At 43.5% G+C, this 252,025-nt stretch overlaps 4 protein-coding genes across 4 annotated transcripts; 1 reads left to right on the top strand and 3 right to left on the bottom strand.

Moving 5' to 3' along the window:
• Positions 1-24,661: 24,661 nt before the first annotated feature.
• On the bottom strand, positions 24,662-65,074 carry SLC17A8 (solute carrier family 17 member 8). The gene is made up of 12 exons (XM_088465539.1): positions 64,780-65,074; positions 60,813-61,065; positions 58,831-58,949; positions 55,509-55,623; positions 55,224-55,311; positions 49,054-49,140; positions 47,575-47,714; positions 43,424-43,573; positions 43,064-43,196; positions 41,033-41,143; positions 33,317-33,444; positions 24,662-25,747 (listed from the first exon to the last, which is right to left on the bottom strand). The coding sequence occupies exons 1-12, from the start codon at positions 64,878-64,880 to the stop codon at positions 25,406-25,408; spliced, it is 1,767 nt and encodes a 588-aa protein (XP_088321665.1). The 5' UTR covers positions 64,881-65,074; the 3' UTR covers positions 24,662-25,405.
• Positions 65,075-93,667: 28,593 nt separating this feature from the next.
• SCYL2 (SCY1 like pseudokinase 2) lies at positions 93,668-176,821 on the bottom strand. Its single transcript, XM_088465545.1, has 18 exons — positions 176,608-176,821; positions 163,912-164,107; positions 162,438-162,595; positions 159,733-159,877; positions 147,307-147,456; positions 144,729-144,950; positions 139,949-140,065; positions 138,350-138,475; positions 134,594-134,770; positions 132,552-132,674; positions 128,868-128,981; positions 128,255-128,387; positions 121,375-121,493; positions 119,306-119,406; positions 104,622-104,688; positions 102,834-102,923; positions 97,232-97,351; positions 93,668-94,901 (listed from the first exon to the last, which is right to left on the bottom strand). The coding sequence occupies exons 2-18, from the start codon at positions 164,086-164,088 to the stop codon at positions 94,242-94,244; spliced, it is 2,799 nt and encodes a 932-aa protein (XP_088321671.1). The 5' UTR covers positions 164,089-164,107; positions 176,608-176,821; the 3' UTR covers positions 93,668-94,241.
• A 598-nt stretch (positions 176,822-177,419) lies between these two features.
• On the top strand, positions 177,420-209,832 carry DEPDC4 (DEP domain containing 4). The gene is made up of 9 exons (XM_088465480.1): positions 177,420-177,596; positions 181,038-181,431; positions 182,289-182,437; positions 182,594-182,774; positions 185,489-185,715; positions 189,885-190,027; positions 191,856-191,981; positions 207,325-207,403; positions 208,985-209,832. The coding sequence occupies exons 1-9, from the start codon at positions 177,527-177,529 to the stop codon at positions 209,176-209,178; spliced, it is 1,563 nt and encodes a 520-aa protein (XP_088321606.1). The 5' UTR covers positions 177,420-177,526; the 3' UTR covers positions 209,179-209,832.
• An 11,561-nt stretch (positions 209,833-221,393) lies between these two features.
• Positions 221,394-251,234, bottom strand: ACTR6 (actin related protein 6). The gene is made up of 11 exons (XM_088465390.1): positions 251,002-251,234; positions 246,386-246,503; positions 243,079-243,147; positions 232,533-232,656; positions 232,296-232,431; positions 232,076-232,132; positions 228,671-228,769; positions 228,519-228,597; positions 226,447-226,618; positions 222,740-222,878; positions 221,394-221,686 (listed from the first exon to the last, which is right to left on the bottom strand). The coding sequence occupies exons 1-11, from the start codon at positions 251,160-251,162 to the stop codon at positions 221,557-221,559; spliced, it is 1,284 nt and encodes a 427-aa protein (XP_088321516.1). The 5' UTR covers positions 251,163-251,234; the 3' UTR covers positions 221,394-221,556.
• Between the last annotated feature and the right edge of the window lie 791 nt (positions 251,235-252,025).

Raw genomic sequence — 252,025 nt, 5'->3', positions numbered from 1 at the left:
GCAATCCCTCTGTGCTTACGCCACTCCCGTTCCACCGGGTGTTGGGAAGGGCCTCTGGAAGGTGCTGTGTGATATGATTCATGATGATGTGGTACAGGTAATTAAGGGTGACCCTTGCATCATGCAGTTTGGGCTCCACCTCTATAACCGGCATGGTTCGGATGTCAGTAAGCATGATTATATACGGCAGAAGCTCAGAGAGGTGGGGCGACTGTTACTGCATGCCAGGATGGTTAGTCCTCTGAGGAGCATGGCAGAGTTCATCCGCCCTGCAAACTTCCTGCAGGTCATAACTGCCGTAAGGAGCCTGGCCGGCTATGCTGAATTGACGAATACCTATAAGGTACCCTCACTGGCCCTGAAAGTGGGCCATAGCCTCCAAAAAATATCTACTATGGTTGAGTGCCAGGCACTTATGGAGGGCCATGCCCCGACCGTGGAGAGCGCACAGAGCTTCCAAAAACTATACAAGGCAAGGTAGAACGAGATGATCTCAGCTGCTGCCTTCAAAACACTAGAGGAGCAAAAATGGCCACCCCCCCCTTTCTACCTTTCACTGATGATGTAAAACAGTTGCACCTTTATCTCACTGACAGACAGCGGGAGTACCTAGAGGATTTGTCCACCCACCCGACCACAAAGAAGTGGTTGCTGCTGGCCAAGGTAACCCTCACACAGCTAATCCTATTCAACCGACGTAGGGAAGGTGAGGTCTCAAAGATGATGCTTTGTTCTTTTGCATCTCGGCACACAGCTGATTTACAGGGTGATGTGGCACTGGCCCTGTCAGAGCCAGAAAAGAGACTATGTCAGCACTTCACACGCATTGAGATTCCTGGTAAGAGAGGCAGGAAAGTCCCAGTCCTCCTGTCCCCTTGCATGCAGAGGGCAATGGAGCACCTCACAGAGAAAAGGGTAGAGTGTGGTATCAGTCCTGACAATGTCTATATGTTTGCAAGACCCTCCGCCTTGTCACACCTTAGAGGATCCGACTGCATTCGTCTCTATGCACGCGCATGTGGGGCCAAGCATCCAGAAGCTCTCTCCTCTACCAGGCTTCGGAAACATGTGGCCACCCTTTCACGAGTGCTGAACATGAGTGACACGGAGATGGATCAGCTAGCCGATTTCCTAGGGCACGATATCCGGGTGCACCGCCAGTACTACCGCCTCCCTGAAGGTACCCTGCAATTAGCTAAAATTAGCAAACTCTTCGTGGCACTCCAGCAAGGTCGATTGGCTGACTTTAAGGGTCAAAGCCTGGAAGAAATCTCCATTGATCCCAACGGTAAGTAGCATGGGTCCTCACCCGACTGGTTGTTCCATGGGCTGACAGTCTAAGGAGGATACTGTGACCGGGGATCTCTGTTTATCTCTGTATTTCCAGAACCAATCCTGCTAGCCAGTGATGAGTCTGATGATGAGCCAGAGGTGGAAGCTGGAGCAGTGCATGTGGAGAGGGAGATGCCAGTGCAACGAAAGTGATGGAGAGGCATGCACCCATGGCTACTAAAGGTGTGTGTCCATCAAATCCTTTGGGTGGCTTGGGCTGGCGGTGAGTTTTTGGGTGACTGATCTCTTCCCTGTCTTGCATAGGTGATTGCATGGGTTCGAAAATGAAACCGTGGAGCAGAAAAGAAGTAGCAGCTGTTGAGAGACACCTGATGCGATTCATCCTCTCCTGCAAGGTACCCGGCAAAAAGGATTGTGACGCCTGCCTCGGCGCTGAGGAGCAGGCTCTGAAGGCTAGGAACTAGCTGTCGGTCAAGTACTACATAAAAAAACGAATAACTGCTGTCAAGCGAAAGTGTACAGCCTCAATAAAATTTCTGTTGGTCCAACCAAGGCGTCTTTTCTTATTTACTTTGGTGAAACCATTAAGTGGTCATAGCAAAGAGCGTACCCACATGGTTAGGAATACCTGACTAGGTCCCGGTGAGGCATAGGGAGTACCCACATGGTTAGGAATACCTGACTAGGTCCAGGTGAGGCATAATGGTGTCCGGTTTCTGTCAGCAAGCTATACGTCACATGCGCGCCGGGTGATATGATATAGATATTGCTGATCAAGCTGTTTGGGCAATGGGAAGCAGGCGTCCCCACGATGGACGATCCAGTCATGGGTCCTGAAAAGGTCACAAAAACAAGTGTGTGTGTGTGTGTGTGTGTGTGTAAAATACACTATATATTAGTGTGTATATATTATACTTTGTGTGTGTGTGTATGTCTTTTTTATTAAGAATAGGCACTAGGGGGGAGGTTTGGTTTAGGCACCAGGAAGGGAGGGTTAGGGTTAAGATACTGACCAACAGGTGTCAGTATACTAACCCTGTCATATATATATATATATATATATATATATATATATATATTAAAAGGTGTCTCTTTTTATATCTGTATATCATTTTTATTTGCTAATTTTGTTAAAAAATTTTTACTATTTCTGTTTTTTAACAATTTAACTTTTCAATTAATTGTTTTTTTGTAGAACCCGCTGGAACCTATAGTCAAGGCTTCCAGTGCATTCGGCAAGTGTGATCATCAGAGCCGGGCTTCGCATGTGCAGAAGGTACTATACCTGGCAGTCAAGGCTATAGTGTAAGTGGCTTTTTACTGCTGCCAGCCTGTAGCGCCAGGGTGCTTAGCATCACTCAGCTGTCCTGCCTTTGTTTATATGTTAAATTGAGTTGATAGAAGATTTTCTATTTCTACAATAAGCATTGGCAGAAAATCTTTAATACTGTCCCAAACAGTAGATGTACTCCTAAGGTGGAGTGGGTGTGCGGTGGGAGAAGGGGGGGGGGGCAAATTAGCACTGTGCCTAGGGCCCTTTGGGGCCTAAATCCGGCTCTGCATGGATCCCTAGGAAATAAATCAGTCTGTTAGTTAAAAGTCATTATGAATTTTATTTGCATCAGAAATGTAAAAGCAAAAGGTGAACAGAGTCCAAATCAATGATTACAGATGTTGTATTATCTAAACTACATTGATACATTTAATCTGATTTTGAAACAAGATCTTATCTTCAGAGATTAGATAGTAATCTAAATTTGATAAGATATAGCAAATTGTGCATATTATTGGCCTCAACTGAAAATGATGTTGGTTAATTTCTGATGTGCACATTAGAGTACTGAGCCAGCTCTTCATAGCATACATTTAGGAGCCTGTTAAATAGTCTGCCCCTCAGATCAGTATGAGCTACTGGCTGCTTTTATGTAAATACAGGCCATTAGGCAAACACTTTACACACCAGTCTGCGGCAATAGGATACACAATTATTTTAACCTGTGCTTTTCTCCTTGAAATCACATACACATTAATCAAAAGAATTGAAGGAGTGTACAAAGTTAATATCAACATGCAACATTCAAGGAATGCCCACCCCCTCCCCCCCAAATAATAAATGAAAATAAATATCCTGGTTGTCCCACTAACCGAAGACTCCTTAAGCTGGCCATACACGCTACAATTATCGGGGTGATCCGCCAGATATCCGCGGATCGCCTCGATAATTTTAGAGTGTGGGGGGGGACCGAGGGTTAAATATTGCTCGGTTGGGCATGACGGATTGTCCAGCATGCCCGTCCGAAGCGATATTTACTGGTAAACTGTCGGCCGCATCGGGCAGTGTATGCCCAGCCGCGGCCGACATACATATATTTCCTGTGTTCCTTCCCATGGTAGGAACAGGGAAATGTCTCCTCCCCCGAGGGCAGAGCGCAGATGTCGGGCTAATATACTGTCTCACAGTGTATGCCACGGACATCTGCGGCTGGCAGGCTACCAAATAAAATGTCTGTCGGTCTGACAGACATTTTATCTGGCCGTGTATGTCCAGCTTTAAGATAGGTACACACTGAAAGATATATCTGTCCAATCTGTCTGGTGGAATGGAAAATCTGGTCTGTCTTCCATGGTTTTGGAGAAAATTTCTATTGGTATTTGCTCCATACATTGCCAGATTTTCCTTCCCACCAGACAGATTGGACAGATATATCCGTCAGTGTGTACTCAGCTTTACAGAGTTTTATTGATTAAGCACTTATTTGTGCTAATTGAATCATTTTGATGGCATTGCCTGCAGATTCATGGCTATTACCACTCATTTTCAGGCACATCATCTCCTGCACTTACAGTGCATCCGGAAAGTATTCACAGCGCTTCACTTTTTGCACACTTTTAGTTGTTTTTTTTTTTAATTAAATTTGCAAAAATCTCAAAAAAACTTTTTACACGTTGTCATTATGGGGTATTGTGTGTAGAATTTTGAGGACAAAAATGAATTTCTTCCATTCTGGAATAAGGCTGTAACATAACAAAATGTGGAAAAAGTGAAGCACTGTGAATACTTTCCAGATGCACTGTATATAGCCAGCAAGAGGGAAACAGCTAATATAATCTACCATGAGGTGAGGGCATTTATTAAGCTATCATTGCTGGTGAGGTCACAAAGAGCTGTTGGTGACCTAACATAACCACATGGATGGCCCTGGCTAGCTCACATTAATGGGAGAAAGGGAGGGAGATGGGTTGCACATACAGTATGTGACTAGCTGCATCTCACAGTATGCCATCTATGCATACTGTGGGAGGGAGGGAGATGGGTTGCACATGCGTAACTACAGTATGCCATATATGTTAGGGTAGTGTCTAGATATCCTTCGCGGAGAGGACCCTGACATCATCAGCTACTGTCCAACATTATTCCCTGCCACCCACGTGGACATAGTAGTGGAATATAATCTTGTGGCGACCGTAGCGAGCCACCGTGCCCGAAGCGTGGCGAGCGAAGCAAACTACCATGCCCAAAGCGTGGCAAGCGAAGCGAGCCCATGAGGCGACAAGTTTCTTCTCCAGATGGACTTTACGGGCATGGAATTGCTCTTCTGCCCTCTCTGCATGTCACTTCAAGGTCCCTAGCATGTAGGGGAAATAAGCTCAACCGATATTTCACTGCCTACCTATGTACAGTATTCACTGACTCTTCTAAGAATTACACTACAGGCTGGTCAGTTCGTTCTCTTTACTATCATCAACATCAGTGCACCTTTCACCTACCCTATTCCATTCATCAGTTCCACATGGGTTCACATGCAGGGGCCCCCACTAGCAGTGGTGCAGCCAGCCACCGGTGTCCGCTGTCTGCACCCACCACTAGTGTCCCCGCCGCAGTGAGCGCAATCCACACTACACAGAGACAAACACACAGCCGCCGGCGGCAGCTGTGTGTTTGTTACAGCAGTCAATGAGAGACTCTCATTGGCTACTGCACAACGGAGGGAGCCGGCTGGAGCTCACTCATGAAGATGATGGGAGGGACGGCATGACGCTGACGTCTCTCTCATAGTGCAGGAGAAGAGCTCGTTGCGGATAGTGGCGGTTGCGTCAGAAGCTGGGATTCAGGTAAGTTGTTATTATTTTTTTTTGAGCGTGTGTGTGTAAGGTGCACTGCATAGGGGGGCCGCTTCATGGGAGCAATGGGGGGGCACTACTAGTCTCAGTGCATAGGGGGACAACTACTGGGGGCACTGTATAGGGGGGGACTACCACTGGGGACACTCCATACGGGAGGACCACTACTGGGTCTGGGGGCACTGTATAGGGGGACCAATACTGGGTGCATTATATAAGGGGCACTGCATAGGGGGGACCACTACTGGGTCTGGGGCACTATATAAGGACCACTACTGGGGGCACTATATAAGGAGCACTGCATAGGGGGACCACTACTGGGGGCACTGCATAACAGGCACTGCTACTGGGGACATTGCATAAGGGGCACTACTACAGTGGGCATTGCAAGAGGGGCATTACTACTGGGGACATTAAGGTGAATAAAAAAAATGTTCCTAGGGTGACAAGAAATGGTGGTATATAGGGCCCCCCACAAGTTTGTTGCCCAGGGGCCCCCACAGACCTTAATCCGGCCCTGCTAGAGACTGTGAGCATCGCTAGACTCACAGATGTTGCTTAGCAACAGCCAGCAGCTTTTTTTGCTGTTAGCATTGCAGCCACTTCTGGCTTCTCATTGGTTACCATACTGATTTTAGGCGGTGTATTTATGCTGTCCAGGGCTTTCTGTTTTCCCCGAGCTACTGCATTAACTGCATTATTTAATCAGAGGAGGCAGCCTAGCAAACCTCACACAGCCCATTGGTTCTGGCCTCCTTACATCGTGGTTCTGTCATCATTCCAATGCCATTATACTGCCTGTTACTCATGACTTACTGAACTTGCTTTTCTATTTGGAATTATCTGTTGCTCACTTGAATTGTTTTTTCTACCTCACTGAATTCTCTAACCCAGTGATTCCCAACCTCGGTCCTCAAGGCACACTCACAGTCCTGGTTTTAGTAATATCCATGCTTGAACACAGGTGGTTAAATCAAAATAACTAAGGTACTAATTAAGTCACCTGTGCTCAAGTGTGGCTATCCTTAAAACTTGTACTGTTAGTATGCCTTGAGGACCGTGTTTGGGAAGGGGCTCTAACCCTTTGATATTGGCTTTTTTTTCCTGGGTACTATCTTATGGTTTGTCCATCTCCACCTCTGTAAATGTGAATAAGGTTTTCCATCCCAGGTATTCACTTAAGCTGCGTACACACGGTACGATATCTGTGAACAATAACGTGATCGTTTTTATGCAGTGAACGACTACCAAAGATGCGCGTTCCCACATGAACGATAACAATATCTATGATCGTCCGTACATGCTGGCCAACTTGCACGATATCGTCAACTTTGCCAATTCAGAGATGTGGCAGGATGACTTTACTGAACGATATCTTTCAAGTCGTTGGTGGTCCAGATCGTTCTGTGTGTATGCAGCTTTACTTTTTCTACTCATTGACATTTTTGAATGTGTAATGTGTAAATCTTTTGTTTTCTTTCAATAAAGCAAACAATATATTTAAAAAAAATATTTATAACATGAATTTTAATGCAAACCGCAGACATGGACAGCGAACCTCAAACGTGATTGGCAGGGTCAATTGGTGATTGATTAAATGTAGTAGTATTCAGACTACAGCTAAAGGTCTAATGCCTTTGCCAGAGGAAGCATTTGGAAGTGAGTGCCTCTAGGAGAGACGAATGATACAGTGGGTAGATCCAGAAAGTAGATGTGACCTGGGGACTTAGGTAATTAAGAGCATTGACAGCTGAGTACACAGTTTGGTAGGAATCAGTAGCTGCATCATCTAATTTTTTACCCAATATATAGGGAGGGGCCTAGCCTGCACACCCTAACTTTAATATGAAGAAAGGTGCTACCATGCTTGAGACTTAAGCGGAGTACACATCAGACTATGTGTACCCAGCCCGACGTCACAGACGATGGGACCTGGCTTGCGACAAGGGCAAACACACTTGTCAATGGCAGGACGGTGGGGGGGATGCAGCATGGCATTGTTAGCGACTTCCCCCATTGGCCTTGCAGTAGGCCCGATGGGGGTTATCACTAACAACCTGCGGGAGCGCGCATATCATGGCTACACACTAGAAGATGTATCTAGTGTGTACCCAGCTTTACTTTGTTAGACACAAGAAAAGGAAAAAATGCAGATGCACACTCTATAATAATTACTGCAACTCAAGTCAAATTGAGATACTTGGCATAATTTTGGCCAAAAATATGGGCCTGCCCACCACGTCCAGGTGACCTCATTGGGCAGGTCCCTAACATTCAAATGGTACAAGTCCAGGGCACAGGACCCCAAAGTCATCTGCATTTTTTTTTCTTGTGTTTAACTTCTACCCAATGTTTGATGTCTCCCTCCTGAAGCCAGTCACCCCCAACCCCTTCCTTGAATGGGTGGGCTTGGAAAGGCTTCGTCCCTAAAGAGGAATCTTAATTCAAGACTACTGACATCTGTAAACCTGCTCTGCAATTTTATGGTTGTGATACCCCTACAAGCATAAACAGTAGGTGCACATAGAAAGGTCCCTCCTAGAGGAGGGCTATAAGAAATCAACGCCATTCCATTGACTATCCACAAGTGGCAGCAGTGTACACACCATAAACACATGCGTCATCAACTTCTGGCATACTGGGATAATTCAACACATTGCAATATTACATATCACTTATCAGCAATTCTGAAACAGCTATCAGTTCTGAGAAGCTTCCCTTGATTACAGCCCTTAAAAATCCTTCATCCCCAGCAAATCTTTGCAGAAATCTATAGTCTAGCCCAGAGGTTCCCAAAATCTGCCATTACAGTCCACGTTTTAGGGATATCCAAGCTTGAGTCCAGATGGTTAAATCAAATGGATTGAGGTACTAATTAAGTCACCTGTGCTCAAGCATGGACATCCCTAAAACATGGCCTGTAATGGCGGACTTTGGGAACCTCTGGTCTAACCTCATCAAGTTTAAAACCATAGCATTGTATTACCTTGTTATTGACCTCTGCTTTTACTTTTTTACTTAACTACTCTACAGTCTCTTGTCCTTTTACATCAATTTGCATTTCCCACTATTCTACAGCAGTTTCTCTTTTTTGACCATTAAATCATTCTTCACCACTTGTACTCCCCTGATAAGCTCCTTGGTCAAAGGTGTTAATGGGCGGGATGGTATAAGTGTCGCATACGCTATGTGGTACATCCCGCCTTTTATCAGGTACATTCCGGGGTTCATTACCCCGTTATGTAGCAGCAGTATACAGTATAATACAATTTTACTAGAGCTGTGGCTACATCATGCAGTATAAGGGATGGAATGGAGCTTCTGCTTCTGAATGGAGCCCAGTGGCAGCACCTTCTTCTACCAAGTCTGCAGCATTTTGAGAATCTCAGCACTCAGTCAGCACACCAGACCAGAGAGCAGCTTCCAACAAGAAGAGCCAGGCATCTTAACATGAGAGGGAGAATGTGTCCTTGGAAAGCTCAGTTCTGTCTCCTACTGGTTATATTATGCATTTTTATGAAGGATGTATGAATACCCCTAATTCTATATACCCAAAATGTCGCTATTTAGCGCTACAAGTCGCATAAGAAATAATTGCTTTCCAATCCAATTGTGGTTCCAACCCACAAAAAGTTATATTGCAATTAAAAAAAAGTTATATGCTTAGATCTAACACAATTACCTCAAAAAGCAAGTAAATACAACCGATACATATGCGTGCGCACTGGCCCAGTATGCAGTATTTCAATCCTGAATCTGCGTTCACCTTCACCCAAGGATATAGAGAAAATGACTGACTACTGCCCCAGCTCACAAGCCTATATTCAGTACAGGTTTCAGAGACAACAAAGGCACAGAATAACAGATGCTCATTGGTTCTTGCTTCAGGTCACTCCGTTCATTGGTTAGTTCATATGGTGTCATCAGAGGTATGGATCAGCTTTCCAACTGCTTCTTTGTGTAGGTTTCCCTCTGAAGAACTAATAAAAAAAGACACTACATACAGAGATACATTCTAACCTATAATTCATATCTTGCGAACGCCTGCTGCGATCTCCTTGCTGATAGAACCGAAGATCTGCAAATAAACAGGGGTTTAGAATGGTACCAAACATGACATGTCTATTAGCTTCTATACCTTAAATATCATATACATACATTTCACAACATAACTATTCGCTAATAAAACCTCTAATATCACGTTTAATGTGAAGGAACCTTTTTATAAGTTATTGTATGTGTAAGTGTGAGAATATTGTGTAGTTTCGCTAGTTTGCGTTGCGCGTATGTGTGGGTTTGTGCGCACTTCAAAGGTGCGTGCGTATGTGTATGCATGTAAGTCTATGTGTTATGTAATTCAGTGTATTTGTGACGGATTAATATATACAGTATATTATCCATTTCTGACATACTTAAGCAAGCTGCCCAAACTACAGTAAAAGGTGTCACAAGCAGCAAGGTTCATTTCCAAGCAGGTGGAGACCCCCAGCTATTTGCCCTTGCCACCTTGTCTGGTAGCTTGCGACAGGCTTTTCTCCACTTAATTAGAGTATAGGTGTCAGGTGCTATGAACCAAAACAGCACCGAACAAAAAGGTATACAATTGTTAATGATCTGCAGGTTCCCGACAATGATTCCCAACTTTGCATTTAGACTGTGTTACAGTATGCCTGTAACAAATAATTAAAAATGTATCAGTATGCGGAGTCTCTCAAAACATATGCAAACACCCACAGACATACACATTAAACCTGTTTTCCAACTAAACATTTGTGCGCATCGGAATTGCGCCGACACGCAGCAGCGTCCAAGCAATTCATCAGACCACAGACGACCAAATCGTCAGATAACAATTGCAAGTGCTCAAATCCAATTATCTGGCTTCGACAGATGTTAAAAAAATCTTAAAATTTATGTTATGTATATGAGATAAAAATGTTTGATACGGAAAGTAAATTTTTTAGATTTTCTTCCCAGCATTCTATACTATAGTATAGTATACTATAGTATAGAATAGTATAGTATAGTATAGTATACTATACTATACTAGACCATATTTAATGTTAGTTATTACTAGTGTTGTGCATACACTAACCAGTGTATAAGGAGATCGAAAGGGAACATATATGTCCAGGTCCAGTGCTACATTCTTTTGCTGCTCCCCAAGATTCCCGGACTTGCTCCAATGCTCCGCAGAGCAGAGACTTTGATTGTGGAATGGTGCCCATATCTGAAAAAAAAATCCTTGCCCTACTACCGAATATAACAACTTATCATGATTGCTGGCCCTGTATATGTCTGAAATATGAAGTACACTGCACTTTGTATAAAGCAGAAAACAGCCTGTTAATTGTGTATTGTACCCTCTTCATGGATTGCCCACACTCACTCACTCTAAAATCAAGCACTTGGAATCCCCCCTCTGGAAATCCTATGTTTAGCCCTGGGAGGTGGGGAGAAGCTAAACAATCATTCACTGTATTATATGTGTATTAAAGCATGATTCTTATATATGAACTAGGTGGATGGGAATCGGTATGAAATACCACTGGCCACATGGTCGATTCCCGGCAGCGGCAGCCCCGACAGATGGACAGATCCCGGGGTGGTGCCTAACCCTAACCCTCCTTCCCCCTAGCCTAACCCTAAGCCTCCCGGGGGGGTGCCTAACCCTAAGTCCCCCCCGGGATCCCTAAACCTAACCCTCCCCCCCGCAGCTGTCCGCTAGCGGCGCCCGGCATCCCTTCGATCGGGATGCCGGGCGCCTGTCTCCCGGCAGGGGGAAAATGACAGGCGTCTAGATATAGATGCCTGTCATTTAACCCACACCGGGATAAAGCAATCGGGAAGCCGGCTGTCGGGATCACGTCAGCCGGTTTCCCGATTGCATCCCGTGTGGATGTACTAGATCTAATTTGTAACCCGTATTTGATTATTTATTTAGAAGTGAATGCATAATTATCCAGGATAAATAAATAAAATAAATAGAATCTCAGCATGTGATTTATGAAAATGTAAAATTTTGAACCACAGTATTAATTTCAAGTACTAGAACTTTGCTATTATGGAATTCTACATCAGCCAAATAAATCAGCCTATAGGCTCACTAAGTTCCACAGCAAGTAACGTACTTTTAAGCATCCTGTAATCAAGAACTTTGACGCAATGGATAAATATATCATAGTGAAGAGAACGGATTTCCCAAAAGAGCCACCAACTACGCAGAGTATAAGAAGAAATTAAGAGGCTGATTGATTGCTTTATTTAGTCTATTAACAATTAGCGAAAGAACATTGGGGTATGTTGTTGTAAAAATTATATTGCATCAGAAGATATCAATGCTTATGTGCTCCAAAAATAACTATAGTGCTTGATAATAATCTAGCGCAGAGATTCTCAAACTCGGTCCTCAGGACCCCAAACAGGTCATGTTTTCCAGAACACTTGTGGATCTTTAAAATATGACAGTTGGTAAAACACCTGTGTACCTGCTGGTTGGTCTCGAAAATGTGAACTGTTAGGGGTCCTTAGAACTGGGGCTTCAAAATACTCATCTAGAGGATCTGTTACAAACTGCTGGATTGTTCGTGCTGAGAGGAAGAGGAATTGCACCGAAAAAACAAGAAACTGAACAAAAGAATATGCTAAAATAATACTAAAAGTCTAGTCCGTAATGGCCACAGAATAAGCTAACAGCCTTGAGGGCTGTTAGGGTCTTGGCAGGTAAGGCTGTTAGGGTCTTGGCTGTGGTGCGTATAGCAGTCTAGAGGGCTGTTAGGGTCTTGGCAGGGATGCAGCCTTGAGGGCTGTTAGGGTACTGGCAGGGATGCGGCCTTTGAGACCGCGTTGCAGCCTAGATGTCCGAAGGTATATATGATAGCTATACTGACTGGTGTACAGCTTGGTGAGCTGTGGTGCAGCCTGGTTAGCCGAGGTATTAACGATGGGTCTGACTGGCTGTGATGCAGCTTGGTTAGCAGAGGTGTGGCCGACAGCCGGAGGGTCTTACTGGCTGAGGTGCAGCTTGGTACGCTGTGGTTCGGCTTGGTTAGCCGAGGTGCGGCTTACAGCCATGGTGTAGTTAACTTGAAAAAGGCCGACCTGGCTGAAATGCGTAGGAGACCTGATGATACAATTAATCACCTAAGGAGGAGATCTTTACCCAAAACACTGCCTTTCAAATGGACATACCAAGCCGCATATTAATCACTACCACATGATCAAACCCGGAAGGAGCAGACGGACTTGCATATTCAGAGGAGAGGACGCGGACACGTGACCCAGTACGGAAGATCACATGGGTAGGAGGAAGAACACGCACCGAAAGAAAGAACAGCCGGCCGGAGGAAGGAGCGGGCAGCGGCGAGATACAGGAAGTCTCCAGTGTGGAGGGTGGTGCACGGTGAACGGCTTCAGCGAGCCTTAACCGTAACATCCCCCCAATGCAGCAGCCACTCCAGCGTGCACTGTTGGCAGACGTCTGGGACCAGACGTACTGCTGGTATATGCACCAGGAGTGAACAGCCTGTTTGAGTTCAAACCCCTCACTTGCCAAGAAGTCCATACTGCCTTCCTCAAGAAGCTCACCCCAGGCATCCCACCACTAGCGCTACATCTGATACTGTCAGGTGCCAGTGGAGCGCCGCTGGTTACCTTCACATCATAATACCATATCCCGCATTCTTCATCCACTAGGAGCAATTTTCCCGATTTGACTTTTCTTATTTGACTTCAACTTAACAGTCACGTCATCACAGGATTTTGTTCTACTTCTCTAATTAGCAGTTTTTTTGCTATCGATCTCTCCTCATTATCTATTACCATTGTTTTGTACCTACATGCTTTTTGCCTTTTTGCCATCTAGTCATTGATTTTTTTTATATTTTTGTTTGTGTAACAGTAAAAAGTTTTTCCTTTATTTACTAACACAGTCCATTCACTCATTATTAATATCAGTTACATTTTTGTAATAGATTCCACGCTTAGAACCAATAAAGCTGAGCACAGTATACAATCTCATTTAGATATTTAACTAGTGTGCAGGTGAGATCTGCACAGAGACAGACAGGCAAGAACACAGGTATGAACTGCATACAGACCAGACAGGATGCAGTGTTCCAGTCACAACTACAGCTGGGAGCTGCCACCAAGATGATCTGTACCGTGGATCCTAATTATGACAAGGCGCAATGGCGACTTTTTAACAGGATCATCATTTGCATGTTGGTAAATGTAGCTGTAAGATGAATACTATTGGCCTATCTCTGCGGTCATCCTCCCAAAAAAAGGAGAGTTATGGAAAAACGTACCCTTGTTAACTCTCTTTCTTCGAAGTCCACAGGGAAACAATGGGGTGTAGGTGGGACCTGGAGGACCGGACACCAACAGCAAAGCTTTTCAATCCCAGGATGCTCTGGTCCTTCCCCCTATACCCCACCCACAGCCTGAGGGCAACTCAGTTTTGTTAACAAGCCCAAGGCAGGAGCAGGATAGGAGAGAAGGAAGACTGGTACACTGAAGAAATACACTCTCACACAGAGAAGGAAACAAGTGACCAAGAGGAGAAGCCAGGTGCATCAGGGCAGGTGCCCTGTGGACCTTATGGATTTTGAAGAGAGAGAGTAGGGTAAGTTTTAACATAACTCTCCTTCTCTTCTTCAGGGTCCATAGGGCTCACATGGAGACAATGGGGATGTCCCAAGGGCGGGAGTGCTCCTGAGCTGAGAGGAGAACCCTACGCCTGAAGGAAGCATCCTGAGAAGCAAATGTATCAAAGGCATTAAACCTAAGAAAGGTGTGGACTGAAGACCACGTGGCCGCCTTGCATAGCTGTTCAGCAGAGGCACCATGCATCTTGAATGTCCAGAGACACCATAAAATCCCCAGGCTCCATACGTAGGATAATAGAGCAGAGGGTTTCCATACGAAACCTGGGCACCCTGGTCAACTTGTTCAGAGATTTGAGGTCGAAGATAGGCCGATGAGACCCGTTGGGCTTCTGACCTAAGAAAAGGGTAGAATAACAGCCCTTGCCTTATTGTGAAAAGGGGACCGGAATTATTACTCCTGAAATCAGTAAGGACTGAATGGCTTTTTGGAGCAGCAAGGCCTTGCTTCGGTCCGATGGAGGTCCTGTGCAAAATAACTGCTGGGGGGGGGGGGTTTCCTCAGGAAGGATAGGGCATATCCGTGTGAGACCACTTCTCTTACCCAGGCATCTGATGTGGTCTGATGCCAAAACTGGGTGAATTGAAGAAGTCGGTCTCCCACATTGGAAGCCCCCAGGGAGAGTCCCGTCCCGTCAAGCTGAAGGCTTGTCCTCAGATTTCGTAGGTGGACGTCTAGTAACCCAGGTCTGTTTAGTCATCTGCTTGGAGGCCTTAGTCGATGCCTGATGCCTTGGAAAGGTCTGACCTTTAACTTTTCCTTGAGGACGAAAGGATGACATCTGAGGCTTCGCATTATATGCAGATGGCAGGAACGCCGTCTTAGAAGCTGCCAAGGTAGTCACAATTCTGGTCCAAACAGGATATCCCCAGAATAAGGCAGAGACTCCAGAGCCCTTTTAGAGTCCGAATCGGTCTTCCATGAGTGGAGCCATGGCAGGCCACTACAGAAATGGCAGATGCCTTGGAGGCTAGGAGAACCATATCCATAGCTGCTTCACCTAAATAGGAGGCTGCCTCTCTAATGTGAGATATATAGGACAGCTGTTCCCTCGAAGCATCAAGGAAAAATGTATTTTCTAGGGCCTCTGCCCAACTCTCAATGGCTTTTCCCACCCAGGCCGTAGCCCTAGCAGGACGAGTAATATCTCCTGTAAGAGAGTATATAGATTTTAGACAAGCTTCCATCCTTCTATACGTAGTTTCCTTCAAGGAGGTTGTAGTGTGGATAGGAAAGGTAGCATTCTTGACCAGACGTGTTACATGGGAATCACTCCTGGGGGAACTTCCCATTTAGTGCAATCAGTAGCCGGAAGAGTTTAAAATGAACTTAAACATTGAGGCAGCTGAAATCTTTTACTGGGCATATTCCATGCGTCGCTCATGTGATCAGATAGCTGGTCAGTGAGGAAACTGGTAAAACTACCTTTTGTTATTGAAAAAGTGGCTGTTTTGACTTAGGAGCGGGTTCTGCCTCTTCTATTTGCAGAATAGATTTTACAGCTATCACCAGTGTAGGTATATTCAATTTAGAGGGGCGCTTCTTGTCTCCCCGAGGGGGAGTCAGAGTGAGAGATGTCGGCGTCTTATGCCTTCCCAGATGATACATCAAAATCTGATACCTGGGTGGACTGGGAAGATAACACAGCATGCTTAGTAGGTTTACTGGGTGAAGGTCTCTCTTTTTCCAGCATTTTCTGAAAAGCTGTAGAGGTATCCACCAAACTCTGTACAGAGGTAGAAAGTACGTCTACCTATAGGGGAGGCAAAGGATTTGCAGGGACCACCTGTTGTGGCCATCCCTTAGAGGGAGCTACCACGGGGGCCTGCAATTTGGTGAGAGGGATTGTTTCCCAAGGGAGGCTGAAGTGACACCTGTGCGTTCTGCATTAGCAGTGGAGGTGTGGAATTCCAGGTTTTCACATTTACACAGACCCAGCTGAAATCATCACTGGAGCACAGGATGGGTTTAAAACTCCCAAACACCTGATGCAGGATCAGCTAGCCAGGCTATAGGCTGGGAGTGGTGGTTAGCATTAGAGTGCCAGGACCTGGAGGGTGCACAGACATTAGCACAAGGAAGGCTGAGACATTTACTTTTATGTTGTTTGCTTTTTTGGTTTGTTATGTGCCTGTGTGTGTCCAGGCCTATGCTTACGTATGCTAAGGTGCATTGTCTGCTAACATTAAAAAGACACTGCTTCACCAAGTACCTGCCTTGTCTGGAGTCCTCATTTTAATACCCCGTATTTATATATGCTGCGTCCAAGATAGTTTTCAGCTCTTGTTTAAATGGACCAGATGGATCTCCCTGCAATTTATGATAAACAGTGATGTCATTTAACTGTTGCATAGCCTCATGTCTGTAATCATCTACGTCCTTTATCTGCAGGCAGTATGATTAAATTAGAATTATTGTATAGGGAGGTTAATGCTGCCCTTTCCTCTGGATTTAAATTAGGATGAATAGACCAAGTGACCTTAACACTGGGGGTCATTCAGACCCGCTCGCGAGCGCAGGACGCTCGCAAGCGGGTCGATGTTACCCCAATGCGCATGCGCACAATGGAGGGAGCTCCGTCGTGCGCATGCGCGAGACCCGGACACCGACAGCCAAGCTGTCACTCCGGGTCTCGCACCAAAGGGGGCGTGCTGTCGATGGTGACTGACAGCACGCCCTCTTTGGTGGGCATGCCGGGGGCGTGGCTGCCAGACGGAGGCGTTCCCATGGGAACGCCTACCGTCTGGGTCCCTCCCCACTTACATCACTAGTGATGTCAGTGGGAGCGATTTTGGCTCTGATAGAGCCAAAATCACTCCAGGGCTTGCGGTCACCGAGACCCTACCGCAGGGTCTCGTCGCAAGCCCGATGGTCTTGACCATCGCGACCATCTTTTTGGCCGCTCGCATCTGCTGTGGGTGGTCACCCACAGCTATGCGAGCGGCCAGGAGGCCGCTCCATTTTCAGGTAGGAGGGCACTGATTCAGAGCGAGCGCTCTGGTCAGAGCATCCGGCTCTGAATCAGGCCCACTGTTCGAAACATCATTATCCAATAAACGAACAAACATTTTAATACTGCCATTTGTTGATATCGGTTCAAACGTAGAGCGTGGTTCTATTTAACGTAACGGTGGTGGATTAGAACTAGGTTTACCAACTGACAAATTTTTAGGTTTCCAAAAAAAACTCTTGATTTTAAGTTGTCTTTGGAGCTGATGCTTTTCAATCTGCCACTGAAGATCATTAAACGGAACACTGGGAATAAATGAAAGACCCTTCATAAGTAAACTGGACTCACTGGATGATAATATATTTGACGATTAGTTAAAAATTATTTCCTTTTGGGTAGCAGGGGTTTTCTTCCACATCTGCATCTTCTGGTTTTGGCGCCCCCTTCTGGTGAATTTACAGTGTTTGCGGTGGTCTTTGAACGTGTCGATGTTCCTAAAGGGACCCCATATTTACTAGTGTTTTCTGTGTCTTGTTTAGTATAATTCTACTTTGTTATTATGTTGTTATTATGTATAACATGTAGTCTTTATGCTGTTGGTTTCAGTTTCCTTGGTGATGGTTCACATGGTGTCAGCACTGTGCACGGTAGCGTCAGTGCACGATGACGTCTTTAGTCGCAGCCGGGTGGGTGTGTGGTCCCGATCCCGGCGCGGTGTGTACACTTTGGTGATGGATAGTATTTAAGGTAAGACATTTTTTATTTTCTGTATCCTGATGATAGTGTCAAGTACATATATATACAAAAATAATGGACGGAACTCCGGGGATAGTAAAGCAAATAATCACAGCCAGCTGTATAGGTAGATGTCAACGTTTCAGAGCACCTATGCTCTTTTACCAAGACAGAATTAAACAATGCCAAAAAAACAACATATAAATATACATACCATAATCACCAGAGTACTCGTGTCACGCTAGCCGTCCGAGTCCCGATGACGTCATGGGCTCGCAATGCGCCGGAGATCGGTGACTCACAGGGGCGCGTGGTCAATCGTGTGTACCGTCACCAGGGGAACTAGAAAATAAAATAAACAACTTGGAAGCCAGTACTTGGTACATGCTAACTGAATAGCAATCTATCTACAACTCCTGAATGGCAGCGGGCCAACGAGGAGAAAATGCACACAATGATATAACATATACAGATAACACAAAAAGTCCTTAGCTGTATAAATGACCGTACATAAACTGATATTTCAATAGCCCAGGGAAGATAAACACACGCACACTTTAGTGCGCTAAATCCAGCTATGCTATAGGGCATATCAAATACGGGATCTCTCCAAGGTACTGAGTAACTAAATCATCTGAAAAGGACAATTGCTGATATAATCATAAGTTGAGATGGTCAGAAGTACAAGAATGAGCGGATGATAGAACAGCAAGGGTACAGAGCAGATAACAGTCCCAATTACTGAGAAGCGAGTGTTACAAAAAACAGCTTAATAATAACATCTCGTTAAGTCCCCATGGTTGCACCGTTTGCAAAGTATGTATCCAATAGGCTTCTTTCTGAAGAAGGGTGCGATCTCTATCGCCTCCCCTCAGATTGGGAGGAACCCAGTCAATCATTTTATATTTGATAGTCAAAACACTGTGGTGGAAATCCCTGAAATGTTTGGCCACAGGTTTATCCGATCCTCTGCCTTCAATGGCCGCCCTGATGTTTGAGCGGTGTAGAGCCATTCTCTCCTTCAACTGTCGGGAAGTTTTGCCCACATAAAGCATGCCGCAAGGGCACCTCACTACATAAACTACATACCGACTAGAACAAGTGAGTGGGTATTTAATAAGGAACTTTTTACCTGATCTGGGATGGTAAAAAGCATTACCCGTTTCTAAAAAGCTGCACGTGATGCACCCTATACATTTGTAATTGCCAGCTGGACGAGTCAGAAAATGGGAAGAGGGTGCCTTGGAATAATGGATCACATCATTATGCACAACAATGTCCTTAATGTTTCTCACCCTCTTGTAAGAAGTTAGAATAGTAGAACCGTGTAAAGCTGGTAATTTAGGGTCGTTGGCAACTATGGGCCATATGTTCTTGGCCGACCGTGTCAGATGTCTACTAGCTGTGGTGAATTGTTGAGTCCAAACGACCTTATTGGAATTCACTTCGGGTCCCGTAGATGTCAAAGCTAAAGCCCTGGGGGTTGCTAATACTTTGTCTTTGGCTTTCTTCAGAATCTTATAGTGATACCCCCATTGTAAAAATTTACTAGACATACTGTCAATTTGTTTAATCACGTCTGCTCTATCACTGCAGATTCTCAAAATTTTCAGGAATTGAGAATACGGGAGTCCCCATTTGAGGGGTGTAGGATGATGACTGTCTGCTTGCAAAGTGGTGTTTGAAGTACATAGTGGTATGGAGTTCATTCGATTCACTCTGATTGATGGTCATATCCAAGAAATGGGCAGAGCTATAGCTGTACTCAAATGTGAATTTAATAGGATGTTGTTTGTTGTTAAGATCAATCATTAACTGTAAAAACAGTTCAAGCGGTCCAGACCACAAAAAGAAAATGTCATCTATATACCTAGAGCACCCTCTGATGTATTTGACAACATTGGGATCCAGCAGGAAGAATTCTTCTTCTACTCCAAACATGTAAATGTTGGCAAAACTGGGTGTCACACATGAACCCATGGCACACCCAGTGCGTTGGGTGTAAATCTTGTTATCAAATAGGAAATAGTTCCTGGTCAAAGTATGTTCCAACAACACAGCAAAAAGATTGGGATCAGGCCCTGTATACAATGGATGATTGCTGATGAAGCTTTGAGTAGCTTGAATACCTTCCTTGTGGGGTATACTGGTGTATAAATTACACACGTCTATGGTGCACATAAAATGACGAGCCAGTGAAGGAGATAAATTCTGTAATCTGCAAATAAATGCTGTAGTGTCTTTGAGATAAGACTGTTTAGAACTGAGTAATGGCTGTAAATAAAAATCCAGAAATTGAGAAATCCCACAATATAATGAGTCCCTGGCAGCTATGATCGGTCTACCCGGGAAGGGGAGATCGCGTCTTTATGTAGCTTGGGAATAGTGTAAAAGACTGGGATCTTGGGAGCCTCCTGTTTGAGAGCATCCCGAATAGTAGATGTAATGACATTATCCACTGCTGCTTGGTCCAAAAGTCCAAATAGTTCAGTTTGAAACTTATTGGTGGGATCTTCTTGTATCAACTCATATACTGCATTGTCAGAAAAATTGCCGGTAGCATTCCTTTTTGTATGATACTGGATACCAGAGAACCCGCACCAGGCATGGGGGTGAATGGGCGAGGAAGGCCAAGAAAGACATTCCCCAGGAAGACTTAGTCTTCAACATGTCCACTAGGATTTTAACTACCGACGAAATCAATGCCCTAAATAAAGGTCTTTCGTTTGTCCCGACCTGCTTACCAGATCCTTTTCAAAATAAGATTGATTTATTCAAGCTGGACAGAAGATTTAAACTTAGAGAATATTTTGGAGCAACCGACAACATCGCCTCACCGGTCCCGGTACGTAAAAAGTCTACTTTTATCCCTCAGTCCTCTAATTTGAGCATCAAATGCTTCACTAATCACATGGACAATGTGATCTCTAAGTACACCTCTCCAGAAACGTCTATCCGACATAATTTAGCCCACAGTGAAATCCAAGCTCTATATCAACTGGGCAGTTATAAAGACATCGTGATTCGCCCTGCAGACAAGGGGGGAGGAATAGTGGTACAGGATCTAGTATCATACAAAAAGGAATGCTACCGGCAATTATCTAACAATGCAGTATATGAGTTGATGCAAGAAGATCCCACCAATAAGTTTCAAACTGAACTATTTGGACTTTTGGACCAAGCAGCAGTGGATAATGTCATTACATCTACTATTCGGGATGCTCTCAAACAGGAAGCTCCCAAGATCCCAGTCTTTTACACTATTCCCAAGCTACATAAAGACGCGATCTCCCCTTCCCGGGTAGACCGATCATAGCTGCCAGGGACTCATTATATTGTGGGATTTCTCAATTTCTGGATTTTTATTTACAGCCATTACTCAGTTCTAAACAGTCTTATCTCAAAGACACTACAGCATTTATTTGCAGATTACAGAATTTATCTCCTTTACCGGCTCGTCATCTTATGTGCACCATAGACGTGTGTAGTTTATACACCAGTATACCCAAGGAGGGTATTCAAGCTACTCAAAGCTTCATCAGCAATCATACATTGTATACACAGCCTGATCCCAATTTTTTTGCTGTGTTGTTGGAACATACTTTGACCAGGAACTATTTCCTATTTGATAACAAGATTTACACCCAACGCACTGGGTGTGCCATGGGTTCATGTGTGGCACCCATTTTTGCCAACATTTACATGTTTGGAGTAGAAGAAGAATTCTTCCTGCTGGATCCCAATGTTGTCAAATACATCAGAGGGTACTCTAGGTATATAGATGACATTTTCTTTTTGTGGTCTGGACCGCTTGAACTGTTTTTACAGTTAATGATTGATCTTAACAACAAACAACATCCTATTAAATTCACATTTGAGTACAGCTATAGCTCTGTCCATTTCTTGGACGTGACCATCAATCAGAGTGAATCGAATGAACTCCATACCACTATGTACTTCAAACGCACTGACCGAAACACCACTTTGCAAGCAGGCAGTCATCATCCTGCACCCCTCAAATGGGAACTCCCGTATTCTCAATTCCTGAAAATTTTGAGAATCTGCAGTGATAGAGCAGACGTGATTAAACTAATTGACAGTATGTCTAGTAAATTTTTACAACGGGGGTATCACTATAAGATTCTGAAGAAAGCCAAAGACAAAGTATTAGCAACCCCCAGGGCTTTAGCTTTGACATCTACGGGACCCAAAGTGAATTCCAATAAGGTCGTTTGGACTCAACAATTCACCACAGCTAGTAGACATCTGACACGGTCGGCCAAGAACATATGGCCCATAGTTGCCAACGACCCTAAATTACCAGCTTTACACGGTTCTACTATTCTAACTTCTTACAAGAGGGTGAGAAACATTAAGGACATTGTTGTGCATAATGATGTGATCCATTATTCCAAGGCACCCTCTTCCCATTTTCTGACTCGTCCAGCTGGCAGTTACAAATGTATAGGGTGCATCACGTGCAGCTTTCTAGAAACGGGTAATGCTTTTTACCATCCCAGATCAGGTAAAAAGTTCCTTATTAAATACCCACTCACTTGTTCTAGTCGGTATGTAGTTTATGTAGTGAGGTGCCCTTGCGGCATGCTTTATGTGGGCAAAACTTCCCGACAGTTGAAGGAGAGAATGGCTCTACACCGCTCAAACATCAGGGCGGCCATTGAAGGCAGAGGATCGGATAAACCTGTGGCCAAACATTTCAGGGATTTCCACCACAGTGTTTTGACTATCAAATATAAAATGATTGACTGGGTTCCTCCCAATCTGAGGGGAGGCGATAGAGATCGCACCCTTCTTCAGAAAGAAGCCTATTGGATACATACTTTGCAAACGGTGCAACCATGGGGACTTAACGAGATGTTATTATTAAGCTGTTTTTTGTAACACTCGCTTCTCAGTAATTGGGACTGTTATCTGCTCTGTACCCTTGCTGTTCTATCATCCGCTCATTCTTGTACTTATGACCATCTCAACTTATGATTATCTCAGCAATTGTCTCTTTCAGATGATTTAGTTACTCAGTACCTTGGAGAGATCCCGTATTTGATATGCCCTATAGCATAGCTGGATTTAGCGCACTAAATGGTGCATGTGTTTATCTTCCCTGGGCTATTGATATATCAGTTTACGTACGGTCATTTATACAGCTAAGGACTTTTTGCGTTATCTGTATATGTTATATTATTGTGTGCATTCTCTCCTCGTTGGCCCGCTGTCATTCAGGAGTTGTAGATAGATTGCTATTCAGTTAGCATGTACCAAGTACTGGCTTCCAAGTTGTTTATTTTATTTTCTAGTTCCCCTGGTGACGGTACACAAGATTGACCACGCGCCCCTGTGAGTCACCGACCTCCGGCGCATTGCGAGCCCATGACGTCATCGGGACTCGGACGAGCTAGCGTGACACGAGCACTCTTGTGATTATGGTATGCATATTTATATGTTGTTTTTTTGGCATTGTTTAATTCGGTCTTGATAAAAGAGCATAGGTGCTCTGAAACGTTGACATCTACCTATACAGCTGGCTGTGATTATTTGCTTTACTAGTCCCGGAGTTCCGTCCATTATTTTTGTTTATCTAGGAGTTCATCTCTGGAGAGGCCCCCGGGCCCGTTGCAGTATGATATTTTCCTGAGTGCCGGTCCTCTGTTGTTTTATATATATATATATATATATATTACACAAACACATTATATATATATATATATATATATAGTTCGCTATGCACTGTATATAGAATTTCTACAGTATGATTACAAATAAAGTGTAAATGGCTGTGCTAGACTCCAAACAGCCCATATCCTGGCAAGTGCAAGCTTACTGTGCTATTATAAAACAACATATGACATCCACAAGCTACCATTTTGCTGTACTCTGTCTCAATCATATCATGGTATCTTCTGCACGAGATGGAATAGTTTTTCCCTAAAATACGACTAAGTTTAGCATTATTTGTGTCTTAAAGTTATCATGAGTGTGACTTCCACCAGAGGGGCAATTCAATACATGTGAGAACCACCAGAGGGCCAATTCAATACATGTGAGAACCACCAGAGGGGCAATTCAATACATGCGAGAACCACCAGAGGGGCAATTCAATGCATACAAGAACCATCAGAGGGGCAATTCAATACATGCGACAACCACCAGAGGGGCAATTCAATACATGCGACAACCACCAGAGGGGCAATTCAATACATGCGAGAACCACCAGAAGTCGATCCAGTGGCTTTGCATAAGTCAATACAGGCTAGGGTCACTCCAAATGTACATTAGCATGGCTCCCAACATTTCTGGTGAGAGGATCAGAACAATGAGCAAGGCCGCATCACAGAGGGGTGACTGCCATGACTGCTCCAGTCCACTCCAACCACTGTTTCACTGCCACATAAACATCTGTGCTAAGACCTCCTTAGGCAGTTACCAATATTTTGATTCAAATAATCTCTATGAAATTGGAATATGCACTATACTATCCTTTTGTCCATGCACTAGTGTTATGATATTTTTGCACTTCTAATGATAAAAAAAAGAGAATTTTCATAAACAAGTAGATTGTTATATTTTTGATAACAGAATAAAATCACAATAACATTTCATATATGAGGGGTGACTGCCATGACTGCTCCAGTCCACTCCAACCACTGTTTCACTGCCACATAAACATCTGTGCTAAGACCTCCTTAGGCAGTTACCAATATTTTGATTCAAATAATCTCTATGAAATTGGTATATGCACTATACTATCCTTTTGTCCATGCACTAGTGTTATGATATTTTTGCACTTCTAAATGATAAAAAAAAGAGAATTTTCATAAACAAGTAGATTGTTGTATTTTTGATAACAGAATAAAATCACAATAACATTTCATATATTTATGTACGCCATTTACTGAAATAAAACATTAAGGAGGGCAGTGGACATCTCGGTCACAGTCTATGTACAGAGGAAACCTGCAAATAAACTATTCCTGTCAAACATAGTGATTGCAGTGAAATAGTTTATGCAATCGGTTATAATACTGCTGTACTGAGAAACTTTTCCTTTCAGAGACGTTTAATTAAGAAAAGTTTATTATGAGTTACCTCAAGTAATGCCTATTTTATAAGGTTCTATAAAAATAGGGATCTGAAACAAAGAAACACAAATCTCATCACCCTGCACACACAAAGACATACAGATTACCCCATATAATCAGTTGTACTTCAGTCAGTAGAAATAGTAACAGAGTTCACCGTCTATATATTTTTATATAAAGAAATAAAACATTAACACATCAATGGGCGGGAAACATTTAAAAGATGAAGAATACCGCAGTGATTGGATATAAGCTCCTAAAGGGGAAATGAAAAATGTTAACAGCTATCATGGGTACATGCATGTTATTGTTGCATAGCATTAACGTTGCACTGCTATTAAAGTGCACTATACCATGTAATGGTATAATCAGTATGTTCAGTGGGTAATTTACATTTATAAAAAAAAATCAGCCAATATATTCCACTGTGAAGTAAAAGTGCTATCTGTTAGATCTCTTGCATCGTCAATCTTCAATTGTAAACTTTCTTAAAGAAAATATGCTGTGCTTATTGGAACACTTGAGTATTGCACTCCCAGTACTAGGTGTCTTGAAAATTTCCATTTTCATAGTGGTAGGAAGTTTGTTCATCCAAGTCCTGGGTCATTCCCTTCTGCCTCCTCCAGCCTGCCTTACGCACCTCATTACTCTGTATGGTAGCACCATAGCTGGACTTTTTACTTGGACTAGTGAATGATTCATTGTTCAGTTCAGTCTCTTCTGCAAGTTCATCATTGTCAATAATACCACACTTGTCTTCACTAAGCTCCTCTGGATCTGCCCAGTCCTGCTTCTCTCCCGAAGCAAAGATACCATAAAATATAACGCCACTGTAGTGGACTATTGCCGCAATCAGAAACACATTTTGCCATTCTTCACGAGTCTAGAATTGAAGAAAAGTTGAGTTTATAAAATGAGAATTAGAACAAAAGGACACCAGAACTAAAACATCATGAATAACTGATATATGTATGCTTTCTGCATTGTCCAGCGTGGTGCATCACTATGGCAACTTACAAATAAACAACAATAATATTAATACCGAAACAGTAAATGATTTATGGTGCTCTCCGGGTTAGCTATGGTATGCCGGCGTTCGGGATCCCAGCGGTCAGAATCCGAACGCCGGCATCCCGACTAGGTTAGCATCCTGACGGCAAGTATACATAACCTAACCCCTCACCCCACCCTAACCGTCCCTCCCCGATGCCTAAACCTAACCCTCCTCCCTTAGTGACTAACCCTTCCCCTAGTGCCAAATCCTAACCCTCCCCCCAACCCCGCTACTTACCTTCAGGATTCCGGCATTCAGGACACCAACGCCGGTATTCCAATTTGTGCCGTGGCTCCGGCGTCGGCATTGTGACCGCCAGAATCCCCGCTGTTGGTATATTAAACATTTCCCTACTCTCCGTCTCAGCATATATTCAGTGGGAAGCTTAGAACCAAGATGTGATCATATAGATAGTTTCATCAATTGATTACTCTAACAATTACAAGGGGATCATGTTGTAAACACAAACAAGTCTTTTCATAGAAACATAGAATTTGACGGCAGATAAGAACCACTTGGCCCATCTAGTCTGCTCCTTTTCATTTATCTTTTTGGCAACTTCAACCCTATTTGCTCCTTAGGTCTCTCTTAAAAACATTGTTATGCTTATCCCAAGCGTGTTTAAATTGTTCGACCATCTTAGCTTCAACCACCTCTGATGGGAGGCTATTCCACTTATCAACTACCCTTTCTGTGAAGTAGTTTTTCCTCAAATTTCCTCTGATCCTCTCTCCATCCAGTTTCAGTGCATGTCCTTGTGTTCTTGTACAGTACTTCTCTTCCTTTGAAGAATGCTTCCCTCCTGTACCTTGTTAAAACCCTTGATGTATTTGAAAGTTTCTATCATGTCCCCTCTTTCCCTTCTCTGCTCCAAACTATACATATTAAGATATTTTAGTCTTTCTGGGTAAGTTCTGTGCTGTAGGCCATGCACCATTTTAGTTGCCCTTCTTTGTACCATCTCTAATGTATCTATGGCCTCCAGAACTAAACATAGTATTCTAGATGAGGCTGTACCAATGACCTACTGTACAGTGGCATTATCACTAATTTTTTCCTGCTGATTCCTCTTCCAATGCAACCAAGCATCTGACTTGCCTTTCTCAATGCTTTGGTGCATTGCTTGCCTGCCTTCAAGTCATCTGAAATGGTGACTCCTAAATCCCTTTCCTCCTCTGTATTTTCCAGTATAGTGTCCTTGATCCTATATTTAGCCTTTAGGTTATTGAGACCCAAGTGCATAATCTTGCATTTTTTGACATTAAACTGTAGTTGCCATGTTCTTGCCCATTCCTCTAGTCTAAACAGATCCTCAGTCATTTGTTTTACCCCTCCTGGTGTGTCTACCCTGTTGCATACTTTTGTGTCATCTGCATACATTCCCTTTAATACCACTTGCAATATCACCAACATAGATTATTAAAAAGCACTGGCCCAAGTACAGATCTCTGGGGTACTCCACTGGTTACATTTCTCTCCTGTGACTACACTCCATTTACTACAACTCTCTGTTTCCTGTCCTGCAACCAAAATCTTCTCCATTCAACAGTCATAGAATCCAGTCTCAAGCTTTCCAGTTTGTTTATCAGTCTGCGATGTGGGACCATATCAAAAGCCTTACTAAAGTCTAGATAAGCTACATCTACGGCCCCCCTTGATCTACAGTATTACTTTTGTCACCCAGTCAAAAAAGTCAATAAGATTTGTTTGGCGTGATCTTCCCTGAGTAAATCCATGCTGTTTGGGATCCTGTAAATTGTTGGATTTGAGATATTCCACCACTCTTTCTTTTAATAGTGTTTCCATTATTTTCCCACTACTATCCCACTACTGATGTAAGGCTTAATGGTCTGTAGTTACTTGCTTCTATTTTGCTTCCACTTTTGTACAGTGGTATTATATTTGCTCTTTTCCAGTCCTCTGCAATCACTCCTGATACTAGTGACTGGTTGAATAATTCTGTTAATGGTGTTACCAGAACCCCTTTAAGCTCTTTTTAGTATCTTTGGATGTATCCCATCTGGTCCCATTGATTTATCCACTTTCAGTTTTGAGAGTTCTGTTAGGATCCTCTTCTCTGTAAATGTATTTTCATGTACCTCATTTGTATGAATTCCTCTGCAACTTAACTGTGGCCCCTTCCCCTCTTTTTCTGTAGTGAATACTGAACAAAAATAATTATTTAGATGATCTGCTATTACATTGTCTTCCTCGATCATGTACTCAGTCTCTGTCTTAAGTCTTATTATTCCTCCATGTTACTTCCTCCTTTCACTTATATATCACGGTGTTAGTGCAGATACACACTATAAACATTGGAACAATGTGACCAAAATCAGCTACTGTACATATTAGTCTTTAGAGCAGGCAATACAATTGGAGAGTGGACAAATTTAAATATTTACCATCAGGATTTTTAACCCTAATGGTGGGTACACACTGGGCGATATTACTGAGCGACTGCACGATTACGACATCGTAATCGTGCAATCACTCAGTAATCGTGCACTTTTATGTCGGAAACGACCAGCGGTGCGCACTCCCGCTGGTCGTTTCCGACATTGTCCATCGCCTAAACATGCAGCACAATCTGACGACCTCGTCAGGTTGCTGCATGTTGGGGAATGGGGGAAGAGAGCCCGGCGCTGAACGATATCGTTAATGATATCGTTCAGCGGCTGTGCTCAATGTCATGAACGACATTGAGCACAGCCTGCCGGGGACACACTACAGGATATCGCTCAGGGAGCATATCGTGTAGTGTGTATGCACCTTAAGCCAGGGGCAGTTTAAGAGAGAAAGAGGCCGTATGCAGCCTCCTTATAGGTTCCCTATCTCTCGCCAACTACTGCACAGGTCTACTACACATGCCCAAACCCCTGGAAACTGGGAATATGGTCTCTCTCTAGAAGAGAGACCAAAAATAGGGGGCATTCCTAATTTCCATAGGCTACGCCTCCTACGTGATGTTATTTGGAGGCGCCTAGAAACATCAGGCTGGGGGGGGGGCTCACTAGTTGGGCTTCCCCAGCCCTCTTCAGTCACTGAATGGATGCTGCGCACATGCGCGCAGCATCCATTCAGACTCGGGGGTCCGGCACCGCTGCACATCTGTGGCAGTGGGGGTCCCCAGCCTCCCGATTTGACCACCCGCGGGCCACTTCGGCCCACGGGTGGAACAGCGGGACAGTACTGTCCCGCTGAAATTGGGGTGTTGGGGAGGGGTGCGCCCTCTATGGGTGGTGCCCCTGTTCGAACACACTGGTGGAACACCCCTAGAGCCGGCCCTGGGCACCTGTTTGGCATGCTGGATCCTGGCTTCTCTTTACTGGATCCGGTAACGCTGATCCTGTGGGCACCTGCCTCCATAGAGTGCCATTCCTGGGGTCTGCTACACTGTACTGTAGGCACGGTCACACAGCTCTCTGCCAGATTTGTACTAACTAACCGTCATGTAACTGCTGATGTCACAATGACATCACGCTGGCAGCAAATTCAAATGACTTAGCCTATTTCAAACTGCTTTGGCAGTGTGTATCACCGCCAGAATATTAGACTCACTCCTGTACTCCGACGTTTGCCTGCTTTCGCCTACTTACTATTTAACTGTATCCAGCTTGTTGACAGTCCTTTTGCCTACTTCTCTGGTAATGCCTTGCATGTCTTCCTGGTTATGACTCTGGCTTCCTCCTGACCTCCTGAAGTCCGCTTCCTGGTGTCACACTGACTGCTTGGTTTCCAGCCTGTACCTGATGACCATTATCCAGCTTGCCTTTGGGCTACCAGCCCTGTCACTCAGTCTGTCTCAACAATCTTCAGAAATCACCAGCCTGTGCACAAGAAACCCAGTCAGAGGGCTGTGACCTGCGTGCCGAGTGAAGTCCAATCTTCCTTGCGTGTCCCTGGTGAAGACCGTGGATACATTAGACTCTGCAACTCTGTTCTGGGTCTTTGCCATCCTTCGTGTACTGAGAGCAGTCACATAATCCTGGTGTAAATTGTGATTTTCCCGTGATTTCTCTACTCTGCATGCACAGGTCTCTGTGAAAATGGTGGCAGTGCCATTTTCACAGGGATTTCACCATATGTCCACAAAATAAGAGGGCCCTACTCTATTTTCCAAGATGCAAAAAACGTCATATTTAATGTTCACCACCTCTCAGTTAACCACACTTTACTGTCCAAATATCCACAAAAGTAAGTTCATGCACAAATGTTCATCAAACTTTTCATATAGTATACTTATAAAGAGGTTGTCTGTCGACTTCGGTCCTCTCACAAGCCGTTCTAGACTCGAGCAATAAACAACTTTGAATCCATTTTCACCGTCACAAAATGACCAACCCCATCCGGGCTCTGTCACACCAGTGTTCAATCCAAGTGTTCCAATAAGTGTGTGCAGCCACCAAATTCCAGCAGACCCCCCCTTAAATAGCCATCAAATGCATTAATTATGTACTTACCATTCAAATCAACCCCACTGCAAAGGCCTCCCCTGTCCACCCCCCCTCCCCTTAACCCTAACTCTCCCTTAGTGGTACCCAACACTAACCTCTCCCTGGGGGTGCCTAACCGTCACCTCCCCACGAGCAGGGCTTAACCCTAATCAGCCCCCACTAAACCTAACCCTCCCCCCCCGCGGCTAACAGGACAGGTGCCCCGGACTTACCTTGTTCGGGCACGCGTTGTCCTGGATTCCGGCGTCGGGATTATGATAGACGTCGGTATTTCGATGCCCATCAAAAACTCCTAGCCGGTATTCTGCTGTCGGGATTGTGACCAGTGGCCTTGCACCCACTGGTCACATAAACTACATCCCGAAGTAACCATAGTCCTGTAATTATTGCTTTCTATAGTACAGGGGATAGCAATAAATAATCACAAATAAACAATAAATCAGCAGAAAAAGTAATTTTAGATTACATTATGGTAGGGGAGAACCATAGCTCTGGCTATTATAAATGTCGGGTGTATGTGTGGAATATCTTTGAAAGCTAAACATATCAACAGTAAATAAAAATTTCATACAAGCACAAGTTGACTGTAGATGAAAATCTATCATATGATATAGTATAGCCTCTGGGGACATAGGTGAATGGATGACTTCTGTCAAAGTTTCCCAGTGTCTGAATCATCTGTCATGTACACTATAGGGGGGCGGGGGGGGGGGGGTTAATGGGAAAACCTGAGCACAGGCAGAGATGTGAAAAAAGGAATGAATCTCACATTAGATAATAATCAAGATGGTCTACTCATTATCAAAAAAAAGGTGTTATATGCTGAAATACTTTGAAAATAAATCACACATATGTGGGTGCACCCCGAAGAGTATATTAACTTGTCAGGAAAAGAAGGAGAAAAGGGTTTTTGGGGGAAACTCGTTAGAAAAAATGTATATGAAATAAAACTTCACTTTCAATAGATATATTAAAATGTTCTATATACTAGATCAAACAGACATACAATACATATAAATGACAAAAAAAGAAGCTAGGGGTGCACACTGTCGAAGTGATACAGTGAAACGGCCGTATGTTGCAGAGGGAAACCGATGTGCACAAGCTGGTCACCCTGAGAACGCAGCGCTGCAAACTATACCGCAGATCATTACATCACTCTTGGTAGTTGGTACACTTGTTACCACGTAGCTACTTTCTTTTTCAGGTGGACTGTAACTCCGGACAGGGGGTTGGCTCTGCTGAACCCTGCAATGCCTTACTCACATCAGTGTCTCCCCACCCTCTGGGATTCTTACATTTCCACCATATATCTCTCTTCTGTTACCACCCAACAAGGGAACAGCACTCACTCTTCACTAGGCATTTGCCTATAGAGAGCAGCAGCGTGCTCCACTGCTAAAGGGTGATTCCGTTACTTACCTGATATACATAATATCTGGGGAACTCATTGCACCGCTGACCAGTGGTCCCTGCGCCGAAATCATTTTCACAGGGCTTATCTGTGTTTGTGGTTCAACAGTAGATACCCATTATACTTATTCACTCCCCAGGACTTACAGAGGGTACGCTCACTCCTTGTAGGAATGCAGGTCACACAAGGAGCAGCAGCTGCCTTAGGTAATTGATAACCAAAGGAGACTATTTTTCATCTCTCCTCCATTCTTTCTTTTTAATACATTTTTGTTAGGAGTTACCATCACTAATTCTGATATCCTATATTTAATCAGCAATTGTGAATCCATTTAGACAGAGAAACTCGATGTTATTGATATTTTATATGAGGTTATCCCTGAAGGGACTCTACATGTAAGAAGTGATACTAATTGCCACAACATTTTGTATAAAGCACTTTAATAAAAGAACCTGATTCCATTGTTGTTTTGCATGTTATCCCTGAAGGGATTTGCTATTTGTACATGCCTGCATAAAGTGATATTATATGTCTAACAGCTGATGTGATTGTGTTAGGGTGTTATTAACGATTTTCATGGATGTTTAGGTCTCATCAGTTTATGTCGTTAAGATCAGTGGTCGAAGTGGGGCGGTATACGGCGGTATGACATACCGCCACTTCCCAGCCCCACTTCATTTTAGCCACAGAAAAGAATGCACTAGTGCTGGGATGCAGTATGGCATCCCAGCACTGGAACAGTGGTGGAAATGTGTAGAGATGTGTCCCGCAGGGGACACATCTCGATCAGTGGCAGCGGAGATGCTGGCATGTAGCCGGGACAAAGCATCCGGTCCCGGTTATAGTCAGCACACCTGGCTGCCAGCCAATTGCAAGTCTCGCAGCCGCCAGCCAATCACAGGGCTAGCGGCTGCCAGCCAATCACAGGGCTCACGGCCACCAGGGGTGAAATTGAGGGAATCAGTGAGAAGGGCAGGGTGTGAGAGAGGGGAGCAGGCAGGGGGAAGTGGGGGGTGAGATGTACAATGTGGTGATATGGAAGCAGGGGCCCAAGGGGGGGAGAGAGATTCATTCTCCATACCCCCACCTCTAAATTCCCACTTCAAGCACTGGTTAAGATCATATATGCGGTTCTTATCAGCACTATCTTTTATCCATTTGTATTGTGCCCGCTAACTAAATTGAACATTGGTATTCAGATAATTTATTTTGTGGTATGTTGACATAGGGCTTATGGAATGGAGCACAGTTGCTCTTAATTGTATGCCATTACCGACCACAGATAGCTTCTTTTTTGTCATAATTTATATATTGTATGTCTATGTTTGATCTAGTATATAGAACATTTTAATATATCTATTAAAAGCGAAGTTTTATTTGATATATTTATAAATAGTCCTTTTTCTCCTTCTTTTCCTCAACTGTCATGTAAACAGATCCTTGCATTCACATTATATAATGGGAACTAGGGGCAAATAGGGTAAAATGAGGTAAAACATGTCCCCCATTATTGCACAGAGACTTTACCTTATGTCTTGTCATTGCACCCACAATGAGTGGACACACCATTCCAGATAAGGTTCCAACTCCATTAGATATCCCCATAAGAATACTTGCGTATCTTGGTGCAATGTCTAAGTGGTTAACATTAAAACCTATAACAAGATGTCAGCCAATAAAGATTAGTAACTCGTCAAGCAATTTTTATCAATTTACATACACACTATATATTTGGAGGATTTGGTGCAGGAAGAAGGGAAGGTAGCAGCACATCATCCTGCATGGTAAATATGTATCTTATTATTAACTTCTCCTCCAACCTCTTCCCAAATGAATAACCATGCATTTATGGAGGAAAGAGTGGGACTGCACCACTATATTATACATAGACCCCAGGTGTGATCTATAATGCCTGCTACACTTTCCAAGTACACTTCTAGGGGAAACATTATTTCTATCTACATTCCAACCAATGGAACAAAAGAAAAACAACAATTCATAAAAATTATACATGTAATAAGAACATGTAATAAGAATATCACTTCATTCCCATGATTAATTTAAAACATAATTCAGGATAAACTGTGCAGTATTTTAGAGGGGGAAAAAAGTTTGACTTAATCCACTATGCACATATACAGTCCTTCCTACAATCCTCCAAAATTAGGCACAGATTGAGACATAGGTATCTATCTAGGTGGCAAGTTTTGCAAATGACCTTTCCTACATTTTACACAACAAGAGTTTTAAAAATTTTCTTCATGTATCATCTGCTAGAGTGTATAATATTTACACAATGTAGTAGTATCTCAGGTAATTATGCAGAGTTTGGCGCATATCAAATAAAGAAGAAGAGAAGAAGCAAATTAGCACCTTGGCAAAACCATTTGCACTACAGCTTGGGCAAATTTAAAATGAGCAGTAGGGGATTAAGAACAGTTGATGGTTAGCTACTGATGGCCGATGGTTTTGCCATCAATGGCTAACTGGGAACCAATGTTTTTTCCTAATTCCAGCAGCACGGAATGCCCACCAGCAGATGTGGCCATCGAGGGGTGCAAACCACTGTAACAACCAAGGGAACCTTCGATGGGCAGCCCACTGATGGCCATCCCCAATGTGCAAAGAGACAGAGTTGGGAAGAATGTTTCCTAGTTTATTTCTAAATCTCAGTGTAAAAACAAAGTTAGCCAGTAATTGTTCGCTACATGCAAAATTAGTCAGTATTATAAAAAGCATTTGCACCCTTGCAACATGGTTCATTCCAGGAGCAAATTGTTACTTTTTGCTCCTAACTCTGTATAAGCCACTCAGTATCAACACCAAACCACATATGTTCTGTCACCTAAGTATTATAGCCTAAAGTTGGATATGTTGGTTACTTGTTCCCTCTAGTCCTCAATGTATAGATGTTTAAATGCCATATTTCTGAATTCCAACCCACTGGAGGTATTACCAGAATACACGGTCTGGTTTTTATTTTACAATCTGCATAGTTTCTTAATATAAGGCAACCTGTACTGTAGGATTAGTCGTCATTTAATTATTAACAATAATAATAATAAAATTCATCCATAACAGGAAAAAGAGTGTACAGAACAGGTCAATAGCAACGATGATAAGTTACCTTATATTAAAGAGCTACTAATATATATATGTTGTAGATATTTGGCAGTAAATGTACTAAAGATCGATTTTAATCCATTTCAAATCAACCTAAATCAATCAACAGCATTGTTGTGTTTCAGGGGCTAAATCACATATTTACTAACACAAAAAATTGTCTGTCAGTAATTTAGCCCCAGAAGCACAACATTAGCGTTGATCAATTTAAATAGATTTTAAATTGATTTTAAATAGACCTTTAGTAAATTTACCCCTTGATGTTCTATCTACATTTGCTGAGCAAGACGATAAGAGACATGTCTCCAAAAGTGAAGAAGCTCCTTGACTTGATCTCCTGGATAAAATCAAACAAATAAGACGAACCTTAACCACAGCCAAAGAGCTGTTCACACTTATCCATTGTTAATGTGCTTGTCAAATGCAGTCATCAAGAAGCACATTAAAGTAGGGTAATTGGTTTCTTATGGGCTCGTTTCCACAATTGTGTTTTTAAAATTTAATGTCCTACTTAAAACCTATTTCTCTTGCACTAACACATGCTAACTGCACAATAGATTGCTGCAGCATGACAAGAGCATGAATAAAAAGAAAAAAAGTTGTGTTCACTGTAATATACGAGAATGAACACTGAAATCTTAAAGTATCGTACACAGCCCTTATATATCCCAATATTGGCTCAAGTCCTAAAACTATTTCAAGTACAACAAAATAATTTGCCTTGTAATGATTTTTTTTATCCCCATGTACTGCAAGTTATTCCTTTCATAAGCTGGGTACACATAAGTCTATCTGTGTACCCAGCCGACGGCAAATGCAACGGACGACATATGGTATCATGTAGTCCGTACACACCACACAATTTGGTGAATGACCGCACAATAAGTCATTCCCCTGCCGCATCCACAAGCTTGGCGGACCTGAAGACGCGACAGACGACACAACGGGAGCGTGCACACACACTTGACGATTTGAATGATTTGTTGTTCCGATCTTTCGGAATTGGGCAAATCATTCAAAATATAATCTAATGCATACCCAGCTTAAGCCTAATGGATGGATTGTAGCCAGGGGTGGACAGACCTGATTCCAACAGATTAGCGGCACATCTCACCCCCCCTTCCCTTTCTAGAGCGGGCCGGTGGCAGGATGCTGGCTGGTTTTCTAGAGGCAGGGAGCACAACGGTGGCAGACAGGGTGGTGTTTTCTTGGCTGTTAGCAGGGGCGGATCTAGACTGTTGTATTAGGGGGGGGGCGAGTTAATGATTAACTCTGCCCCCCCTCGCAGCAAAAGCGGCAAATCGCCTCCCCTCCCCCTCGCTGCCCTTCTTTACTTTCACTTACCTCTGCTGCTCCGTTGAAGTTCTCCCTCTGGGCTTCGGTCAGCTGGTCTCCCGGCTCCTGCATTGTGACCCGGTCAGCTGTTTAATGCAGCAGCTGACTAGGGTCACAGTGCAGGAGATGGGAGACCAGCTGACTGGAGGGAGGACATCACCGGAGCCCTGATCTTCGGTCCCTAGACAGAGGTAAGTTGTTTTTTGGGGGTTTTTTTTTTTTTAGCAGTGATCAGCGTGTGGTCTATTTAGACCACACAGCTGATCACAGGGTGTGAGGAGCCGGCTGTGATCGCTTCCTCCCTGGCTCCCGGGTCAGGTGACAGCCTGTCACTGACACATCCCCCTAACTGGGAGACAGGAGCTCCGATCACAGCACAGCCCAGCCATTATCATCTCTCGCCTCTGAACTTAATGATGCAGAGGCGAGAGAGGATAATGGTCGGACAAACTGTGCTGGGGGGGCGATCGCTCCAATTGACCCCCTCGATCTGCCACTGGCTGTTAGGTGCAAAGAGCAAGGTTGTACCAGGTTGTGCACAGCTCCTACACTTGACATAGTGGTCAATAGATAAATGCAGTGCAAGGTAATGGATCACTAGTTGCTTGTGCTTATAGAAGCTAAAAAGGTCGATTTTAAGGGAAGAACTATAACAGCCACAGGGCCTGATTCATAGATGTACGCTAACACGATGGTTAGTGCACCTCCGATGCTTAGTGGTCTGCGCATGCAATCCCACACACAGTTCCCCCAAGCCTCTGAAGGGGGTGTGGGGACAGCCTGCATTCCTGGAGACGGGGATGTGACGTCCCCGTATTCTGGGAGGGTTGAGACCAGGGTCTGCGTCCATGGACCCAGACTTCCTGGCCTTGCAAGCAGCCAGAAGCCGACCAGTCTGCGTAAGCGGAGGATTATTCAGCTGGCCGAGATGGTGATCCCAGGCTGCGACCTCTGTCTCAGCGCTGGGATTGCAATTGCTGACAGGAGACACCTCCTGCAGCATAGCATTATAGCTGGACGGTATTACCGCTTGTGTGTGGCTGTGCAATTCCGTTCATCTCGGATCGGGCCCATAGTGTTTGTGATGCCTATGGGACCTGGAGGTGAGGCAGGATGCAGGCAGAGAATGTGCAGAAAAGCAGAGGGGGGACCTACGAAAGAGAGGAGGGTATGGAAACACAACTTCATTCCATTCCCCGAAAATTATTGCTAGGGTGGTCAAGCAATTGCTTTCTATACCCCTGTGTGATGGTTGTATATCTCACTGGACAGGAAGCATTGCGACTGTAGGGAAACTATCGTCTCATGACACATCACAAACTACTGAAATGATATATTTATGAAATGGTGTTAAAATGACTAAACCCCACTAAGTTTACATGCCTTCTCCTCCTCAGTAAACGGGAGCCAGGTGCTGCACTGTGATATATTGTGTAGCACACGGCTCCGATAACTAATGAGAAGCTGGCATTGTGGGGAGTCTCTGGGGACAGCCTGGCATGTTCGCGAGTGCTCGGTACGCCCCCAGCAGGGCTTAAAGTGGTCCTGGAGAGGTGGTGGAACTCATCTCTCCCGCCGCCTACACCACACCCCACCCCGCTAGTCTGATAGGCCAAAACAAAGTGTGAAAACTGTTTTTTTACACAAACAAACACACTGTTGTGTACAGGAACTGGTAAAGTGAAAGGCTGGGGGCCGCCTAGGCCCCCAAAAGCTTTGGGGGGCTATGACAGTGTGAAATACATTTTAGATGCTTTTTTAACATTCCTGCCATCAGCTGAGACTACAATGTTAGATCATTTAAAAAGAAAAAAAAAATTCTATATCAGTTATTTTTTTGCCGTGGCTCTAGATTTTTTTATGGGGTCCCCAGAAACTAGTCTATGTCACTTTGATGCCCAATGTTTTTTTGTAACCCCTATGTATTGCCTTCGCTTCATTCTTTCCTTACCTACTGTATATGCTGGTTTCTCTGATGAAATTGAGCCTCCCTAGGCAGACAATGAGTGGCTCTCTGTCTGTAGGACTTCTGTGCAGGGCCTTGGTGGAGGTGGAACTAGTTCCACCTACCATTAGAGGTGACGGAACTCCATTCCACCCCGTTCCTGCCCACTTTAACCCCTGACCCCCAGAGTGATGAAATGAAGGTGTTACACAAGGCCACACCCATGAGACCACATCCCCTTTCAGACAGAGAACCTATTAGCCGCACTGGGCATCACCTACCCAGTGCCGCCACTGTGACCGTGCATTTCCCAATGACTGCACACCTCCAGCGTGACCGAATACCTGAACTACTTCCCACCAGCACATCACTGCACAAGCAAACCACCACTTCAAATCACTACTGATAAACTCCCTCGTTAGTACAGCAATTCTTGGCACTGTAAAGCTGCGTACACACCTATAGATATATCTGTCCAATCTGTCTGGTGGGATGGAAGCAAATAACAATAGAAATTTGTTGCCAAACACTGGAAAATGGACCAGATTTTCCTTCCCACCAGACAGATTGAACAGATATATCTGTAGGTGTGTACACACCTTAAAGCAATAAGCACTTTCTGACACTATAAGTCACTGTTCAACGTGTTTTCTTTTCAAAATGAACCACTCTTAAAGTGACTGTATTCATTAATGTTCAACTGTTTAAACAGCCTACTCTGAATGTTTCCCTGTTTTATTCACGTACACTGTATTCCAGTTACATGTTTATTCACTAAAAATAATTAAAATTAAAAAGCCCATTCTGACTGAGCTATTTTATCTCCTATTCTGTATCTGTGTCACCCTACATCATCTCCACGTAGAACTATTTTGTCACAACATGGTCCATTTTAAAAGATAGCTATATCACTCTTGGGTGTAAGGTCATGCTCTAATATATGCCTTAGATGGTTGAACGCAAGGCGAGCATATATCAGCACTTGACCACACACCCAAGAGTAGTATATCTATTATATATAAAATACAAGTTGGCTTATGTAAAAAAGCTAGTATAAGCCAACTTGTATTTCAGCCATAGTCCTCGGATACAAATATTCGTATCGGCATTGGATGTGTGTCTTTTCTACTCACTGAAATTAACATTATAATCTGTTTGTTTCAGGAGCTGTAATGAGGTTCTATGAGATTATTCATGTATAATGACAGCCTCTGGCATCTTTGTTCAGTGATTTGCTAATCAGCATCAGATTGCAGAGCTAGTAATAAAACAACAAATAGGAAAGTAAATATTATTTACATACTAGACTAGCAGATTCTCCATCTGGCAGACTACCCAGATGTTATCAGAACTCAAAGTTAATTAAAATAATGTTCAAATATTAGTATCATTGTTTGTAGAAATTAATTAGAGAAATAAAAATAGGAGGCATCGTGAAAGGATATTTAATTAAGTAGTGATTACGTATCATTTTTGGCATCAGCGGTAAAGATTAATTAAAAATGCATAAATTGTGGGATGGAAACTTTCGTTCCATAATGGTTTAAAACTGGACAGAAAAAATATACTGAATAAAAAAAAGGATACCATTAAAAAAAACTATATTGTTGCGAGTAACAATATTTGGTAAATGAGATCGTTGTGAAATTTGTAATATGATGGCACTAAAATATATACATTTTAATAATATTATAACACAGTACCATAGCAACCATCATCAGCAATTTACCTTAATTAACAATGTTGAAATAGAAAAAAAGGTTAATATAGATGTCATCTATTTAAGTCTATCCCATTACAACACCAATGCAAGCGTAGGATCTGTTATCCAAAATGCTGGCAGGGTTTTCTGGAGAATATAAAATCCACTGGGCACTCGTACAATCAATCAATTACTTTTATAGTTTTCACCCTTATATCACTACTTACTACTTCTGGTACTGCTTTACTTATAAAATAGTTTAACAGTACTCCTCACAGTGGCTGTAGGGGAAGGCACTTATGGAGCATACACACGGTCAGATTTGTCAGATGAACGTTTTGAACGATTTTACCAAAGTTTTGAACGATTTTTGACTGCATTAAAATTAATGGAATTGTCCAAGTCTGACTGCAAACACATCAGATGTCAGATATGTCAGATTTTCCTTCAGATAGGAACGACTGAACGATTTTTAAATCGTTATCGTTCAGATCTGAAGGAAAAATCTGACCGTGTGTATGCACCATTAGCGAATGTGTCTGTGTATATGATATTATCACCAGGACACAGCAATTGCAGTGTTACAGTCTGTATAGTGGATTGCCACATTATAGAAATAAAATGACATGGTATTAAAACACAGCTTTTTAATTATTATCAGTTGTAGTAGTAATAGATATTAGTAGTACTGGTAGTAGTACCTATAGGTGAGCTGTCCTCTTTATGTAATGTAATTTATTATAGACAGCTGCCATAGGTTCCTAAAATACAAAGATTGAATAATTATACTAAGCCGGCCATAATTTGCTAGCTATATTTAATGCCATAGGAAACTTATTGTAAATCAAATACAGAGATTGTGATATTATAAAGGGAATAATGATAAACAGGAGGGTTATTGTTTAATTTCACTTATATTCTATGTTTATTTCAGTCTGAATAATATTATTATCCCTAACACCTTCTCTAGACTATTTTTGGAATAGAGAGCATATAAATAAATACTCTATCATCATCATCCATCCAGTGTTTGACCCATCATTGTTACCTGCATAAATATGGAGCAACACTACTATAGTCAATAAAAAAAGGCATTATGGGACATGGCAAACATAGTGTACAGGTCTAGAGACCTTACCTGATATAGCAAAGCCACTGAATCCTACAGCAAGGACGAGAAAGGAAATTGCAATGCCTTTTGTATGAGAATAGCCAACCACAAGCAGCAGTGTGGCCTCCATTCCAAACCCTGCACATACACAATTACGGTGAGATGGTTATTATAAATCGGTGACTCGGGCCCCTCATACATCAGATTCGGCAGTGTTCTCAGTACTGTATATGATAGACACAAGAAATTGGTGCTGTACACAGCATTTTAGTTACAATGTTCCTCAAGGTCAGTAGGACATGTATGGCACTGTTCTACCCAGTAAGCATTTATAGATGTGGACAATGGGCTCTCTATCACATCATGATGGAGAGTACAACATTTTTTATTATTTCTATGGGGATTTGTTTTAAATGTACTGCATTTTAGCTGGTACAGCTTTTTGTTAAAGTATTGCATAAATACATTCCGTAATTAAACTTTTACATAACCCCAGCATCTATAGCTCCAGCTATCAACTTCCCAGCTAATAGTCAATTTATCAATAATTTCACTGATTACACATATTTGTTTGTTTGTACTTCCAACAGAATATGCTTAACAATCTGTCCTGTTTGTGGGTACAAAAAAGTAGATCCTATGGATTTGTGTCATTTGCTGCTACTGGCATATTGGAAAAAAACTACTGTATTGTACCAATGATATTCATGAATCAATAATACTGATAATGTAATAAGCACAGGTGTACTGCAGGGGGCTGTTTTAAGCCCAGCGTTGCATTCTGTTTACGTGCGATGGTGCACCTATATCTACTTCTGTTAAAGTGAACAAGTTTGCAAATGCTACTGCTACTATAGGCCTGAAGATATGACGAAGAGACAGCTTATAGAAGTGAAGTCTCTTTGCTAGCAAAATGTAATAAGAATCACATTTTGAACGTGAACAAAATGAAAAAGCTCATAGTAGAAATAGGGGGAGATGCATCAAACCTTGGAAAGCTAAAAAGTGAGAGAAAAAAGTACCAACCAATCAGCTTCTAACTGCCATTTTACAGGCTATGGGGGAGATTTATCAATGCTTGGAGAGAGATTAAGTGGAGAGAGAGAATGCACCAACCAATCAGTTCCTAACTAACATTTTTGCAAGCACAGCCAGAAGCTGATTGGTTGGTGCATTCTCTCTCTCCACTTTTTCTCTCTCCAAGGTTTGATACATATCTCCCTTAAGGAAAATTAGGAAGCAGCCTTTACAACCAGCAGTCTTCGAAGGCCTGATAGTAGAGGTTGTGAATGTTTTTTACATTCTTGGTGATAAAATAAACATTTCTAATGAATTATCCTGGTCTGTCCACACTCCGTATTTGCTCAACAACACTTTTTTTTTTTTGCAAAGTCCGCTGCCAGGAGGTAAGAGTAGGGAGACTCTCATTTTTAGGTGTATAATAGAAAGGGTTTTGACTTATGGCATTGTTGTGTGGAATAGGACACTGCACAGCTATCAAGAAATAGAATAGAGAGGGTGGTCAGGACTGCGGGACGTGGATTGGTCTGAAGTGGCAAGTGTCCAAGAGATTTACGAGAAGAGGATTTTAAGGAATGCTCAATGTATAATCACTACGTCTCATCCTAATAATGTTTTATTTATAAGTTTTATTTCTAAATATGTTTCCCTCAAACAGACCAATATAGGTCGATATTGAGTCGCACTACAAGACAATTTAGCTCAGTGCACAATTGTTGTTCAACCTACTGATAACAGTTGGAAAGAAACTATCTTTATGTAAAATTTGTGTTCTTGTTTTATGATTGAAGATGACTTGCACATATGTTTCGTTGACAACTCATGTATGTGAATCTGTTCAATGACTGAATTGAATTGATATTCTGTTCCACTTATATCATGCCTAGCAATGGGAAGCCAGATACAAAAAAAATTATACTGGGACTCTGAAACCTGTAATTAAATTGCTAATTTATGCAAACTGAGAGCTCCTCATAAATTGGTTCTAGATTAAAATACAGTCACATGGACACTGACTTATCGCAATAATCTTAGTACCTCCACAGTTCATGATTTTTCTTACAGTTGTGGTGCTCAATATCTGCCTGCTCCTTAAGAAATCAGCCAGCTGCCCTCCGATTGGTACAATGATTGTCATTACCATGTGTGGAACTGCAGAGAGTAGGCCAACCTAAGTAGAAAAATATATTATTATTATTGTGATGCTGGTGACGGTGGTGATGATGATTGGTACAGATAGCAGTCTCCTTGACTTGGGGTAGCAAGTCATAATTAATTGGTGATACAGGTGTATCCTTTTCTATGAAAATTCACCTTTCTGCTGATTGTCTCTATCCTTTTTAAGTGTTTTTTAAGTATTTGAAAAGGACATAGTATCATAGACTTAGATCATTGTACCTTGCTTATTGGAAATCCAAACACTTCTTCAAAGTAAGCAGGCTGGCTGATCAGCAATAAATAAAACGTCCAGCTTCTGCAGAAATTTGCTACTATGATTGCATAAACTGGCATGGAGGTAAAGAATTTCTTCCAAGGGGTCTTAAATTTCTAGAAATATAAAGAGAAAATATATTTTTTTTTTTTATAAAAATCAAGGTGTCTATGTACTAAACACTTTGGAGAGAGATAAAGTGGGTGGAGATAAAAGTACCAACCAATCAGCTCCTAAATAATTTTTCAAACAGCCTGTAAAGGGACCATTAGGAGCTGATTGGTTGGTACTTTATCTCCATCCACATTCTCTCAGAGGCTTAGTACATAGGCCCACAATTGTACTGAGTTCATCTGGGGGACACTGAAGACTGTGTAATTAGAGGGAAGGCTGACGTATTGGCACTAAATAGTTAATCTATTGGGGCTGAAACCACTCTAACACCTCCCACCAGTTGCAGCAACTCAGTTATTTATATAACAAAGCCCAAATGAGAACTCATCATGCAACAGGCAAAACCATCAGCAAACAACCAGGGAGAAAATGCAGTGTCCCCAAGAATTGATTTTACAGTGAGAACAAAAAAAATGTTCTTTCCTATTACGTCCTATCTGGGAGACACTGCAGACTTGGAACTTCCCAGCAAGACTCAAAGAGGTAGGACATCCCACACCGGCCGAGCCATGTGCAAAAGCTTACGCCCGAAACTGGCATCTGTGGCCACAAATGTGTGGAACCGACAATGTTCGGATCCTGATGGGATACCTAGATCTACCCCAGAAGACTCAAGACCACTCCAAGGAGTTCTAGACAGAATGTTGATCCAAACCTCAAAAAGAGGAGAAAAACTCCCCAACCAAAAGTTCAGAAAAGACAAACGAGGTAGGATTTTCTAGACCTGGAGAAAGGTGCTAATCACAAAAAGTACTGGAATAATGGTCCCTATAGGCTGGAAAAATTACTCTCTCAGGTTGCATAAAAAGTTAAACATGGCACAAAGGTTGCGCCCAAGAGACCAGAAAATGTAACCATCAGGTAGTAGCACAGAGCTAGGTGCAGGAGCCCTGTACCCACCAGCCACAATGAAGACCAGCTACAACTCATCTCAGACAAGACTGCAGAGCGCCCATTCTGGAACCTTAGCTTCAAAACCGAGGTAGGTGCTGTGAATTTTGAGTCACAATCTCAAGAACACTGAAAAATGCAGGTCAGAGACAGTTCTGGGAATGGCTGCATTCTACTCCTGCCTGCCAATGCTGCATGAGGGGAAAGACTGGTCAAAGAAAAGCAGAAGTGGGTAACGCCCATGGCTAGTGTCCAGCATAGATATGTCAAAAATGCCATCATATCTGCTGGGCACCTGAAATTTGGTGATCTCTACAGTGCTTTTCCCAAACTTGTGTACCACAGAGAGGTCTATTGTTTGGGCAGGTTTGCTGTCATTTTACGGTAATTTTTTGGTCAGTTATAAAACCGACAATTAGTACATCTGCAGTTCCTATTCTTGCCTATGTTAAAAAATAAATTGTTGGTCTGATGTTCTAAAGTCGGGTTTTTTATTATTTTGCCATGGTTTTAACTTTAGTAAATGGTCAGTTTGCAAAATCTACGGAAAAACTTCCAAAAACCCCAAACCGACCTTTAGTAAATTAAGTGTCCTCTCATCACAACTGCCTCTTAACCCAGAATGTTTTGCACTGTACGCTAAATTTCTTCTTGATGAGACACAGCAGGGGCTGATTATAATTGGAGCCCCATAATTTTGTTGCCAATAGCAGGGACCGCCCTCTTTTCTAGGGAAGAGATGCGAAGATGGCGACATCCATGCAGAAACAGCACTAAACCTAAATAATGGAATCAGGATCCAGCATAAGGCGGTGTTCTCCAAAATTGACCTCAGTTAGAAGCAGAGGGGCCGATTCATCAACACTAAAATATCAATGGAGGTAATTAGGTTTAGAATGCGCATGGAGTTCTACCTAATTACCGGAGGAATTCATCATTTCCTCTCCATCAGTATCTATTGCGAAAAGCTGTCATTTTTGTGATGACCCCGACCTCCCACCCGGCTAGCTGAAGATTATTTTTTTTTTAAACTTTGTGTTCTCCCGGCAGAACACAGTAAAGTTAAAAAAAACCAGTGTCAGAGCAGCAGCCGGAGCCATAGGAGGGACCAGGGAGCGACAGAAGGGGCTGAGGAGGACCTGCCCAGCTGAAAGCAGGTAAGTGTAACCCACGCCACCTCACAGTGGCGTATAGTAACACCATCAAATTGCCAAAATACATAATTTTCGGAATTTAATGAATAGCCTAATTTCTACATCCCCATACTAATGTATGGGGAGTGTGGAAATTAACACAGGTGGACTTAACCAGGAGATAGCGGTGATATCTCCTGCGTTAAGTCTAATAATGAATACTAAAATAACGGTAATTAAGGAAAATGTCCTTAAAACTGTAATTTTAGACTTAATGAATAGGCCCCAGAGTCTCTTACCTGTTTGCCGTGTCGTCCTGGACACCCATCGCTATGCTGTGGCAGCTGAATATAAAAGTCACGGCTCCTGGGATGTGGGGTTGCTAATGCAGTTAAGTCAGGGGCTTCTGCTGGTGGAAAACAGAGTCCCAGAGCACCCACATATGCCTGATGACCCTCTTCTGGTGACAGTAACGGGCTGCGGCTGGTAAGACAACAACCGCTCCCTAAAAGGGTTGGGTATGGGATCCCGGCGGTCATAATACTGACAGCGGCATCCTGATAGTCAGAATTCCGATGCCTGAATGCAAGTAACCTTACCCTAGCCCACCTTTCCCACAGCCTAACCCTCTCCCCCACAGCCTAACCCTCCTCCCCCAGTCTAACCCTAACCCTCCCCCTAGTGCCTAACCCCAACCCTCCTCCCCCAGTCTAACCCTAACAATCCCCCTAGTGCCTAACCCCAACCCTCCCCCTAACACTTACCGGCGTGATGCTGGCGGTCGAGATTCTGCCGCCGGGGCCCTGGTGCCTGTATTCTGAGCGCCAGCATCTCGGCCACCGTGATGGTGACTACATCCCCTCTAAAGGCCTGATCCCAGAAGGGGATTCAGGCAACCTACAAAATGAATAATAGAGTATAAAGGAAAAAACACTCCTACAAACAAACTTTGCCCCTCCCCTCAGGCACTGAGTTGCTGAAGGAGGTGGGAGGCTTGGGGGCGGGGGGTTACATCTCCAATAGATTAACTATTTAGTGCCTACTCCTCAGTCTCCCCTCTAAATGGTGTCCCCCAGATAGGGAGCAAGAGGAATACTAATTTTTGTGAATAGCTTATTTCTTATTTTTCTTTTCTGCTTGTAAAGTACAATACATTGTATCAAAGTGTGAGTTTTGTAAACACTATAATAAATAAAATAAAGCTACTAATAGTCCCTTTCACTACAACTCAGCACCCAAACAAGGTTTAGTGAATAATGAATACAGTGTTGTGAGAAGAATCATGGAAGGAGTGACTGTAAATCAAGCATGACCATTATTGTAAAATACACATGCCACAATTCTCAGCCTATAGCTGGCCTATTTTAAAGGGCATTGCTGCAGACACACACATAGGAAACTGCACACACTGTAACTGGTTGGAAGTACCGTATTCTTCATACCTATCATTAGTCCCCTGCCGGGATTTGACAGTCGGGAAGCCGGCGGTCGGCATTTCGACTGTCGGCTTCCTGACTACATCCCATTAGTATCGGTAGTTACACACCCCATGCTGAGTGCAAAAGATCAATCTAATGAAGGTGACCCTTCTCCGTACACACACCTCAAACAAGCACGGAAGTCTGGCTACATGTCCAAGACACTCCTTTGGGTGAGCTCTCCACTCTTGTATCCACCGTGAAGGTGCGTATGGATGGTGCAGCTCATATGCACTCTGTAATTGCTTCTTACAGTTATAATTGCAGTCTGTTTTTGGATTGCATCCAACTCAGCATCAGGCTATAGTATTAACAGAAAAATCTACTAGAAGGCTGCTCCAAAAGGAACTAAGCCCGGAAAAGACCATTCTTATGGGGTCAAGAATGCCTCAAAAAGGACACCCCTAGAAAGCGACAGTTTATTAATCCCCATATACTTACACCAGCTGTAACTAAACTACAGCCTTCTCCTATACTTGTCTCAATGTATGATCTTTCTTCAGCAGTAATAGAAGGATGTGCGGCTGGGCTCTCTGTGGCATGCAGCAGCCAGAACACGTACCAGAACATGCCGAATATTCCTGTATGAAGAAGGGATATGATTGCAGTTTGTAGAACTAAAACTACATCATTACAATTCATGCTAAATTTGTATTATTGCTAAGCATTGTCAAACACAGGGGCTCCTTTGTGCCTACACAAGCAGATATGGCCACTTGGGTACAGTGCCAAGCAATCAGTCCAACTTGGCACCATTGTGTTGGGCCAAATGGGACAGAGCTGAACATTCAGCTCTCTGGCTAAACAATGTATATCCTATTGGGCTTCACAGTTATTTTGGGCTCATGCGATTTGGTACAAAACAAAATTGGTCATCACAATTTCTGCTTTCCCAATCAGACATGACACTGTTGGATGGTAGTGCGCTTTGGATAGACTGTGTGTTACTCATGATACAAAAATATATATATTTCATTGAGATGCCATTATTAAACCTTTTATCAATTTCAGGATCATCTCACATCAATCTTCCTTCTTTGTCTTCCTATAGTGATTTAGACTAGTGGTGCAATATACTGCACTGTATCATTCATTCCCCTGGGCAGTTAGAAAATGCATTGAAGCCTCATTGTAATTCCTCAGGGAACTGTGACATCAGAGGCAGTATGTGATAGTGATACATGTCTAGTTCAGTACAATTAATGGTGGAGAAACAAGTAAGAATACATGCATCTTTAGACTACAATATACAGTAGGTATTGCATAGAGACACATCACAATGGGTGGTTACACCCAGTGCAGCACCTACTGACCCGGACAGGCTATGCCCCCTGAAGTCTGCCATTTTTGGGAGCATGTCCGCATGTCACGCCCCCGTTCTCGTTATGCTGGGAAGCCCCCAGCCTCTCCCAGCACACTGTGGATGACTCACGCATGCATGCATCATCCATCACTGCTGCAGCGCTGTCCGGTGACACCATCCGAGGGGGTGACACCAAAAAAGCACAGCAACTCTGCTATTTTAGTGTCACCACCCTCGGATGGTGTCACCCGGTGCGGTCAGAACTCCCGTAGTGACGCCCCTGGTTGCATACCTGTGCAAAACACAATTGACATGAGTTTAGCCTACATTGCATCTATCAGTCTGCATCATCTTATGGCACCTGCAAAGTGGTTGCAAACAGCTGCAATTATGTGCAGTCTAAGTCAATAAGGAGTAATTCGCTCCCGAAATATTTTACTAGAAATATTTAGACAAAGCAAAAACAACAATAACGTCTTTTTATTTGGTAATTTTTTTTTACCTTTCAACTTCTTGAGCATTTGATGAACCATTGGATGAACACAGCAATAAATTGCCAGGCAATGTCTATGCCATTTCTAATATGTGAAACAATTTGCATATTGAGAAAAACTTACCGTAAATGTAGAAGACAGAGGACCAACCAATGTATTGTACGAGTATCCCTGCTAGTGGCATGGCAACAACTGCACCAGCATACGACCCTAAAAGGAAAAAATAACAGGTAAGATGGTCATAGATCTGGGACATGGAAATACATATTGAGGAGCAGTAATCAGAGGCTAAAGTTATAGGTAATATTACTCTCTCATAAGGGCAAATCCAGTAAATTTGCTGACATTCTGTAACTAAAAGGTATACAGAGGAGTAAAAATATGCCTACAACTAACAATACTAAATTATATTTATAGTAGTAATAACGTATTTGTGCCGGGTGCCCCACGACAACACAGAGATAGAGATGTGGCCTTCAAGTATAGTAGTGCAATATACGCTCAGAGCCGTAACTAGACATTTTGGTGCCCTGTGCCTAAAAGAGCATTGGCGCCCCTCCTCCATATTTTAAAAAGGGACAGTGCGCGCAGGAAGACGGGCAGCCAGATAAGGACATGTTCTCGTAGGGAATGCTTGGGTACCACAGACAATTATAAAGATTCTGTATTAGAAATAAATATGAATGTTACTATAAAACACTAGTCCTGTGCTAGATCAGGCTTCGGCAATCTGTTGCAGCTGAGCAAAAACTGCCTAAGCCTGATCTAGCAGCAGGACTAGATTTTTCCTTTTATTGTTCTTTATTAATTTGACAGTTGATTTCTTAAAAAATTGACAAAAACAGCTATAATCATGTCATTTGGACCTGTTTTTGTTCCTACAGTATCATTAACATTAATTTTCAGTCATGTCCAGTCAATTTTGACTACCTCACAGCTCACAATGATTATTTTCACCAATATTGGCCTGAAGGCCCCCATACATCAGAGATCGATTGCAGCAATCGTGCAATTTGCAATCGATTGTGTATAAAAATCTCTCTCTTTTTTAATCGATTGTGGCAATTCTGCAATCTGCAATCGATTGAAAAAGGGAAAGATTTTTATACACAATCGATTGCAAATTGCACGATTGTTGCAATCAATCTCTGATGTATGGGGGCCTAAAGGCTGCAGCGAGCTGGCTGGCTAAACCAAGCGACAGAGCAGTGACACAAACACATGGGAGCTTAAAAGAATAGCGCACATCTATTAAACATACTGGCACAGTATTGGCAGACAGGATAGCAGTTTAACAAACTATTTTTTTACTGCAGGTTTGAAAATTCTGATACTATTTTTTTGTGCTGGTTCCAATCATACTTTCCATTTGGAGGAACCACCTCTAACTTCGTTATCTGGACCTAGGAGGTTTTTTACCTGGGTTGCAGGTTGGACAGGAGGAGGTGGCTGGGCTGTTCAGAGGGTTGAGGTCCAGGAAGGCACCTGGTTCGGATGGTGTGTCCTGTGCTGAACAGTTGGCCCCCATTTCTACAAGGATCTTTAATAGATCCTTGGAAACGTGTGTGATATTTTCTTTTTTTAAGTGTCCCACAGGGAGGAAGCAGCCAGGTCGGTTTAGCAGGGGGTGGGGCGGTAAAAGGAGCATGGCCGGGGACATTACACGCTGTTTAGGACCAAGGCTAGGGGCGGAACCGCACACTCACGTAATTTTGTCACCACCCCCGCTAAAGAATGCAGTGACTTCTGGCATTGTGAAGAACGATTCAGCATGAATCACGTCATCAGCCCCATCGCTGCAGGTGTTTGGGGATGCATTGCGGCGGGGACTGGAGGGGCAGGTGCGGCATCCAATTTTCGGGAGGCTCTCGGCCAAATCGGGAGAGTAGTCATGTATGCCATACACACTCCTGTGTGAAATGACACCTGATTACAAGGGAGGGACTTTTATATGCAATCCAAATCATGCAAAATCCAGGAAAATTAAGTTTTGCCTCATTTTGAGATCCGAACTTGGTGGGCGAGTTTAATCACAAAATGTATGCAATTTGTTCTGCATCTCTGGATGAAAAATATAAAAACTATCCCCTTAAAAAAGCCTTAGTGACATTTTACACAGTACAGCAGCTAAGGAGCTCTTTTCACAGGACTGGCTCTAGGGGTGTTCAACCAGTGCGGTCGCACAGGGGCACCACTCACAGAGGGCGACCCCTCCACCAACATCCCGATTTCAGGGGGACAGTACTGTACCGCTGTTCCACCTGTGGGCCGAAGTCGGCCATGGGTGGTCAAGTCGGGAGGTTGGGGACCCCCACCGCCGCAGCTGTGCGGCGGTGCTGGACCCCGGAGTCTGAATGGATGCTGGGCGCATGCGCGTGGCATCCATTCAGTGACGGGAGAGGGCTGGGGGAAGCCCAGCTAGTGAGACTCCCCCCAGCTTGACGTTATTTGGAGGCATTCAGTGCCAAATAACGTCACAGGGGTGTGGCCTATGGTTATTAGGCCATGCCCCCATTTTCGGTCGTCCGCTATGTAAGGGCGCCCTGTTAAGATCCGGCACAGGGTGCTCCAACCCCTGGAGCCGGCCCTGCCTTTTCAGATCGGTGAGGATCTGATTCAGAGGTGGAAGCAGTGTCAATGCCACACACAAGCGCCCAAAGTTTTTGGTCTGTGGTCAGCGTCTTCTGGCCCTGGGCAGACAGATAATCTGCATCTACATAGGGCAAATGCAATGTTCAGTGGTGTAACCGGTGGTGAGCCTTAATGCGCACAGCAGCAGATTAGTGCTGCAGCTGGTGGGAGTCTCTACATGAATCTCATCGATCCCATTGGCTGCAGCATTAGCATAAAGACGCAGTTGTATTGCGGCAAAAGATGCAGACGCAGCTGTAATAGTGTGCTCTGAATCAGCCCATAATGTTTGTATAAAAAAATGCGACAGACAGGCAACGTGCAAAAGAAGATGCCCGCCCGAATCTCACCATACAGCAGGACAATCTTCTCAGAGGCTCAAATGCCTTATCATCCTGATAGTCACTGCAGTTAGCAGCCGGGCTAAATGCCGCACAGAGGAGGAGAGAAATACTAGAAGACCAATTGGAGGAACAAGCAACTATCAACCCTGCAAATGATGGGTCCAAAATACTAGTATAAGTCCCAGTGAAGGAAGAGTATGACCAGGTGGCCACTAAGATAAATCTGATGCTTAACAAGTGTGAGCCTCACATTAAACCTATAGCGACATTCCAGAGTAAGCGTAAATTGTATGGATGAGGATCAGCTGTCCAGTTAATCCAATATACAAGTACCGTTATGTTTAGGAGATTTTCCTCTGCCTTAGCAATGCATTAGTGAGAGAACACTGAAAGCCAGATGGATAGTAGGTAACTAGAGATCAGTCTATTTCGGGATCCAGTGTCCTTTGGATATATATTAGAAAGTATTATCTTTCATGTCTGAGAATCCTGGCATCTTTCCGACAGTGACTATCCGATATCAACAGAGATCAGTCTTTTTTGGGACCCAGCATCCATCTGATATAGTGACAAAATATTACCTATTATTAGTTTTCTTTAACTACCAGATAACCATTGTATATTATACTATGATGCCATGATCCGGCATTATACACTTAGGCCCTGATTCAGAGGTGCACGCTATTACAGCTGTGACTGCGTCTTTGTGCTAAAGCCGCAGCCATTGGTATTCATACAGAGACGCCCACCGTTTGCGGTGTTTATCTGCCAATGTGCATATAAAGACACACCATCAGTCGCACCATTGGAGTGCATTAGCTTTATCGAGGCACAATCTCCATCTGAACATGACCGCCACTGCCAGTGCAACTGAATCTTTATACTTGGTCGCTGACCGTGACATGCCCAAATTTGGCTAACCACATCCCGGTTCGTCCACTGAAATCTCCAGCTCTTGCTTCTAAATTAATTCTGTAGCTCCTGGTGGTAACCATCGGTACACATGCGCAGTCCAACTCGGACGCATCTGCAGACTGAAAACATCATCCGCTTGTGTGCGGACTCAACACTACAAACACCTCTGCTTCAGGCCCTTTAGTTGTCTCTATTTTATAGCAAGTAGTTTTCTCTATTTTATTTCAAGAAGTACTGCTTTAGTCACATCATATTTTTAATCCTGGCTGTACATATTGTATAGTATAATATTTTAGTTATGATATGCAGTTAACTATTGACAACCCTATTATTAAATACATATCAGTAGTTTTTGTTAAAAGTACTATTCCCATTGTTCCTGAACTACCCATCCCACCATTCCCTATCCCCTAGACCAGGGGTGGCAACCAGTCAGAGGCAAAGCGATAAAAAAATATCTGTGGTCAAGTTGAAAATCCAATCGAAAGCGGACACAAGGCCACGCCCCATTTTTGTGCACGCACCTTTGGTAAGACAATCACAGGAGCATGACCTTGTGTCACACAGGCCGTTTTTAGTCAGGCTGGCGGCGAGCCCAACACATTGAAAGCAGACAATTTACATACAGTTCCCAATATAATTTCACTGTTGAAGTGAAAGAAAAATCCAGAGCAATATAGAAAACATTGAAATAGCTACGTTCACATAAATTACACAGAAACAAGCCAGATCCACATAAAATACATTTAAAATACACATCTAAATAAAATACATATTGAAATCCAGAACCACATAAAATACATTGAGAAAGCCAGTGCCCATTATGCTGTGCCCCATATGTAGTGCCCCCCTGTAGTTATGCTCATTAAGCAATGTCCCCAGTAGTTGTGGCCCTTTTGCAATGCCCCCTGTAGGTGTGCACATTCTGCAATACCCTCAGTAGTTGTGCCCCTTCTGCAATGCTCCCTGTAGTCGTGTCCCCTAAGGTAGTGCCCCCAGTACTAGCTCCCCCTCCCCGTCCACACCTCTATGAAGAAACTTAGGTGTCTTCATGCTGAAACTGCTCCACGTAGTCAGGGCTCCCGAGTCCCAAGGTCGATGCTGCTGCCTCTGCCTGCTGGATCTAACTGGAGCCAGCAGGCACATGAGCGCCTCTCATTCCTGGGAGCGCTGGTCTCTGAAGCGATCAGGATGCCTGCTGTCAAAATGCCAACAGCAGCATCCCAATACTTAGTATCCTGACAGGGGTCGGGTAAGTATACTAACCCTCCCCCTTTCTCTCCCTAACGTTCCCCACCCAGAACCCTAACCCTCCCCGTTAGTGCCTAAACCTAACCCTTACCCCTTGGTGCCTAACCCTAACCCACCCCCAGTGGTGCATAACCCCCCCAAAGCCTAACCCTAACACCCCACGGCTGACAGCTAAGATGCCACGTATACCTTTGTTCGGGATGACGGCTATCGAGAATCCGGCGTCAGGATATAGACTAGCGTCAGGATTTCAACGCTTATCTTTAGTCCCGGGTCGGGCATCTGACGGCCGGGGTCCCGTTCGCCAGCATACTAACTACATCCCCTATTCAATGTATAGAAACATTGCTGGTTTATCTAAATATTTCAGCTATGTTACCTGCCCAGTGCATTTAGCTTCACCAGAATATGCATCTTCTTAATCCAGTTACCTGCAGTGTCTATTTATCTATTTTAGATCTATTACTTCTACAGCTCATTCACAACCATTGCCAGAGGATCCAGTTACTTCAGCCCAGAGCCGTAACTAGACTTTTTGGTGCTCTGTGCCAGAGAGAGCATTGACGCCTCTCACCCCCCTCTATTTTTTAAATAGGAACATAAGATAGTGCACCTGAAAAAGGGCCATGGCCTCATGGGGAAGGGCCAGGGAAGAGATAGGGGATAAAAGATGAGGAAGCTACAAGTGAGAATGATAATAAACAGGAAAAGTGACAGGCCCAAACAGTGCCCCCTGCCCTCTGGTGCCCTGTGCCATGGCACAGGTTGCACTACCCTAGTTACGGCCCTGTTTCAGCCTTGTTACCTGCACATCCTATTCCTGTCACTACCACTGCCAGAACTGCCTCAGTGCTGTCATTGATACAGCTTATTACAACTATTGTAAGTATATATACCCAGTTAATTCAGCCCCGCATCTGTGCTATTTCATTGCACCAGTGCGGCTTTCTGCTCAGACTGGTTTTTACTACTCGCTTCTACAGTCTGGCTTCAAGCCACTGAGGACTATTATCTGAAGCTGTTTATCGAGCAAATAAAGTATACCAACCTTTGGCTCCGCTTTCCAATTTTGTGCCCCAGGGTAGTGACAATGACTTTAATTTGAAATTAAACAATCAATAAATTATTGGAAAAAAAAAGAGGTTACGTTACCACAGAAGGACGTGGTTGCTAGTCTGCTTCTCTCCAGTGGCGGTGCCCATTTACTCCACATCCCATGGCATGCTGGGTATGTAACACCCTGGTAATGTTTTAAAAGACAAAAACAAAATGTTGATTTCACTTTAAGCATATTGTCTGACTTCCAGAAATTCCCCAGTAGTTCATATGAATATTAGAATTCTGTATTTACCCTATATGATTAGATTTTTTAGCAGTTCCTTTCATGTGGGTGCAAAAGAACCAAAAACTCCTAATAGCTATGTTGCCAATACCTACCTCAACAAGACCTTGCAGAATGCGAACAGACATAACACACCCGTAATGCACTTTTGCTGCAGATGGAATCAGCATATTTAGGACAGATGTTAAAAAAATAGCAGCACCGAATACCCTAGGAGAAATAAAACATACTGTGAGTAATGCTTAATATTACACCACAGTTGGATCCTCATAGTAAAATATATTTAATAAGTGGTGCAAGATCTTTATGTCTTGAGATTATCTAATCTTATTCAACATTTTTCTAACATCAAGTAGACACTATCCTCTCTGGAAGACCAAGACAATGGCATAGTACAAAGCACGGTCCCTCATGTTAGAGTGTATCGCTGCTGGGAAAAATCAGTCACAAGTATGATACAAAATACTATTATTCTTGTGAATGGCAATTATGTCGAAACTGAACAGGACAAAGTTTACTGGGTAAAGTTAGATAAATGTTTCTAAACAGAAGACACAATTTTTGTTATCTTATGGTGCATACAAACGGTCAGACTTCTGGTCGATCAGATAACGATATCGAACATCCAACACATGCACCAACCCCCCATCGACTAGAACGACCCACGATAAACAATCGCGGGTCCTTATAGTAAACAGGCCAACCTGGTCGATATCGAATAACTAATGTATATTAAATAACTTAAATTAGTTAAATTAGTCAAATAACTAATGTATATTAAGTTTAGCTTTCATAACAGATTCAAATTGCTTTACAAGATTGAGGGGCCTATTCATCAACACTAAAAATAACGTTTTTAAGGACATTTTCCTTAAATAACGTTATTTTGGTATTCATGAACAGACTTAACACAGGAGATATCACAGATATCTCCTTGCTAAGTTCCCCTGCGTTAATTTCCACACTCCCCATACATTAGTATGGGGATGTGAAAATTATGGTATTCATCAAATTCCGAAAATTATCAATTTTCGGAATTTGATGCAGTTACTATTCGCCACTGTGAGGTGGCGAATAGCAGAATCCACTTACCTGTATCAGCGTGTGCAGGTCCCCCGACGAGTCCCTCCGGCGCTCTGCTCCGTCCTCAGGCTCCGGAGGCTGGTCTGTCATGTGTGCTCCCCGGCAGAGCACAAGAAAGTTTAGAAAAAGAAAAAAAAAGATTTTTTTTTTTTTCTAATCTGTCATGTGGTCTGCTGGGAAACCACATGACAGACCAGCAGGACGGAGCCGGAGGCTGCTGCGCGGACAGGTAAGTCGGGGGGGGGAAGGTGAGCGGAGGGGGGAGGGGGGTGGGGGGGGTACGAAACTTAACGCATCTGTAGGCAGTGCTGCGCATGCACTGGTTTTACAGATGTAACAGCGCATGCGCAGCACTGTTTCCAGACGCGATAAGGTAGTGTAGGCAGGGAAAAGTATCTATTTCCCGAAAAGCTGTCATCGCAAAAATGACAGCTTTTCGGAATAGATACTTATGGAGAGGTGGAACGATGAATTCCACCTATAATTAGCTAGAACTCCATGAGAGTTCTAAAGCTAATTATCTCCATTGAATTTTTGCGTTTAATGAATAGGCCCCTAAGTCTGTATGTCTTCCACTGACATTTTACTTTTCTTAGAAGTTTTACAAATTCTCGACACCAAGTGACTGTTTCAATTCCCATGATAACCTAGCCTAAAAGCCAGTGGTAGAACTACCTCCATTGTAAGGGTGCACAGCTATGAGGCACAGAGTTTTAGGGGGGGGGGGGGGATCAGTAATGCTGGTCTGCCTGCTATCTAGCACCTTGTTCTTCTCTTATTAGCATGCATGGGGGCTTCACTCTTCCCAAACTCTTATGCTCAGGAGAACATAGTGGGGACCTCTGGAGGGTGAATCAGCAATGCTATGGGACCCAGCGATGGAATGTTGTGCCAATGCTGAAAGCAGAACCAGAGTGAGGTCTGCAGGGGTGTACTGCTGCCCACTGTGTGTGCTTAGTTATCGTCAGTGCTGTATTCTGAGTTAGATATGTACAATGTTATCAAACTTTTTAGGAAACACTAGAGAGAAACTAATTAAAATATGTTTTTATTTGTACACAATTGAACATGCTGTGTATTTCATTTACATAAATAAAAAAATGTCATTAGGCAATAATTTCCAATGAGTGTGTATAAAAAAAAAACCTTTACAGCCTGCAACATAACAAACAGCAGAAACAGCACAGTAATTGTTTTTTCCAAAAATTGCTGTATCCACTTACCTCAAAATATACTGCAATTATATCAGTTTTATTATATATATATATATATATATATATATATATATATGTGGTTAAAGTCCAGTGTCTATTTTTTATGCTTGTAAATTGGTGGCAGGAGTACTGTCAGAAGTGAACAGCAAAGGTCCCAGTACTAATTATCATCATTCCCCAGATGCAGCTGTCTGCCTTTCATTGTGGTGTAATGGAAGAACTGTGATTGGTTACAGGTGCGTCATATGCTAATCTGTGGCACTCACATGTTGCCTGCTATAACATTCAGACTAGTCTGCTCTATTTGTGCTCATTATTGACTCAACTCGTGTTTTACTATTCTACCTGTTATTCTTCTGACCTTAGTTTATAATGACTATGTCCACCATTGTCCTAACCCAGGTTTTTTTATTGACTCTCTTGCATTGAAACCTGCTAGTCCATTTGCTTATACAATGTGATGTTTGCAGCCTGTCCCTAACTGCTTTATTTATTGCTATCCATTGTGCTTCTGTCCCACAGTAGTGTATTCTGTTTCTGCTGCATGTGGAATTGTTGTGTTGCTATCTTTGTTGATTGAACCAACATTCTGTGATCTTATATTATACACATTAAGTCCTTGGGAAACAGTGGCGCTGAGCACATTGCACTCTGTGAAAAAAAGGAGATGCTATATTTAAATATCAGAGACTCCTTCTATAGCAGTGGTTCTCAAAGTGTGTTACCCTGAGGCGCAACAAGGCACTTTGAAGGTGCCATGGATTGGTGGTTCAGTACCAAAACATATTATTTATAGTAAATGTGATTGACTGCCACTAGCTCTGCACTGGATAAACAGAAGAGCAGTCCTGCCTACCACCACATAACTGAACCTATGGGTGACAGGTAGGTACAATTTACTTCATTTAGTATTTTTTGTTGAATGTCTCAATAAGAAACTGGTGTCCTAGGGATGCAGTAAAAAATGCTGATACTGTATGTAACTTCGATTCTAGAAAGCTTTGGAAACTCTGCTCTGTAGGTTTACACAATACTGGGTGCAGACATCAAAATTGTCTACTTTATAAAAGTACTATGAAATGTTAGGGTCTAATAATAAAGTTAAAGATGGTATAATTACCTATTGGCAGAAAGCTTGTTCGCAATAAACCCTCCGGGGATTTGGGTCACAATATATCCCCAGAAAAAAGATCCGTGGATCAAGCCAACTGTTTCTGGATCCCAGCTGAACTGGGCTTTCTGTAAAGACATACATTTCCCATTAAGTGAAGGCACTGTAAACATTAGGGGGGTGATGTATTACGCCTTGGAGAGAGATAAAATGGAAAGAGATTAAGTACCAACCATTCAGCCATTAAAGGGCCGTACACACTGGATGATTTTAATGAACGGTATACCGTTCGTATTATCTTGTGTGTATGCCCTCACGACGAACGATGTGCGCTCAAACGGGTCATTAACGATATCCCCAGTCGCCTGTACATGCAGCCAAATTTGTGGATATCGTTAGCGACGCCATGCTGCCGAATGCAGCATGGTGCAGAAATTAGAGCATGATTTCTTCATGGCTCTGGCATATATTATGCTTGTGTGTGTTTGTTTAACCTTTTTTCACATGAGGTGGAGCCGTTTTACATTAGAGATGGTGTTACAGTTTCAATAATGACGATTAATGATTTGCATGGCTGTTAGTTTATGCGAAGCATGTCTGGTTTATACCAGACACGTGCTATCATTGCCAACTTGTTCCTGTCATCTCATTAAGAAGTGATCTGATATAAAAGCAAACACTAAAATATTTATTGCCACAGGTTTTTTGGTAAAAAAAAAAAAAATAATAAAAAAAAAAAACATTTTGTGTCAAAGTCCATATTATTTGACCTTTAGTACCACCTGAATTATACTTGGTATACATTTTCTTTAATCAAGGTAGTTATGGAGCTAAAGGCAAACATCCCTAATTGTTTCATAACAATCCTAGTCTAGGTTGGTCCAATATCCCTTTCACATTCCCTCTTATGGCTAGTATGTGATCCTAGAGTGGAGTCTCACAAAAGTTGATAGGTGATGGTGTAGAGTGGGAGAGAACTTGTGATTTATACGTTTCCCAAATTGTTGCTGAGAATTTGAAAGTAGGAATAGATCTCACCAGATTACAGCTGGATCTCTAGAGAGAATCCCAAAGATTAGAGACAGAGGAAGGGCCTATATATTTGGCCTCTATATACCCCAGATAAAGTGTGGAGTGGAGTAAAGGAGGCTGTAATTTGGCTCCCATGAGCTGCCCAGTATTAAAGTTTAATATCAGGAAATCCTCCGCCCCCACGTCTAGTGGGTTTTTGAGTAATGATCGCCTAATGAAACTAGTGAGGCACCTTTGAATACTAGCAAATTCTGGGAAGGGGTCTTCGATATGCAGGTTCTGGAAAGCATATAGACTTTTATGGGTATTAATTTTAATTACAATGAGATTGTATAGTCACAACATAATCTGAGATCTCCAGTATAAAGATCTGACTTAATCATGACTAAAAGTTTAGTGAATTTCTTTGTATATAAAAGATAGTGATAAACCTCCAGGTATTTAATCACTATTTTACCATGTAAAATCAAATTTGGGATATAAAGAATCTTTTGGAGAGATTAATTTGTAGTTGGATTAATTTCCATGTTATCACTAATTTTGCTTCAAACAATCTGTGGAACGAACACGGGTGCAACATTTGTCACGTTTGGCTTGGTTCAGTTCCTGAGAACAATTCTTCAAATTTAGATGTGAGAAATACGTTTTCTAAGTATATTTATTAATATTTATAACAAGAATGTTTTTGGCAATTAACCAGCTCTCCCAATTATGTTTAGTAACAGTCCTATGGGGGAGATGTATCAAGCCTTGGAGAGAGATAAAGTGGAGTACTTGCTGAAGCAACAAATCAGCTTCTGCCATTTCAAAGACTGTGCTAGATAAATGACAGCTAGAAGCAGTTTCACTGCTTTGTGCAACTTCTAAAAGCTTTCTCTCTCTCCAAGGCTTGATACATCTCCCCCTAAATATTAGAACTTGCAGTACAATGGTCATTAAATCATGGAACTGTGACTCACCTGAATCTCAGGTTTCCCATTAACATAAACAGTGTTGTTGTTCACCATTTCTACAATGGCAACACCAAGATTACACCTAATTCCAAAGGAAATACAAAAACCTAGCCCACTCATAATGGCAATGATGTAACGTTTGGGGAGTCCACAGCAATAACAGTCAAATCTGGGGGGCATGTGAGTGGGGGCCTGTATTGGCTGTCCATCTTCATTTAGTTCTATGTTGTCCTCATCGACATTTGTTCCATCAATTTTCCTGATTAAAATAAAACATAGTTGTAATCATGTTATGTAATATTTTTCTATTATATATCTATCCACCCAGGTTGCTTTATTGTCACAGTGTTCCCTGTGTGTATAGTCATATTTGAGAGCCAAAGTTTTGCACACACAGATACTAAATGGTGAATAGTTCAGGCATATGAAGGTTATTATTATATCTCATTATTGCATACTATTACAGACTTTGGTCTTTCTTCACTTATAAGAAGCAGTTCACTTTCCAATTCATCTGCACCATTGCCAACTGTCCCGACATGTAAAGACAGTCACAATTTTTTAAGATAGTTGCCATAAACAATTTGCTAGACATATCCTTGAATTTTAATATTCTATATCTATATTTGGGCAGGGACGGACTGGCTCTCTAGATCAGCCCTGGCATTCCCCTCCGTGTGTGCGCCTTAGGTGCGCATTTGCATAAAAGGATGTGGTCTTGCCTCACTGGGGCGTAGTTAAATATCACAGGGATGTGTCGCGAGTAACAGGGGCCTAGCCTCTCGGCACGACCCAGTCTCTCCTGGCTGAGCTGAATGCCGGTAGGCGGGGCTGCACAGCTGCGCTTTCAGACCAGACCACCCCGGCCCATCAGATCATAGGCCCTTCTGGCATTTGCCAGAAGTGCCAGATGGCCAAGTCCAGCCCTGTATATGGGTGACACTTTCTTATAAAAAGCAAACATCCTGACAGTTCCTGTAACATTGACTGTAGGAGGAAGTGCACTGTAACATCACTTATCACCAGTGCTTCCTCCTTCATTTATTGCACAATGGCTGGCAGTTTAGGAAGACGTACATTCAAAATGTCAACAGGGAGTGGAAGCATTTTCTACTTTAACTCCTCTACTCATTGACAATCTCCACACTGCAAATGCAATGACTGCATGCAGTCTATTTTACAGGTCCCTCTTAACAACATTGTAGGCACAGGGTAAATAAATGCACTGGGGCCCCTACGATCGGACATCCACTCTCCCCTCCCCCCCATTAATAAAATCGGACTCCAGATTGAATACCTAATGACCCCCCATTAATAAAATCAGACCATAAAGCAGACACCCACTGCCCCCTCTCCGCAATTAATAAAATCAGACCCCAGATTAAATAATCCTTGCAACAAATTTAAAAAAACAAAAAACAAAACAGACCCCAAATATATTTTAAAAATCATAATTTACCCCTTCTGCGGTTCCACACCGTCTCCCCACAATTTTCCATATAGTGAATGGCTATCAGCACTCTGATTGGGGGATGGCTGGAGCTATCCACCAATCATCAAGCTGACAGCCATTCACTGTCTGCCTGCAGGCTGGGAGGTAGGTAGTGCATTACACAATCAGAGCGACTAGGGATCATCTTTCTCTGCCTCCCTCTTAGCCGACTGCCCAATGCACGGTGCGAGCAGCTGTGCATAGGGCTGGCAGCGGAGAGGCAGCCATGGAAAGACGCTCCCCGGCCGCACTGATTGTGGATTACACACAATCAGAGCGAATGGGTAGCCTTTTCTAACTACCTTCCAAGAAGCTTTGGAGTCACCAGCCCCTGGCTCAAAGGCCCCTAGCATTGTGGGACCCTGGGCAGCTGCCCAGTGTGCCCATACGTTGAGACAGTACTGTCATTTTATCTTCTGTCATGGTATGGAATCCATTACACAGACTTGTAAATGTTTAAAGTGACCACAGGTACAGAGGCATATTAAGAACTGGGGGCATCTGAATGGGCCTACCACCCTTTGTACCAGCTACCTATGCGTCTCCCAGTACACCATCTTTCTAGCTATAAATTCAGAAAGTTGGTGCATGCACAGAAAAGAGCAAAGGCTCTGGCACAGTGCGAGAGTTTTTGCTAGCTCCTGTGCGGCACCATCTTTCTGTATATATATCACTAAATAGATGGTGCCTAAAGAAAAGCGTAGGGAGCCAGCCAGCACACCCCACAGAAGACACAGTGGTCAGCCCTGGGTGCATGGTGTGCAGTGCAGGGCCCCTGTGCACTCCACACCTTGCACCCATGATAGATACACCACTGCATGGGTATCAGGGAAACTGGAAAAAAAAAAAAAAAGAGCATTTCCACTCTGAATGATAATTGTACATTTGTGTTCTAGAGCATGCATACCTTATACATTTCCTTATACATGGTCCAAAAGTGACGGGTGCTGAATGCCTTTAAACAGCTCCTGCCAGTAACTGTATTACTCTTTAAGCACGCTAAACTAGCACATATTGTAATTACATGCAATGTTAATAGACTCTGGAATCAGGATCACCAAAATGGATTGCTCCAATGTCTAAACAGAACTCTTACTGCTATGTACATTGCAACACATACATTGATGTCAGTGACTGAAATAATTCTGCCCTGGAAATTCATGTTAAGCATTGAGTGACACATTTGGTAGTATGAACTTCATGAAACCTATTGGATGTCTGCAGGCTGTTTGAATTTCATGGTGATGTATTAATCATTTATTAGCATTGGTATTAAATGTTGCCTATAGGTTTATTTGCAATTTAACTTATATTTAAGTAGTGCAAACACATACTACATATAAAACATTGGTTTCCAGTTTTATATATCTGAGGACTATATTTTGTGTGTGAATATTTTATATTCTTATCACACATTAAGAACCCAAATAAGACTTATCTAGTGCTGTAAATTACTTCACACTGTACTATGATCCATGCAGTTTTCAGTTCTGCAAGTTTTCCTTATGTAGAAGGTGCAACAAACATCTTATTTCTCATTTAGAGAAATTAAAATGAAGGTCGGTCTTTACTACTTTGTACCTTTCATTAACTAATATTAGATAAAAATTATTATAATTAGATATATTTATAATAATTTGTATTAAATAAGCTGTCTGGGGTTAAAATACCATTATTCTATATTCTATGTGTGCAAATACTGAGTGAGTAAAGACTTATGTTCCAACCTCTCAGAACTACAATACATTAAAATAATACTTGCTGAAACATTGCCTAACATGGTAATGTTATTTCAATATCACCTAAAGAACATATAATTTATTACAAGTTTTAATTTAAGTCCCAACTAAGTATCACTGCTTGGGGAATATTTTATAAATTAATATTAAGCTTTGGAAATAATGCATTTAACAAGCATAAAACAAACGTATCATATAAAAATATCAAGAATAGCTAAATATTATGCAGAAAAAAAATTATTCTAAATTGAAGATCCTGTCTACAGTAAAATGATAAAACTTGATATTACTTATTTCTACATTATTAGTTTACTTACTGCGCCTAAAATATAAATACTCTATCAATTTCTCTGCTTTATAATTTGTCACTTCTTAAAAGACAATTACATTTGTAGGTGTTATTATTGATTTCTTTTCTGTTTTTACCATTATAATTGTGCTTGCCATTCTTTTCAGTACATCAGTACAGTTTCAGATCATGACTATGTATATGATAGAATGTTTTATTTATAAATACAATTCTTTTACATATTTTATATTGTTTTTAAACAGTAGCTAATAAACCATATAATTCCTTATTTATATTGTATTTTAAAAGATAAATTACACATGTATATGTAAGCCATTGAATTTGTAAGATATTATTAGAGATCACTTAGAATCAGTTTTTGTTTAATTGCCAGAAAAGTAAAAAAATGTTTTGTCAAATTAATTGTAAAAAAATATTCTAAAAAGCTTTTACCTTTGCAGGTTCCCCAGTGAGTCCCCAATGCCATGCTTCACCTCCTCTTTTCCTGGATTGAGGATTTTCTCTTTGAACGTACTGAGTGCTTGGAAAGGCATTGTATGTCTTTATCTTTTCAGCTCTACAGCAGACCTCTCATCCTCACTGTAACGTCTCACCCACAGGTATATCTGCCACCTTGATTAAAAATAGCTAAGCTCTATAAACACATTTCAGCAAGAAATAATTTGTAAGCCAAATGGCCTTTTACCTCAGCTTTTAGTAGTATTAAATTAAACAATTATTTATGGAATCAAAATGAGATGTTGAAATAAAGTCTATGAGCAATGCAATTATCCAAGTGGTTGAAGCTCACATCAATGGTAGTCTATCTGGAGGGGAAGCAGACAGCTGTTCAGGATAGAGGCAAAGCCATTCAACCTAGTTTCACATGAGGACTGTTGGGCAATAGTTCCTGATGAAACAAAACTATGGAACAGACTTAGGAAAAACTCCTCATTTAAATATTAAACAAAAGCGCACATGATGCAGTATGGGAAAATAAAGGTAGAAAAGTTCCTTCTATTATTCTGCCCCGTCAGTGTCCCAGGATTCTGAGAAGTGATAATTATCCTCCTAGATTGTCATGTGTCCCTGACACGGGTAGCCATGCTACACTAGTAGATGCTATAGTAACGGAAACGATATGATCCTACCAGTTTAGTTATTAATAGCATCCCATACAAAATGGAGACAAAGGACACATTTATTAAACATTTAAGGGCTTCCTCCCGTCTCCATGACGCATGCAGGTGGTCATGGGCTGCAATTCACATATATTATTACTGAGCCTTTTCTTTTTTTTTCATGAGCAGCAAGTCTCATTACTGCAGCTGTGTCTCCGTGCTTCATCTGCCATGATCTAACGATTAAGAGCAAACACTGAATAAGCTACCGTTATTGTGCAAACTATCCAGATTCCGTTTACACAGGCACACTTGTATAACAATTATAAGAACAATAAATATTACTTATAACCACATAGCTACAATACAATCTAGATAATGCTGAAATTTTTCTGACTATCTACAAAAATTTATATTTCACAATGAAAAGTTATAAAATAAACTTAGGAAACAAACTATGCCGTTACAGAACATCTGTCACTTGTGCATGGTGGAGGCAGACGTTTTGTAGGCCGGGCCCAGAATTATGAGAATACAGTTTATCAATGCACTAAGACCTTCAGTCTTAGGACTATTGATCAGAAAGTGCTCCAGTGATATTCTTGAACATCTTTAGGTCAGAGCAGGTCTCAATGCCTCCGTACAGTCAAGGCAGCCCCAGCCCCACTCACCCACCCACCATCACCTCCCGTACCACTATTTGTCACCCGCAGTCCCCACCAGTTGCAAAATAATAAAATAAGTCTAAATGACAAAAAGAATAAATAAAAAAAAAAAAAAAGGGAATCACTCTCCAGATGGTCCAGTCAGGCCAGCAGTCTACCAGGGCTCTGATGCAGTGGGGACTGCTGTGCCACAGGTCAGCAGCTAGGCACGTCTTACATGCCCAGGACCGTAAGTATAGAGCGGGGCCAGGCAAGGGTACTGTAGGGGAAGGGACCTAATCATTGAGGTGTGGTAACAACCCCTACAATAAAAAAGTATGGCGTGCTGCATTAGGGGGAATGGGGTTGGGATGGGGGGGGTGGGGGAGGGTGGCACCATGCGCAGATACAAGGAAGGGGGGCCATCAAAGTGATATTTCCCAGTGCATAATGTAGGCAGATGAGACTGCAGCGGACCAACAGCTGCTCAGCATACAGCAGTGTGTGCTGGGCAGAGAGGCTCCTGCCGCTGACTGGTAAGGGGAGGAGGGTGGCAGCATACCCAGGCTACATCGGAGTACCCCCTCCCTTCCTCTCTATGCCCCTGTTCGTGCCTACTGGGAAATCTACCACTGGATGGAAGTGAAGGTAAATTGGGCCACAAAAGGTAAATTGGGTCATGAGGTAATCCCTATGCAAAAGGGGGAATTTATTGTGTTAATTTGAGGGACTAGATCAATGTAAAAGGGGGTATACAGTATCTGTACAATACAGTGTATGTTGCCCAGTATTAACAACAGCATCAGACTGATAAGAGTTCAAGTAACATAGGGGGTGGACAGATTTTGCTTTAGACTTCAGAGGCCTCTAACTATACCTCATTACATGGCAACTTTATAGATAGAAAAAATATTAGTTACTTTAATATAAGATTCTGTCAAACACTAAAACCAAATCAGACCTGTAATCAGCTGTTTAAGGTAAAAGCTGTATAGGCCTTAATATTTTATCTGTAATAAATAATAATAGCTCCTGGAAGAGAAAACATTGAGCTTGTAATCGCAGGATGTTCAGGATTCTGACGAATTGTATTATGATTAAGGTGCCTTATTTATCATGCTATTTTTTCATAATATTATGTAGAAACTGCAGTTTCTGTATAATTGTATGCATTGTATGCATTGTATGCATTGTATGCATTGTATGCATTGTAGTTATGTACTAATGGCACAATGCAGGATATTTTACAGAAATCTCCAGCAGATGCTCATTAGCACTGCAGATTGCAGTCCCCATTATTATCTCAGTCCTTTGTACCAAATTCCAAAATGCAAAGTTTTTCGGAGTTTGGCCCAATAATCTACAGATGGTATAAACTGCTTTAAGCCCATGGAGGCTTATGAGCAGTAGAGAGATCTTACGATCCCTCTCCTGCAGCCTCTGGCCGTCGGCGGAAGCTGACACTGTGTGCATGCGCAGTGTCAGCTTCCCCCGGAGAAGTCTTTTACAAACGTGAAGGACTTCAATAAAATGCTGGGAATGTAACTCGCAGTGATAGTGGTTAACACAACCGCTACCCCTGCGATTTCTCCTTTGTACATAGAGGGAATATTTTAACTAAAAATATCCGCCTCGATACGGAACAGACAGTTCCTCGATTATTAATTCATAGGCCCCTAAATCATAAAGAGGTTGCCAAATTCTAATCTTGCAAAAACAGTAGTATCCTGCTAAATGATGAGCTGAATCCTGGATTTGGTGTTAGGTGTATTAAGTAGAAACAGAAAATGTCAAACTGTGAAATCATCAGAATTGCAGTTACAGATTAATTTAGAATATACAGAACACATCATAATTAATTGGCAAGGAAAACAGCTGTTTCATTATGTTAGAGTTAAAGGCAAATTTAGATGAAAGCAATGCTAGAGGAGCCTACAGTCACATGTCAACAGCAGGAGCCTAATTATTGTACAATACTTTGTGCTACACCTCAGATTTTATTATCTGCAATCATATGGTCAAACAACTAAAAGCAGGAAACATCATCTATGATCTAAACACAACATGCATTTCCAATAACAGACAAAAAAAAAGTTATGGTATGTATTTTTTAAATTGTTCTTAAGTATTTGAACATTTAAAATAATCATACTTACATTTACTCCAAACACCTTAGTAAAGAGTAAAGAGTTGGGACAGTAATATATAGCGATAAATTTAATGAATGTAATGTTATTTTTATACCGCTGATTTAAAAAAAAATATATATATACTATTTAAAATATTTTTTTTTCTAAGAAACTAAAAGGGTGAAAAATAAAATGCTTGAGTAAACAAGAATCAAGTCTGTTTTTGAAGGGTTGGGTATATTACTCACAATATTGGGGACCCAACGCTGTGCAGCTCCCTGCTATAGTGTTACCTCCCCATCCCAAGCTGGTATTAGATTTTCAAATAAGCGCTGAACAGAGAGAAACACAATGGACAAGATACAATTAAATTAACCAGCAGCTGTTGTTAGATGGTTGCCACCATCTATAACTAGACAAAAACGCAAGAAAAAAAAAAAACACACAACACAGCACTTAGTATACAACTAAAAAATTATTAATCCCCAGTGGAAAATAAATGCAAATGATAACCACAAAAATATATAAAGAATAAATCAATCACAATTTAATAAATAAACATAGACAAACATATATAAAAATTGCATATAAAAATGTATATTCAAACAGTGGTACCAAGTAATTAAATCTTGGTGCAAATATTATACCTACTGTATATTAAGAATCTTCTGTGTCTACAGCAGATATATTTAATCCCGAATTGTGCAACTTTGTACATTTCTGAGTTCATTTAATCGGTTGCGGCTTATTTTTAAGGGCTCAGGTGGAAACAGCACTTTTAAAGCAGATTGTGTAGATCCCCAAAAAATTCTCAGACAATATTCCTGTAGTTTCGGATGTTAAATTGTGCGCTTATTATTAATTGTGTTGCTAATCATTAGATGGTACAATGACAGGCAAGAAAAGTCACATACAAGTCAGTATTGTGGATTGTATTACACTCACCCGCTGATCCGTCTCGTCGGGGGCACCTGGATTGGCTGCCCTTTGAGAGTTATCGCAAACTCGGAGGTACACGGCAGCTATTTAGCGAGCGATGTCCGGGCGGCAGCTGCACATGACTCACACCGGCCGGTTGTGATCACGGCAAGTGGGCCTGCCTCAGGGAAGACCAAATACCTTTTGAGATGAGGTAAAGTGTATTGAGAGTATCACTCTCAACAGCGAGGAACTGGTCCGCAGTCCCATGTGGATAGACACTCCCCGCTGTTGAAAGTGATCCTCTCAATATAATTGACCTCATCTCAAAAGGTATTTTGTCTCCCCTGAGACAGGCCGCTTGCCGTGATCACAACCGGCCGGTGTGAGTCGTGTGTAGCTGCCGCCCGCTAAACAGCTGATTTGTTCCTCCGAGTTTGCTATAACTCTCAAAGGGCAGCCAATCCAGGTGCCCCCGATGGGACGGATCAGCGGGTGAGTGCAATACAATCCACAATACTGACTTGTATGTGACTTTTCTTGCCTCTCATTGTACCATCTAGTGATTAGCAACACAATTAATAAGCGCACAATTTAACATCCGAGACTACAGGAATATTGTCTGAGGATTTTTTATTGGATGTACAAAATCGGCTTTAAAAGTGCTGTTTCCACCTGAGCCCTTAAAAATAAGCCGCAACCGATTAAAGGAACTCAGAAGTTTACAAAGTTGCACAATTAAGGATTAAATATCTCTGTTGTAGACACAGAAGATTCTTAATATAGGTGCAATATTTCCACCAAGATTTAATTACTTGGTACCACTGTTTGAATATACATTTGAATATACATTTTTATATGCAATTTTTATATATATGTTTGTCTATGTGTATTTATTAAATTGTGATAGAATTATTCTTTATATATTTTTGTGGTTATCATTTGCATTTATTTTCCACTTGGGATTAATAATTTTTTAGTTGTATACTAAGCGCTGTGTTGGATGTTTTTTCTCAAATACCAGTCCAGACTGAAGAGTCCAGGGCTGGTTATGGAATTGGTGGGTGACCCCACGCATTTGGCATCCAAGCCACAGGCCATCTTTTAGCAGCCGCCGCAATATTTTATTATGACGGTCAACATTTTGACCATCAACATTTTTTTATTCATTATCGACATTTTAAACTGTCTATTGTCGACCTTTTGGTTGTCTAATGGTACCTTCACAATTGCCGATGTGCTCACGATCCGAGTGTGTGTCCGATTTCCCCTTGAACTCTCCCCAGCAGCTCCCCGGCAGTCGTGGGCACGATTTGGTGTTAAAAACTGTCCAATGTGACAAAATCTATCGTACCTCCTAACTATTCCAGTGCATCGTGACTGAGATTGTCAGATCTGACCTGGACACTCACGATTTGGGCATATTTTACACGATTTGTCGTCACGATGCGTCGGAATTGGACAAATCGTGTAAAATATTGCTGAGTGTTTAGGCACCTTTAGTTATGATTGTATACATCTTACATAAACTACATCCCTTTTTGGAGGCTTTGGGTTACTCTATGCAGAATTTTGACCTCGGTTTCTATATATTGAAAGTATGCAATATCTCGTTGCAATAGTCATTCACAATTTGACCTCCCCCTACTGCATAACCCTAACCATCAACATTCTAAGAATGTCGACATTTCACATGGTGACAATGCGATTGGATCCCAAAGATGGGTTACACTGAGCAAGGCCTAAAAAGTTCCCTGCTGCACCGCTATCTACAAAAGCCCATATATTCATGGGATGAACATCATACTCTATATTCACAGGGAGTAGGCAAATTTGTTTTGTGGGAAGCACTTGCAAGCCTAAGGGAGTCTTCCTAACTTCACCTAAGCTGTAGAGTTTCATGGCTTCTTAGGGCAATTCTTCTTCTCCGTAAGGTAACGATCAACCGTAATAGGTTGCATTAAGGCTTCCAGGGTGCGGTATACTGCATATTTTCTCAAGACAATTCAAAGCAGTACTGGCTATGTAAAGCTTGATAATTCCAGGCACAGTCAGTTTATCAGAAACTAAATTCAGTACCGTACTTCACTATGTGTAAATGAGTAATGGCAGAACTGAGTTTTTTGGGACCATCAGAAAGCACCCCATAAGCTTCAAATAACACATCCATGCATTCTTACCTGTGCTTGCGTAATGTTATTGCATTATTATTTCATGCTATTGTTCATTATTGTGCTTAACGTGTTTGCTTTTGCAACACTTAACACACAAAATCTTACGTAGAAAATCCAGAAAAGGGGAGAGAAGTTTAACTGTTCAAAAGACCCCCTCCCCCAGGTATGTTGAGGCACACAGATGCACAAGGGGTACATCAGTTTTACAAATCATTAGATATTATGAGCTGCAAGTTTAATAAATTCCGAGCAAATTTCAGTTGTTTTGTGCAGAGTTTATAGAGATCAGCAATGATTGCACGTAGTAATTTACCAAAGTACATTATGTAATGTTTTCATTTTTTACTCCAATTAAACAAAATTGTTCCCCAATGCCATTGATATTGGTTTTTCTACTTTATAGAAAACTCCAATACCATGCCAAATTATGCAGTCCTCTCAAAGATCAATTTTAAAGTTTGTTTGGGGTTAACAGCAACCCATATGCAAACACAGGAAGTTTTATATTGGTGTTGCCAATGTGACTTCCTTAAAGGGTTTCCCTGAAGTCAAGAATTCTTATTTCGTAATCAATTTAGATTAAAGTTTAAGACCACAAATAGGTTTCCCCAGTGGGTTCCTCTGGACATACCAACACAGGTCCTCCGTTTTTGTTAATAATAGACTAGTAATTGTACACAGCATATGTTGGATCACCCCAACCAGTTATACATCCCTCACCACAAACTTGTCTGTCACGCCAGTGGGAGAAGGGGGCTCGCCTTGGCTCCCATTATGCATGTCGTAGACTGGACCAACTTTCTAAGATTAATATATAGATGTGGGTGGGCAGTAATACAAGTATTTAACAGAAATGTAAAAAAGAGAAAAGTGAAACCATAGGTACGGGTTCTAATATGTTCTGTAGGAAAGACCACAGCAGCTTATTGAATGCTTCTTCTGCATCCAAACTGAAAATTGTATTGTGCCCGTGACAAGGCAATACTGCTGTTAATGTGGGCCTAATGCTAAGCTTATTCTTCTTTATTATCATAATTTAATTCTTCTATTTGGGATGGGTCCGTTTTGGAGGTTGTACTTCCTGAAGCAATTTGTAAAGTGGCATGATTAGGGGTAGGGTAGTAGGAGTTAAATGGTTTTGCAATATCATAAATGTCTCATCGGAAGATAAGCTTAAAATTGGGTAAGATACAATATAATAAAAGTTTTTCTTTTTTTCCCTTTGTAGCTTAGCCATATGTGCCAAAATTGTCCAAGCTTTATTGCCACATGTGTAAAATTTATTGGCATTGTAATCAACCCGTGTTTGGCCTGAGGAGTAAATCACTTGTTTACACTTGTTACATCTGTCAAGATTGGTCTCCATGACAGTGATTTTTATAGAGATTAAAATAGTTTGCCATACATAGTTAACTTTTTTTTTTTTTCTTGCTACATGGGCCATGCCTCTAAAAACAATACTGGTTATCAGTGGTCTTAATTATTGTAAACATTTTCTGACCTTTTGTATAACTGAAAATCTATTGGGCTAATTCAGAGATGTATGCTAACCCAATGGTTAACGCACATCTCCGATTGTAGCCAATCTGCGCCGGCGCAAGTTCCATACTGCACATGTGCAATAGAGGTCAGCAATCCCGCACGCAAAGCGGCAGCACACTGTCAGTGATTGACAGACTGCTGCCATTTCTGGCCTGGGAGGGGGCAGTGTTTCCCAAAACGGAGTGTCGCTGCCGTTGGGGAGGGAAGAGGGCAGGATCTCTGTCGGCTGACGGAGATTTCATGGCCTCTTTTTAGCAGCTGCAATCGCCGGTTTCAGTGCGACTCCATGGTCACTCAGCCGGCCGCAGAGATCTCAGATGATCCAATGCTGCGTCCACTGACGCAGCTCGGATCAGTATTGCATGCAGGAGACAGGACGCCTCTTGCTGCATTACCATATTAGTGCTATCGCAGCTGCTACCATGTTATAAGCTGTGATTGCAACTCTGTCCAAACCTGAATCACCCCAATGTTTGAGGATAAATAGAGGAGCAGTAGAGGCCGGCTATGGAAGCTGGATCGATATTAGGTCCTTTATAGCTGCATGATCAGAAATGAGGATGCTTTCAATGCTCATATACAATACCTGACTCTGGGGAGGATAGTATTTAAAGCTAGCAGGTCGTCAATGCTTGACAAAGTAGACACTGGAATACAAGTTGTAAGACCTGTCACTGTGGTTTTAATACTTTTGGCCACTGGAAAAGCAGAGTATGAGTAAGGATAGCAAATACTGAACAGTAACAATATATAAGCTTATCTAGGGTAACATGAACAGTCACACTGACAACATGGGAAAAATGCTTGCATTATAATAGTCAAATAACTAAAACAGAGTTGGGCAAGCATCAATAAAAATAACCTAGACAGGCAAATGTCATGGCAGGCAGCAGGCAAAAGTGGTCTAATCACAATCAGAGAACTGGGTGATGGCAAACATAACAGTCAATATCAATCAGAGGTCAGGCTGATGACATGAGCACGGCGGTGGAATGCCAATAAGACAGGCTGAATACTATCAACAGGTAACATAGGGCCTGATTCAGACCCACTCGCAAGCGGGCGCACGTACGTTAGGCGTACGTACAAAAATATTTAAATTCAAGGGCTCGCTCGTATTTTTGTTCGCATCTAAAAATCCTCCCCAAACTCAGGCGACCCCTCCTCTAACTAACGAGCGTGCGAAATAGCGAGCGTACATCCCCGAAATGGCTTGAAGGGAACGCACGCACAAGTATAAACCGGAAGTGGCCATGTCAGATGTCGATTACCTGCTCCTTTATTCTGCCTACCTCCATCAATCGTATCATGCCAATCAATGTATCAATTAGCTTAATTGTTGTTTTTTTTTCAACACAATGCAAGAAACTTTACTCTTGTCTGTGTTTGTGTTTACCCGCAGAATACGTACGGATGAAACATTCGCTTTTATTGCTCAAAAAACATGTTAGCCACAATGAAACAATTGTTCTATTGCTGTGGATCCCCGCATATTTTCCGGGGTTCATTTCTTTATTTAAATTTGCTTACGCATGTCACTGCATCAAGCCTATCATAACTCTCCAGAGATTTCTGGCCCTGTCGAACACATGACTCATACACTAACCAATAAAATTGCTCCTGTTAATTTCCAAGATACATTAGCCAATCAGAAATTTTTTGCACACTTTATCAAAAATGATTTTTAAGAAAAACACCATTGCCATCATGAGAGCCTCCGCATTCACCAGGCGCGAGCTGCTGGTGCTAACGGAGGTGATGGATCGGCGTATCACCAGCCAGCCTCCACCCATCACCAACCGGCAGAAGCGTTCCGCGTATGCGGAGGCACGGGCCCGCCTGCGCTCCTTCGGCTCACGCCGCAACATCGGCCAGCTGGAGCGCAGGTGGTCTGACCTGCAACGGCGAACGCCCCGCTTGCTGGCATGCTTTCGCATGCAGATAGTGGAAAGTAAGTGTTATGTATTGTGGTTTTCATGTTTGTCTTTGTGGGGCAAACTGCGTGTGCATGTTTTCATGTCTGTCCTATTTTTTCATTCTCCTCATATCTGCGTGTGCATGTTTTCATGTCTGTCCTATTTATACATTCTCATATCTGCATGGCCATGTTTTCCCTCTATTTCTGATATATTCATTCTACTCATATTTGCATGTTTTTTGTTGGTGGTGGGTGATTTTAAAATGTTATTTGGCCAGGATTTGGCCAGAAACTAACCACAATTTGTTTGACATCTTTTAGGGGGACAGCCAAGACTACGCCGTCACCGTCCGGCCAGACGGCGTTCCCGCCCACTCTCACCAACCCCCAGCCAACACTCCACCCCAAATAATTCCCCCCTCCTCCCAAGCCTTCCAAGACCCTCTCCCGGAACTGTCGGGCCTCCTTCCCCTCCGTCCCCCTTCCCCCTCTCCTCCAACCAGCCCTCTTCCAATTACCCCCTCCCCGGAGTCCGTGATAACCCCGCCCCGTTCTTTGGGGAATGAAGGCTCCTCCAAGGATGAAGATGGATGGACTTCCGGATCTGCCGTTTTGGTTACCGGTATGTTTTTCTTTCGCGTTTTTTTTAACCACAAACTGTTTGTATGTAATCATGTGTTGTTCCTTTATTCGTGATTTTTGGGTTGTTTTTTGGTGATTTAGCAGTTTGCCTTTACCTCTTCCTGCTGATTTCAACATACACATATCACACCTGTGGGTATTTCGACATAGGCCTTGTAATTTTTGCAGCACCCCTTTTTTTTTAATTTTTGGTTTTGGAGTGATTTCGTTGTGTTTTTGTTTTTTAAATGTGGATTCCCTATTGTTTTATTAATCCACACACTTTTCTCACCCACAGAGGAACAGAGGCGTCGGCAAGAGGTCGAAGAATGTGTGGCACACATGCGCCAAAATGTAATTGGGGTGCTTGTGGCCCTTGACCGGCTGTCTGGCATCCTTCGGCAGTAGTTTTTTTTTTTTTTTTTATCTTTTTCAAAATAAATTGTTTATTTCTAATATACGTTCTGCCTCATTCGTTTTTTCAAAACCAAAGATAGTTAACCCTGACATAAGTAGACTGTTCCTGCAAGGTTTTGCATTTTTTTTAAATTAGATTGGGTTTTGTATTTGTATGTAAAACACCCTCAAGAAACACATAACAGTAACAATGTCATTTCCCTTTTTGTGTGTAGTGTCAATTAGATATTTCTACATTTTACAGGTTCCTAGTTGGTGGGCAAGCTGCTTAGGCGAATCTTACAAAGCCAAATGATTGGACAGGCTTCCTTTTGGTGTGGGTTGGGAACCTGAAAACATATTTCATTTTTGCTCAACTGGCGTCAGTACTGGATTACCCCTTAGTCAAATGTAAGGTGTGTTAACCGGGTTAAACTTGCTGGTAACGTCCAAAAAAAGGAAGAACATTTAACTCTCCAAACATTTATTCACAACATAACTGAGAAATCAAAGTGGTCACTCACAAAAAAAACACACAGTGATAATCTCAAATACAACACATACCAATAAAAAAAAAAAAATCAACAAATCAAGAACTGGTTGAGGAAGGACCATGCCAAAATGATTCCACAAACATGGCGTTGCGATATGGGTTCCAGAATATATTCCCAAAATGACCAGATCCAGGTTTGGTAAGGGTAGCATGAAGTAGTGAGCGTTGTAGTGCCAAAGATTATGTGAACAAACTGAAGATGGTGAAAAAAAGAAAACAAAATTAGATGTTCGCAAACAAACACAAACACATTAGGTATAAACACTGTTTTGTTAAAACTTACCTAAAAAATCTGGCCACCACATCATCGCGTATGGCCCCCCCACATACTGACCTCTGACCAACCTCGGGGGGGCCATCCTCAGGTAAGGCATCCTCTGGCTGCATTGGGACACCACTCCTTATGGCGATGTTGTGAAATATCCCACACAGGACCACAATTTTCGACACCATATCCGGCAAATACATGAGCTCGCCACCAGAGCGGTGGAGGCATCGGAATCGGCCTTTTAAAAGGCCGATACAGCGCTCCACCACTTGCCTGGTGGCTGTAAGTGCGGAATTAAACGCACTTTGTGGGCCTGGTGTGGGAGCCAAATAAGGAGTGAGCAGCCAGGACATGCAAGGATATCCACTGTCTCCTATGGAAAAGAATTGACAACATCAGGAACACTGTGTATCAAGCTTAACATTGTTATGTACTAAAGGTCTCCACTTACCCAGAAGCCACGCATCACCAGCTTGTAGGTTGGTTAATTTGTGCCATATCCCTGATTGCCGGATGACGAAGGAGTCATGTGCACTTCCGGGTAATTTAGCATTCAGGGACAGGATCTGGAGGGAGGCATCACATACCACCATTACATTCAGGGAGTGATAGTGTTTCCTGTTTCGAAATATGGCCTCCAGCCGTGCTGGAGGCTGAAGTGGTATGTGAGTACCATCCACAACCCCTATGATGTGTGGGAAGCCAGCTATTTGGTAAAAATTGGCCTTGGCCACACTAAGGGCACCCATATCCAAAGGCATTTGAATAAAATGATGGAGGTGCTTGAAAAGTGCCTCCATCACTGCCCTCAGGATCCGGGAAAAGGAGGATTGGGAGATGCCCGCCACTATTCCCACCGTTGTTTGAAACGATCCTGAGGCACAGAAATGTAACACTGCCATAAATTGCGTAAGTGGTGGTATTGCTGTTGGACTGTCAATTTGCCGCTCAAGATCACTTTCTATTAATGAGAGAGTGTCTATGATGATTTTGGGAGGTAGACGGTAGCGTCTTAAAACCTCATCATCGGGCATTCCAAAAAGGGTGACACGTGTTCGAAATATCTGGGGCCTTGCATGCCTACGATGCCTACGCCTGGGACGAGATTGAGGTTGGTCGGCTTCCGGGAGCATGGCCAGAACAATCCGCCCCAGATCAACCTGAAATTCAAAGATTTCAAAGTAAGGCTTTTGACCCACCCCAAAACTATATTAAAACGACTTAGCTTGATGATACCATCCATTGCTGCTTACATGCCGGGGTATTGTCATGATACGTCCAAACTGAAAATAAACACCAAAATTATTTGACACATTTCACTCTGTGCATTTTTGTTTATAAATTTTGTGCTAGACCAAAGTTAAAATACGCCAAACACCCATTTAGCAAAACAGCAAAGCGACATTTAACACAGTACATCAAAATGGGTCGAAATGTTGGCACAAAAAGCGAAAGAGAAACCACCAAAAAGTTAGAATGATTATTAAGCAGTTAAATATGCGCAAATTAGTTCGCTAATACAAGTCACAAGAGTAACTACTAAAAAAGCGCTAATTAGTTCGCTAATACAAGTCACAAGAGTAACTACTAAAAAAGCACTAATTAGTTCGCTAATACAAGTCACAAGAGTAACTACTAAAAATGCGCTAATTAGTTCGCTAATACAAGTCACAAGAGTAACTACTAAAAATGCACTAATTAGTTAGCAAATACAAGATAAAAAATGGACTTACCAAGAGCAAATATATAAGAGTCAAAATCAAAAGGTCTTTTGGGTCGAAAATAATCAAAATCTAAAATAGAAGAAATTATGGATCCAAAAATTACAAAAAATAAGAAACAAAATGAAACAACAATTGAACAAAAGTTAGACTTCACAAAACTTACCAAATCAAGAAACGAGGTCCCAAAAATATAAACCAACAAAGATAACGGAAAATAAAAACGCAAATCTAACCAACAAACGAATCTCCAACCGCCAACTCCTTTCTACGCAATCAATAAACTCCAGCCAAGATAACCTCCAACAATCCAAAAACGCCACCTCGACTTGAGACACACCAAGCCATAGTGTTTTGTTTCCCGCACAAATTAAGGAGGGATCATAGGGCCGCACAATCAATGATGCGGCCGCAAAATAAGGACGCATGTATAAATACGTCACGAAAACACATTCAAATTCTGGTGTATTTCTTGTTTGGACCTCAGACATGGCGACAGACCAGGGAAAAAATGCCCAAGAGTCAGGCGGTACGTCTTTCATGCATTTTGGATCAATAATTAATTTGAAACATAAGATTAGGCAAGTTGTGATTTTGTGAATTCTGTAAATTTACACAAATAGGTGAGGAGGATGACATGGAAGAGGCTGCTGGGCCCAGTATTCCGGCCAAAGCGGCCAAAAAAAAAAGGCAGCCACATTTCACAAGAAAGGAGATGGAGGTTTTGATCCAGAAGTGTGTGGACATCCTGCCACAGGCAGACAGGAATATGAGTCTAAGCCAGAAGTGGAGAATGTGGGAAGAGGTAGCCGTTGCTGTCAATAGGGTGGGTGATTATGTCCGTCTAGCCCAGGATGTCAAACGGCGGTAAGTAAACCCTTGCCCCCCCTAAAAACAAACCCCATTTTAAACCAAAGGATAATGGCTTCCATTTTTCCCCACAGATGGGCCGACTTCAAATATCGCCTAAAGCAAAAACTCGCGGACAGGGCTAGGCATGCAAGGGGGACAGGTGGGGGTCCCACCCCTGTGTCATTGGAGTTGACGGATTTAGAAGAGCTGGCACAGGGGTGTGTGCAGCCTGTGGAGGTGTTTGGCGTGTCCAACATGGATACGGACATGCCAGACTTTGCGGCTCCTCATGTTGTCCCAGGTAAATCTTTGGATGTCATCAACTCTGAAATGTTATTGTGCCAATATGTAGATTGTAATGTGAGGCTTTTCTCTTTTTTCCTAACAGAGACACAGGCGGATGAGTCTGCTCCAGAGGGGAGCCTTGGCCGCCGAATTTCTGCTGGCTCTGCAGGGGAGGAACCAGTACATCCGGCTGAGGACCCTGCAGAAGCCAGTCCAGGACAATCCCCCTCGCAGGCAGTGGCCCTCCTCACAGAACTCAATTTCAAATCGGATTCCCATATGGAGATTCTGCAGAGGATGGACGCCAGTCTGCTACGGGTGGCTGAGGCCCTGGAGCAAAATGCTGCGGCCAACGTGACCATTGGTCAGGCCCTGGCGGAAAATACCAGGGCCAACATCCGCGTCGCCAATGCCCTGCAGCAGCTCGTTCACCAGCACATGGTGGAGCCGACCTCCCTTCCTGCCGGAACATCAGGATCCTCCACCTCTGGCACAACATCAGCCAATCCTCCAAATGTGCCTAGCCCTGTGCCTAGTCCAGAGGCCACAACATCTGCCTCTGGACAGGCCAGCCCGATGACATCCCGGACCCGGTCTGGCGCCCTCCCTCCCCCATCCAAACGGGTGAAAAAACGGTGACAGCAATGGTGACTTTTCCCACAATCCTTCTGTGCTTGGCTCATATTCCTTTCTGGGCCAAACTTCCCTCTCCTTTCTTGTGAAATGTTTTTATTTTTTTGTTGCATGTTTATGTCAACAGTTATGTTGGGCCAATTTGTTTGAGTTTGGAACATATCTTTGGGCAAAAAAGATGTCCCCAAAATTTTAAAATTAAGTTTGTTTGAGCAATAAATTGGAAATTAAAAAATGACATTGGATTGTGAAATTATTGTACAAATGGGTTACATTTAATCCTGGGCCAAAAGGCAAAAACTCGCCCAAAAAAAAAAAGGGCTCTTTAAGGAACTTTAAAAATTCATATAATTAGGCAAATTCAAGAGGCACAAATAAAATGGTGCGAAACTGAAAACATGATGACATTATTGTTACAATAGGCCCTAACCACCAAATTGCTGCCCAAATAAACCCCCACAAATGTACGCAAATTGATTGTGTCATCCTGACATTAGCAGCTCTGAGTTCCACCTGCGTACGGTTTTGTGCTATCCCAAAAAACTGATTTCAAAACACATACCAAGCCGGTTCTCAATCCAACACTAATTGCTTTTCTGCCCTCCCGCGATTAATCGCAACAACATCGTGGAGTCCCGGGACGGAGGAGAAGGCCATCGCCAATGTGGTCGAGTAATCCAGACCCTAAGCTGTGCGAGCATTTGGAAGGGAAAGAGGATCATCCAGTGACGTAGGAGTCGGTCCGTACACATTTTACGCTCGCATCTGCTAATGTACGTACGCCCCAAAAACGCCTCGCCACGCCTGCGTTTTTCCATCTCCACCCTCGTCAACACCCTAAAACGCCCTGTTCTGTCAATCACATTTGACATGTCACTTACTGTACGCTATTTTAGGAACGAGTCCAAAAAAACTCGCAATCTGCAGTACGCACATGCGCAGTGTTACACCGACGCATGCGCGGTTAGTCAACATCGGAACGCAACGAGCGTACTGCTGTTAACAAGCGGCTCTGAATGAGGGCCATAAATTAACCTGATAAGCTTATAAAGCACCTGGACCAATCACAGAACCTCCCTCAGCCATGCAAATATTACACTGAGTGACATACACCTGAGGGGTTTGTGACATCATACTATTTGGTTATAGAAATAATGGAATTATGGAGACTATTGTTCATCTCAAATCAAATCTATTGTCACATCCACATAAAATGCGTCAGAGAAAATGTAATGCAAGATACTCACAAATCAATAAATTACATAAAACAATAAAAAAAAACGAAACTAACTATTGCAGCAGGGAAGAAACTATTCCACATTCTGCTAGTGCGACACCTAAGACATCTAAAACGCTTACCAGAAGGCAAAAGAGAGAACAGAGAATGACATGGGTGGCTATGATCGGCGACAATCTTATTTGCTTTCGAAGCACACCTTTTAATATAAAATGTCTTCTAACCTAGGTAAAGACTGACCAATAATTCTTTCAGCTGCCCTAACCACCCTAGTCAATGATCTGTGATCCAAACACTTGTAATTCCCATAGCAAACAGTGATAGAATAAGCCAAAAGGTTCTCAATTATACCACAATAGACATGCACCAATAATGGCCTAGATAATCCACTTGCTTTTAGTTTCCTAAGAAAATACAGATGTTGCTGAGCCTTTCCCACCACTGAAGAGATATGCGACGACCATGACAAGTCCTCCGAAAACTTAATACCAAGGAACTTACAACCACCAACCCTCCCCACTTCAACACCATTCAAAAATAAGGGACGGGGAGCACTTCTCCTGGACCTCCTAAAATCTACCACCACCTCTAGTTTTCTTACTGTTTAACAGCAGCTTGTTGTCCTCTCCCCACCTAACAAGTTGATCTGCCTCCGCTCTATAACTATCCTCATTAGTGATCAAACCCACAATCGTGGTATCGTCAGCAATTTTCACAATCAGATTTGATTCAGAACTAGAGACACAATCTGATGTATACTAGGAGTATAGGAAGGGAGTTAAAATGCAACCTTGAGGTACTCCTATATTCACAACAATTGGAGACGAAAGCAGATCTCCCAACCTAACCGACTGCGAATGGTCAGTCAGGAAATCCAACAACCAATTACAGATAGGCACATCAAAACCAATTGCTTGGAGTTTAGCAATAAGTAAAGACGGTACTAGTGTTGAAATCTGAACTGTAGTCTACAAACAACAATCTAGCGTAAGAATCCTTGATCTCTAGATGACACAATACCTTGTGAAGAACCATAAGGGCAGCATCTTCAGTAGATCTATTAGATCTATATGCAAATTGATAACTATCAAAGACATCTGGTATGCCACCCTTAAGGCGTGCTAAAACCAATCGCTCAATACACTTCATGATTAATGAAGTAAGAGCAATAGGACGAAAATCGTGTTGAAGCCAGATGATTGGCTGAGGCAGAATCTGTTTACAATCGGAATCTGCAAGACGCCATTTTGCGACTGATCTCCCAGCGCCATTTTAAGTTACAACTCATGAGCTAAGTACAGATGGCAATGATTTTGGTAATCCTTTTAGAAGCCATGATAAGCCCATTCTGGGGACAACCTTGCATAGAAAAATACCAAAACAAACACAGTATCAGTTAGTAACTAGAAAAACAGCTTCCTGAGAAAAGTAATTAGAAAAAACAATACACCAGGAACTGTGGGTGTTTTTGCATGTAAATTAAGAAACCTCACATGTAGGCAGGTATAGCTATGGCAATTGAAATATAACCCAGACAATGATCTGCACAATTTAATTTGTAAATAGGCAGAAGAAAACCTTTAGTTTGACTGTCAGACAGGCTGGCACCAGCAAACAGCTGGGGGTCACCACCTTGTTTTGGTGTGAAACTCATTACTAATAAACACATTGCATTGCAGTTTTAAAATGTTAGTAAGGGATGATGTATGTGTGTGTGTGTGCATGTATATATATATATATATATATATATACACATAATCCATCATAAATAGACTCACATGCATAAACACCGCACATAACGCACAGTTGCGCTGTTTCACTCTACAAATAAACGCACCACGCATATTAGCAACTTTATGCAATATTCTCTTACACAAATTACATGAAAGATTCCCTAATATTAAAGTGTAATATTCAAGGTTTACTCAGTGATTATTAATGTTGTGAAATAAAGATTATTTGATATCTTAGGCTTAGCACATGATAAGCCAACCATGTTTGGTAGCGTACTGATCTACTCTGTCTCAACAGCTTTCCAGTGTCATCAGTGAGAAGATCGCAACATGCATTCCCGGCTTATGGACTGTAGAGAGTTAAAACTCCAAAATGTACTTTGTAATGTTAGCAGTTGCATGCAGGGGGAATAAGGAGACAATAGGCTGTCGGAGGCTGACCTGTGTCCATTTGAATCAACCTGTTAAATATTCTGTAACAGATGCACCCGTACTGGTTACCAATGAAACCATGCCAAACTTTTCTATTGCATTGCTTATCCCTGTAAGGGTATAAATGTGCTTACAGACTCCAATCTGGAGTCTTCATGCTGATGCTGTTGATGGAGGTTTCTTATGGATGCCGGTAACTGGTCCCAGTGCGCGTGCGTATGTATAACGGGAGGCAATCAGGAAGCCTAAATACCGGCAGCCGGCTTCCCTACCGTCTTATCCCGGCATGGGTGAAATGCCGGGCGTCTACATGTAGACGCCCGCATTTCCCCCGACGCCCGGAGACCGGCATCATGATTGTAGCGATGCCGGGCGCCGCGAGCGGACAGCCGTGGGGGGGATGGTTAGGTTTAGGGCTCCCGGGGGGGACTTAGCTTTAGGCACCCCCCGGGAGGGTTAGGCTAGGGGGAGGGAGGATTAGGGTTAGGCACCCCTCCAGGGGACTTGGGTTTAGGTAGCGGGGAAGGGGGTGGTTAGGGTTAGGCACTTGGGGGGGGAAGAAGGAGGGTTAGGGGGGTTAGGTTAGTGGATACTTACCTATCAACGATCGGGATTTCCTGCGCTGTCGGGCTTCCGCTGCGTCGCACTCTGCTCCTGTCGGGCTGTCGATGACGGGAATCGATGCGGCCGGCGGTATTTCATACCAATTCCTGTATAACTGTACCTTGGGTCTGTATAATTTCTTTGCGCTAAATTGTCTTTATATCACAGCGTGTAACCTACTGTTTTTTTATGTTGAATAATATACTTTGTGCTTTGGAAACACATTTTCAAGGTCTGAAGGCTTTTATTTTACTGTATGACTGCGTACGCAAATATAGTCAATTTTAGAAGGTATAGGCAGGACTTAGAAGGTATAGGAAGGATTGTACCAGAGGTTTAAAACAGTTATAACAATCGTTTAGGCCAGAAATGGACGTGGTTTTAGGGACTGGGATAATTGTAGTAGTTTTAACACAAACCGGAACAATACCTTGGGTAAGTGATAGATTAAAAATAATCCTGAGGATACCTGATAATTGATCAGCACACACACGTAAAAACTTGCCTAGAATACAGTCAGGACCGGCAGCTTTCCTAGAACTAGTTTTCTGCAGCCAAGACCTGACGTCAGCCTCAGCCAGGTTCCAGGAATCAACTGATGCAAGATCACTTATCGGCATAGCTTGGGTGTTATCCGCAACCTCAAACCTAGCATAAAAATTATTAAATTCATCAGCCGAATTTTGGTGGTCCCTGCCTTGGGACCACCCAAATTTGAAGCTTTAGAATCGGTTAGATGCTTAATCCCCTTCCACAAGGACCTAGAATCACCAGATTCATTAAAGTGACACTCTATCCTATCAGAATAGGCCAGTTGAATACCCTTCCTCAGATCAGACCAGGCAATGGTATACGCTAAACAATCCTTAGATTTGAAGGCAATGTCTCTAGCTCTCAACAGAGAATGTACATCGCCATTCATCCAAGGTTTGTCATTGGGGAAAACAACATATAGCCTTTCTGTATGTCACACTTTCTATACAGCAATTCAGATACAGTACTAACATTGAGGCCAACAGATCCACATTAATATCAGAACCCACCCTGGCCTGCTCTAAAAACAAATCCCACTCGTTGCAGTCTAAGCAGCCCTGCAGTTCCAATAAGGCCCCCTCAGGCCAAACGGTAATATTCTTACTAACCGGACCAGATCGCCTAATCAGAGAAAAAATATTTATGCACCAAAAAGAGGGATACATGATCAGACTGCCCTATATGAGGACACAAAAGGGTTTTATAAGCGTTTTTAGTATTGGTATAAACATGGTCCAGTGTATTAGAACCACGCGTTGGTAGATCCACATTCTGAATGAATTTTGGAAGAACCAACTTCAAATTAGCCTGATTAAAATCTCCGGCAACAATAAAAACACAATCCAGATATGCAGACAGTTGTTTCGTGAAAGAATTAAAAAAATATCCAAAGCTATAGTGACATTAGCCTGAGGAAGGATATAAACTGTGTGATACTTGGGATTAATTAGCTCGGTAGACTGGGGTCAGTGGTGCAGTAAGTAGGTGCAGAATTAGAGTCCACATGTAGCATTCCAGTTAAATAAACATAAGTGATGCTTTACTTCCAGCATGTGAAATCAGGAAACAGAAAAATAAACAAACCTAGCCCTTGTTTAGGGTACTAGCTCACTTCTTGAACCCTCTCTATAGAAGCAGCTAATCTGCATGAAAGTCTCTCAAAGTCTCTGAGATTTGTGGTCTTTCCTGCCACATGCAGGACTGGACACTGGCCTCCTGGCCTGGTATAGCTTTCTCAGCTTGTTGGCTGCCGCCTCTCACAAGTACAGTGTCAGAGGTATATGGATCTGCCTTCTTCCTTGCAGGTATGATCCTGACCACCTAGTCTGCTTCACTCACACTGCAGCCCCACCTGGACTGTCTGGCTGTGTCCACCAGCAGCCTCACCTAGGCTCTGGTCATACAGCAGCCATTATACATCTTCCCATAATGCTTTTCTAGTCTGTGTGGGTGGATCTCCCTTGCCCCACACAGAATCTGCTGCTCACCAGTGCCACCTCTGGTGATACTGCCACATATCCCCCTCCCCAGCTTGAAACCCCTGGGTTCAGCTACATGGGACGAGGCAGTCTCATGACAATGTCCCTCTTCAATCTCCTCATGAGGAAAATCCACCGCATTCACGGTCATACAAACTCTTGCGATCTCTGGGGGTCTCATCCTCCAGATTGCAGAATTTATTTTCCTCCTAACTTTTTTCCCTCACTTTGTGGTACTTCTTGCTTTCTATATGAAGCACTTGAGATTCATTCTTGAGCATGTCAAGCTTTAAGGATTTCAGGCACATTTTCCCATAGTGCCCTACTTCCTCATAGACAAATTCAGCAGAATTGCAAGTTCCATCCTGCTTGCATGAAGGCATTGTTTCACACACCTGAGTATTATTCTTCACAAGACTCTCAGAATTAACCTTCTTTAAGCACTGCAAAACTGTGATTGCATCACATTCACATCACTCTGAATCCACGGCAGCGAGAGAGTCTCATCCTTTGAAGCCATCACTATCTCTGTAGACTTCTGTACATGCTGTACCTTTGCTTGACAGGTCATGCGATCACCATCTGTATACGTCAGTTCTTTATCCTCAAGTTCAGACACGGTTTTGCCATCTGGACCAGTGTCTCTTTGGGAGGACTTCACACCCTCAGCTATCAGTGTAAGCTGGAAGTCACTGCAAGGACTCTCATCCACTTCTCCAAGACAGACTTTTAGGGAATTTCCCAACTTTGACACAACTATTTCAGATGCTGCCACTTTTAATACACAATGCAACTCCAGTTATTTGGTATTCCTCTCCGCTTGGAAGCTTTGCAACTGGTCCTGTGTACTTAGCAGACACTTTTCAAGGTTCTTTTTCTGTTCTTGCAACTTCCAAGCCCTGCCATGTGCAAGATTAAGCTCTCTCCAAAGATTCACTTTGCTTTGCAGCTTTATGCAAACTTTCCTCCAGGAATTCATTTCTTTCCGTCAGACATTCTGAAACTGCTTTAGCTGCAAGTAAATTGTAATGGAGAGTTTGTACTTGCTCCTTACAGCTGACTTTAATGGAGCATACACACGGTCAGATTTTTCTTCAGATCTGAACGATATCGATTTAAAAAATCATTCAATCGTTCATATCTGAAAGAAAATCTGACATATCTGTCAGATGAACGATGCACGTTCCCGATGGTCAGATAAAGATATCGGACATCTGATGTGTTTGTAGTCAGACTTGGACGATTCCATTCATTTTAATGCTGTCAAAAATCGTTCAAATCTTTGGTAAAATCGTTCAAATCGTTCATCTGACAGATCTGACAACTCTGACCGTGTGTATGCTCCATTCGACGGACCATCCCCATCTCTTTTCCTTCACGGTCAGTTTCCCCTTGAGCGCGTGTCTGCAGCATCTGGAGATACTTCTTTTACTTCACAGAACTCTTCAGCCAGAGAACTTTTCTCCAATTCACAATCTTTAAGTTTCACTTGTGTGGACACAATTCAAGAGTCTTTTCCTTTTAACACCAGAGTCAGATCCGCCACTTTCACTTCTGCGCGCTCTGCATCACTCTGATATCTCTGACACCTCCTTTCAATTCTTCCACTTCCTGCTGAAGTACCACGCACTTTTGCTGTAATTCCACAACATCCTGCTCCAATGTGTCATTCTTTGCTAGGAGCACATCATTCTCATACTTTGTAACACACTGGAACATTTTAACTTCCTCAAGGCGTTCAGACATAGCTGCCAATTTAAGGTCTGTCTCTTTAAGAACTTCACGTTTTTTTATTTCTTGCTTCTCAAATGCCATTTTCAAAGTGGACAATTCACTCCGAAATTTCTTTTCAGCTTGTTCATGAACATTTCTCTCATCAGCTAATTGCTCCATTAAGTCATCAACCTTCCCAGCAAAATATGCATTTCCTTCATTCAAAACTTTATGCATATTGTCAAATTCTTCCAGGCTCATATAGTCCTTTCTGGACGGACCTTGCACCATACCCTGACCACTTTCTTTTTGGGCCTTGAGCTTTGCCCACTGCTGCTTGCTGGCTTGTTGCGGAGCTGCTGTAGCCATCCGCAAGGCCTTCACCATGTCATCCATGTTGTCTGGTGATTTAGAAGTGAGGCAGGGTTCGGCTTGAATAGATGTCAGCACCATGAAGAGCCTAGAACCACAGTCTTTTCTCCCCAAAATAAATTGGGTGTCTGTCCCTTTAAATTTTAAAGACTTTTAGCACAGTTTTTCTTTCACATGTACAACACTTGACTTTCAATTGTATTTACAGCACAATATAACGCAGCACCTGCTTTCACTTCTGTGGAACTACAATGTCCAGCAATCAACATAGCACTTGCTCTTTTCTTTGCAAAAGAATTGTCCAGGCCACATAATTAGACACACCTTGTCTTAATGAGCTTGATTTCAACAGAATAAACCACACAACTTCTTTTAACCTTTTAAAATACTGAAGAAAGTGCACAACTTTTAGCAAACTTTGTAACACGGTTTTCAGACATGCATACAACTTTTCCATGAAATACTTTGCAGGTGCAGTGAGTCTCCTTTTGGCTTTCTAGAAGCGTCCAATTATGCAGTGCAATAAGCATCCATATTTCCATTTGTATTCCACATTTTCTGCAGCATAGATCTTTTTGCGTAGAATCTGTGTGCCTGCATTCTCCACCACATGTGATACTTGGGATTAATTAGCTTGGTAGACTGGGGTCAGTGGTGCAGTGAGTAAGTGCAGAATTAGAGTCCACATGTAGCATTCCAGTTAAATAAACATAAGTGCTGCTTTACTTCCAGCATGTGAAATCAGGAAACGGAAAAATAAACAAACCTAGCCCTTGTTTAGGGCAATAGCTCACTTCTTGAACCCTCTCGAGAGAAGCAACTAATCTGCATGAAAGTCTCTCACAGTCTCTGAGATTTGTGGTCCTTCCTGCCACATGCAGGACTGGACCCTGGCCTTCTGGCCTGGTATAGCTTTCTCAGCTTGTTGGTTGCCGCCTCTCACAAGGACAGTGTCAGAGGTATATGGATCTGCCTTCCTCCTTGCAGGTATGATCCTGACCACCTAGTCTGCTTCACTCACACTGCAGCTCCACCTGGACTGTCTGACTGTGTCCACCAGCAGCCTCACCTGGGCTCTGGTCATACGGCAGCCATTATACATCTGCCCACACAGACTAGAAAAGCATTGTGGGAAGATCTCTCCTGCCCCACAGAATCTGCTGCTCACCAGTGCCACCTCTGGTGATACTGCCACAACTGCTACTAACATAACCACAGAAAATTCCTGGGGCAAATAAAATGGCCTGCATCTAAGTAGCATAAACTCATCAGCTATACACTGTGACTCAATTATAATAGCATCTGTGCCCCATTTATCATGGACATAAAACACAAAGTCCACCACCTCTTTTCTTTCCGGACTCTAGAGTTCTATCTGCCCGGAACAGAGTTCTTTCTGGTAACTGGAAGGGGTAATCCGGATCATTGTCACTTAACCAGGACTCTGTCAATATTAGTAAAGAGCAATTTTTAAGAGACTGATTGTAGTCCAATCTAAAACTAATCTCATCCATTTTATTAGGAAGAGATCTGACATTAGCCAAAAATAAACTAGGGAGAGAGGGATTAAAAGGATGAGACCCGAGTCTCAACTGAATGCCAGCTCTCATACCCCTCTTTTGCCTCTTCTGCCTGCGAGGATGTCTCTGGTACAATCCCTGGTTCCACTGCTAATATTGACTCCACCGCCGACCACCTCGACCTGTTGCTGTTCCAATGTCTCCAGCTCTGCCCCTCCTGGCTGCACGAATGGCTACTGCCTGTCTCTCCGGCATCAGCAGCAGCGGCATTGACACCAGCATCTCCAGTAACAGCTCCACCAGACCTCCCCGGAGCCAATCACCTGCTGTGGAGACCTGTGTAGTAACCCCTGCACTGGCAGCGTCATCAAGCCAGGACAAGGAGAGGAAGGACACGCAGACACCGCACCAGCGTCCATGGACCCCGGACCTCCCAACTCTAGCAAAGCCAGTCGAGGGTAACAAATGTGACCAGAGCCTCCCTGAAGACACGCCAGGAGCAAACGAAAAAGCAGCAACAGCAGCCGACAACCTCCCCGAGCCCCGACTGTGAGTACAGCAGCCGCAGCATACAGACCCGCCACCATTCTCTGAAACACGCCGCCATTCTCTGAATCCTGACAAAGTGGCAAGGTCCTCCAATCTCCAGACCCAAAACCTCCATGGTTCCACCTCCCCCTTGCGTCCGATGACCAGTCAATGACCAAGCTCTACAGTCTTTATGAATTGGACAAGCTTTGCCTAATACTGGACAACAATGTCTCCTTTCATGGTCTGAATAGCCCAACATGTCCAATAACTTTATATATCAAAATTTTCAGCCAGGACAAGGCAGAAGTCTCTTGCGTTTCCCCTGGTCTATTGCTTTTACATTAAAGGATTTTTCCCATGCCTTCTCTGGTAAAGACTAGTCTTTGATTTTCATGGAGTGCTCATAACTAGAAGTTTTACCCGATTCACCATACTACTTGTCCAATTCCTCCTCTAGCGACCACTACTGTATTGGACTCAGGCCCTGATTCAGAGCCGGACGCTCTGACAGAGCGCTCGCTCTGAATCAGGGCCGTCCCTCGTTTTTGGAGCGGCCTCCAAACAGCTATAGCGAGCGGCCAAAATGTTCACGATGGTCAAGACCATCGCGACCATCGGGCTTGCGACTAGACCCTTGCGGTAGGGTCTCGCTGCCGCAAGCCCTGGAGTGCTTTTGGCTCTATCAGAGGCAAAAGCACTCCTACTGACATCACTAGTGATGTCAGTGGGGCCGGCCCCACTCGGTAGGCGTTCCCATGGGAACGCCTCTGTCTGGGCAGCCACGCCCCGGCACGCCCACCAAAGGGGGCGCGCTGTCAATCATCATAGACAGCACGCCCCCTTTACGACGGCTTGGCCGTCGTTATTCGGGTCTTGCGCATGCGCAGGCGGGAGCCGACTCAGTCGTGCGCATGCGCACTTGGGCAACTTCGACCCGCTTGCGAGCACTCAGCGCTCGCAAGCGGGTCTGAATCAGGCCCTCAGTTAGGTCTGGTACAGGCACTGGTGGGTAAATAGAGAGCAAGCATTGTGGACAATGGGCACTGAATACTATAATGGGGCCAGTTTAGGATGTCTTTTAACTGCTTTTAAAACCAATTTTCTACCCTGGCCAATGGGAGTTATTTTAAACATTATGTTTAATTATAGATACAACATGCACCAAAATAGTAATCAACAGTTTAGCCACATGGCAACTACATAATTAGAATAAATTTAAGGGCTGTGGCTGGCCCATTATTAACCTAAGGAGAAAGGGGTTCGGAAGGGGGCATGACCTATATCCTGCATCAGTTTGGGGCAGTAACAAAGATAACAAAAATACCATATTCTGGTATACAGATAATATGAAAAAAAAAAAAAAAAAAATTGTTTTAATCAGAAATTACATGTTCTCAGTATTGTTTTCAGAGTCTTTTCTAGGTCTCAGCGCTCAATGAGCACGTCTTCAACTTGGGAAAACCAGCAACTTTTCTTTTATTCCTTTCTTCCCAAACTCTGTTCAAAAGTGACTAAATAATAATAAAAAAAAAAATTCTAGTACTAATACAGGTTGCTTCTATAAGAAGTGATCTCCTGCATTATTCATATCAGCAGAACAACAAACGGCTGTAACAACATCACAGGCTGCCGCCTCATGTATCTAGTATTAACCCTTGGATTGTAATTTCTGGGCTGAGCACTTTTGTTTTTTAAACAGAAAAGACATTTTCAAGTATACTTATATCCTCCATTAGATATAGCTTCAAATGTTATATAAATTGCAGCCTAACACAGAAAAATCACATAATCTAGCAAACAGAAAGCATGAAATTATCCTTTACAGAGCTCTGTATAAGCCAGACTTCATTTAATAATAGTTTCCTTATAAACATTTTGTTAAAAATAATTACAAACACAAGTTCAACAATATTTTTAACAGAACACACAAACCTCAAAGAGCATGTTAAACAATTTCAATGATTCACAGTTTATATATAAATTAAGGTAGGTTGTCAAGTCTTTAAATATCTTTATGTAACAAATCCATTTACACCATAAGGCCCCGTGGTCTTCAACATTAAGACGATAAACTTAGTATAATGAAAAAAAAATAAGTGATAGGCTTGATATATAGATTCCCTTATTTGATTAGTGAACGCAAGTTACAGAACAGCATATGTTATACAGAGCTGGAAGCTGCAGGTAACCATATTGCTTGATTTGTCCCTCGCACTGTGTAATACCATGCTGGAATGTGCCTGTAAAAGGGAAGGGACCATGTAATATGTTTTATTAGAGAACCATCAACCACTGCAAACAAACAAAATTGATCTTAAAGTATTTTGACAAGGAAATATGGAACCTATAGAATGTACGAGACAAGGGTTTTATTTCAGATTATATATACTAATTATACAAATGAAGTAATTAGGATAACAACACATTAATAATGTATATTGATTTATGTAATCAAGTTTTAGGCTGTTACCATTACTTTTTTTTCTGAAATTCATGTGCGGTGGTTTCTGCAATACTGTGAAATCAATCTTGTTCTAGGTATATACAGTGAATGTAAATAGAACCAAATCTAAAGAGCATAAACAGTTTACAAATACAAAGTAACATTTACAATTCATATGAAAACCATTCCAAGACAAAATTAGAATTCAGAGAATACCAGCAACTGCAAAGCTAATGTTATAGTGCAAGTGGGACAAGCAACATTTACCATTTCCACCATGCCAGATACTGCCCATGTGGATTGTACATATTGCATTTTATTATGTGTAGCAGTTTACTTATACGCTGTTACTTATGTGTGTAACCATGTCATATCTCCTTTTGCACTTTTCAAAGCTCTAAGAAAAACAGTGTTAAATGCAACTAATAAAGATAATAAAATGCACTTTTAAACAAGTACTGTATATATAATCCAATAGTAGTAAAAAAAAACAAAAAAAAAAACTGGATGCGAAAATGAAAATGCTAACGAATAGGAAACTAGTTGAACACATTTAGCTTATAACCATAATCCATCCAATTTTTGTCATTTCAAGGAAAGTTTACATAATTAAAAAATAAAAACTAATTTTCTGGCAACATGTATTCGGGCACATGCTCATATGAGTTAGGAATGTTTTATTCAGTGATCCACTTAATGAAATAGAGAGGTCATTTTTTTATTCAATTAAGGCTGGACAAAGTGCTTCTCATCAATAAAATGAATATGCTTCTCAGTAGTTAAAAAATTAAGTGCACACACATACATACTAATTATATATATATATATATATATATATATATATATATATATACACACACACACACACACACACACACACACACACACACACACACACACACACACACACACACACACACACACACACACACACACACACACACACACACACACACACACACACACACACACACACACACACACACACACACACACCTGCTTTCCAGAAATTAGTATTGCCAGAAGGAATCAGCAGAACAGTAATAATCTTGTATTTGTGGCCAATTAACTCACCAATCCTAGTTCCTAAAATTGTAATGGTCAGTTTAAGATTTAAAATGTACAAAATAAATCACAAAAAAAGTGTACAGCTTTATTATCAGAGAATGGCAATTATCCGTTATTCTGGTGAGCAGATGAAGTAGACTAAACTGAGAAAGTGGATGGAATGTAGGTCTCCTCTAGAGACACAACTGCTGCCTACTTATCTGCATTATAATCATTTCCGGTGATTAATGCTACCCTTTTTCGGTGACATAATGCGTTATAATAGATTAAGGACACCATTACAAAAAGGAAATGGGTTGATTAGAGATGTCAGCTCATCACATACATCCACAGGATCATCACAAAATTAAGGAAGGAGAAAAATAATAAAACAACCTTTTCAGAAACCTTGAAATATCACAATGGCAGAACATAACCAAGAGATTCCAAGCAGATTAACCATGATTATAAAACATACTTTGAATGTTTTTGTTTTATTAGCCAAAAAGGTCTTTTAAATCATTGCTAGCTGAACTGCTACTTTTCATTGTGTTTGCTGGCTGTGCAAAGCTTTGTGGGTTGAAAAACGGGTTGGACTCAGCACCAAAACCTGTTGGTCCCATTATGCCGGTCTGTGTTACTGTGCTGCTCATGGTCTGAGAAGCTTGTGGTGGTACAAATTGGTTGAGCCAGGGGTTCGGTTTCTGCTGGGTCATCTGGTTCATACTCACTTTGGGTTTTTGTGGACCAAACAGACTGTCCAAAGATGACAAGTTAGTGGTGGGTTTGCTGAATGAGTTCTGCTGCAGCATGCCTTGAGGACTGCTAAGTGTGTTAAAGTTCTGCAAGTTAGCAGGGGTTGACATAGCAGTCAATTGGTTCATTCCCATGGGGACTGTACCACTAAAGTAGTTTTGATTGGGACTTACAGTCCCCAAGCTAAACCCAGAAGACTGGAACCCTGTGTTTGAGTTAAGTCCATTTTGTACGTTTCTGTTTAAGCTCATGTTGTCAACTGGTGCTGGGAATCCAATACTTCCAGGCATGCTAGTGCCACTGCCATGAGAAAAGGCACCCACAGCAGGTTTAGCATTGATGCCTGAAAGACTGTTCAAAGGTGACCTGTTTTCCATCAGTGTCTTTGTCAAATCCTTTGTCTGGAAAATTGAGAAAACCACATGAAATCAATGTTATATCTTCTACACTCCTCTCATGAATGTATCATTAAATCTATAATGCATGTGGACTTCATCCATGTCCTAAAAGTCTAAAATGTCAACAATAATATAGTCATCATCATCATTTAAAAACCACTGCAAAACGTCATTTCTAAGACATATCCTAGTTAGAGGAACTTTTTTTTTTTTCTCTGAAAAATCTGTTTATGGATGTTGTTCCAAATACACAGTGTACAAAATTATGTATAAAGTACAACATAAGTGGAATAAGAGCTAATAGAACACGGTCAACCATAAAAGAAACTGGAAAACAGTCCAAAATAGAGAAAGTGACAAACAAAATGAGAGGTATGGGAAAGTAAGTAGCCAAAATGATGGTTGGATATTTCGCCACATTCGCCTGAATGTATCAGAAATCTTATTGGTGACCTAAAACTGAAAAGTAGGTATAGGCAGGGGGTTACAGACATGGAATAGGAAAAGGGCAGGGAGTGGAGATATAGAATGAGAGGGGGGGGAAAGAGGGACAGGGACCAGTTGGTGTGTATTGCCAGTCAAAATATCTGGAACATGTGGTTATAGAGCTATATTGTGTTTAATGGAGGTTCGGCCTCATAGTGAGCCGTCTGTGGGAGTCCAAACCTTAATGAGGTGGCCTGGGGTGTCACACAACACAGAGGTGATCCTTTCCATTCTGTAGATGGGCCAGATCACTTTAATTATACCTGAGAGGGAGGGAGGGAGGGAGGGAGGGAGGGAGGGGAGGGTGATTTCCATTTGGAAGCAATATGGCATTTAGCCACATTCAGAATATGTTTCATTAATTTCTGAAGTGGTTGTGGAGTGAGCTCGGATACCAAGGAATGTAGAGGAGAATTTGGCAGTAGAATACCAGTAATAGACTTTATCAAGTCGTGTTTCCGTCAGAAGGGTTGAATGTGAGGTCAGGACCACCAGATGTGCAACAGGGCTCCATGCTGGCCACATTAGCACCAGCATAATGTGAGGAAGTAGGATAAATCGAGTGTACAAAGTGAAAGTAAAGTTTGTAACAGTTTTCGATTACACGTACAGAGATAGATCTCTTTGCGACCTTCAGCATAATTTCAGACCACACCTTAGGTCAGAGTCTCACCCATGTCTCGCTCCCAGGCCAGCTCATGGGCTTCTTTTTGAGGTTGGTTGTGGGAGAGTAACAGCTGATATATAGTTGCAATAAGACCCTTAGTGGTCTGTGAGCGCCTACATAAAGATTCAGCAGCGAGGACCGTTTTATTACAGTCTCTCTAAAGCCATAGGAATCCAATGGCTTAACTACCATGGTCATAAAAGTCACACGTATCACTGATCCTATTAAATGATGGGAGGAAGCTCCATCGCCACTAGACCTATACTGACTCCCTATGGTATTACGATGCCATAAGCAATGCCAGCTGGTTACTGACCCAGGAGTCTCTGAGCACAGCTTTAATAAGTATATTATGGGCCAGTGCCTCATTGAGCAGAAAGAGGATGGCATTAACAATACAAAATATTCCAGAGCTATAGTTGACATTATGAAAACCCCAGATCAGTCCAAGAGGCTCCTTACGAACCTATATGGAAGGTAAATGGGAGGTAGAGGCTAGGTAGCTGAAGAGGGCCAAGGATCAAGCTTTGCACTGTAACCTATTTACCAACAAATATGCCTCAAGTAGTACCTAGTTCCTTTCATTTTTTTATAATCACAATGGGACTCATGTATAGTTGAACATACGCCTGTTTGCAAAGCTCATCTTGTATGTTTTCACACTGTGCATGGAACTGTGCATATGCCACTACAGGTGATGGCAGAGGTAGTGCATCTACACTAAAGACTGACAAGGTATGACTAGGCTGTAAAGATGCATTCTCAAATACAGTAGGTATAATTCAGTGAGAACTGATGATTAGCAGATAGGGGACGGTGTACTCTGCATATGGATAAATACACAAATTTTTTCCTGTGCAAATCACATACGCCTCAGTTCTATCCAACTCTGTATTAGACACAATGCATTTAAAAACCTTAATAAGCACATTTACCCAATTTTGCGCCAATCATTTAGCAAGTGATGTTTCTAGAAAAGGTGTGCATATGGAATAGCTTACCTAGTCTGTACTGCTTTCTAGATCATTATAAACTGATATCATATACTCAATGCAATTATACTATTTTTACTTTTTCATTCCTCCTCGAAGGAATAGTCTAAAAGGTTTGTTTACTTGTTTAGAGAATAAGAAGAAGAATATGTGCACATAAAGGTGTTCAGCCTAGCATCAACCTTTACCTGTTTCACAGGTGCTGCAGGTGTCACGGTGCTCGGTGTCAGCTGCCCCTGGCTTTTCATCTTCTGTACTTGTTCCTGTTCCTTTGCTAATTTTTGCTTCTCTTCAAGTGTAAGTGATATCTTTTAAAACAAAGTAATTGAATGTAACATATAACAGCAATAACATTATAGTTGGCACTGCGTGAAATTTAAATCCAATAGGATACACTTTAGAACACACCTCATTGTTAACTGTAGAGAATCATACATACGTAAGGATTACTCTTAGCATTACATTTTATGGAGAAAAGAGAAATAACAAAAGTCAAATATTTTCTAAAATTATAAATTTTTCTAGAAATGTATTTAGAGTTCAAACACAGCACTATGAACCATTATCGAGTGGTTTATGGAAAATTTACAACTCAGACTTATAAATGTTTAGACCTTTAAGAATATTTTTACTTTAATTAGATGTACTGAAATATTACTCTCGTCTGCTACGCCATTATATAAAACCGCATATAAAATATTACTTCAGCGGCAGCTACAGCATGTAAAAAGTTTACAATCACCAGTTGTATTATATTAGTAACAGTTACAGTATAGACCACACTATGCTATAGTGCACAAATATACTGACCCTCATTAAGACATGCATACACTTATCTCTAAGCTCAATTTTTTATCATACGCGAATGCATAACATCAGGTCGTCTTAAACACACACATTCCGCAGCACATATCCTAACCCACTTATCCATGCTCCTTCCTCACTATCTACCCCATCTGTGTCACCCCTGTCTGTCTACCCTTCCCCTTTAGAATGTAAGCTCTCACGAGCAGGGCCCTCATCCCTCACGTACTTCTCCTCTCCCTACTTATAGTATAATTTATTCCTAACTCCCCACAATAACACCTAACACCTGGTTGCTCATGTCCTGCTGCTTGTGTTATGCAGTTATGTTTATAAACCATGTCCTTGTCCTGCATTGTTTTGTATTACTATTAACTGTTTTTCTTGTGTGCTCATTTATGTACTGTGTAAGGCGCTGCAGAACCTTTGTGGCGCCATATAAATAAAGGATAATAATAATGCATTATTTTGAGTTGTTTTATGTATCTATAAAATATAAATATGTATTTAGAAGTATAAATTTAATGACGGTAGTACTTAGGGGAAGCAGCAGCCATTGTTGAACTCCTGCTGATAGGGGCAGCTTAGTGTTCCAGTGATGAGGCCAGGAAGCATTATTTTCCGTTTCTAAAACCCAGTAGAAGCAAACACTGTTCCAATCTGAACCTTGCAACCTATGAATTTGTATGAGAGCTGAAGGCAAGGGAACACTATTAGCTTATGCTGATATGGAATAAACAGTAATTGATATTACTTTTAGCTCCAGTTGGCATTGGATTTGTAATTGGAATATTGACTAAAGTACTTCGTGACATTTCAGTTTCCCCCAGATTATTACAAAACATCAAAAAAAAAAAAAAGGTTTAGTTTGCATGCCCACGGCAGGAGCGAGGCAGAGAAAATGGAGAGGGAAGTCATACACACGCACAGAACCATACAACCATGGAAAGTACAGCCTGACAGGTCACCAAGGAAACACACCCCAGCAGTCAGGTGCGTCAGGGTGGGTTCCCTGTGCCCCCTATGGAGTCGAAGAAAGAGACTTAACATGTAAGCAACATAAGTCTCTTTTTCTTCTTCCTTTACTATGGGGCACATCTCAAAGCTGTCCCCCTATGGGCGGGGACGCTCCTGAGCTGCAGTGAGCACAGAACGCCTGAAGGCGGCGTCCGAGGACGCAAAAGTATCAAAAGCGGATGAAGGTATGAGCAGATGACCACGTAGCAGCCTTACAGAGCTGTTCTGCAGAAGCCCCACAGTGCCCTGACCAAGAAGTCCCCACTGACCGCGTGGAATGGAACGTCGCCACGGCAGGAGTAAGAAGGTTCGCCAAGGAGTAAGCCTGGTGAAAGGTGAGGCAGAGCCAGCGGGCCAAGGTCTGCTTAGTAGCCAGCCAGCCCCTCTTATGATCATCATATAAGACAAAAGACAAACAGTGAATCCGACTTGCGAAAATCTCGGGTCCGTCTGACATAAAGCCGGAGAGACATCCAAGGAAGCTTCCGGGTGAGAAGAATCCGAAGTCTGGAAAGCAGATGCCACAATTTCTTGATTTATGTGGAAGCGTAACACCACCTTGGGAATGTAGCCCAGGCGAGTATGCAGCACAGCCCTGTCCAAATGGAAGATAAGGAACGGGGAGCAACATGATATTTTACATGTGAGCCAGTGCAAATCAACAGTTTGTAACAGTTCAAAAGGGGAGCAGATTGGAAAGCTCGGAGAACCAGCGACAAGTTCCAGAGAGCCACAGGAGACACGAATGGTGGCTGAGTGTGGAGAACTCCCTGGAAAAAAGGTTGCACGTCCGGGAGTAGTACACGCTGCCTTTGGAAGAGAACAGACAAGGCTGAAACCTGGACCTTCAAGGGCGAGAGCCGGAGTCCCAAATACACACCTGCCTGCAGAAAAGACGCGCGATAGTTGGAAAGACCTGGGGTTAAACCCCTAGTCGCACAGCAAGCAAAGTAGGTATGCCAAACCCTGTGATAAATATGTGCTGAAGAAGGCTTCCTAGCCTGCAGCATGGTCCGAATGACCCCCCTGGAGAATATACCTTCACTCTTAGGCAGTGGCGGGCTGGGCCGGGGGGCAGGGTGCCATGTGCCCCCCGGGCCGCAGCGTCATACGGGCCGCAGGCAGTCTGTGTCACTGTGACACAGACTGCACCGCACGTGTAGCGCTGACCGGACGGAGTTCGGTCAGCGATACACAGCACAAACACACAGCCGCCGGAGCGGGTAGCTGTGTGTTTGCTGTAATCAGCAGCCGCTGAGAGTCTGTCAGACTCTCATCGGCTGCTGCTGCTCCCACTGCGGGAGCCATCTTCCTGCTCCAGCAGTGGGTAACGGGGGAGACGTCATGAGTAATGACGTCTCTCCCATGCAAAGCGGCCGGAGACCAGGAGTGGGAGTTTCAGGTAAGTGATTTTTTTTTTTTTTTAATTAAGTCTCTCTCTGTGGGGGGGGGGGCACTACCAGGGGGTGGATTACTACTGGGGGCACTACCAGGGGGGTGGATTACTACTGGGGGCACTACAAGGGGGGGGGGACTACTACTAATGGGGGCACTACAAGGGGGGGGACTACTACTACTGGGGGCACTACAAAGGGGGACTACTACTACTACTGGGGGGCACTACAAAGGGGGCGGACTACTACTACTACTGGGGGCACTACAAGGGGGGGGGACTACTACTACTGGGGGCACTACAAAGGGGGACTACTACTGGGGGCACTACAAAGGGGGGGGACTACTACTACTGGGGGCACTACAAAGGGGGGACTACTACTACTGGGGGCACTACAAGGGGATACTACTACTACTGGGGGCACTACAAGGGGGGGCTACTACAAGGGGATACTACTACTACTGGGGACACTACAAGGGGGGGGGACTACTACTAGGGGCACTACAAGGGGAGGGGACTACTACTAGGGGCACTACATAGGGGGAGGGGACTACCACTGGGGGCACTGCATCGAGGGACCACTGCTGGGGGCTCTATATAAAGGGAAATACTGGGGGCACTGCATGGGGGGTGGACTGCTACTGGGGGCACTATATAAGGGGCACTGCATAGGGGGTACCACTATTGGGGACACTATATAAGGGGCTTACTACTGGGGGCACAAGGGGCACTGCACAGGGGGGACCACTACTGGGGGCACTATATAAGGGGCTTACTACTGGGGGCACAAGGGGCACTGCATAGGGGGGGGGGATCACTACTGGAGGCCTGCATAAGGGTGTTCTCTCCTGTGGCACACGGGGGCACTGCATATGGGCACTACGACAGGGGGCTGCCCCTAATCTTTATTTTTACCTTACATTAATCCCATATGGACCCGCCTCCTCCCTGAAACATTTGAGGGGGGGGGCACCGTAGCACGCACGTTCTTCGGGCACCCTGGCTACACGCTACTCTGCCAGGGCCACCTGCATGCATTTGCCCCCCAGGCTAAAAGTTGCCAGCCAGCCCCTGCTCTTAGGACAGATGTCTCAAGAGCCACCCCGTCAAAGTGAAACGGATCAGTTCTGGATGGAAACACGGACCCAATGACAGTTAATCCGGCCGCGGAGGTAGACACAGTGGTGCATCTATGGAGAGGCCCAACAAATCTGCGTACCAAACCCACTGAGGCCAATTCAGCGCCACCAGGATCATCGTGCCTCCCTCCAGCTTAAACTTGTGGAGAACCAGAGGAATCATCGAGACCGGATGGAAAATGTAAAACAGAGGGAAGCTTCAAGAGAAGGCCAAGGCATCTACCGGGAGAGCTTCTGGATCCCTGGTACAGGAGCAGTATCTCAATAGTTGCTGATAGTGACGAGATGCCAACATGTCTATGTCAACAACGGTGGACTAGTAGTTGGAAGACGCCTAGATGCAGTGCACATTCGCCCGCAAGAACGTCCTGACGGCTTAGGAAGTCCGCATCCCAAATCTGGACCCTCAAGATGACAATGTGGACAGCGCTGGAAGATGATGCTCTGTCCAAAGGAGAATGCGGCTGACTTCCAGCATGGCTCCTTGACTGAGTGTGCCGCCCTGGTGGTTTATGTAAGCCACCATGGTTGCATTCTCAGACTGTACCTTTACCGGACGTCCCTGGCACAGAGCCCTGTATACGGCACGAAGTTCCAGGGTGTTGATGAAGAGCTGGCTCTTTAGAAGAATCAAACGACCCTGAAAGCTCTGATGACAGGTCACCGCCCCCCTACCCCGAAGGCTTGCATCGGTGGTGAGCAAAGACCCAGTTCTGGATCCAAAAGGGGCGGCACTTGTTCAGATGTGAGCAATGGAGCTACCACAGTAAAGAGAAACTGACCTCCCAGGGAAGAATGAGAGTCTGTGCCTTGAGGTTCAGGCGCGGGCTTGATCCGTCGTTTCAGAATGACCCCTTGCAGAGACCAGGAATGGAACGGACTCTACTCCCCCATGTCGAACGTTGAGACCAGAGACTCCAGAATCTGCATGCATGAGTGAATGGACAGCCGACGCTGGCCTAGAAAGGAGCAGATTTCTGGCTTGTAAGCTTACGATATTGTCCAGAGGGAGGAAGAAAGAATCTTTGAGCTTGAGTCCAACAAGGCTCCAAAGTTGAGCATTTCCTGGGACAGAGTTAGCGTGGGTTTCCGCCAATTGATTATCCATCCGTGTGACTGCAGCAGCTCTACCTTCAGATGGATGTGGTCTCTGAGAACTGTCGGAGACTGGGCCAGGAAAAGAAAGTCATCCAGGCAGGGTAAGATTCTGCTGCCTCTGCGACAAAGATGTGCTGCCTTTACCGCAACAACAGTGGTTCTGCACTTCCCGAGGCACCAAACAACTGAATCTTATCCAATTAAGCCACCAACGCATGTGTCTACATTGAACATTAATCTTGTTGCCGGGTGCTCATATGCCAAGTGGCAACATCGGCTTCTCTGTGATTAGCTTTGTACATTATCTTACAGAGTGGTATAAACCCACATAGCACTCACCCTGCTTTGCTGCTTTGGCACGTGTCCATTCTCTGTTTTTTCACTTGCACCAGTTAGAAAATCTTGTCCTATGTTAAATACTTTATCCGTCTGTTGATAAATATATAGAACAAACAAGCTATTGATCATTAATGGGCTACATGAAATAGGATTGTTTTAATGATGGTTGTAATTAACTGTGAGCATGTGTGATGACATAAGGTTACACACAAAGTGGCAATCATTTCTAAACATGATTATGAAAATCGATATTTTAAAAATGTTTTACATTTTGGCAGTTTGAATGTATTTCATACACGGAGTTGGATTTATTTTTAAAATTACTTAAGAATATTTTAATTATGAATCTGTTTTAGTATAAAGATCTGACTATGTAAGATCAGTCCAACACTTTTTAAGTGATGTTTAAGTACATTTTAAGATGATGTTGTGATGAAGTACTTCTATTGGACTTATCCCTTATTGCATTTTGGAACAAATTATTGTAATGAAGTGATCAAATCATTTTAAAAGGTGATCTAGTTTCAAAGGTGTGCCTCCTTCACGGTGTATAAATTAGTATATTTACTCTAATCCTCTTGTGTTAATAGGTGGCATAAGGAGAAGATCTACATTATTAAGAGCTTGTGAATGCGAGATAGAATCTTTTTTTAAATATTTATCTTGTCAAAAAGAAGTTGTTATTTCTAGCTGTACTAGCACATGAATTGCTATGTATAATATATAATTGATTTATTGTGGCTGATTTTTACAGCAAGCTCTCGAATCCGAAAGCTCTTTCGGATTTTCATGAAAACAGTATCATTTTGTAGTGGAAACTCCTAGAAATAATCTGCACTTTGTTTCATCTCAATCCATCAAGTCAAAGCTGAGCAATAACAAAAACAAAATGTATTGACATCATCAATGTAAGAGATAGCTGAGGCACCATGTGTGCGGCCGGTAAGGGGTGGGGGAGAGGTGATTTGGGCCCGCAGTCACTTGAATAGGATAGGCTACATAGCAGTCTGTGCACAGGGCGCACAGTGACATTGGTGTGAGTGGTGGGTGAATAGGATAGGCTACATAGCAGTCTGTGCACAGGGCGCACAGTGACATTGGTGTGAGTGGTGGGTGAATAGGATAGGCTACATAGCAGTCTGTGCACAGGGCACACAGTGACAATGGTGTGAGTTATGGATGAATAGGATAGGCTACATAGCAGGCACACAGTGACATTGGTGAGAGTGGTGGGTGAATAGGATAGGCTACATAGCAGTCTGTGCACAGGGCACACAGTGACATTGGGGAGAGTGGTGGGTGAATTGGATAGGCTACATAGCAGTCTGTGCACAGGGCACACAGTGACATTAGTGTGAGTGGTGGGTGAATTGGACAGGCTACATAGCAGTCTGTGCACAGAGCACACAGTGACATTGGTGTGAGTGGTGGGTGAATAGGATGGGCTACATAGCAGTCTGTGCACAGGACACACAGTGACATTGGTGAGTGGTGGGTGAATAGGAGGCTACATAGCAGTCTGTGCACAGGGCACACAGTGACACTGGTGAGAGTGGTGGGTGAAGGTGCTGCTGCCACCAGTCTATATAGCGCTGCTGCTCACGTGGGGCATGCCCCCGACATGGCCCCAATGCAAAGCAATACAACTAGGGCACTTCAAATTAATAAAAAAATGTGGTAATGTGATTTCATCTAGTTGTGTAATATAAATGGAGGAAATCAGTTATTTGCTTTCAATAAAAAAAAAATTACGTATAAATATTGACAGTCTTTTAGCAGTATTACTACCTCATTACTTGTTTTGCTAGTTTGCTGTTCTGCAGATATATTCAACTGGTGTGTTATATCCAGAGACCTAAAAGTGATAGAAAATTCAGATATGATGTACTTAAGAGATCAGTAATGCTTATTATTCAGCAATAGAACAATGTATTTGTGGTACAACAGTCCTGTGGAGGAGGAAATACTGACATCATGCACTGCTAAACAGAATGACAGTTGCATATGTTATGTCAGACAATGTATAAAAAGCATGCAAGGTCCACTTACACAAGAACAGAAGGGCAGTCATACAAGCACACGTATGTCAATGTTTAAAATTATGCAAAAAGAGACCCGCAACCTCTGGTAATAAACAAGTCTCTAATAAAAATGCAAAGTTTTACTGAATATACTAAATCACAAAAAATTCACAAAATAACATCAAAATACATAAGAAGCAACATATCAATTCCTAGCATGAGGGTCTCTAATAGTACGCTGTGATAGAAATAGAGACAGCTCACAGATAAAAAATTGTCAACACCGGATATATCGGTGTATGAAAAACGTGAAAATGAGGTGAATAAGATACAAAAATATATGTAACATAAGCAGTGGTATGACAACTCGGTCATGTCTATATAGAGTTAAAAACTATTAAAATCAAAAAGCTCCTTCCAGCCAGGCCAATATCGCTTATTCACATTGGTTTTGTTTATATATTTCGTGTTATATTTATTTCTAGATCCTATTTTTATTGTCTAAACAAGTCTATTATATTTAGCATATTATGTTTCATATTACATATGTATTTTTTATTCCAAAAGTGAATGACTAAGACCACGTAAGTGCCATTTTAATTAATTAGCAGCACCTTTCTGTAGCAAGAAAACGTCCGCTCCTGCTAATTCCACATCTGCTTGTGACGAAGGTGCCCATCCGGCATTTAAAACATCAACTTCATTCTGTCTCCGGTGCCTGATCTGTACGAGCGCTGTGCTTTCACCAGCTAAACACCACACGGAAGCACTTGACAACTGTGCTGATATTCCGCCAGGAAGCTTACCACAGTTGTCCGCTAACTCACCACTACTCAGGGCCATTGCTACCATTAGGCAGCTGCCCAATGGCTCCAGCCACTGGAGGGTGCCACTGAGTCCACCAAACAAAAAGAAATTAAGGATGTCTCTTTCAAAGACATGCCTCTTTCGCAAGGCGCTGGCAGCAGCCGCAGGTTTAATCATTTACAGCTGCTACTACTCTCAACCCCATCACACATGATCTCACCGGTCACTGCCTCGTCCGGGGTGAATGTGTGTGTGTGTGTGAGACATTTCAAAAAGGTATAGAGTCATTACAATAAGGTATGTGAAACTAGTTACATAGAAGGTATACTGTTCTGATTAATTTTAAGTTATCCAATATGCTGCATATTTCCTATTATTATAACAACATACTTCTGAACAATTAAATATTATGTTTTAGGTCTATATAATTGTGAGGGATTTAATGGGTGCTGACTTATATTGGGGCACAGATGTGTGACATATATATTGGGGCACCGATGTATGGCATAATGTATTGGGGGCACAGCTGTATGGCATATAAAGAATTTTGGGCACGTGTGGCATAAGTATTTGGGCATTGTGTGGCAGAATTATGAATCTGTGGCACAGAGCTGTGGCATATTATGAACTAGGGGCAGTGTTATGAGGCACATTATGATTTAGAAGCTCTGATGTGTGGCATAGGAGTTGGGGCATTTCTATATAGTACATTATAAATTGGGACACTGCTGTGTGGCTTATTATAAATTGGGGACACTGATGCATAGCAGATTATGATTTGGAGGGAGGAGGGACGGTAGGTGAAATGTTAACTAGGGTGCACAGAAACCTTGCACCAGCAAGTGGACCACGAACACGAGGGCCAGCATGCATCAGTCCTATGGTGCAGAGTCATCTGTGGATTTACAAATATAAAGAGCTGCGACCATCCAATATTAATCAATATCTCAGTTATCTTTCGTGCATACAGTATAACAGCTTTCTAGCTCCTGGATTGTACTCAATTAATATGAGACTCATTTATACCTACGGAAGCACAATGATGTCAATTGAGCATTTTATATATTATTACTGGGACATTTTTAATTTGGTGTTGACGATTTTCGTTATCTAGGAGCTGTCTCTATTTCTATTACAGTGGTCTATAAGAGAAGCTCATGTTAGAAGTTGTATATATTACTGCTTATATATTTTTAGATGTTATTTTGTGAATTTTATGTTATGTTTAGTATATTAATTAAAACTTTGCATTTTTATAAGAGACTTGTTTATTACCAGAAGTTGCACATCCCTTTTCTTTTGCATATCTCTACAGTTTGGAGGATTTGAACAAACCTTCTATTCCATGGGAAGCTACATCTCGGTATTACATTTAGCCCCAAGAGTGGCAAATTTTTGTTCAAATTTATCAATGTATAAAAATCATGCAAGGTCCACTTACACAACCACAGGGCAGTTGTACAAGCTCATAGCACATGTATGTCAGACAATGTATAAAATGCATAGAAAGTCCACTTACACAAGCACAGGGCAGTCATACAAGCTCACAGCACATATATGTCAGACAATGTATAAAAAGCATGGTAGCCCCACTTACAGCAGCACAGAAGGGTAGTCATACAAAGCACACGTATGTCAGACAATCCATAAAAAGCATGGAAGGCCCTTACACAAGCACTGAAGGGCAGTCAAACAAGCTCACAGCACACGTATGTTAGACAATGCATAAAAAGCATGGAAGTCCCACTTACAGCAGCACTGAAGGGTAGTCATACAAGCTCACAGCACACGTATGTCATACAATCCATAAAAAGCATGGAAGCCCCACTACAGCAGCACAGAAGGGCAGTCATACAAGCTCACAGCACACGTATGTCATACAATCCATAAAAAGCATGGAAGCCCCACTACAGCAGCACAGAAGGGCAGTCATACAAGCTCACAGCACACGTATGTCATACAATCCATAAAAAGCATGGAAGCCCCACTACAGCAGCACAGAAGGGCAGTCATACAAGCTCACAGCACACGTATGTCAGAAAATGAATAAAAAGCATGGAAGTCCCACTACAGCAGCACAGAAGGGCAGTCATACAAGCTCACAGCACACGTATGTCAGAAAATGAATAAAAAGCATGGAAGCCCCACTACAGCAGCACAGAAGGGCAGTCATACAAGCTCACAGCACACGTATGTCAGAAAATGAATAAAAAGCATGGAAGCCCCACTACAGCAGCACAGAAGGGCAGTCATACAAGCTCACAGCACACGTATGTCAGAAAATGAATAAAAAGCATGGAAGCCCCACTACAGCAGCACAGAAGGGCAGTCATACAAGCTCACAGCACACGTATGTCAGAAAATGAATAAAAAGCATGGAAGCCCCACTACAGCAGCACAGAAGGGCAGTCATACAAGCTCACAGCACACGTATGTCAGAAAATGAATAAAAAGCATGGAAGCCCCACTACAGCAGCACAGAAGGGCAGTCATACAAGCTCACAGCACACGTATGTCAGAAAATGAATAAAAAGCATGGAAGCCCCACTACAGCAGCACAGAAGGGCAGTCATACAAGCTCACAGCACACGTATGTCAGAAAATGAATAAAAAGCATGGAAGCCCCACTACAGCAGCACAGAAGGGCAGTCATACAAGCTCACAGCACACGTATGTCAGAAAATGAATAAAAAGCATGGAAGCCCCACTACAGCAGCACAGAAGGGCAGTCATACAAGCTCACAGCACACGTATGTCAGAAAATGAATAAAAAGCATGGAAGCCCCACTACAGCAGCACAGAAGGGCAGTCATACAAGCTCACAGCACACGTATGTCAGAAAATGAATAAAAAGCATGGAAGCCCCACTACAGCAGCACAGAAGGGCAGTCATACAAGCTCACAGCACACGTATGTCAGAAAATGAATAAAAAGCATGGAAGCCCCACTACAGCAGCACAGAAGGGCAGTCATACAAGCTCACAGCACACGTATGTCAGAAAATGAATAAAAAGCATGGAAGCCCCACTACAGCAGCACAGAAGGGCAGTCATACAAGCTCACAGCACACGTATGTCAGAAAATGAATAAAAAGCATGGAAGCCCCACTACAGCAGCACAGAAGGGCAGTCATACAAGCTCACAGCACACGTATGTCAGAAAATGAATAAAAAGCATGGAAGCCCCACTACAGCAGCACAGAAGGGCAGTCATACAAGCTCACAGCACACGTATGTCAGAAAATGAATAAAAAGCATGGAAGCCCCACTACAGCAGCACAGAAGGGCAGTCATACAAGCTCACAGCACACGTATGTCAGAAAATGAATAAAAAGCATGGAAGCCCCACTACAGCAGCACAGAAGGGCAGTCATACAAGCTCACAGCACACGTATGTCAGAAAATGAATAAAAAGCATGGAAGCCCCACTACAGCAGCACAGAAGGGCAGTCATACAAGCTCACAGCACACGTATGTCAGAAAATGAATAAAAAGCATGGAAGCCCCACTACAGCAGCACAGAAGGGCAGTCATACAAGCTCACAGCACACGTATGTCAGAAAATGAATAAAAAGCATGGAAGCCCCACTACAGCAGCACAGAAGGGCAGTCATACAAGCTCACAGCACACGTATGTCAGAAAATGAATAAAAAGCATGGAAGCCCCACTACAGCAGCACAGAAGGGCAGTCATACAAGCTCACAGCACACGTATGTCAGAAAATGAATAAAAAGCATGGAAGCCCCACTACAGCAGCACAGAAGGGCAGTCATACAAGCTCACAGCACACGTATGTCAGAAAATGAATAAAAAGCATGGAAGCCCCACTACAGCAGCACAGAAGGGCAGTCATACAAGCTCACAGCACACGTATGTCAGAAAATGAATAAAAAGCATGGAAGCCCCACTACAGCAGCACAGAAGGGCAGTCATACAAGCTCACAGCACACGTATGTCAGAAAATGAATAAAAAGCATGGAAGCCCCACTACAGCAGCACAGAAGGGCAGTCATACAAGCTCACAGCACACGTATGTCAGAAAATGAATAAAAAGCATGGAAGCCCCACTACAGCAGCACAGAAGGGCAGTCATACAAGCTCACAGCACACGTATGTCAGAAAATGAATAAAAAGCATGGAAGCCCCACTACAGCAGCACAGAAGGGCAGTCATACAAGCTCACAGCACACGTATGTCAGAAAATGAATAAAAAGCATGGAAGCCCCACTACAGCAGCACAGAAGGGCAGTCATACAAGCTCACAGCACACGTATGTCAGAAAATGAATAAAAAGCATGGAAGCCCCACTACAGCAGCACAGAAGGGCAGTCATACAAGCTCACAGCACACGTATGTCAGAAAATGAATAAAAAGCATGGAAGCCCCACTACAGCAGCACAGAAGGGCAGTCATACAAGCTCACAGCACACGTATGTCAGAAAATGAATAAAAAGCATGGAAGCCCCACTACAGCAGCACAGAAGGGCAGTCATACAAGCTCACAGCACACGTATGTCAGAAAATGAATAAAAAGCATGGAAGCCCCACTACAGCAGCACAGAAGGGCAGTCATACAAGCTCACAGCACACGTATGTCAGAAAATGAATAAAAAGCATGGAAGCCCCACTACAGCAGCACAGAAGGGCAGTCATACAAGCTCACAGCACACGTATGTCAGAAAATGAATAAAAAGCATGGAAGCCCCACTACAGCAGCACAGAAGGGCAGTCATACAAGCTCACAGCACACGTATGTCAGAAAATGAATAAAAAGCATGGAAGCCCCACTACAGCAGCACAGAAGGGCAGTCATACAAGCTCACAGCACACGTATGTCAGAAAATGAATAAAAAGCATGGAAGCCCCACTACAGCAGCACAGAAGGGCAGTCATACAAGCTCACAGCACACGTATGTCAGAAAATGAATAAAAAGCATGGAAGCCCCACTACAGCAGCACAGAAGGGCAGTCATACAAGCTCACAGCACACGTATGTCAGAAAATGAATAAAAAGCATGGAAGCCCCACTACAGCAGCACAGAAGGGCAGTCATACAAGCTCACAGCACACGTATGTCAGAAAATGAATAAAAAGCATGGAAGCCCCACTACAGCAGCACAGAAGGGCAGTCATACAAGCTCACAGCACACGTATGTCAGAAAATGAATAAAAAGCATGGAAGCCCCACTACAGCAGCACAGAAGGGCAGTCATACAAGCTCACAGCACACGTATGTCAGAAAATGAATAAAAAGCATGGAAGCCCCACTACAGCAGCACAGAAGGGCAGTCATACAAGCTCACAGCACACGTATGTCAGAAAATGAATAAAAAGCATGGAAGCCCCACTACAGCAGCACAGAAGGGCAGTCATACAAGCTCACAGCACACGTATGTCAGAAAATGAATAAAAAGCATGGAAGCCCCACTACAGCAGCACAGAAGGGCAGTCATACAAGCTCACAGCACACGTATGTCAGAAAATGAATAAAAAGCATGGAAGCCCCACTACAGCAGCACAGAAGGGCAGTCATACAAGCTCACAGCACACGTATGTCAGAAAATGAATAAAAAGCATGGAAGCCCCACTACAGCAGCACAGAAGGGCAGTCATACAAGCTCACAGCACACGTATGTCAGAAAATGAATAAAAAGCATGGAAGCCCCACTACAGCAGCACAGAAGGGCAGTCATACAAGCTCACAGCACACGTATGTCAGAAAATGAATAAAAAGCATGGAAGCCCCACTACAGCAGCACAGAAGGGCAGTCATACAAGCTCACAGCACACGTATGTCAGAAAATGAATAAAAAGCATGGAAGCCCCACTACAGCAGCACAGAAGGGCAGTCATACAAGCTCACAGCACACGTATGTCAGAAAATGAATAAAAAGCATGGAAGCCCCACTACAGCAGCACAGAAGGGCAGTCATACAAGCTCACAGCACACGTATGTCAGAAAATGAATAAAAAGCATGGAAGCCCCACTACAGCAGCACAGAAGGGCAGTCATACAAGCTCACAGCACACGTATGTCAGAAAATGAATAAAAAGCATGGAAGCCCCACTACAGCAGCACAGAAGGGCAGTCATACAAGCTCACAGCACACGTATGTCAGAAAATGAATAAAAAGCATGGAAGCCCCACTACAGCAGCACAGAAGGGCAGTCATACAAGCTCACAGCACACGTATGTCAGAAAATGAATAAAAAGCATGGAAGCCCCACTACAGCAGCACAGAAGGGCAGTCATACAAGCTCACAGCACACGTATGTCAGAAAATGAATAAAAAGCATGGAAGCCCCACTACAGCAGCACAGAAGGGCAGTCATACAAGCTCACAGCACACGTATGTCAGAAAATGAATAAAAAGCATGGAAGCCCCACTACAGCAGCACAGAAGGGCAGTCATACAAGCTCACAGCACACGTATGTCAGAAAATGAATAAAAAGCATGGAAGCCCCACTACAGCAGCACAGAAGGGCAGTCATACAAGCTCACAGCACACGTATGTCAGAAAATGAATAAAAAGCATGGAAGCCCCACTACAGCAGCACAGAAGGGCAGTCATACAAGCTCACAGCACACGTATGTCAGAAAATGAATAAAAAGCATGGAAGCCCCACTACAGCAGCACAGAAGGGCAGTCATACAAGCTCACAGCACACGTATGTCAGAAAATGAATAAAAAGCATGGAAGCCCCACTACAGCAGCACAGAAGGGCAGTCATACAAGCTCACAGCACACGTATGTCAGAAAATGAATAAAAAGCATGGAAGCCCCACTACAGCAGCACAGAAGGGCAGTCATACAAGCTCACAGCACACGTATGTCAGAAAATGAATAAAAAGCATGGAAGCCCCACTACAGCAGCACAGAAGGGCAGTCATACAAGCTCACAGCACACGTATGTCAGAAAATGAATAAAAAGCATGGAAGCCCCACTACAGCAGCACAGAAGGGCAGTCATACAAGCTCACAGCACACGTATGTCAGAAAATGAATAAAAAGCATGGAAGCCCCACTACAGCAGCACAGAAGGGCAGTCATACAAGCTCACAGCACACGTATGTCAGAAAATGAATAAAAAGCATGGAAGCCCCACTACAGCAGCACAGAAGGGCAGTCATACAAGCTCACAGCACACGTATGTCAGAAAATGAATAAAAAGCATGGAAGCCCCACTACAGCAGCACAGAAGGGCAGTCATACAAGCTCACAGCACACGTATGTCAGAAAATGAATAAAAAGCATGGAAGCCCCACTACAGCAGCACAGAAGGGCAGTCATACAAGCTCACAGCACACGTATGTCAGAAAATGAATAAAAAGCATGGAAGCCCCACTACAGCAGCACAGAAGGGCAGTCATACAAGCTCACAGCACACGTATGTCAGAAAATGAATAAAAAGCATGGAAGCCCCACTACAGCAGCACAGAAGGGCAGTCATACAAGCTCACAGCACACGTATGTCAGAAAATGAATAAAAAGCATGGAAGCCCCACTACAGCAGCACAGAAGGGCAGTCATACAAGCTCACAGCACACGTATGTCAGAAAATGAATAAAAAGCATGGAAGCCCCACTACAGCAGCACAGAAGGGCAGTCATACAAGCTCACAGCACACGTATGTCAGAAAATGAATAAAAAGCATGGAAGCCCCACTACAGCAGCACAGAAGGGCAGTCATACAAGCTCACAGCACACGTATGTCAGAAAATGAATAAAAAGCATGGAAGCCCCACTACAGCAGCACAGAAGGGCAGTCATACAAGCTCACAGCACACGTATGTCAGAAAATGAATAAAAAGCATGGAAGCCCCACTACAGCAGCACAGAAGGGCAGTCATACAAGCTCACAGCACACGTATGTCAGAAAATGAATAAAAAGCATGGAAGCCCCACTACAGCAGCACAGAAGGGCAGTCATACAAGCTCACAGCACACGTATGTCAGAAAATGAATAAAAAGCATGGAAGCCCCACTACAGCAGCACAGAAGGGCAGTCATACAAGCTCACAGCACACGTATGTCAGAAAATGAATAAAAAGCATGGAAGCCCCACTACAGCAGCACAGAAGGGCAGTCATACAAGCTCACAGCACACGTATGTCAGAAAATGAATAAAAAGCATGGAAGCCCCACTACAGCAGCACAGAAGGGCAGTCATACAAGCTCACAGCACACGTATGTCAGAAAATGAATAAAAAGCATGGAAGCCCCACTACAGCAGCACAGAAGGGCAGTCATACAAGCTCACAGCACACGTATGTCAGAAAATGAATAAAAAGCATGGAAGCCCCACTACAGCAGCACAGAAGGGCAGTCATACAAGCTCACAGCACACGTATGTCAGAAAATGAATAAAAAGCATGGAAGCCCCACTACAGCAGCACAGAAGGGCAGTCATACAAGCTCACAGCACACGTATGTCAGAAAATGAATAAAAAGCATGGAAGCCCCACTACAGCAGCACAGAAGGGCAGTCATACAAGCTCACAGCACACGTATGTCAGAAAATGAATAAAAAGCATGGAAGCCCCACTACAGCAGCACAGAAGGGCAGTCATACAAGCTCACAGCACACGTATGTCAGAAAATGAATAAAAAGCATGGAAGCCCCACTACAGCAGCACAGAAGGGCAGTCATACAAGCTCACAGCACACGTATGTCAGAAAATGAATAAAAAGCATGGAAGCCCCCACTACAGCAGCACAGAAGGGCAGTCATACAAGCTCACAGCACACGTATGTCAGAAAATGAATAAAAAGCATGGAAGCCCCACTACAGCAGCACAGAAGGGCAGTCATACAAGCTCACAGCACACGTATGTCAGAAAATGAATAAAAAGCATGGAAGCCCCACTACAGCAGCACAGAAGGGCAGTCATACAAGCTCACAGCACACGTATGTCAGAAAATGAATAAAAAGCATGGAAGCCCCACTACAGCAGCACAGAAGGGCAGTCATACAAGCTCACAGCACACGTATGTCAGAAAATGAATAAAAAGCATGGAAGCCCCACTACAGCAGCACAGAAGGGCAGTCATACAAGCTCACAGCACACGTATGTCAGAAAATGAATAAAAAGCATGGAAGCCCCACTACAGCAGCACAGAAGGGCAGTCATACAAGCTCACAGCACACGTATGTCAGAAAATGAATAAAAAGCATGGAAGCCCCACTACAGCAGCACAGAAGGGCAGTCATACAAGCTCACAGCACACGTATGTCAGAAAATGAATAAAAAGCATGGAAGCCCCACTACAGCAGCACAGAAGGGCAGTCATACAAGCTCACAGCACACGTATGTCAGAAAATGCATAAAAAGCATGGAAGCCCCACTACAGCAGCACAGAAGGGCAGTCATACAAGCTCACAGCACACGTATGTCAGAAAATGAATAAAAAGCATGGAAGCCCCACTACAGCAGCACAGAAGGGCAGTCATACAAGCTCACAGCACACGTATGTCATACAATCCATAAAAAGCATGGAAGCCCCACTACAGCAGCACAGAAGGGCAGTCATACAAGCTCACAGCACACGTATGTCAGAAAATGAATAAAAAGCATGGAAGCCCCACTACAGCAGCACAGAAGGGCAGTCATACAAGCTCACAGCACACGTATGTCAGAAAATGAATAAAAAGCATGGAAGCCCCACTACAGCAGCACAGAAGGGCAGTCATACAAGCTCACAGCACACGTATGTCAGAAAATGAATAAAAAGCATGGAAGCCCCACTACAGCAGCACAGAAGGGCAGTCATACAAGCTCACAGCACACGTATGTCATACAATCCATAAAAAGCATGGAAGCCCCACTACAGCAGCACAGAAGGGCAGTCATACAAGCTCACAGCACACGTATGTCAGAAAATGAATAAAAAGCATGGAAGCCCCACTACAGCAGCACAGAAGGGCAGTCATACAAGCTCACAGCACACGTATGTCAGAAAATGAATAAAAAGCATGGAAGCCCCACTACAGCAGCACAGAAGGGCAGTCATACAAGCTCACAGCACACGTATGTCAGAAAATGAATAAAAAGCATGGAAGCCCCACTACAGCAGCACAGAAGGGCAGTCATACAAGCTCACAGCACACGTATGTCAGAAAATGAATAAAAAGCATGGAAGCCCCACTACAGCAGCACAGAAGGGCAGTCATACAAGCTCACAGCACACGTATGTCAGAAAATGAATAAAAAGCATGGAAGCCCCACTACAGCAGCACAGAAGGGCAGTCATACAAGCTCACAGCACACGTATGTCAGAAAATGAATAAAAAGCATGGAAGCCCCACTACAGCAGCACAGAAGGGCAGTCATACAAGCTCACAGCACACGTATGTCAGAAAATGAATAAAAAGCATGGAAGCCCCACTACAGCAGCACAGAAGGGCAGTCATACAAGCTCACAGCACACGTATGTCAGAAAATGAATAAAAAGCATGGAAGCCCCACTACAGCAGCACAGAAGGGCAGTCATACAAGCTCACAGCACACGTATGTCAGAAAATGAATAAAAAGCATGGAAGCCCCACTACAGCAGCACAGAAGGGCAGTCATACAAGCTCACAGCACACGTATGTCAGAAAATGAATAAAAAGCATGGAAGCCCCACTACAGCAGCACAGAAGGGCAGTCATACAAGCTCACAGCACACGTATGTCAGAAAATGAATAAAAAGCATGGAAGCCCCACTACAGCAGCACAGAAGGGCAGTCATACAAGCTCACAGCACACGTATGTCAGAAAATGAATAAAAAGCATGGAAGCCCCACTACAGCAGCACAGAAGGGCAGTCATACAAGCTCACAGCACACGTATGTCAGAAAATGAATAAAAAGCATGGAAGCCCCACTACAGCAGCACAGAAGGGCAGTCATACAAGCTCACAGCACACGTATGTCAGAAAATGAATAAAAAGCATGGAAGCCCCACTACAGCAGCACAGAAGGGCAGTCATACAAGCTCACAGCACACGTATGTCAGAAAATGAATAAAAAGCATGGAAGCCCCACTACAGCAGCACAGAAGGGCAGTCATACAAGCTCACAGCACACGTATGTCAGAAAATGAATAAAAAGCATGGAAGCCCCACTACAGCAGCACAGAAGGGCAGTCATACAAGCTCACAGCACACGTATGTCAGAAAATGAATAAAAAGCATGGAAGCCCCACTACAGCAGCACAGAAGGGCAGTCATACAAGCTCACAGCACACGTATGTCAGAAAATGAATAAAAAGCATGGAAGCCCCACTACAGCAGCACAGAAGGGCAGTCATACAAGCTCACAGCACACGTATGTCAGAAAATGAATAAAAAGCATGGAAGCCCCACTACAGCAGCACAGAAGGGCAGTCATACAAGCTCACAGCACACGTATGTCAGAAAATGAATAAAAAGCATGGAAGCCCCACTACAGCAGCACAGAAGGGCAGTCATACAAGCTCACAGCACACGTATGTCAGAAAATGAATAAAAAGCATGGAAGCCCCACTACAGCAGCACAGAAGGGCAGTCATACAAGCTCACAGCACACGTATGTCAGAAAATGAATAAAAAGCATGGAAGCCCCACTACAGCAGCACAGAAGGGCAGTCATACAAGCTCACAGCACACGTATGTCAGAAAATGAATAAAAAGCATGGAAGCCCCACTACAGCAGCACAGAAGGGCAGTCATACAAGCTCACAGCACACGTATGTCAGAAAATGAATAAAAAGCATGGAAGCCCCACTACAGCAGCACAGAAGGGCAGTCATACAAGCTCACAGCACACGTATGTCAGAAAATGAATAAAAAGCATGGAAGCCCCACTACAGCAGCACAGAAGGGCAGTCATACAAGCTCACAGCACACGTATGTCAGAAAATGAATAAAAAGCATGGAAGCCCCACTACAGCAGCACAGAAGGGCAGTCATACAAGCTCACAGCACACGTATGTCAGAAAATGAATAAAAAGCATGGAAGCCCCACTACAGCAGCACAGAAGGGCAGTCATACAAGCTCACAGCACACGTATGTCAGAAAATGAATAAAAAGCATGGAAGCCCCACTACAGCAGCACAGAAGGGCAGTCATACAAGCTCACAGCACACGTATGTCAGAAAATGAATAAAAAGCATGGAAGCCCCACTACAGCAGCACAGAAGGGCAGTCATACAAGCTCACAGCACACGTATGTCAGAAAATGAATAAAAAGCATGGAAGCCCCACTACAGCAGCACAGAAGGGCAGTCATACAAGCTCACAGCACACGTATGTCAGAAAATGAATAAAAAGCATGGAAGCCCCACTACAGCAGCACAGAAGGGCAGTCATACAAGCTCACAGCACACGTATGTCAGAAAATGAATAAAAAGCATGGAAGCCCCACTACAGCAGCACAGAAGGGCAGTCATACAAGCTCACAGCACACGTATGTCAGAAAATGAATAAAAAGCATGGAAGCCCCACTACAGCAGCACAGAAGGGCAGTCATACAAGCTCACAGCACACGTATGTCAGAAAATGAATAAAAAGCATGGAAGCCCCACTACAGCAGCACAGAAGGGCAGTCATACAAGCTCACAGCACACGTATGTCAGAAAATGAATAAAAAGCATGGAAGCCCCACTACAGCAGCACAGAAGGGCAGTCATACAAGCTCACAGCACACGTATGTCAGAAAATGAATAAAAAGCATGGAAGCCCCACTACAGCAGCACAGAAGGGCAGTCATACAAGCTCACAGCACACGTATGTCAGAAAATGAATAAAAAGCATGGAAGCCCCACTACAGCAGCACAGAAGGGCAGTCATACAAGCTCACAGCACACGTATGTCAGAAAATGAATAAAAAGCATGGAAGCCCCACTACAGCAGCACAGAAGGGCAGTCATACAAGCTCACAGCACACGTATGTCAGAAAATGAATAAAAAGCATGGAAGCCCCACTACAGCAGCACAGAAGGGCAGTCATACAAGCTCACAGCACACGTATGTCAGAAAATGAATAAAAAGCATGGAAGCCCCACTACAGCAGCACAGAAGGGCAGTCATACAAGCTCACAGCACACGTATGTCAGAAAATGAATAAAAAGCATGGAAGCCCCACTACAGCAGCACAGAAGGGCAGTCATACAAGCTCACAGCACACGTATGTCAGAAAATGAATAAAAAGCATGGAAGCCCCACTACAGCAGCACAGAAGGGCAGTCATACAAGCTCACAGCACACGTATGTCAGAAAATGAATAAAAAGCATGGAAGCCCCACTACAGCAGCACAGAAGGGCAGTCATACAAGCTCACAGCACACGTATGTCAGAAAATGAATAAAAAGCATGGAAGCCCCACTACAGCAGCACAGAAGGGCAGTCATACAAGCTCACAGCACACGTATGTCAGAAAATGAATAAAAAGCATGGAAGCCCCACTACAGCAGCACAGAAGGGCAGTCATACAAGCTCACAGCACACGTATGTCAGAAAATGAATAAAAAGCATGGAAGCCCCACTACAGCAGCACAGAAGGGCAGTCATACAAGCTCACAGCACACGTATGTCAGAAAATGAATAAAAAGCATGGAAGCCCCACTACAGCAGCACAGAAGGGCAGTCATACAAGCTCACAGCACAAACAGATCACTTACTTCTGCTGCTCTTGCATCATATGAAGCTGTTCAAGCTTAGTCTTATGCTCAGTCTCTAATTTGTTCATCATATCTTTAATCACAGACATGAAAGCATTAAACTGCATGAGAACAACAATACAAAAAAAGTCAGAAAACATTTTTATATTCATAGTGATCTTGCAAATAAACTCATTATGAATTAGCAAAATAAACCAAATGAATGCAGCCAATTCTTTACTTAAAAACAGTAAAGTGCACAGATTCATCATCTACTTTAGCATTGTGGGGCAGCACCCTAACATATAGTTACAAATACATATAAACAAGCCTAGAATTACCATGTCGCAATGAGAAATGTATTCATTATAAACACAGTGGTAGAAAAACTAAGCTATTAAAAAACATAGAAAATGTCTGAACAAATAACTTGTTTATTTGAAGACACTTACGAGATAGTTATAAGCATACCAAAATAACAAGACACGCTTCAACTTGTGGTCTTATAATTTTTATATAATACTAATAATTTATCTTATGCACAAGAAAGGAAGAATATGAATACAACATTTTATAAAGATTCAGCAGTGATGCATAGGGCAGGATAAACTGGTACAACACATTATTATTATTATTAACAGCATGGTAATACATATAAATCAATTATTCAGAAACATTAAGCAGCATAACAAACACAATGTGTCAGTTGCATAAAATAAATATAAACAGTAGACCAGTGTCGTATGTTTTTAAAGGAGGCACGATCAGCAACCCAAGCCAAAAGTCTGCAAAGGCATATTCAAGCAGTGACTATACATTTATAATGATGACAACATGCTTTATTATATGCGCACTGTGCATTTCTAAGTTTATTTCGGCCAAGTCTAAGCTTCTTTATAGATTATTTCTTGTGGAGAGACGACGGACATGAGGATATGATTAGTATACCTGACTTACAAAAGGAGCACTGACAAACTGTTGCTTTAAATGAAATCCCTTGTAATATTGTTTTCTGGTTATTTTTAATCTACTCATTTACTACACTTTTTGTATCATTTTAAGCCCAGACTCATTCTCCTACAGAACTTATTCAAAACATTAGCGAAATAAAAAAAATAAAAAAAGAAGAAAATCTTTAGCACCAGAACTCAAACACAATAAGTCAGGGAATAACGGTACAGAAGAGGGGATTCCCACCACACAAAATAGTTCAGACTCGGGCACACCAGGGAACAATGCATGTAAACAGCAACAAAAATAACTACTAATCTGTAATAATGTTTAAACTAGAATTTGTTACACTACAATTATGTGTTTAGGGAAATCATCCATTTTAATGCCTAGCCAATTTAAGAGTTACTGCAAATTGCAGACTGTGAAAGGCTGGTCAGACAGATGTGTCCACAAACATCTTACCAACGCACACTACAAATCGCGTTAAACATTACGCATGAGCTCCGCGCGACTCAGTAGCATCAATCGTATTTTCGGGCGACTGTTTACATTCAAATGAATCTTATTCGCAAAGCAATGCGAATAGCACGCACAAAGAAGCTTCTGCTGATTAAAATGATATGCAGCACGCCTATATTCTGTGTGCGACTGTGTCTGTATCTGCATGCGAAATGCTACGTCACAGTGTCAGTGCCTGTGACACATAGCATTTGGCATGCAGATATAACCGTAGTCACACACATAATATAGGCATGCCACATAACATTTTAATCAGCAGAAGCTGCTTGTGCGTCCTATTCGCATCACTTTGCAAATAAGACACTATAAGGAAATAAGTCGCACGAAAAGAAGCTGGGTGCTACAGTGTCACACCACGGCATGGCGCAACTAGAAGGGCTGTTTAACGCGAAAGGAAGTAAGATGTAAGTGGACACACCTGTAAATGACACAGGCAACTAACATCCTTCATGGATGTTCAGAAACCAGGACTCCACAATCCATACCATACTGTTAATGCAGAAACATACCATATAAAGCACCTGAGAAATAAATGGTTACACTGTACTAGCAGAGAGGTGCCATGTTACTTGCACTACTCCCTAACCACCTCAACTTGCTGTCTATACCAAACTCACCTGGTTAAGATTGAGGTTATTGTCGATACTGAGAGGAATTAAATGAGGCAACACTTTTCCAGCCAGCTGCTCTTTGGTAACACCAAGTTTCTTATGTGTAAAAGTACATTTGTATATACCTACAGGAATACAAGACATATGGGTTATATATTTTCATTAGCGATGAATCTTGTATTTAACCAGAAGATCTCTATATTAGAAATAGCTCTCTCTCCATAAAAAGAGATTCTTGGCACTTATGTAGATAATAAACATATTTGCTTAGAATTATTATTACTAAAAAAAAAAAATTATAAAAAGCTGAAAGTATGATGCAACAAAAACTTATAATGGCCTACGTACTCCATATTTCATTACATCAGCGCTCTAATAAACCACATATCAAACAGCTTTCACTTAACCCCTTCACTGCTGAGCCTATTTTGGCAATTTTTAGGCTGGTCTCATTCCAACATCAGTAATTATTTATAGATTACCCACACACATTATACATTATACGGTTGTTGTTGTTTTTTTGTACCAAAAAACTTTCTGAAAATAGCATTAGATTTTTTCTCTCTATACATGGCAAAAACAAACAACCTAAAATGGACAAAAAACACTTGAAACTGCAAGAAAGTAAACCTTACATCCCCAGAGGTAGGCTGAACAGCCGAAACGGTGTTGGTAACGACCCCCCACATCCCTAATCCCCAACAATTACACCCAGCAAAACAGGCACGGATAGCGAGCAGCCGCGGTCACGTTAACACGACCTCCTGGCAGCCACAGGCAAGTGAACGAGACCCGGAAGTAAACAGAAGCAGGTCGGGTGGCAGCAGCGCTCAGGCTGGAGGAAGGAGACTCGCAGCGGGCCCAAGGGAGCTACGACCTCCAGAGCCAGGCACCTCCCCAGACGGACAACTCCATGGAAAACCGGAAAAAGGCACACCGGAGGAGGTGTCCCATGGTAGGAGAAGACAGCCATTTGAGCCACAGAAACCCGATCATCCCTAAGGTCCCCAGCACCAGGACGAAGAAGTGCACCTACAACTCTCCAGCTCCCTGGACTGACTCCTGTTATTATACTTACCTGTGGACTCTATCCTGGTGCCTGACTGTGTCCTGCGGGATCCGGTGTGTGTCTCCTGCCAGCTCTTGTCTGTATCGGTTGGGGAGTATTGGAAGCGGACGTCAGCCATCCTGTCTTCTTGGGCGGTGGCTGCGAGTCTCCCTGCGCACCAACATCTCTGCTGCTGCGGCTGATCTACCCTGTTGTTCCTGACTTCAGCGGTCATCTGAGGATTTCTCCTTTATACCTGCTGTCTGATACTGTACCTCCTCAGCTGTTGACCTCCTTGTGGCTATGTGCTGGTAAGCTCTGGTGGTGTACTAGCCACCATCACCATGCCACTGATTTCCCTCCTGGCTGCTGCTCAGGTTATCATGTCTTGCTGAGACTACTACACCGGTGGCTACGTACCTCAAAGATGGCTAGTTCTATGCAGCAAATTATCCAGGCTATTAATGCCTTTACTGTGAGGCTGCTTACCAAGCTTGAGGATGTGATGATCGTGTCTGTGAGTTCTGCAGCTGCTGTCCGTATGTCTCCTGCAACAGTGCAACATTTGGATATATCCTGTCCGAGGTCTGTGTTTACCTCTGATTCCGATGCTCTCTCGGCTTATGGATGTTTCAAATTTGGTTTTTACAGAGATCTGTTCTTCACTTCCAACAGACAAGTTAAAGTTCCAGGACTTAACCTTGCAGTACTCTATGACACTTTTTATCTACTCTCTGCTGGCAGAAAGTTTGCAGTATTTATTGCTTCCATGCTCCATAGTGTGTTCTTGGGGAGATGGGGACGGGACTATTTATATAATCCTACAAGAGGCCTGGCCAGATTAAGATTAATATTTTAAAACCTAATATTTTGCTCTAAGGTCTTTGGATATTTTATTTTTGTGTATTATTATTTATCCAGTTGTTTGAATTACTTAATTACTCTGCTAAATTTGTTTTTCATATATAGAAGTATAATGCTACGTATTTTATATGGAAGAAACACCATTTCTTTAAAATGTGGGAGAGCTGGGCAGAACCTATTTTAGGGTCATTAGTTTATTGCTCTCATCAGATACATGGGTTTCTGTTATCCTGTATTTCCGGATGGAGAGAGGGGGGGGGGGTAGGTAGTTAGTGTGGCTTAGTGTGTTTGGGGGGTATTTAGGGATCCAAGTATGCCTGAGTTGGGGTTAGGTTATACAGGGTGGGGGGTCCAGGAAGGGGTTGTTTTAATAATTATTTTTATTTTTTAGGGATATAGGTTTTATTTTGATATTTGGGTAGATGTGGATGTTTTATTATTTTGATCTTACTCGGTATTTTGATATGCAATTTTATGTTTAAGCTAGTTGCGGTAGGTTGTATGTATCACTTTATTTTAAATACTGTATTTCTCTTATCTCCGGATTTATGTGCTCGAATGACGCCTTCAAGTCCCTTTTGTTCTAAACATATATGATAAGGAGTATTCCATATATCCTGTTATTCTATACTAGGGGTGAGCGGGTTCGGATTTCTGAAATCCGAACCCCCCCGAGCCCCCCCGATCCGAGTCAGGCTCGACTTTTCCCGCCTGACTCGGATCTGAAATCGAGGCAAAACGTCATCATCCCGCCTTCTGGGTCTCGCGGGTTTTGGATCCTATATAAGGTACCCGCGTCGGCGCCATTTTCTCACTCGGCTGTGGACAGTGAAGAGGGAGGGTGGGAGTTAGGGCTGGCTGGGCTGTGTAGTGTAGTGTAGTGCAGAGTAGTGTTGTGCTGTGCTGTGCTGCGCACTACTTCAAAGTCCATAGGGGCTGGCTGTGCTGTGCTGTGCTGCTGTTGTTAATAGGGGCTGTGTCCACTACTTCAAAGTCCATAGGGGCTGGCTGGACTGTGTTGTGCAGTCAGTTCTCCATAGGGGCTGTGTCCACTCCAAAGTCCTGTGCAGTGTCCCAGTCCTAAAGGGGTGCTGTAGTGTTGTCCAGGGGGTGCTCTGTCCATCAGGGGTGCTCCCCCCACGTGCTAAAAAAATAATATTTTTTCTGTGTTTGTGAATTGTGTGCGCAGTAGCCGCACGTGCATCAACAAAGAAGTAAAGGGCCGGCTGGCTTGACCGTTAAAGGGTGCTGTAACCCCCAAAGTACACTCTAAACCAAATAACAAAATATTTTCTGTGTTTGTGAATTGTGTGCGCAGTAGCCGCACGTGCATCAACAAAGTAGTGCCAAGCGTGCGCCTGTGTCATAAGTAAAGGGCCGGCTGGCTTGACCGTTAAAGGGTGCTGTAACCCCCAAAGTACACTCCAGTCCAAACCAAAAAAAAAAATATTTTCTGTGTTTGTGAATTGTGTGCACTGTGGCTGCACGTGCATCAACAAAGGAGCAGCGCCAAGCGTGCGCCTGTGTCCCATAAGTAAAGAGCCGGCTGTAACCCACAAAGTGCACTACTCTCCAGCAAAAATAAAAAAATATTTTCTGTGTTTGTGTGCGCTTTAGCCGCACGTATATATCAATATAACATAAATGGAGGACCAAACTTTCTCTGATAAAAATAAAATAGGGAAAGATCAAGAACCACTTCCTCCTAGTGCTGTTGCTGCTGCTGGGAGTTGTTCATCATCAGGAAGTAGGAACACCACCACTTTTACTAAACAATTGACCCTCCAACAGTCCCTAGCGATGAGGATGAAGTACGACATCAGTCATCTTGAAGCAAAATGTATAACTGAGGCCTTGACTGCTATGTTGGTGTTAAACGTGGGTCCGGTATCTGCCATTAGTGCAGTGGGATTTAGACAATTGATGGAGGTAGTGTGTCCCCGGTTCCAAATCCCGTCTAGATTCCACCTGCATCCTCAAAGCAGCAGCGACAAGCGTGCGTCTGTCTGTTAAAGGGTGGTGTAACCCTCAAAGTGCGCTCCACAAACAATTAAAAAATTCTTCTTTTTTTTTCTGTCTTTGTGAAATGTGTGGGCTGTAGCCGCACCTGCATCCTTAAAGCAGCAGCGACAAGCGTGCGTCTTTCTGTTAAAGGATTACATCGGTGACAGCATCCAAGTAGGCATGTCAGACAGTCCGCACCTGTACTGGCAGGAAAAAGAAGCAATTTGGAGGTCCCTGTACAAACTGGCTCTATTTTACCTGAGTTGCCCCCCCTCCAGTGTGTACTCCGAAAGAGTGTTTAGTGCAGCCGGGAACCTTGTCAGCAAAAGGCGTAGGAGGTTGCTTCCACAAAATGTGGAGAAGATGATGTTCATAAAATGAATTATCAACTCTTCCAGGGAGACCAGCCTCCAGAACGTACAGAGGGACCTGTGGTTGTGGATTCCAGCGGGGACGAATTAATACTCTGTGAGGATGAGGATGTACACAACACTGAAGAGGGTGAGGAATCGGAGGATGAGGACGACATCTTGCCTCCGTAGAGCCAGTTTGTGCAGGGACAGATTAATTGCCAGCTTGTTTTGTGGGGGCCCAAACGAACCAATCATTTCAGCCACAGTCGTGTGGCAGACCCTGGCGCTGAAATGTTTGGTTTGTTAAAGTGTGCATGTCCTGTTTATACAACATAAGGGTGGGTGGGAGGACAATTCCATCTTGCACCTCTTTTTTTTCTTTGAATTATGTACTGTTTGGGGCCTAGTTTTTCAAACTGCCATCCTGTCTGCCACTGCAGTGTCACTCCTAGATGGACCACGTGTTTGTGCCGCCCACTCGTATCTCTTAGCATAGTCATCCAGCTACCTTGGTGCAACCTTATGGATATAAAAACACTATTGTGAGGTGTGAGGTGTTCAGAATAGACTGAAAATGAGTGGAAATTAAGGTTATTGAGGTTAATAATAGCATAGGAGCAGAAAAACACACAAATTCTGTGATTTTAGCTGTTTTTATGCTTTTTTAAAAAAAAATACAGATCCAAAACCCAGAACCTAAAACACGGAAGGGTGGTTTTGGCAAAACCAATCCAGATCCAAAACACGAAGAAAGTTCCAGATCCAAAACAAAAACACAAAACACGAAAAGTGGCCGGTGCACACCCCTATTCTATACCATAATATACTATTATGTGCAATATTACACACTTACTCACTGTATGCTATATTTATTTTCCATATTTAATCCTGCTTAAGTGCTGTATATTCTGTTTTTGTTTTGTATGTATGTTAAAAAATTTCAATAAAAAATTATTGAATTAAAAAAAAAAATTATTGCATGCAGGAAGAGACCTTAACACTTCGCAGGTGTTGAAGCAACCCCCCCTACCCACGACACTGATTATACGCTAAGACACTAGGCTACGTGTCACAGCACAATCAGCATTCCAGTGACTGTAACATTGACCATTTGCTTACACTGTATAAGAACTGCACTTATCACATAGGACCCACTGGTGTTCTATAAATACAACATTTATGTTATTGATGTAAATTGATATTACATTAAAGGCTTTCCAGATAACGTCTCATAGTCATGTCTGAGTAGCGCAGGTATAGAGACATCCAGCATCTTACACATTAGTTTCCTGTATAATGACATATACCAATCCACCAAGGGAAGTGCGCAGTGAATAAACCTTATTGTTATTTTTTACCTATACTATACCCCCAGGTCAGGGCGACCTGTATCTTACTGCAGCACTACCAGAACCACCTACAAAGATCCAGTGCGCAGAGCCGACCCATTGTCCTAGAAGCAAAAGGTGTGTATTGTTTTTTCTAACCACCTCCAAACAATACTATACTTTGGGGTTCTTGCTTCAGCATTAGTCCAGCTTTTCACAACCACAAAAAGCCTGATTCTAGACCAGTGATTCCCAACGCACACTAACAGTCCTGGTTTTAGTGATATCCATGCTTACGCACAGATGGTTAAATCAAAACAATTGAGGTACTAATTAAGTCACGTGTTCAAGTATACTTAAAACCTGGACTGTTAGTGTGCCTTGAAGACCATGGTTGGGAAACCCTGTTCTAGACGTAGGTTTTCATAATGAAAGCTGGAAAATTATAATTATTTATATATTTAGTTATTTATATCAGGGTGTCGCGGAGGGTGTAATTACCAGAATTGGCAATTAAGTGCCTTCCATACTGTTATATTAGTATTTCTGCAGTGCAGGCTGATATTGTCTGATGATTACAGGTAATCACCAGACAATAACCACTGGGTGAATGTGAAAGATAGAACTCCTCTTTCAAATAAAATTGCCCCTTAGTTTATTGAAGTCAGGATGGGGAGAATACAGTATTACCCATCCCTGGACTTCATTATGATTTATGCAGTGCATAGGGTGTTTTTGGTGATCATGTGTGATAACTTCTTTAGGTTTATATTGTTTGAAAGGGGGAATTTTCTTCTTTCAATTATGAGTACCCCTGAGTCTGGGAGTGCCAGGATGGGGGAGATAGAACTCTTTTAATGCCCTCTACACATTTCCCAGCTTATAAACAAAAATTTGCCTAGAAGGCGCGGGGCATAATTCCAACACAGTACCAGCATGACGACATCATCAAGCTCCACCCCTTCCTGTGTCAAAGGGTTAAAAACATATGCATATACTAGTATTACAGACTTGTCATTTGCCAGGTCGGTAGTTGTGCCTGGCGTTGTCTGTTTTTTTTTTTTTTTCTTCCCTTTCCCCCCTTTTTCCCTGTCTCTCTTCCCCTCTCACCTATCTGCCCCGTTTCACTGTCTCTGTCCCCTACTACCTCTTTGAGGTTCCAGGTGTCCAGTATGGAGCTGAATGCAAGGGGTGTGTGTGGTGTAGGCGTGCACCACTGTCCACATTCACTGCCCATGTCCTAGACAGACAGACAACCAAAGTTCTATTATATATGCATTGATAAATACCTAGAATCCCCATAAGAACTGCAGGCTCTCTTGAAGGTATTTGTTGCAAAAATGGGAGGATTTCATCCAGTACAAACCACTTGTCCAGGTACTCCAAAATCTTTCCCAAGCACACCAGAGAGTTTACCCGCACCTACACAAAGAAAACAAAGAAGTAATAGGCTTGTAAACGGAGGTGGTACACTTAGCTATCCTATGAGGAAATCTAATCACACCTCCATCTGTAATTTGCAACGTTTTTTTTCGGATAGTAAGTAATTACTTGTAAAAATAAATGTGGATACTCCAAGCAACAATATAACTCGTTAAAAAGTATGTTTCCATATATTAACTAGAAATATAAAGAAGGCACAATGCCAAACTGCTACAAGGCTAAGGAGTGTTTTACAAAAGGCAGATGCCGCTGTTTCTCGATTTGTACAATAAGAGTCATACAAAAGTTTACAGGCTCACGGTTATTTCTGTGTTGTTTCACATTTTCTCTTCTACTCTGACGGCAGAAATATGCAAAATATTCTATTATACACCACACATCCATGAAAGAGGAACTGCAGATATAAGCTTGAAAGAGAAATAGGAATACACAAAAAATAAAACTGTAGTCTGTACTTACAGCAAGAGATGAGGTTTGTAAACAAGCAGTTTTAATCCTTGGAATCAATGAATTTTTCATGGATGGATAATCTATTAGGTTTGCAAATGTAGGGATTATGTTTAGGCACAACTCCTAACAAAAAAAAAACAAAAACAATAAACTTTTTAAATGTAAATCAAACAAGAAGCCAGTTACACATACACTTTCAGATAATCAGCCAAATCCTATAAGCTAATCACACAGGACCATATCCTGCCAATCAGACTGCAGGTCAAAAAGCAGGGTTATTCACTCTACATCTATAATTATAAACAGAATTTCCAAGATGTAAACAGTTACTTATGTCTACACAAATATGTCGACATGATAAACTGTCGACAAACCGTCCCTGGTGGTCCAGAGGTGTTTTATATTCTCCTTGCATCTTTTTCCGGGGTTGGCAGTCACGTGCAGTGCGGCGGCTCATCAGCAGTGTTAAGGCTTAGGTCTAATCCCTATCTCTCCCCCTAGTGCCTAACCCTAACCTCCCCCCCCTCCTCACGCAGCATAACCCTAACCTCCCCCCACCCAGCCTAACCATAACAGTCGGCATCCTCAGAATGTTTACATTTGAATGTCTACAAGGTACAACATGTGAAATGTTAACATTGTGGTGCCCATAATATGAATGAACAGAAGATAAAACCAAATCAAATCAATATTTGGTGTGACCACACTTCCTTCAAAACAGCATCAATTCTTCTAGGTACACTTGCACAAAGTCAGGGACTTTGATGAACCAACCATACCAAACAGGTGATAATGATCATCATTTTCAAATAGCGTTCCCGCTAGGCTGTTTCAGAGCCCCACTGAAACAGCATGCGGGTTCTGTCCCCTCCTGCGGGCCGCAGTGTCCCGCGGTGGGGAAAACGGCGGTGCAGCGGTCACCGCCGGCGACTGTATGCTGGGCGCATACACCCGGCATCCATTCACAGTGACCGCTGCACTTGGGGGCAGCCCGGCATGTCCGTAAGTGCTGGGCACGCCCCCTAGAGTGACGAAAAGGGGACGCATCATAAAGACACGCCCCTTTTCATTGGCCATGCCCCCTTTTCAGGAGTGCGCGCAGACGTGCCCTTTCTCTAGATCCGGCGCTCTGCCTTGCGCCGAACCTAGAGTGAACACTATTCATATGTAGGTTGAAGCACAATTAGTAACCAAAACAGCTGTGTAGGAGGCTTAAAACTGCTACAAAGCTGAGATTGTGGAAGGCATTTTCATGTCACAGGTCACACACCATAGCAAGACTGAGCACAGCAACAAGACATAAGGTAGTTCTACTGCATCAGCAAGGTTTCTCCCAGGCAAAGATTTCAAAGCAGAATGGGGTTTCAAGATGTGCTGTTCAAGCTCTTTTGAAGAAGCACAAAGAAACGGGCAACGTTGAGGACTGTAAACGCAGTGGTCGGCCAAGGAAACTCAGATGAAAGACACATCATACATACTTCTCTTTGAAATCGGAGGATGTCCAGCAGTGCCATCAGCTCAGAACTGGCAAAAACCAGTGGGACCCTGGCACACCCATCTACTGTTTGGAGAAGTCTGGCCAGAAATGGTCTTCATTAAAGAATTACTGCCAAAAAGCAATACCTTCAACGTGGAAACAAGGCCAAGCGACTCAACTATGCACAAAAACATAGGAACTGGGGCGCAGAGAAATGTCAGAAGATGCTCTGTACTGATGAAATATTTGGCTGTAACAGAAGGCAGATTGTTCGCCGAAGGGCTGGAGAGCGGTACAATAATGAGTGTCTCCAGGTAACAGTGAAGTATGGTGGAGGTTCCTTGAAAGTTTGAGGCTGCATTTCAGCAAATGGAGTTGGGGATTTGGTCAGGATTAACTTGTCCTAAATGCTGAGAAATACAGGCAGGTACTTATCCATCATGCAATACCATAAGGGTATGATTGGCTCCAAATTTATTCTGTAGTAGGACAACGAACCTAAACATACAGCCAATGTCATTAAGAACTACCTTCAGCGTAAAGAAGAACATGGAGTCTTGGAAGTGATGATATGGCTCCAACAGAGCCCTGATCTCAACATCATCGAGTCTGTCTGGGATTACATGAAGAGACAGAAGGATTTGAGCAAGCCTACATCCACAAAAGATCTGTGATTAGTTCTCCAAGATGTCTGGAACAACCTCCCTGCTGAGTTCCTTCAAAAACTGTGTGCAAGTGTACCTAGAAGAAATTATGCTGTTTCGAAGGGTGGTCACACCAAATATTGATTTGATTTAGATTTCTCTTCTGTTCATTCACTTGTTAAATAATAGTTTATTTTTATTAACACTTCTATTTTTGAAAGCATTCTTACTTGCAGCATTTTTCCCACACCTTCCTAAAACTTTTGCACAGTACTGTATATACAGTCAGATGCATAAATATTGGGACATTGATAGAATTTTCATATTTTAGCCTCTATTCACCACCACAATTGCTTTGAAATGAAACAAAATGTGCTTTAACTGCAGGCTTTCAGATTTAATTTGAGGGTAATTACATCCAAATCAGGTGAACGGTGTAGGAATTACAACAGTTTCTATATGTGCCTCCCACTTTTTAAGGGGCCAAAAGTAATGGGACAAACTAAACAATCCTAAATCTAACTTTCACTTTTTAATACTTTGTTGCAAATCCTTTGCAGGCAATTACAGCCTGAAGTCTGGAACGTATAGACATCACCAGATGCTGGGTTTCATCCCTGGTGATGCTCTGCCAGGCCTCTACTGCAAATGTGTTCAGTTCCTGCTTGTTCTTGGGGCATTTTCCCTTCAATTTTGTCTTCATCAAGTGAAATGCATGCTCAATCGTATTCAGGTCAGGGAATTGACTTGGCCATTGCATGCTCTACAGAGCATGTTTAATCATTAGCATCAGTCCCTACCCCAGTGGGCCTTACAGATTAACTATTTATCACAAACATAATAAGTAAGTTTTTCTAGTGAGGGAACCTACACAGACACAGGGGAACATACAAACTCCACACATATAGTGACTGAGGTTATTTTGCTGTGAAATTGCTCTCTTTACTCTTGTCGGATTACAAACAAGAGCACAGCCAACAATGTATATATAAGCCAGTTAACTCCTTCCTACAAAATGATTTTATGTTGCACAAACTGACTCAATACCTGTAGCCAAGTAAATGTGTGCATTTGGACAGTAATAGACGTATGAATAAAAGCTAAAGATATATTTGTTAAGCATTTAATTGCACTCCAAGCAATATTAATTAGTATGTTGCTCTGACAGTTTACATTTATAATATGAAAGAAATACCAGACAGAAAGATACAGCTAAATGCTACCATATGATAAGGTACAGTTGAAATGTAACGTGTGCAGAAAGCCCCCTGCCTTCTCACTAAGGCAGTGGTTCTCAAACTCGGTCCTCAGGATCCCACACAGGTCACGTTTTCCAGGTCACCCAGCAGGTGCACAGGTGTATTCATTACTCACTGACACATTTTAAAAGATTCACAGGTGGAGCTCATTTTTAACTTGTTATTCTGTGAGGAGACCTGGAAAACATGCACTGTTTGGGATCCTGAGGACAGAGTTTAAAAACCTGTGCACTAAGGCATTACAGTAATCAGGGGGAAAGGCAGACGGAGGAAGGTACAGCAGTACTGCAGCCAGTAATGGGGCAGATGGTACCTGAATCTGGATTGACGGAGCCTCCAGAGCCCTGTACACCATGGGGAGAACACTATTCTTGATCTCATCTGCTGGGGTCTTGGTGAGAAGAAGATCCATTTTTTGCAGAAATATCAGAAGAATCTAAAAAATAGAAAAATCATGAAATGAAGCCAATGAATGTGTGCTTTCCCTTTAGATTGTAAAAAAAAAAGAACATTATAATCAAAAACATTAACTCACCATATTGCTAGCCTGATGGCATGAAAAATGAAAAACAATTTGAATTATTGTAATTAAAATATATACACTCCTGAAACAGATGACAATGTGTTCCAATTCCACACAGGCACAATACACAACATATACTAATTCAAACTCTATGGGCAATTACAGTCTCTCTCTTGTAGGTGATCTCAGAATATGTTGTGTGACGTCTATAGTTAGTTCTCCAGAAAGCAGTTATGCGAAAGTATAAATTTCTATACATGATTGCTTAAGCCTTATATGTAATGTATTTAATGTGCAATGCATGTTGAGCATTTAAAATTTGTAGAGGACTTATTTTCAGAAGTAATAGGTTTTATGTGAAATCCAACATTTAAGAACTTCATACACTCAATGCCCACCGGCACTCAATGCCTGGCTGTACAACCCTGTCTCCATACATCACCACCACCCACATCTTTGATGAGGAGGTGACGCAGGACGTGTAACATATGCACAAATTATGTATACAGAACAGAGTTGTTTGACAAAAAGTAAAATAAATAAATAAATATTGGACATAAGAAATGGGAGATTCCTCCATATATATTGTTTAGGACATATCAAAACTGAACACAATTATTATTTATGTACCCAAATTGGTAACATATGTAAATTATTGATAACATTTTATTTCTGCCATCTCCATTTAGAAATATATTAAAGTTTAAAAAAAAAATGCTTCTGTTCCAGAAGTCTTCCTAACCTATATCAATGCAGTGTGACATATACTAACATACATCTCCACATTCCACATCCTTCCTTATTTGCCATCATATATATTAAAAGGCAGTGGACTAGTTTTATTTATACTTGGAAAACCATTAATACATAATGTTGCAGAGAAAAGTATAGGTGTATATGTTGTTTTCCATTTATAAGGCAGTAGACAAATGCCAGCTGTCTGCGGGACAGGAAGAGAAAGGCATGAAAACCCCTAACTGCTGCGAGGAACGTAGAAAATGTCAAGCTAACTGGAACAATGCATGGTATATTTGTAGTAAACAATGCCTGACACCCTCTAACATTCTAGAACAAGGATGGGGAACCTCAGGTCCGAGGGCCGTATAAGGCCCCCGGGATCATTTGGTCTGGTCTAGCAGTTTTCTGCTAGCCTCATCTGGTTATCAGGGTACCTAGAATGGCACCCTGCAGCCAGAATACATGCAGCAGTGCCACCTGGAGCATCCTTAGGACACTTCATATGGTCACACAGCTGCCCTTACAGCTCCCCGGAGCATCCGCAGTATACTCAGGGCATTGCTGTAATCACTGGCAATTGTGGCCCCACCCAATGTGACATCACACGGAGGGGGCGTGGTCTGCACCAGGCCCGCTAATAATTTTATATGTATTAAAATGGCCCTCGGCAGAAAAAAGATTCCCCACCCCTGTTCTAGAAGTACTCCTGTATTACCTGTGAGTTTCTGACTTCTCTAACTAGATAGCAGTGATTTTACCATGAGCACATACATTGGGTGAATGGAGATCATATGGTCTCCTACACACAAATATCAATTTGTTTATGCAGCAGTAAGCCCTCTATGCACATAGCAAATTCTGTGTCAGTCTTACAATAGTAAATGTGGTAAGGAACAAAGTAATAAGAGACAGAAGGCCACAATGATGTAATACTTTTTTTTTTTTTTAACATTTCATTAACTTTCACTTTTAAACGACAGATAGAATTCTCGTGTGAAAATTAGGCAATCAAATATACATTAGATACGGTTTACTTTTTGCTTTGCAGGAAGTAGATCCGGCTTAAACAAGCACATAAAGCATTAACAACAAACCTGAATAGGTTCCTGTTGCCGGAACACAGGCCCCAGGTCTGGCAGGATGAGCTTCGCATACTCCTCCTTAGTGCATTCCTCTGCTACTAGCAGAACATTAGGCAGCACAAATGGCACCATATCCGGGTTCACAAACTCTGAAGTCAATGCCGGCAATATACGCTGTACAACAACCCGCTGAAGATAAAATGAATATTAGTTAACACAGTAGTAATTTTCTTTTAAGTTTGAATAATTAATATTATATGCATTTCATACTTGAAGATACAGTTTTGAGCCAAGCATCATTTACATATGGTCAGTCGTTTTAAAATAGCTTATAAGAAAGTAGCAATTGAAACATTCTCTGCATTTTCAAGGAGCACCTGATTAAATTTAAGGATACATGTCACCAAAACTACAACACCCACATGCAAGTTACTTATCTTTGGAAAAGACATATTGCTTGTTATCCAGCGGTGATAAAGTGTGGTGCCATCGCACCTCTTTATAGTTTAATCCAAAAGTTACCCAAACTCTGTCCTCAAGACACAAAAACGCTCGCGGTTTAAAGGATAACCATGATTTGGCACAGGTGACTTAATTAATACCTCAGTCAATTTGATATAACCATCTATGCTTAAACATTGATATCCTTAAAACCTGGACTGCTAGGATGACTTGAGGACAGAGTTTGGGAACCACTGACCATTACATTTCTCTTCTGATCCCAATCCTCAAGGGTAAAGCCGGGTACACACTAGATGAAATGTCGTCTGATCGGGGACATTGCCTAGTGTGTACCCACTATGCACGCTCCCGCGAGTCATTCTTCGAGGTCGATCCATCGGCCTGCATGCACGGCCAAGGGAGTGACCCAGTTACCAAAGCCGGCAAGGTCAATGACGCCAGTGAACAATATATATCAGACTTTCGTTCATCAGATCCTGCCTGCATTGTGTACCGACTGCCTGATATATCGTTCATCGGCACCATCAAGCGTTGCTTAGTGTGTACCCAGCCTAAGGGAGATGCTTCTTTTAGGATTTACTTCCACAATTTGAAGGAAAATTGTAACATTCCTAATTATGGCTTTTCCAAATATCTTCATGGAAGATCTGAACGGCCTGGCCAATGTGGCTGACTAAATATGTGGTCTCCAACCCGTAGCTCGCGAGCTACCAGTAACTCGCGGTCTTAATTTTGGTAGCTCACCTAGCTGCAGTACTGCCGAGTCAACTAGGAGGAATTGACCTCTGACGCGTGTTCCCGTGGCGTCGACGCCATGGGTGAAGCCACAGGGAAGCAGGTCAGGTGATTTACAGTAGAGGCTGTGACAATCACCTGACATGCTTCCCCGTGGTTCCACCTTCCCCATGGTACTTGCAATAGAGACAAAGGAGTAGCGTGGAACCATGGTGCCTGGAGAAAGTGCATGTCATAGCTCCCCCCCCTCCCTGTACTGAGCCAGTGGGGTATGGCCAGCCTGCAGGGGGAATACTGAAGTGAAGAGAAAAACAGCAAACAGTGGCAATATCACGCTGGGAACTGAGGTCCCATTGAGGGAATGGAATGCTTCGGTTATGCACTATCTGACATTGAGGTAGATGTATGAAGCAGTGAAAAGAGTGGAGAAGTATGCCAGTGGTTGCCATGGGCAACTTCTCCAATCAGCTTTGAGGTTGCATCATCAAGTACAGTCTATAAAATGATAGGTAGAAGCTGATTGGTTGCCATGGGTAACTTCTCCACTGGCACACTTCTCCACTCTTTTCACTGCTTCATATATCTACCCCATTAAGTGGTAGCTGCTTTGTCACTGCTTTATTTATGTATAGCACCTAGGATCTGACTTTTATCTTTTTTGAATCATTATTAGTCAATAGAGGAGATTGTATTATATATTCTTATCATTTAACTTAAATTGACAGAATACATGTGCTAGAGTGAGATTCCACAGGGTGCACAACTTATTACTGCCCCAAGCAGCTTTCACTGGAAGTGGGAACACCTATAGAAGCATAGCTGAGAAGGGAGCTTCCTACTTTGCAAATATACATTACACCTATATTAATGTGAGTACTACTAATCATGTCCTGATTTACCACCATTATTATTATTTCAGGTATCCTAATATTTTTTTAAAAGACCTTTAAATAACAAAAGCAGTGACTTTTTTTAATCTCATACCTTATAATTGAAGTTTAGGACTTTACCTCAGATGTGTCACTTTTAAGTCCTTTGAAGCACAATGAATGAATGAGGAAAGAAAGAGGTAGGGGACCAAAGAGGAGAGGGGAGAGGAAAGTGCCGATCAGAGGGGGTGACAGAGGCCAATAAGAAAGGAGAGGGGAAGAGCAAAGCCAATCAATCAGAGAGGGCCAGTGAGAGAAGCCAATAAGAAAAGGAGAGGAGTGGTGACAGAAGCCATTAAGAAAGGAGTGGACAGGGGCAAAGAGCCTATCACAAGGTAGAGAGGGGAGGGAATTAAAGAGGTGAGAAGTAAATGTAATCAATCTGACAGGAAGGGGGAGGTGACAGAAGATGATCACAGAGGAGGGAGGGCCAGAGGGGAGGCAATCTGGGCAGCTTGAGGGAGCATGAAATGTAGAAACAGATCTCAGATCCGTAACTTATTTAGGACATAGAGCAAACAAACAGAGATAAAACTAACAGGCGGCCGTCATACTGTGCAGTGTCCCATGAATTCGGGAACCGTGGATGGCGCCCTCTGTCCATTTTGGCGCCTGGAGCTCATGCTCCACTGGAACCAACCTCGCTACACCCCTGCATAGAGAGACTGATTCTTATGAAGACCAAGCTTTCATCTGTTTTGATGTGGTTCTTAGAAATTAGTTTTGGTCAGAGGAAGTGGCATTTACCTGACTTACTGCCCATGACAGAAGAACAATTTTTATAAAAAGTTAGATTGGACGAATGCATAAATAGAACGACTTTCATTCCTGTCCTCCATGCTGGCCGCCCCCACTCTCGCAAGCGCATGTGCCATATAGACTGTGTAAAATAAATGAAATGGAAAAAAGTGGGGCAAAGCCATCAAATTATAGTTAGAGGAGACGATTCATCTGTTCATCTGGCGGTTTTTTTTTTTTGTACGGCGCCCAATAGAGCAATTCAATTGTTGCTCCATCTGAGCAAGATAGCAGACAGCGACGGCATTTCTGCTCGCACCCACAGGAGGGTGTGAGCAAAAATGTGCGATAAACCCCTGGTTAGGGTGCCATAACCAGGACTTTAGACAGTTTTAGCAGTGTTACATGGCTAAGCCCGATCTAATAGGATGTGAAGACATCAATAATTAATGGGTGCCAAGAATTGCAACACTGGGCACTCATTAATTATCGCTGCCCACACAACAACTGAATCGCCCCCAGTGACACAAAAGACATCTGCAGCAGTGGTATTCACAATTCTCTAGTTAGATATGCCAGGATAATGAGTCGGCTGGAGGAGTGAGTGGGTGTCTTCCTGGCAGGTATATCATACATTGGATCCCTATTGTCCTTCTAGTTCAGCACGGAGGGGTGGGGCGGCAGATGGACAATTTAATCTTTCGTATAAGTGGAAACCTTTTTAATAGACTAGTAATATGTATAGAACTGCATTATAAGTATAAACATATTGTACCGGTCAGACCAGCACAGTATGCCAGTTGCATATATTGCAATGAAAAGAAAAAATACTTATAAAATATAAAAGTCTTCTTGAAATGACACGAATAGCTCTTAAATCACACATTGTTTATTGTACACAAACCTTTGGCAGTTTTGGAAGAACTTTTGGTAACCCCTTGAAAAACTGGGACTTCTGGAGATTATCTCGTTGAAAAAGGGAATCAAAATATTGTAGAGTTACGGCACCAACATCATCAAAAAACGGTATCTGTAAAAGAAATAGCAAAGGAGGGATATATATATATATATATATATATATATATATATATAAAAAAAATGAAAAGGCATTCAATTTAGACATAGGATTTTTACCCTATAGCCCAACACCAGTGACACCATACTAACATGTGGTAGAAAGGAGTGCGGGGGTAAATGTATACATATACACGTAGATGACCCCCATGCTTTTGGTTACTGGGAAGGCAAATAAATGGGAGCATATTGTGTCCATAAAATAGTAGCGCAAGTAAAATGCAGAAACAGATGTATTGCTTAGGGCAGTGATTTTCAACCGGTGTGCCGCGGCACACTACCTAAGTGTGCCGCGAGAGAGTCGCCACCCGGAGATGCTCCTCCCAGCTTAACTATCGCCGTCGGAGATGCCCCCCCCGCAGCTTAACTATCGCCGCCTGGAGATGCCCCCCCCCCGCAGCTTAACTTTTAACTTCATGCCCAGGCAACGCTGAGCTATTCCAGGTGGCTCAGCCGCTGCCCGGGTCGTACCAATGGAGACGCGGCGGCGTGACATCATAGGTCACGCACGCCACGTTGCTGTCCCGCCTGCACAGTACTGCTCACTGCTGATGAGCAGTAGAGGCAGTAAATGTGACAGGCTGCTGCAAGCCTGCACCAACCGCTGCTGAAGGTGTTAGATCTAGTAAAAGGGCATCGAGGGACAGGGAGCTCCAGGTAGGGGGGCAATGTTTATTATTTGCTGTCTGTGGGGGCCAATGTAATTGTGTTTTTTTTATGTGGGGGCAATGTATATTATTTTCTGTCTGAGGGGGGATAGTGTGATTTTTTTTTTTAATCATTTGTGGGCCAGTGTGTTTTACTTTGCTGTATGGGGGACCAGTGTATTATTTTGCCTTCTGTTGGGGCCAGTGTGATTGTTTTTTTTAATAGGGGCCAATGTGCTTAATTGTGTTTTCTGGGGAGGCCAATGAATGTGTTTTTCCCCCGTGGGGACCAATTTGAGTGTTTTTCTCCATGGGGACAGATGGTGTGCCTTGGCAAGTTTAAAATCTTGTTCGGTGTGCCGCGAGTTCAAAAAGGTTGAAAATCACTGGCTTCGGGCAACAGGCATATGCATATATTTACATGTTTTGATAATTTTATATATAGAATACAAAAGCAGGCGCCGATTTACAGTGTGAATGTCGAAATATTCTGTGTAAAGCGCTGCATAATTTGTGTGAGCTATATAAATAACTGGTAATAAATAAATAAACAAACTACTTTACTACAGAGGTGATGATTTCTGGAAGTTGTTAAATAGCTGATAAAACCATTTAATTGCTTCCATGTGAGATGCTACAATAACAAGAAGTAACTCAACTCATGGCTCTGAAATAGTACTTTGTGTTACTTAATGTGGGCATGCATTTGCGACAATATTTAAGCACATGGTTAATATTGAAAACAATGCAGGTTGTATGGTTTCTGGTCTAATCAAACCCACCTTTGTCAGCTGATCTGCATCTGGTCTGACAGCAGGAGTTACATTCAGAAGAAGTTTTACATGGTCGCGCACCTCTTCTGGGATGTTTGTAAGAATATTTGGGTTTAAACGACTCAGCTGCATAGAATGAAAGACAATTGTGAAAAAATTTTAATTATACACTACTTATCTTAGTTCAAAATGCAATTCTTACATTACCATATTTGTACACAATAATCTAAAAAAAAAAAGGGTTTTATGCATAGTACAGTCTTAACAGTATTAATAAATGTGAAAGATAAAGTTACCATATAAAATATAAAGAAGCATATATTTACAGTAATTAAAAAAATCAAATGGGAATGTTCTTTCCTACAGCAGTTTAAATTGAAATAATAGTGACATTGTATAATATAACAGCCACACCAATATTAATAGTTACATTGTATAATATAGCAGCCACACTAATATTAATAGTGATATTGTATAATATAGCAGCCACACCAATATTAATAGTGACATTGTATAATATAGCAGCCACACTAATATTAATAGTGACATTGTATAATATAGCAGCCACACTAATATTAATAGTGATATTGTATAATATAGCAGCCACACCAATATTAATAGTGACATTGTATAATATAACAGCCACACCAATATTAATAGTGACATTGTATAATATAGCACCCACACTAATATTAATAGTGATATTGTATAATATAGCAGCCACACCAATATTAATAGTGACATTGTATAATATAGCAGCCACACCAATATTAATAGTGACATTGTATAATATAGCAGCCACACTAATATTAATAGTGATATTGTATAATGTAGCAGCCACACGAATACTAATAGTGACATTGTATAATATAACAGCCACACCAATATTAATAGTGACATTGTATAATATAGCACCCACACTAATATTAATAGTGATATTGTATAATATAGCAGCCACACCAATATTAATAGTGATATTGTATAATATAGCAGCCACACCAATATTAATAGTGACATTGTATAATATAGCAGCCACACTAATATTAATAGTGATATTGTATAATGTAGCAGCCACACGAATACTAATAGTGACATTGTATAATATAGCAGCCACACTAATATTAATAGTGATATTGTATAATATAGCAGCCACACTAATGAGTTAAGTTTTACGTATTAGTATTTAGGTACTAGAGGTCAATCCAGTGTTCTCCCCACGCAATATACATCTGGACTTTTAAGAAGGCCACACATGACAGACCCGCCCCCGCCAGAAGGAGAATGCTGGCCGCCCTTCCACCTTGAACCCAGTCCCACCATGACAGAGCTGCCCCCGCTGAAAGGAAGTTGCCGGCTACTCCTCCACCTCGACTCTGGCCGACCCTGCACTGAAGGCAAGAATTGCAGCCTCACAGCCTCCCCTTCTCCTACCTGGTGCCCGCCAAACAGTAAGCGAGATGCCGGATGAGAGAGTGCATGATGGGCTGCTGCTCACCTGTTGTGATAGGGTTTGGTCCATCCTGGTCCGCACAACAAACCCCTCCTTCCAGAACAGATCTGCGCCAGAACTGCTGCACACATGACTGCTAGGACCCAGAAGCAGCTGCTGCTGCCGCCTGGTTCAGCTAAGTCACCGCTTGACCACCAGGGAAAGTTTGTTGAAATTTCAGCAGTGTGTCGACATGATGAATGTTGACCTTATATACCAAACCCCTCCTAACAGGTGCCTGCATCTAGGTTTGGTTACAATAAGGAGTCTATGCCCTTACTGTATTTGCCTATGCTTGCCTGATCCTTCCCTCTCCCATTCCGCCTCTATATTCATAAGGAGTTCTCAGTGTAAGATGTGTCAATATGGATATATACATACTTAACATATTAGAACAGCCTTCATTCTTTAAATAACATTTTTCTCCATTGAAGTGCAATCAGAATGAGCAAAATGCCATGTATTAGAAGAACAAAAGTCTAATGATCACCACTTCAGAGCTGGCACAAAAATGACGTGCTTCTGTAGAGTGGAAATCAACATCCCTAAAATTACCCGTCTCATTCCTTTATCTACCCTCAATAATCTCATTCCGCAACATTTTTTTCATTGTTACAAAAAACTAGGCACAAATCACTCTGCCCAACTCTTTCCATTGAGGATATCCAAAATGTCCATGCTTCCACACAGATAGAAGTCGAGTAGGATATTACGCTGTGCCCAACTGAAGCTCCTTACGTTGTTCTGTACTTATGTGTAACTTTCTATTTAATTACGTGGTGTGTTCAACATCTCTAGTTATCCAACTATCTGCATACATGGCAGATGGAGCAATGCCAGGAAGGTGAATAGTGCAGGTGAACGATGTGTCGAGCGGTCGAACGCCGGCTCATACACTGTGTACCGACCATTCGATATATCATTCCATCGGGCTGTGGATTGACGGGTCTTCTAGTGTGTACCCAGCTTAACTCGAAAAGAAAGTGCTTAGCATCTTAATCACTCTACAATGTAGCACTGCAAAATAGGTAATGTATACATTTCAATTGTTTCAGTGAAAGGCTCTCCTCTCCAGGCTAAACCCGCTGTCATCCCTGTGCCCCCTAGTGGAGGAAGAAGAAATATTGTTAATAAAAATAAAAGCATACAATGTAGTGAGTTCTCCAAGCCCGAGAATTGTAAATGAGAAGATGGGGAAGCGGTTGCCAATTTGTCCGTACAAAAAAACTTCTCTTTAGGGCAAGTTTAAATGTAATTATTGGAGGGCCTAGATCAGGGGTTCCCAACCACAGTCCTCAAGGCACACTAACAGTCCAAGTTTTAAGGATAGCCACACATGAGCACAGGTGATTTAATTAGTACCTTAGTTATTCTTATTTAATCACATGTATTCAAGCATGGATATCACTACAACCAGGACTGTTGGTGTGCCTTGAGGACCGAGGTTGGGAATCACTGGCCTAGATTAAGCAGCTATATCCAACCATGTTGACCACAGGGAAGGCAATATAAATGTATATATACTTATAGTAATAACTCCTCGTTAGCCGCATCCGATGTTACACAGAAGCTCCAATGTTATGCCGGGTACACACTAGAGGATATCTCGTCCGATCCGGACGGATGAGATATCAGGCACATCGTCTAGTGTGTACCCTCAAAGTCACTGATGATGCCGCTCCCGTTAGCGAGGGCCGTGCTGCCAAATGCAACATGGCCCCGCCGTTGCAGCTGATATTGGCAAGTGTGCATGCACTTGCCGATGCCGGCACCCACTGGATCCCATCGCGCACAATCTCGGTACACAGGTATTACGTAGCTGTGAGCGGGGAATACCGGCAGGGATGTATCAGCGTCGTAGGGGGGCCTTTGTTATTGCGGTGAATTAGGCAGTGATAGAAGTTTGAAGACCCAATAAGTAGGATCGCAGCAGTTAGTTAGAAGGACATGAACTAAATAGCAGTCAATTCCTCCTAACGAACCGCTGCCACTGAATGCCGAACGGCACCTCCTATATATCCTGCTTTACACCGACTACCGCTTACTGAAATCAGTATAGCTTTCAAAACCACTTGAGTGTCAGAAATCACTGAAGAACAGAGGGGGTAATTTATGTATTGCAGCTGTGGCGATAGCTGTAATATGGTAATGCAGTAGGAGTTACGGCTCCTGCGTGCATACTGATCTGAGCTGCTTCCAAAGAAGCAGCATCGGATCGTCTGTGATCCCTTCGGCCGGCTGAGTGACCATGGGGTCAAGCAAGCCGGCCGCCGTCGCAGAGGAGTAAAAGAGGCCAGGAAATCTCCATCAGCGGACTGAGATCCTGGCCTCTCCACTCCCCCCCAATGGCAGCAACACGCCTCTGTTTTCGGAAAACAGAGACCGTCACCACCCCCATCCTGCACAGAAAAGGCAGCAAATTGTCAATCACTGACAGTCTGCTCCCAGACTGGGTGCGAGATCGCAGACCCGTACTGCACATACGCAGATTCCCGATAACTGGGAATCTGTGTGATCAGTCACTGCGTCCGTAGCTGAATCCCACAGAAGTCACTCTGCAGACCATTTCTAGCAGGGCCGCCATCAGGGGGGGAATGCCGGGACTGGAGTCTGGTCAAACTACACCACCATGCTAAATTTGGTAGCTAGGTAGAAATCTAAGAACAAACAGACACAGACAGACAGACACACACTTTCATGCTCATTATATAGATTATAGTGCTGGAGGACTCACTACATTGTAGGCTTTATTATTAACAATATATTTCTTTCACCTGTATAACTGAAATGTATACATTTTATCTATTTTGCAATGCTACATTGTAGAGTGGTTAAGCTACTAAACACTTTATTTTGGAGTAATAGCACTAGCAAGTGAAGGTCTGTTTTTATGATATACTCCCAGGACCAATTAGCCTTTTAAATTTGTTTACCTTGAATTAACAGACATCTTGTTGTTATATAAATTGTATATTCTGTCTGTGTAATGTTCTAAGCACCACATATTTTGTTCTATCGGCTCTTACGGTTAGGATTGGCATACCTCACTTCTTGTTTTTTAGCTGTTGGTACATTCCCTAATTACAAACAGTAGGGTCCTATAGCGCCAGGGTTTTGAAGTGTGCAGGATAGCGTTCTCCTCCCATTCATTCTCACTAAATTTGTAATTTGCCGAAGGTAATTAGCTCTAGAAGTATATGTAGGATTATAGTTTCATTTTGGAGTAAAAGTACTATCCAAACACTGCACAAACCAGAAATACTACAACCTGTCTATTACCAGCAAACATAGAGGACTTACCTGATCCAGTTGTCTGCTAAAGCTTTTATAAATGTCATGTTTGTTGATTTCAAAGATGGTTTTCCCTTTATTATAAACGGCATGTATGATGACACCGAGTGAGTACATGTCACTGGCTGGGTCACAGCTTACTGACAGTATGTATTCAGGTGCCAAGTATTCCGGATTCGGTAAACACAGCGGAGGTAAGTTAGGATCCCATTCTTTACACGAGAACTTTGTCTGGAAAAAGAGGGGTGTGTGTAGTTAGTGTTAGTGTCCCATGATAACACAGAACCGCCTGCTTGTGGCCAAAATACATACACACAAAGTACAAGATACATTTTGACTTTTAAGAAGGCCACACACAGGACCATCCTGCAAACTACTGTCCAAATTGGCCACATGTATGACTGGTTGTTCAGTCCCTTAGGCTGAGTGGCAAGATCACCACTGTTAATACCCTCATAAGATGTCCACACTTAGGCAGATACTGATCATGTCCTGACTGCATTTATGAACAAGTACAATACATAACAGTACCATTTCCATCTGAATATTATCGGGCACCGAGGATATTTTCACGTCACAGGCTGAAATGTCAGATATCGGAAGTTACATCACTGCATGTGTGGCCAGCACTAGAGATCTTGCTGGTCTAGCAAACTGATTTTTGTGTTATATTCTAGCTTGGTAAACACTGGTATTGGTGTTCTGAAAATGTCTGGTCACATTGGTAGCAGGGCTGTGGAGTAGGTGCACAAAAATACTTTTACTGCCATACCCTTCTTTGGACAGAAATAGTCCTTAAAACTTTAAGGGGGAGATTTAATAAAGCTTGGAGAGAGATAAAATTGGAGATAAATAGCACCAACCAATCAGCTCCTAACTGTCATTTTGCAAACACCGCCTGTAAAGTGACATTTAGGAGCTGATTGGTTGGTGCTATTTATCTCCAATTTTATATCTCTCCAAGCTTTATTAAATCTCCCCCAGTGAGGGATAATTTAATTCCTTCAAAGAAAATGTAGAGTGACCACTTCTGCCAGGGATAACTTACATATTAGTTACTATACATGTAGAGAATATGACAGAAGAGGAATTAAATAAATGCAATGCATAACTACACTGTCATGTATTCTCCAGTAACAAATGCAGAAGGCTGCTAATCCCCATCCCTGCTGTACCAACATTAGCTTTGTACTCCTCATCTATCCCTGGCATGTAATATACCACTACCAACATTATGGCTATTGTATTATGTGTTACTTACACTCACACAGATCAGCTTTCAGAAAGAACTTCACTATGCAGCTAGTTTTTTCCTGTTTTGAACAAAACGTCATGGTTTTCTGTGTTGGCCTGTCTTTTTTTTGTCTTGGTTAACACCACATTTATTATGTATAGGGCATATTTGCCTCTGGCATATATAGCAATATTTGGGGGTAGCCATGTTTCATGCTGCCCAAAATGTGGAGGGGAGTTGGGTACCTTCTAGCATCTTTTGCACCAATGCCTGGAACTTCTGAGCTCTTGGGATGCAGTAGTATCAGCCGGCATCAGAAGGACTAGTGCTGGGTACACAGGTCAGCTCTGCCTGTGTGTGTGTGTGTGTGTTTGGACTTCATCTTGACAATATGGTTGATAAGTCCACATAACAATACATTTATTTATGTTGGCTATGGTATGTATTGCTAGGTTGTGAATGGCTGACAAGGGAACATTGATAGTGGATTAAATTGGTTAATAGTAATGCAGCACATGAGAGATTTGTGCATCTGGTAGATATTTTGGTGCAGAAATTTGGAGAAATTTGGAGATATTTGGTAAAAGTAGCTGGACTCTTGCTTTACAACTGGGGTATGGGGTTCCACAAAGAACAATGGTGACTGAGGACCCCCCCCTCCGGCAGCCTGCAGAATATAGGGGAGAAAGCACAACGGACGTGCAGCAATGTGCCGTTAGGGAACTTCGTAATAACAAAGTGAAATAAAAATAAATAGAGAACGTTAAAAAAAAAAAAATACAGTTCAGGGAATAAGTGCCCACGCCTGTGAGGCAGAGAGGTAAAACTTATATCCTATATGCCCAGATAGGATCTATGGGGAGAGGAGGAAATATTCACACAAGTTTAGATTGAATTTTGTGCCTGCTCCTCGTATGGTGCTTTCTACACCCCCAGGTATACTAGTGTCCTCCAGATCAAATGAACGGATAAAAAAAAAAAAGACTTTGTATTGACTGTCTGAAGGAGAGCTTAAAGGGCCCGCTAACAAGCTTGCTAATTTATATGGAAAAGAGAGTTTGATATATGAGATACAATACCACTTATTGCATACTGGGAATTGGGCAGAAAAGACTAGGGAGCTCCAATGCAGCAGGGACTAATGTAAAAGATTTTATATTCTCTGTACAGAGCTGCTTATATGACTGGTGCTGTATAAACAAGTATTATAATGTATTATTAATAATTAAAAAAAAAAAAAAGCTTTGAGTTATTAGAAGATTTTAAAATTAAGCTTCAATATCTTATAAAAGGCGAACAAAGATATTTAGTGAAATTGTTAGTTCTGCCCATCAAATATTTCTTCAAAATTACCTCTTGTTCTGATGGATTGATTGATGGATTGAAGAAGTCAAAACCCATTATTTTCCAAGCTCCACTTTTATTTAATATTATATTTTCTGTTGTGAGGTTAGAATGGATCATCTTTACGCTGCTATGTAAAAATGACAAGCCTTCAGAAACCTAGGAATAAACAGAAATATCAGTAGGTTATGAAACGTGTTTAAGTACCAGGAATAGCCCTTATCGCAGCATACTACTAGCAGTGACAAACTCATACAGAATCCACATTTATATGAGACTGAAATAAAAAGTGTATGCAAGACAAACATGGGTCAATAATAGAGAATTAATAAAAAAAAAAATATGGCTCTCATGGGATCCAGGAAACAAGCACAGCAGCCAAAAAATGTCTCATTTTTAACATATGGTTTCTCCAAACGATATCTTCTGATTCCTACAAATGTTCAGGGTTGTTAAAAATCCACACCTTCACCGAATAGGAACATATGAAGGAGTCAGACCAAAACACTTAGATATTTAACCCAGTTGTCTGAATTTTGCTAAATTGACCACACATATCAGTCCTGATTTATTTAATGAATAACTGTTAAGGCTCACATCCACTAGCAGATATTAATGGACGACTGAACGATAACGACATAGTTATCATTCGGTCGTCCATTAAACATGCGTAAATCGAGCACTAAAGTGTCAAAAACGACCAGCGGTGCATGCTCCCGCTGGTCGTTTCCGACATCAATCATTGCCCGAACATGCCAGTCAATCTGCTGTTAATGACAGATTGACCATGGTCGGGGATGTAGGAGGGTGTATGTATACACTGAACGACTAATCATTCAGTGTAGGCACTGCAGGGGATAGGGAACGACGGTACGATTACGATGTCTGTCCCAGGTCGCCTAGTGTTGGCTATAAAACATATTTGCCCCATGACATGTATCACATATAAATTTTATTGCATCATTGTAACAAACAAGTTTTCTCCAAAATTTAAAAACAGACAACAGATTATATCAGCATACTCCTTCCTCATACACTTAATAAAAGCATCTTTAGCTGCAATTACTACCATGAGTCTACCAGGGTATCTACTAGCTTTCTCCATTAGAAGGCTGTCATTGGTTTTCCCCAAAAATGCAATATACACTAAAAACGTATAAAAGAAAAAAAACAACAAAAAAAAAAACACTGAGCTGGCTTTAAGCTGCATACACACGGAAATATTTTCTGTCCAACCATCCGACTAGTTGATTGGTTGGAATGAAAATCTGGTAACGTATGGGAGTAACTGATGATCAGCAATTTTCTCCCAGACGCCGGAAAATGGACAAAAACGGTTGTTTGAACAAATTGTTTAGATCAAACATTTAACAAACTTGTCTGACGACCATTTTCATCTGTTTTCTGGCATTTAGGAGCAAATTGCTGATCATCATTTACTGCCATACGTTACCAGATTTTCATTCCAACCAATCAACTAGTTGGATGGTTGGACAGAAAATCTTTACGTGTGTATGCAGGCTTACAGGGACGATGCAAATTGGACACACAAATATTTTTACCTTTGTATTCTTGCAATCACTGTCAGTTGGGTAAACTCACAATGAGAGAGAAAGCACGTCATTACTACAAGTCAAAATCATGTAGACACAAATTGGTGGGTGCCGAATGAAAGACTCCAATAGATCAACAGATTTAAACAGCTATCTACCGGCCTATATTTTTACACACATACATATATATGCATACATACATATACACACACACATATATATCACTGAGCTTGCTCTCCCTGAGTGCTTACAATGTGACAAGATGGAAATCAGTACTTGCTGCCATAGTCTAAGGGTGGCCAATAAGCCACTGCCATAGCCTGTATAAGATAGTCTTCATCTTGCTAATGTTGCAGTGGTAGACTTCTATCTTCTGGAGTGATAGGTCTGCTGTCTGTTGTGAAGCTCCATCTCCTCGTTTCATTCAGCACCCTCCAATTTATGCGTAGTCATGTGAATAATCATGCTCCCAAATACCAGCTGTTCTCAATTTGTAATTAACTGAGAAAAAATTAAGTGTGTTTGTTTTAAATGGACAATAGGAGTACTCTATGCTGAACATTTTGTTTCCATGATGTAAGAAATATAAAGTAAAATGCCATAGGGTTGAATACTCCTTTATAACCACTGTATCAAGAGCATCTGCTTTAGAAGAAATAAGAGTAAAAGTATGTGTGAAAATATATATATTTTAAAAGAAGATAATCCAGCTGGCAATCTGTGAATGGAATAATGTATTACATCATAAATTTGCATAGGATGGAAGAAAGGGACCAGGTTTTTATCTTGTTACTATTTTTTACAAGAAAAAGATGTACTGGAAATTGCTGCTGTATAAGCAAAGAAAGCTTCAAACAATAATGTTATATTTATATTCTGAGTAAACACTTGTTATATAAAATATGTCTAATATGGGAATGCTGTTACTAAAAACCAATAATATTACAGAGAAAGATGGACAGAGCAGTAGCGGTTTAATCGTAGTGTACTTGTAAAAAAAAAAAAAAAATTTACAAAATGTAAATAAAAAAAAAAAAAAACACTTGTAAAATATTTATTCTAACATCATTGAAATCATTCGTAAAATATAGTAACAGAGTGCTAAATTTTTGTTAATATTGACTTATCTACCATGTGGGTGTGATATAGATATAGGAAAGGTTAGGTCCGCGCTAATGTGTGTGTCCCTTATGTTACACCATAACAAAACACAGTATGTATAATGAATTAGGGTATGTGTTTTTATTAATGTTTACTATAAACGGAGTCACAGTGCTCCTATTATGGATCCAGTTTCTCCAAACTGTTGATAGGAAATGCTGCCATGTAGCTACACACACACACACACACACACACACACACACACACGCTACTTGTCAAAAGTCGGAGCACACAGGTATATTTTCAATTTAACTACACAGTAACGAAATAAAACCGGTTTTATTGGCTTTGTTTACAAAATAAACAACTGTTTGAACAATAAGGAAAAACAAAAAAAATACTTGTTTTGACTCTTAGGCAAGTTTATTTAGGTAGTTTTAAGTAGTCTACTTTCATTGAAGTGACGACCCTTAGCTTTGATAAGCGCTTTGCATTTCCTTGGCATCCTATTTACTAATTTTTCCAGCTTTTGGCGATCCATTCGACTCCAGCAGCTTTTGAAGAGCCTCCCAGAGGCCCTCAGTGTTGGTAGGCATCTGTTTTCGGACTTCCCTGTCTAGCTCTTCCCACAAAAGCTCGATGGGAGAAACATCTGGTGATTGAGATGGCAATTCCATTTTTGTTACGACTTGAGCATCTTTTTCTTTTGCAAATAATTAGTACACAACTTGGACGTATGTTTTGGATTGTTATCTTCTTGGAAAACGAGGTTTTGACCCACAAGTCGCCTTCCGGGAAGCGCATAACACACATATGTTATGGTACACCTTTTGATCCATTATTCCGTCGATTCTAACTAACTCATCAACTTGGTTGCCCGTGAATCATCCCCAAACCATCACATTGCCTCCTCCATACTTAACTGTTGGCGCTACACAGTCTGGGAAAAAGCGCTCACCTGGACGATGACGCACAAAAGCCCGGTGATGCGAGACAAAAAGTAAAAATTTCGATTAGTCGGTCCAAAGCAGCCTCTTTTACTGTTCCTCAGTCCAATTCTTATGCTTCTTAGCCCATGCGTACCTTTTTGCTACATTTGTAGCACGTACAGTGTTCTCCAGATAAACTTTTTCAAGCCGGGTGGCATCCAAAAGTAGCCGGGTGGGGGTCTTCGCAATTATGCTCGCGCCGGGAAAAGAGGTATCTCCCAGACCAATCCAGCCCGACATGTCTCAGGCTGCTCCCCCACTGACTCTCAGTCAGAAGTGCCCTTTATACAGTACCCCCTGTAGTTTTCCCCTTTATACATTGCCCCCTGTCGTTTAGCTTTGCCCTTTACCCTGGCTGAAGTAGTGCCCGCAGACTGGTCCCTTATGTAGCGCTCCCAGGCTTAAATAGTGCCCCCAGACTGGCCCCTTATGCAGTGCCCCCAGGCTGGCCCCTTTATGCAGTGCCCCCAGGCTGGCCCCTTTATGCAGTGCCCCCAGGCTGGCCCCTTTATGCAGTGCCCCCAGGCTGGCCCCTTGATGCAGTGTCCCCAGGCTGGCCCCTTGATGCAGTGTCCCCAGGCTGGCCCCTTGATGCAGTGTCCCCAGGCTGGCCCCTTGATGCAGTGTCCCCAGGCTGGCCCCTTGATGCAGTGTCCCCAGGCTGGCCCCTTGATGCAGTGCCCCCAAGCTGGTCCTGGTCCTGGCACTTACCTTTTCTCTGCTGGCCGCTCGCCCGCTCGCCGCTGCCTCGCGTTGACTGGATCTAACTAGATCCAGCAGGCGTGCGAGGCAGGCTCCTCACGTCGCGGGTAACGTCACCCGCGCAGTGCATCACTGGGAATGCTGGCCTCTGAAGTGATCGGAGGCTTCTTTAGCCTCCGGTCACTTCAGAGGCCAGCGTTCTACAGCGGGAGTCGGCGGTGAAAAGAGCCGGGTGGCAGGCTGTTTCTGCCGGGCGATGCGCCCGCAGAAAACAGCCTGGGGAGAATATTGATGTAGAAGTGGTTTTCTTACTGAAACCCTAACACTAAAGGCCATATTCCTGCAAGCGCCTGGCCACCGTCCTATTGGACACAGGCTGGGAACGACTCTTCTGCAGCTCCCTTCCTATTTCCTAACGTCTGTTATGCTTGCTAGTAGTCACAGTGAAGTTGTCCTCACGAACAGTTGTTGTTTTTGGACGACTAGTTCATTTTCTTGTAACATTTTGACTGGTTTTTGACTTTCGTTCAATAGCCAGACGCACGGCCCCAATGGATACCTTCAACAGTTTGAGGATTTGCAGCAAATAACAACCTTCTTCCCTCAAAACAATGATTTGAGCACGTGTTTCCACACTTAACTCACAGTTCTTTTTGGGCATTTTTGACTAACTGGAGTTTTCAGGAAACTTGTTGACAATTTGGAATGTAAGAAAGCAGCACAATCACACGTTGATAATGTTGGATTATTTCCGATCACTTCGCGCTCATACCAGGGCCGGATTAACAATGGGACAGATGGAGCTGCAGCTCCAGGTTTTGACAGGTAAAATACGTTTTCCTGTCACAGACTGCCAGCAGCCGTCCTCCGGCTCCAGCACTCTCACCTGAGTCCTGATCTCCCTTGCAGATCCGTGCAGGCAGTGCCACCTCCCTTCAGCTCTCTCCATATCCAGCGGGCCTGACTGAGCCTGTCACTCACATTCACAAGCTCCGCCCCCAGACTACACGAGGAGCTGCTGGCTCATAAAGCCGGGTACTGTGTAAAGTGTTCTATAATGACTACTTGATAAGTAGCATCTATTAATTTGTGTATACAGTACTGTATGAATGGTGTGTGTGTATGTGGTGGTATGTATGTGTACTGCATGGGTGTAGCATTATGTGTATAAGCAAAAGGAGGGAGAGAGGGAGAGAGGGAGAGAGATGCTTTCCAGAATTTGGTATTTCCAGAAGGTATCAGTAGCGTAGTAATAATCTTGTATTTGTAGCCAATTAACTCGCCAATCCTAATTCCTAAAATTGTTATGGCCATTTTAAGATTTAAAGTGTATAAAATAGTAAATGCGATATACTATAGCTGGTTGGATATGAAATCCCGGCAGCTCAACAGCCTCTGGGATGAAATGCAGACGCCGGAAGCCTGACAGAGGACAATCCCGATGGAGTATGTACAGTAAGGACCCAAAACCTACCCTCCCCCCCGCAAGTGCTAAGTACGGTGAGACTTCCCTCAATCGGTCCGGCGTCCTTCCGCATTCCGGCGTCGGGATTAAGATAAGCGTTGGTTTTCGACGCCTATTTTAAAAGGCCCTTGTCGGGTTTCTGCTGTCGGGATATAGACCGGCGGCATTTAGGCCGTCGGTCTATAAACGACATCCCACAATAGCCACGTAACAGATTTTAACATATTATTTATAATAGTCTCGGATTTTTGTACAACAAACAATAAGCAACTACTGTTTTGTATAGAATATATAACAGCCAGTCTAGAATGGAGATGGTTATACTACAGCTTTCTCACAATAGCCACTTGCAGTTAAAGGGATTGCTTGCAAATAAAGTCTTGTCTCTAAAGTAGAAAATGAGAACATATCTATTATAACTAATGTAATGTACTTCTGTATTGAATGAGGTTATTATATTACACAAAGCAAACACCTCATTTGTATATCTGCATTCTACAGTTCAGGGAGGACATCATTACACTGCAGTAATTAAACATTACTCTGATAGTAACCGTCTGCAGTTACCTGAACTATAGTCGGCAGCTATACAAATAATATGAGATATGGTAAGAACTTACCCTTGTTATCTCTATTTCTACGAAGTCCATAGGGTTCCACAGGATACCTTGGGGTATAGGTGTGACGTCAGTCGCAGGGCACCAAAGAGTTAAGCTTTCAGCCTCCCAGGATGCACTAGGTCCCCCTCCTATACCCCGCCCCCGGGCCAAGGCACCTCAGTTAGTTACCAAGCCATAGGCCGGAGGAGGAGAAGGAAGAGAGAGAACAAAGATCTGGACACATACAAGAATCACATTCTCACCAGAGGGAGACGGAAAACCGGTGACCAGAGCAAAGCCCATCTGCAGCACAGGTGCGACAGGGCGGGAGTCCTGTGGAACCCTATGGACTTCGTAGAAATAGAGATAACAAGGGTAAGTTCTTACCATATCTCATATTTTCTACTTCAGGGTCCATAGGGTATCCACAGGATACCTTGGGGATGTCCCAAAGCAGTATCCTTTAAGGGTGGAGAAAGGAGAATCCGCTGCCCGAAGGAAGCATCCTGAGAGGCGAAGGTGTCAAACCTGTAATACCTCACGAAGGTATGGACAGAAGACCACGTAGCAGCCTTGCAGATCTGAACTGCCGAGGCACCACGTCGAGCTGCCCACGAAGGACCCACAGACCTAGTGGAATGAGCCTTCAGAGAAGGAGGGACCGGTAGGCCTTCATGAAGATAAGCTTCAGAAATAGCCATACGGATCCAGGCTGCCAAAGTTTGCTTTGAAGCAGGCCAACCCTTTTTACGGAAGCCATAGAGGACAAACAAAGCGTCCGACTTCCTAAACGAAGAAGTGCGGTCAACATAAGTCCTTAAGGCCCGCACAACATCCAAAGAGGCCTCACCCACGGAAAGACCCGGTGAGTTAAAGGCCGGAACAACTATTTCCTCGTTAACATGAAACTGGGAAACAACTTTGGGAAGAAACTCGGGCCGAGTGCGGAGTACTGCCCTGTTCCCATAAAAAACCAAGAAAGGGGGTCTACAAGAAAGAGCCCCTAACTCAGAAACACGTCTGGCCGAAGCAATGGCCAGAAGGAAAACAGTCTTAGCTGTTAGCCATTTAAGATCCACTGAGCCCAGTGGTTCAAACGGCGGTCCTTGGAGAGCCCTCAGGACCACAGCCAAATCCCAAGGCGCCACAGGTGGAACAAAGGGCGGCTGAATGCGGAGAACACCCTGCATAAAGGTGCGCACATCCGGGATTGTAGCAATCCTACGGTGAAACCAGACAGATAGGGCCGAAACCTGTACCTTCAAAGAAGCAAGGCGAAGCCCATGATCTAGTCCCGCTTGCAGGAAGGCGAGAATCCGAGACAGACGAAACTCCCGCGGTGCATAACCTCTCGGTCGACACCACTGGAAGAACGTATGCCACACGCGATGGTATATCCTCGCGGAAGATGGTTTCCGAGCTCGTAACATGGTACGCACCACAGAGCTGGAAAACCCCCGGGACCTCAGCATGGCCGTCTCAACAGCCACGCCGTCAAAGACAGCCGAGTCAGGTCCGGGTGAAGGCAAGGACCCTGAGACAGAAGGTCCGGTCGTAGCGGCAACCGCAGAGGACTGTCCACGGACAGACCCTGAAGGTCTGAGAACCAGTGCCGTCTGGGCCACGCGGGAGCTATCAACAGGAGCGTCCCTCCTTCCTGTTTGAATTTCCGGATTACCCGTGGAAGAAGGGAGACCGGAGGGAACAGGTATGCGAACCGGAACGTCCACCGGACGGACAGAGCATCCACCAGAGACGCCCCTTCGTCTCTTGTGCGAGACCCGTACACCGGCAACTTGTTGTTGTGCCGGGACGCCATGAGGTAGATTTCTGGAAGACCCCACCTGTCCACCAGTAGTTGAAAAACGTCCGGGTGCAGGGACCATTCCCCCGGATGAACGTCCTGGCGACTTAGAAAGTCCGCCTCCCAATTTAGCACTCCCGGGATGAAGACCGCTGATATGGCCGGAAGATTGCGCTCCGCCCAAACCAGGATCCGAGAGACCTCTACGAGAGCCGCCCGACTGCGAGTTCCTCCTTGCCTGTTTATGTAGGCCACGGTGGTAGCGTTGTCCGACTGGACCTGCACCGGGCGACCCTGGAGAAACCGCTGTGCCTGCTGGAGAGCATTGAAGACCGCACGGAGTTCCAAGATATTTATTGGAAGCTCCGCTTCTGTCGGCGTCCACCTGCCCTGGAACAAGTGTGGACCCGAAACTGCTCCCCAGCCCCGAAGACTGGCGTCCGTTGTCAACAGGACCCAATTTGGAACCCAGAACGGACGTCCCTTGTTGAGGTGGGTCGTCTGTAACCACCACGCAAGGGACAGGCGAACCTCCTGGGTGAGCACAATCGTCTGGGACTTCAGAGACTGAGTCAGCCCGTTCCACTTGGACAGGATCAGGTGCTGCAGAGGTCTGGAGTGAAACTGGGCGTATTCCACCATGTCGAACACCGACACCATGGAGCCCAGTAACCTCATCGCCGAGTGTAAGGACACCCGGCGGCTGTGCAGGCAACTGCGCACCCTTGACTGTAAAGCAGAGATCTTGTCCTCCGTCACGAAGATCCTTTGCTGTCCCGAGTCCAATAAGGCTCCAAGATGCAGAATCCTCCGAGACGGGATTAGAGTGGACTTCTGCCAGTTGATTAGCCAGCCGTGCCGTTGCAGCAGTGCAATGGTCAGGTCCAAGTGGCGTAACAGGAGCTCTGGAGATCCTGCCACCAATAACAGGTCGTCCAAATACGGCAACATGCGGACTCCCTGCAGCCGCAGAGAAGCCGCCATGACCGCCATCACCTTGGTGAAAACACGTGGTGCTGTTGCCAGGCCAAAAGGTAACTCCCGAAACTGGAAGTGGTCGCTGCGGATTGCAAACCTGAGGAACTGTTGATGGCGCAAAAGAATAGGGACATGCAGGTAAGCGTCCTGTATGTCTAATGACACCAAGTAGTCCCCAGGTTCCAGCGCCAGAATGATGGACCGTAGGGTCTCCATCCGAAACTTCGGGACCCGCAAAGACTTGTTGAGTGCTTTGAGGTTGAGAATCGGACGATATGACCCATTGGGTTTCTGTACCAAAAATAGATTTGAATAGAAACCCTGGCCCCTCTGGGAGAATGGAACAGCCACTATAACTCCAGCCTGGAGCATAGTGTGCAATACCTTCCGCAGCTCCGTAGCCTTGTTCCGGTCTGATGGGAGACCCGTGGTGAAGAAGCGAGCCGGGGGTCTGTGCCGGAAGGAGAGGGCGTATCCGTGGGAAACCACCTCCAGAACCCAAGTGTCTGTCGTAGTGGTCGACCAACACTGGGCGAACTGTAGCAGGCGGCCTCCCACCCTGGGATCCCCCAAAGGGAGGCCCGGACCGTCAGGCCGCAGGCTTGTCATCTGGCTTGGGGGCCGGACGTCTGGTACTCCATGCCTGCTTCCGGGGCTTGACCGATTTCTTAGGGCCAGCCTGACGAGGAAACGACTGTGGTTTGGGCCTGCCCTGGGCCCTAGATGACCGAAAGGACGATGGTCCCGAACCAGAAGGAGCAGCGGCCGACGGGAGACAAGCAGATTTGGCTGCCGCCAGCGTGGCCACAATCTTATCCAGATCCGGACCGAAGAGAACTTCTCCGGTAAACGGCAACGCTTCCAGACCTTTCTTGGAATCTGCGTCCGCCTTCCAGGATCGCAGCCACAAGGTGCGACGAGCAGCCACCGCTGCTGAAGAAATTCTAGACACCAGAGTACTAATGTCTAGAGCCGCCTCGTTGATGTAGGTGGCCGAATCACGGAGATTGCCAATCAACTCCGCCTGTTCGGCCGGACAGTCGGATTCAAAAGATGCCTCTAATGAATCCGCCCAGCGCTCCATCGCTCTGGCAACCCAGCAAATGGCCATAGCCGGCCGTGCTGCCCCCCCTGCAAGGGAATAAGCGGACTTCAGGCAGATTTCTACCTTGCGGTCCGTAGCATCCTTAAGGGAGGACATGGATGGCATCGGCAATGTGGCACTACGGACAAGACGGGTCACGTGAGAATCCACCTGTGGAGGGGATTCCCACTTAGCAAAATAATTATCCGCGAACGGATAAGCCACCGCCAGGCGTCTCTGCGGCTGGTATCTTTTGCCAGGTTGTTTCCACGCCTCCTCTAAATGGTCCACCAACTGACCCGAAAGAGGAAAGACTGTGGCATCGCCCTTCACATCTTTGAAAAAGGCATACTTAGATTTAGCCGCTGGGGGAACTTCGTCCTCAATCACCAAGGCTGTGCGGACCGCCCGAATAAGTCCAGGAATATATACTTTGGACTTAGCATCAGCGTCCTTAGTATGGAGAGGTTCCTGATCGTAAGGATCTAGAATCTCCCCATCATCAGACGTCCCTTCGTCATCCTCATAAGGAGCGGACAGAGACGCCACCGGCCTTTTATGAGGCCGCATCACAGACTCCCCTTGCAACACATCCGACAAGTGCTGTACAGAACTCGTCAGGGAGTTAACCCACGCTGGCTCCTGAGAACCCGGGAGCGGGGAAATAGGGAGACTGTGGGGTACCACCAATTGTCGTGGGAACCCCTGCATGGGTGACGACACCACAGACTGCTGGGACAAACCCATCGGAGTAAACGCGGGCTGCGGAGCTAACTGGCCCACTAAAGCTGTTAACGCCTGAGCGAAACAAGCCCAGGGCGGCTCCTGTACCGGTGCTGTAACCGTAATAGGCCGCGCCATGGACAAACACTGCCGGCAAAGGCCCTCCGCGCTACCCTCCCCCTCCGCTAACGGTACTTTGCACGTGGTACACTGTAGCCGGAGGGGAAAATCACTTTCAGACATGATGGCACCACGTATGTGACCTCTCTCACCAATTAAGTATTAAATAGGCGAGAGACCACCCTGCAGCACCGCACCGCAAGGGCTTTAGCAGAAGAACAGGGACAGTAATAAAGCTGACAGTTTAGAGAAGAAAAGTTACAGGCAGCGCTAGCACAGTCACATACAATGCAGAGAAATAACAATTCCTGCACTAACAGCGCTGATTACTCAACTACACAGACACAGGGCCTGGTAGGACACAGCGCTGCATACACAGACCTGAGCCACAGCGGAGGAGAGGTATGCGGGGGGACCCAGACCACGATGCTTCCGTCCAGCGCTTCCAGCAGCGTTCACCATGCGTTCTGGAGAAGATGGCCGCCGAGGAGCAGAGAGGAGGCTGGCCTGGGGGAGGAGCGCTGCCACAGGACCAGTCGGCAGCATGCAGAGAGGGCTGTGTGCAGCGGGGGAGGCGCCGGCTGTGAGACAGGGAAGGCGCGCTCCCCTGGCATGCATTTAACCCCTGGGACGCCGCAGCGCTACCGCTCTGCTGCGGTCCGCTGTCCCAGGGGGTAGTGGAAGCGCAGGTTGGTCGCCTGGCTCCACGCTGCAGCCAGTCCCCAGGGAGCCCCCTGCCTGGGGACTTAGGACCATGTGATCAGCGGGGACCCACCGCGGGACCCCGCTGCTTACCTCTGTCCCCCTTGAATCCGGCCATGGTCCGGAGCATCTGGGGTCACCGCTAGCTGTGACCCCAGACGCCCACCAGCATCCCCGGATCAGTACCGGCGTTCTGGTACCGGCGGGGTGTAGGGAAGACAGCATGGACGTCAGGACTGACAGTCCATGCTGTTCATCCAGATGTGCAGCCACAGCTGCATGAAGAAAAAGCTTCAGGGGCTCTTCTAGCCCCCACTCCAACAGGTGCACCCGACTCCGGCCGGGCACCAAACTAAACTGAGGTGCCTTGGCCCGGGGGCGGGGTATAGGAGGGGGACCTAGTGCATCCTGGGAGGCTGAAAGCTTAACTCTTTGGTGCCCTGCGACTGACGTCACACCTATACCCCAAGGTATCCTGTGGATACCCTATGGACCCTGAAGTAGAAAAGCTCTTTGCTCCTCTCTCATCCACATTTTCCTGCACACACTGAATACGTGTATCCAAACAAAGAATAAATGGGGTTACGGTCTGTGTTATGTTAAAAGAGTCCTTACCTGAAGCAGCCCATATTTTGTTTCCACGTCATAGAGTTTATGATCCTTAATATCAGCAGGAAGTGGAGATGGAAGATTGTCCCAGCTACCAAGAACATTAGCCAAGCTGGCAAAAACAGGTTCTGTGCAAAATGCAAGACAATCCCTGTGTGAAACATAAAAAACATTAACTGATATTACCTGTACTTTCTTAACTTAATTGTTATGTTCCTCTGCATTTTTCTCTTATGTGACAATGCTATAAAATTAGCAGAAATTAATTTTTTTACACTAAGGAAATGTTACTTTCCCAAAGACACATCTCAATCACTAACACAGGTTGCATAATTGGGACGGTTAAACTGATCACATGAGCGGATTGGTTGTCGAATTCAGACCTCATTGGGTAGAAGTTGCCATTCTTGTGGGCTGACACTAATTATCAGTAAGTCCGACACCAGGAATTCATATAAAGTCAGTGTGGCTATACAGATCTGGTCACTCAGCTATAAGACCAATGAAACGTTATTATTAATTACCATTTATTTATTATTTATATAGCGCACACATATTCCGCAGCGCTTTACAGAGAATATTTGGCCATTCACATCAGTCCCTGCCCCAGTGGAGCTTACAATCTAATATTCCCTATCACATGCGCACACACATACACACTAGGGTTAATTTGTGTTGGGAGCCAATTAACCTACCAGTATATTTTTGGAGTGTGGGAGAAAACTGGAGTACCAGGAGGAAACCCACGCAAGCACAGGGAGAATATACAAACTCCACACAGTTAGGGCCGTGGTGGGAATTGAACCCGTGACCTCGGTGCTGTGAGGCAGTAATGGGAACCATTACACCGTCTGTGTAGAGCTTGCAACACATGGGCCGATACTTCAGCTTTGCATAGGTGTGAGAGTCACTGTCCAAATATACCCAGTGCAAGATGAATAGAGGCACATGTTGGCTTTAAAGTGGCAAAGCAAAAACCCTGCAAGTCATCTTACTCAACGTTTCTAAATGATATCTGATAGTGTAATACTCTCCATTGCTGCCATCCTCTTCGATTCATTCACAGTGCTAATGTATATGTAAGAAAAGAGAGTTATAGTGCATTCAATGTACTATGGCAGTGAGTGTGTGCTATATTTCAGTAATGGAGAGCTCCAATATAGAGAAGGGGGAAGCAAAGGATAAAGCAAAGATGGTGTCAGCACAAATCAGAAGCTCAAAGTCAAGTGATCTGCTTATCGAACACACTATATAGCAGGAATTCATCTGGAAATGGTGGGGACCAGGCAGACAAACGACAACACTACAAAGGCAATTGTAACCTTACATTATTCTATCAAGTAAACTATTTGATCACACAAAGCATTGAAGTTTCAGTAAAAGCCCCAATCTGATAGTTTGTTTCATACAAACTTTTCTGCCTATCTGCACACACTTTACCTGAAGAAGCCTGCTGGCAAATGTAACACTGGCACCTCAATGACCTGCTCACTATTATTTGTGTATACAGACATTCCTCACTTAGCGACCTCCCTGTTTAGCCACCGTTCGGACTTACAACCGGCGCTCTGACCATCTAAATGTGACCTGCAGTGATAAAAAAAAAAAAAAAGAGTCTCTGCCGCAAGAGGAAGCCCTGGCTGTGGCGCGAGATACACAGGACACCTTGCAAGGACAACGGCGTGCTCTCAGAGTAGGTGGGGCACACACAGGCACATGTCACCCTCATCCTGGGACCTGCTACTTCCCGGCCACTATATGTCCTGGCTTAACGACAGATTTGTTTAACGACCAAGGGCCGTATTCAATTAGAAGCAAAGAGTCAGCTTCTGCGATACTTTTTCACCGATGACGTCTTTTTTCGCCGGTTTTCAACTTATCGCTGTATTCCATATGTCCGACTTTTTGCTGTGCAAAAAGTTCAACCCTTGTAACCAGCGGAAAAGATTCGCCAATGGATACCTGGCGGATAACAGTGCAGAATTGGAGTTTTGGGGTACAAATTTGCGGAAACCACCCTAATGCTCTTCTTCACTACTGTCCCAAAAACGCTAAATAGCGCCTGTTGAGACCATTCAAAGACCCCAAATACCTTCAGCAGGGTTAATCGGGGATACCCATAGTAAACCCCCATTTCAGATCATCTCTTGGGGGTGTCAGGCTGATTTCCCCAAATACTCTTCGCCTGTTTGCGTTTCGCTGGGTCCAGTTTTCGCCAATTTGGAATGGAATACGGGGATGCGTGCGATACTTTCTCGCACCCAAAACCTCAGATGACGACAAAAAGTCCGGCCTCAAACTTTTCGCTTCTAATTGAATACGGCCCCAAGTCGTAGGAACGGAACTCGGTCGTTAAGTGAGGAATGTCTGTATTATTACAACCTTTCCCTTAAAATACTTCCTCAAACATCATGTATGTCTTAGTGAAGCTTGAACAATAAGAAGACATTGGGACTGATTTATTTAATGTGTCCTATTAGTGCTTCATAATGTCTTTATTTTACAGTGATCGACCTGGAGCATCTTAAGGAAATAAATGATACGCCCAGCTTCTTTAAACAGAAGGAGCAACATCTTGCAGCTCTGCTGTCAGCACCACTGTATTACTGCACAACATGGCACAGACATAAGGTGATGTAGAGACATTACAAAATAGTGAAGTGCTGAAGCTCAGTGCAAATTCAATTCAGGCACAAGAAAAGCAGTGTTACCTTGAATCTTCAAGTGGATGTTGTACAGTAAGTAACCGTGGATGCCGGAGTCGTGTTAACTGCTGAACTCCTCTCTTCAGAGAATCAATAATTTGATCTTTTTCATACTTTTGATATTTATCAATCAACTTTTTGTCAAACACAAAAACCGCAACTTCCTGTGAAAAATAAACATATACTACAATAATTGTTTTCTAGGCATTCTGCAATAAATTAAATATTTTAAAATCACTTAACATGGAACTATAAGCTGGTATTGTAGTATTGGAGGAATGGAGTTTGTCTGGGAGAGATAATTGTATTCAGTGTTTGATGAAGAGCTAAGCTCTCTCCCAGGCATGCTACCAGCAAATCACATAGCAGAGAACTGTGATGCATAAAGAAAGTAGGTCTGGGAATGAGCATAGTGCAATCAGATTGCTTAACTGGGAGTGTAGAGAGATTGGCAGACGGACATCTTCCGTTATACATCAGAGCTGTCTGCTATGCAGTATGTTCAGGAGAGAACATGGCACATCAACAGTGCGTGCAGTGATCATTGTCTACCATTTCCATGCAAGTTAGTGTCTAAAAAAGCCCTGTAATAGATAGTATTACTGTAATGTTGCTTGCTTGGTCATGTAAACAGGGCCCTAATATCACATCAGCTAATGTCAGGTGCATGTTTTAAGCAAAGGACTGAATAAGAATGAGGACATTGGTAGGTTTGCTAAATCGGGATGGGTATGGGATGCCGGTGGTCAGAATACAGACGCCGGCATCCCGACAGGGTTAGGATACCGACACCTGCCGGTAGGTATCCTAACCCTCTCCCTACCCTAACATTCCCTCCCCGGTGCCTGAACCTAACCTCCCCCCCTAGTGCCTATAGCTAACATCCCCCTCCCTCGCACCCTAAAGCTATCCCTCCCCCCTTAGTGCCTAACCCTAACCCTCCCCTCTAACCCTGCTACTTACCTTCAGCATTCTGGCAGTCGGGATGCCGGCGCCAAGATTGTGCATTGTGTCGATATTCCGGCTCCGGCTTTCTGAGAGTGGTCAGGATATTGACAACATCCCTGCTAAATTACCCATGTAATGTGGACACATGAAATACATACTACTAATTATATTTTTTGTTTGTTTCAAATATAACTCATATTGAAGGATAATAATAACAGTCCTCCTTTTGAAGTCTGCCAATACAGACTCCCTTACAAAGGTGAGAACTATTACTAAAGAGGGTTAGGCAAAACAAATAACCTTAATGAAATATTGTCTAAGACCTCCAATGTTATGGTATTCAAGGTCCGTGGAAAAATTAACTGCAGAATACCTGCTGGGTGTTACTAAGTAAGAATGTTTGCACACAGCCTGTCTCAGGGTTAGTCCAGTGTCAGCCCACCAGTTCTATGATTGGCTATATTACAGCCTCGGGTCATCGATCTATAGATCTGTTGCAAATAAATGACAACTTTCATAAAGAAAGACATACCTGTTTTGTAGATTTCTTTGTGCCATTAAAGATTTTCCAAGCCAGGCCATTTCCACCACTGGCTATATGTTTCCCTACATCAAATTCCCTTGTAACAGGGTTTCCCATAACGGCGCTGGTAACATCCGCGGTCACCTTTGTGACTGTGCTTTTCAGCTTGTTTAGCATTGACTCCATTTTGGTTTACTTGGCTGACCTTGTTCATGAAAGAAACAAAACAAAAAAAAAGTGTAAAATTATTTAACGACATAAAAATGTCCCAAACACATCTATCACCATTCCCCACACATTATTATGTAGAAGCAGTGGGTCCATCACCAAACGTATCTGTATAATTTGTGAAATGTACCAGAAAAATGTTCAACTGAATGGTATATGAATATGTACTGTACTTTTTCTTTAACTTTGTATAAATGGATGCAAAAACGTTCCCCCAGAGGAAATAAACACATTAATGGTAGTTGCACAAGAAATAAATGCTCACCATCGATTTTTTGAGAATTAAATACATTTTTTGGGGAAATCCCAAAAATCAGAATTGGCAAACCATCATACTTATATATACCATTTCCAGTAAAACATTAAAATGATTGTTACAGATAACGATGATAATATTAAACATATATGCCCATTGCTATTTTTAGCCTCATTTTTGATATGTGACCTAAGTGAGTAAGGACCATTTGAACACATTCACCAATTTTACATTTATGACATTTGGCCCCACTTCTATGTAAAGTAATGACATTTAATACTGCAGAAAATAAATAGTAGTGCCTCGTTTTTATTTATTTATTTTTTTCTTTTAAATACATTTTTATTATTTTTTAATATGGAAAACAATCAATGATACAGTGATAAGGAGCATGTACAGAAGAATACAGTACAGGTCATAAATATTTCACGTGTCTGACAACACTAGTCAGGTAAGTAGCAAACACAGACCAAAAGATTTATCAGAAAGCAACAAGCAAAGAATATTTGTCAACAAAGAATAAATGTAAATACGTGTTGTTATCTAGTATTTGGATGAGGATAAAACAAAACGTCAATACATAAAGCAAAATTCCTATATATATCCGAGTGGAGGTGGAAAACAAGAGGAAACACATGATTGAGACAGGAAATCGGAGAGAGAAGTAGTAGTACATTTGTAATGGTGGTAATAAAAGGTGCGACAATAGTAGAAGTAAATAAATCATAGATATATCAATCCTCATTATAAATGTATCAGAGGATTTTAACTGTTCATTCTAATGAACAGCCTTGACTGTCATGTTATGCACGATGTGTACCCAGCCACAGCACGATGCGACAGCGATATACGTTGCGCTGTCCGTACACACTGCACGATGCAGTGGACGCAACACAATGTGTAGTTCCATGCTGCATTTAGCAGCATGGCAGTGTTCATCGCATCTTGCCATCAGATGGGACGATGCAATGATCGACCTGCGGGCACAGACAATCGGGCGTACACTCTATGAGATCCACCCGATATATCGTGCAATGGAGCGCGTAGTGTGTACCCAGCTTAACAGGAAGGTGAAGATATGTCAAGATTCTATTAACAATTTGCAAAATAAATACTAATCTGTTGGCAAGAACATTTTTCAAATACGATTCTGCATTGAGAGGTCTAACTTATCTGTACAGAGCCCCACTTCTTATAGAACTTTTGATGATATTAGTAAGGGTGGAATGTCTATCAATGTAGAAAAGCTACAACATGCTTAATTTCATAGGTGAAGGAGCGGATTTGGAAGCCCAATGCACAAGAAATACTTTTTTAACCAGCGTTATGAGAAGGGGTAATATTATTTTTGTCAGGGCCTAAATTCCAATCTTCCATAGACAAGCAAATGGGTCAGGTTGTAGGTGAAGGGAGAATACATTGTTCATAAAACTAATCACTTTGTTCCAAATTTTTTAGCTGCCGCATTCCCACATACAATGCATAAACTTAGCAGTAGAAAGTTTACATTTTAAACAAGCTCCGGAGTCAGTGGGTATCATATGTCTCCATTGAGCAGGTGAGATATATGTCCTATGGATAGTGCAAATGTATACTTCCTGAAGGTAAGTGAACTGCAATTTTTTCAGTGTATTATCAAAATGGGCAACTAACTGTGAGACTGAAAGCAGGTCTGGTATGTCAGATTGCCAAATTTTAAACAATGTCTCCCAACGTGCTTTAGCAGAATCAGCTATCAAATGAGGGTATAAATACCTAGTTCTAAAAGGCTTAGCCCCAATCAATCTTAGGAGGGAACATAAAGGATCTTGAGATAATGGGTTGCATGTTGCAGTAGAAACATATATAAGTGTCGTTTAGGAAGCGGATCTCTCTATTGCAGATCTATGAATGACAGCAAGTTGCCTCCAGGGTCAAAAAACTTTGAAAATGCATGATAGTCCTTTAGCAGTCCAACAGAAAAAAATTTGAGAGTTATGCCGGGTACACACTAGCTAATATATCGGCCATTCAACTGAATGGCCGATATATCGTGGACGCATCAGCAGGGTGTGTACCACCAATATGTCTATGAGCAACATAGTTCAGAGACATCATCAGCTGTACAGCACAGCCGATGGCCAATAAATCTGCAGCTAAATGGGCACATTATGCTGTGGGGGGCAGCACAGATGGTGTAATGGTTAGCATTACTGCCTCACAACACTGAGGTTGTGGGTTTGATTCCCACCACGGCCCTACCTGTGTGGAGTTTGTATATTCTCCCTGTGCTTGCATGCGTTTCCTCTGGGTAATCCGGGTAAATATACTGGTAGGTTAATTGGCTCCCAACAAAAATTAACCCTAGTGTGTATGTGTGTGCATGCGTTTGGGAACATAGACTGTAAGCACCACTGAGGCAGGGACTGATGTGAATGGCCAAATATTCAATGTAAAGCGCTGCGGAATATGTGTGCGCTATATAAATAACTGATAAAAATACGGGTGGTCAGGAGAAGTAGGTAGTATAGGTGAAGAGACCTCTGAGGGGGGAATTAAGAGATTCATAAAAAATGTTCAGAACCTCCGTGATTTGACTATTAGGAGGTAGTGAGGGAGCCATCAAGAAGTTTGAGAGGGTGCACCACCACTGGTGAGCGGGACCCATTCAGCAATTTACCCATTTTATTCTCAAATCTAAGAAAGCGGTAATTTACTAAGAATAGATATAGGTCACCCATGGATTGTAGAAATTCCTCAAGAGGTATACATGTTTATTAGAGGGAGTAGGATGTGAATTATAATTCTGGTAAGCATCCGTTAAAACCCGTTGGTGGCTGAAACATAGAAGATAATGGCTCACCATAGCACCGATTTAGCAGTTTTAAAAAAAAAAAAAGGAGGGGATCGGTTTCAGCTTCAGATAAGTTATAAACTCTAGATTTCTTCCATGCGGTTTCCAATTTATTGCAAAATTTAATAGATTGAAAAAAGGCGGAACAAGTCCTTGCCAACAGAGGTTTGCTTACTAAACCAAACTAAGGTATGTTCTGAAAGTGAAATTGTCTCTATAGTATATATTCACCTTTGGGAAAACAGGGTTTCCCAAACTCTGTCCTCAAGGCACCCTAACAGCCCATAGTGTTCCCTCTAGCTCCGGCGGCAGGCAGAGCGCCGGAGCTAGAGAGGGCAATCTTGTGCGCGCGCCTTCAGCGCGCCCGAAGAGGGGGCGTGGTTATGAAAAGGGGGCGTGTCTATAAGACACGTCCCCTTTTCGTCATACTTGGGGGCGTGCCCGGCGCTTACGGACATGCCGGGCAGCCCCCAAGCGCTGCAGAAAGGGAGAGGGTCAGGGTGCTTTTTGCCCTCCAGAAGGAGGGCAGGGCGCCGCACCCCGCTAAAACAGCCTAGCGGGAACGCTAGTCCAGGTTTTAAGGATAACCATGCTTGTGTACAGATGGTATAATCACACTGACTGAAGCACTAATTAAATCACCTGTGCTTAAACATGAATATCCTTGGACCATTAGGGTGCCTTGAGAACAGTTTGGGAACCACTGGTTTATGGGAAAGTGTAGTCAATTCTGGAGAGGGTGTTGTGAGCCGTATATAAGCAGGTATACTCTTAAGCTGCATACACACACAACCATTTTGTTACCAACGATTTTCTGTCAGATTTTTTACAGTGTAATGAATGATTTTTTTTAACTACAAACGATTTTTGTAACTTCCCTTAATGATAATCGTTCAGTTGGTCAATCAGAATTAACTACAAACGGGAACGCACATGAACGATAATCGTTCATCGTTATAACTCAGAAACTGAACGATTTTTTTCAACGATTGAATGACAATGACATCGTTATAGTTAAATCGTTCAAAAAATCGTTACGTGTCTATGCACCTTTAGTGGTAATATACAGTGATCTCTGAGGAACACCAATATCATGCATGTTTAATTCTCACAGGACCATAACAATGGCTTGCAGAGCGAGTAGAATATAATGAAATGACTGGATCCTAAATACAGCTGAATCAGGGGGAGATGAGAAAGTGATTGACATACAGTGCCTTGCAAAAGTATTCACCCCCATTGGCTTTTTACCTTTTTTGTTACATTACAACCTGTAATTTATTTATTTTTTTAATCTGAATTTTATGTGATGGATTTGCATAAAAGTCTAATTTGGTGAAGTGAAATTAGAAAAATATATGTAAAAAAAAGAATCTTTATAAATAAAATTCTGTAAATTGGCATGTGCATATGTAATCACCCCCTTTGCTTTGAAGCCCCTCAAAAGTTCTGGTGCAACCAATTACCTTCAGAAGTCACATAATTAGTGAAATGAAGTCCACCTGTGTGAAATCTAAGTGTCACATGATCTGTCAGTATAAACACACCTTTTCTGAAAGGCCCCAGAGGCTGCAACACCACTAAGCAAGAAGCATCACACCATGAAGACCAAGGAGCTCTCCAAACAAGTCAGGTACAAAGTTGTTGAGAAGTACAATTCTGGGTTGGGTTATAAAAAAAAATATCCAAATCTTTGATGATCCCCCGAAGCACCATCAAATCCATCATCATCAAATGGAAAGAACATGGTACCACAACAAACCTGCCAAGAGGGTCACCCACCAAAACTCACAGACAGGGCAAGGAGGGCATTAATCAGAGAGGCAGCACAGAGACCAAAGGCAACCCTGAAGGAGCTGCAGAGTTCCACAGCAGAGATTGGTGTATCTGTGCATGTGACCACAATAAGCAGTACACTCCATAGAGCTGGGCTTTATGGAAGAGTGGACAGAAAAAAGCCATTACTTAGTAATAAAAATAAGAAGACACAATTTGAGTTTGCCAAAAGGCATGTGGGCAACTCCCCAAATGTATGGAGGAAGGTGCTCTTGTCAGATGAGACTAAAATTTAACTTTTCGACCACCAAGGAAAACGCTATGTCTGGCACAAACCCAACACATTCCATCATCCCAAGAACACCATCCCCACAGTGAAACATGGTAGTGGCAGCATCATGCTGTGGGACGGTACGGAATCAGAAGCTGCTTTAGGTACCTTGGGCCATGGTCATGTAGGGCTTTGTAAGTTAGTAATCCAATCTTGAAAACAATTCGCCATCTGACAGGCAGCCAGTGAAGGGAGTAGAGAGTGGGTGTTATGTGGCTGGAACGGGGCTGGTTGGTTAATAGCCTGGCAGCTGCGTTTTGTACCATCTGCAAGTGGTGCAATTCTTTTGCTGGGAGACCAAGGTAGAGGGCGTTGCAGTAGTCTAGGTGTGATGATATAAATGCATGTATGACTTTAGGCAGATCTTCTGAGGGAATTAAGTGCTTGATTGCAATGTTCCTCAGATGAAAGAATGAGGATTTGATTGTGGCTGATACCTGATTCCGCACATGTTCAGTGTTCTGAAGCTCAGCTAGGCAGCCATTTAGGGTTGTTATGGGGTCCTTTGTACCTGGAGAAAAGGACAGGTACAGTTGTGTATCATCTGCATAGCAGTGGTACACCAGGCCATGACGTCTGATTATTTCACCCAATGGTAGCATGTATACTGCAGAAAGCATGGGAGATAGTATAGAACCCTGTGGGACACCGCATGGAAGTGGCACTGGAGATGAAGAGTTTACTCCAGAAGAAACTCTCTGTGACCTGCCGTCAGAAATTATTTGAACCAGCTAAGGACTGTGCCATCCAGTCCACAGAAATGTTTCAGGCGCTCAATTAGAATCCCATGGTCCACAGTATCAAATGCTGCTGAGAGATCCGGAAGGATTAAGATTGATCAATCACCTCTGTCTCTTGCCATCAGAAGATCATTAAGCACAAATACCAGAGCTGTTTCAGTGCTATGTCTTCTCCTGAATCCTGACTGGAATGGATCATAAATATCATGGGTAGACAGGCGGGTTTCCAGTTGCATTGCCACTACTTTCTCAGTGACCTTTCCTAGAAAAGGAAGGTTTGATACTGGTCTATAGTTGGTCATGCAGTTGGAGTCTAAATTAACTCTCTAGTGGTTTAAGGGGAAACATTTAAATGTGTTGGAATGGCCTAGTCAAAGCCCAGATCTCAATCCAATTGAGAATCTGTGGTCAGACTTGAAGACTGGTGTTCACAAGCGGAAACCATCCAACATGAAGGATCTGGAGCAGTTTTGCGGAATGGGCAAAATCCCAGGGGCAAGATGTGGCAAGCTCATGGAGACTCATCCAAAGCGACTTGCAGCTGTAATTGCCGCAGAAGGTGGCTTGACAAAGTAATGACTTTAGGGGGGTGGATAGTGATGCACGCTGAAGTTTTCTGTTATGTTGTCCTAAATGGTTTTTGATTCACAATATTAAAAAAAAAAAAAACACAGAACTTCACAGTTGTAGACATGTTCTGTGAATGAAATGATGCACACCTTCAAAAAATCCATTTTAATACCAGGCTGTGAGGCAACAAAAGATGAAAAATGCAAAGGGAGGTGAATACATTTGCAAGGCACTGTATCCTGTTCTGCAGCGTTGCTTTCTTCCCGTAGATAGGCAGGGTTCCGGACTACAGACAGTAATAAGGTCGTCAATGTCTAGATAGACACCAAATATTAGACAGTCAAAAGGTCGACAGTGTCAGAAGGCCGGCACATGACTATTTGTTTTTTTGGGTTAGGTTTAGGCACTTACCGAAGGGTTAAGGGTAGGCACTAACCTCGACGGTTAGGGTTAGACACCTACCCCGACGGATAGGCACAAGATTAGGGCTAAAAACAACAAAATCATGTTGACCATTTTTGTGTCGATCTTTTGTCCCAGTCGATCTATTGATGGTCTAACATCTGGTGTCTATCTAGACACTGTTGACCTTTTTACTGTCTGTTAATTCACACCCAGATAGGCAGATTCATCATCTGGGTTAGCAAAGTCTTTATAAAGTGAGCCCTCAAATAGATATAGAGGTATATTTACTAATGTTTGATTTTGAGTTTTGTGTGATTTCACATTCAATTTGCATTTGGTGTTCATCCGATTTTGCCTTTGGAGATTTACTAAAGGCAAAATCGAATGTCAAATCGAACATAAACCAGAGTCCCGCTCAATATCGGACATCGGCTACACATTGGTACTTTTACATAGACCAGCATACAAATCCCTGATTTACTAATATTCGATTTAAAAGGGACTTCAAATCCCCTAAATAATAGACCTGCTTCATGCTGGCATTTTAGCAGGAGCAGGTATGAATTACATAGATGCATTCACAGATCAGCGAGATCTGTACATGTTTTTGTGTGTAAAAAGGTTGTAAAGTGTTAAAATTTAGAAGAAAAAAAAAAAGAACATGAAGCAACCAGCACCAAGCTTTTCTGATCCGATCCTGGTTGTGAAAATACAGGGGACAAAAAACCCCATAGGGATCCCCCGTATTTTGCACAACCAGCAACGGACTCTTTCTAGCGGGGGTGTAATGCCACAGCTGGGGTACCCTTTCACTGGTTTCCGTGACCAAAGAATTATACCTGACCGACAGTCAGCCCGCCGGTGGGTGCTGGGTTGATTGTGTATAAAAATAGATGAAATAACATTGTATTTTACAGGAGAACTAGAGGCCCCAGCAAGCGTCTCCGACATGCTGGTACTTGGAGAACCATAAGTACCAGCACGTGGGCAGTAAGGGCCCGCTGGTACCTCTAGTTCACCTGCAAAATAAATATTTAAAAAAAACACAAAACACTCCCACTCATACATACTAAACTACAATCCCTGTACACATCCTCTTCTCCATGTAGGCATCCACATCTTCCTAAAACAAAAGAAAAAAAAAACGCGAAGCCCGAGCCACGGACATAAATACCATCTTCTAAGGACAGTACTTCCCGAATGACAGCTCATCCGTGGCATTTCACTTAGAAATGCATGGGCTGAGCGTTTATTGGCTGAGACAGGCAAGCCTTCGCCTCTCTCAGCCAATGAATGGTTCCCACCATTGACTTCAATGGGGAGAACTGCTAGGTAACTTTTAGTAACATCTTTTGTCCCCCGTATTTTCACAACCAGGACTAGCTCAACAAAGCCTGGTGCTGGTTGTGCATGCAACTGTGTAATTCACACCTGCTAATGCTAAAAATTCCAGCATGAATCAGGTCTATTATTTTGGGGATTTGAAGTTTGATTTGGTATTCGATTTGGACATGGGCATGCAAACATTGAACAAGAAATTACTATTCAAAATCGAATTCGATTGAGAACAGGTTTCCAAAATCAAATTTTAGTAAATGTGGGATTTTGACAGGGATTTCTACATTCGAGTCAATTTCAGATTAGCTAAATTGATCATAAAATCGAATGCAAATTTTGATTAATATACACCATAGTCTGGCTGGGTAAGTTAGAGCAAATTTTAGATTTTCTTTAATAAGCTTGGAGCATATTGGGGCAAACAGGCTCTATTAAGTTCAACCGAGTAGTCATGGAAAATGAAGTTTATTTCCCTCCCAGGATATAGATTGCAGCTCCCGAGAAGCATTCCAGAATGCTAATTTATGTAGGTAATTAAGGCAACAGAATAGGACGGGAGGTGAGTTAATATGGCACCTTAAGTACTCAATGGACTCTTTCAATCACAAGATCACAGCAGATTCAATACCCAGTATGGCATACAAAATGCACCAAAGCTGTGCATTTCACAGATTCAGGGAGACCACCAGCCATATATTATTTCTATGTGATCGGTTCTCCAGAATATAAATTTTAAACGACAGTTGGAAATTCTCCTTTTCCAATTTGTTAACAGTGGGCCTGATTCAGAGCCGAACGCTCTGACCAGAGTGCTCGCTCTGAATCAGGGCCCTCCTCCATGAAAATGGAGCGTCCTCCTGGACGCTCGCATAGCTGTGGGTGACCACCCACAACTTATGCGAGCGTCCATGATGATGGTCGCGATGGTCAAGACCATCGCGATCATCGGGCTTGCGACGAGACCCTGCGGTAGGGTCTCGCTGCCGCAAGCCCTGGAGTGATTTTGGCTCTATCATGGGAACGCCTCCGTCTGGCAGCCACGCCCCCGGTACGCCCACCAAAGGGGGCGTGCTGTCAATCAACATCGACAGCACGCCCCCTTTGGTGCGAGACCCGGAGCGACGGAGAGCCCATCGCTATCCGGGTCTCGCGCATGCGCACGACGGAGCTCCCTCCTCTGACAGGTTAGCCAACCTAGTAGTCACAGTGGCTGTCATTCTGTGGTCTTTCGAGATCACACTCCCTTACTGTGGTACCACACCCCCTCACGATGAAGCCACGACCACTCCACAATATTACTGCTTCGAGGGGGGGGGGGGCGCATTTTGACTGCTCGCACTGGGAGCCTCAAACCCTAGAAACTGCCCTGTCTATAAACACTGGAGGAGGGGTTGCAGAACTTCTGTAAATATCTTAGGTTTATATGTCACACTAAATGAAATGCTTTGCTCTCATTGTCTAATTTATTTGTCACTAAATATCTGTTTGAACAGAAAATATACCAGGCGCCTCTATACACTAACAACAAAGCAAAAAGGAACCTAACAAGAAACAACTGCTGCCACTTACAAAGAAGGGGGTTGCTAATCCCCTTTAAAATGGAAATTTACAAACAAATAGCAAGGCCCTGGGGTCTCACACAGAAATCTCACAAAAGTATATAAGAGATATTACTTATTAAAATGTAATATACAGTCACATAGAAATGTTCCCAAAAATGCAATGAATAGAAATACAGACAATATTAAACGTTACCAAATTGTATACAATTTGATCACATTTAATATTAACTTTATTTCTATTTTTGGGAACATTTGTATCTGACTATGATACATTTTAATAAATACTGTAATATCTAATTTCTAATATATCTGTTTGCTCTCACTATATAAACATCACTTGGAGAAACATCATTATGGCACCAAATAATTAAAATCAGGGATGGCAGACTGAATAGTAGCAAGCATACAGTGCATGACTAGTTCCTACAGGATCTACACATTCAATTACTTTTAAATTGTTCCAGTTTAATTCAATTCGATATTTAAGTTGACACGCACACAATAACCCAGCTCTTAGCACAAACAGCCTCTGCCATATCCAGGGGGAAAGCAAGACAAAATGCTGTAACAGCTTAGGGGCTTGTATACACAAGCATTGAAACACTAGTGAAAGCATGAACAACACCTTGCACGATTTAGGCCAGAATCCGAGATTTATACTAATGTAATGACAACTGCAATCTCTTAAGGATCGCAGTTGCTAAAATATGCCAATGCCTTCCTAAGCACAGCCGAGCATAGGGACGCCCACTGCTGCCTTCTCATATCCGTCCAACGATGTACAACAGCGTAATCATCAATAACATTGGGCAGTCACGCAGCTTGTAAGTCAAGTGTGACCAGACTAAGGCTCAAACACTACAGCTCTCCTGACATGATGAGTGTTCATGCTGCGAAGGTGATCGCAGTGGCTAACTTATGCACGCCCATGAAACTGTATCTATGTATCTAAACAGCCAGACACTCCTGCATTTTTATAACCACCCCCCCCCCGTTACCTCCAAAACAAAGCTGACTACCTGTCACTCAGTTTGCGAGTGAATCCTCCGTATGAGCGTTATCGCAATACAATCGCTGCTCGTGCACAGTGAGACTTTCACACATGCACAATGGCACACAATTGCTCGATCTGCGTATATATAGGCCTTGCTAAATCATGCCCTTTGTCCTCACTGTAGAAGAGCATTAGAAGCGCATTTCATAAGGAAAAAGTACCTTGTAATGAACCACTTTACTGACGTGGTTGGATGGGTTGCAAATGCTGCCAACTGTGGTTCAGCTCACAAGGTGCAACCACACCACCCCACTGTGTTTTTGAAGAGGAAATCAGTTCTACACATGTGCAGAATGGATCTCCTCTGACTCTCCTGCAGACCCTTTCTGACTGGTTTTACTAGAAAAAGTCATCAGTTAAGTGGTTAAACTAACGTGAATTTATATTCTCAAAGTCTATAAATTAACTGATTTAAAATAATACCTGTGTTTCAAAGGTCTTAAGGCTATGGAGCACAGCATCCAATACCCCTTTTCCACTGCCTAAAACCCCCAGGTAATTGCCGTGTCTACCTGGGACTCGGCTCAGTGGAAACAACTCCAAGGAAAAAATCCTGAGTCTACTGACCCAGGACTTCTTCCCGGGTATCGAGCAGGGGTTTGAGCGGGTAAAACCCAGTAACACTGCAGTGGAAACAGCTATTACCCGGGTTTTTTGACCCAGGTAATTGCAAAAGCCACTGATTGGTCCTTCCCAGGGTGCTAGCTGCTGATGTAATCACCCAGAGACCAGAGGAGACGCCTGAATAAAGGATGTCATTAAATAAAATAAATAATACTAATTAAATAAATAAATAAAAATGACCTGAATAAAAGCCATTTTTAATGACATCCACAGGTTTTGCTGGGCTTACCCGGGTTCAGTGGAAACAGAGGCGACCTGGGAAAAACCTGGGACGAGGGTGCAGTGGAAACGGGGTCTAAGCAGAGTACAATCCGGGAAAATGCTTTGTAAAAAATCCAGAGTCAGATTCGGGATTTTGGTGGAAAAGGGGTATAAGTAAAACATGAACAAATCAGGGGCAAATCTTTCAAGGTGAAGCGGTGTAGCAAAAAGCTAGGCAGCCACAGCATCACTGATAGGAACTAGCTATTGGGGGCATCTGCAGTGTGTGCGGAGCATAAATTCTACAGTCATTTATCAGCCGTTCATTTATTTAGTATCTAATCTAGATCACACTGAGTAAACACACACATACAATATGGAGAAAATAAAAACAATTGAGCCCATAATGATAAACACGGTCTTACATAATTAATCAGTTATTCTTTTGTTTAACTGCACAAATAACTAAATGGGGATTTGGATAAACAAACCAAAGGAGGGTATAAATGTAATAATAATCCTCATGAGGCTCACATTTCATCAACCTGTAAGACACCTTCTGAGCAAGGTTTTAGCATAACACAGTGTGCCCCTCATGCCTGCCACATAGCCTAGCCTCTGCCTCCCCAGTGCAGTCACCGCTGCTATGTATTGCCTGATGATGAATGGATGATCAACCTGCCCTGCAGCTGAGGCTATGACAGTGACAGCTGAGGCTAGGAAGGTGATTTGAACCCCCCATTGCCCTAATTTAGCACCCACAAGGAATCATGCGGGGCGGCCGTACCTGTCCCAGGCTAGGTGTACACAGGAGGCAGAGACGGGACATACGAGGCTGCGCTCCTGCTGTCAGGCCGCCGCTCCACTTCTTCCTGCTTTCAGGTGCTCCACATCTTCCCGCAGCTGACCACACACAGCCCTGATAGCTAGAGGCTCAGTAAGCAACTTCGCCTGGCTCCAAAACAGGCCCCAGCCTTATCTACGGGCAGGTGTGCGGAGATGGCCATTTTCCTGAAGTACAACAATGCACGAAGCTATACCAATAGGCCCCAACAAGATGTCTCCTGTGCTGGGGATACATAGGTCGTGTACAGTTTGGTCTCTAGAAAGCAAATCTCTGTGATGTGGACAAACAATGAGGGTGACTTCATTTCCCCTCTGACGACAATGGCAGTACGTAAAGAAAGCTGTAATATGCAGGAGCGCAGCAATACAGTTGTTGCTAGGGCTGTGTATGCTAGATTCAAGTTGAAGGAAGGACCTCTGACGTCACCACAACGTGGAGATGCTGACAAGTGCACATGGCCGGGAATAGCGGATAATTACAATTTAACTCCTAGATGTTAAGTGAATCCCAATTGTTTAGAGAAATACCATGACAAGAGGGCTGCTCGTATAAAAGAATAACCTAAAAGCGATAATGAATAAAGCGTCTCAGTATTTATTCCACGCGGTGGCGCTGTACGCAGTGCTGATTACAGGGAGCGGACTGTTTTCTGTGTGGCCGGGCGGTCTGTTATTTTAATATTTTACTGGTGGTAAATCACGTTCACGCTCAAAGGTTTGCCAGGGTTAAAAATGGCCGCGGTTGGGCTACAGACAACATTGGTGACGTATCATGGACGGGCACGTCCAGCAGGGTGCAAGATGGTCACGTGACGTCACCCCCGCTAGTGCTACAGGTGACGCCGGCAGCAGCAGGTGCAATGGCGGCAGATTTGACTCCCCGGTTCCGCAGGATACGCAGTATGGGCGAGCTCAGGGCGCGGAGGAGAGGTAAGTAGACGGCTCATGCCCACTGCAACTTGCGGCAATATGAGACACGCAGTTCTTTGACAGAGTTTTATTGTCATGGGATATTAGAATAGTAATCTGGTGTCCTACCTTGTTATGGCTGAAATTTAAACATATCACCCCAGCCCCCCCATTTCCACTCCTTTACTGACATTTTGGAAAGTTATACCTAAATTTAATAGCTTGTTTTTATCAGCAGTCTATGGATGCCAAATACATGTACTGGTTGGCACAGTGACTTATACCCCTTTTCCACTGCCCAAGTACCTTGGGCTATTGCTGGGTCTACCAAGGTCACACAGCTTGCTGTAAAAGGGTCCTTTAAAAAATAACCTGGGTTGAGTGATCTGGGAATCCGACCCTGGTAGATACCAGGGTCGAAATCTAGAAAGACCTGGGTCATGGTCCTGTATAAATGTCATGACCCAGATCATAATTCAAATGAGCAGATTGGCTGATTTCAGTAGCACTTGGAGATGACATCATCTCCAAGTGTCCACTGTAACACCAGAATATCCTGGTCAGGTAATACCTGAGTTTAGTGTGAATGGCTGGACCAGGTTATAACCTGGGTCCAGCCACAGGTGTAAAACTCTGCTCTGACTTGTGCTCAGTGTCCCGGGTTGGTGTCGTGTTTTTAGTGGAAAAGGGGTAACATTGCTGACTCAAAGCACTGAGGTCATAGGATTTATTCCAACCAAGGCCCTATCTGTGTGGAGTTTATATGTTCCCTTGTGTTTGTGTGATTTTTTTTTCCCTTGGGAGCTATGGTTTCCACCCCACACTCCAGACATAATGGTAGGTTAATTGGCTGCTGATTAAATTAATCCTAGTGTGAATATAGATTGGAAATTCAACTGCGACAGGGACATATAATTGATTGAATACCCACTGTGAAGAGCTTTGTAATATGTAGTTGTGAGTTGGGTCCCGAAGCCGTCATCCCGAAAGGGTTAGGATAACCACACATATAGGAAAGTATCCTAACCCCCCCCCCCCCCCCCCGCAGCCTAAACCCAATACTTACCGTTGGGTTCCCGACAGTCGGGATTCTGACTGGTGTTGGGGTTCCGACCCCCAGGGTATACACTACATCCCGTAGCTGTTATATAACTAGCTTTGTAAATAAATACTTTGCTTATCAAAAAATTTGGGGGGTTTAATTTGTTCCGTGGTTTTCCTAAGTAACATAACAGGAAATGTGCTTGTTGTATAATGAACAAACATCATTTATCTTTTCATGCTGTTTGCAATAACTGGGGTGTACATAATCATGATAAAGGTTCCTGACCTCATCTCTAGGTGTCTGTTAATTGAAACCAACTAATAGAAATGCTACCTTTTAGCTTTGTTTATAAACATGTTGCACAGTATTATAAACCACCACATTTTTTTTATTCCATATTATTCGTGCTTTCATAACTTTGGCTACTTTTTTATAAGTTACACTACTTAATGTGGGGAGTCATACAGCACAGTCTCCAATGTCAGCCGTTTAGTACTGAAATTTTTCTATTGAAAAATAGCGTAGACTGCATCCTGGGCATATTTAGTATAGATATTTGACTAATTTCTTATATATTATTTTGACACGTAATACAGGGTTCTTGTGTATATACAACCTTTTATAATACAAGCTCTTGTATAATAATGCTTATGAGCCAGGGGTCGACAAATTTTTGGAAAGTTTAGGAGCCAGACTATCGCCCCCCAGACATCCCCACATGCAATCAGACCACCACACATGCCATTTCAATGTCCATCATACCCTGTCCCTTAATTCATAGTATAACCCACAGTAGTTCTTTCAATCAATAATATTATGATATGGAGAAGATGTTAAAAATGAAGTCAAATAGGGGAGTATGGCTTGGTGGTCAAATAGTCTGGTTTGAGTGTGAGAGTGCTTTATTCCACACTGTGTGTAATCTATACACATTGCTGGCTAATCACAAAATCTTGTTATAGGGCTAACTGCACAAGGTTCCCAACCCTGTGAGCTTCCAGTTTTGCCTTTTGATTGAGTTTGAGAACTCCTTGTACAATCCTCTGACTACCATAGCATCCACAGGGGAGCATTGTGTCACCTACTTACTTTGGGCAAGGCAAAGGATTGCTAACTGGTGCTGCACCTGACAGACTGGGAACACCGCTATTGAATGGCATCCCGTTCCATCCCAGGGCACATCTGGTAATACCAGATGCGAAGTGCAAACTTGTGGATATCCGCAATTAAGTTAAATTTTCAGGCCATGGCCCTGCCCTCCCCAACACAGGCAATTTACCTGACTATGTACTGTATACCGTGCAGCTTACATCTCCTGGCCGCTCACCAGCTGTGAACTGGGATGGTCTTCCAGTGTGATTGGTCAGACCAGGCAACTGGATCTTCTGCTCTTGCAGCCTCTTCACATAACCGGGATCAGGCAACCATGGTACCAAGACCAGGTTTAGCAGAGCTGAGTTGTAGGTGATTTGGAATTAGCCAATCAGACAGTGTGCTCTCAAATCTCCTCCTATACAGAAATGGGGGTGGGTAAGCATTCAGCATGACTGTCTATTGCTGCGTGGAATCTTTTTTTTTTTTTTTTCTTTCATCACTCACAGGGTCTAAACACAGTCAATTGGTATTAAATTATAGAGTAGACCACAGCAAAATCTGGTCGTCTGGACTGAAATGTTAATCGACATGGCGACTGGTATTGTAGAGCCCTGTCATTAGCACAGGCCATTTACCTGTTGCATCTGTGTAGGGGCACACCTCTGTGGCTAGCGGTCAGCAAAAGTAATGTCTCCAGGCAAGTTGTCATCCACTGCGGGCACCAAGCAATAGAGCCACACTTGTAAAGGAACAAACAGCGTGTCTCTAACTGGTTTCGCTCCGTTTTCTGGGAGCTTTTTAAAAGAGTGGAAAAAGCTCCCAGAAAATGGAGCGAAACCGGTTTAAACACCCTGTTTGTTGGGATTCCCTGGAGGCCACACTCCCTGATGTGACACCACGCTCCTTTTTTGGGCGCGCAGGAATAAGTCCCTATCGCTGGTATGCATTGAGATATTAACTGCATAAAGTTCAATAAAAACTGGAAATATGGGGTATTCTAAAACTTTTGAATGGTAGTGTATGTGCCCTATTAAAGAGGGTAAGTGGTAGTAATGTTGAGACGTTGGCAGTACTTTTTAGGAGGCCAATCTTGACTCTCCTTATTGGATGGCCAGACATACACCTACTAGCTACAAGACCATGATATATAACATTATACAGCAATATGTGGTAATTTCAGTATTGCCCATTTATTATTTCCTGCATGCTCTGAAGCTCAGGGTTTTTTTTTTTTTGTTTTTTTTTATTTGATTTTGTTTACCTTATTTTTACACTTGTCATGCTTACAGATTGTATTGATTTATAATTCTTTTGTTGATTAGGCTACAAAGGACCTTTCCAGGCCACCCATTTGTGGAACAGTATCATAAAAGCCCTGAAAACACAAGTGGAAGTAAAGAACAGACGGCAGCATCTTCGTACTTACCCAAACTGCTTTGCAGGATCTGATGCTGTGGATGTTGTGCTTTGCCATCTCATGCAGAATATGTATTTAAGCAGCTATGATATTTCACGCACGAAAGGGGTACAGCTGTGCCAAGCACTCATGGACCACAAAATATTCAAACCTGTTGGTGCAAAACTTTTCAAGGCTGAAGTTGTTGAACTTATCTTTGAGGACAGTAATAATCATTTCTACAGGTTTCTAGAGTCCAGTGGAGCTGCTGACTGCTCACCCAGTGGCAAGAACTATGGAAAAGAGAAGAGGCTATCCAGGTTGGCCTTTACTTGTTTATGAGTTCAATGTTTTTTATCACAAAAATTCCTTTTTTTTTTTAACATTATGGGCTGTATTCAATTAGGGGCGAAAGGCCGTTTTCAGCAATAAAGTTTCGCGAGTGACCTCATTTCGCCATGCGAAAAGTTTGCTCCGTATTCAATTCTGGAGACTTTTCGCCGGTGTGGAAACTCAATGCAATGGAACCTGCGAAAAAGTTTCGCCTATAAATAGGTGTCGAAAAAATGTGCAGAATTGGGGTTATGGTGGTGCAAACCATGGAAACCGCATGGAAAACCAGCGATGACGGCTAAAAAAAAGTCTGGCATGCGAAAAGTACAGGACTTTTTGCTCCAAATTGAATATGACTATATAATGCCTCTAAAATATTATTTGTGTGCTAGTAGGGTGGTTGCATTCTTTGGGTACCCAATCACATTGGTTAGAAGGGTAATAATCTACATAACTGCACAATGTGATTCTTCCAGATTAACTTGACTATTGCTCCCTAACCCGGTGACTACTTTGTTTAAAATATATATATTTTTTAATATTTTCTCTTTATATACCTCATTCAAAGAAGGAACTTCAGTTCTAAGCTTTGTTCTCTGAATGCTGGCAGAACAGTCTGGCGTCAGCACGAATATCTTTGCTCATTTTCGTACAAAACCTAAATGAGATGCGAGGTAAAATTAGCAAAGATTACTTACCATATTGAACGATGTACACAGCCAGGCATCTGATGTCTGACCATACATCATTACAATTGAATTCGACCCAAGGAGACTTTGGCAGAATAATAAATGACTGCAATGCTTAAAAGATTCACACATTTTTCTAAATTTCCCTAATCTAGAAGTGGGCGTGTTGTAACAATATGTAACCCAGCGGCCCTGGATTCGGCCAATGAGAAGCTGAGCCAGCTCTTGCACTGTATCTGTGACCATCCTAATGCACAGCTGAATTCTGAACTCTCCAAACAAACCAGCGCTCCTTCACAAAAAGGTAATTGGCAAGCAACTGGAAACTGTAATGGCTACCTTGTGACATACATACTGTATCCTTGCAATGCTATAAACAAATAATATACCAGTTTTTATATACATTCCTCAACTATCACTACTTATGTAATCCTAATGTTGTTTTTTCTTGGTTTTTAAGATATTGAAAATGTGTGGAAACAGCAGGTTATGGTGCGGCTTCTGCAGCTGATTCACATTCCTGTCTTGGAAGAAATCTTAGCTTCCCCAACTAAAGCAGACTACAAGAAGCATTTTACTGATTTTATTGTTTCGAATACATTTCTGGACAGAGAAATTTTGCAGACACTAAACTTGCCTCAGTAAGTGCTGTTTCACTTATTTAAAAATGTTATGTGGAACAAAACTATGGTCTAATTACATGACCAGTGCTCAATGTAAAGGTGCCCATACACTGTGCGATGCACTGTGTAGGGCGACTGCCGATCCGTCAGCAGATGGATCGTGCTGTCACTGTCGGCAATCGTGCGGTCCCCGCTGACCGCACGATATGCCAGCTCCCCCCTCCTCCATCTGAATGGGATCGTACATCGCATCCCAGATCATATGAACCTGCGGGAAAATCTGGGGATGTGATGTACGATCCCGCGGGAGCGCGCAGCACGATACCAAATAAGATATCGTGCCCATACACAGCACGATATAGCACCTATATCGTGCCTATCCGTCGGATCGTCACCTATATCGTGCCGTGTATGGCCACCTTGAGGTTTGTGGACAAGCGGTGCACACTAGCCGACTTCTCCTTTTTAAATGGCACCTGTGCCTCTGAGCGGGGAGGTCACTGTTGAGCTCCTGACAATATGTTAATCTGTTGAGGGATGGAAAAAAAACCTTTAATCCACCTTTAATAGAAATTGCTTGACTGGTTTATTTTTCAGTAAATAATGGTATCAGTGTTTATTAATCTCTGGATAGATAATCATTTGTGTGTCTGTACCAATTTATATGCTAGCTTGTGCAAAAGGACAAGCATGATTTAGTGTAAGGACGCCCTCAAATTATATAACTCCCATTTGGTGAACCCACTTGCATAAGTTACTTTCCAAGTTAGGAAGCATGCAGCCCATGCAGTTGTCCTAGGTGGGGGAATTGGGTATGGTAGTAGTAGTAGTAATGGGTGGAATTATCCTTTTAAGTGTAACATATGTAGATGATCAATGAGTGAAGGGAACGAAAACTTTTCTGTCAATAGACTTATGAATTTCTAAAGACAGTTTTACAATCTGTGCAAAGGACAATAGCTTCAACATGCGCTTGTTTACTATATATATAGGAAATCTGATTAAAATGATACAAAACATATGCAATATAAAAAGTGTAGTTCTGTTTATTTTTTGTTGCATTCTAAATTCTACCATGTTCAGCCAGATTTTCCTGCTCTGTTTGTAAAGTCGGTTGATTTACTAGCAGAGGGCAAGTGTAAGTAAGGAGAGGCCCAGTGGTAAGGACAATACAAGTGAGACAGAAAAGTCACAGCTATTCAACACTCCCTGGAAATGTATATCCCGTCATTGCTATGCAATGTCACGTCTTATGTTAGCAAGGAAGCATTGTTGGTTCTTTTATGAAGTGCAGTACAACTTGCTGTGCAGTATGCTAATTTATGAATAAAGTGCAACTTGTTTGTCTGTAATAAACTGTCTGTAATGTACCATATCTTTTTAAAATTACTTTTTACAAAGTCTGCACTGCTTTATTTCACTGCAAATAGACTATTTATCTTGGACCCTGCAATAAAGTTTTCTGTAAAGAAATGCATAAAAATAAAAAAAAAGTCTGAGGAAAGTAATAAAAATGTATTTACACAGCTATGGATGATCGATTTTGCTGTACTGGTTTAAACTGAGCGATCTGCAATGGTCTTTTTGTTTTTTTAGATAAATATCTAAATTTTTTTATTTATTTTTTTGCTTCATCCTTTTTTACTCCTTAGCAGCCTCCCAACTAAAGTCATATGTAAGAAATATAAAAGACACCCAAGTCTCTTTGTTGGGCAGGTATTGCAGATTAACTCCCATGATTGCCAACATCACACAAACCAGGCTCTATATTTTCTGATGTTTTTTCGTTTTGTTTTCTTTCCATAATAGTGTTTACTGTTTTGTGATGAATATTATGTATTTATTTTGATGGCTCTAATGGTGCGTACACACGGTACGATAAAAATGAACGATATTGATCATATCGTTATCGTGCATTTTTCGGTGCCTCCAACCCACCAACAACCTGAGATGCGTGGGCACATATGGACGATAAAGATATCGTGCATGCAGGCCCACCTGGTCGATATCGACCAAGTTACTATAGGGACCAGAAATCGTTGATCGCGGGTTGCTGGCCGTCGGTGGTATGCTAGATGATCGAACATCCGGGAAGGTGCAGGTCGATCAGTCAGCGATATTGTCACATATGGGCGGGCATTTACATGCGCCCGCCCAGGTGAGCTGTCAATCACCGCCGTAAACACAGCACGATGCCCCAATATATCTGCAGATCTATTGGGCATCGGCTGTGCAGCACAGCCGATGCGATAGGTCTGTGAACTACGTCGTTCAGACATTGCTGGTGCACACTGGCCGATCCACACAAGATATATCTGCCGTTCAATTGAACGGCCTATATGTCGGCCAGTGTGTACCCAACATTAGTGAAAGAAACCTCATCTACCCTCAGTAATTCTTTAATGATGGGGGTGTCTTATTTTTGTTTTTTTGTGACATATTTAGCCTACTCTAGCATATCGCATACAAGAGCATAGTGAATTTAGTGCAGGTAGAGCAGTAATGAACAATAGAAGTATGAATAGGAAATCCCTAACACCTAGTTGTTGTATGTTCCTTACTGATCTTGTGCATGGGAAGCCAGTTGTTTCATGTAACAGCATCACTTAATGTGTCCTTGTGCAGAATTCCAATTTCACATGATGGTGACACTTTGTTCATACAGTAGATGGACAGGTAACTGAGCAGGTGAATGTTTCCTTTGGTTTATAGTACTTGTATTGTATTTGTAGGTTGGACAGATGGCTTGCTGAGGCAGTTGAGTGCTTGGAGTATTTTCCAGATGAACATATCATGATGCTAAGTCAGCAGTTATCGCATAGTAACGGAAATGATGAAAATCGGGACTTGTGCAAGAAGATACTGTTTGAAGTCATTGCAAAATATTACGCTCATGAAAGAGGTCCTTTTTTGGACAGCCGAATGGTTGAAATTCTAATGGGAATTGTTGAGCTCTTGGGTGAGAGCAATCAGTTTATACTGTTCAATACCATAGGGGAAATAAATTGAAATCCTTTTGCAGAAATTACTGTTACCCACAAAAGCTGCTGCAGGATGAGCATACTTTGCAACCTTATCACGGGTTTACAAACTGTTTGGATAGTCGCTTACAGTGAGTAGACTGCCATTGCTGATTACTCTTACAGATGCTACTTGGCAAAACAAGCCACTAGCCAACAGTAAGGATCAACTACACATCAACGTATTGCACCTAATTATAGGAGAATAAATTCTCCCACCACCAGAGTTCTGTTACCGGCACCTAAAATTTTTATGGCTCTGGGTGATTAATTTAACCTCTGTACTGGCTACTCTGGCTTGGATCATCCTGGCCAGTTACTTTGTATCAGGAATGCTAGATAGTCAATCCTAGGGTGTGATGTAAGCAAGATGGCCAATCTGGGATAGGGGAATAAACGGTGAAGAATATAATGGGCCAAAAAGCAGAGACTTTCAACTGTAAACAGGAAAGCTTTCCACACAGCAGTATAATTAGCAGGTGGCATCTTGGTATACATCTGAACACAAAGACCAAATGGGTTTCTAAAATATCATAAAGCATTCTAAGAGTCCCCAATAACCGCATATGCCGAAGCAGGTATGTTTTGTCATCACTCTGATTTCCACCTCTAACCTTCGCAGACACAGGAATACCTTTTGTTTTTGCCAGTACCTTTAGCAAAAGATGGTAGTAACATCCTTCTCTTGCACATTGTCCAAAGAGCAAATCATGATGTTGCTACCTATGAAAAGTGTATCCAAAACCATGCTGACACACAGGAAAAGTCACTGCACCTGAATGGTACTTGTGTAAAAAATACAATATTCTAAAATGCTATCACCACAAATTACTAGTCCTTGTTAATATCTGAATAGACATGTGGTAGTTTGAGGCAACCTTCGGGTCTACCAGGGACAGTAGGAGTTTCCTTGAGAATCCACAGCAAAACGTGCATCTGTCAGCCTGATAGGGGTGCCTGAGCGAGCACTATGGACCCCCACACCACGAACCTATATCCTATGGGAGATCCAGCTTCAAGTATCTTTTATCTTTTTACTGCTCTCTCATTAGATGTTTGTCGCCTGCTTTCCTGCGCTGCCTTGTGCATCACGGACTCAGAGTGCCTGGGCACTAACCGTAGAAGCAGCCTATGGGCTAAATGTAATCGCGTCGCCACTGCGGGAATACATGCGAGTATGCCCGTATATTTAAAGCAGCAAGCATGTTAACGGCTAAACCAAGCTGGTTTAGCCTTTTCTGGTCATCTGCAAATATTATATGTAGATCTGTCTCTGCTCATGCACCGCGATTTTCCCCTTTACAGTGTGCATGATCTGTGTCTCCCATACACACTTATTAATTGATCCTAATCACAATTACAGGTCCCTTTTTTTTTATTTTTTTTTTCAGGCTGCACCCAGTCAATGGAATGCTTTTCCTCGCACTGATACTTTCATCTAACCTCCAAACCTTAAAGCGTTCTGTGAAAACTCACTGCATCAGACAAGCTTATAAAATTCCAGAACCACCCACATAACCTCCATAAGCTTTCCTACCCAATCATCTATCTACAAAGTCCACACAATTTTACATATGTTCTCTTTCTACACTCTCACATCCCACAGACCCCAGGCCAACATTGCGGTGTGACTGGGTCATATATCCACAGTAGCAAATCTGTCAGAAAGCCAAGATCTGATTAGGTGACATGTTGCATCACCCATTTTGCCCTACTCCGTTCTTTATAAATGCCCTCATCTGTCTACAGTTTTCAAATATGTTTTAATGTTTACACAATCACATTCCACTGTATCCAACAAAGCAAAATTATTGTGTCATCCAGTGGCGCTGGATATAAAATGTTGCAAAACACAAAGTATTGGGATAGTACTTAATCCTTATCAGAAATTTGAAATCCTGCTGGTCATCCTTTTGTATCTGGAGTTCTCAAAATCTTCATACTTTGTCCATATGATACATGTAACAAAAATAGTAAAGGAATGTCTTAATAGTCTGATGTAATTTTCCTATTAATGTTCATATGCAGAATGACGTTGTTCTTATCAAATGGGCACGTATGGTTGATGCGTACCCCACTCACATTAGAAAGTGTGGTTTAACTCCTAAAAAGGTTTCTTTACTCTTTCTTCCTAATTGTTATTCCAAACAAGTCTTTTTATATCGTGACACACAAATGTTTATGAGGGGTGAAGTGATGCGTACCCTACTCACATGGTGTAAATGCTGTAACCTGCATATAATGGTTTCTTTTCGGATATCCTCCTGGAGTATCCTCGGGGTTAATTCCCATATGATGTTTCCTCATAAAGAAGGAAATGGTATATGTTTGCTAAAAGCTTTTAATAACATATAAAATAAACTCAAACATACATAAAAGTGAAAAATAAAAAATAAGTATATGTTGACCTGATAGTAGCAAAATAATCCTCCGTCTCGTCAGAGAGGAAACAGCCAAAGTTGTCCAATAGTTAAAAAATCCCTGTAGCCAACGCGTTTCGACCTATTTTTCACTTTTATGTATGTTTGAGTTTATTTTATATGTTATTAAAAGCTTTTAGCAAACATATACCATTTCCTTCTTTATGAGGAAACATCATATGGGAATTAACCCCGAGGATACTCCAGGAGGATATCCGAAAAGAAACCATTATATGCAGGTTACAGCATTTACACCATGTGAGTAGGGTACGCATCACTTCACCCCACATAAACATTTGTGTGTCACGATATAAAAAGACTTGTTTGGAATAACAATTAGGAAGAAAGAGTAAAGAAACCTTTTTAGGAGTTAAACCACACTTTCTAATGTGAGTGGGGTACGCATCAACCATACGTGCCCATTTGATAAGAACAACGTCATTCTGCATATGAACATTAATAGGAAAATTACATCAGACTATTAAGACATTCCTTTACTATTTTTGTTACATGTATCATATGGACAAAGTATGAAGATTTTGAGAACTCTAGATACAAAAGGATGACCAGCAGGATTTCAAATTTCTGATAAGGATTAAGTACTATCCCAATACTTTGTGTTTTGCAACATTTTATATCCAGCGCCACTGGATGACACAATAATTTTGCTTTGTTGGATTATATGTATTGGAGTCGGGTGAGCCTCCATTTGTTGTGTTGAACTGGGGGCAGCAGGTTTTGCGCACCATACCTTATAGTCACTTTTTAATAGACTACATTCCACTGTATGTTTAAGTTAGATGAGACTATTTATCCTACATGCAATATGTACTAAAACGTATTTACGCAAGCTTGACTTGGGATTATGCAGTAGTGTTTTTTGACCTGTCTGTGAAATCACGCTTATATCCTCTATCATTTTACAAAGAGGGATTCAATTACAAATTGTGACAAGGTGTAAAAATTCCTAACCATGGCTCATCCTTGAAATGTGTATGTGAATGCATGGGTAGCTTCGCTCTTTCAGAATGAGCTGCCTCAATACCTTAAGTCAGTGGTTCTCAAACTCGTCCTCAGGACCCCACACTGTTTGTTTCCCAAGTCACCTAGTTGGAGCACAGGTGTATTCATTAACACATTTTAAAAGATACACAGGTATAGCTAATTATTTAACTTGAGATTCTGTGATGAGACCTGGAAAAACATAAACTGCTTGGGGTGCTGATGACATCAGCAATCGATTGTGGCAATTTGCAATCGATTGTGTATAAAAATCTGCAATGTATGGGCATCACAGTAAACTGCTAGTGTATGGACATGATCAGCAGATTTGCAGACCGTTACTAGTAAAATGATGGGCCTTTCAAGATTGGCAGATCTGTGTTTGCTGAAAATGATCTGTAGTATATGGGCGCAGATTGCTAGATTGGGAAATCCTAAAATCGGGCAATACATCTTCAAATTGTTCATTTGTGGTTTTCAGATTGCTGATGTATGGTGGGCCTTTAGAACCTGTGCTATAAGTAATGCTGTTAGGAACTGAACATATATGCTGCACTAATTAAATGCCATTTTATAAAACATCATATATAAAAGTATTTAGTCTTTATTTTGAGATGTATAGTTAAATGTGTAAAACTTTGATGTTTTAGAATATTTTTACATGACCGTAAATATTTTTGTTACAGAAAATGGAAAAAGAAGCCAAGCTTTAGAAGCTGTCCAGCTTTACTTAAGGTTGCTAATGCCAAAAGCAAGAGAGGAGCTCCGTCGGTTACTAATGTTTATGGCAACCGCATCTGAATCTGATGCCTACCGAATACAGAAGCAGGTATGAAAGGCAAAGAACACTAGTTCGGGATGCTGGCATTTGTAACACTGATGGATAGCCTCAAACCATTGCGTTGTGCAAGTTCAGGTTTACTTTTAAAAAAAAAAATAATCTAAAATAATATGGAGGAGAAAGTAGTGAAAAAACTAGTTCTATCTGTGGCACGGGTGCTTAATGATCGTGACCAGCGGCGTCTGACCAGATTTGTTCGTGGTAGCAGACAAGCGACACTGGCTCAAATTACATCCTCATTCAATGCAGGAGGTATCAGACGCATATTCAGCAGGTCAGTACAGCGTTCTTTAGCTTCCATGGGATATGTGAGCAGAAGACCCACCAGACTCTCAACACTACGACACTGGACACAACGCCTCACCTGGGCTTGTGACATCACTAATTGAACCCTATAGGACTGGCAACATGTGGTGTGGGCTTATGAGTCACGGTTCCAGTTGTTTTGGGCGATGAGAGGGTTCAGGTGTGACGCTGACCCCATGAGGACATGGACCCACTTGTCAACAAGGCACCGTTCAGGCTGGTGGTGGTGGTTGGTGTGGGGTGTGTTCATGTGGCATGAGTTGGGTCTGTTGGTCCACCTGAACACTTTATTGACCGGTATCGGCTACGATGCATTGCTAGATAACCATTTGCAGCCCTTCATGGACTTTATGTACCACCTACAATGGTGGAATATTCCAGCAGGATAATGCACTGTCATCGGTCCCAAGTTGTCCAGAATTGGTTTGAGGAGCAGTCTGGAGAGTTCTGAAAAATGGTGTGGCCACTATGATCCCCTGACATGAACCCAATTGAGCATTTATTGGACATTTTGGAGCGATTCATTCACACCCAAGATCCCGCACCTACAAATATTCATGGAGCTGTGGGAAGCTGTCCAGTCTGCATGGGTCAACATCTCTCCAGAGTTCCTCCAGTCACTTGTTAAATCGATGCCACGTTGAGTTGCTGCACTTCGCAGGGCTAGAGGGGTACCTACACGATACTGAGCATCTATCCATGACCTTTGCCAAACCAGTGTAGATTTTAATGTAATACTTTTTGCTAACTACAATAATATCCACATGTTGTGAAAGCGTAAAAGTTAATAAGGTGTATAGAACACATGTTTTTTTCTATCCAGAAAGTTACAAAAAAAATTTTGCAGTTAACTGAAAAACTCTCTACACTGCACAGTCCAATCCCAACAAGTTCTGGTGAGCGCCTGTTTCATAATGTAGCCAAGTCAGAAAAATAAACAAATTGTAAAAGGTCTTCACTTAATTTTTCTAAGAACACATCTACTTGTAATACAGATTAGGCTGGCAATTAGTGAAGCTGTACAGTTACTAATGTTTATGACCACAGCATCTGAATCTGCCTGCCAGCTGTAGAAGCCGGTATGAAACTCAAAGTAAATGTGGCCAGGGCTACTGGCATTTGTAATTAAGATAGATGGCATCAAGACATTTACTTGTGCGAGTTCAGCGCTATGCAGTTAACGGGATCTGGGTGCATCGACCAGGGTCACCCTGCATTGTGAACCGGGTTGAAACTGGCCTTTCACACTGCACAGTAATCCCGGTTGCTACTCATTTACGTACAATAACCCGGGTTATTGCAGCAAGTGTGGAAGGGGTATGACTCTACACACTGCTTAGCTTTATAATCCATGGACTGTTTCTACAAATCGGATATACAGTTTTGTTTTTCAATACACAACTGCCATGTTGTTGAATTACCAGCTTTTAGTCATGATTTTCATTATTACTAGTTCTTTATTTTTAATTGTATCATGTTTAACCATTCTTTTTTTGTTTTGTTTTCTCAGTTTGATAACAAAGTGATGGTGTTAAAAACATTTGCAAAGGTTATTGTTAATAACCCCACAGTATCTAAAGCCCAAAGTGAAGAATTTACCATGTTTTTGCTGCACAATTCCAGTGACCTATTTAAGGTAAATATGATGGGTCAGAACGGCATTGGATCATGTTATATGTAATTGAGCTGGGATATCCTGGATTTTTGCCTTTTTTTTTTTTTTTTTTCGGTTACTTTGTTGCTCCATCATGTATATTAATTTCTGTATACCAGACCAATTTCATTTGAGCCCCTTAAATCTGTGACTTGCTGACCTTGTTCTTGCATTAATGTGCTTTTTTTTTTTTTTTTTACATTTTGTATCATTTTACCAGCCATTGTCAAAAAAGAGGCACAGGTGCGCTGATATGAAGACAGATAAGTGTTATTAATAGCAGCTGACAGCAATAGGGGCCCAGCTGATCCCCCATTTAAAAATCAAAACAAAAGAAAGCTATGTTGGCACTTAAAATAATTCTGAAAAATAAATTTCTACTTCAGGGTCCATAGGGTATCCACAGGATACCTTGGGGTATAGGTGTGACGTCAGTCGCAGGGCACCAAAGAGTTAAGCTTTCAGCCTCCCAGGATGCACTAAGTCCCCCTCCTATACCCCGCCCCCGGGCCAAGGCACCTCAGTTTAGTTTGGTGCCCGGCCGGAGTCGGGTGCACCTGTTGGAGTGGGGGCTAGAAGAGCCCCTGAAGCTTTTTCTTCATGCAGCTGTGGCTGCACATCTGGATGAACAGCATGGACTGTCAGTCCTGACGTCCATGCTGTCTTCCCTACACCCCGCCGGTACCAGAACGCCGGTACTGATCCGGGGATGCTGGTGGGCGTCTGGGGTCACAGCTAGCGGTGACCCCAGATGCTCCGGACCATGGCCGGATTCAAGGGGGACAGAGGTAAGCAGCGGGGTCCCGCGGTGGGTCCCCGCTGATCACATGGTCCTAAGTCCCCAGGCAGGGGGCTCCCTGGGGACTGGCTGCAGCGTGGAGCCAGGCGACCAACCTGCGCTTCCACTACCCCCTGGGACAGCGGACCGCAGCAGAGCGGTAGCGCTGCGGCGTCCCAGGGGTTAAATGCATGCCAGGGGAGCGCGCCTTCCCTGTCTCACAGCCGGCGCCTCCCCCGCTGCACACAGCCCTCTCTGCATGCTGCCGACTGGTCCTGTGGCAGCGCTCCTCCCCCAGGCCAGCCTCCTCTCTGCTCCTCGGCGGCCATCTTCTCCAGAACGCATAGTGAACGCTGCTGGAAGCGCTGGACGGAAGCATCGTGGTCTGGGTCCCCCCGCATACCTCTCCTCCGCTGTGGCTCAGGTCTGTGTATGCAGCGCTGTGTCCTACCAGGCCCTGTGTCTGTGTAGTTGAGTAATCAGCGCTGTTAGTGCAGGAATTGTTATTTCTCTGCATTGTATGTGACTGTGCTAGCGCTGCCTGTAACTTTTCTTCTCTAAACTGTCAGCTTTATTACTGTCCCTGTTCTTCTGCTAAAGCCCTTGCGGTGCGGTGCTGCAGGGTGGTCTCTCGCCTATTTAATACTTAATTGGTGAGAGAGGTCACATACGTGGTGCCATCATGTCTGAAAGTGATTTTCCCCTCCGGCTACAGTGTACCACGTGCAAAGTACCGTTAGCGGAGGGGGAGGGTAGCGCGGAGGGCCTTTGCCGGCAGTGTTTGTCCATGGCGCAGCCTATTACGGTTACAGCACCGGTACAGGAGCCACCCTGGGCTTGTTTCGCTCAGGCGTTAACAGCTTTAGTGGGCCAGTTAGCTCCGCAGCCCGCGTTTACTCCGATGGGTTTGTCCCAGCAGTCTGTGGTGTCGTCACCCATGCAGGGGTTCCCACGACAATTGGTGGTACCCCACAGTCTCCCTATTTCCCCGCTCCCGGGTTCTCAGGAGCCAGCGTGGGTTAACTCCCTGACAAGTTCTGTACAGCACTTGTCGGATGTGTTGCAAGGGGAGTCTGTGATGCGGCCTCATAAAAGGCCGGTGGCGTCTCTGTCCGCTCCTTATGAGGATGACGAAGGGACGTCTGATGATGGGGAGATTCTGGATCCTTACGATCAGGAACCTCTCCATACTAAGGACGCTGATGCTAAGTCCAAAGTATATATTCCTGGACTTATTCGGGCGGTCCGCACAGCCTTGGTGATTGAGGACGAAGTTCCCCCAGAGGCTAAATCTAAGTATGCCTTTTTCAAAGATGTGAAGGGCGATGCCACAGTCTTTCCTCTTTCGGGTCAGTTGGTGGACCATTTAGAGGAGGCGTGGAAACAACCTGGCAAAAGATACCAGCCGCAGAGACGCCTGGCGGTGGCTTATCCGTTCGCGGATAATTATTTTGCTAAGTGGGAATCTGCTCCACAGGTGGATTCTCACGTGACCCGTCTTGTCCGTAGTGCCACATTGCCGATGCCATCCATGTCCTCCCTTAAGGATGCTACGGACCGCAAGGTAGAAATCTGCCTGAAGTCCGCTTATTCCCTTGCAGGGGGGGCAGCACGGCCGGTTATGGCCATTTGCTGGGTTGCCAGAGCGATGGAGCGCTGGGCGGATTCATTAGAGGCTTCTTTTGAATCCGACTGTCCGGCTGAACAGGCGGAGTTGATTGGCAATCTCCGTGATTCGGCCACCTACATCAACGAGGCGGCTCTAGACATTAGTACTCTGGTGTCTAGAATTTCTTCAGTAGCGGTAGCTGCTCGTCGCACCTTGTGGCTGCGATCCTGGAAGGCGGACGCAGATTCCAAGAAAGGTCTGGAAGCGTTGCCGTTTACCGGAGAAGTTCTTTTCGGTCCGGATCTGGATAAGATTGTGGCCACGCTGGCGGCAGCCAAATCTGCTTGTCTCCCGTCGGCCGCTGCTCCTTCTGGTTCGGGACCATCGTCCTTTCGGTCATCTAGGGCCCAGGGCAGGCCCAAACCACAGTCGTTTCCTCGACAGGCTGGCCCTAAGAAATCGGTCAAGCCCCGGAAGCAGGCATGGAGTACCAGACGTCCGGCCCCCAAGCCAGATGACAAGCCTGCGGCCTGACGGTCCGGGCCTCCCTTTGGGGGATCCCAGGGTGGGAGGCCGCCTGCTACAGTTCGCCCAGTGTTGGTCGACCACTACGACAGACACTTGGGTTCTGGAGGTGGTTTCCCACGGATACGCCCTCTCCTTCCGGCACAGACCCCCGGCTCGCTTCTTCACCACGGGTCTCCCATCAGACCGGAACAAGGCTACGGAGCTGCGGAAGGTATTGCACACTATGCTCCAGGCTGGAGTTATAGTGCCTGTTCCATTCTCCCAGAGGGGCCAGGGTTTCTATTCAAATCTATTTTTGGTACAGAAACCCAATGGGTCATATCGTCCGATTCTCAACCTCAAAGCACTCAACAAGTCTTTGCGGGTCCCGAAGTTTCGGATGGAGACCCTACGGTCCATCATTCTGGCGCTGGAACCTGGGGACTACTTGGTGTCATTGGACATACAGGACGCTTACCTGCATGTCCCTATTCTTTTGCGCCATCAACAGTTCCTCAGGTTTGCAATCCGCAGCGACCACTTCCAGTTTCGGGCGTTACCTTTTGGCCTGGCAACAGCACCACGTGTTTTCACCAAGGTGATGGCGGTCATGGCGGCTTCTCTGCGGCTGCAGGGAGTCCGCATGTTACCGTATTTGGACGACCTGTTATTGGTGGCAGGATCTCCAGAGCTCCTGTTACGCCACTTGGACCTGACCATTGCACTGCTGCAACGGCACGGCTGGCTAATCAACTGGCAGAAGTCCACTCTAATCCCGTCTCGGAGGATTCTGCATCTTGGAGCCTTATTGGACTCGGGACAGCAAAGGATCTTCGTGACGGAGGACAAGATCTCTGCTTTACAGTCAAGGGTACGCAGTTGCCTGCACAGCCGCCGGGTGTCCTTACACTCGGCGATGAGGTTACTGGGCTCCATGGTGTCGGTGTTCGACATGGTGGAATACGCCCAGTTTCACTCCAGACCTCTGCAGCACCTGATCCTGTCCAAGTGGAACGGGCTGCCTCAGTCTCTGAAGTCCCAGACGATTGTGCTCACCCAGGAGGTTCGCCTGTCCCTTACGTGGTGGTTACAGACGACCCACCTCAACAAGGGACGTCCGTTCTGGGTTCCAAATTGGGTCCTGTTGACAACGGACGCCAGTCTTCGGGGCTGGGGAGCAGTTTCGGGTCCACACTTGTTCCAGGGCAGGTGGACGCCGACAGAAGCGGAGCTTCCAATAAATATCTTGGAACTCCGTGCGGTCTTCAATGCTCTCCAGCAGGCACAGCGGTTTCTCCAGGGTCGCCCGGTGCAGGTCCAGTCGGACAACGCTACCACCGTGGCCTACATAAACAGGCAAGGAGGAACTCGCAGTCGGGCGGCTCTCGTAGAGGTCTCTCGGATCCTGGTTTGGGCGGAGCGCAATCTTCCGGCCATATCAGCGGTCTTCATCCCGGGAGTGCTAAATTGGGAGGCGGACTTTCTAAGTCGCCAGGACGTTCATCCGGGGGAATGGTCCCTGCACCCGGACGTTTTTCAACTACTGGTGGACAGGTGGGGTCTTCCAGAAATCGACCTCATGGCGTCCCGGCACAACAACAAGTTGCCGGTGTACGGGTCTCGCACAAGAGACGAAGGGGCGTCTCTGGTGGATGCTCTGTCCGTCCGGTGGACATTCCGGTTCGCATACCTGTTCCCTCCGGTCTCCCTTCTTCCACGGGTAATCCGGAAATTCAAACAGGAAGGAGGGACGCTCCTGTTGATAGCTCCCGCGTGGCCCAGACGGCACTGGTTCTCAGACCTTCAGGGTCTGTCCGTGGACAGTCCTCTGCGGTTGCCGCTACGACCGGACCTTCTGTCTCAGGGTCCTTGCCTTCACCCGGATCTGACTCGGCTGTCTTTGACGGCGTGGCTGTTGAGACGGCCATGCTGAGGTCCCGGGGGTTTTCCAGCTCTGTGGTGCGTACCATGTTACGAGCTCGGAAACAGTCTTCCGCGAGGATATACCATCGCGTGTGGCATACGTTCTTCCAGTGGTGTCGACCGAGAGGTTATGCACCGCGGGAGTTTCGTCTGTCTCGGATTCTCGCCTTCCTGCAAGCGGGACTAGATCATGGGCTTCGCCTTGCTTCTTTGAAGGTACAGGTTTCGGCCCTATCTGTCTGGTTTCACCGTAGGATTGCTACAATCCCGGACGTGCGCACCTTTATGCAGGGTGTTCTCCGCCTTCAGCCGCCCTTTGTTCCACCTGTGGCGCCTTGGGATTTGGCTGTGGTCCTGAGGGCTCTCCAAGGACCGCCGTTTGAACCACTGGGCTCAGTGGATCTTAAATGGCTAACAGCTAAGACTGTTTTCCTTCTGGCCATTGCTTCGGCCAGACGTGTTTCTGAGTTAGGGGCTCTTTCTTGTAGACCCCCTTTCTTGGTTTTTTATGGGAACAGGGCAGTACTCCGCACTCGGCCCGAGTTTCTTCCCAAAGTTGTTTCCCAGTTTCATGTTAACGAGGAAATAGTTGTTCCGGCCTTTAACTCACCGGGTCTTTCCGTGGGTGAGGCCTCTTTGGATGTTGTGCGGGCCTTAAGGACTTATGTTGACCGCACTTCTTCGTTTAGGAAGTCGGACGCTTTGTTTGTCCTCTATGGCTTCCGTAAAAAGGGTTGGCCTGCTTCAAAGCAAACTTTGGCAGCCTGGATCCGTATGGCTATTTCTGAAGCTTATCTTCATGAAGGCCTACCGGTCCCTCCTTCTCTGAAGGCTCATTCCACTAGGTCTGTGGGTCCTTCGTGGGCAGCTCGACGTGGTGCCTCGGCAGTTCAGATCTGCAAGGCTGCTACGTGGTCTTCTGTCCATACCTTCGTGAGGTACTACAGGTTTGACACCTTCGCCTCTCAGGATGCTTCCTTCGGGCGGCGGATTCTCCTTTCTGCACAGGAGCGTCCCCACCCTTAAAGGATACTGCTTTGGGACATCCCCAAGGTATCCTGTGGATACCCTATGGACCCTGAAGTAGAAAATATGAGATATGGTAAGAACTTACCCTTGTTATCTCTATTTCTACGAAGTCCATAGGGTTCCACAGGACTCCCGCCCTGTCGCACCTGTGCTGCAGATGGGCTTTGCTCTGGTCACCGGTTTTCCGTCTCCCTCTGGTGAGAATGTGATTCTTGTATGTGTCCAGATCTTTGTTCTCTCTCTTCCTTCTCCTCCTCCGGCCTATGGCTTGGTAACTAACTGAGGTGCCTTGGCCCGGGGGCGGGGTATAGGAGGGGGACCTAGTGCATCCTGGGAGGCTGAAAGCTTAACTCTTTGGTGCCCTGCGACTGACGTCACACCTATACCCCAAGGTATCCTGTGGAACCCTATGGACTTCGTAGAAATAGAGATAACAAGGGTAAGTTCTTACCATATCTCATATTATCCTAATATCTACCATACACGTAAATTTATTAAACATGTAAAATGATTAAAACATTGACTGCAGTCAAGAATACGTTTGTAGGTATACCATAACTTAAAGATTCTGACTAAATTAGTGGCTGAATAGGGCAGATACGAAAACAACACACTGGCACTGAAATAGTGGCTAATTATGTAACTTGAGTCCGCCATACCAATAGTGAATCATTAGGATACCTTATGTCAATTATGACAACGTATATTTCAAATCAACACCGTGCTCCCATACGGATTAAGTCTAAAAGGGTCCCTTGGCTATCCAAGCACTAGTACAAAGATCCTCCTTAATATCTTCCTATGTAACGGGTCATATTGCTGTTAGAAATAACAAGGAAATAATTCACAGGAAGCTGATTAGCAGCAGTAATATCCACAACAACTTGGTTGTTACCTGGTCCCTGTCAGAAGAAGTGTTGCCGCTGAATTAGCTAGAGGCAATTCTTCACTCACTGAATCTGCTCTGAGAAAGTGCAGCAGCTGAGTTTCTGAATTGCCGCTGGTAGGGCATGCTTGCTCAGTTTGGGTATCCCACGGATTTGGTTCACAGCCAATTGCAGTGTGGGTTACAAAGTCTGCTTGATGGAGACAAATTGATGTGAATAAATAGAAAATTGGCAGAGCATTCAGATATATTTCCCACTCAAATAACTATAAATGCAGCCAGCTTACCGTCCAACCCCTTGACTCGTTTCTCCCATTTAACAGGGGTTTTCTCAAAAGGAAAACACCTGTTAACGCATCAAGGCGTTTGCTGAAAAATCCAAACTGTCCAGATAATCTGTGCCTGTACGTGTACATATTACACAATTATTGATTTGATCCTACAGATATTGGCTGATCAGTCTGATAACTGTATAGTGTGTACAAAGCTTTATTCTAGGTAGACACTGCAATAATTCGGCTGATCAGTAAATTCTTGGCTGGTTGGTCCAATTATTGCACAGTGTGTACACCGCACACAGAGCCGACTGTTATTCAGAAACCCGACAGATCGGCTTCTGACATTAGGAGTGATGCACAATGTTCGTCGGTCCTGATGAGCCAATATCGTGGAGTATGTACAGACCTCAGCTGACAAAGTGCATGTAAAAACCTCACCTCAACAATCTACAGGGAAATAGCTCATTCATATGGGAACAATTGTGTGATGTCTATTCAGGAAATCTGATGTTTTCTAGATCATTTCAGCTGTCAGAAAAAAAATGTGATTGCAATGGGAAATTACAGTATGTTACAGCTGAATGTCATTACATTAAGGATGGGGTTGTTTTAAAGATCTAATGTAGTGTTTCTCAAACTCTGTCCTGGAAATTCTAACTGCATGTTTTCAAGGTATCATCAGGAAGAATTGATACCATCTGTAGATCTATTGCGTTAGTCAATTAACAGTCCTTTCCTCAATACAGCCGTGTCAGCAGCTGGGCAGCATTTTTTGCCTGTCTGAGTCTGTAGTGGTGGTCGGTCCTTTTAAAGGGTACACAATGCTAATTGCTATAACTTGCTAATTGGTAGCAGTCTGCTCTCTCCCTACTCTGGTGTGCTACATAACCGCACTGTGCTGTGACAGCTGTAGGCAGGAGGAAATTTTAGGTGGCCCGATATGTGGTAGAATATGACTTAAAAGTGTATAGATAAGGAACTGCGCTATACCAGTCACAATAGTCAAAAGATTAGAGTGTAAAAAATATACAATTTAATCAAACATATAATATAATAATATCAATGCATAGGTCCCAGCATCATAAAAAAAACATTTAAAAAGTAAGCAATATGATAATCATATCAAACATAATTGTAAAAATGCAATCCTTTCTAATAAGGAAAAAACATTTGCTGTAATGCTCAAAGTCCCAATGACACAGATGAATAATCCAAAAAAGAAATCCTCTAATATGGATATGTTGACCCAAAGTTCCAAACTTGTAGCAAAGAGAGAGAATGATGTAATATTGTGAATAACTTTTCTAAGAATGTGCAACAATGTCTCTGCTGATATGCAGTGGTAGTGTTATATAGCATATGACTTGCCTCATCCACCATCAAACACCTTTGGGATAAATTGGAATGCCAAATGTGTGCCAGGCCTGATCTCCCAACATCAGTGCCCAACCCTACATATGCTTTTGTGGCTGAATGATTGCCAATCCTTGCAGCCATGTTCCAAAACTAACAAGCTTTTCCCAGAAGAGCGGAGGCTGCAAAAGCAGCAACTGTGGGATCAACTACATATTCATGTACATAATTTTGGAATGAGATATTCAACCAAGCACATATGGGTGTGATATCTGGGTATTTTTGGCCATGCAGACTACCATACGAGAGCTCAGGCAGTGCAAAGGCAAAAGACTACTCCAGAACTAGAACAGGATGGAAAATCAGTTGCCTTTTGTATCACAATAATGCTAGTTGAGCTGGTGACATGCTATGATATTAGGCATTTCTACTTCAGGGTCCATAGGGGGTCCACAGGGTTGACCTTGGGGGTATAGCTGGATCTGGATCCACGGGCAGTTAAAGCTTTGCTGCTCCCAGGATGCACTTGGGTCCGTCCTCCTCTATACCCCGCCCCGGCCACAGGCACCTCAGTTTTAGTTGGTGCCCGGCCGGAGTCGGGTCACCCTGTCGCAGTGGGGCTGCAGGAGCAGCCCCTAAGCTTTATTTTAAAAGAGAAATTTTTTATTTTTTTCTTCTTTTTTTACACTTTTAGAGCGGCAGCATCAGACTGTCCTTTAGGACGTCCACGCTGCCGCTCCTTCTCCCCGCTGGCGCCGCGACGCCAGTACAGCTCTGGGGATCGCGGCGGGACCCCAGAGCCTGTACTAGCCGGGCTCTGGGGACTCCCTTGACTGCTGCCGGACGCGACGGGGATCAGGTAAGCCGCGGGTCGCCGCGTGCGGCGGCCCGCGGATACTTTAATGCAGTCAGGAGCCTCCGGTCTCTGGGGACAGACCGGAGGAGCTAGCGGCGGCGGCGGGCTCCCCCTCAATTGAGGAATACCCCGCGTGTCCGCTAGACCACCAGGGTATCAGGCTGGTAGCGGGACCGGCAACCCGGGGGTTAATTGCTAGCCAGGGGAGGCAGCCTTCCCTGTCTAGCGGCTCCTCCCCTCAGCTCAGCCCGCCTTTCAACTAGCAGTCTGGCGTCGCTGAGCTGCTCTTATCTCTCGGCCACTCCTCCTCTGAGGTCTCCGGCGGCCATCTTTACTGGCACATCGCAGACTCCCAGGCGGTATCAAGTGGACCGGTCCCCCTGTGTACCTCTCCCCTGCTAAAGGACAGTGTACACAGCGCTATAGCCCTCCCAGACACTGAATCTGGGCGGTTGATTGTAGCGGAAGGTGCAGTGAGTATAACTTTTCTGCATTGTATGTGGCTATTGCTAGTGCTGCCTGTCTGTGACTTATTCTCCTTACTGTCAGCTTATAACTATCCCTTTCCTTCTCCTACGGCCCGGCAGGTGTGTGGGGGAAGGGCGTTTTTCTGAGACCCTCACATATATAAAACACGTATTTGTGGGGTCAGTCACATACTGTTGTGTGCTACACAGTACCATTTCTGGGCTGTTGTTTCGCATACTGGTGAGTGCGCGGGTGTTAAAACCGTAATTCCTCTGGTGATACCTATTTCTTGTGTATTTACGGTATCATGTCGGATGAGGAGACTGAGCGCTCTGTGGCTCCTGTGTTATTTTCCTGCAGACGCTGTGCTGCTGGAGTTGATGGGGAGGACTTATCTCAGGATGGTCTGTGCGGGCGGTGCCAGCTGGTACCGGGCCCCTCCAACCCCCCTGTATCACAGGACCCTCCTTGGGCGATGTTTTCACAGGTGCTGGCGTCTATTGCGGACCGGTTATCGGTCCCATCAGCGGTCCCTTCTAGGGCGTTACCGCAGCCCACCATCTCCCATTCCCCGAGGGTTCCACAAATGTTGCGGTCTTCCCCCGGGGCCCAGACTGTGGGTCCTTACTCGGGACTGCCTGTGTATGTGCAGTCTTCCCCAGGGACGTGTCAGTCTGTAGTGCCTTTGCAGAGTGTTGCTCCGACGGCTCCTCCGCCTTGGGTGGATGTTCTATCCAGCTCCGTACAGAGTCTGGCGGCTTCATCCTCGGCGTTTCAGTCTATGTTGCAAGGGGATGTGCCACCAAGGGTGTCTAAACGTCCGGTTGTGAGTTCACTAGCTGCGCAGTTGTCTGACTCGGAAGTGTCCTCAGATGATGGAGAAATCCATGAGGACTCTGACTCTGATGTCATGGGGCAGGAGGTGGAAGCTAAGTCCTCCATTAATGTTCCAGCCTTAGTTAGGGCGGTGCGGGCTATCCTACATGTTGAGGATGATGCGCCGGCTCCTAGGTCGAAGTTTCCTAATTTTAAAAAGGCCAAGGTGACCTCAACTGTGTTCCCCCTGTCTGATCAATTATCGGATCATATGGCGGCGGCCTGGCAATTACCTAGTAAGAGGTTCCATCCACAGAAAAGGTTGGCGGCGAACTATCCTTTTCCTGAAGCTCATTGCAGGAAATGGGAAACTCCGCCGGCGGTGGATTCCCACGTTACCCGCTTGATCAAAAGCGCGACGTTGCCATTGCCCTCTATCTCCTCTTTGAAGGATCCCACGGACAGGAAGGTGGAGACTTGTTTAAAGTCCATTTATTCTCTTTCCGGGGCGGTGGCTCGCCCGTCCATGGCTATCTCCTGGGTGGCTAAAGCCATTGAGGCATGGGCCAATGCCTTGGAGGATACCTTTCCTGATGAGGCTCCGGATATCCAGAGAGCGTTAGTGGGACAGATGCGGGATGCAGCTTCCTATATTGGGGAAGCGTCTTTGGATGCCAGCCTGCTCACTTCTAGGGTGTCGGCTGCAGCGGTATCTGCTCGGCGCTCCCTGTGGCTGAGGTCCTGGAGGGCTGATGCAGATTCAAAAAAGGGTCTGGAGGCTTTGCCTTTTAATGGTGATTTACTATTTGGTCCGGATTTGGACAGAATAGTGGATACTTTGGCTAAGTCCAAGTCGGCTTTTCTCCCTTCGGCCTCTGCGCCGGCTAAGGTGAGGAGCTCTGCCTTTCGGTCCTTTCGGGTTCAGGGTAAGGCCAAGGGCCAGTCCTTCCCGAGACATTCGGCGACCAAGGCCGCACCCAAGCCCAAGAAGCAGGCATGGAGTGCTCGGCGCCCTTCTTCCAAGCAGGAGGATAAGCCTGCTGCCTGATGGGACGGGCCTCTCTCTGGGGGACCCCAGAGTGGGAGGCCGACTTCTCCAATTCGCCCAGTGTTGGCACAATACCACCACGGATGCCTGGGTTCGAGAAGTAGTCTCTCAGGGGTACGCCCTGTCTTTTCGGTTCAGGCCGCCCCACCAGTTTTTCTGTACGAGTCCTTCTCTGGACAAGACCAAAGCTGGTCAGATTCAGGTAGCTATAGAATCCTTGCTACAAGCAGGGGTCATTGTTCCCGTTCCGCAGTCTCAGCGCGGGACGGGGTACTATTCTACTCTGTTTCTGGTACAGAAACCCAATGGTTCTCATCGCCCTATCCTGAATTTGAAGTCTCTGAACAGATACCTCAGAGTTCCCAGGTTCAGGATGGAAACGTTACGTTCCATCATTCTGGCGATGGAACCCGGGGATTATATGGTCTCCCTCGATATCCAGGACGCATATCTCCATGTGCCCATAGCACCGGCACATCAGCGGTATCTGAGGTTTGCTATCCTGAAACATCACTACCAATTTCGGGCGTTGCCTTTTGGCCTTTCCACGGCTCCGAGGGTGTTCACCAAGGTGATGGCGGTTATGGCTGCCCACCTTCGGGGTCAGGGTCTACGTCTGTTGCCGTACCTGGACGATCTTCTGCTGCTGGCGAGCTCCCCGGAGGTGCTTCTTCGACATCTCCACCTGACCATTGCTTGTCTTCAAGCACACGGGTGGTTGATAAACTGGAAGAAGTCCTCCCTGATTCCATCACAGCGGATGGTTCATTTGGGAGCCCTGCTGGATTCTCGTCAGCAGCGGATTTTCCTGACTCCAGAGAAGGTCTCCTCCCTGCAGCTGCGGATACACAGTTGCCTGAGCAGTTGCCGCCTGTCGGTCCATTCAGCTATGAGAGTTCTGGGGTCCATGGTGTCGACATTCGACATGGTGGAATTTGCCCAGTTCCATTCCCGGCCCCTGCAGGGGCTGATTCTATCGGAATGGAACGGGTTACCTCACCGGATCCGCTCTCAGATGCTGGTGTTGTCCGCGGAGGTTCGGCAGTCTTTGGCTTGGTGGCTTCAGACGGTGCATCTGGTCGAGGGGCGCCCCTTTTGGATCCCGGACTGGGTCCTGCTCACGACGGATGCCAGTCTTCGGGGTTGGGGGGCAGTGACCGGCTCATTATCGCTTCAAGGTCGTTGGTCCGCGGAAGAAGCACTTCTCCCCATCAACATCCTGGAACTGCGGGCTGTGTACAGGGCCCTGCAGTCGTCCGGCCCCGCTCTTCACGGAAGGGCGGTTCAGGTGCAGTCCGACAACGCCACCACGGTGGCGTACATCAACCACCAAGGGGGAACTCGCAGTCGGGCAGCAATGTCGGAGGTGTCTCGCATTCTTGCTTGGGCGGAGTGTCATGTTCCAGCGATCTCGGCAGTCTTCATTCCCGGAGTCCTCAATTGGGAGGCGGACTTCCTCAGCCGTCACGATGTGCATCCCGGGGAATGGTCGCTTCACCCAGAGGTGTTTCAGCTACTCGTGGACAGGTGGGGGCTGCCGGAGCTGGACTTGATGGCCTCCCGTCACAATCACAAGTTGCCCGTTTACGGGTCAAGGACAAGAGACGCAGGCGCCTGTCTGGTAGACTCTCTGTCGGTGAAATGGACGTTTCACCTGGCGTATCTGTTTCCTCCGATATCCTTACTTCCTCGGGTTCTGCGGAAATTCAAGCAGGACGGCGGCACGCTCGTGCTGGTGGCTCCGGCGTGGCCCAGACGTCCTTGGTACTCCGATCTGAGGTGCCTCTCCATCGACGCTCCGTACCTTCTTCCTCAGCGTCGGGACCTGTTGTCTCAGGGGCCCTGCCTTTACCCGGATCTGGGTCGGCTGTCTTTGACGGCGTGGCTCTTGAGACAGCCGTCTTGAGGTCTAGGGGTTTCTCCAGTTCAGTGATTGGTACCATGCTTAGGGCACGCAAGCCTGCCTCCGCGCGGATTTACCACAGGGTGTGGCGCACTTATTTTCAATGGTGTGAATCCAGAAACTATGATCCGCAGGTGTTCCGGGTTTCCAGAATCTTGGAATTTCTTCAATCGGGTTTGGACCTCGGCTTACGCCTGGCCTCTCTGAAGGTTCATGTGTCTGCTTTGTCCGTGTGGTTTCAGCGACGGATTGCTACACTGCCAGACGTTCACACCTTTTTCCAAGGTGTTCTCAGGATCCAGCCTCCCTTCGTGCCTCCGGTGGCTCCGTGGGACTTGACGGTGGTACTGAGGGTCTTGCAGGGTCCTCCTTTTGAGCCGCTTGAGTCGGTGGAGCTCAAGTGGCTGACGTTTAAGACCATTTTTCTCCTGGCAATTGCTTCGGCCAGGAGGGTTTCAGAATTGGGGGCGCTTTCCTGTCGCCCTCCTTTTCTGATTTTTCACCAGGACAGGGCAGTGCTCCGCACGCGTCCTGAGTTTTTGCCCAAAGTGGTTTCAAAGTTCCACATTAATCAGGAACTTGTTGTGCCAGCTTTTCAGTCACCTGATCTTTCGGCTGGTGAGGCTTCCTTGGATGTGGTCCGGGCACTTAGAATCTATGTGGACCGGACTGCTTCGGTTAGGAAGTCGGATTCTTTGTTTGTCCTCTTTGGTTTTCACAAGAGGGGTTGGCCTGCCAACAAGCAAACGATAGCCCGTTGGCTTCGTTCAGTTATTTGTGAGGCTTATGCACAAGAGGGTTTACCTGTGCCAGCCTCTGTTAAGGCTCATTCCACTCGTTCTGTGGGTCCCTCTTGGGCTGCTAGACGTGGCGCCTCCGCTGTTCAGCTGTGTAAGGCGGCTACTTGGTCTTCAATTCAGACGTTTTTGAGGTTTTATGCGTTTGACACCTTCGCCTCTCAGGATGCATCCTTTGGGCGCCGGGTACTCCTTTCAGCACAGGAGCGTCCCCGCCCTTAGTTGAACTGCTTTGGGACATCCCCAAGGTCAACCCTGTGGACCCCCTATGGACCCTGAAGTAGAAAACAAGAGATATGGTAAGAACTTACCTTTGTTATCTCTGTTTCTACGAAGTCCATAGGGTCCACAGGGCGCCCGCCCTGACGCACCTGGCTTCAAATGGGCTGTGTGGCTGGTCACCGGTTTTCCGTCTCCCATTTCTGTGAGTATGGTTTCTTGTGTGTTCCAGTCTTCCTTCTCTCTGTTTAGTCTCCTCCTCCGGCCTTAGCTGCTTACCAACTGAGGTGCCTGTGGCCGGGGCGGGGTATAGAGGAGGACGGACCCAAGTGCATCCTGGGAGCAGCAAAGCTTTAACTGCGTGGTGCCCGTGGATCCAGATCCAGCTATACCCCCAAGGTCAACCCTGTGGACCCTATGGACTTCGTAGAAACAGAGATAACAAAGGTAAGTTCTTACCATATCTCTTGTTTTAGCCCAAAACCTAAGCATGTTTGGCTCCGAAGCCAACTAGATTATATAATATTAAAATTAGGGCTTTTATGCTGTTTGTGCGTTCTTCACACCTCAAGGAATCGCTTTAAACCTTGATTTATTTTGACCCACTTGGTGAACAGCTGTGATTTCTAAATAATTATTAAAACTAAATTTCCCCATACAATGACAGAACTTTTTTATGTTATTAGCCATATGAGGTGGGCGAGAAGCTGGATGCAGTGTCTTCCAGTTGTATTGCAGGATTCGTGTACAAATTTACAATCTGCACTCTCTTAAATATCTTCACTTCTCAAAGTCTGTGTAGGATTGTTTTATTCATATACATATAAAAATGTTTTGTTTATTATTATTATGCAGACACCTATGGAATTACTGGATCTTGTTAGTACGAAATTAAGATGCCTGCAGAATGGAGCAGATCCGGATGACCTTTCAGGTAGCTACTTATGGTGCTTGATTTATTTTTATTTAAAGGGTCTATTTTCAATCTAGACCACCAGTCGGGCAATTTAGCAATTCTATGGGAGTGCACTGTAAAAGGCCCTGTATTATGATCCTATATGGTATGTATGTATGTATGTAATAACCATGGCACAAGGACACTTCATGTGATTGTTTATTTATTGGCTGTTGACCCTGTAAAACCAGATGTATAAATCAGATTTTTTTTATTTATTTTTTTAAATAACTTTCTGTATTCCTAGTCAATTCATATAATTAGAATTCACTTATACCCTTTTACACTGGCCAAATAACCTGGGTTATTGCAGTCTAAATCCAGGTCGCGAAAGGGTCTCTGAAAAGTAACCCGAGTCCAGTGACCCGGCAATCCAACTTAAGTAGCAAGCAGGGTTGGACCTAGGTTACGGGGCTGTGTAAACGGGTGACCTGGTCCTGTTTACAGCATAGGAACAGCTGGCTCCCCAGCACTTGGAGATGTCATCAAGCGCCAGCAGAATACTTAACACTGCACCCATCTGCAGTGTAAACCCCGCGACCTGGAAAAAACCTGGGTCTGAGACGCAATGTGAACGGGATCTGTCCCAGGTTAGAACCTTGTTCCAAATCCTGGATCAGACCTGGGATTTTGGTGAAATAGAGGTATTCAAGTACATATTTATAACTAAATTCTCAAAACTTAAGCTGGGCATCCACTATACAGTTTTCTGTCAGATATCTGTCCTATCTGGCTGGTTGGAATGAAAATCTGGTAATGTATGGAATCAAATGACAGATGATCATATGGTTTTAAACACTTAAAAAAGGACAAAAAAAATTGTTCAAATTGGTTGAAACACACAAATTTAACAATTTGTCTGGACATCCATTTTCGGCTATTATCCAGCGTTTGTGAGCAAATGGACAATTGTCATTGGCTCCCATACATTACCAGCTTTTCATTCCAACCAGCCAAACTGGACAGATATCTGACAGAAAATTGTATAGTGGATGCCCAGCTTTAGAGAGAGTCTAGTGTTTCTCAAATCTAGCAAATTTGGTGTTTTCTAAGCAGTTTTACGCTCTCCTTCCTTTTTTAAAGCTATAGTCACTACAAAAGTGTCACTGTGTCTGCTATTGGGGCTTGGAGCCTGTGGAGACCAGTTTCTCAGGTCTCCCACTCATATAGAAAGATTTATGAAATGAATGTAGGGACAGGGACAGCCATGACATTCATTTGGATTGCCCAGGCTGATATTGCATCAGCACAGACCCTGCTTGACACCAGGTGGGAGTGGATATATAGATATATATATTTTTATACAATATATTCTGTATTGTCATATGGCAGAAATGCCACGTGAGTGACTTAAGAATCTATTTCTGCAACGGTTTGCATTCAGAATGAACTGTAGAAAAAATCCTGGTAAAAATGATGTACAAAAATGTGGAAGTGTTACATATGAGCTATACATTAGTCTTATTTTACTAAAATCTTCTCTGCGTATAATTCATTTTTGCAAAGCATTTGATTTAATAAAAAACTGAAATGCCATGTTCATATGTTCCTTTGTGACAGGCTTTACATTTTGTCAGCGTTTAACTGCTGAAGAGTATGATACACAGCGGTGCTCCAACACCAAAATGGAGGTAAAACAGCTGATGGAGCTGGTGGACAGGAGCTGTGCAATTCCTGAGAAGAAGAAGAAAAAAATGATGAAAGAATTCCAGAAGTGTCACCCATTAGCCTGCAGCAACCAGGTTCCCACCTGACTGGTTTCCATCAGGAGCCCATATGCACCTTGCCAACTTCTGTCTGATAGTTTAAGCTTATGTATACTTTGAGAAGATAAGGAAATGAGCAAAGAGTGGTTTTCTTTATCTGCTCTTTGACACAGATTTCTAAGGGTATGTATAGGTGATTTATATGGTATGGACTTTGCTTTCCTCTGGAACGGTTTGCTAGTAAGTACTATGTGTAACTACTGATGTAAGGTGTATACACTTTGAACCAGTGCCCTCCGTGTAATGCTCATTGATTCATAGTGTAATATGAGCCTGCTTACCATCAGCGATTGCTTCAGCCCCCGTAATTGCTGCTTCCACTGTGTGAAGGCAACAGGCAAAATAACAGCTGTAATTGCTGCTGATGGGGGTAGTTGGAGCAACGGCACCATTTTAGATTTTTAGCATGAAAATATGAAGTACCGTAGATGTGAATTTTTTTTTTGTTTGTTTTTAACATGAATCCACTAATTTATTTTTGCTATGTTCTGAAAGAAAACATAATTGCAATATGTGCAAATAATTTAAGGGATTAAGTGCAATTAATTGTATGTGAGTAGGAATTCTAACTGTGAATATAGGCTAAAGCTTTTAAATTCAATCAGTGAAACCGAGCGCTGCATTATAAATCAAATTTTTTACTGTGCGTATACAATGTTTTTTTTTTCCCTGGTCTTTAATAACAAGCTTCTTCATGTGCTTCCACAACACAACCACAGGTCAATGATTAGTATTAAGAAGTATATCAGAACCTCACTCTACATAGGAAGAGAAGTATTAGGACAGGATGATATGCAGGAGAACTACATGGAACCAGGATTAGAGGACATAGAGGAAGAATTACATTACTGAAAGAATAGTAGATGAGTGGAACAGCCTTTCGACAGATGTGGCAAAGGTTAATACTGTAGGATAATTTAAACATGCTTAGGATAAGACATAAGGCTTATCTAAATCTGAAGAAAAAAAATACAGTTCTCGCTAGTTTATCTCTCACCCTAAAGGTGTACATATGGGCCATTATAGTATTTTACAGCAGTTAGAACCCAGTCTGCCCTTCTTTTTACACTCAAACCGTAAATATTGTTTTCTTCCAAGGTTATATGGCCTTTTTACAGTAGTAGTAGTTTGTTTTGGGTTTTTTTCTCCAGGAAAAAATGTTTTTCCCTGCTCTGGATCTTTCTTCTTTTTTTTTTTTATTTAGTGCCTGTGGAACAAGACACATTGATGTTTTGTGTAGGATGGATAGAGATATAAAAAAATATATATATATATATATTATATTATATTATATTATTTTTTATTGCTCTTCGGTCCTGTCTAAACGAGTCGGTGCACTAACGAACTGTCTCAGTTGCAGTTCCGCCCCTGCAGTTGTCACCAGGTCATTACTGGTGGGTGTCTTGTGACTCGGAAATCTTCCAATTGGCCGCATCGCGCTCCAGAATGCTACTGAAAAACTAAGTCCCAGTTCGTGCTGCTCATGTGAAAACAGCCTTTTGTGCTTCCCTCATATCATATTTTTGAAGCAAATATTTTTTTATTTTTTTTTAGCATTTACTAATTTATCCTATATCTTTTAAATAACTTGCAAGATTATACCCAGGAAATATACCTTTAAATCATTAGGATAATTATTTTCAAGAAAGATTGCACACACAATGTAGTAACATTAAGTGTGTTTTCTTAACACTTGATTATTCAATAATATTCACATATATTATAAACCTATATTATCATATTGTCAATTACAGTCCAATATTTCAATATGTTGTAACTGTATGAGAAAGCGAGAGACTCTTTAGGGACACTGGTGCGGGGGAGGGGAGAAGGCCGCATGGCATGTGGCATCCATTTTGTTTAAGCTACATGACCTGTAGAGACACAGATTCACCTTGATTAGCACCCCTCTCACCTGTTCCTAGGTGTTTTTAATTAGCAAGGAATACTTGCACTCCAAGACTGCACATCTTATGAGGCACACTGTGGGTAAGACCTATTATACATATGCTGTGTGTCAGTTTTGGGACTGGTATTGGGGTGCAGGGCCCTCTGGGCTGGTGTGGCTGGACTGCTTCATGGCATCATAATGTACACTTTTTCACTTCTTTAGTTTGTTTTTGTATATGTAGCTCTTTATATACTTTTTATTATAACCTCCTACTTATGTAGGACTTAACACATAGGCTTTCTTCTTTATTATTCTTTAACCCTCACTTTAAATCTCACACTATTGTGATGCCATGGGACGATTCTGCTGGGTTGGCCTGGGGGGTCCCGTGCTCTGTATTTGCTCCATAAGAGTGTTAGGGACCTGCCTGATAGGTCACCTGGACGTGGTGGGCAGGCCCATAATTATGGCCATTATTATGCTAAGAACCTCTTGGATGCAATTTAGCAGTATAATTATTAGGTTCAGCTTAGATAGAGTGTGCACTTGCAAGTTGAGTGCCATAGCGGGGGGCGGAGCCTAACTCCTGAGTCCTGCTTCTTCCTCCCAGCAGCCCCAGCACTTCTCTGAGCACAGGCTGGCGGCCATTACACGGAGGAGACACTGTATGCTGCAGAAAACTTGCGTTGCTGTGCTGAGACTGAGAGCCTAACCTAACCTGTAAGTGAACAGTGGGGTTTAGGCTTGTCAGGAGAGCATTTTAGGCAGACCGTAACTACTTTTCATTTGTTAGTTACTTGATTTCAGTGCCAAGCATTTCTTAGCACTGCTAGGAGCGCTTTATAGGCAAAGTGTGACCGATCTGCCCTTCTCTCCTGCCTCTCTACATATCTCAGTCTTTACCTGTTAAACCTTTTCACTACACTTTACTGTTGTCTGTGTGGGGTGTTTGGTACCATGGCTGGAAGGGACTCTAAGGCTTCTCAGAAGTCATTTACCTGCACTAAATGTGCAGAAAAGTTTACACAGGGGCAGTCTTCTAGCTCCCTTTTGTGTGACCATTGTGATCCAGGGCATCGGGCTCAAGAATCTCCACGGGTGACAGAACCGCCGTCGTGGGTGGTGCAATTTTCATCTGTTATGTCGCAGATGTCTGCTGAACTGGAGGCTTCTCACAAAGAGAGAGAAGCTTCCAGGTCGGCTACTCTAGAAGAACCAGAATGGGCACAGTCCTTAGCTAATCAATGGAGGGGATCACAAAAGCCATGGCTCTGTCCCGTGCCATGCCAATGGGACACTCTCCGCAGATCTCAAAAAAGAGACTGTTGCCCTCAGTTCTCCAGTCGGAGGAGGATATGCCTACTCTAGAAGAGGGTAAGAGGAGGCAGAGGAGCTCCAAGAGGAGTCTGAGCCTGTGGCCCAAGGGATAGAGGCATTTATTTCTGCAATCTGCCAGGTATAGCAAATAGAGGAGGAGGACAAGGGTCCTGCACGGCCATCATTCTTTTTCAAAAAAAAAAAACAGGCTACCTCTTTTCCAATTTCAGAAGAACTAGATTCTCTTCTGGTTTCAGCTTGGGAACATCCAGATAAAAAATTTCAGATGTCTCGGCAGTTATTATCTTCCTTTCTTTTCCTGCAGATAGCAGAAAATCTTGTGAGATGACTTCTATTGTAGATCCTTCAGTCTCTCGTCTGTCTAAGAAGACTACCGGTTCCTGGAGCCACGTCCTTGAAGGAGACATCGGACAGGAGTTTGGAGAGCACTCTCAAGTCCATTTATACAGCAGCGGGTGTGACTCTGCGTCCTGTGATTGTGAGCTGCTGGACTAACTAGGCAATTGAAGTTTGGACAAGACAGATGATGGGATGAGAGAGCAACTCCCTGTGAAGGAACTTATTCCTTTAGCAGAACATGTTGGGGAAGCCGCAACCTACCTTGGAGAGGCGTCCAAGGATGTTTGTAATCTTGCAGCCCTGGCAGTATCGGCGCGCAAAGCGCTTTTTCGTCAGCAGTGGCAGGCGGATGCGGAAATGAAAAAAGCTGTGAAAACTCTTCCCTTCATGGGAAGTGTCTTATTTGGGGCAGAACTAGATAAATGGATTTCTCAGTCTACTGGGGGTAAATCCGCTTATTTTCCATCTGCTTCCCTGCCTCCTAGAAAGCCCTACTCTGGACCCTCGTTTCGTGCCCCAAGAAGTTTACGTGGTCGTTCAAGAGGAGGACCTACATTTTTCCCTTGGTTCCAGAGGTAGTGGCAGGGACATCGCACAATCTGCTCAACAGGAAGTTAAGTGCGCTACCAAACCTAGTGCATGACGGCCTTCCCTCTCACCTGGGGGACCCCAGGGTGGGAGCGCATCTTTGGGACTTCAGAGAAGTAACAGAATCTTGTACAGATGCTTGGGTCCGGGACCTCAGCACCCAAGGATACAAGCTTGATTTTCAGTTTCAACTTCCCCCTCTGTTTTTCAGCACAGGTTTGCCAGTTTCAAATGACAGGAGTGTCGTATTACAAGAAGCGATAGACAAGCTAGGGTATTCACGAAGGTCATGGCAGTGATGATGGATCTCCTTCAGAAACAAGGGATCACAATTATCCCTTACCTGGACGATCTCCTTCTGAAGGCTCATTCCAGGGACCAATTACTGCAGAACATCACAGTGACTTACAAGCTCTTCATATGTCACGGGTGGATCCTGAATTTTTCCAAGTCTCTTCTGCAACCCACGCAGAGGCTCCAGTTTCTATCAGCAATGCAGGTCCTGTAGTCAATAGTATGCACCTTCGACATGGTGGCATATGCTCCGTTCCACTACAGGCCTCTGCAGAAATTGATTCTTTACCGGTGGAATGGACAGTATCATCTAATAAAGTCCCAGAGGCTCCTCATGGCACAGGACCTGCTCCAGGGCAGGCCGGTCCAGATCCAGTCCAAAAACGCAACCACGGTAGTCTGTCTCAATCAGCAGGGAGCAACGCGAAGTCATGCAGCCATGAGGGAAGTGACAAACATTCTGGTTTGGGCAGAACATCATCTTCTGGCTATCCCTGCAATATTCATCCCGGGGGTTCTCAATTGGGTTGCGGATTTCTTAAGCAGTCAGGACATACACGCCGGAGAGTGGACTGTCCATCCGGGGGTTTTTCAACTCCTTGTGAACAAATGGGGCCTACCGGACATATGACCTGATTCAGAGCCGCTCGCACCCATCATATGCAAATTCGGCTAAGTGACGGCGAGTGATCGCTTTGTGTATGTAGAGACACCCACTAGTGCACGTCATCTCCAGGAAGTGTATTAAAACATTGGTACAGCGCGGAGCATCTGAAGCGAACGCAGCGCTTGTGGTTGCCTTACCCTACCGCAAGCACTGCGAGGACTTCAGTGTAAAAAACAGGCATGTGACGTATACTATGACGCTGCCTGTTAATTATGCACGCCTTACAAATGGCGTTGCAACGCTCAAGCATGTTTGTGTTCGCACCTCCACTCCCCCGTTGCCTTTGGTTCTCAAGGGGCTACAAGCTTCCCTGTTTGAACCTCCAGACTCTGTAGATTTGAAATGGTTGACAGCGAAGACACTTTTTCTCCTCGCCATCTCTTCTGCACGCAAAGTCTCTGATTTGGCAGCGTTCTCTTGTCTCCCTATTTTTGATTTTTCACCAGGATAGAGGCGTTCTCCACACAAGGGAGGATTATTTTCCTAAGGTAGGGTCTCGTGTACATGTGAATGAAGAGATTGTGGTTCCAAGTTTTCTGTCTTCAGACCTTTCTGTAGGTGAAGCCTCCCTGGATGTGGTTTGTGCTTTCCGTATCTATGTGGAGTGTATGATCTCTGTTAGAAAATCACATGCTCTTTTTGTGCTATATCGCTTTCATAAACTAATGCTGCCCATCAACTAGACGATTAAACCTAGCGATGGAGCGATAACGACGGTCATTATCGCTCCATCGCTTGGTAATCGCCCTCAAATCGGGCAGTAAAAGGTTAAAAACGCCCAGCGATGCGTGCGCCCGCTGGTCGTTTTTAACATCAATCATCGCCCGAACATGACTGTCAACCTGACGACCGTCGTTAGGTTGCTATGTTCGGGGATGATTGATCTGCATACACTGAACGTTCAGTGACTGCAGTTCACCTCGCGGGAGACTATGACGGCATCGTAATTGTGCTGTCGTCCCCCCGCATCGCCTAGTGGATGGGCAGCTTTAGAGGGCCAGCTAACAAACAGACTCTGGCTCCATGGTAAAGTATGACTAATGCTCAGGTATACACACAGGCTGATCTCCTGTCTTTTTTTTATTTTTTGAGGTCATATGACTTTTCCTTTTATTAGTAAATCTACTTATTTAAAATCCTCCAGTAAGTCCAGCATCCATACATTGGACGTCAGTCGAAATCTTTTTGCAATGCTTGATTATTTCTAGTGCTTAGAAAACAAATGCTGAAAAGCAAACCAGACTATAGCAGGTCCTTGGACAGAGGACCTACAAAATAATTTGGTCCCCAGTTCAGAAAACGTGTACCCCTACATTATGTGGTGTGTCTATAGTGGGTGCAGGGTGTATATGGGTCAACTATTCACCCTACACCCAGAACTGTGGGCTGTGCAAAGGGCCTGTCCTATCGGGTATGATACAGAAGGACAGCATGGAAAAAAAAAAAGGTAGACAGTACAAAAGGCCGACATGAGAATTGTTGACACATTTTTTTCCTAACCCTCTGGTATCTCCTCTGTATGTAGGGAGCCATAGGGCTCCGTAGTAGTAGTAGTAGTACGGCATCAAGATTGACATTACTGGAGTGCAGCTGTGGCTCCAAATGGAAATTCTTTGGAGTGATCTGCAGTGAGGACAACTGGAGCACTCTGTACAGAGTCCTCATTTTCAGTCATGCTCTCTGTGTTGGAGATCCACCTTGCTTTGGACTCTGCAATCTTGTTTGTGGATGCCAAATGTGATACCCTAAAGTAGTAAGGGTGATAATTGTGTGGTGCACATACAGATCAGAGTTACCTTGGTGGGGAAGTCTTCTTTAAGAGCCAAAACATACTTGAGCTGCATACATACACACACACACACAACGATTTAGTAAATGAACGATTTTAGTAAACTTTTTTTTCAACGGAAAAATTAACGAAAATAGTTGACTAAAATCGTTCATTTACAAAATGTAATGAACGATTTTTGTAACTTTCCCTTAATGAAAATCTTTAAGTTGTTCAGTCAGAATGGATGAACGCGCATGAATGATAATCGTTCAGGCTAAAAAATATGATTTTTTTTAAAGTGATTGAACGATAACGTTATAGTTAAATCGTGTGTGTACACACCTTTAGTATTGAGTAGATGAATAAAGCTTTAGCCAATGGCAAAATGGGGTTTTGCAAGGAAGTAGACTGCTTTTGGGGCACACTTGGATATAACTTTTAAAATATATTTGTAATTAAAACTTAACTTTTATAATCGACCCTTAAGATATAAATAAAGAAGAAAATTGGTGATATGTAATTCAGTTCTTATATATATGATATGTAAAAGATAATGTAATGGTGACACTGATAAATTAAATTTTCTAAAGGACAAAAAGTCCTGGCTAAATATCCAATATAAATAAATCGAGGTGTCCTCTGGATCATGTGAGGTAAAAGGGGTGAACATTAAATCCTCGTCTCCGTAAACAGTATAATTTTGATAAATAGCAACAGTTTGCCATTAATGGGACTGAGATTTGATTCAAGCAAAATATGGAGTAAATTCAAGGCAATTTATATCACAAGGTTATGCAAGAACCATCGTAAAAAGAGTGATCAAGTAAATGCACAAATAATTTTTTTAATAAAAAATTTATAGGGCACCACAAGTGGTCCGCAATGGCGTACAGCGGGCAAAAGAATAAGACCGTACAGGGTAAAACAGTACTACAACTCTCAACACAACACTGATGCAAGGGGTGCAATGGAAATATGCAGCGTAAGTTATTAGCATGGGTGCAGATAACGGATCTATGTCATGTGAAGAAACAAAAACAGGAGTGGGGTCCAGGGGCAGAGAGCCCAAGAAGGATGTGTAGAGTAGCTGCTGTGCAAGAGAAGTAGGTAATGATGACAGGAGGGCCCTGTTCATGGAGCTTAACAATAGAAAGGGAAGATAAATACAAATGTGATGCTGTATTTGTGTGTTCTCTTAAAGCTTCTTTAGTTGAAACATCTGCTTACAAAACAGTTGTGAGGCACATATTAACTGAACTTATATAGTGTTCACTTTGTAGCAAGAAGTCATATTCACTTGTGAAACACATCTATTCAGCATGAGCTGATGGAATAACGCAATTAGATAATCACCATGAGAAAGTATGCAATAATTATACCTGTTGCATAGAATACAAGGTAACTCTAGCACAACATGTCATGCAGTAAATAGGCACCAGGTTATGATACCCCACAGTAACCATATAAATACATGTACGGACCTATAAACAGCTGATCATTACATATTGCAGTAAACATATAATTCTTTCTTAGTGCTTCACCGTAATATACACAAATGAGCTACAATTAATAGAAGTTCATATTTTGTAAGAACTGACCACAACTGCAATAAATGCCCGCTGTGGTTTATGTGGATAGAAAACTAATACCCCTTTTACACCAGAGCAAAAACCTGGGTTTTTGCTGGGTCTACCCGGGTCGCAGCTCAGTGTAAAAGGGTCCCTGAAAAATAACCCAGGTCAAGTGACCCAGCAATCCAACCCAGGTAGCTACCAGGGTTGGACCCAGGATGGACCCGGGTAATGGTGCAGTGTAAACGGTGCAACCAGGGTTATCTGACCTGGGTTATGTCTAAAATTAGCTGATTGGTGGTTGTGGAGCATTCACCTCCTACTTTTTATGACCTCAGAGGTTTAGCAGGGCAGACTTGAGTTCAGTGTGAACAGGACTGACCTGGGAGTAACCCAGATCGAAGGTGCAGTGTAAATGGGTCTGACCAGGGTTGGAACCATGGCCCTGATTCAGAGCCGGACGCTCTGACCAGAGCGCTCGCTCTGAATCAGGGCCCACCTCCATAAATATGGAGCGTCCTCCTGGACGCTCGTATAGCTGTGGGTCACCACCCACAGCATATACGAGCGTGCAGGATGATGGTCGCGATGGTCTTGACCATCGCCACTGCGAGCAGAAGCCTGCAGTTGAGTTTCTCAACCGCAAGGCCAGGAGTGATTTTGGCTCTATCAGAGCCAAAATCACCCCCACTGACATCACTAGTGATGTCAGTGGGGCCGGCTTCTGACGGTAGGCGTTCCCTTGGGAACGCCTCCGTCTGGCAGGCACGCCCACCAAAGGGGGCGTGCTGTCAATCAACATTGACAGCACGCCCCCTTTGATCAGACACTACGAGCGAAGGAAAGTCCTTCGCTAGTCGCGTCTCACGCATGCGCACAACGGAGCTCCCTCCGTCGTGCGCATGCGCAGTGCAGACCATCGACCCACTTGCGAGCGGACAGCCGCTCGCGAGTGGGTCTGAATCAGGGCCCATGTCCAAAAACCCAGGTCGGACCTGGGTTTTTGGTGGAAAAGAGGTATAAAACACACTTGTTCTCACCTGCTTCTGCTGTCAACTGTTCTGCAGTGATTGAACAGTCAATGTAAGCGCAGCAGAAGTAGGCGGGTGTTTATAGAAAATATAGAAGAGAGGACGTTTTTACTATCCGTATTGGAATAATGTGACCCCTGATACCGGAGGGAGTGCAAGGGGCAGATGTTCTTTGACCTGGAGCACCACTGAAAATTAGCATGTGTACCTTGTATGGTGTGTAGGTAGATCAAACGGCGATACTGAGGTGCAATCACTTGGGACCTGTACCCAGAAGTACTGTACCTTGACAAGAGACTAAAACTGGTAACCTGGCAGAGGTGACGTCACAATGCTTAACACATTCCATTGCAATGGTTAGTCAGATAACCCATAGTGCATATCACATAATGTATGTATCAAGCTTAAATGTAATATCTACAACACATTCACAATGTGATATAGAGCTGCTAATCTATACCAATATAATAAGAATGTTGTATCTGCCTGCTTGTTCCAAGTTAGAGCAAAAACTACTGAACCGATTTTTATGAAAACAGCATAATTTTGTAGTGGAAAATCCTAGAAATAACCTGCACTTTGTTTCATCTTGATCGGTCAAGTTAAAGCTGAGCAATAACAAAAACAAAATTTATTGACATCAAAGCAAGAGATAGGTGAGGCACCATGCAAGCGACCTGTAAGGGTGGGGAGAGGTGATTTGGGCTCATGGTCACTTGAATAGGATAGGCTACATAGCAGTCTGTGCACAGGACACACACTGACATTGGTATGAGTGGTGGGTGAATAGGATAGGCTACATAGTCTGTGCACAGGGCACACTGTGACATTGGTGTGAGTGATGGGTGAATAGGATAGGCTACATAGCAGTCTGTGCACAGGGCACACAGTGACATTGGTGAGAGTGGTGGATGAATAGAATAGGCTACATAGCAGCCTGTGCACAGGGCACACAGTGACATTGGTGTGAGTGGTGGGTGAATAGGATAGGCTACATAGCAGTCTGTGCACAGGGCACACAGTGACATTGGTGTGAGTGGTGGGTGAATAGGATAGGCTACATAGCAGTCTGTGCACAGGGCACACAGTGACATTGGTGTGAGTGGTGGGTGAATAGGATAGGCTACATAGCAGTCTGTGCACAGGGCACACAGTGACATTGGTGTGAGTGGTGGGTGAAGGCACTGCTGCTACGTGGGCCACTCCCATGACAGGGCTCCTATGCAAAGCAATACAACTAGAACACCTCAAATAAAAAAATGTTGGCAGAAGTGATTTCATCATGGGCAAAGCCACAAGCAACAGCTAGTTCCATTATAAAACCACAATAATATCCACTGTAAAACTAATTTAGGACACTTTTTGTTTTGACTTAGGAAAGCACATAGTAAACTCAATGAAGCAATATTAACCAAAATTAAATAGTTCTACAACTTATATAGTCTATAATTTGATGATCAGTAAATTTATATAGGCACAAAACTAAAAAATATAATTCATTTTCAACAATTTTATTTCATTTCATATAAAGTTATGTCAGTATGCAATAGTTTTTGTTGGAAAGTTTCTAAATGAAGTAAGGTCAAAACAAGCCTAAAACGTTGATTAAAACGTTATTGGGGCAATCACATAGACCAAGGAACGGTTTAAATAGTCTCCATTCACATATGGCACGGAGAATGGCTGTAATCAACATATACATCCTTGCTTAATTTGTGTACTGTGGCGATTTTCAGAGCCAGGGTTAGTTCAAACAATAGTTTCTACAGCTCTCCTCCAACAGGTAAGCTATTTTGGACACTGCTGTAACACCACAGACACAGGTGCTCCATCCATACTCTCCACATAGTCTGACCCTTCCTTGTTATCCCTCTCCTTCCCAATGTAGTGGACTGTGCCACCTGGCTCTCTGCCCTTTGTAAAAACACTGTTGGGAGGACCTGCCTCCTGTAAACATCCATATTCTCCAGACAATTCTGTCTTTGCAAAAGGTTGATCATATCAGCTAGCAGCAGATATAAACATGTCCTATCGGTTGAGGCACCAAATGTTATTTAAATATGGCCCAAAATACTAAAATTTTACTGCCAAAATTGGTTGTTTTTAAGCTAAATCTTCTGATATTGTAGAATGTGATCTTGTTCAACATAACCAAGATCTGAACATTAGCATCTGTACTGACATAATGGAAAGTCTGCCAATCAACACGTACATTCATCAACTTACCATATTACAGGGGCTAATCTCTACTGAAGCTGTAAAATTTGTCCCACTAAAATACAGAACTAGTCAGACGCAATCATGTCTTACGTCAGATGGCTGCGCGGCCTAACCAAACATTGCTGTAGCTCCATATGCTACCGGCTATTAGGATAATGAACACATACATAGATGTTACATTCCAAAGAATAATATAGCGAGGGTGTTGGGAACAGGTGTCGTTTATTTCACCGCTATTAAACATTGCCACGCAAACTTTGGAAATGAGATACCTCATTCTTGATCATTATCATGAAGATAGCATGTGTGTGCAGCTGAATCAACCATCTTCTGCAAGGCATTACAATTACACCCATGCTGATAAGGATGTCATAGTAATTATTGTACTCAATTTAAAAATAAAAAACTTAAATGAAAACAGTATTGCCATGATCATGTCAAACACCTTTTCTTTCAACACAATTTTTGCATATGGACAAAAATAGAAAGAAAATTTACACTTCTTGCAAAATATTTAATACTGCAAACTTTAATGCACACATACAATGCCCCAATACTGACATAACAAATTAATCTAATAAATAATTTACATGGCCTATTTACATGAATAAAAAAATGTATAAAAAGTAGTTCATGACAGCTTCAATATGAATTAATTAAATATCAAATTTCTCTTCACAAATCTCATGCCCATTTTCTTCATAGTCCTCTCTGGTCACCAGCATGTCCTCAAAGTCATCATTTTCCGATATTAGCTTTCCGCCTTCCCAAGAGTAAGTGATGGGGCTGGAAAAATATAAAGCATATTTAAAAAAAATAATAATAATAAACAAAAAAGTTTTGCTTGTTTTTGTTGACATATGAGCAGACTTGGACCCACACACACAATAGGCCAGGAGAACTTTTAGTACAATATATTCCCCCCACTTCCTGTGAGCTAGGTTACACCCCCAGTGGCGCACACAGTGGTAGGCTTCTGAGTACCCAGAAATATCCCCCTAATGGGCCAAATTCTTATTTTCGGAGATGAAGACAGTTGTGGCTCCATCTTAACACAGACCACTACTGCTGTCGCAACAGAGAGCTCTGATCGGCAGAGCTCCTCATACAGAATGTCAGGAGGAGCTGGCGAGTTGCTACACATGCTTAGGCACAACTGCTCCCTCTCCGTCCTCACATTCCACAGTGCCGTAGTCGCCAATCTCCTCCTCAGGTATGTGATTGTGTTTGTTTGCCTATGTTGTTTGTATGTACAGTATGTGTCCATGTATGTGTGTGTGGCGTCCTATGTATGTACTTTGTAAAATATTTACTATATAAAAATGGGATTGCAGAGAACTCTGGGCATTTTATATTATTTCATGTGGTGAAAGGACTAAATTAGGTAAGATTTTATAAAGGTAAAGTGCGAGTTGATTTAGAATCAATCAATGAACAGTGTATGGAAATAGTGACACTAGTCACCCTCTGATACTCTGTTTCATTATAGATGGTTAGGGGAGGTGCAAATTAATGTTTGCCGAAGTGGAGTAAAGCTTAGGAATTCCGAAAATATACTTGAAGTTTCTACTTAAGAATTTACCTATAGCCTTGCCATTAGTAACCGTCACCACTGCTGCCTATTTTAGTGGTGTATTTTGCACCATAATTTACTATTCAAATGTTCACAAACTCTATGATGCAAATGAATATCCCTTCTGGTTCAAATTAGAATGCTCTAAATACCTCTTATTAAAGAATTAGCAGGTACACGGGATAAGGGGGGGTTGTTACCAGAACGTGTGATGCTGTATGGAATCATGTATCGGTCTACTGATATGTACAAGACATATTACTTACTTCTCTGGCAATATAACAGACACATCATAGTCTGTAGGAGTGAGCTTGCGCACCTCGGAGTACACCCGCTCCTTGAATCCTGGAAAGAGTGAGTTTCCTCCAGTGAGAACAATGTTCTTGAAGAAATGAGGCTGCATTTCTAAAGGAATGGAGAAAAGAACTGATTTCTGTATCATGCCGTCTGTATAACAGCTCATACAGTAATAAAAGTAACAACATAAAAACTTCACTAAAATGTAATGCCAAGCTATGCCTGTTATTAAAGGCATGCTAAACCTATTTTTCATTGTATAGCTTTGAAGGCAAATGTTAATAAGTAATAATCTGCTGTGTTACATCCTATATAAAGAAGTGTTTCTAACTTGCCTTTTAGTGTCATTGTTTTTGTCTGTGGGGGTGATTCAGCCTATGATGCAATTGCTGCGATAGCACTATTATGGTAATGCAGCAGGAGGCATTCCACCTCCTGAATGCATTACTGTTCTGAGCTGTGTCCATAGACGCAGCATCGGAACATCTGAGTGATCCTCGGCCAGCTGAGTGACTATGCGTTCACTCTAGCCGAGCCAACCGCCGCAGATACAGGTAACGGAGGCCGTCTCCTCCCGGCCTGGAAATGGCAGCAGACTGTCGATCACTGCTGCCGCTCTGTGTGCGGGATCGCAGTACGTATCATGCACCGGCGCACACAAGCCGAGATGTGTGCTAACCATCGGGTTGGTGTACATCTCTGAATCAGCCCTTATGTCTCATAATCCCTTTATTTCCTCCTAAACTTTAGTTGTTAATTCATACCCACAAAGATATAGTAGAGCGCTGTAAGAAGTGGAAAATTGCCCGTTAACAAAACGAAAAGTTACACAGGTCAATTTAGCAAATTTTATTTTATTATCTTAAAATGGCCGCTGCCTCCTGCTTATTGGTTAGGCAGTCTGTCCCTCAATATGACAGACTGATCTGTGTATGGGGGGCGGGGTTGCAGTTCCAGTCCAGCCGGGCATCTGCACCACAGTACTGCTCACTTCCCTGCTGCTGCTGGCACTGTGCCAATGTTGCTGCCTACAAGGGGCCTGATTCAGAGCCGCTCGTAAGCGGCAGTACGCTCGTTCCGAGCGATGTTCGCCCATCTGCGCATGCGTACGGTTTTTAATATGCATGCGCGAACCAGTCAGTGCGGCCGAAAATTATTTGTTCGCTATATAGCGAAGGCCTGCTATTTTGAGTGACAGAATGAGGCGTATGTGGGTGGTAACAGGGGAAGGTGCTTGAAAACGGGGAGTGGAGATCCGTACGCAGGCGTGCTTAAAGGTCAAAGCGGGCGTTTTATGGGTGTGCACAATTAAAACAGCAGCGTCATCAACCACGTCAGTTGGGTGTCTTTTAGCCAAAACTGCTCGCAAGATTGCGGTAGGAAAAACCAACCACAAGAATAGCGAGCAGTTCATACGCTGTTTGATGTACTCGATTAATCTAATAAATAGCGGACTATGACGTATGATGCGAGCGGCCAGGGGGCGTTTTTAACAAATAAACAAGCGTATGTTTTACTCGCTCGTTCAGACATGGAGGCGTCAACAGACCGCAAGGAGCGTACGGTTCATTTGAATAGCCACCCCCTTTTACTGAACGAGCGAGCGCTAATTGCGAGTGGCTCTGAATCAGGCCCAAGGTCCCTAACACCTCAGAGGAAGGAGGTTTCTCACATCTGGTAATGGGGAGGGGGACATTGCACTCCTGGCAGGCTACTACCCTTCATTATTCCAGGGGACACTGATTTTTCTCATAGAATTATTTCCCTAACATTGCATGAAAATTAGGCTGAAAACAGTACTCACTTATACAGATGGTAATCACATTGCATCTGTACACAATAGAAGTAGCTAGCCTACTGTATTTCTTATGGGTTATAGCAGATGATGAGACTGCAGCCCATATATTCACTAGGAAGTAATTACATTAATCAGGCATGAAGCACTTTGTGCTGCCGGATGCCTCATTAGTTACTGGTGAGTGTATGAGCTGTTTGTAAGGGACTGAGGGGTCTATTTACTAAGCCTTGGATGGAGATAAAGTCCCAACCAATCAGTACCTAACCTCCATGTCACAGGCTGTGTTTGATAAAGGACAGTTAGCAGCTGATTGGTTGGGACGTTAACTCCATTCACTTTATCTCCATCCAAGGCTTAATAAATAGACTTGCACACTTTAATGACATCCGTCACTCTATTTTCCTTCACTAGTGAGCAGAGTGCAAGCTACTGACTTTACCAACACCATAGGGTCTGTCCTGCAGTGTCATCAATTCACTTACTAAGGTGGAAGCCTATATGGCCATTTAGCATAGGTCAGGAGATTTGGGGGGGGGGGGGATTCCTGGGGAACTGGAGACTGAAGGGGTAATTGAGACTGGAGGGGAGGGAGTAATTATACAATGCAAGCGGCAGCAGGAATCTAGTCACTAGCTTTTTCGCAGACTGTAAGTACAAAGAAAATCATACAGGGACTTTTGTTTTGTACACTGTGAGATTAATCTTTTTACCACATTTTTTTTTCTAAAAATCGCTCCGAAATTGTCGTTTGTTTTATGAGTGAAAGTAGGTGAAGAAGGTGTATTTCATCTTATGCAAAACGACTTAATAAAAAAAAAAAAAAAAAAAAAAGATTTTTTTTTTTTTTTAATATTGTTTTATCGAAACATTGGATCACCACCATCGGAACATCGGGACCATCACGACTCTCAATTTCACAGTGGCTTCAGGTACAGTTTAGGGGGGCGAGGGGGGGTTAATTTACATTTTCTCAGCGGCTACTATTCTCTGCAGCCGCTGGGTGGGGGGTCCTGCTGTGCTTACCAATCAGCAGTAATATGCATCACGGCAGGAAAGCAGACGAACCGGAAGGTCCCTCTGACAGCAGCAGCTGCGGGAAGATTCTCTTCCTGCAGCCGGCCACGCTGTTTATCTGACTGGTCGAAATACTGTGACCAGATCAGATAAAGCACTGCCTGGTGTGGTCGGAAAAATGCAACCATGTCAGGCAAATGGTTAAAGCCTTCATTTCAGTGTTTTAAGCAAAAGAAATGTACAGGGAAAATAAAAAGAGAATTCTGAGATTTTGACCAGGAAAAAAACAGGGAAAACCAAGTCACACCAGATAATTCAGAGATTTGAAACTGGAAACACTGTCTATATTACAAACTAAAAAAGTGTTCAAAACCTGAAAGCACAAAAAATATATATCTGCTATCATGGAGCATCAAGAAAATGGGAATATGATTATACTAGAAGTTCACACTTTGCAAAGAACACAAAGGAGCAAATGTAGTAGTGTTCCAGCTTGAAAAACAAATGCAGATTATTCTGCTATTTTAGCCCAAGATTTTAAGGCCAAACCACCTCTTAAGTCACTGTGGCACAATCTACGGAAAATCACCACTTTTTCAAACATCGACCCAACTATATTTCCCTCAAAGTCTAAAAAAGGGTTTTCAATGCTTACAATAATAACTAATGATACACAACCAAGCAGATAAGGGAAGGGTGCATCTATTACAAGTATTAATCTGTGACCTAACCAGGTTACAGCGGTAAACTAACTGGGCACCATAATAAATCAAGACAGACATTACTACAGAACACCAAAAGAAAATGGGCCGTAATTAGAGATACAGTTACATGAAATAGGACAGGAATCATGTACACACTAACCTTCAGGAAGATTGTGAATGGAATGTACTATGGCTTCTGGAATACCCATTTCTTGAATTCCTATGTCAGAGGGATGGAATAGTATTTCTGGAACGGCAAACCGTTCATTGGCCAAGCGAAGTATCTGCTCTCCAGCTGTAGTCTTTCCACTAAACTCCATCTCTTCCCTCGGCTGTTCAAATTACACGTATAATACTCAAATTAAAGGGACTCCTTCATTTAAGGTATTGGGCAGTGTTCTGCAATCTAGGGTTAAATTGCTAAAATCCTCAGTAACCCTCAATAGATCCTGTTTTTAGGATTTCATTAATGCCTTATCTCCAATATGCTGTGGATTACCAGTACTGTAACAGGGATCTACACATAGGGGGAGAGAGACTGAAACTTCCAAAAAGGAAAAAGTAGAGGTGTTGCCTATAGGAACCAATTAGATTCTAACTATCTATGGAATAATATACAGGAAAAAAAAAAACAATGGTGCAGTACTGTCAGCGAGTTACAATATAAAATTGATAAAGTGCATTCACCTTCCAGGGTGGATGTTGTGGACTCTAGTCACAAAAGAAAAAGTTTCATAAGAGGGTTACGCAACCCAATTGCGTTTTTTCAGTAAAGTAAGGATGGCAACTGGCATTTTGATTATTGATGAAGGCTAAGGTTTACCTATCAGGTTTGCATAACCCAGGAACACGACTCGCGTTTCTGTCACTATGGCCTGATACACCCACTCTACAGGACAAAGCGAGTTAGACTGTAGAATTGCTGAGGTATGTGGCCTCTGCAGCTTTCTTGCGGATATCACCCCGATATTCTCATTGTAAAAGTCTTTGGGAGCTAGAAGGGACACCAAGTGCTAGAAAAACACAGTCATAAAGATAGAACCATTGGTCTAATAGTTCAGCCATGGTGGCTCTATGTCTTTAATGGCACAAGGCTATCTGCAATGCAGACTGATCAGTTGGAAAAGGCTGCTCAGCACATAGGTCTCCATACTGTTCACCCCCCCTCAGTTCTGTGAAGGCATTATTGTACACATTCCTATTTCATACAAAATGTCAGATATCAGGTTTTCCCTGAAAAGAGTATAAGAACGGAATAAAGGCAGAGATAGTATCCTTCCAGGCTTCAAAAGCGAGTTTTCCCGTAGCTGATAAATATCCTCGTTTATCTTCTTTTATCCACTTATACTGTTTAACATTACCCTAGGTGTCCCGCACCTTTTGGATCCCTATCAGAGATAAAGCAGTGCTGAGAGGTTAAAAAGTCATGAAATAAGATTATTGGCCTTGAGAGATGAGTTTCCCATCAGTACTGTTACTGTCTCATAGCCAATCATTAATCTGAGGGATGAATCTGAGGGCAGTTGCAACCGCGGATGCATTTTTTTGCGTAGTCGCAGCAGCGGTAATATGCAAATATTAGTTTCAGCCTTCCCCTTGTGTACTAGTGTGCACTGGACAGTGCAAGCCCTGAGATGCCCACTGTCAATGCTCGTGGATGGAGCAACTCTGCCGGTGATTCCAAACACTCCACTATAGACGCACCATCATGCTCACCATCGACACTTGCACCATTTTATGGCTAATGCAGTGGTTTTGTTTTAGTTTATTCTGAACTCCACTAAACATGGCTGTGGCTGCGGAGGAACATAGCCACGCTCACCGACACTCCTGTGACACTCCTATAACACGCCCATGAGAAGGCCTTTTTTGCGTTCACTTCAGGCCACCTCCCAGGAATGCCCATGGATTTGCCTCCCCAACTCTAATGCCAGCGCCTCCGTACACAATAGAGGACTCCGGGTACACTCTGGGGAACGCACAAGCTGTTGGGGTTTTCAGGACTTTTCGTGCATGTGCTGTAGCAAATAATCACTCAACATCAGCATTGTGTGCACCTCTGAATCAGGCCCTATATACTTTATGTGGGTAAAGGGTTTACAAATTGTATTCTTACCTAGGGTATATCAATGTCACACTGACATTTCATCTAACCTTTCTATTGCTGATCACCTCGGATGCAGCATCCTCCTATCACTGCCAACTGTAGTGTAATAGGTGAATGACACATACCTTCACAAAGCCTTTCTTGATTGTGCTAAAGTCTGGCAGAACATAATCAACCATCAAGGAGTTATCTTCCCCTTTCAATCTAAAGGAAATACTTATTAGTGTATTATTATGTAATCAGGATGATCAATAAATCTCTATCTCTTAATACATACTTGGCCATCTCCATATCCTTGTAGAAATCTGCAGCCACGTAGCATACGTCTTCTTTTACTTGATTTATTACATGAGTCTCGTCCATTACCTGCAACTGTCTGAGAAATATAAAGTACAGATACATAGTATTAGGTTGTTTTCCCAATGAAAAGAAACTCTGGTATGACCTTACAGACAAACTGCCAACACAAAACATTACAATTAGTAGAGAACAAATGGATATGTTCTGCTGACCAGCATATGTGATATATAGTCTATAGTACAGATAAAAATCCAAAACCATAGCACATTACACATCTAATGGGATACTAAGAAAAACAAATACACTGAAGTGCAAAAGTCATGGGATAGATACTAGTATCAGGTAGGACCCCCTCTAGCCTGGCGTAGTGCAGCAACTCGATGTAGCATCGATTCCACAAGAGGGCGGAAGACTCTGGAGAGATGGTGACCCATGCCGTCTGGATAGCTTCCCACACCTGATATTTGTCGGTACAGAACCTTGGGTGCAAATGGACCTCTCCACCAATAAATGCTCAATTGGGTTCATGTTGGGCGAATGTGGTGGTCACACCATTCGTCGTCAGAACTCTCCATAATGCTCCTTGAACCAATTCTAGACAACTTGGGGCAGATGACAAGATGCATTATTCTGCTGGAATATTCCATCGTCGTGAGGGTACATGAAGTCTGTGAAGGGCTGCAAATGGTAATCAAACAATGTAACTTAGCCGTTATCAGTCAATGACATGTTCACGCGGACCAGTGGACCGAACCCATGCCACATGAACACACCCCACACTATTATGGAGCCACCACCAGCCTGCATGGTGTCTTGTTGACAACTGGGGTCCACGTCATGGAGACTGCGCCACACCTGTAGCCTACTATAAGCCCGAAATAACTGGAATCGTGACTCATCGCGCCACGCCACATGTTGCCAGTCCTCCCGGGTCCACTTAGCGACGTTGCAAGCCCAGGTGAGGCGCTGAGTCCGGTGTCGTAGTGTTAACAGGGGCACTCTGGTGGGTCTTCTGCTCCCATATCCCATGGAAGCTAAAGAAGGCTGCACTGACCTGCTGGATATGCATCTGGTAACTCCTGCATTGATATGATTTGAGCCAGTGTCGCTTGTCTGTTACCACAGATAATTCTGAGCAGACGCCACTGGTCACGATTATTAACCACCTGTGGTCAGCCACTGCGCTGTCCATGGTGGGTTATAATGCCTTCCACAAGGTATTCCTGGTACACGACACCATAGATCGAGGATGTTGAATGTGCGCACAACTTCAGAAATGGACTGTCCAATCCATCGGGCACCCACTATCATGCCCTGTTCGAACTCCAATAATTCAGGTCGCCTTGCCATGATGATGGGCATTTCCAAGACATCACAGTACGGTGACGCTAACTACCTTTACATACTGCTATCTCATGACCTTTGGCACTTCAGTGTAAATCAATATTGGTGCAAATATACTTGAATCTTTAAACCAAGAAAAAAAAAAAAGAGAACTGTTCCACCCTGTCTAAAGTTTTCATTACCTTGTTTGACAAACATTCTTATGACATTATTATTGGTCTTTTTTTTGTATATAGCACCAACATAATATGCAGTGATTCACAAAGTTCTGTTAAGTATACAAACATGTGAAGGGTGATAAAATAAAGGGCCTGATTCCAAAATTGACGCTAATGCAAATGCAAATGCATTCTCTCACGGAACTCAGTTGCTAAATTATGCGAATGCCTTCCAAAACATAGCCAAGCATAGGGACCGACCACTGCTGCCTTCTCATATCAGTCTGATGACGTGCATCAGTGTAAACATCGGTACCATCGACGCACATCGGGCAGTCACACAGCATGTAAGTCAGGTCTGACCTGCCACAAACACTGCAGCTCTCCTGACACACAGGTCTCATACTGTGAAGGAGATCGCAATTGCTAATTTGTGCACACCCCTGAAACGGTGTGTAAACAGTCAGACACGGCTGTGTTTTTCTACCCCCCTCTTATTGCCACCCCCAAACGCTGACTGCCTGTCATTCACTTTGCAAGTGGTTCCTCTAAACGAGCATATTCGCATTGCAATCGCTGTGCGTGCGCACCACGGCTGTCACGCAGATGCAACAACTGCTCGATTTGCGTAAATGTCGTCTTTTCGAAAATCTGTGAATCAGGACAAAAGTTTGGAAGAAAAGTAAAACAATATTAACAAAAAGCAAATTGCTTTGCAACATTGTCAGATCTATTTTAAGGCTCAAGAAAAAAGAAAAGAAAAAAAGAATTGTCTCTTTGTTGGCGCACATATAAGGAAAGAATAATAAAAAATTACTGTTATTATGTATACATTAAAATGTTTTTTTTCACATCGCCTTTATGGAATATTTCACTAACAAGGCGATGTGAAAAAACATTTTGATGTATACATAATAAAAGTAATTTTTTATTATTCTTTAATTATTCTTTCCTTATATGTGTGCCAACAAAGAGACAACTCTTTTTTATTGTCTTTTTTCTTGAGTGCTTGCATCCATTGTCTTCAGCAGCACCGCCATAGAAACAATTGCATACTGATGAACAATTATCTAATCGGGGTTATCATACTAATTATTTCATTTGACCCAAACCTAGTGGATTGGTGCTTCCCAAGAGCCCCTCATTCCCTACTTTTCAGGATATTTTAAGGCTGCCTACAAATCTGAAAGACTTTTTCTCAACTGTTAATTACCTGGGAACATACATATTTCTTATTAATATAGTTTATCTGATCCCATAGAAGTAAGAGGAAAACAATATTACAAAGATTTTCTTAATAAAATACAAAAAAGTAATAATCATAAGATTTTCTATACTCTGACATCATAGTCTTTCATAAACAAATGTAAATAATATATCTCTATAAATATGTATATTGCGTGAAAAGGACTAAAGGTGACTACACACTTGGCAATGTGCTCACGATCCCACGATGTGTCCGATTTCCCCTTGAACTCTCCCCAGCAGCTCCCCGGCAGTCGTGGGCACGATTTGGTGGTAAAAACAGTCCAATGTGACAAACGATCTATCGTGCCTCCTACTATTCCAGTGCATCGTGACTGAGATTGGCAAATCTGCCCTACAGCACGGCAGATCTGAAGATGCGATGTACGACCTGCGGGGACGCGCATCGGCATAGTGAGTGGAAACTCACGATTTGAGCATATTTTACACGATTTGTCGTCACGATTCGTCAGAATTGGGCAAATCGTGTAAAAAAAATCGCCAAGTGTGTAGGCACCTTCATACTCCAAAAGCAATATTTAGAGACAAATAAACTTCCGGAGTAACAAACCCTAACCTATGTAACACAAGCTGAATCAAGGCTGACAGAACACTTTGTTTTTTTGTACACGTACCTGTATGAGATGATCTCTTTTAAATGATTTGTTAACACCTTTCCACCGACATTGATTCTAGAAGAATAAAATGATAGAAACCGTGCAAATGAATTGGACCAGTGTTAGGCAACCTGTGGCTCAGCCAGTCTCTGGCTGGGAAGGAATGCTGGAAGATGTAGTTATTCAACAGAAAGCTACATCTGCAACGTACATGGTTTTTTCTAACAATGCATCCTACCTTATTATCCCTTCTTGCTTCTTCTTACTGCGGCAATACGGCACAATGTGTGTGAAGGAATAGCCAGTGTCCACAATGATGCAGCACAGTTCTGATGGGTTGTCATGGAAGTATCTGTGTGCACTCAGAGCTCCAGCTTATAAACACAAGATAACATTTAATTACTCTTTATTACATTGCTATTCTGCTGCGGTCCAGTCACTCAGATGTCAGTAGCTCCAAACAGCAAACACTTACGGTTCACTCTGAGAGCTGCCTGGAACTGATATTCTTCAAACAAAATCTCATTCATAGACTCTTGAATTGAGCTGAAGTTAAAATATGGTTCGGTAATGATGATATTCGAGTCCACAAAGTCCACCTTACAATACAAAGGGCCACCTTATACAAAAATGTTACATTGCAAATAAAACACATTCCTTTTTTTTTTTTTTTCTACATATAACATTATTACCCTTATATTTGGCAAGTAGCTGTGTCGCTTATGTCTAAATCTTGTTGAAAGCATTAAAACATGTCTATAATAAGAGTACTGCAGACCCTATTGTGAAATAGAGGTTACCAAACAGTGCCATCACCCGGATCTATATGGCCACAGAACTCCAATATTATTACAATTATTACTGTGAATTTACTTATATAGTGCCAGCATATTCCATTATGCTTTTTAATTGGGAACGCAAAAGAGATAAAACAAAAGTGGGTGTTAACAGACAATATACTTACAATCTTCAGTAGAGGGAATTGTTCCATACATAAGATTATACATTAAAAGTATTAAAGAGTTCTGTACAAAATACCATTACTTAATTTGTATGTTAATTCCTATGCTGTTTAACCAATGCTTACACTACAAGCCTTACTGACAGGAAAGATATGTGCTTGCCTATAGTATTCTCTGCGCTGTGCTTTGTTGCTGTGCAACTTTTAACCACTGTTGATCAGGTAAGGTAGGGAAAGGCTTAACATACAAACTAATGTAATTTTTCTTGTCCTGAAATGTATGAACCTATAAATGGTCAATAGGAGTAATACACATATAAAATATACTTTTCAGCAGTGATCACAATATATGCGCTATAGCGTGTATTTACACGCTACAGGTAGTGAGGTACTCAGTTTTTAAAAATGAGCGGGTCCTGCAGGACGTGCTGTGTAGCAGCCGGACCTCTTCAGCGTCTCCCCGAGTCCCCGAACAATCACCGCGGGCAACCATTTAGGGTGAAACAGCCAGCGGTCTTGGCACAGGACAAGGAGTATGGTCGGCTCCCACTGCCTTGAGGGACCAGCCTCATACCTTAGGGAGGCGGGATGCCATTTAGCAGCCAATGAATGCAATTAATCCCCAAGCCTGGACTGCCACTGCCTCTCTCTCCACATGCTACCACCGCTCCTCTGGGCATCGGATCATCACTGGGATGCCACACACTACTCAGGCTGCTCTCGGCAAGTACAAGACCCGGGTTCCGATCATATTTTGCACTGGTGCTCTACACGAATGCCCCTTTACTCTACACACTTCTCTCTCCCCCTAACCTTAGTAACACACTTTTCCCCCAATTCCCACCTGTAGCACATCTTTACCTATGTCCCAAGCCCACTTACATGCAGCTGGTGAGACGTGCAGGAAAGTGACGCATTGAACCAGAGTGCAGCGGAATCATTTGGTATCACATTCAGACTGTTTAATAACACTGTCACAGTCCGCACTCCTGCAGCTGCTGTAAGATCCAGTGCAGATATTCCTATGTACCCCTGTGCCTGTCTTGGGGGAATGTTTGTGTACGTGTCTGCGGGGGTCCCTGTGCGGTTATTATATTATAAGGGTGCTGCCAGGGAAAGTGAAAGTGCTCTAGCTAGTAGGCCCCAGGCTTTATGCAAAAGCCCAGGTCCATTTAAACTGAAATAGTTTAGTTCTGCAGCAGCAAACCAGACTCCACCAGTAGTCAATCATGGCCTCTCTGTCACCCTCTGCCTCTCCTGCTGTAACCCCAGGAAATAGCTCCATATTGAGAGGCTGTGATCCTGTGCTGACAAGACTCTTGCACCATTAATAACATTGTGACCTGGCATCTGCAGAAAGCCTGTAGAGCCATCTAAATGGACTGTCTCAGCACAGTATCTCTTCCCCTGTGACACTCTCTGCAGTACTAACTCCCTCACTATCAGAGCTCTGCACACATATATTGCACACACACCCACTGTTCATATACATACTGTACATATGCCCGCTGCACATATACTGCCATTTACCCTCATCTTCTCCCTACCCCCAGCACTGCCTGCCCTTACTCCCCCTCTACCCCAAGCTCTTTCCCAACTTCTTCCTGCCTTTACCCTCAGCTATTACCCAACTACTGCTTGCCCGTAGCCACCTCTACCTCAACTGCTACCTGCCCCCAGCACTGTCCCAACTGCTGCCTAACCTCATCCCCCATAATATGTAATGGTGGTGCACTGTCCCAACTGCTTGCCTAACCTCATCCCCCATAATATGTAATGGGTCCCAGAAACATTGGAGTAGGACTCCAATTTTTTTTTTTAGTAGTATTTTTATTAACGCAATGAAGGTTACATAGGAAAATAAAATCATATATACAGTCAGGTGCATAAATTTTGGGACATTGACCGAATTTTCACATTTTGGCCTCTATTCACCACCACAAATGGCTTTGAAATGAAACAAACAAGATGTGCTTTAACTGCAGACTTTCAGATTTAATTTGAGGGTAACTACATCCAAATCAGGTGAACGGTGTAGGAATTACAACGGTTTCTATATGTGCCTCCCATTTTTGAAGGGGCCAAAAGTAATGGGACTATCAACTCAAAAGCTATTTCATGGACAGCTTTGGGCTAATCCCTCGTTATTTCATTATCAATTAAGCAGGTAAAAGGTCTGGAGTTGATGCTAGGTGTGACATTTGCATTTGGAATCAGTTGCTGTCGACTCTCAATATGAGATCCAAAGAGCTGTCACTATCAGTGAAGCAAGCCATCATTAGGCTGAAAAATCAAAACAAACCCATCAGAGAGAGAGCAAAAACATTGGGTGTGGCCAAAGCAACTGTTTGGAACATTCTTAAAAAGAAAGAACGCACCGGAGAGCTCAGCAACACCAAAAGACCCGGAAGACTACGGAAAACAACTGTGGTGGATGACAGAATAATTATTTCCATGGTGAAGAAAAACCCCTTCACAACAGTTGGCCAAATCAAGAACACTCTCCCGGAGGTAGGTGTATATGTGTCAAAGTCAACAATCAAGAGAAGACTTCACAAGAGTGAATATAGAGGGTTCACCACAAGATGTAAACCATTGGTGAGCCTCAAAAACAGGAATACCAGATTAGAGTTTGCCAAACAACATCTAAAAAAGCCATTACAGTTCTGGAACAACATCCTATGGACAGATGAGACAAAGATCAACTTGTACCAGAGTGATGGGAAGAGAAGAGTATGGAGAAGGAAAGGAACTGCTTATGATCCAAAACATACCACCTCATCAGTAAAGCATGGTGGTGGTAGTGTCATGGCGTGGGCATGTATGGCTGCCAATGGAACTGGTTCCCTTGTATTTATTGATGATGTGACTGCTGACAAAAGCAGCAGAATGAATTCTGAAGTGTTTCGGGCAATATTATATGCTCATATTCAGTCAAATGCTTAAGAACTCATTGGACGGCGCTTCACAGTGAAGATGGACAATGACCCGAAGCATACTGCAAAAGCAACCAAAGAGTTTTTTAAGGCTAAAAAGTGGACTGTTATGCAATGGCCAAGTCAATCCCCTGACCTGAATCCAAATGAGCATGCATTTCACTTGATGAAGACAAAACTGAAGGGAAAATGCCCCAAGAACAAGCAGGAACTGAAGACATTTGCAGTAGAGGCCTGGCACAGCATCACCAGGGATGAAACCCAGCATCTGGTGATGTCTATGCATTCCAGACTTCAGGCTGTAATTGCCTGCAAAGGATTTGCAACAAAGTATTAAAAAGTGAAAGTTAGATTTAGGATTGTTTAGTTTGTCCCATTACTTTTGGCCCCTTAAAAAGTGGGAGGCACATATAGTGCCCCCTGTAGTAATCGCCCCCTGGTAGTGCCCCCTGTAGTCATCGCCCCCTGGTAGTGCCCCCTGTAGTCCCCCCCCCCCTAGTAGAGAGACGTGAAAAGAATAAAAAAAACAGGATTTTGGTACTTACCGATAAATCCCTTTCTCCGATTCCACAGGGGACACTGGAGTTCAAGACAGTGGGGTATAGACGGTGGTAGAGTAGAGCCTGGCACTTTAAAAAAATCTAGAAGTGTGACTGGTCCTCCCCCTCTATGCCCCATCAGCCCCAGTTTAAGAACTGAGCCCGAGAGGAGACGGAGGACAACAGGAAAACAAGGAGAAGGAGAAGACCACAGAACGGAACAAGACCGACTGAAGGAGAACAGAGGAAACCACTGCAGGGAATCATGCAGTCACACAACCATAGAAGGAACGAAACAACTGGCAGGTACGCAGCGCTGGGCGGGCGTCCAGTGTCCCCTGTGGAATCGGAGAAAGGGATTTATCGGTAAGTACCAAAATCCTGTTTTCTCCTTCATCCACTAGGGGACACTGGAGTTCAAGACAGTGGGGACGTCCCAAAGCCAACCTCCTGGGTGGGAAGCGCGGAGAACATGCCGACCCTTTGGCCAACAGAAACAGGGACCGCCAAGAACCAGAGGTTCAACGGAAGGCAAGAGCGGAGGATCAAGTGTAGTGAGCCAGGAGACAATCAGAACTCCAAGCGGAACAGACACAGAAATTCCACAACTTACAGCGTAAATAGAATGGAATAAGTGGCTAGCGAGAAAACACCCTCAGGTGAGAAACATCAGAACACTGTAAACTCAGCTGAAAACAGACCAAGCCAGACTATTGGGAGCAGAGAGCTCCAACCAGAATCCATATGAGAAGGGCAGTAACCCGAGAACAAAATTCGAGAAAACCGTACCAGATTCGGAAACAGGAAACTGCAGCTGTCGCAGATAGTAGAAAACCAGCACTGTTGGACATAATCATATAGATACAAGTATAACGATACCAATCTACAGAAACAGTGCTGATCCTGTCCATAGACTCCTAACAAAGAGTTTGCAGGGAGGTAAAAGTCAAGGCCGAACAGTCACCATCAACCATTCTGGAGGTCCAACTACTACAAAGTTGTAAACCAGCAGAAGGAAAAGACCATAGAAGTCTCCCATGAGTGGAGATCACACTGGGGACGAAACAGAGGCAGCATCTAGAGGATTGAGATTACAATACCTTCAGAGGGTCAGACAGCAGAACCCCACTCCGAAAACAGAGTAGAAAACAGCGACTGAACACCTGCAGCTGAAAAGAAAATCACAGCCACAAACTCCAAAACAACAGACAATTCCCAACATGATAGAAGTGCGTAGTCAGTACCAACTGCTGGCCTGAACATATTCTGAAACACACAGGATACCCTAGCAGTTAAAGAGCACGTATGCAACAGCCACCCAGGGAGAGCTACCAATATAGGGAAGCATTCCATACAGCAAGGCTCGAGCACTAGGACAACCCTGAAAGTACCAGTCAGGTACCAGTCAACAGATTCTAGTAGAATAGTGTCACTAATCTCAATGTTGAAACTATGCACCAGGGAAGCTCTAAAATGTAGAGCCAACTGATTAACAGAGCGGATGGCTGCTAGGACCACCACTAGGGTGCATAAGGGAGAATAACAGCTATGCCATGTCAGGTTGGGCATTAGTGGGGTAAGCCCGCTTACCTATGAGCGTCCAAAAGCCCTCTGGACGCTATGTAGAATGTCACTGACCTTTTCCATCTCACAGCAACCTGCCCCATCAGGTATAGGGAGTAGCTTCAGTGGGCTAAGACCCTATGCTCTACAGCACGGACTTCAGCCTGGAGATGTTGAGGTAGAAAACACTGTATAAACTAGCAAAATGTTAGTGTAGACAAGAAGGTTGTACAACAGTACTCTGCACCTGAGCTGGTTATATTAGGGATGTGTATCCATATAGGAACTTTTCATAAAACAGAAAACGGTCTGCTCGTGTAAGTATCAGTACATTAACACTTATAATGGTGAAGTGTGTATTACGCCCACAAATCTAATACAATCCAGGCCTGACCCTGCCTATATCAGCGGGTGGCCCTAGGCCTTCATTTAATTTAACAAATGAAGCCCTGAGGATGGAATAGAACCTGGATGCTCTATGTACAGATAGAGTGTACCTAGGGGCCCTTTAGACACTCATGTATTGAGATATGTGACAAGACAATAATATGGAGTACCGGAATCTATACGGAGAAGGGTACCTGTACATAGACAGAGTGCGTTCGTTATCCCCAGAAAAGAAGGGACATATCTGTAGTGATAACCCCAATAGGGTTAAAAACCAGGTTTTTCCAATTATTAGAAAATATTCATACAAGGAATGGGAATATATCAGTATATATACACACATACACACAGACAACATAGTTGCATGAGAAGGCAATCTCTTTGAAAGGAAGAGTAGTGCCTACACAGCAAGTTTACTTGTCAGACTCCTGCACGGGGAGATCAGCATGCCATATCTATACATGTCCTGCCTCAGGAGATCAGCATGCTATATATATATATATATATATATATATATATATATATATATATATATATACACACATACATACACAAATATCCCGCCTTCTTAGTGTCTTATAAGTTTGCTACCAAGTGCAAAGTTGAAAATAATCATAGATCACCTTAAAGGGGGGCGTCATAGATAGGGACTGACAAGAACAGAACTATAACCCCAGGAGGATTAAAGTACATATGATATATATATATATATATTATATATATATACATACACACACACATGTACATACAAGAAGGCCCCAGTCATGTATAAGGTTCATAATAGAAGCAATGCCTTAGGGAATTGCGACTATCATTATGTAAGCTGCAGAACTTGACTCTAGTCTATAGAGCCACCATTAATATATATATATATATATATATATATATATATATATATGGATAAAGCTGACAGCTATTGGTAATCCCAGGCGGCTTCCCATCCGTGGAATATAGGTATATACCCACATACAAAACCTTAGGGACAGATGGTGTAAAGCGGAGTTATTGTATTAACTACCGCATCAGGAGAGTCCAGCCTCCAATCGCAGAACCTCTCTTTTAAAATATGCTATGTACCAGACATAAAACTGATAACAGATCCTACCTCTACCTTTATGGTAAGGATAAGAAGCGATAGATATTTATCTCCAAACATGCATACCTACATACAAGATTAGTAGGTGACGATAATATTTTGAAAATAGAACACGAGCCATAGTAGAGCTATGGAAGGAATTGAGCCATAAGACAAAATTCACTCCAGACAAGTATATATTTTAAAGCAGGGCTTAGTATAAAATACAAATACATACATACATGTGGCTTACCTCCACGCAGGGGAACTGCTCATGTGCCGCCTGTGGTCGTCATTCTGCTACGGCATAGGAAGCAGGATATTTTAGCAGCGTGCTATCCCAGACTATCCTGGGACCCTTCTGTTACTGGTTACTTACTTTAAAAGCGGGAATCAAAAAGACAACCTCCATGCTGTGAGGCACTAATGCCAACCACCACACCGGCAGTAACTAACTTCCTCTTGTATGTGCTGCTGAATGGAGCACCTAAAATATAATCTATATAGATGCACATATGCATACCTTCTAAGGTAAACACAGAAGGCTGGTGAGAACTAGAAGTTTTTAAAGACCAGCCTATAAGTTAGTATATGTGCTGCCACATATATGCATGGGAAGAGTACTGCCCCTCTATAAGGTGAGCCATAACCTGGGTATGGGACGCAATAATCTGCTAACCCTGGGTTAAGGGTATGCTATAACCATAAATTCTGGCAGCAGCACCAGAACAGTGACTAAGGTGAGCCAATGTAAAACAATGTTCATTTAGGCAGGGTAGCTAGTGCACCCTGAGGTAGCCTTCACAAGCAATTAGATTAAGCTGGGGTAATACCAGTCATTTACTTTCATAACCGCATAATGCGGTGTTAAGCAAAAAGGGTATTGGGCTAGTTCCCATACTGCTAGCAACCAGCTATCTACTATAGCTAGCACTACTCCTGTCAAACAGTGACAGGCATCCCCTACCTTTTGCGCTTCAGCATTCCCAGCGTAGGAGGGGGAGGGTGGCGCTTAGGAGACCCATGCTAATAATCCCTGCTGTCAGGGAAGCCCGAAAGAGGGAAAACAGGAGGCGGCTGCTGGAGTGTGGGAGGAACCGGAGCACCCGTAGGAAACCCACGCAAGTACAGGGAGAACATACAAACTCCACACAGCTAGGGCCGTAGTGGGAACTGAACCCACAACCTCAGTGCTGTGAGGCAGTAACGCTAACCATTACACTTAATGTGCTTTCCCTCATGCAGGCGGCTGTCTGCACAGCACTCCGTCCGGGGTGCCTCTTCGCGGGGGGACTAATGCAGAGAATGTCTGCGCTGCTGCGCTAACAGGAAAACACCCCCAAAAGCAAGCTGCTACACGATAGTGGAGGAAGCCATGCCACCGCTGAAGTACTAAGTGCCCGTCCGGAGGCTGTGGGATGACACCGCTCCGTTTGTCAGCCCAGCCACTAAAAAGCATAGGGTCGCGGCGTCTCCTCCTTTGTACATTAGAGGAGAGCTGCTGGTTAGTTATAACATTAAAGCCCTTTTGCTATAGAGCTAATCTTCTGCTGAAGCGAGCACTGGTAGAACCGCGCTGCTCTCAGATGAGGGAGAGCACGGGCCAGACTATAGATGGCGCCGCTAACATGCATGACGCGCCCTTTCTATAATACCGGCTTTTATATATGCGCGTGCGCACTGTAAGGCTCACCTCTGCCCACTTATTTATAAGGTTGAGCCCTTGTTCTCAACAAGAGCAGCCTACTCTGCGCAGGGGCCAAGGACCGCGCTGCTTGTCAGCGCTGCACTGCCTCCTGTAGAGGGACTCGTCTGGCTTCCGAAGCCGGCACCTTACACTGCTTGTGGCAGATGGCGGGACCTCGCCTGTCAGCGCTGTACTGTTTAATGAGCAGCAGTGCGGCGTCTATCATTACTGTGTGATCTACTCACCCAGCACTACAACTCCTATATAGAGGAGGGAGGAGCAGGTGTCCTCAGTGACCGCCGCGGCATCACCGCGCTTTTGATGTTGCAGGGACCGCGCTCCATCCCCTCCTTAAATTAAGAGGGTGATGGCTAGGAATAAGCCAGAGACCCTGACGCTGACTGTTGAGTGCAGCGGCGGATCTCGTCAGCAGCTCCGACACCACCACGTGGCAGGTTGGAAGGAGCTGTGTATGACAAGCGCGCAGCACGCGCTGTCCCTAAGCCTAGCGTTTTGGCCCACCGCTCCAGCTAGTCAGGAGTGGTGGGATATACTTACAAACTGCTGCGGCCGGGTTGCTGGGCTGGGGGGCAAATGAGGAAACCCGGACACGAACCGGTTTCAGTTGTGGCGGGTCCTCATGGAGTCCGATGACTCTGTTTAAAGTCCCCCCTCAGGGTCACCGGACACAGGCTGCAGTAGCCGTGTGGTGCCCTCCCGGCGGCTCCCACGTAGCAGGCAGACTGCCACAGTAAACAGTCTGCCTGTCCTCAATGCTTTAAATAAAAAGCTCTAAAAAAATATATATAATATAAATTATACTCAAAAAAGGCTGGAGACAGCCTGATGTGCTTCCGGCTCTCTCGGGCACATTCTAAAAACTGGGGCTGATGGGGCATAGAGGGGGAGGAGCCAGTCACACTTCTAGATTTTTTTAAAGTGCCAGGCTCTACTCTACCACCGTCTATACCCCACTGTCTTGAACTCCAGTGTCCCCTAGTAGATGAAGGAGAAAAAATAAACACTTACCTTAAACTCCCGCTCCTGGTCCCGCCGCTGTCCACTCCTCCGGCCGCTTTGCATGGGAGAGACGTCGTCATGACGACGTGTCTCCCATCACCCACTGCGGGAGCCGGAAGATGGCTCCCGCAGTGGGAGCAGCAGCAGCCGCTGAGAGTCTGACAGACTCTCAGCGGCTGCTGATTACACCAAACACGCAGCTGCCGGCTCCGGCGGCTGTGTGTTTGGCAGTGTGTAGCGCTGACCGAACTCCGTCCGGTCAGCGCTACACTTGACTCGAGTATAAGCCGAGGGGGTACTTTTTCAGCACATTTTTTGTGCTGAAAAACTCGGCTTATACTCGAGTATATACGGTAATTACCCTCAAATTAAATCTGAAAGTCTGCAGTTAAAGCACATCTTGTTTGTTTCATTTCAAAGCTATTGTGGTGGTGAATAGAGGCCAAAATATGAAAATTCTGTCAATGTCCCAATATATATGCACCTGACTGTATAAAGCTTATGGTAATCATCAATGGATACATTTTTGTTTTGAAGATTGAAATATCTTCGTACATCATTGTATACAAAAAAATTAATACATTACTTTAACAAAGTTTAACACATCAAAAGAGATGTGCTCGCTTGCCTCAACCCCTCTCACCCCACATCTGTATAAAGATGGATTTTGGAGGGTCATTGTCCACCATGCGAAGCATATACCATGTGGTATTTTAGTAAAGTGAGATGTCCCTGGGACCCACAAATAGCATTCTATATAATGTCTATGACTACATTGCTTTTCCTGGTCAAGGCACACTTTATTATGCCACGCATAAAGTACAGCAGTATATTTTTATGAGCTATACATTACCTGGAACATTTCCTTTCCGAAAAGATAATCCCATACTTGTCTTTGGACATCCCAGTTCACCAAATATCCCTATTATTAGAAATAAAGACACTCCTTCAATTTATAGCTTTAATGGATTAGTATTGTGTCAACAATAATTGAACTACATGGTGTTAATTGGAAATGAGACAAACTTGTTTACATTACCTAAATATAATACCATAATCTTATTGATTAGAATGTATTTCCATTTGTTTTATCATAGAATTATGCACTTAATTGAAATGGAATGTAGTCGGCATCCTGGCGCACAGAATGCCAGCAGTCAAAGTCCCAGAGCCGGAATCATGACAGCAGTCAGTATCCCAGCTCCAGAATCCCAACCATGAGTATTAGGGTTAAAGGTTAGTGTCAGGCACTAGTGGAAGGATTAGGATTCGGCAGGAGGGGGTTAGGGATAGGCTGTGAAAAAGGTGGGTTAGGGTTAGCGTTAGGAATAGTGTTACAATACTTACCTGCATGCGTCAGGATTTCAAACCTTCGGGAACATGCTGCCGGGATTCTGATCACCGGCATTATCAGTGCCGAGATACCATGCCCAACACATTGGAACAACACTTTCTATTAAAGGTCAACTATGCAAATTTTTGTAATAACTGGAAACAAACATGTACTGCCTAAAATACTCATCCCACTCCCCTGGCTTCATATTACTCAGCTTTAGGGCCATATTAAGTATGTGAACGAAAAGTCCGTGCTGGACTTTTCACTCCACATCAGAGTTTTTGCAAGGATAAAGTATTGGGTGCACGCCCGCTTTATCCCCGTATTCAATTAGGAATCAGCAAAAACGGGCGCCGGCGGAAAGGTAAGTTTTGCAAAAAAACGGGAATTTTCGGGAAAAGGTCCTGGGACCCCCTAAAAATGTCCAGACATGGGGGATCACTATGGGTACCACCATTTTGGCTGCAGAAGGGAAGTCAGGTTTTTAAATAGCTGCGGCAAGTCCTTTTTTTAGGCCTGTGAAGAATAGCATTTAGGATTTCTTTTTGTAAAAAAAAAAATATGCCCATCAAATTTGGGGTACATGAAAATGGGTGCAAGCATATTTTTAAGTCCCTAAAGCGCATTTGAAAATTCTTCAAAAAATACACCTGCCGCTACCAAACGCATTCTTTAAAACACCTGCCGCATACTCGTGAACACCCCCTGAATTAATTAATTTTTTTTTACCCCAAAATTTAAATAATTTTAGGAGTGTGCCTATTTTTTTTTTTGTTTTACTGTTTTTTGACAGTTCGTTTTTAAGGGCTATTACCAGGGGTGCAGGCTTTTTTTTTTTTTAAAGCCTGCACCCCTAACCCCAATTCTGCACTTTTTTTTCGCCAAGTAAAACATGGTGAAAAGTTATCCCCGTTTTTTTACAAAGACTTTTCGCACCGGCGAAAAGTCTTTGAAATTGAATACGGGGATAAATGAAACATGCGGAAATGACGTCATCGGCGATTCCAACTTTTCGCAGGCTAATTGAATATGGTCCTTAGAGCATTATCTATTTTAACTAACTGGCAAGACGTTGCCCGAACTGCAGCAGAACCTGCTACTCACTACACATACGGATAAAAGGAGGAAATTATGGGCTCGAGCTGGGTAATGGGAAGCATCTGTGGACAACCTTGACCCATAATAGGGTCAAGGATAATCAGAATGCAGAGTAAAGCATAAAAAAGGCAAATGGCCTCCAAGGAAAGGATTCAGTTACTGGTGATGTGCACAAAGGAAGCAATGTTGGTGGCTACACGTTACTGTGAAAAAGGTCCGAAAACCAGCAACTTGCAGCTATCACTGATAATAGAATTGCCCCCAAGAGTCATCACATTCAATAACCTACAAGTGAAATTGTAAATCACCACTTAACAGGTGTCATATACAGGGCTGGTTCTATGGTTACGCGTGGTACGCGGCCGTGTAAGGCGCCACATAATGAAGGGCGCCGCGGCCGCGTCCATGCAGATTTATCAGAGGCTTACCACGGTGCAGACTGTGTCTCTGTGACACAGCTGCACCGCGCGTGTAGCGCTGACCGGACGGAGTTCGGTCAGCACTACACAGTGCCAAACACACATCCGCCGGTGCCGGCAGCTGTGTGTTTGTTTCAGCAGCTGATGAGAGTCTGTCAGACTCTCATCGGCTGCTGCTGCTCCCACTGCGGGAGCCATCTTCTGGCTCCCGCAGTGGGTAATGGGAGAGACTTCATGACGTCATGAAGTCTCTCCCATAATACAAAGCGGCCCTGGAGAATGGTCGGGAGTAGCTGAGAGCGCCGGCGGGAGCAGGAGCGGGGGGGTTCAGGTAAGTGTTTTTTTTATTATTATTACGTGTCTCTCTACTGGGGGGGGGGGCTGCAAGGGGTGATTACTACTGGGGGCACTTGAAGGGGGGATTACTACTGGGGGCACTTGAAGGGGGGATCACTACTGGGGGCACTTGAAGGGGGGATTACAACTGGGGGCACTTGAAGGGGGGATTACTACTGGGGGCACTTGAAGGGAGGATTACTACTGGGGGCACTTGATGGGAGGATTACTACTGGGGGCACTTGATGGGAGGATTACTACTGGGGCACTTGAAGGGGGGATTACTAATGGGGGCACTTGAAGGGAGGATTACTACTGGGGGCACTAGAAGGGGGGATTACTACTGGGAGTACTTGAAGGGGGGATTACTACTGGGGGTACTTGAAGGGAGGATTACTACTGGGGGCACTTGAAGGGGGGCTACTACTGGGGGCACTTGAAGGGGGGCTACTACTGGGGGCACTTGAAGGGGGGCTACTACTGGGGGCACTTGAAGGGAGGATTACTACTGGGGGGGGGGGGACTACTACTGGGGGCACTACATGGGAGGGGGACCTCCACTAGGGGCACAACAATGGGGGGACTGCTAGGGGCACTACAAGAGGGGGGATTACTACTAGGGGCACTACAAGGGGGGACCACTAGTGGGGCACTGCATGGGGGGGGGACTACTACTGGGGGCACTATATAAGCTTACTAATGGGGGCACAAGGGGCACTGCACAGGGGGGACCACTACCGCGGGCACTGCATAGGGGGGGCGCCAAAAAACCTACTCGCTTACCAAAAAATTTGGGCTAGGGCCGGCCCTGGTCATATAAATATGAATTGCTAAACATTGGATCCTACTTCATGTAAAATGCTTTTCTACACTTATAAACTAATTTCATCATACCAACCTACAACCTTCTGCACTGAGGATTTTCCCTTAATAGTACACAATGTTTAGCTACATAATATATCAAATATTACCTTCTGAAATGGAAGTATATAAAAAAGACCAGAGGGATCCTTTATCTCATCAATTTGATTAGCTGTGAATGTCTTTAAGCGAGCAGTCTTTGATCTGAACTGACAGTTAGGAATAACACTGAAAAGAAACATGATAAATAAAAACATATGAGTATTTTAGCTAGTAACACAGACATAAAAACACTAAAAGCCAAGTACTACAGTAGTCCTGCTCAGTGGCAACGCAGGATTTCCAGAGGGGGGTTTCCAAAGGCTTAATTTTAGAGCGTGTATGGCCAGTCAATGAAGAGGGCAGAATATGTACTTAACCAGCTTTAATAAGCATCATACAAAGTCTATTGTGTGTATTAATTCCAGCATATACAGGGCCAGTGATCACAATAAGCCATTAGATGCGCCAGTAGGCCATCCTGTCTGAGCTGAACCTATTTATTTTAGATGTGGTCACCATTCCAGACTATTGGAGCAAGTCAGGGAGCCTGGAAGAGCAGCAGAAGGACCTAGCACTGCCCTGGACATACTGTATATGTACTACATATTGGGCTCTATAGCAGTGCATCTCTAACAGTGCATGTTTTCCAGATCTTCTAGTTTGTGCACAGGTTATTACTGGCTGATACATTTTAAAAGATCCACAGGTGGTGCTAATTATTTCATTTGTTATACTGAGAACATACAGCACTAGTAACAATCTATTATATTACTATTTCTATTGTGGTCATGGTGTGGGCTGGGGAGGGGGGTTTCCAGGCAGACGGAAACCCCCATGTTTGCCTATGCTGCTTAACGTTTCTATGTAAACAATCTTGCTGGTGACAACAAAACGAAGCATTTTTAGAAAACAATAGAAGTCTGTGGACTATACAAATGAACTAGCAGCACAGACAATGTAATGGTTAGCATTACTACCTCACAGCACTGAGGTCATGAGTTTGATTCCCACTACAGCCCTGTGTGGAGTTTGTATATTCTCCCTGTGCTTGTATGGGTTTCCTCCCACACTACATAAATATACTGGTAGGTTAACTGGCTCCCAACTAAAATTAACCCTAATGTGTGAGCATGTGGTAGGGATATATAGATTATAAACTCCACAGGGCCAGAAACTGATGTGAATGGCCAAATATTCTTTGTAAAGCGCTGTGGAATATGTGTGCGCTATATAAATAACTGGTAATAAATAAAAGAGCAAGCATCAAACTCAAAGGCTACATTCTTACATGGGATTAAAGCAATTATAAATTAAATTTTTGGTGCTTGTATTGATGGGAATATCAGAAAAATATAGATATTACAGAAGTTAATATAGTCCTAATGAAAAGGTCTATATGTACTCTCTACATTGCTTTGTCACTTCTAGTTGTGAGCAAGCTACTGGAGAATGTGTTTAGCACTATGCAGGCTTTGGGATAAATTTACTAAAATGGTAGTTCTATTTAAGAAGTGATGTTGCCCATAGCAACCAATCAGATTCCAGGTATTATCTTCTAGAAGGTGCTACATAAATGAGAAGTAGAATCTGATTGGTTGCTATGGGCAACATCACTTCTTAAATAGAACTTCCATTTTAGTAAATGTACCTCTTTGTCTTTGTGTGCCTGCCTTATGCTGGGTGACATTTCACTTGTTCACAAAAGTGAAGGAACCAAGGATGAACATTACTGAATCAACTTTTAAGTAACTGCATTAAAATTAGAATCATCGTTTAAAACAGGATTAGTCCTATTATTTGTTTTTAAATGTACTTAACATTACAATGTAATTTGAATGGTGACACATGAGTTTGTGTGTGCATCACAGGGATTGTGATGCGAATCCCCAGTGCCGAAAGACGTTGGTCCTGCCACAACTGCAATTCTTCAAATGTACAATTATACAGATTAAGGGGCGTATGTACTAATAATTGCGGTACTCCTGCGATTATTATGTACCTAACTTTCTGTGGGTTCATTTCATTTTTAATAAAAATATCCGGCTATGTACTATGGGGAACTGGCAGGGAGAGCGGTTGCGGTAACCGCAAGTCATATCCCCAGCATGCGCACAGCGCAGCGTCAGCTTCTGGGGCCGGCCGGGGGCTGCGGGGGAGAGATCGAAAGATCTCTCTCCTTCACCGGGAAGCCCCCATAGGCAAACAGTAGTTTATACCATCTGAAGATGGTGTAAACTACTGATGCTAAACTCCGAAAAGCATCGCTTTTTGGAGTTTAGTACATATGGTCAGATCGTAGTCCCCATTGACAATAATGGGGACTACGATCTGCAGTGCTAATTAGCACTTTGCCGGAGATTTCTGTGAAATCTCATGCATTGTGCTATTAGTACATAGAATCAATACATAAAATTATGCAGAAACTAGTTTCTGCATAATTTTATGTAAAAATGGCTTGATACATGGACCCATAAGTGCTGCATCAATGAAGAACAACCTAAACCAGTGTTGGCTAACCTTGACACTCCAGCTGTTATGGAACTACATAACCCAGCATGCACTGCTACAGTTTTGCTATTAGGGCATGCTAAAACTGTGGCAGGGCATGCTGGGATATATAGTTCCACAACAGCTGGAGTGTCAAGGTTAGCCAACACTGACCTAAACAAATCATTACATAAATGGCTTGCATTGTTCCCATTGACTTTCCAGCAATGAAAGACTCAGAAGTCAGTGAGCTTTCAGCACCATAATTAGCAACTTCTGAATCCTGTGTTTGCCTGAATTAAACAATACACATGATTGATTCAGTACGCTGCCTGCTTCTTTAGGGACTACATGGGCTGCTAAATTTGATTCTCCCTACCAAAATGATCAAATACAGGCACATACTATTGGTTAGAAAAATACAGACTTTGCATATAGAGTTGCACCCTAATACATTTGGATGCATACTCTCATAACCCTAATACATTTGGATGCATACTCTCATAACCCTAATACATTTGGATGCATACTCTCATAACCCTAATATATTTGGATGCATACTCTCATAAAACAGTTTACTATACAGAGCTAAAACACCACTAATTATTGGGATGTATACACAGTTAATAATATACACACATACATTTAGATGCAGACACATCTCCCCTCATAATTGATGTATGTCTCCCTATTTAATCTAAATCTTGTAGTCCCATCAAATCTTAGCTCTTCTAGTAGGGTGTGGGTAAAAGCAGGAAACATAGTAACAGCATTGTAAAAGCCAGAAACAATGTAAAGTGTATTGAAAAAGACAGAAATCCATAGTAAATGTATTAGAAAAGCGGAAATCATATTACATATATTGAAAAAGCCGGAAATCATCGAAAATGTATGAGAAAAGCCGGAAATCATATTACATGTATTGAAAAAGCTGGAAATCATCGAAAATGTATGAGAAAAGCCGGAAATCATAGCAAATGTATTAGAAAAGCCGGAAATCATATTACATGTATTGAAAAAGCCGGAAATCATCAAAAATGTATGAGAAAAGCCGGAAATCATAGCAAATGTATTAGAAAAGCCGGAAATCATATTACATGTATTGAAAAAGCCGGAAATCATCAAAAATGTATGAGAAAAGCCGGAAATCATAGCAAATGTATTAGAAAAGCCGGAAATCATATTACATGTATTGAAAAAGCCGGAAATCATCAAAAATGTATGAGTAAAGCCGGAAATCATAGCAAATGTATTAGAAAAGCCGGAAATCATATTACATGTATTGAAAAAGCCGGAAATCATAGTAAAGTGCATTAAAAAAGCTGGAAATTGTAGTAAATGCATTGAAAAAGCCGGCAATCATACATTTACTATGTATACCAGGATTGTTCAATTTTCTGTATGGCAATAATTTATTAGACTGATCCTGGAGATTAAATTAATAAAATGTCCAACACCATGGACATTGTGGTCACCAAATATAATATAAATCTGTCTTCCGAAAATTGGGTGAGACTTATCAAACCTTGGAGAAAGATGAAGTACCAACCACTCAGCTTCTGTCATTATACATGCTGTGTTTGTGGATATGGAAATAATTTACACTTCATCTCATCATCAGTTATGACTGCGCGTAGCCGTAATAAGCTGTACTGTCTTGCAAAGTTTGTTAATATATGGGAATGTGGCTTCAAATACAAAAACATTATAATTTATCTACTCCTGCAGGGATACCAGGGGCCACCTTTTGGAAAATTGTTACATGTTCTATTATTTTACAATTCTAGTAAAAGTGGCACAAAGCAATAGTTTTATAGTAAGAGATCATGTGGAAACATATAAATGTCCATCATTGGTCATGCGTGTGGGGAATAAGTCAGTGGTGCAGGTTATTCTTGGGGTAGAAATGAAACAGATCAATTTTATTGTAGCATTACGGCTGGTAATGTCATCAGTGCCCTTTAATAACGGTCAATAATAACGCTAAACTCCAACAGGACCCCTAGTACAGCGCATAGGAAACACTGACAGCCGGCATTATAATCCATAATAAGACATTGCTAGCTGCATGCAATGGCCAGCTGGTCCTCCCAACGGTGAGTGAGAAGGAGGATAGACAGTACACGGGTCTGCCACTCTATATGGGAACTCTATGGTAAGCAGCCCGGTGGCGCTCTTTGCACCGCTCCCAGCGCACCTGACTTGTCCGTGGCTGTAGCCGAGCTTTGCAGTGTAGGCCCCGTTATCTAACACCAAGGTGGTCATCCCGGGTCTCGAAACCCCGCATACAGTGTAAGGATCATCCGGGAATTGTGTGACGTGAGCCGTACGAGCCTGGCGCCGCTCTCCCCGCTGCATTGTGGGAAATGGGAGGACTAGGGTCACCTCCCTGCGTATAGATAGTCTGACTGCAAGTTGTTAGACAAGTGTGAGGTGCGCCGTAAAGCATCGGGCTGCAAACTTAGCATGAAATTTTAATGGGAGTGACTGAGAGCTGGGGTGACACCTTATTATTATCCCTCCAAACCCAGCTAAACGCAGTGGGTGACACGGGCACAGGAGGGCAGCAGCAGGGTACATCACACAGTATTATGGGGCCCAGTGGTCTATGTTTTTTTTAATTATTATTATTATTATTCCTCTAAACTGGATAGTGCTAATATGTTTCCTCTTATATAATTATTTCTCCAGTTAGTGTTCTCCTTTGCAGATATAATACATATTATACATAAAATAGTTTTGAATACAGCACACCTAAATAAAGATGTTTTGTATTTCGCTTGAATGCTGCAAAAATTTGGCCAATCAATTTTCAGTTGGTCGGATCAATCTTACCGCTTTTAAACCTAAATTCCGGGTCTGACCCGGAGGTTGGAACAGGGTCCCAAACCTGGACCAGACCAAGAATTTAGCTGGCGCTGACCCAGGAATTTCAGAGTCGGCGCCGTTCACACCAGAGCCGGGTCTGCAGTGACCCGGGTCTTCTGGCGTGGAAGTGGACGCTTGGAGTTGACGTCTTCTCCAAACGCCACTGAAGCCAGTCGGCCAGGGTGCGGCCCGCTCCAGGTCATCTTGACCCGGATCGCTGCATTTACGCTGCAGGGTTTCACGGGTTATTCCCGTGTTAAACCCTGCAAATTACCTGGGTTGAATTGCCGGGTCACTCGACCCGGAAATCCAACCCAGTCCCCTTTTACACCAAGGAGCTACCTGGGTTACCC

This window comes from Taudactylus pleione, unplaced genomic scaffold (genome assembly GCF_031769625.1).
Source record: "Taudactylus pleione unplaced genomic scaffold, aTauple2 ptg001990l, whole genome shotgun sequence".
NCBI classification, from domain to species: domain Eukaryota; kingdom Metazoa; phylum Chordata; class Amphibia; order Anura; family Myobatrachidae; genus Taudactylus; species Taudactylus pleione.
The sequence above is the reverse complement of the archived record's forward strand: the minus strand, read 5'-3'. Positions and strand labels throughout refer to the sequence as shown.

What these genes read in the sequence shown, in the direction of transcription:
- SLC17A8 (XM_088465539.1), bottom strand. Translation starts at nt 64,880, where the DNA reads ATGCCTTTCCAAGCACTCAGTACGTTCAAAGAGAAAATCCTCAATCCA. An exon ending in GTAGTTTAGTTACAGCTGGT is followed by an intron (nt 43,574 to 47,574) that starts GTAAGTATATGG and finishes TTATATTTCTAG; the next exon opens with AAATTTAAGACCCCTTGGAA. An exon ending in GTGCAATGACAAGACATAAG is followed by an intron (nt 25,748 to 33,316) that starts GTAAAGTCTCTG and finishes CTTCAATTCTAG; the next exon opens with ACTCGTGAAGAATGGCAAAA.
- SCYL2 (XM_088465545.1), bottom strand. Translation starts at nt 164,088, where the DNA reads ATGGAGTCAATGCTAAACAAGCTGAAAAGCACAGTCACAAAGGTGACC. An exon ending in CAAAATATGGGCTGCTTCAG is followed by an intron (nt 147,457 to 159,732) that starts GTAAGGACTCTT and finishes GTTTATTCCTAG; the next exon opens with GTTTCTGAAGGCTTGTCATT. An exon ending in TCAATCCATCAGAACAAGAG is followed by an intron (nt 144,951 to 147,306) that starts GTAATTTTGAAG and finishes CTCTTTTTCCAG; the next exon opens with ACAAAGTTCTCGTGTAAAGA.
- DEPDC4 (XM_088465480.1), top strand. Translation starts at nt 177,527, where the DNA reads ATGGCGGCAGATTTGACTCCCCGGTTCCGCAGGATACGCAGTATGGGC. An exon ending in AAAGAGAAGAGGCTATCCAG is followed by an intron (nt 181,432 to 182,288) that starts GTTGGCCTTTAC and finishes TCCCTAATCTAG; the next exon opens with AAGTGGGCGTGTTGTAACAA. An exon ending in AGATCCGGATGACCTTTCAG is followed by an intron (nt 207,404 to 208,984) that starts GTAGCTACTTAT and finishes CCTTTGTGACAG; the next exon opens with GCTTTACATTTTGTCAGCGT.
- ACTR6 (XM_088465390.1), bottom strand. Translation starts at nt 251,162, where the DNA reads ATGCAGCGGGGAGAGCGGCGCCAGGCTCGTACGGCTCACGTCACACAA. An exon ending in ATATACTTCCATTTCAGAAG is followed by an intron (nt 243,148 to 246,385) that starts GTAATATTTGAT and finishes TTCTAATAATAG; the next exon opens with GGATATTTGGTGAACTGGGA. An exon ending in GGCAGCTCTCAGAGTGAACC is followed by an intron (nt 232,432 to 232,532) that starts GTAAGTGTTTGC and finishes TGTGTTTATAAG; the next exon opens with CTGGAGCTCTGAGTGCACAC.